This window comes from Mirounga leonina, unplaced genomic scaffold (genome assembly GCF_011800145.1).
Source record: "Mirounga leonina isolate KUSES-001 unplaced genomic scaffold, KU_Mleo_1.0 Mir_170, whole genome shotgun sequence".
NCBI lineage: Eukaryota > Metazoa > Chordata > Mammalia > Carnivora > Phocidae > Mirounga > Mirounga leonina.
This window is the reverse complement of record NW_023270433.1, coordinates 24,984,813-25,273,170: the sequence shown is the minus strand read 5'-3', so window position 1 is coordinate 25,273,170 and position 288,358 is coordinate 24,984,813. Positions and strand designations below refer to the sequence as shown.

Sequence of the window (288,358 nt, the reverse complement as noted above, 5' to 3'; positions counted from 1 at the left end):
TTTGTTCAATGTTGAGTTTTGACTCAAATCTCTCCTCACTGACAACAAAACGTTAAGTGTAAATAAATATTAATGGGGAACATGAGAAACAGTCTGCACTCTTAGTTTTTCTTTGTTTGTCTGTTCTTTCATGAAGACAGGAACTCGGGCTTTGGGGCCATTCTATCTGAGTTCACGTTTCTGCCTTGCTACCTGTGAGCTGTGTGTTCTTCCTTGGGCAAGTTACTGAACCTTCCTTTTAGTACCTCAGTTTCCTCACCTGTAAAATTGGGATACTTAATAACACCATTTCACGGGAGCAAGTCTACAGCAGGAACATTGGTGACAATATAATAATAGCAACTACAACAATAATGGCTAGCATTTATCAAGAACTTAGTATGTGTCAGGCATTATCAGACACTAATTAATTTTTCAGTAAATGTTTGTTGGTGTTGTTGTTATAATGGTGTAATCAGTGTTCCTGATGGTAGAGTTGTTCCTAATGTGTATAATGGAAAGAAGTGAAACATTATTTCATAGTGTTCAGAAATAAGCTCCACAACTATTGTGGTCTCTGCCACCTGAAAAACATGGGAGGAGCCCCACATTGCTCATCAAGGAGGTTGATGTCATTCTTCCTTCACATACACTTTCATACCAATAACTTTCCATCCGAATTTAAAAATAGAACATTTGCTTCTAGTTGGACAAAACTCCCTGTTCTGAAGCCAACATGGCATGCAGAATTCATGGACTGTTCTGGTATATGCGAGATAGGAGGGAAACGCCCTAGAGGAAATGCTTACGATTTTCTACTTTTGTTGCTGTTACGGGGTTCCTCTCTGCATCTATCATAGAGAGGGGTGCAATTATGCAGTTCTATAGTTTTCAAATGTAATGGATTTCCATGTTGGAATTATGATTGGAGCTTCTTTCTATGGCTTCAATCCCACCACTTCAAATAACAAGATGCGTTCTTATTAGAATGGAGAAAACTGAGTAAAATGCACTGCAAATCTACTTTAAGATTCTCCCAGTAAACAAATTAATCCTGGCATCACCCTGAAATTGAGTACATTCTGGGATTAAATGATTACTCTGGACTAAACTGAGGAGTCCTTGTCAATCATCCTTCTTCACAGAATGTATGTGTCAGGATGTTTTCATTCAATCCTCAACCAACCAGATAGAGAACTTCCAGATGGTAAGAATTCTCATAGATTCTGCTTTTTACCTAAGGCAAGGATATGAAATTAAATGACCAAATTATTAAAGCAGCACTTTTCTTCTAACCATTAGTCATTGTTTAGAGACTGACATTTTACAAATAAAATGAACACCCTGCTGAGGACATAGCTATTTGCATCACAGAGGTATCCCTTCTGCCTTGAGACTGCCGATTTTGGAACTTATTAATGTACATATTTCAAGAGTATCCTGTTTAAAAAGATGACAATGAACCAGCTTCTGTAAGGTCTCACTGAATTGAAATAGTATGGTCATTTCTATGATCCGGGGAAAGATCTCTACATCATCAAGGCTGCATGATTAAGTATCTCAGAAATCAAGGACATAGCTTCCACAAGAAGTACTTTCTACAATGCACAGACAAAAATCTTTAAATAACTAACTTACCTGATCAAGAAAAGTACCTGTACCAGAATCTCTGTAGTTAATTTCAGATATAGCAAACCCAACCAAGCTTCAGAAACTCACATTAAAACTCTACTCACAAGTTTAGCAATATGAAGTGCAAGTTCTCCAAAAGGAAGTATAATATTAGCCGAGCATGCTCTTCAGAATCCATTAGACTGGAATCCAGGAACATAGTTAGCAGTGCCCATAACCTGTCATCGAGAGTTCTTGATTATTCAAATACAGTGAATGCCAAGGGTTGGAGCATATTCAGGGAATATATAGGTCAAGTTGCTTTTGATAAATACTTAAAAATAGTGGTTACTAATTCTAAAAGCTTCCTATCAGGCATTTCTTAACAAACGTTATTTCCAACCCTCATAATAACTTTGTAAGGTGAGTGCCATTATCCCCATTTTTCAAATGAAACAAGTAAGGATTAAGAGTGCCGAGTCACCTTCGGAAGGCTTAGGACATAGTAACTGGCTAAGCCAGGAGAAGTCAGGTTTGCTCAACACCAAGCCAGATGCATTTCCCTACATACTGAACTCTTTCCTCGATGTTTGCATCGTGCTTTTCTACATATTAATTGCCTCATTGGCTCTAGTCATCATCTCTCTGATATAGGCATTACTATCCTTGTTTTAAAAAGAGGGAAACTAAGGTTCAAGAAAATAAGTGGCCACAAAAGGCCATACAGGGAATAAGTGGCAATTCTCTTCCTATTGTGCCATGATGCACCTGCCTTAGAATTAGCGGCAGAGTTCCATCATCAACCAGGAGAGTAAGATTGAAATTGAACTGAGTTGTGGTAGATCCTTAATCAGACACATTCCATTTAACTTTTTTCAAAGTCTGTTGCCATGGTTGTTAAGACCAGCATGCATTCCTTGAGATTACAACAGTCTCACAGCTGACGATATTGGAAATTGCGTTGCGAGGTGTCATTACAAGGAGAGTGAAACCAAAAAAACAAAAAAGAAGGAAATTTAGTTTATAGCGATAGGCTTCCGTGTCCAAGGTCACCATTCCATTTGGAATTGTTTCTAAATATTTTACCAACTTTCATTATTATTATTATTATTATTATTATTATTAAAGAAATGTATGATCTTTATAGAAAAGATATTAAATATAAAAAAGTAGAAAGAAGATAGGGGAAAATCCATAGTTCCAACATCCCAAGTCAACTACAACCAACAGTTTGTTTTATTTTTTGCTCTTTTTAATATATATATAGTTTTATATATCCTTATACGTCTTCTACAAAGTTGTTATCATACTGGATATACAACTTCTGTTTGTTTTTTACTGAGGTATAATTGACATACAACATCATATTAGTTTCAGGCATACAACATAATGATTTGATATTTGTATATAATACAAAAGGATATATAACTTTAGATCTTACTTTTCACCATACATCTTAAATGTTATAACTTGGGCATAACCAATAGCAGGTTAATGGCTGCTTAATTATCTACTGAGCATGGTTGTCATGATTTATATAGTATTTTTCTCAACAGGATAGTCCTTTCAGCTTTTACCAATTGATCTTTATTATGAAAAACTTGGCAATTGGCATCTTTATGCATAATTTTTTTAAATATTAGGCTTATTTCATTGGACAGACACTCAGAAATGGAATTAATGATCATTTTAAGATTCTTAGTAGATATTAGTAGTCAAATTATTTTTCTACATATTTCCCACTTGTACCTTTATTAGTATCCTTTGAATATCCCAATTTCAACAAATTGACAGAAATCTCCCAAAGTAGTCTCTGAAAATCTGTTGAGCTTGTGTCATCCATTCTGCATTGAACCATAGCACCAGTTCATTCTCATGCTAGAAATCATCTTGGGCTCCAAAGAAAATAATTGGAGACTTTTCAACAGATAATCAGTGTCCTCAGGCCAGCACTGCCGATAAGACGTGCCCTTCACTTATCAATTGCCTAATAATTGAGCACTGTAGAGATTGCAGCTATAACCCCAAATTTTTAAGCAGCACGCATATGTAGTATCTTTGGACAATCTGGTTCTGGATGTTCTTGCTGGTGTGGGAACTTTGCAAAGCCTAGCTTTGTCCCAGTTGGTCAACAGCTGACCTTTAATGATGCAAACATTACTTGTGAAAAGCCATTTCAAGTTACATGCCATAAGTCTTTTCCCCATAAAATTCTCCAGTATTGGGATAGCTTTGGAGAAATATTCCTTAAAAGAGACGAAGTTAGGGCCTCACTGAGTCTTCAAAGGAAAACTGATGCAGATATCTGCAGGGAGATGGAGGACTTTATTCCCTAGAATCCTTCTCTGGGATGAGGAACAAAAGGAATATTCATAGAAAAGGAAAAGAGGAGCATTGTCTTGACTGAAAGAGGAAGAAGGAGGGACAAGAGACATAGAGGGTCAGAGACTGACAGAGAATCAGCTAATCTTTTTGCTTCCATAAATGGGAAAGAACAGGAGGGGATTTTTTTTCTTGTCTTTGAACAGATGTATGAGTAAAGAAAAATAGTAACATATTTAATATATTTTGCTGAATGATATAGTATATAAACCCCTGGAGTAGCCCTTCAAGAAAAGATAGTAAAGACTCACATTATTTTCCAGTCTTCTGGAGTTAAATTTATAGTGTTTGGGATGGGGTTGGTGGCAGTGAGTTGTTTTATGTGTCACCTGGCCGATCTCAAGGTGACTATATTGAAGTTACATAACTATGTTCCAAAGAAACCACTCTGAACCAACAGGGCCTTCCCCAAAGCTCATATATTTTATATGCTGATATGCTCCTATCAACGTCCACCTCTCTCATCCTATCACTAATACCCAGACTATGACTTTTTTGATAGGCTTAAACCCTGGCCACTGCTCCCACCTATCACCCCCATTTTTGCTCTTCCTCCTAGTATGGGCTTTGCTATCCTATCTATACTACCCACACTCCCTTGGCACTGCCAGCCCTGCCTGGTTACCAGTATTTGGCTCAGTAGTTTAGCTTGGCCTAGGCAGCTAACATCAGTCTATGCAACAGAGACAGCACACCAATCACACAGGCAAGGGAAGATGAACTCATGCAACAACTTTTGGTTGCCATATATCATTTTGACAAATTATAAATCAGAGGGGAGGACGCCTGGGTGCCTCAGTTGGTTAAGCATCTGCCTTCAGCTCGGGTCATAATCCCAGAGTCCTGGGATTGAGTCCCACATCGGGCTCCTTGCTCAGCGGGGAGCCTGCTTCTCCCTCTCCCTCTGCCCCTCCCCCCTGCTCATGCTCTCTCGCTCTCTCTCAGTCACTCGCTCTCTCAAATAAATAAAATCTTTAAAGATCAATCAATCAGAGGGGAAAATCTAGAAGTCAAGTTGGAACTTCAATATCATCTTCCAACACTCTTACATCAATACTCTATCCACCACTCAAGAAGAGTAGAGTCGTCACATCTTGTTTGAAGTCACATCTTGTTTGAAGAGTCACATCTAGTGTTAGTTTTAGGTGAAAATTCAATATAGTAAGAAAAAATTGTTCTCAAAATGCCTTAAATCATCCATAAAGTTGTATATAATATAATCCTCAACAATTCTAGAAGCAAACAGTTTTTCCTCTAGGATTAGAAAGGATCACTAATGCTTCAGTTGAGCAACAGAGAAAATAATTAGCATGTGTTTAGAGGTCATATTGTATAAAAAACCATAAACTATGTTTTAATCTCTTGACATAGAATCAGCATAGGAAGATGCTCCCACTAGAAGAGACACAAGGCCACTTGGAGAGACATAGGAACACTAGAATCATAGCTTCCAATTCACATTCACTCACTGAGTGGAAATATGAGCAAAAATATCTATGCATCATAGTAGTTATGGCATGTCTACTCTTAGACTAAAGTAAGGGTGCCAAGCTTTCTTGGAGTATTGACACATTCATTCATTTATTCCAGAAACACATACCATATGCCTACTCTGTACCAAATATCACATTGGGTACTGCAGCAACTAATAGTGGAGCAAGACACATTCTTGATTCTCTTAGGAGCTCATTGTCTTATAAGGGAGAGACAGACACTTGAGCCAATATTGATAATTCAGTGCACCAACAGAAGTGTAAGCATGAATTTATGGGAACACGGTGAAAGGTCTTATTAACTTGCCTGGGATAGGTCATGGTGGTAATCACAGAAGCTTCAGAGAAGTTCATTGATAATGAATTTATAATTCTCAGTTAAAAAGAAATGATAGCTTCCACTCTATAGGTAAAGAATGTATCATCCATGCCAGAGTCTCTCCAAAAGAAAAGCTCACAGTCTTCCTAGTACTATTTGTTCATTCTTTCATATACCCATTCACTTAATTTTCTAAGCACTATGTTGCAGAGATTTGAGTAGGAACTCTGGACTCCCTCCTCCTGGATATTGTATGTAAATTTGACAATTACCCGAGCTCTCTAAATCCCAATTTCCTCCTCTTTAACGTGTGAATAGTAAATGGGATTTTTTTAATGCCTTGAGATGATACATGCAAAGTACTTAGCAGAGTGCCTGAAACAGACTAAATGGTCAATAAATATGCCTGGTATCAGTCACTGTGCCCTTTTTAAAGAGGACTAGGAGCTTTCTGGGAAAAACTAGAGGTGGGATTATAAGCCAAGGGAAAAGTTTATGCAAACAAACAGGATTAAGAAAACATACCATGTGTTAAGGGAACAAGACAGTTCAGTTTGGTGATTGTGTAGAATGTGTGGTTGAGGGGAGTGGCAAGTGATGAGATTGGAAAGATAAGTTGGGTCCAGATTGTGAAAGACTTTATAAACTGTATGAACGAGTCTGAACTTTATCCTGCTGGCAAGCAGGAGACAATGGACATCTTTAAGGAGGGAAACAACATTATGGTTTTTTTGTTTTTTGTATTTTTGGTTTTTTTAGGAAAAGAATTCTGGCAGCAGAATATGTCAGGGATTGGTGAGAGGAGCATGGGAGGCAGGGATAGTAGTGGGAAATGTTTGCAATAATCCTGGCAAGAAAAATCCAGGGAGGTGGTAATGAGTGGGAAATGAAGTAGAAGAATTGGATTTGAGGGATATTTCTTTTTTTTTTTTATTCTTATGTTAATCCCCATACATTACATCATTAGTTTTAGATGTAGTGTTCCATGATTCATTGTTTGTGCATAACACCCAGTGCTCCATGCAGAATGTGCCCTCCTCAATACCCACCACCAGGCTAACCCATCCTCCCACCCCCCTCCCCTCTAGAACCCTCAGTTTGTTTTTCAGAGTCCATCATCTCTCATGGTTCATCTACCCCTCCGATTTCCCCCGCTTCATTCTTCCCCTCCTGCTACCTTCTTCTTCTGTTTTTTTTTTTTCTTAACATATATTGCATTATTTGTTTCAGAGGTACAGATCTGAGATTCAACAGTCTTGCACAATTCACAGCGCTTACCAGAGCACATACCCTCCCCAGTGTCTATCACCCAGTCACCCCCTCCCTCCCACCCCACCCCCCACTCCAGCGACCCTCAGTTTGTTTCCTGCGATTAAGAATTTTGAGGGATATTTCTAAGGTAGGATTAGCATAACACAATGATTGATCAAATGTAAGAAACAAGAGAGAAGGAAGTCTAGAATGACTTTAGCTAGAATTACAAAAGACAAGAAAACAGAGGCACAGTAGATTTTGTTGGTCAGATAAGTAGTATGTGTATGCCAGACATGTTAGTGGAACTGTTGAACAGGCAGTTGAAAATTGGGTCTGGAGTTCATTGCAGAGCTCTGAGCTAAAGAAATAAATTTGGGAGTCATCAGAGAATAGTGAGCAGTGAAAGCTCTGGGAATGATTCCAGGAAGAGGAGTTCAACATGCTATCTTCTTAGTCTATTGCATTACTTTCCCTGGTATTCACTCTTCTAAAATGAAGTGAAGCATAATCCATGTCACATGGTCTCCAAAAATAAGGTCTTCCAGTCATCCTAGAGCTATTCAACTTTCACCACATTTTATTTCACAAATTGCAACCATAGTTAAGTCACCTCACTTTCTAATGCAGAGGAAGTGTCCTATGGCATTGAATTAATCAAAAGATACACGCTTCTTGGACTTTGTTACTTCATGATGGTGGACAGAAACCATGGCCACACATTGCCTCAACTTGGCTCAGCCACAAAATGTTGGAGAACTAAATTGCTCATTTCTTACAAGGCAAGAATTAGCTCATCTTCAGAAAGTAACTGCATACGCATTGACCAAGAAGCCCAACTTTTTATGACAGAAATCAAGGTTCAAAAGCCTTCTACCCCTTTACCATTTGTCTTCCTCACAAATCTTTGAAGGGTCATTCTTCTCTGTAGATAAGTCTACACTCTTAATTGTGTCTCAGATCTATAATGACTTTGTATGACTCTTCCAGGACAAGAAATTTGGATTGTAGTTGTTTCTAAAAGGTTTGTGATGATCCTGGTTCCATCTTAAACATCAGCCCTAGGCCAGTTATTTGAAGCAAATGAATGCCTAAAACACTATCATTTTTTAAAATAGTTCACCATTTACCTTGGTTGAGTGTGGAGAATTTATGGGCGGAAGCATTATTAGGAACCATCATGCTTCATCACTCCCAAGCAAAATGCTGGGCAAAAAAAAGTTACGGACTACCAAGGATGCCCACAAGCTGACTGATGGACAAGAATTAACCAGAATGGCTTAGCAGTTTCCTCATTGCTCAATATAACATGTCTTGTCAACAGCAAAGCCAGTTATACCAAATCACCAATGAAAGAATGTAGAATGGAAATTTAGAAACCCTGGGTTCACATTCCAGCTCCCATCTCAAGCAAATCAATTACATTTTCTAGGGGGTCAGTGTCTCTCTTTGTAAAAAAAAAAAAAAAAAAGCTTGCATGTTTTTTTAAGGCATTAACACGATAATATGAGTGAAAACACTCAGCATGGTGCCAACTAAATAAAGATCCAATACTGGATTTGAGTAAGAGTTTGAGATCTAAATGAGATCATGGTCTGCTTATGCCAGGTGTTGAGTCTTTGCTGTAATGAGTTAGTGAGCTAGAACTATTGAGGCCACAGATCATGGGTCACATTAATTAGTTGGAGAACGTAGATGACTCATCTTCATATTAACTGTCAACAGATACATTCCTATTTGGGTGACTGAAAAATTCAACTTTTAGGAAGTAGTTGCTCTTCTGATTGTGATTTTTCAGGTACTCTGCAATTGAACATACCCTTACCACAACATAAAAAAAGCTGTAATCAGCTTCACTGCTGAAGTGAAAAAAAAAAAAGTTGGTTTTCTACACTTACAGAACTTGACACAGAAAAGGTAGAACATGCCCAATTTGGTAAAGCTTAGTGTAGAGAACTAGCTGCCTCTGAGACCCTAAACTAGAGTTGCCTTAATATTGTAGCATAGTATGCATGACCAATATCATGCATAATTTGCAAACCTATTTCTATTCCCTAGGGAATTTGACTATGTATATTTCCTGCCCCAGTATAAAACTGGGGGGAGAGGGGATTCCAAAGGAGTTAAACGGAATACAAAGAACTGAAGAGACCAAACTTAGCAAATAAACCAGTTTTTAAAATGTCAAAGGATATTTAAGGGAACTTGCCAAGATAAATAGCATAGGTTCAAAGAAAAAAAAAAACACTTATAATGAATTAATATTTTAGAGCTCAATCTCATAGCCCAGTATATGGCATTCTCCTTATATATAATAATGAAATAAGCTCATATTTAGCAGATACTCACCAATGGGAAATTGATTTCTGGAGCCCACCTGACATTCAGCCTACAGCTTGTTACTGATACAAAGAAAGATTAATGTACCTGCTCATAAAGAATCAGGGGAGGAGGTTTGAGGTTGCATCTTATTCATGACCAAATCCTCTCCAGCCAACCATGCGACTTCCTGGAACCATCTGTGAGAAGCTGTGGACTTTGTCATCCTGGGCCATTTATCCAGGCATGATGTTTAATTAGTGCACACAAAGTTGATGTGAAAGGCTTGGCAGCTCATCCCCTCACCCCTGTTGGGTTCATTGCCTCATTAGAAAAGCCCTGGATGGCTGACCAGCCAGATAAAATTAACAAGCACATTTTTCTAACCATCCACAATAGCAGTAACTAACATTTTCATAAAGATTTCAGGTTTACAAAATGCTGTTATGTATGTAATGCTCTTTGTTGCAGTGTAGTAGACAGAGCACCAGACCTTGGGTTTGGAAATCCCAAGTCTAAATCTCCATCCTGCTATTGTATGACATTGGAAAAAGTATTCTGTCCTCTTTATGTCTCAGTTTTCTGCTCTGTGAAATGCCTGCACAGGAGTTGTTTGGATTAACGAAGATGGTACATATGAGAATAACTACACCTTTGCTGGTATTCAGTGATTATTGTCATGACCCAGTCTACTGCCTTCCATCTTCTGCATCCACCTAGTTTAAAGAGCAAAAAGCTCTGCCATACATCTGAAGAGATGGTGGCCCCAGACAGACCCTCTGAATAGTCTGAATAGATTGGACAACCACTGACTATAGAGGTTAACTGAGAAGACTATAATAGGAGATTCAGGCAGGGAGAGTGGAGTGGAAGATAGTGTCAAATAGGTTTACACATCTTCAGATAAGATCTCATTGGCAATCCAGACTTCTTAGAAATTATTTTCTAGCTAAAGCAAGATTCTTGTTTGTTGCTGACCCAACATGGTTATGCTGTGTCCATGTGACCAAAGGGAACACTTTGGACAAAATACAGAAGACTGTTAAAGTTTGACTCCAGAATAGAGATCTAGCCTCTTGCATCTTCCCCCCCTCCCCCACGTTCTGTTTCGAAATTCCACAACTGAGTCCTGAGCTCCCTCAAGAGAAGGGGGCTGGAGCTCATGTAGGAACTGCATTTGAAGGAAAGCAGTGATTACCTCTCCTATCTTGCACAGTCAAATAAATATTTACTAAGTAAGGACACACAGCATACATTAAAATTAATGCTTTGCACAGCTTTGGAAATGTCTGTCATTTCTGTCAATGTTTCAATAGCTCCATGATTGTGAATGGCTCTGCTGTCTCTCAGTGAGAGCTGCCATTTTCCTGACGGTGCTCAGCAGGAGATCGGGGCTGATTATATACTCAGAGCCAAAGGACGAGCAGCTAAGCAGAGGAAAGCTCAAGGGAGAGAGGACAAGCTTACGTGCAGTGAGGTCTGCAGCCATTCTGCAGTATTTTGGGAGAGTAATTTAATGGTGATTTCAAATAAAGAAAAGGAGCTGCACCTAATAGGGACATCGTGTTTATAGACTATTAGCAAAAGAACACTGGAGGAAACTGACAGTCATCTTTCCTTGGTTAAATAGCCTATGCAGAGCTATGTCTTCTGTATGTCAAGTTGTCACCAGCCCAAGGGTTTAAGAAGGGACAGTTGGCACTTAAAAGATATTGATGCACGTGTTTACCCAAGTGTCATTCATCCAACGCCTGTGTAGTGTGGAGATATTTGGACTCAAGTAATTTTATTTTAGAGCTTTCCCCTCCTGTAGGAATAATGTCAACTCCTGACACTAATCTGGATGCTGAAGTGATGGCTCACAGTTTCATTAATGGTATATTTATGATCTCTTTAAAATGCCAGTGATCTCCTCCTCTTGGAAAATATACACAACCATTAAGAAAGCCACTTTTTTAAGGCATTGCTCTTTCCATTGGCACCTTGGGTCCTACTGCAGCTGTGGTCACCAGAAAATGGAAGAAAATATGACCAGCTATTTTTGGGACAGTGAGAGAAACAAATCTGGAGAGCTGTAGAAATGGAGAAAGTAAGAGGTGAAACGGGAAATAGCAAACAGAGAGGTATGTGTTACACAGTTGACTACATTTTCCAAGTATTCAGCAATGAATTAGTGACATTCCTGAATGTGCTGGAATGTCTTGCTTCATTCCAGCTGTGTTTTCTCTGTGACTCATCCATCAGGGTCCCATCTCCTCAGTTCTAATACACGAGTGGTCCTATTTAACATCAGCGCTGCCTTCTTGCACTTCTTTTTTATTAGGAGGAGAGCCAGTCCTCTCTACCAATATATTTATCAATGAAAATGCTTCCCCATAAGAGGGATTTTATACCATAAAAATGGATTAGAAACTCACTACAGGAGCTCCATCTCTAATGCTTCTTGAAGTTACCTGGGTGTTGGAAACATTTTTATTATTTCAGCATAAATTGCAAAGCAACTTGAATGTGTAATTCCAACATCCGGAATCAATGTAGGTTTTAGTCTGAGTTTCCTAAAAGCAAAACCTGAGATGAGGGTTCTTGCAGGGGTGATTTATTGAAGAAAGGTTCTCTGTGTTCTAAGGATGGCAAAGGGAAAGAAGCCAAACACAGTCTAAGTTCAGGTGAAGTCCAGGCTCAGTCTGAACCTCTGGGGAGCTCTGGAGGATAAATAATGCCACAGAGTTTTTTCCACTTTGAGGCAAGGGAGCTAGAATTTCATACTTCAGAACCAGTAAACCACTAGTTCCAGGATGCCCAAGAGGAATGTAAACTACCAAGCACTTTTGGCTCTTTGAAGATCGAGGCAAAGAATGTCCAGTGGCCCAAGGGAAGTCCTCTCAAGAAGGTATGAGCTGTTAGGAGCAAAACATTCAGGAGCTAAGGGATGGTGTTTGAGGGGATCTGTGTGGAGTACCAACTGTCTTTACTATGACATATGATCATATGTCATTTATTCACTAAGTAATCATTTAGTGCTTAGTGTGTGCCAGGTACTGGGCCAGGTGTTGGACATATAAAAATGAACAAGAAATGATTTACTGAAAAACTTCAACAGCTAGAGGAAAGGCCAGATATATAAATGAGATCACAAAATATAATGTGGTTGGTATTTTCAAAAATAAAAGTGCTATGAAATCACAATGAATAAGTACCTAGCAGCAGGGGTGGATGTCATACAAAACTTCAGAAAGAACATACTCTTAAATATCTGAAACTTTTGAATAAGTAGAACTTGAAATCTTTGTGAAAGGATGAAGTTCTGCATACTCAGCTTAGCTGAGCTCTGCTCACACCCTGCATTATTGTTGTTGTTTTTCTGAGACATTCATTAAATATTCACCCAGAAAACATTTAGTGAGAACCTGATATGTTCCAGGAACAACAGTGGGCACTGGGGAGACAAAGAAAAAGAACAGTCCCAACCCCTAGAGGAACTTACATCCTGAGCTCATCATTTCCCATGTGGAAATTCAGATTTTCCATCTAAAAAATAGGGTTTATAAACTCTTGATACCTATCTATACCCAAGAATAGTTCATGAAATGTATGAGCTCAATGGAAATGCTTCCAATAATTAAGATCTCAAACCCCCCCGAGGGGGGGGGGGCGGGAAACAAGCAATTTTTCTTTTTTTCATCATTGTGAAAGATGTGGATAAAGTCAGCCACAAACTTAAATTCAACTCTTAGAATAAGTGACTGTTATCCCCAGTGAAATATCTAAAATGTCTTAATATATGGTCAAAAAATAAAAGTAAAAAGTAGATGAACCTTAAGCCCCCTGTGATAGTTACTACCATAGGCAGCCAAGCAAAACCACATACGAAAAAGCGTCAGAATGAGGGATGGTGACACCCAGGACCCAAATCTGGATGTGACTGTCAACAGAAAATGAAGAAGGGAAGCAAATAATGTGGAGGAAAAGCAAGTCCTAAGTGATTCTTGCCCCACATCATCTGCTGCAGCCCACTGACTGTGATGCCCTCCTCTGGCCTGTCCAAATCTTGCCCACACTTTCCCAGACAGCCGGGTTCTATCTCTTTAATGAAATAATCCAAACCTTTCTCCTAATTCTAACAGTTCTTGTGTCTATACCACTTATTGAGCTCTTTGCAAATCATCTAGTCTTTCTTAATTGTCTCTTATATCCCCAACAAGTTTGTAAACTGGAAGATAAAAAAATTCTTATTCTTTTTCGTTTCTCCAAGCTGAGTACAAGGCAAATGGAAGTAGGCAAAACTCATGCTTGCTAATGGAGGAATAGACAGTGTCCCCAAACTCCCAAGTGTGTCCTCAAATTCTGACGGACAAAGCACAACGTGGGTGCAGGAAGAGATTGTATATTGGCAACAATGCAGATGAGTCATCAAGCTTAGCAAGATTAGCCTGGAAACAAAACAGAGAACTGGGTGAGATCAGGATCTGTGTCTAGTGAAAAGCATGACAACCCTAATCAAAGGGTTGACAAAAGCAAAGGGCAAGAATCAATTTAAGGAATAAGTCAGGATCAGAGCTGTCAGGGGCTGAAAGTAAAGAACTCAGAGAAATAAAATTTGAAAAGTTAGGTCTGGGCCATACTGTATAGAGAACTCTGCTGAGATCAACCTCCTTTTTTTATTTTTTTACTTACAAAAAGCTGTACATAATTAATGTATATAACTTGATAAGTTTGGACATAAATATACAGCCGCCAATCCATCACCACAATATATGCCATAAACCTACCCATCATCTCCATGGTTCCTTTTGTCCTCTTCTTCTTTCCTTTTTCTCCTCTTCCTCCTCCTCCTCCTCGTCCTTCTTCTTCTTCTCCTCATTATTATTATTACTTTATGATAAGAACACTTAACAAAAGATCTACTCTTTTAGCAAAATTGTAATATACAATACAGAATTGTTGTGGTTTTTTTTTTAAAGATTTTATTTATTTATTTGAGAGAGAGAGAATGAGAGAGAGCGAGTACATGAGAGGGGGGAGGGTCAGAGGGAGAAGCAGACTCCCTGCCAAGCAGGGAGCCCGATGCGGGACTCGATCCAGGGACTCCAGGATCATGACCTGAGCCGAAGGCAGTCGCTTAACCAACTGAGCCACCCAGGCGCCCTACAATACAGAATTGTTAATGCTACGGTGTACAGTAGATCTCTAGGACTTACTGATCTTATATAACCCAAACTTTATTCCCTTTGATTCATAACTCCTCATTTTTGCCTCCCCCTCACCCAGCCCTTGACAAGCATATTTCACTCTCTGCTTCTATGATTTGATGATTTTATATTACCATGTATTAGTATCATGTAGTATTTGTTCTCCTGTGTCTGGCTTATTTCACTTAGCATAATATCCTACAGGTTCATCCATGTTATTGAAAATGCCAGGGGTTCCTTCTTCTTTAAGGCTGAAAATACTCCATTGTGGATAGATAGATAGATGATAGATAGATAGATAGATAGATAGATACACACACATATATATACAACATTTTTAAAATCCATCGTTGGACCTTTAGGTTGCTTCCATGTCTTATCTGCTGTGAATAGTGCTGCACAGGGAAGTGCAGATGTGTCTTTAAGATCCTGATTTCAATTCCTTTGATACATATTCAGACATGGGATTGCTGGAGCATATGATTGTTCTATTTTCAGTTTTTTTGAGGAACCCCTCCCATACTGTTTTCTGTAGTGAGTCACCAATTTACTTTCTCACAAACAGTATGCAAGGGTTCCCTTTTCTCCACATCCTCACCAACATTTGTTACATTTTGTTTTTTTGATAAAAGCCATCCTAACAGATGTGAAGTAAGTGACTGTCCTCTTCTGATGACTGAGTCTCCACTTAGTGATTATTGTCAAACTGTGTTGATGGCTGCTTCAGAGGATAAGGAGTTACATGTCTTCACAGCTTATATGAAATTCCATCTTTGAGACTAAATTCTTAAAGACTACCATGATTCTCTGTTCTTCAGTTTAATCTGCTGAAAAGATTACAGAAACTCTGAAAGGGCTATGCCCAAAGGAAAGAACATGTGCTCCAGGTAACAATTTATCAAGACACTTCTGTTGTTTCAAACAAGTATCTTTGACTTTTTATAGGCATAAAGGTAAAAATAGGTAGAAATCATCTGAAAGTAGTGTGGGGGGGGGAAGCCCTCAAGGAAGCAGCAAAACTGAATGCCTAGATCAGCACTGTCTGTAGGACTTTCAGTGATAATGGAAGACTTCTGTATCTGCAGTGTCCAATCAATATGGGGGCCACTAGGTATTAAGCAGTTGAAATGTGACTGAATTTTTTTATTTTCATGAATTCTAATTAATGTAAATTAAGATAAGCACATGGGGCCAATGGCTGCCTCACTGCAGTGCGACCTAACCTAGACCCTCACCTTAGATTGATGAAGAGAAAATAATAAAATAAGGTGGTTAAAGGAAGAGAATAAAAGAGATAATGATTAAAATTGAGAAAATGATGAGAATGGGCTGTGACAATGTTGGTCAATAGAAGGAAAGAGTGAACAAGACCATCTGGGAGATCTGATTTTATTTAGGAGAAGATGTGTTGCTAGGAGATATATCAGCCTAAGACCAGAGTTAAAATAGTTTAGCTAGGGGCACCTGGGTGGCTCAGTTGGTTAAGCGACTGCCTTTGGCTCAGGTCATGATCCTGGAGTCCCAGGATCGAGTCCCGCATCGGGCTCCCTGCTCAGCAGGGAGTCTGCTTCTCCCTCTGACCTTCCTCCTTCTCATGCTCTCTGTCTCTCATTCTCTCTCTCAAATAAATAAATAATCTTAAAAAAAAAAAATAAAAAAAAATAAAAAATAATAATAATAAAATAGTTTAGCTAGGAGAGGTTAGACTGGCAAGAGGCCTTGTCAGGAAATATCAACCAGTTTCTACAATCTCAATAAATGTTGAACTAAGAACTCCTTCAACTTCCAGGATCCTAAATAAAGCCATGTGCAGTATCTGTTTCGGTTTTAGAGTAGGCCACAGAACATCCCTAAAAGCCACTTTGTTTGATGCTACTTTTCAAGGAATGATAGCTCTCATTATTTGAAAGACAGCTCTGACTGGTTCAGTCCTGAACCCCAGAAAAGACCACTGTAGAAAATGACACTAATCCTTAAGTGTGTTTCATTGATTTACCAAATGTGTAGATATTTGTAGCGCTTTGTCCATCAATCCATAGAAAAGCAGATGACTTTCCTTCTCATTGGTGAAATGGAGAACTTTCTACATAGACCATATGACAAACATAGACCAAACAAACCAATCCACCTTGTTCATGTTCCATTAGAGACAGTTTCTGAATACTGGGAGACTCTACTGAGGTCATTAAAAATGTCAAGGGAGGGGAAGTTCCTGGAGAAGGAGAACAAAAATAAACATGCTTTCTTTTTCCCTTAAACATAGGAAGATGCTCCCAAATCAGGTCATTTGCATTGTGTGTTTTACACCTTCCCCTTGAGTAGGCTATGCCCATCTGACCATCATGTTTATATGTCACACTAAAAGGCTATCCAGTGGGGGAGAATAACTAGTATCTTCAGAGAGCTAAACTGTTTAGGAAGCCTTTCTAAACCATTATCTCCTTGATCATCAGATCATCTTTATTTTGCAAAAGAGACAACAGAGACTCACAAGAAAGGGTAGGCTGCACAAGGTGGCTGAGCTAGTAAATGGGACAAACCTAGTAGCCCAGGTTTCCTTCAGCCAAATCTTAAATGAAAGCACCTACCTCAGGAGGCACCTGCGTGGTATAGCTGGTTAAGCGTCTGACTCTTGGTTTTGGCTCAGGTTGTGATCTCATGAGGTCATGATCACAGGGTCATGAGATCAAGCCCTGCCTCAGGTTCCACGGTCAGTGCAGAGTCTGCTTGAGATTATCTTTCCTTCTCATTCTGCCCCTCCCACTTGTGCTCTCTCTCTCTAAAATATATAAATAAATCTTTTTTAAAAAGAAAGGAAGGAGGGAAGGAAGAGAGAGGGGAGGGAGGGAGGAAAAAAGAAAAAGAAAGCACCTACCTTAGGATCTGACTCTTGGTCCTAGGAATTATCTCCTTCCTTCTTCAAGAACATGAACGCACACACACACACACACACACACACACCGAAATCCATACTTCTCAGGCCAAAGAGTGTTTCCAGACTACAATATCTAAAAATCATTAGCAGGCAAATGAAGAGGCATCAGCACATTAAGATATTCACTGTTAGTTCCACTGTATGTGAGACACAGACCTGGCAAACCTTGACCAGAAGTGAGAAGAAGAATTTAGAGGGGGAAAAAATGATTTTCAAGTAAAGAAAGAGAAAGGTGCAAGAAATATTGTTACAAATCAGAAATATGAGGTGGACATTTTAGGTTGGGATTAATAGCTCGTTGATAAAAAGAGCTACTCTATTCCTGTGTTCCAAACAATGAGCTAAGAGTTTTGCAAATAGTTTCCTTTAAAACAAACAAACAAACTTGTTTCTGTAGTGGCGGTGTTGACTATTCAGCATTTATTCCTCCTGAGATGATTGGTCTGTGCCAGTCATGATAATTCCATCCTTGTACACCAGCCATTACTTTGGGAATAAGCTGCTAATCCAGTGGTCTTCTCCATCACTCTTATGCAAGAGACATGGAATATATGGCCTCTGTTTCCCCTTAGAGATTAGTGAACCTTAAAAATATAATATGATGAAGGATGGAAAGAATATTACTGAGTCACTGAATCTCACAATCCTGGAATCCACTGTGCCTTCAACCTTCTTGCAATGTGAAATAACCAATTATCTTATTGCCAGAATGTCTGTTACTTGCAGCCAATATTATCCCAATTGATATAGTCTGTTAGCCTCATTTAAAGATAAGGAACCTGAGGCTTGGAGACGTGAAGCAACAAAATCACACAAGTAGTAAACAAAAAACTTGAGATTTGAGCACAAGTCCATCTTATTTCAAAGCCCAAGATCTTAACCACAAAACAAATTGAACTCATTTTCTTAAGTTTCTAAAAAATGTTGGCCACTGACAATCACTTTATCAAAAATCTCTTTATTTCACATTAGAAAAGTGCTAGACTTGAGTTACCAAAAAATTACTTGACCAATTACCATTTTAGATCTACCAGCCCTGATTCTTATGTATTACATAAATTAAATGTAATTTTAAAAATTATGTATTTTTTTTCATTCAGATATAGATGCACACCCTCATGGAACTGAACATCAAGTATAGCAGTGCTTGATTTCTTTTTTCATTTGTCATACGCTTCTAAATATTAGAAATCTGAGTGTGCATTTGAAGGGTTTAAGTTTTCTCCATCAATCACAAAGTACTTTCACTGCTGTGGTAGAACTAGGGACTGGCTTAACATAAAGTTGTCATCTTTATTTATTCCTGGACTTCTGTTGACAATTCTTACCTTTCCTTGCAGCAAATAACACCCTGCTTTATACCACGTTGCACAACTTGCTCAGTTTATCTGTACCTTATGACAGAAGTCACTGTAATACATGCATATACTAAGCTCTAACAAAAATAAACCTTATGCTTAGATCAAATGTTGGTAGTACACCAGGGAAAGTTCCATGATATACCAGTCAACCTTGACAAAACAGTCAAGAAACACTTATCTGGTTAAAAAGAGAGATTTGTAAACAACTAATTACAATGCAGTCTAAGGGAATTCTAGAAAAGGAGGTCAACACAGAGGATGGAACAATTAATTCTTCTTGAGGGGTTACCAGAGAAGGCTTCACAGAGGTATAGTCTGATGAGCTGGACTTTGAATGATGAGTAGATTTATGCCCATTTGAGAAGGCAAGTTGGGAGGATTGTAGGGAGAGGATTCTAAGTGGAGAGAACATGGGCAAGGTCATGGTGGCATGACATTTCTTTCTTTTTTTTTTTTTTTTTTTTTTTTTTTTTTGGCATGACATCTCTGGCTGTAGTCACAGAAGAAAGGGTGGACCAGAGAAGCTGGGCATGACTTGTACTAGAAGGGGGTCTCAGTCTGTCCATGTCCAACAATGAGGAGAAGAGAGCTTTGTAAGGATATCTATGAACTTTATGATAGATATAATAATTATTATTCCTAGACATATAAACACCCACATTTTATTTTTTTTAAGATTTTATTTACTTAGAGAAAGAGAGAGAGAGAACACGAGCAGGGTTAGGGGCAGAGGGGGAGGAAGAGGGAGAAGCAGACTCCCTGATGAGTAAGAAGCCCAATATGGGGCTCAATCCCAGGACCCTGAGATCATGACCTGAGCTGAAGGTAGGCACCTAACTGACTGAGCCACCCAGGTGCCCCAACACCCCACACTTTAAAAGAAATTTTAGATATATAATCTAGGTTGGCATTTATAATGACTCTTTATTATTTGCACTATACTGATGAGGAAACCAAATTTCAGAAAGGATGGATGTCTTGTTGATAATCACACAGCAAATATTTAGCTTATGTAAAATGATCTCTCTATCAGAACAATGGCATCCCACCTTGAGCATCTCATAAACTAAAGGTCATAGGAAATTAATGTGCATATTTACATTGATGCCAATGAGCATAGGACAATTACTAAGTAAATCAAGGAACTCGGAAAGATAGTACATTTTTTATTCTTTCTTGTCTATATTCTCCAAAATTGTACTTTCTAGTTTCAAAACAAAAATTAGGAGCATTGTGAGTGCATTTAAGATAAAAACAGTGGTATTTTTTTTTAATTTCAAAATTGGTCCTTGTTTTAATATATGAGTATTGATTTCATGATTATAAAATAACATTTTATAAAATTTGAGAGGAACAAGCTCACTTTAATTCAATCATTTATTAATATTTTTATTCATTTTTTTCTATATATGTATGCATGTATATACTTCATGGGCCCCCAATTTTTTCTCAGATTGCTCATCCACAGAGATGATAGAGAAGACAAGCAGACAATGTGAATTATGTAAAACTATTCATGCTGAACAAGTCACAAAATGGGATTGCTAGGATTTCTCTAAGCCTCACTATTGGAGCAAATAGAGTATAACAAGGAGACCTTGACCCAGTTCAACTGAAGATACCTGAACATTGAGAGCATATTTAAATTGCTGGTCTTTCTCAAACCCAGAAATCCCAATTGGATATACCAAAGTGAAAGGATGTCACTTTGAGACATGACCCAGTAAGATGTCACAGTTTTATGGTCCTAATAAGGATGGACTCATTTTATGAGTCTAAAACCCAAAAGGCATTACTACTACTTGCTAGTCCCCATGACATAATCTGAATGTTATGTCCATTTTGCCAAAAACATACAGTCAGAATGTGTTAAGATAGAACAGGGAACAATGAAATCTAGGAACATGAAGTTGGTTGTCTGCACTAAGATAGCAGTAGGGAAGTCAGAAACCAGGAAGACATTTTTAGGATCTGAAAAGAGAGAGGGCTAACTTGCCCTCTCATTCACGTTTCCTATGAAGTATAAGATCTTAGAAGAAGACCATCCAAGATGATGTTCTGAAAAGTACATGATCACAACTTGAAATAAAGAAGTTAATCCATGAATCGTCTCATCGACCCCATCTGGAAATACCATACCTCCAATCACACCTGAATGGAAATAACTGCTACATATGCCTCATCTCTGTGCTTGTGCCACCACTAAGCATCACCTAACTGCAGTTAATTAAGCATCCAGGCTCGGGATCTGGCTCCCATTCATAATGAGTAAAGGGTCACATCTCCACACTTCACAGCGAAAACTCCCTTTTACCAGTAGGTTATAAAATCAAACTACTTTCATGGAGTTTCTCTGTTCAGGGAATGTTCATCTTTTGTAGATGTCAACTTTGAAAACCTCTGAGGTTCTTCATTCATCCCTACATGATATGTTCAATCATTTAAACAATATGCAGAAATGTGTTGATCACTTACATATCAATCTTTGTGTATGTGCTAGGAGGAACTACAAATTAAAAGGAATTTTACTCTTTCTGCTTTCCACAAGCTTGCATACAGGAGCCAAGTATATAAGTCAAGGGAATGTGTAATTAAATAGTGCATGGTGAGGAGGCCACTCTGATATACTAGAAGAGGATAGGACCCTGTGGGTTATAGGCAGAGTTGTCTAGTGGAAAACATACTGAAGTCAGAACCTAAGTTCAAGTCCTGGCAGCACTATTTTCCAGCTGAGTGATCTTAGGCAACCTCTTTGAGCCTTTGAACTAGATGGCTTTGTCCTCTTCCTGCCATAAAATGCTATAACTTTCCATGACTCATCTTGAGTTACAATGAAGGTGGAGTAAACTTTGTGTAAGTAGAGTGGAACAAAAGGGCACTTAAGATGGGAACAATGTAAATCAGTAGAGCAATGGATTGTGTCTGGAAAGGAAGACCCTAAGGCGATGACAGTAATGCTTTCTGGATTGAGAGTTAACAAAAATAGACTAATGTCAACACCAGGGCTGCCATTTGCTCTCTTCTCCCAACCCAGGGCCCTCCCTTAAGATTACCAGATCCAGATATCAGAAACCTTACCCAGCCATACCTAAAAAGCCACCCAGATAGGCAAAAAGGCAAGTTCAGAAGGGCTCTGGTCTGAGAAATATAGCTTTGTCAGGAATCATTTTGTTGTTTATAACAGAAACCCATTCAAACTAGTTTAAGTAGAAAAGGGTTTGTTGAAATATTACAGGAGGATCCTATGAGATCCAACTGTAGAATATAACAACAAGGCCTCACATGATCTAGAAGGTCATCATGCAGCTTCTTGGTCCATCTGACTCTAAGCCTCATGGTTTCTTTCTCTGCTGGGCATCTACTTCACTCTCCTCTTCCTATATACCTGTATTCTTGCCCCAACCAAAACATGGCCATAGCATAACTCCATGACTGGAATCTCTCAGGATCCAACATAGTTAGGCTGCAGCTTTTATGACTCATTTCAAATTCTAAGGAGAGCATTGAATTGTCCAATGGCCAGCTGATGGGTTTATCATTTCTCTAAAATTCCTCTACTTAGCCAATGGATAGATTTATAAGTTCTCTAAAATTTCTCTAATTATGAGAGGCTAGTAGAACTTGTAGTACCTGATTCTGGCTCTTCCAGGGCTTTGAGTGGGATAGGGTAAACCAGAAGGAGAATTTAGTTATGCTGAGCAAATCAACTACTGTTTTTGCTACCAGCTACTGTTATGGCTTAGACGTCTTATGGGCTAAAAAAGATTTGTGTGAACAAACCTAATGACCTAACTATCATTTATAATATATAACATAATTTTTATGAGAAAACGTGCCTCCAGTTCCAAATTTCAACAAACTCTGGGGACAAAATCTATTTCTAAGTTGGGGCTATCTCCATACAATGTCTACCAACTAAACATGACATGAAATGAAGGCATTGGTTAGACTGTGTCTCAACTTACTCCACAAGAACATTCCTTCATACCACAAAATCTCTAACACTCATGAGCACAGATCTATGCCTTCATGTAGAGAACAAAGGCCAATCACTTAGGAAAAGAATTTATTTTTAGAATGGTAGATGAATGACTGAGAAGAAGGTAAGATGGCCAACCTTCCTCCATGACATTAGGCAGATCTTCAAACAAAGGAAACAAGCCTTTGTTTTACGGCAGTCATATGCCAAAAACTGTACCCAGAGCTGGACATGCTTTTTCTTATTTAACCCTCGTAAGATTTTAAAAGAAGGCTATTGTTAACCCCACTCTCCAGATAAAGGAACTGAGACTCAATGAGGTCAACTAACTTATACAAAGTCATAAAAGTTGTGATAGAGTCAATACTCAATACAGAGTGCATCTGACTCCAAAGGACATGCACACTCACTTTCTTCACACTCTAATCAGCATAGTGGTTATGAGCATGGGCTCTGAAGCCAGACTACTGGAGTCCTACCCATCTCCATCCCAGACCAGTCCTATGACAGAGGCCAAGTGAACCTGCATCTCAGTTTCCTCAGTAAAATGAGTTATTTAGAACCCATTCCAAAAGCTGTGAGAAGGATTGAGTGAACTTTGAACAATGTGGTAAAATGTTGTTACGGTGGGTGAGCACTTGAGAAAATATTTTACAATGTAAAATGTTTAAATCTGTGAAGTGTTTAGAAAAAATCCTGATACAGCTTAAGCTCCTCACCATTCACTTTGGTGGATCCAATTGGGACTCCTGGGCTCAAGGAGGACCAGCAACTTAGATATGCTCTCAAGGTGCAGATATCTTCAGCGGAACTGAATCAAGGTCCCCTTGAATACCCTATTTGCTCCAAAAATCAGATTTGGAGCAATCCTATTTTGTGGCTCATTCAGCATGCAGAATTTTACATAACTCAGATGACCTGCTTGTCTTTTCTTCAGCCTTGGTTGATGAGCAATCTGAGAAAGAAGTTGGTGGCCAATGAGGTGTATACAGACATATATACATACATGCGTAGAAGTGAAAAATCCATCAAAGATGTTGTTGTTATTGCCCCCAGGTTGCTTTGGAGGCTATAATCCATGAGCAGATGATTAATACCATGAAAATCATTTGCCTAGATCTGATGACAAGCACACAACATATTTGCAAACTAGAAAATATATCTAAATGTTGAAGAAATGTAAGGAAATCCAGGAGAATATACTTAACCCAAGGAAACAAGGTGAAAAGCCTGTCAGCACAGACATTTTGGAATGAGGGTGGACCGAATACAGAAGAAGTAGAAGAAGGAATAAAATATGCTATCAGAGTAATCTTCCATGCTGGCCCTAGGGGGATAAACTAAGTAACCTAATAGGTGTTTTCCATCTTTGAATTCTCTGACTAGAATAGCAATGAAGGTTTTAGCTCAGAATTGGGATGCTACAGCGAACTTAGGAGGTCTGCAGAAAGAGGCTTTTATATTACCTACCCACACCATGCCTGGCTTAAACTCGTGCTGACTGATTTCTGTTTTCATAAGTGCTCACCCACCATAACAACATTTCTACACACTATGTGCAATCATTGTGCACACATGCATACAATTATGGCTCGAGATACATGAGCGTTTGTGTATAGATAGATTTTGAAAGGTAATGTTCATCCCTGATGCATTGGTTCTCTGATTTACATTCAATACATAGAGAATGAAAGCATATTTCTTTCAGAAGGGAAAGGGGAAAAAAACAGTAGCTGATGTAGTTTGGAATTTATGGGTCAAATATTAATTCCCTGAATATTTCCATAAATGAGTATTATACATGTAAGTTGCAATGCTTATCAAAAATGATAGTGTGTGTTTGGGGGAAAGAGGCTGGCGGGGAGAGAAAGCTATAACCTCCTTCAGACTTCATTATCTACATTACTTGGCCTACCTATTAAAATTATTATGATTATGTCTTTAATGGTAAAAATATGCTCATACCGATCACATTAATTTCCTTATGGTGGCAATGAGTTTGAATTACAATGTAAAAATATCAAAATCAAATAACCACTAGTGCTCTTGCAAAGGTTATTAAGAACAGAAGATTTCTCCAGATGGTCTAGAAATGATGCCAGTTAAATCATAGTTAAATAATGTATGGGTCAAATTCCATGATCTCAAATTCAATAAAAGTATTTTTTGTTATACTACTTTTTATGATATTATATGAGATAGGTAAATATAATATTAAATGAACAGATTTTATGTTGTCAAATGAACAGATTATTACCTGGGGCTTTTTTTTTATCTTTTGCAAACAGGTATTTGTTGAAGTGGAATCTGACCCACATAAACAAATTTATCTTTATGGATGTGAATCTGATATGACAGAAACCCTTTCAAAGTTCTATGCCACATGTTCTTTCCATTACTAAACACTTACAAGGATATGTTCTAAGTGCATGTAAAAGTTATTTCCATTGAATAAGGCATTAAATTCTATATGAATCTCAAAATGTAGTAAATTATAATAAAATACTAACTCAAACTGTTACATGTAAAGACACTCATTGTAAAATATATGGGCACATGGAAAAATGTCTGAACAACTATTTCAGCATTTAACTCCCTCAGATTAGAACCCTTAATTTTCAGGAGATGATTATTGCATACTCAGACTTTTTTCACTTTTTCCTCTTCCAAGGTAGTCTAATGACATTAAAAATAACTTTCTTGCTTAGAGTCTCCCACCTTGGATTTTCCCCCAAGGTACTTGAGTTTACAAAAAAAGTCTTAGGGCATTTTTTACCAGGGGACTATCATTGTACAGTTTATAACCAGCTAGCATCCTCTTCTGTAGGCACCAGCCAAATGCTGTATTTAGAGTTTGTGCAACCCTCATTCATTCATACATTTTTTTTCGACTGATAGTTATTCATTGTGCCAGACACTGTTCTGAGTGTTTCATGTGGCTAGAGAGAGAATAACAGTCAAGTAAGGAGCAGAGAAGAAATCCTACATTCTTGAAGCAAGGCTCTGATTATACAGTACTTCCTTTGTTAACAATAATTGCTTGTTACCTTATGACACTATCCTTTAATTAAAAATGCCAATACAGGAAAACGTTAACTAGGTCTCGCACCTATTATCAAATGTAAGATACGTCAAAATTACAAGAAGTTGTAGAAATGCACACTCATAATAATAATGATAATAATATTATAATAATAGTAACATCTACCACTTATTAGTGCTGAGCGTGTACTTGACACCATGACAAACACTTCACATTTAACCACCAGACTGTCAAAGCTCTTAGGGCAGGAACCTTGTATGTGTCTTGCTCGTGACTTCATCCCCAGTGTCATGCAAATTGTAAATATTCAAAAAGTACTTTTGTCAAAGGAATGAATAGATGAAGGAATGAGTCTATTATCTCATTAAGTGCCTAAGAGATAGGTAGTATTACCTATCTTTACAGATGAGTAAACTCAGGGACTCACGAGAGAGATGAATTGTGTGTGGCAAAAACTAGGATTTCAATCCAGTTCTGATTGACTCCAGGGTCTGTGGTTACAACTGCTCTGCAGAGTGCCTCCTGGCATTGTGGGTCCTGTGTCTCAATTCCTCATTAAATTAAACATATTCTTGATCAGACTGACCATATAATTCTCTTTCATTTGATAAATCGTTTAGATCACCTACTATTTTTTTAAGTTTTTTGTATCATCCCTCTATAAACACTAATTCAGACTTTATGCACAATACCTACAATTAACTTTCAAAATAAATGTTTCTAAGAACAAGTCTTCTCCCTGCCACCCCCAAAATTTAGTGTTTGCATTACCAAAAGCAAGAGAGCCTCTCAGAGAGGCACATATGGTTTCAGTAATCCAAATCACGCTTCTTTGAATTGAAACCTGGTGTAGTGAAGGTAACATGAGTCTGCGTGAGGCAAACTTGGGCTCAAGGGCTCCCTCCACTACTTCACCAGGTGCGTGACCTTAATACTTTAACTGCACGTGAACCTCAATTCCTCCAGTATAAAACAGGGGAAATCGGAAGAAATAATGATACGGTATCTGCAAAGCTCTGAGTACAGTGTGACATAGAAGAGGCAAATTAAATATCAGATTCCTTCAGAGAACATGTTGAAAGGAAGGAAACTACAACAGCCAGGAGCAGATAGAAAACACTGGTCTGTGGTAGTTATGCCACTCCTGGAGAACACCACCAAGGAGGCAGGCAGGGGAGCTAACCTGGGGAACTCTCTCGAGTGGCACCTGCTGGCCCTGGCCAACTGATGGGTCAAATGGATGCTTTTCTCCAGGAAAGGTGCCCGGAGTTCAGTCCTTCAGGATGCAGGGTGGAAAGGGAGAATTGTCCCCTGATGCTGGGGCTGAGTTATTCTTTTTGAGAGGTCAGTGCCATCCCAAGTAGGGAAAGTGTCTGGAGTAGAAGCTGGTGGAGGGTCTAAGGTTTGAGACTAGATGATCTCTGAGTTCAATCCAGCAACTACATATTAGGATTCAAACTTCTGACCAATTCGCAAAAGTCATCTAAATGATCTCAAATGGCCTCTAAGTGCATCAAAGCAGAATGCCACAGTGTTGAGGAAAAGAAGGGAAAAAGAGAAACTTCACATCACCCAGAGTGTAAAACCTCTCATGCTGATGAAATTATCTTAAATGAAACTAGGAAGCAGAGCCAAACAGACTTCAGAAAGGTCAGTTCTCTCTTCCTCTTCTCAGCACCCCAAGAAAAATGCATTCTGTGCTCATTGAATCTTCCTAAATATATGTGAGTGCAGCCTCAGATAGAATATTCTAAAAGCATACAGGAAGAATAACCTATCAAATTTCACATTGAGAAGGGAAGGCTCTGCTCTCTAGCTTGGCAAGGAATACCAACAATATACTGAATATCTGATTTGTGCCTTTTACTAGAGAGAGTTTAAAAAAAAATAAGAAAAGGTTTTTACCCCCAAAACCTTGTCATTAAGTGGGAGAAGATAGCAACCAACATGGCAGAGTAAACCGATCACTAAGAGGAGGTACAAATAATGTGCTACAGAAAAACAAAGATTCAAACTAAGACACTAGAAGGAAGTTTCATGGAGAAATTGTGTCTTAAATTGAACTTTGAAGAATAAGCAGGATTAATAATAATAATAAAAAAACACAGAAAAAACAACCTCCCTAATTAAAAAATGGACAATGGCCATTGACAAGCAATTTCCTCTAAAATGCAACATAAATGACCAATAAACATGAAAAAATACCCCAAAGTGCACATGAAAATAATGCAAAACCATTTTTCATCTATCAGACTGGCAAATATTTTGTAAATGACAATATCCATACTGGCACAAATAGGGATGTTATGTATAGTTTTTATGAGGAATAAGCAATATTTATCAAGGCCCTTAAAAATGTTAATATAATTTCACCCAGTAAATCCAAATCTAATATATGTTCAAAGGGAGAAAAAATCAGAGACACACACAAAGACCTATATCAAGGCATAATTTATGAAAATAAAGTATTTGAAACTTTTAAACGTTCAACAATATCTATATAATAAAATGTAATGTATCCATTACATGTATTTTAGAAGAATATTTAAAGACATTGGAAATTTTTCCTTATACATTAAGTGAAAAAGAAGTGTTCTAAATACATGTGTTTCTGTACATAAAATATGTACATGTGCTTTGAAATAAACACTGGAAGATACATATAAAGATATGATACTATTTCTGGATTATGGGATTGTGTGAGTTTATTTTATACCCAGTAACCTCTCTCATATTCCAAAGTTTTAATCAGACAAATGTTATTTAAAAACAAATTCTTAATGAGTTGAATTTAAGCAAGTAGAGAAGTGAAAATGACATCCTAGGCCAAAGAAATATGAGAGGCACTTTTGGAAAAGATAGAGTAGACCAATAAGGAAGAATGTAACAGTAAATGAGACTGGAAAAGTTGTTGGAAGCAGATGCTGAAGACCTTGACCATCATGCTAATGCATTTTTCCTATAAGTAGCAGAGATCCTTAAGGAGGGTGATTGTGTGATCACATTGGTTTGTAGGAAGACTATTTAAATGGCCATTTGGGGGATGGAGGATGGATCAAAGGGGGAAAATCAGAAGCAGAGAGAGACTGTTGTCTATATGGTCTAACCTAACAGTGGCTTCCAAACTTTTTTAGACCATGACCCACACAGTAAGAAATATGTTTTATACTGTGACCTAATACAGTTATATTCACACACAATTATTCTACATATGACTGAAACAAAGGTTTCATGAAAAAGTGATACCCTTACCTTATGAAATCTACTCTAATACTTTCTGGTCTGTTGTGTTCTATTCCTTTACAGTCTGTAACACTTTTTTTTTTTTTTAAATGCTGGTCACAACCCACAAAAATAATTTCAAGATTCATATGTGGCAACACTACTCTGGGATAAATCCAAGTCTCCCTCTCCTCTCCCCAGCTCCATTCCTGAGGAGTGGACCAAGCTCCAGTAATGGGTTAAAACCAAGAACCCAGAGCTGGGCCATAATACTAGGAGCTGAAGATTTTGGGGGAAAGAGCAAGGGGGAAATAGCTTTTGATCTCCTGATGAGAAATATTTTGGGATATCTTGCTCCCTTGGCCTCCCTTTTCTTCCTAGGAATGCTTCTTCCTGTAAATCACTTCCCATATAGCCAGTAAGATAAGAAGTCTTAGGCCTTGTCATCACTTCTGCCAACCTACTCCACCCACAGAAAGCCAACAGAATACAAAGGTTAGCCCAGAAGAAAAGGAGCCTGAAGCAGATGAGCAGCTAGCCCAGAGATAAGCAATCCTTTCAGCTGGCATGTCATCCAACCTAATTCCTAATATAGGAATTTGGAACAGAAACCCAAGCCAACAGGAAAATATGGTAAATTGGTGGGTTACTTTTGGTACAACTTTCCTTTGGACACAAGTTCCGAGTGACTGTGGATGGAAGTTGTGCTTCTACCTATCCTGACAGAAAAGAATTCCCCAGTCTTAGTAAGGAATGATCCAGGTCTTACCCAGAACAGTGGTTGTAAGGGAGGCAAATGGACGATACATCAAATAAACATATCTATGTTAAAATCTGCTGGATTTGAAGACCAGCTGGATGGGGAAGGGAGGAATGACAGAAAGAGAGAGAGAGCAAGAGAGAGGTTGGGGGGGGGGTTGGCAGGGAATAGCTCTTGGATTTCCAATTTGAGAGGTTGGGATGGAAGCTGAGTGTATTCTGACATCATTAACAAGGAGAGAAATACGAGAAGAGGAATAGGTTTTATGAAGAAAATAATGAGTTGTGTTTTGGTGGAGGTCCATATCAGAGAAAATTCAAATTAATGGGACAGAGGTACAGTATTCTCCTCCCTTGAAGTTGTCCTATTTCCTGTGGAAGAAGACAGACTATGAAGGGCAGTGGAACCAAATAATAAGTCAATTTATTATTACAAGCGTCTGGATTTGGAGCGAGCTAAGGTGTATCCCACTTCACATGTCAAATGCCAACAGCAGCATATATACTGAACCAAGTTTTCTTGTTTACCTGTTCGCCTATCTTCTCACAACAAACCTCACAACTGGGAGATACAGGGGTCATTACTTCCAGTTTGTAGATGAAAAGCTGAGACACAAAGAGTTTAAGGGGCTTGCCTGAAATCACATTTAGTTCTGGTACCTTTTTTTTTTTTTACTACTGCCTCTTTTCCCCTGCAGCCCCCTCTTATTCAACAGTGAGCCTGTAAATTTGATCATGAGAAGAGAGGGGGAAAACGCCAGCTGAAGAGGCCCAAGTGGAAGAGTCATCTCTAAAAGGAATTTGGAATATTCCAGAAGCCAGGAGGAAAAGACATGCCTGACTCAGGTTGTGAAATAGAATAAAATTGTTGAACATAAAATCCAGGCCATTAGAAAACATTTCCATAATTTGATGCTAGTTATGTTATGAAATACAGCCCCAATGAAATCAATCTTAGGGCTTTACAATCACTCAGGAAAATCATTTCAGATAGAGAAGGATAGTAAGGGAATTTAAATGTTTCCTGCTTAGAACACTCTGTTGTATTTTCTTAGGCAGAAAAGGGTTTTCTTTTTTTTTTTTTTTTTAAGATTTTATTTATTTATTTGACAGAGAGAGAGACAGCGAGAGCAGGAACACAAGCAGGGGGAGTGGGAGAGGGAGAAGCAGGCTTCCCGCTGAGCAGGGAGCCCGATGTGGGGCTCGATCCCAGGACCTGACCTGAGCTGAAGGCAGACACTTAACGGCTGAGCCACCCAGGCGCCCCAGAAAAGGGTTTTCAACCATTTTTGAAGCATGTTGACATAAATCATACATGTTTCAGCAATTTCAGCAAGTTTGTATATATGAATTATATTTTTATTAACAATTAGTTTAATCCTTTTGATCTAAAATGACTGAGTCATATTTTCTCTGGTAGACCAGTGCAGTGGAAAAAGAACTTCAACATTCAGAGAGGTCAGGATTTTAATTCTGGTTCCCCCACCTACTAGATTGGTGACTGCAACTGGACAAGTTATAGCAGAATATATCTGAGCCTCAATTCCATCACCTAGTAAATTAAAGTCACAGTACCCATCTTACAAAATAGGTGTAAGGATGAAAAGAGAGAAAAATGTATATAAAGCCCCGAGTCCAATGCCTGATATAACAGAAGCTCAATGAATAGTAGCTATGATGATGAAAAACAATGAAGAAAAAAAAGCACTATACATCAGCTTTGGAAAGATGTAGTAATTTTTTTAGTAACTAGGGTAAAATTCTTTCTGCGGGTTTCAAACTTTTAATAAAAAACAATATACCCTTGCAAAATACATGTTTAGTTCAAACACTCGTATTTTGGGTGACCCTGGAAAAGACACCTTGTCTTCTTGGGCTCAGATTTTGCAAAACACCAGGATGAGAACACTTAGCTCTGACCTTTCCAGAAATATGGCGAATATTTGCTTTTCAAAGATCAGTCATGGTTAGAGGTTTCCTATATCAGAAGTTAGTCCAGCTCTTTTCCTCCAGTAAACACATACCAACTCATAATCATGCATACAAAACCAAACCATTTCAGGCAGATAAGAGGTAAGGCTTTTTGTTCTAGGTTTTCAGAAAGGAAATATGGCCATCTTCCTAGGGAACCCTTCAATGTATTTAGAAATATACACTCTTGGGAAATTCTTCCTTAAAAATAAACAAAATGTTCACGTTTTGAATGTATTTCCTCATGTTCTAGCCTTAACAGAGTTGAAGTATGATTGGTTGCTACTCTCTGAACAACACCTCTTTAAATGCTGGAGGATTTATAACAGCTCCCTCTCACTCTTCTCTTCTCCAGGACAAATCATCTTAGTGCCTTTCAGCTCTGCAGAGCATGCTAGAATGCCCTGACTCTATTAAAGTGCTTGGCACCCCATAGACCTTAATAAAATACTCTGGACAAACTGGCTAATGGGTTGACTTTTGCCATAGACCTTATTTCCCAAAGTTCTAAACGTGCTTGTAGCTTTCCTGTCCAAGTTCAAATATAGTCTAACACATCACAAGTGCCGAGAAGCAGGAAGTCCATCACTGAATCTGGCACTAGAGTCCTGGGTGGAAAATACCATTTGTTTCCTTGACAATCTCTCCCTGGTAAACTGGACAATGTGGGGAGCAAAGGGTTAATAATGCTCCTATGGAAGAGCCTCTACACCCTGCCAGTTCTCTGAGGACAGGGAAGGGTGATAGTGCCTGGAAACAGGTGGAATTCCTGGTGCTGTTCAACAGGAAGTTGGGGAAAAGGTCTAAAGGTCTAACGGCCTCATAATTAAGGGCTTCTTCTCCACGAGAAGTTTATAATCAGGAGTTGTCCTGCAGAAAGAAAAGGAAAGGACAACAAGTGGGAAAGTCACTTTTGCATTGAGAATTGGCTAGCACAGAGGATGGAAGGCAGAAGACCTTTCCAACATGTTAAGAGCCAAAAGAGTACCTTTTAGTGTTTGTTTTGATTATATTTGCCTGTAACCCAGCAACTGGGCCCAGATGCCAGGAGCCCAAAGAGAACACTGCTGAGGACTGGTGTACAGAAAGAAAAAGAATTCCTTTTGTTTTCTTTTATGGTTTTTCTCAAGGTGAGTGAAAAGGGCTAGTCAGGACCTTTTGAAACTGTTTAGAACCCTTACTCATTTTCTAACAACAGTCAGGATGATTTATAACACCACATGTTCTCATTGGTGGTTTCCTCTTTTTTATTTTTGAAGACAAGACACAAGTGGGAAATGTGAATCTTGAGCCAGAGTTAAGCTGATCTTTTAAGCAACCAAATGAATTTTCCAGTCACTATCCCCCCATCTTGAGGCTTTCCTCCCTGAATCACTGAGCTCTCCCTCTTACAAGGGCAATCATTCCTATGCTCAGTGTCACTCTAAACTTTTGGATTTCAAGAACTCCATGTTGCTCAATATTCTAATTTGGTTTTGCCTAATAGATTCTCCTTCTGTGTACTGAAAAGAAAAAGTAGCATAGTCAATGTCTGAAATGTATTAGATCTATTATAAAATCACACCAAAATGATCTCAAACAGCATTATATTATTTCAACAGATATACAGAAAAAGGACAACACAAAACCAAGTCATTCTTGATAATTTTTGCAACCAGTTGAGTCTTCTCTCTTCTGGCTAAATCCCTCCTCTGTTACTATTTTCCCTTGTTACTAACTTTATAGAAATAGGGAAGAGAGTGAGAGAGAGAGTGTGTGTGTGTGTGTGTGTGTATGTGTGTGGGGTGGTGGTAATAATGGTTTTATTCTTATTTAACCATCATCACTCAGACATTCGAAGATAATTATTAATACAATCATTGACCTCTTCTTTTCTAGATGAATCAATACAAGTTTTATGATCCTGCCCTCACCCCCACCATGGGTCTTATTTATATATTAGAAAATAACTTGGAATTAAAATACTTCATTATTTCCTAGTTAATGTAAAGGTCCTATAATTTCCCATAATGTGTTAATTTAAATGGAAAAATTACAAGTAAATTTCATTTGGCTGACATATTTGGAGAATGTGGTTTTCTGATTAATCAAATATTCTCTATATGTTAATGTTCAAAAATTTGGAAATATATCTAACGATAAAACTATGTGCTACAGAATTTAACCGCTAATGATTCAGATGGCATTTTAGAATCCTGTACTGCTTCCATACCCGTTTTCAAGACTCTGTCATGCAACTTGGTAACCTGAAATCAGCCATGATGGGAGTATTTATAATATAGAAAGCAGTCAATTCTACAAGGAGGCTCAGTTGTGGTTTTTTTTTTTTTAAGATTTTATTTATTTATTTGAGAGAGAGAATGAGAGAGAGAGGCACATGAGAGGGGGGAGGGTCAGAGGGAGAAGCAGACTCCCCGCCGAGCAGGGAGCCCGATGTGGGACTCGATCCAGGGACTCCAGGATCATGACCTGAGCCAAAGGCAGTCGCTTAACCAACTGAGCCACCCAGGCGCCCAAGGAGGCTCAGTTGTTAAACATTCACTAGCACAACACTGGCTTCTGGTCATTATTACAAATATAATAATCATCACTTATAAAATACTACTTCTAAAACCTGTGCCCTCAAATATACCACAGCATAGTAGAATAAACAGAGAAAAAGTGAATAACCAAAGTCTATAATTTTCACTCATGCTTAAAGTCTCAAAAATGCAACCTGATTTTATGTATCTTTACTAATCATTTTCTAAGTTTTTATAACAAAAAAAATTTCCTCATGAACTTAAAAGTGAGCAAAACAGTGATACATGCTGAAATGACAGAATTTTTTAACCTATTTAAAAAGTTAAAGGAGCATATTCTTTACATAGCAATATGTAAAGACTCCTTGAAAATCAATAAGTAAAAGATGTGCACCCAATAAAATTTTGGCAAAGAAATACAAATGGCTACTAATTTTGAAAAAAAAAAAAAAAACCCTACATGTTGTAATAGACAAAATCAAAATAATAATAAGATTCTATTTTACTACAAGATCAGTAAACCTTAATTTCTTAATAAAACATCCAGTGTTGGTACAAGTATGGAGAAACAAGCATTCCTACACTGCTAGTGGAATATAAAATACCAGAACTTTCTAGAAAATTTAGTATTGTGTGTCAAAAGCCTTAGAAATATATATATACTCTATAACCCAGAAATTATCTCTCTAGGAATTTATCCTAAGAAACTAACCAAAGTTTGAAAACAATTAAATATTCAACAATATTAGATTGCTAAAGTAAATTAGATTATTAATATTCCATTGAATTGCATCAAGGAGCTCATATAGCATTTCACATTTATGCAATCGAGGTAAAGGATAGGGGGTTAGTCTGATGTCAACAATTTTAAGGAACCAAGTTCAGGGCACATTTGAGACTAGCATAGAACCAATTTATGACTCCAGATTCTTTACATAAAAATTAATATAATTCATTTTAACTAAGAGCCTTCATTATCAAAAATGAAACAACTAAAATGTGTTGCTCTGTTTACCAAGGCAGGAAACCATGCCTTGGTCTTAAAGGTTCTAAATTCTATTCTTCACATTATATACAGTCTTTCCTTCTACAGTGTTTCCAATAAACAGTATGTTTGTCACCCTTTTTTTTTTTTTTAAGATTTTATTTATTTATCTGAGAGAGAGAATGGGAGACAGAGAGCATGAGAGGGGAAGGGTCAGAGGGAGAAGCAGACCCCCCGCTGAGCAGGGAGCCCGATGTGGGACTTGATCCTGGGACTCGAGAATCATGACCTGAGCCGAAGGCAGTTGCTTAACCAACTGAGCCACCCAGGCGCCCTGTTTGTCACCCTTTTAACATGTTTTTATTAAACATATTTAGAGATCTTGCCATGACCCAGACTCTGCTATCATCATCTCTTGCTCATCACGGCAGTAGCCTCCTTAATTTGTTCTGTATTGCCCTTGCCCCTCCACAATGCAGACACTTGCCACTCTTAAATACTCAATCCTTAATGCAACCCAACGGGATCAAGTTTACTTGCTTGGCCCATAAATACCGCTCTGACCTTTTTCATCTTTCTCACTCCAGTCCAGCATCCTTCCTTCAGCTTCTCCAAGGCACGATGCACATTCTCTTTACACAAGCTGCTCGCTGTGCAGTGAATGGGCTTCTCACTGCCCTCCCCACCCACTGTTGCCACCATCTCTCTTGATCCTTTTTTTAAGTCTTTTTTCTTCAGATCTCACTTCACTGGTTATGCTTTCCTCCACGAAAACTTCCTTGACCTCTCCCAACGGCTGTAAGCTCTCTTGGACTCTTTCTTCAGGGCCCCTGTTAGCCCACCTTTGTGAAAATAACAAAAATTTATCACTCTTCCAGATGCCTGCAGGGAACTCAGCAGCCTGGTTGGTGCTCAGGTACCATGAACCCCTTGGCCTGGTGTTTTGGGTGAGGCCCAGCCTAAGAAACTGTCCTCCTTAACATGTCTCATGGCTGCAATGGAACACTTTTCACGTGGAGCCATATTTCTTCCTACTCCAGCCCCTCCTGCTCTGCCCTATTAGAATATAACTCCCAAAGGTCGGTGATACTGTCTGGATTTGCTTACCGTTGTATTCCCACTGTCTAACACATTGCCTGGCACCCAACGAGCACTTAATCAGTATTTACATTTTCAGTGATGGAATCTAATTTTCCTTTCCCTCACCGTCACTGTTCTTTCCTCCACTTACCCTTGCCACTTCCACCTGCTGATAATTCACAAACAAAGATCATCAAAACCTTCCTGGAGGTCTCCACACGCGACTTTTTACAGCAAAATCACACCAGGAATGGAGAGACGTGGAGATCCTCAAAAAAAAAAAACCCAGAACCACAGTTTTCACAAAAGATCCAATACATGCATTATCATTATTCAGAGTTCCTTTGTTTTTAACGTGTATTTAGTTTTTGTCATTTCTACATTTTAAGTGTGAAATGAATCATGGGATATTTAGAAAATGATAAGGATCAACAAGATCTCAGTTCGGCTTGGCAAATAATCATAAAATACTTCTGAACTACAAAAAAGGGGGGGGGATTTACAAAAGAAATGACTAGGTCAAAATCATACTAAGAAAAGGAAGATCCTAAAAAATGAAGTTTAGTAGTCAGTCACCAGGTGCACTTAGGGTTGAAGGGGGATTTATGAAAGAATAAAATCTAGTCTGCATCCTGGCAGATTTCCTGGCAGATTTTCATGTTCTGGTAAATATAAAAAAACCTGGATTTCAGCTTTAAGCAAAGAATGAAAAGAATAATGACGTGTCTATAAGCTTTAGATAGATATGTTATAATTTTATAAATTTCTCAGATGAGAAATGAAACAGTAATTAGTTAAGATAGATGGAGAAAATATAAGGCAATAAGTACATATCGGTTTATGCACTTTAATAGACATTCCCCAATGAATGGAGAAATGTGAGAAAGGCAACTTTTGGAGATTAATAAAGATAGTGAAAAGTCTTCCCTCTGATGAACAAGTTATAGCATGTCTTTTTATCCTTTCATAGTCAACTTAAGATCATGTGGCATTTGAGTGAAAGGGAAATGAGAGGTCTTGTAGGCCAGCCTCTCCCAATTTACAGCTGGCTTCTTACATCATTCACCACATAGGTGTTGGGTTTAGACAGCCAAAGGAAGGAGTGTGGGGACTGAGCTTAGATCTCTCCAAGAGATCACACTGGGAAGATGATGAGGGTCCAGCAAAGAAGACAGAGTATATGGCTTGTGATATTGGAGGAGAATCAAGAGAATCAGAGGTCAACTAAATAGTATGTTCAAAGAGAAAGCAGAAGAAGACTGAGTTTGAGAGGGACTGAGATTTGAGTAGAGGTCATAGGTTAGATGTTCTGGTTCTAACTTCCATGTTTTTTCCATAACGCCATCTTCCCTCCACTCCATTGTTACCTTACCTGAGCTACAGATATGATTCCCCCTCTCACTCTGGGGAGCGGCTTACTTATAATCAAGTTCACTGAAATTTCATTAGAAATGGTGAAAGAGGATGTCTTACTTTGTGTTTTTTTGAGACAGGGATAATCAAGTTCACTGAAATTTCAATAGGAATGGTGAAAGCGGACGTCTTACTTTGTGTTTTTTTTGAGACAAGGATTTGAGGGAGACAGATAGAGGGTGTACTAATAAGCATGTTATTGCTATGGGCAACTGGCTCAGTTTCATAGCGACCCTCTGAGGAAGCATGAAGGATATGCTTCAGCATTGTCAGGAGGTCATGCTGGGTAGATATTCACAGACTCACTGGTTGAGAGTTCCCACCTGGGGGAATAAATACTTAGCATGTCCTAAGTTGCCTTGTGCATGTTCTTCAGTGCTAGCAAAAGTCTCCAGGCAGAGAAACAGAGAAGCATGGGTACTTAAGGTGGGAAGCTGTCTGCATGCCAAGGAATTTTCATCACTGCTGCAGGTGAACCCAGAGGTAGGCTGCGTAAATATGGGCATCTGCTATTGAAGACAATGCACATCTGATTGTGGTAGCACTGTTCATGCACTTGGTAGATTGGCTGGACTTTGTTTCTGTTTAAACTATAAGCTGTTTGGGCAGGTGACCAAGTAATATTCTTCTTTCTTTTTAAATTTTTATTTTATTTTATTTTATTTTTTAGAGGGATAGAGGGGGACGTGGGGTCGAGTGAGAATCTTAAGCAGGCTCCATGCCCAGCATGGAGCTGGAGGCAGGGCTCAATCTTACAACCCTGAGACCAAGAGTTGAGTCAGACGCCCAACCGACTGAGCCACCCAGGTGCCCCACGTGGTACTATTCTTAAGCACTTGCTAAACTAGGAGAAAATATATACTAGGTGAGAGATTATTTTTTAACAATATTTATCATGTCTTGAGAGTAATAAAATACGGCTTGATAAATATTAGAAAGAATAACACTCTGCTCCCTTTTTTGTATTCAGAAATTTCTGGAAAATCAGTTTCTGCTGAAACTGAAAACAGAACAAACAGAAAACAAAGAAAAATATTGAAATATAAATATTATAAATAACATTCTATTCTTTTTATTTTAAAATGTATTATTTAGATCACCTAGTACCAAAAGGATTACATCTGGCTAAAATAAATATTAATATTTTTGTGTGTTTTAATAATGTGCAAGTCTATGTAAATAGCTCATTAAAATGAAATCATTCCTAAGTTCATCTAGTGAACTACTGTCGTTGTCTCAAGAAGCTATACTTCTAACCATGATAACCAATGGATCTTAATTAAATAGATGATAAACCATTTCTTAGTATAGTTTCTTAATTTTCTATAGAGAACTTATTCACACAGATATACCTTTAATTGGTGACACAGACGATCTGAACTAGGTTCTCACTAGAGGGCCCAGCTATTCCAAACAAATAAAAAACATGGTTGCGAGCAATGCCATTAATAGAGGATTGCCTGAAGCACAAGCAATATATCCTACCCTCTGGTTCTCTGGGTTGTCCTGAATGAGGTCAGAGCATGGGAAACATGCCCACACAGACAGCATTGCTTTGGCCCTTCTAGAACTACTCTTATCCAATCAGGATTTGATATTATCCCACTGCCCTACTGAGGGGCTGCAGATAAAGCCACAAATGGAAAGGCTCTCTTAAATGTTTAAAAACAAACATAAACAGACAAAACCTTGCCTTTATCTTCTGAGTGCCTTGTCACTAATACTGTGTTTCACCTGCTCTGGCCTGCCCCAAACACACATGTAGGAAGGAGTCTATGTCATGCATTACTCTATGTTAATTTACCTCTGCTGTGATTACCTGTCTACTCCTTTTTACCCTTGTTCCCATTTCTTTAACTATTTTCCCCTTTTTGTTGAATTTATTTTTATAATTTGACCTGAATCCTTTGTATAACTTGAAGAGAAATAAAAAAGAAAGAGGGTAGGTCGGTAGGTGGCTGGGATAAATGATTTGTGAGCATTTAGGAAAGAATACAGTGATTATTGGATCTAGTATGGGTTCAATAAGAATAAATCAGGCCAAATTAACAAGTACAGGAAAATACCATGCATGTAATGTATCCTAATTTCAAGAACATATTTTCTGTTTCTCATAATATAATACATCAGATGCTAACTTAGCTAAGTGAATTCAACCCTGATTGAACAATGATAACAAAGGAAGATTGATTTAACAATGATAACAAAGAAGGATTGATTAATGAAACCTATTCCAACTTGGAAGAGGTCATTAGTAACACAATTCAAAACTCCCTCCTTTGCCTTGAATCTTCAAAGAGATCGCAAAAACATTGGGCTTTGAGGATTGAGGATTCCATAAAGCTGGGTGAAATATCTAATAAAATGGAAAACAATATCAAGCCTGAAAAACAGTCTGGCAATCTGAAATGGTAGACCAATTATTGCTTTAAAGACTGTATTTAACAAAGATAATAATAAAATCTTGATTTCAGAATTAAATGTAAAAGATAAAAATTCTATTTCACAAATTCAAGACCTGGATGGGCGAATATTTGTTAAAATAAAAATGTGGGGGAACTGAGTGGTATTAAGTTGGCTTAATATAAGTATGTAACATTATTGCTATCAAAAGCTAGAACCATTATTGCAAATACTAATTGAAGTCAATATTCAAATGAAAGTCAGTTAAACTCCCTCTGTACTACCATTAGCATTACACTGTTTAGGTTCAATACCCCATCTTTTAAGGACAGGATCAAATACACAGTTGGAGAAAGAAAATTGCGATGGAGAGCCTCTGGAAATCCAGCAACAGGTGAGGGAACCAAGGATATTTAGTGTGGAATAACAACAAATTCAGTCAGAAGTTGAGTAGCTTTTATTTAGATGAGTTGGGGGATGGATTTGTTTTCAGACTTTTGGAAGGCGCTCTGGTAAAAGAGAACAGACATTTTGTGCTTTTCTAAACAGAAAAAGCAAGATTATAAGCTGTTTGAGGGTAGAAACCATGTCCGAAGGATTTTAATATTCTTGGCAAGTCCAATTATACTGCAGGTGTTATCTGATACTCACTGAAGTAAGGAACTGATGTTATTAAAAGACAGATTCCATAGGCACCTGGGTGGTTCAGTCGGTTGAGTTGCTGCCTTTGACTCAGGTCATGAGCCCAGAGTCCTGGGATCGGGCCCCATGTTGGGCTGCCTGTTCAGCGGGGAATCTGTTTCTCCCTCTCTTTCTGCCCCTCCCTCCCCCCCCTGCTTGTTAGCTCTCTCACTCTATCTCTCATATAAATAATATCTTTAAAAAAAAAGAAGAAAAAGGAGAGATTCCAGCACTATATAGAGAAGAACTGTATAAGAAGTAGAACAACAGACTTTCCATATATTGAGTTTCATATCACTGGAAATATCTCAGCTGTAAAAACAGTAGGGTGTAGTGGCTCAGATTAAGAACACAGGGTTCTGGGGTAGGGCTGACTTGGGTTCAAATTTCAGTCCTGTGAATTAGCTGTGTGACCTCAGACAAATTACTTAACCTCTCTGGGTCTTAGTTTCTGTCTGTAAATTATGTATACTGTTAACTAGCTTTCAGTTTTGTTGTGATGTTTAAATCAAGACTACGTTTATGAAGAGTTAGGACGGTATCTGGGACAGTAGTAAACATTCAATAAATCATTATTTTTCTGGCAGAAACTTATAGTCTTCTAAGAATGTTGTGGAAGGAATTCCTGCATTGGATGGGAAGTTGAATAAATGATCTCTTGGTTTTGCTCAGTTCAAACATTCTCTGATTCTGTGATATCTCAGCACTATTCTTTTCTATATCTTTAGCATTAATAAATGTCTCTAGAATTTCATTTATCTCTCTAAACTGAAAACATTAAATTAAGGCAAACTTCAAGCTCCTCAATAGAAAGTATTGGCTCTTGTTCATCTTTATACCCCAAGTGCCTAGCACACTGACATATAGTAAATAACACCATACTCACTTTATAAATGAATGAATGATCAAACAAATGAATATTTAATTCATCTCAAAACGTAGATTTGCCATCTTTCAATGAAAATTTCAAGTACAAATGCTTGAAAATATCTGCTTGATCCAACATGCTTCCTTTAAGGCCAAATAAGAAAAGCAAATGATAAAGATTACAATTTATTTATCTCTAACCTTAGCCATTTAAGAAACCACATTTTGAGCACCTACTATGGGCCAGGTATTTTCCTATATAATCTCATGGGATCTGCTAACCCATCCAGGAAGTAAGTATTATTTTACCTAATTTGTAGATAAGGAAATTGAATCTCTGAGAACTTAAAAATATTCAAGTCATACAACGATTAGGTGATATATACCTAGATTTGAAATTCAGTGTATTTCATTCAAATACTAAGTTGTCCCTTTTAAAACATTTTTAATTGCAAAAGCACATGCTACATGCTTATTTTGAAATTTTTGAATTTAGCAATACACAGATTAAAATATTAAAGCTCCTTTATAGCTTTTTCCCCAACCCTGCCAATCTCTGCATTAATATGCTCCGATCCATAAGAAATCATGTATAAAAGCATCCTTTTAAATACTGTTCTATGCATTTACATACTTATATACTTATATGGTGTATAAACATAACAATACTATAATACGTAATATTAAAAATGTAGCATTTAAAAATAAATACAATTTTTAATGTAATGATGCAAATAGGTCTATCTTAATTGTAATGAAAACATAAAAACTTGTAAGAGTGTAAATTTATATGCTACAATTTATAAAATAATTCCACTATTGTTGGGTATTTAAGTAGCTTCAGATTTTCTGTGATTAGAAACAATACTACACAAACCATGTGAGACTCTTGACTCCGGGAAACAAACAGGGTTGTGGAAAGGAAGGTGGTTGGGAGGGATGGGGTAACTGGGTGATAGGAGGGCACGTGATATGATGAGCACTGGGTGTTATATTCAACTAATGAATCATTGAACATTATATCAAAAACTAATGATGCACTATACCTTAGCTAATAGAATTTAAATTAAAAAATTTAGGGGCGCCTGGGTGGCTCAGTCGTTAAGCATCTGCCTTTGGCTCAGGTCATGATCCCGGGGTCCTGGGATCGAGCCCCACATCAGGCTCTCTGCTCAGCGGGAAACCTGCTTCTCTCTCTCCCACTCCCCCTGCTTGTGTTCCTTCTCTCGCTTTGTCTCTCTCTGTCAAATAAATAAAATCTTAAAAAAAAAATTTTTTTTTAATTTAAAAAAAGAATACTACAATAAATACCTTTGTACACATATGCAAATATTCTTATAGGATGAATTCTTAGAAATATAGATTTTGGGCCAGAAAGCTATGACTATTTTAAATTTTGTTAGATATCACCCCATTGTCCACCAAACCGCTATACAGATTTACATTTCCACAAACTCAGTACTTGTATATCCATGTCAACACTGGACAGCACAAGTTGAAAAGATGTTTGACAATCTGATGAATGAAATTATGGTTATTGTAAGTTTCACTTCCATGATTATTAGAGGTGTAATGTCTTTTTAATATGTATTTTGCCCATTTTGTATGCCTTCTGTGAATTGTTTGATGATATTCTATGTCCATTTTTAAAACAGATTATCTTTTTCTTTTCTTTATTTTTTAAAGATTTTATTTATTTATTTGAGAGAGAGAAAGAGAGAGAGAGCACAAGCAGGGGGAAGGGACAGAGGGAGAAGCAGACTCCCCACTGAGCAGGGAGCCCGATGCAATGTGTGAGATGCAGGGCTCAATCCCAGGACCCTGGGATCATGACCTGAGCAGAAAGCAGATACTTAACTGACTGAGCCACCCAGGTGCCCCTAGATTGTCTTTTTCTTAATGAATCATTGGAACTCTTTGCAAATAATATTTATTTTTGTCATATATGTTGAAAATGTCTTCGGCAGGTCTGTCATTTGTCTTTTAACTTTCTTCACCTATAAAATTTATTATGTAAATTAACCGGACAATCTATGACATTTTAGAAAATCTTTTCACACCCAAGATTATAAAAATATTTCCCCATAAGTCCCAGTATGTTACAGTTTTGTTTTTTCATGTTTATAATTTTAATCCATCTGGAATTTATTTTTGTACATGGTGTGAGAAGGGAATATAACTATTTCTTCTCAAGTGGAGACGTGTTTCCAAAATTAAATCTGAAACAATCGATTATTCCCAACTGATCTGAAATACTGTATTTATTATATACTAACCCTCACATGTACATAGGCTGGTTTTGGATTTTGCATTCTTTATTGTGTTCCATTCTGTATTCAATTTGTATTCAACACTTGTCACTGTATCTGTATGATAAATTTTATGATATATGATGAGGCATTAGGCTTCATACTAGTCTTATTTTTTAAAATGATAATTTCTTCTTACAGATAAGCTTTAGAATCAGTTATCAAGGTGAAAAAGAAAAGACCATTTTGGTTGGGACTACTATGGATTTGTAGATAATTATAAAGGGAATCAACAATATTGAGGCTTTTCATGTAAGAACGTGATGTGTCTCTCCCTTTTCATGTCGTAAGTCTTAAGTTCTTTTAGTAAAATTTTTAAATATAATCATGTGGGTTTTGCACATTTCATTGTTTGCTTATTTTAGCTACATTATAGATGTTTTAAAAATTGCCATCTGTGTGATTGGGATCTTCTATCCCCATTGTATTTCTAAATGGTACAGTGACATACAGTGTGAGTCATCTACCAAGTAGCCCTCTGATCATTCCTTTCTTGCTCATTTTATTTGGGGTCTGCAATATGCCCACTCCCAGAGGATGAATCATGATAAGGTCTAAACCAGCTATGGCTAATCTAAATGATTGTGCTTTTACTACATGCTCACTTTCTCTAGCACTTTCGCCACCAATGCTGGCCATATTAGCTACTATTATACAATGTGTGAGGAGAGAAATTCTGATAATATTTACTGTGTGAGGAGAGAAATTCTGATAATATTTACTCCCTGATACAAGTAAAATCCCCTTTGCTCCCGCCCGCATTCTTTCTTCTAACTTTCAATGCTGATGAGCAGGTATATGACACCTGGTTGTGATAAACCATAATGTTGCCATGTGAAGACAAAAAAAAAAGCAGCATGTTGAGATGATGTAGCAGAAAGATAAAGTGTCTGTCTCGGTCCCTGAATACGTTACTGAGTCACTGAACATACCAATGAACTGATTCCCTTTTCAGGAAATAAGATTTAAACCTTAACTCAGCATTCTCTAACTGAAGCTGAATGCATCCAAATCTATTTAGATATTACTGGCATATGGGAAAATTAATAGATTTTTTTGTGTTTCCCTTGTCCTCGCTTCCTTTCTTGAACTCTGAGTTCCACTCATTTTTAAGAAGATTGTTTGAGAGTTTCTAATTTGCATTCACAAATGATGACGGTTTGGTCTCAATCTTTTTCACATTTATTCTTAAAATTTCTTGAATTATCCCAAAGACCAAGACCTCAGTGAAATGTTGAATTGTATTGGTGAATAATAGGTATTTTCCTTTTTAATTCCTGACCTTAATGAGAATGCTTCTAATATTTCAGTAGTAAGTTTTGCTGTAATTTCTTGGTAGATATCCTGATAATGAAAAAAGTACCCTTCTAGTTGTGAATTACTGAAAATTCAATTTTGTTTTGTTTTGTTTGTAATCAGAAATGGATATTAAATTTTATTAACAACTTGTTTTGGCATCTATCAAGATGCTCACATGGTAATTCTACTGTGTTCAGTTAATGTAATGAGCTACCTCAATGGATTTCCTGGTTTTGAGCGTCCTTGCTTTTCTGGGATAACCTTATTTAGTCATGGTGAATTATTTCTTTGATACACTGTTGGATTTTTATATGAAATATGTTTTTCAGAAGTTTTGCATTTATATTTACAAGTCATATTGATATAAGCTTTCATTTCTGTATATGGTTTGCTTTTTTGGATTGTGGGTTTATAGAGTAACACTAAGACATAAAGAATGAGTATAAAATCTTTAAACAGCATAAGACTTATACTTTGATGTCTAAAACTTTCCGTATTCTTTAAATTTTTCCATGAATGTCTATTACTTTCTAATAAAAAGAATTTAAGGATAAACAAATAAGTACATACATATATTTTACAAACAGGAATTATCATTTCTATAAGGTGTAATAGTTTACCTGGTGCCTCTGCAGTGTCAGTTGGGGATTTAACTATGCTTTCTGTTTTTCTGTGGTAATTGGTTTATTTTTCTTTTCTTCTTTCTCTTGAGTCAATTTTCATTAATATATAGATTTTTGGAAAATTAACCTTTTCACCTAAGAAATTCAATTTTATTGATATAATATTCTCATAACTTTTTAATCTCCTCTGTAGTTATGTTTCTTTCCTTATCTTAATGTTATATGTTTGTGTCGTTTTATCAGACTTATCTGAATTTTCTGTTGATAGTTTAATTGATAAAGTTTACTTCTTAATTTTCATAGAGTTCTGCTTTTACCACTCAATACATTCTACTTAAAAAAAATTGGTGGAGGATTTTTAACTCCTTCAATTCAAAGTGTTTGTGTATTTTAAATATGTTCTGCTTCTAATAATGCACTTGAAGATATTAACTTTTATTTGACTAAAACTGGGTCACATCACATAAGTTTTCATATGTAGTATTCTCAGTGTTGTTTCTATTTAAATAGTCTGTAATTTCAGCTTGAGTTTTTTTTAACCAAAGATTATTATGAAAGGAATTTTAAAAGGCGAAAGATTTATGCGATCTGAAGAGAAACCAGAGTGTATGAAAGGTATTTTAAAGTTTTTCAGTAGTGTGTGTGTGTATGTGTGTGTGTGTGTGTGTGTGTGTCTGTTCTTCGGCAGTTTATTTATAGTTTTCTTGCACTCTGTATTCTGCTTTCAATATTTATTGAGATTATAGAGCTTTTATTTTTGTGGCTGAATGACTGGTCATTTTTAATAACTGCTCCATGGGTATTGAAAAAGAATATCAGGAACACAGTTCTACACATATATCTACAATCCAGTTTAATGAGTGTGTTATTTTCCTCCATATCCTTTTGTATTTGAGGGCCACTTAATTTGTCTCTTTTTGGTGAGGCATGTCAAAAATCTACAATTATCGTTACAGTTTTGTAAACTTCTCCTTGTAGATATAACAAATTGTACTTTATCTATTTAGAACTATATTATTAGGTACAAAAGTGATGAATTACTCCTTTTACCAATTAAAATGTTTTTTTCATTTTAATGTTTTAACTTTGAATTTTATTTTGTCTGGTATTGCTATATTTTCTCCTAATTCCTTTCTGATAGTACTTGTCTGATTTCTGGTTACTCCCTTTTATTTCCAAAAATTCCTGGTCATTTACTTTTACTTATGACCTATTTAAATAGCGGTTTGCATTTTTTGTTTCTTAGACCATCATGTTACTTAACACATCTCCTTCTGGAAACTGACAGATTCTGTGACCCCCAGATAACAAACAGGATATAGAGGAATTGTACAACGCATTTAATCAACCTCAATAAAGTTTATGGTTATTAATTTGCTTTAACAGTATGAGATTCTTTATATCTCAATAGAGAAGCTTCATCCATTAATATTTATTCTAAAAGTTGACACAAACATATTAACTACACAATTTGATTTCTGACTTATTTTTATTTCTGACATTGTGTTTGTGTTTTCTATTGTCAAATCCTCTTGTTTATTTAAATCTTTTATTTTCTTTCACTGTATTAACTGATTTTCTCCTTTCTCTTTCCTTCCTCAATTTTCTTTTTTTTTTCTTCCTGAATTTTCAAGTCACTGCTCTAACACCTTAACTACTTTCTTAGTGAGATGAAAGAAATTTGAACAGTGAATATTCGTATAAGATAGTAGACTCAGACCTGAATCTATTTTAAGAGCCAAAAAAACAAAACAAAAGAAAACAAAAGAAAAGCAAAAAACAAAAAGCTGATGTAAAGTTTTGAATGGACTGGTAACCCAGTAATGGGTCTACAGTTTTGTAAAATGATAAAGGGGCCATATATGAAACAATAACCTGTGTATACTGAAGGAATTTGGACTAAGTTAAATCACATATAAATTTACACAAATATGTATAAATATGCACATACATATTACACTTATACATTTATACATATAAATATGCATATAAACATTGCATTTATGTACACTTATACATATATACATATAAATTATTACATATTATATAAATTTACACATATATGTATAAATTACTACTTATATATATGGAGAGAGAAATTCTGCTCAAATATTTAATAAAACCTAAACAATATTGTAATCTTTTCCAGTTTACAGGGATAAATCTGATAATAAGAGAGAAAATTAGAACCAAGAATAAAACAGACATGTTTGCTAGAGTAGACAGATAAATGGAAACAAATGGGGAGTCCAGGAACTTATTTTACTACATACAAAACTATAGTGTGTGATGAAGGTAATCCTTCATAAGTGGGTAAAGAAAGGGTATTTTTAGCAATGCTGTGACAATTAGTTAATGGTTTGGGAAACAGTTGTTTGATCCCTACCTCATACCACATATTAAAATAAATTACACAGAGGTTGTACAATTAAATGTGAAAATAAAAATCTTGAAATTTATGGGGGAAAAACACCCAGGTAGATAAGTAGTTGTCCCATTAGGGATTTTGAAGGCTTTCCAATATCATACCAATGGTAGAAAGCCAAAAGAAAATGAGTGATAAATTTGAACACAAAATATTTTAACTTCAGTATGTTAAAAAAGCAGTATTATCAAAGTTAAAAGCAAAAACTAAAAAATATTTTATTCCATATTATAAGGGGTTAATATCCTTATTCTATAAAGTGCTATCACAAGTCATTGTAAAAACACAGACACACAATCATACCAATAAAAAATAAGCAAAGGAAGGAGCGCCTGGGTGGCTCAGTCAGTTAAGTGTCTGCCCTGGGCTCAGGTCATGATCCCAGGGTCCTGAGATTGAGCCCCACGTCGGGCTCCCTGCTCAGCGGGAAGCCTGCTTCTCCCTCTCCCACTCTCCCTGCTTGTGTTCCCTCTCTCACTGTCTCTCTCTGTCAAAAAATAAAAAAAAATTAAAAATCTTAAAAAAATAAGCAAAGGATATAAACTATCAAATCACAAAGGGAAAAATACAGAGGAAAGAGTAAACGGTAGGTCTCTCTGTATTTTCAGACTAGGTATTATCTTATTTTTCCTTTTGTTTAACTTTTCTGTATTTGCTAAGTTTGCCACAATACATAATTACTTTTATAATCAGGAAATATATCAAGAGGTATATATATAGACATAATGCAAAAAAAATATTACTATGTTATATTGGGAGTTTAATAGTTGGCAGTGAGGAAAGATGGTGCTATCTGAAATCAGAAGTGCTGAGTTCAAGTCCCAGGGCTCATTGAATGATCTTGAGCAAATCACTGAAGTTTGAACCTTGGTTTCTCCAAATAGAAAACAGAAGAAATAATACTCATGTCATAAATTATTATGAAGAATAGATTTTTAAAAATGTATGAGATAAATGTTTTGTGAGGATCACTTACAGATGTCAGAGATTCCCATCACTGATCCAGTGTTAGGGCTTTTCCCAGCCTCCAGACAAAATCTGTGCATCTTCTCTTACAAACACCATATCCCTTTGCCTGATGAGGGCTTAGGTTCTTAAACTAAGGCGGTGACACCTGGACATGTCTTGGATTTTGCAATCTCAGTGAATGGGACAGGAGCACCTACTAGAGCCTGGCTATATGCAGGTTTATAGTTAAATGAAACTGTAATAATAATCACTATTGCTTTCCTTTTTCCATGTCATTCAGTTTTATCATTCAGTTCTAGTATCCACAGAGTTAATTCAGTTACCAAACTGATACTACAATTCCATTTATGGAATTCCACATATGGAATTAAACGTTTACGACGTTTAAAAAGTCTTCACTGGGGTACCTGGGTGGCTCAGTCAGTTAAGCGTCTGACAATTTCAGCTCAGCTCAGGGTTGTGAGATTTCTCTCGATTCTCTCCCTCCCTCCCCCTCAACCTCCCTCTTTCTCTCCCTCTCTAAAAAAAAAAAAAAAAAAAAAAAAAAGTCTCTACTAATTTCAAATTCAATCCTCTGTCATAAATCAGATGAGAGAGCACTGGCCAATCTCCTTTTTCAGTAACAGGAATAAGTCCTTTGTGAATGTTGCACGATATAGAGGTATAGAGGCAATGCAAAAGGACCAGAAGAAGCAACTTTTCCAAGATCCCTAATATGCAGAACAGCGCTTATTCTCCATTTATATCTCTATGTGAAATAAAAGCAGAATTATAATTTTCCAGGTGAAAAGCCTTATGCCTCCTTGTCTTTTTTTCTTTCTTTCTTTCTTTTCTGAGTCTAAACCTCTGAAAACCCTTTTAGATTGAAAGATGATAAGGGAAAAGTGGAGAAAAACCTTAAACATTCTCAAGGAAGAGAACATGTTGATATATGGAGAACATAATTAACTGCTCTGCTAATCCTGAGTTTACAAATAGGATGAAATGGACTGAAAGGCATCAAAATAATTTAGAGAAAGTATAAAAATTATTTATTGGTTGACTAAGCTGTTAATTATTGTTGGTTATGTAAAGTATAAAATCTCATTTCTGGGAAACCTTATGAAGGAAGGGAAGGAGAGAGAGAGGGGGAGAGAAGGGACCGAGAAAAGGAGAAAACTGAGTTTTTGGTTCAATACCAGTTCAAGGAAATCTCTTTTGCTAGGATAGGCAAATTGGATGTAGTTGAAATAGTCATGAAGAGAAATGGAGTAGGTGTGGATCTTCAATAACTTTGATACGTAATCCCAAGCATTTTTTGTGAGACCATTTTCTCATCTGGAATAGATCAGTGGTTTTCAAATTGTGCTCCAGCAGAACATTGCTGATCCAGAAGCTAAACCAGAGAACAGTAGTGGTGTCTATGCAATTTACAGAAAAATGAAGGAAAATAAATCCCCCCCTTTGCTATAGTTTATTTATTTATATTTCCTCTAACAATTCCCACACTGTATGAATTTTTCTGAACATATACAACTGTCCCTTGGATTTGAGATAGCAACAAACAAAATATTCTTGATTTTAAGATTTTCTCTTCCATTTTTATTTATTTATTTTTTTTAAGATTTTGTTTATTTATTTGATAGAGAGAGACAACAGCGAGAGAGGGAACACAAGCAAGGGGAGTGGCAGGCGGAGGGAGAAGCAAGCTCCCTGCTGAGCAAGGAGCCTGATGCAGGGGCCCTGGGATCATGACCCTAGCCGAAGGCAGACGCTTAACAACTGAGCCACCCAGGCGCCCCTCTCTTCCATTTTTAAAAAACCTTTGGCACTAAGGTCCTATGTCTGGTAGCCGAGTTCTAGCAAATAAAACGGAACCAGCAAGCAGCAAGTAAATAGTAACAGGAGAATTTAAGTACAATTAATTTGCTTGGGTTTTTTATTAATAATTCTTGTTGATTTTTAAATTTTGTTTCAATAGTGAAGGATTGGTTTTTGACAGGGGTGTGTGTTTTGGTTTTGAATTTCTGGACTAGAGAACCGTCTTTTGACTTTAGAGCTTTCCCTTCAGCGGTGCCATCTCACAGTGAAGCTTTAAGGACTTGGATCATATTAGCTTACACTTAAAAACTCCCATGTTCTTGGGCGCCTGGGTGGCTCAGTTGGTTAAGCGACTGCCTTAGGCTCAGGTCATGATCCTGGAGTCCCGGGATCGAGTCCCGCATCGGGCTCCCTGCTCGGCAGGGAGTCTGCTTCTCCCTCTGACTCTCATGTTCTCTGTCTCTCATTCTCTGTCTCTCTCAAATAAATAAAATCTTTAAAAAAAAAAAAAAACTCCCATGTTCTTTATATGCATTTAAAAAGAGCTTCATAGCAATCTTATAAATATTTAATTGTTCTTCTTTTACAGATAGAGAAACTGATGCATGGAGTCCAAGGTCATCATTAGTAAGAGCAGGGGCTGGGAACTAGTAAGTAGATGTACATTGCTGGATTTGGTTTTGTCTTTCTTCTGAACATTAAATCAATAAATACTTAAAACATGCTCCTTGGAATGAGCAGATTTTCAGGATAAACATTAGAAGGATACTTAAGAGTAAACTTGTTCTGCATTTTAGACACTTAAAAAAACATACAACCAATACTCAACTTTTAAGAAACCTTGATCTTAGCAACTTGCTGGGAAATCAAACCTCAGCCCAGTAGATAGGAGAGAATATGTGTAGATTCCACCTTATGGTGAAAAGGGCAACTAATGTGAAATCTACAAGGGGTCAGTCAAGGGTTAGTGGTTAGTGGATGAAACAGTCAGGTCAATTTAATGCTGGTAGTTATTTTCCAAAACCTGAACAATGAACTCTTGAGTAAAGGCTGTTTAGGAAATCAAATGAATGTATGCAAGGACTTCAAGATGTGTATGTTTTAAAATTATGATTAATGAAACCTTAGATTAAAATTTACTTTATACATTAGACAAACATTTGGTTCGGTCAGTGATTATGATATAAGAGAATTCTGTGCTGGCAAAATTTACTTGCCAGTTCTAAATTTTCTCCTTTCTAACTGCAAAAAAGATATATTCATTGGAGAAATGTTTAAAAATCTGAGAAGTCGGGGCTCCTGGGTGGCTCAGCCGACTAAGCTTCCGACTCTTGATTTTAGCTCAGGTCATGATCTCAGGGTCATGGGATTGGGCCCCACATTGGGGTTCTGTGCTGGGTGTGGAGCCTGCTTAAAATTCTCCCTCTCCCAGGGAGACAAACCATGAGAGACTCTTAACTGTAGGAAACAAACTGAGGGTTGCTAGGGGAGGTGGGTAGGGGGATGGGGTAAGAGGGTGATGGGCATTAGGAGGGCACTGATGTGATGAGCACTGGGTGTAATATACAACTGATGAATAACTGAATTCTACATCTGAAACTAATGATGTACTATATGTTGGCTAATGGAATTTAAAAAAAAAAAGATTCTCCCTCTTCCCTCGGCCCCACCCATCCTGCTCTAAAAAAAAAAAAAAATCTGAGAAGCCACAGTGAAAAAAAAAATATATATATACCCATAATTACATCCCCTAGAAAAATTATATCACCTGGAAAAAACTACTAACACTTTGATTATACTTTCCTAATCCTTTTTCAATGTTCAATACACACATAAACACACATACTCACATACACATGTGGAATAATGCTATATATATTGTTTTGAAATCTGGTTTTCTCTTATCAAAAAATCATGTAAATATTTCAATGTCATTTAATATTTCTTATAGAATTTGATAGCTATATATATATATTGTTTTACATAGATGAACATATTTTCTTTAACCAATCACTTGTTGGGTATTAATGCCACAATGAACCTCCTTGTACATAAATTTTTGATGATAGTCATGAATATTTAAGTCAGTTTCTAAAAGTTAAGTTTCTGGGTTAAAGACTTTTAATATATCCAGAAAGATTGAAACTTGCCATAGTCGCACCAACAGAGAACTAAAGGGTCTATTTTTCCATATCCTTCTCAACTGGGAATTATGTATACTCTTAACAATTGGTAAATGTAAATACACACACAATGCAGTATATATTTCTGCCAACTTGTAAGTATAAAAGTATCATAGCTTTCATTTTCACAACTGATGAAGTTGAACTTTATTCATATTAGCCATTAGTAACTTTATTTTTGATAATATTTGGTAATGTTTTGAGAGTATAGTGGAATTCTAGATTTCAAAATGCAAGAGTAAGAAGTTAGGAGACCTGGATTTTAGTTTTCTTTACACCACTAGCTTTGGAAGACCTTAGGTTAAATCATTCAATCTCTTTCGTCTTAAATTTCCTGTTGCATATAAAATATACTCAAAATGCCCATTCAAATCTTCCTATTGTCCCTGTGAAAAGCAAATTTGATTATTTTTATTAAAAACAGTTACTGCGCTGTGAATTATGCAAGACTGTTGAATCACAGATCTGTACCTCTGAAACAAATAATGCAATATATGTTAAGGGAAAAAAAAGAAGAAGATAGCAGGAGGGGAAGAATGAAGGGGGGCAAATCGGAGGGGGAGACGAACCATGAGAGACGATGGACTCTGAAAAACAAACTGAGGGTTCTAGAGGGGAGGGGGGGTGGATGGGTTAGCCTGGTGATGGGTATTAAAGAGGGCACGTTCTGCATGGGTGTTACGCACAAACAATGAATCATGGAACACTACATCAAAAACTAATGATGTAATGTATGGTGATTAACATAACAATAAAAAATTAAACACTGTACCACTATTTTATTAACAATATTAATTAGCTCTTTGAAACTCATTTATAAATTACAAGACACATAAAAGGAGGTTCTACCATTTAACTTTAAAATGTTTTTAAATACTTAAACAGATAACTGACAATTCAGTTCAAACAAAGCAGTCAACTCCATAGCAGTATATGTGTGTGTGTGTATGTATATACATATATGTATATATGGTTTATATATAATTATATAACATATAGATTATATATGTTCCACGTTTTCTAAATTTTTAATGAGAAGTCAACTTACTATTGACACATTGGTATATTTCAAGGTAATTTGCATGTGTGTGCATGTTATAAAAAATAACCAGTGATCCTAATTTTGTATCTGGGTCTTTTATCTAGCAGGAGGCCATTTTTCTATTTAATTACAAAATCTTCCTAACAATTTTAAGCTGCCTAATGCATCATAGTGGGAATATATTCTTATTTATTTACCATTCCTCTTCTCTTAATCACAAGTTATTTTCAGTTACTTACTTTACCTACCATTTTTTTGTATAAGTTTTTTCTCCATTTCTGATTGGTCCCTTAGGATAGATTCTGAGGGGACAAAAAGTGTGACCATTTTAAGACTTTAAATATATATTGTTAATTGTGCTAAAATGACTTGTGCCAATTTTTAATTCCTAGTAGGAATATATAATGGCAGGGCTTAATTTGGGGGTATAGTAGTCACCGCCATATTATTATTATTATTTTACTTTTTAAATTGTAAAAGTGATTCATGTTTGTATACACAAAAATAGCTCAAACGTTTTCCTTTCCACTTCTCTCACCTCTTACGTTTACAATTTGGCATGTATACTATCAGACTGCACTTTAATCCAAAAGTTTTTTGTTACTTTAATTTTAATAATATATTTACTTTGATATGTATTGAAAATGTATATATAAAATAGCCATCAGACCTGTGATATCATGGGTATTATTTTGATAAAGCTAAATTATTTTAAAGTTGATTTAAAAATAATATATATTAAGTAAATAACATGGCAATATGTAAAAAAAAAAAATCTTGAAAGTGATCTGAGAACAGTGACTTCAGGAAAATGCCACAGAAGCATAGCTTCTAGAGTTGACTGCCTCTGACCAGCTCTGTGGTCCTGACTAAGTCATGTCCCCTCTCTGAGCTTTAGTTTCAGGCAAGTAGCAGGAATCTGGAAATACTGGTCTTTCTGCTAGACCCCAGTGGAGTTATAAACTGGAATTTTTTTGGTTTTTTGTATAGTTTTCAGTAAGGAGGATTTTTCCTTTTTTATATGATATACTGTAAATGGGCAATCTTTCAGTTGAGTCTTTTTCTTCTGAATTTTGGTTAATCTAATCATAGCTGAGCTAAGGTTGCTCTCTTTCCTAAAAAGATCTCTATTAAGAAATTCATGTAAAAATATGAGTTAGGCTATTGGCTTTAAAATGAAGTCCCAAAATTTACCTTAACAAAAATTACTTCTCAATAACTCCATAATAGCAGAAATGTTCAAGTTAATCATGGTCTCCAAATTGGCTAAATTCCTGTAGTGCTTTTGAGAAAGTAAAAAAAAACAAAAACAAAAAACAAAACAAAGTTCTATAACCAAGTAATGTGATTTCAAAGCTAGTGGTTCAACAAGTAGATCATGCATTGAGACTCTAACCTATTGTCTCCTATTCATCGTTGCATCCCTAATATTCAGCTTTGAGTGTGGCACTTTGTAGCTGCTAAACAGATATTCAACGATTGAATGATATTACATATGAATGTTCCATATTACGGTAACTAGTTTGATAGAACTGTAAGTTTAACTTGTACTTATGGGAAAAAGACATTTTTTCCTTTTTGGAATTTTAGAACATTGCTATTGAAACATCCTCTCTGGTATCCAAAGGTATATATACAAATATTCATACAGAGTAAGATTAATATAAGTTATTGCAATTTCTCTTCCTTTGAGAGCTGTTCAGAATCATGAATTATCCACCTTTGTCTCCTTTTCATCACTCCTCCCTAGGCATGGACACTAGTCAACTAGTTATACATATTTGGATATGGGTTTATGAGAATATATTGATTTTTCTGTAAGGGCTCAGAAAGAAGGTGTTAGTGACTTAACTTTTTGGATATTTGGTGGATCCATAATTACTGAATTTGAAGTTTAAAAAAAAACTTTTTAAAGACGAAGTAATTTCCAACGACAGTAAAAGATCTCAAGGATTTAGAATAACCCTTTGAAAATCAGAAATTCAAATAGTAAAAGACTATATTGAACTGCACAGAAAAGGAGTTTTACATAGGCAGGAAAATACCAAGTTCAAGAGGCCTATCACAATATGGTCAAATGTTTAAAGATGGAATAATTGAGACTTCTGAAAAAGCTATACTCAATTCATTTGCTCTTTGTTTTGCTAAAATCCTCAGCATGAACTGTTTTCCAGCTGGAATTTAGAAAGTGGGGTTATAAACTGGAATTTTTTGAGGTTTTTTTTGTATAGTTTTCAGTAAGGACTTTTCCTTTTTTATATGATATAATGTAAATATCATAACAATGACAGAATAAGAACAGGAGTGAATAACTCTTGTTTCAGTTGGAATTCTGTCTTTTTAATGTAGCCTCTGGACCAACTCTTCTTTCCATGATTCCTTCCTGCAGGTAACAGAAGGCCCTTTTCTTCCCATAAACAATTTTGTTTGAGAGATCTGAGTGCCTTCCTTTCCTAAACCTTTAAAACCCCAAATGATTTATAGGCTACCCCTATCCTGCTGGAGGTGGGCACATTTCCATGGGTCACTCTGATTATAGGACTCCACTGTTTCTTGAACTAAAATTCCAAGATTTATTATTCTGTTAATGCTCATAAAGTCACTCTTTTGATGAGCCATAATTTCCCTTTATGAAGAGCCTGCATGCCAGTCACCCATGATAAGGGAGAAGAAAGTCCAGACTTCCAACATGTTCATATTTCCTTATGAACATTAATAAAGTCTTGAAATCCCATATGACCCCGGGGCATAATGGCATGGGACACAGCAACAAAAGGCAAATTTCATGCAGTCAACATGTCCCCATGAGACTTCCCTCACATTGTTGGCTGTGTACAAAACCTAAGCTTTTCCATCTTTAATGCAAAAAATTTAGAAATTAACCTTCCTGGGGAGAAGATACCCCACCAACTAGGCTTGTGTTATCCTTGTGAATATTCTTAAGGAATGACATAGCAGGAGGTGCGAACTTTCTCCTGTTATCTTAATTGTCCGCTAATGGCAATGCATAATTACAGTTACTTAAGTGCCAACTTTATCAAGGTTTTCACTAAAACCTTCAGCCACAGGGCTTTCCTTGACTGACCCAGCTTTTATTTATCCGGTTGCTTTACTATCATTTGAAAGAAAACTGCCCCCAATAAAAACAATCAAACAAAAAGCCTAATCCCCAACCATGTTAAATTTCTTTGTTATTTTAGTTGGAGAGTTACGGCACTTGTGACTCCAAAAAAAGTCGAAAAAATTGTGAATGGCATCATTATTTGAAAATTTATCCTTCCTCCATTCAAAAAGCAGGGCTTTGCGGGAGTTTTGGAATAGTTCGCTTCACGGCTTGGGGAGGTCAATTCGCTGCTCAACCAGAAGATGGTCTTCTAAAGACTGTCCTGTATTTGGAATGGAAACTTAAGCCATTTTACCATTCCCCCAAAGCACCCACATGAGAAGCCCGAAAGCCACCCATCGGTCTCTGGATCTCCTCGCTCCCTTTGTCCCTTCTAGACGTGGAGGCTTGGAGAGGAGGTTTAGTTTCCAAGGATTGGAGCGTTTGAAGGGCGGGGCCACCTCCAAGTCCATCTCTCCTTTTTGTCCTCTTCTCCTGGGACGGGAGGGAGGAGCCAGGTCCCCCCGCGGCCGGTTCGGGAGCTCTCTGTTTCGGTCGCTGGAGGTGAGTCTGAAAGGGCGGCAGCCCGTTTAATTGTAGCGCAGGTTAATTTCTCGAGTTCGCCGCAGTCGGTCGGCCAGCCGCTTCCCGGGTCTTTGCCAAGTGGGTTTATGAGGTCTGAGGCGTGTTGGGGCGCGCTCGCATTCTCGCAAAAGGCTCCTCCCAGGGCTCATTCCCCGACTGCGGGCAGCCCTTTGGTGCCCCAGGAGCCTTGGGTTTCCTCTGACCTCGGCGCTTCCTCCTCCCTCCCCACCGCCTGGTTCCGTGCGACCCTGCCCCCGGGGAAGGGCGGCCCCCATCTTAGGACTTCCGACCCAAGCCAACCCAGAAGGTACCTTCACGTCGAGGAAGATTTTTATCACAGCCTCCAAAACCCAGCGGTAATAGGGGCTTTCAACCTGAAATACGGTTGTTATTTTCCCGGTGCAGGGCTTGACAGAGAAAGTCAGCTTTTTATTAAAGACAAAGAGGTAAATTATCAGCTGGGGCACTGAAGGGACGGCGGAGACCTGGCGCGCTTCCTCTCGTTGCCACGAGGAATTTTGTGGGGGAGCGGCAGCCGGCGCTCAGACACCCCTGGGGTCCCGGGGGAGGAGCTCGGGGCAGGAGGACTTCCCCCGGTCCCTCCGGGCACCTGGAAGGGGGAGTTCTCCCAGTTCTGCACAAAGCCAGGGGCATTTCACTTGTGAGCAAGCCTTACCGTCCTCCTCTCTCCTTTCTTCTTTCTCTTCTCTTTCTTTGACTCCCGTCTCCCTTTCGCCTCTGTGCTTTCTCCTCCTTGTTCTCCTCTCCCTACTTTTTCTCTTCCCTCTCCTCGCCCTCCCCCCCCCTTCCCCACCGCACGCGTAGAGTGTCATTTATTTATTTATTTATCACCCCCGCCATCAACACCCTTTTAGGGCTCCCAAGCTTTTCAATGTGAGTGGGAGGAGAAAAGGGCAGGAAGTGTTGACTGCAAGGGGGTGAAATCGTGCCTCTCGGTGATAGATTCTGCCCCGGAATAAACGATTGGGAAAAATCTTGGAAAATGAGGATTCGGATCTGTTTATGAAAGCCCGCTATCCGATGGGAACCAACTCCGCGCGCGTCTCCTCCTCCCCTTTATTGTATGGGTTTATGGGTATATCTTCCCGGACTGTTGTTTGGGGGGGGGGGGGAGTATTAAAGAGGACGATCTGATCTGGATCTTCTACACCGCGCCTTCTCCACCGGATGCGCGCCCCCCAATGCAAAGGAATCCAGCAACATCCCCCAATTCAGACGCGGACAAAAGAAACTTTAATTAAGGTCTTTGCCCCGCGCGCTGTGTTTCTCTCTCCCGATGCTGGTGATGTCCAACTCGAGGATGCGAGAAATAGAAATGATACAACCAGCCCGTGCCCTTGAACTCCAATTGCTCCTGACTTGCTGTATTGATTTTTCTTTTTTATAGTGTAGGCATTCCCCCCCCCCCCATCAAATTAAAGCCTTAGGAGACATTCGACCTGGTGAGGGGTGAGGGGGGAACCCATTCCTTTGCAAAAGAGATAGTTCAGAACCATTTGGGGGGAAATTACACTAAATAAAAATTCAAGGTGTGAAAGCCTCATCTTGGTTCTCTTGTCTTCAACACCATGACACCTTATCATTAGAAGCGCTGATTGTTACTTTCCGAGACTTTAGATGATCAGCCAGAAAGTGCAAACAACGCGGGGCTGGAGGTGTAAAGTTATTTAAGTAGGCTTTTTTTTTTTTTTTTCCCCTTTTGGTGCTCCGTCAAAACATTTCACAAGTTAGGAAAATAAAGTGGTTGTTCCGAAGCTCGGAATGATGGGTTCCTTCCCTCCCCCCAACCCCCGTTTCCATATCAGAAAAGAAATAAAATTCACAATGAGCCTTTATTTCGGGGGAGAAGACTTCAAAATACGTGCCAGTAATGGACAATTTGAGCTTTTCACTGGAGATACTCACACCGCAAGCTGGAAAGGGATTAAAAAGCCCCACGTGGTTGATCTGGGTTTAGACTTGCAACCTCTAGTTCCCCATGTATGTTCTTTGCAAAGATTGGCCTCTAGATGGATGCGTGTGAGGGACTCTCTGGGGCCGGGGCTCGGCGCCTCGGGCTGGGCTGATGGTGGGAGAGCTATGAGCCGCGGGGCAGGGTCCTCACTGGGGGCTTCCTCTGCCGGCCGAGGCGGCCGGGCGCCTCCGGGACGCGAGCGCGCACGCCTCAGCCCGGCCGCCGCGCTCCTCGCACCGCCTTCTCCGCAGGTCTTTATTCATCTCATCTCCCTCTTCCCCTTCTCCTCCTCCTTTGCCTCCTTCTCCTCCTCTTCCTCCTCCTCCTCCTCCACCACCACCACCACCACCACCTCCTCCTCCGCCACCGCCACCTCCTCCTCGTGCATCTCACTGGCCTGGCTCTGTGTTGCTCAGAGTGACAAAGACAATGTCCCAGCCTTAACTTTGCAACCACCTTGCCTCCTTCTGGGGTTCAGCCGGGGGGAGGGGGGACAGCAGCCGCAGCCTCAGCATCTCCTCCAGCTTCTCCTTCTGCTCTTCTTCAGCTCTTGGATAATTCTCCCCTTCCCCCCCCCCAGCCCTTTTCTCATTTCTTTCTTTCTTTCTTTTTTCTTCCTGTCTCCTGCACGTTGTTGTTGTTATTAGAAAGGCTTCGCGCACCCCCTGGTGCTCCGGCGTTTTGTGTGGCAGGAGAAGATTGTCTTCCTTCTCTCTTTCTGTCTTGCTTTCTCTCTCCCTCTGGTTGCTCATTATTCAGAGAGAGACACAGAGGGAGGGAGAGAGAGAGCGCGCGAGGGAGAGGGAGGAGAGGAGAGAGAAGAGGAGAGAGAGGGGAGAGAGAGAGTGAGAGGGAGAGGGAGGGAGGGAGAGAGAGGGAGAGGGAGAGAGAGAGACGGATATCTCAGGTCATCTGCAGCTGCAGCGAGTCTGAGGAGCCGAGGAAGGCAGGGAAGATGGCGATCCTCCATTGCTGAGACCCGGCAGAAGCACATGAGACTCCCAAACAACTTCCACAACAATAACCCGAGCAGGAAGAGGAGAAAGAGAAAGAGGATAAGGAGGCGGTGGGGCTGGAGAACCCGAAACACCTCCCGGCGCCGGGACGCTTCTTCTGTAAGTTACTGCAATTAACCACCACCTCGAGGTGGTCCGAGTGCTCCGGGGAGGAGAGCGCGGGGCGGTGGAGGCACAAACGCGCTCATTCATTCGGCCAAGGAGGGTTGGTGGAGCCGGGAGGAGAGGAAGTCCCCTGCATGGACTGGCTGTTGGAAGAGGAGAAGAAGCGAGAGAGAAGAGGAGGAGGAGGAGGAGGAGGAGGAGGAGGGGGAGGAGGGAGAGCAGGAGGGGGAGGAGGAAGAGGAGGAGGAGGAGAAGCGAGGGAGGAAGAGGAGGAGGAGAAGGTGGTGGTGGTGGCAGTGGAGGTGGCTGTGCTTTTCCTGCTGGCTGCTCCTTCTGCTGGGGGGAGCGGAGCGCTGTGGCTTAATTAATTTCGTGTAGTTCTATGGAGAGAAGAGAAAATGAAAGATGAGTGAGAAGAGAGCTGGAGGCTTAGGACGGATGCTCCGAGTGTGGGGACAGGAGTAGGGACAGAGAGGGGGGCGGAGGGCGGGAGGCGAGGGGACCTGAGCCGAGAGCCAGAGGGAGCGAGCGCTCCGAGCCGCCCCGACCTGAGCGGGTTGACCTCTTTCTTTCTCTGTCCCTCTCCTTCCTTTCCCCCTCTCTGTCTGCCTGTCCCCAGCCCGATGGCAAAGCCGTGCGGATTGGCACCCCCCTCTTCCTCAGGTATTTGGCTCTCTCTCTCTCCCCGAAGTTGGGATGCGGGGTCGGGATGTGTCGGGGGGTGGCTGCTGCCGCTGCTGGTGTTGCTGGTGCTGCTGGTGAGGAGAGAGGCGAGGAGCGGGGGGTGCGGGCCGGGTGGGGGGCGCAGGTTCAGGAGCAGCTGAGGAGCTGTCTCCAGGCTGGGGGTTCAGAAGCGTCTGGTGGAGGAGGACAACGGTTTCTGGAGAGGAGAAGCCATTACACACGCTTGGCTCTCTGAGGACGGGAGAAAAGAAGGCAGGGGCCTGGGGGTCGCCTCACTCCTGGTGCAGGTCCCAGGGGTCTGCCCTCCTTCCAGGCACGCGGGGAAGCCGCAGCCGCCCCCCATTGGAGCAGCCCCTCTCTTTCCCTTTCTTTATCTCCCTGTCCTCCATTTGCAAGCTGTCTGCTTTGGTTCCAGTCCAGACTCCAAAACACAAAGCTCCTTCTCACGTTCATTCTCCAGGCTTTTCACCATTCCTGAAGGAACCCTCATTTTCTTTTCATTGTAGCTTCTAACCTACAGAGAGGGAGGGAGGCTGCCTGGAGTTCCTTTTATATTCCTCCTCTACCCAAAGGGGAAAAAAAAAAGTTTTATTTTTCAGCACGCGTCTGGGATGGGAAAAGACCAACCAGTTGGGGCTTTCTCCCAGGGCTCCCGGGGGTTGTGTCTGAGTGTCTGTGTTGGTTGTTTGGTTTGCTTTGGTTTTGTTTCTGGAGGTGGCTTGCAGGTTTTTGGAGGAAGTGACTAGTTTGGTTGAGAGCTGGGAACTGAGTCAGGTAAGCCGTGTCATGTTGTAACTCCACCAGAAAATGGAGGAGAGCGGGTTTCCAGGAGACAAAGCTGAGATGAGAAGTGTTTATAAAATTATGGATGTCTCCATTTTGAAGCTCTGTTGGTGATGCTGGAGGAGGAGGCTTGCCTGCCTACTCCTTCTTTTCCAGGGTGAAATCTTGTGGTGGTTCCTCACCATCTATTCATTATGCAAGGAAATGAGGGACTTGTAAGGGCTGCTCAGATTTTTCTCCCACCAAAGGAGTGCTTTCACAAGTTATTGAGGCATTTGTTTCCATTTTAAAGTAAACTTTGGAAATTTTTTTTTTCTTCTTTTGAGTGGACCTGAAGGGTTTTGACCTCCTTCAGGAAAGGCAAGGCAAAACCTTAAACGTTTTCCACCGAGGTCCTCACCCAACTTTTAAGCTGCTCCAGGTCTCCTGAAAGTCACCAGGAATTGTTATTTCCTCATTGTGAAGATGGTGATGGCCCTAAAGCTGAGATTTTGGAGTTCTGGGGCTTGGTTATCATCATGATTTGATGCATGGCAAGACTTTATTGTCTGGTTTGGGCTGATTTCTGCAAAAAGGGAAAACAACAACAACAACAACAACAACAACAAACCCTGCAAGATCTCAGAGGAACTCTAAGACTGACTGACCCCAGTTTCTCCAGAGTCCACATTTCTCTTCAGGTTGTTCCATTTGTGTATAAGGCCTTCTTTTAGTTCCTTTGTTTTCCCTCTTCCCTTTCATTCTGCTCTTTTTCTCTGTGTTCTCAAGTACTGTAAGTCTTCAGAAATATCAGATGTCTTCTTAACAATGTCACTATGGAAACAAATTTTTAAAAGATTATGTCTGTGGAGAAAACCTTATGTCCAGGTATCTTCACCTTTTTAATTGGGAAGAATGTAGTAGTCCTACAGGAAGACATTTTGTAAGGATGATTTGAAGGAAGGACCCAATACTACCCCAGTCCACACACATTGATTGGAGTTCTTCACAGATTAGTTCTAGAGAATGTATGTAATTGATCCAGGTAAAGAACAAAATCCTGAAATGCTTGAGGAATTTATAAAAGCCACCCATGAAGATGTTGCTTTACCATTAGGTAAGGTAGCCATCTTGAGGGTGAGGGAAGATGTTGGAAGAATTTTAGGTGGACTATTGATAAGATAGGTGAGGAAGCCTCCACGATGGAATGAAAACTTGGAGGAGATTCAGAACCAATTAATATATTGTAAGGAGGCTGACTGGACCTTGTTTTCAACTAAGGAGAGACATAGAAAGGTACCAGCTTCAACAGAAATAAGGAACACATTGGTGAGCGACTTACACCAGCTTTTTTCTTGCTCTGCTTTCTCATTGTGTGTCAGATTTGTGTGTGTGTGTGTAAAGTTCCTATGTCTACAGTATTAGTGTGCATATTGAAGTGGTTTTAGATTCCAGATGTAATTATATTCTGTTGAGTAGTTTGTAGCATTGTCATTCAGTAAATGCCCAATGCTGTATATGACAACATCACATTTTTCAAACCAAACTGTTGTGTCATTAATTGAGGGTTATTGTTCTTCTGAGGAGTGTGAAAGGAAAGGAGAAATACATGGTTCTTTAGCTGGTAATTGTCCATGGTCAATGAAGTAAAACCCTGTTTTTGCAGACGAAGATGTATGGTTTTCAAGATTTTCAGTTGATGTGTGTGCTCATTTAAAAATACTCCTCTTCAGGTCTCTGCTTCTTTATTAAAAACCTGGGCTTCCCCAGGAGCACTTGAAAAATCTTACTTCTTTTATAATTCAGTTTTGAATGTTATCTTTTGATACCATTACTTTTGCTCTTAAGTGGAATGTTGTCAGTGTTAATACTTACAAAATTTGCTAATGCGTGTATGGATGCTACTTGTTCAAACTCAGAAGTTCAAATGCAATGGAATAAAAAGAGTTATTTGGGAAAGTAATTACCAGGTAATTTTGCATCTAATTAACCATATTTGTGTATGTAAACAAATACATTATAGGTTGATCTTGAAGCAAACTTCCATATCTTTGTTGTTGTTGTTGATACCAGGACAACCGGTTAATTACTTATTTCAGCGGGGGGGAAAAAAATCTGACAAACTGGTTGCTGGTCCAGCAGTTTGACTCACCACATTTTTTACTTTGTGACCAAATGTTTTGGTGTCTTTATAGACAGTCTTAGAGTTGAGCTTTCCTGGAGGGAAAAAATTAGGTATCTAAGAGGCATTTTGGAGTTTGAGAATATGTTCTACTGGTTACCTAAGAAACATATTCATCTCTGATGCCCTTCATCAACATGGGAAGCACCTAATATTAAAGATGTGGTTTCTTGCATTTTTCCAAACGTACACATTAGACATGGGACACGTATTTTGGGTAAAGTGCTATGAGAGAAATACAAAGAGTGTCAAATTGAACCTTTTCATTTGATACCAAGGCTCAGAGATTTTTTTGTTGTTGTTTTTGAGACATCAAGTTGATGAGGCTCGTTATGCAAATTTTTTTCCTTAGCTCTAATATATCACATTCTGGAGAAATACATGTGAGCTATGAGGCACATTGCCATAGAAAAGATTCTTGTTGGATCTTTGTATTCCATAATATTTCTCATATTAGATTTATGTCCATCTAATTTATTGACCATATTCCCTGAGGACTTTTTTCCATACTCCTTGGAGTTGGAAACAACTTTTAGATAGAAAGAAAAAAAACATGTACACACACAAACACACACACCCCACACACACATACACACACACACGTGTGTGTGTATGTGTGTGTGTGTTCTTTCTTTCTAATGAGTCTTTTGGAAGATAGTAGGAGAAAAGAAATCCAACCCTACTAATGGACTTTAGAGTATTTGTGGTCAGTTTTCCTGAAAGAAAAGAATGGTAAAATTGCCTCAGGAAGAGTTCTGCTTTCTGTATGATGGAGTTTAATAGGGTCTAGTCTGTCTTGAATTCTTTCCTGGTGTTGTGAGTTCTTGGTTAAGGTAACCTTACTCGTCTTCTTTGTGCTATATGCCTTTATCAGAATTAGCACTCACCGCCTCATGGGACAGAGCATTGACAAAGCTGTATTGACTGTTTCAAGTTGCTGTTACACAATGCCACACTCACAAATTAGGAAATATATAAATAATGAACTCAGATTGCAAAGGATCTGACATGAGTATATGATTGGATGATTGGTATGTGGAAATTAAGGAAATTCAAAAGAAGTGGAGGAAAATATTTCTAGGGTCTATCATTACAATCCCACAAACTGAAAAAAAAAAAAAGCCTGTGTGTGTGTGGAGGGGGGGCAAGTATCTTTTGAGGTTCATACAGTTAGGAAGTTGGTGGCTTTGAGAGAAACATTAGCTTGTTGTTGGTGACCTATTAATTGATTATGAGAAAATACAGAGGAGAGTAGATAATGGTAGAAGAAAATTCCTCTTGTGTGATATGCCAAGACATCTGGCAGATGTTATGTTGGGCCCTAAGGAATGGACAGTTTAATTTTAGCCCTAGCAAGGAAATGGGAAGTTCTGAGCTCTTTTAATAGCACAAGCCTTAGTTTGGGGAAGGTTGCTTAAAAAAAATAAGAAAGGAAAAGAAAAGAGGCATTTATTGTAATATTGAAGAACTCCACGGAGCACCAAGATTAAGCTGAAGTTTTGGGGTGAGGGACAGAAATCTTACTTCCTAAGTAGAAATGAATATAAAAATCACTTAAAAGTTGACTAATAGGTACACCATAAATGGTGACTATGAAGAACTTCTAATTGAGAAGCTACTTGTTTTGTGCCTTGGAGAGATCATCTACCTCAGATCTCCCCTTCCCCCGGCATTTTATTGAAGAGGAAACTGGCAAGGAGACAGGCAGTGACTTGCCCAAGGTCAGAAGGTTCAGTTGTAACAAAGCCAGGCCTAGCACTCAGGTCGGCTGACTCCCAACCCAGTGCCCTTTCCACCACCCCACTGCCTCTGGTTGTAGGGGTTTGTGAAACACCAGCTCTCCTCTCCAGAGTCCAAGCTTCTCTGAGAAACTCTGTAATCAAACCCTAGTGGGGCAGGAGTATTGGTTTTTGTTAGTTGAATTTACCATGTTGGGGCTGAGCATGGTTTCATTCATAGAAGTGATACAGTCCGGAGGCCAGTTTTGTTCATGGGCCTTTCAGTCAAGTTGTAGCCAATGGGTTTGAGACTGTGCGTTTCTTTCAGTTGGCCTACTCTCTTCTATAGTTCTGTCACCCAGGGCTTGGGAGTCCTTTTCAAATGCCCTTCTTTGGAGGTTTGTCTGGGTCTCTTGCAACTTACCAAAGTGCCCACGATTGGACTCAGAGGATCTGTTTTGCAACATGGTACAGATTTAAATTGGCTTCTCTCAGAGATGCCATTTTGTAATACTGATGAATGGCCAAGGGAGTGAAATCCAGTCTAAAACAATTACTGGTGATTTTCCAGTATTCCAGACTCATCCGAAAATGTGCCCTCCATATTTCTTCTTGGAGCCTGATTCTCTCTTGCAGACCAATAGCTAGCTATTTACCATTCCCCAATGAAGTCATGAAGTCATCCCTGAAGCAGGTTTTTAACAACACGGGGAACATTTAACCAGAGAGAGCTAGAGAGATAGGACAGTACTTTGGGAAGGGTGCAGTGGGTTCCATGTCGGATTCCTCTTGGACAAGCGAAAGTCATTTTGTATAAAAAGAAGAGTGATGTTTGGAAGTTTCCACATTTTCTAAGCTTCTTCCAAACTAAAGCATAAATTCTTAATCCAGGAGGCAGTCTGGAGAAGGTAGTGCTGGATGTGGACTTCTGGCAGAAACACAGTTAACGCTATAAACAGTTGAACCTCAGTGTGGCACTCCTCCAAATGAGTTGACTGTCGAAAATAAAATGTTCCAGAAGAACTGGGAGAACAGGAAAGAAGTTAAAACAGCATGGTTTGCATGCCAGTACTAAAGGAAGAAAAAAAAAAAGTTGGGGTTGGGGGGTGGGGGCATTGGAGAGAAGATGATCCCAAATTGAACTGTCTCCTGGATTTAGAAGACCTGGGAATAGAAGTTTCCAAGGGAGGGAAAATGGATTTTTATGAATTTAGATTGTATTTGCAGTTTACTAGGAAGCTCTTTTGAATCTTTTGTCCCCTTGAACTTTGTCTCTGGAGAACTGCACGCACTGATAAATAGAAAGTCAATCGGAAGTGCTTTGGACTTACATTTTCTGCTTAGAAATACTATCCTCAAATTTGACTACTTTCTAAGGGCTCCTGCCCTTATCGGTTGAAGCATACGTAAGCTTTTTAGCCTTTGGAAGTGCGGCTTCGACTCCAGGTTGGTTTTTTCAGGCCTTGGAAAGACCAGAGGTAAGGTAGGGAGAGTGAATGGGGTAGGAGAGGGTATGAGTATGGTCACCTGCAAATGCATTGTCTTTTAATCCTGGTTGAGCAGATTACGGGGAGTCTTCAAAGCGTTCTTGCCTGATTCCTAGCTGGAGACATTTTTTCATGAGTTATTCTTGGAGGAAAGGTTTCTTTTTGTGCCAGGTCATGGGTATTTTGATATTGATTTCCTTGCTTTCATGTGTTTGCTTGTTCAGTTGCCTGCATGTTGCTTCTGGATATTAATAAAATACTTCTGCTGTGCCTATCCACATCTTAGCCCCAACTTCATTCAGAGAACACAGTACTGCTCTTGGGGGTGAAGGGAAGGTTGGGAGGCACTTACTTGTTCAAAAAAGAAATCCTTGAAGATGAAGACGGCTTAATTCAGGGAAGGATTTGCCAGGCTTTCAACTAACTAGACTTTTAACAAAGACCACGCAAGGAAAGATGGGGAAAATTCTACCAGGGACCAGTAGATCCTGATTAAAATGTTTTAGGATCGCTTCGTAGGAAATTAAGCATTTGTCCAAGATGAGTAAGCAAAGACTTACCTTTGGATTCAGATTGGCTAGAGCACAAAAGGAGCTGGAGGCCCAGACGAGACAACTGTGTCAGAAGTAATTAAGCCCGGGATTTGTGGAGAGGCTTATCTGCCCCAGAGCCCAGCTGGGGAAGGCCAACCTCGCTCCCTAAGCCCTCATCTGGCCAGTTGAACCAGAACAGGAGCTAAGGCCTTCAAATTTTGGAGTTTCTCTCTTCCCTGTTCAGATTTAGGAAGGTAAAGTTGCCATTATTCAGTTTTGCTCACGTCAGCTGAGTACTCGCTTCTCTCTTGAGCTGGGAAATGCCAGAGGCTTGCGGGGGGGGGGGGGGGGGGGGGGGCACTGATTTCCTCTGAGGGAACATTCTCCCTTTTGACACTATAAATGTGCCTATAACATTGTACTTATTACTCAGAAAATAATTGTGCGGTGGCACAATATGGGATACTTGAAAGATGTTTGCTGCACAAAGGTTCCCATACTCACCTGCAGATTAAGAAATGGGTTTCTAAACCATCTCATTTCTATTGCTAATGAAAAGCTTTGGAAGGCACCTGTGAATTAGAGCTCCAGCTGCTATCATGGTAGGGGAAGTTAGGCCTTGAAAGGATACACGGATTAGCCCGTCAGAAAAGCAAACAGTAGCATCAGCACAAGTAGGAAATAGACAGGGTTGTTAAGCTAACAGAAAAGTAGGCTAAAGCATTGCCATAATTATGTGGTGGAAATTTGCTGGGAAGGAGAGACGGCTTTGGATGGGAGAAGGGAAAGCAGAAGAGAGGCAGGGGAATGATTGGCAAGTCCCAAGTAAAAGAGGTCTATCCACTGGGAAGAGCCTACAGGAAGAAGAAGGGCGTTCCTTTAAAGAAAACAATAAAGCAAGTGGGAAAAGCCCTGGTAATTTGGAACCTATTGCACGTGAGAAATGAAGACCAGTGCTCAGACCCACAGTCTTTGGTCAGTTCTTACTGTAAGAAAAAAAAAAAAAGAATTGAACTTGGAAGACCGTTTATGTGACTTCAGGGCTACACATCGGCCTTTCTGATAGAGGACAGATGGACACTTAAAGGAACTGGTTAAGTAGGCCTAGGTGGAGCGTTTCCTGGAAAATGAACGAAGTAGAGAATAGAGCACAGCAGAAAATTCAGAAAATCGCTGCATTATTAATGGGCAGGCAGTGCGATAGTCCTTTCTACACTTACCCATAGAGCTTCTCTACCTACGCTGTGGGGGTTAGAAGGAATGAAGGAAGAACAAAGACACGCTTCTTTCCGAGGGAAAAATAGTGGACTGTGACAGCTACCTGGAGTCCGGTTTGGGATTAAGCCATTTGCTAGAGCCAGGAGTCGCAGGCCAGTCTGTCCATCCGATCCTGGCATTTAAAAATCCAAAATAAGGCCTTTGTGGCCCAGAGTGGTTAGCCGTTCTAATCCCTAATTACGTCATCCCTCTGTGTTGTGACCAATTAGTCAGCAATTGAGTATCAGTCACTCAACCCAGATGGGGCCTGGTCTAGGGGTCCTTCCTGTGGGGTAAAATTTGAACACTGGGCTAACGCCCGAAGATGGCCAGAGATAGATGCCAGCTAGAGATTACGTAAGGATTTCACTAACAAGTACTTATCACCCAGAAACTTTTCCTCTTCAGTGGTTTCTGTTTTATACGGTCTTCTCTGAAGACTGGTAATTGGTACTGAGTGTTGCTAGCTGAGGAGGGATGCTGCGTGGAAGAGACCATTTTGATCTGAACGTCAGAGTTCAGCTTTCAGAACTTCTCCCCCTTCTGCTGTCAACTGAATATCATCCCTTTGGATACTGGGTAAGAATACCATCTATAAGGAGAATAAATATGATGGCTTCATCAAAAAAATGCTGCCAGCTCATCTAGAGTAGGAACATCACACAGACCTTCCACAAAATGCTCTTTCTCCTCCTGGAGAGACTCAGTTATTACCAATACTAGGTAGCATTTGTTTAACATTTCATCTGAACCAGGGACTGTTCATATGGTAGAGAAAACTGAGGTTTGGGGAGGTAAGGTCATACACCCAAGGTCGTAGAGCTGGAAAATGGGGAGCCGGGATTCACACCCAGGGGTACTACCTTCTGGCCCTCAGCTGGTGGAAACTGGCCTTGGGTAGTACTTAGTATGCTAATAGCTTATAATCCTGATGGTTTATCTCTTCCAATTGCTTACGCCAGTAGTATATCCTGGCGTTCTAGAAGGGAAATTTGAGCATAATGGAAAATTAATTGTAATATATTAGTTGATATGAGAGATATAACTTACTGTAATAGCTTGACAAAGTGTGTTTAACTAAAGAGTACCCTGTTTCTGTTCTTCTGAGTTATAGAGGATGGTGAAAAACAGCAAGAGACCATGTGTGAGGAAATTTAGAGAATCAGTATTTTTAAACTGTACTGTGCGAAGCTCAGAATTGTAGTTATACATGTGGATATTTAAAAAGGAACACCTACCTGTTACAGCAGAAAGATACGCTGTGTGACTTTTTCCTTTTTTTTTTTTTTTTAAGTAAAGAAGGTGTCTTACTTTTTTCCTTCTGAGGGCTCGTGTTAAAAAGTCTCAGTGTCCCGTATTGGCTCTGGTTTACTGTAAGCACGAGACCTGTTTCCAAAAGCCACACGGACGTATTTGAAAAGTAGTTGCGCTAATGGTCACTTTTGGAAAACAGCACAGATACTCTTCAAAGCATGGGTGCTAGTATCCCCCACGCCTCAGATATTTAGATATTTAGATCATAGAGACATGATGAATGTTTGGGTTTTATTTGCCTCTCCCTGAAACATGACAGTACAGTAAGGAAGCTGCTGTTCATGATGACCACAAATGCCCTTAATAGAGTAACAAGCTGTACTAAGGGAGATGGAGCAGGTCCAAATATCCCGAAGATCCCCAGGACAGTAGCTTTACTGTAAGACAGGCAGTTGGGATATTAATTGCTGAGTAGACTCTTTAACCTCAAAACAACTAGTCGTGGTTTTTAAAATCTTAACTTTGCTGTGGATCTGTTCAGGTGATCTCCTCTTCCCAAACCAGACTCATACCCAGAATCTTTATAGGAGGATAAGCATGTGTCCTGTTTGTAAAGTGTGCTGAGGAGGCCACACAGCCACCCTTTTTTTTTTTTTTTAACCTGCCCTGCGTATCATCTACCAAACTTATCACCACCTTTGTTTTCTTAGATAAAGGCCCTTCATGGGGGGAACGACCTCAGAAGTAAATAACTACATAGTGGAAGAGAATAACGCTGAGCTATACCAAAGCATGTGGTTCTCCAGGTGGAATTTCTGATTTAAGAGCCTTAAGTAGCATCTGTTGGGACCCTAATCAGTAGCACCCAGCCTTCTAAGATACTCCCTCAAACCAGCTTGTCTCAGAGACCAGTTCTTAACGTGGTTCCCCAATTTTCCTCTTACTTCCACGAGGAGAAATCTACCCAGGTTACCCTCAGGAGCTTTGCAGAAAGCACAGGTGAATTGAGCCAACATATCTTTGCAGGCGCAGTGACATCCAATTGGGACGAGGACTTTGAATTTGAGAAAACACTCCACCTGAGAGGCGGGGTGGCAGAGGGACCCTTGGAGCATGTCCACGGAGGTAACTGTAGAAAGTCTTATGTATTTAGGCCTAGTGGAGGACTCTCCCATTATACTGAACACAAAAGAAAAGAGCCTCTTCAAAGGCATATCCCACTGTAATATGAAAAAGCACATTGTAGAGATCACATAAAATGGCATGCATTCAGGAAAGCGGAATTGTTATCCTTCCTTCCACTTGCATGGAAGTTCTCATCATGCATTCCATCTTCTTCTGTGGTTTTGCCTCTGATTAGTAATTTGCCGGGGGGGAGGGGTGCTGAGAAGTGACGTGATTTTGAAGAACAGATGTCAGCTGTCCCTGACATTCCTCCCGACTCCTTGGTTGACTCAAGTGTTTTGAGTACTTCACCCATTCTTTCTCTGACCAGTGGCTGTAGCTTGTTAATAATGAAGGAACATCACCCATAGGTCCTGAAATTAGCAAGTGTTAAATGTTATGTGATTATTAGGGGAAAAACAAGGTAATCTAGTCAGTGGGCTTAATTAGGTTGTGATTGCCCAATTGCTGCTTCATGATAATTATATTCATAACCCCGTTTCTAGACGTCAACTACAGTTATCAAAATTGACCCCAGCACAGGTAAGCGTTAGCGATCTTAATTGAAACAGCTACTGAACGGTGAATTTCCAGTGTTCCCGGGTTCCTTTTGCCCCTACTTGCCACGTTCCCATCGTCTTTCAGCATTTTTAGCAGAAAGATCGGTGGTAACATTATTTTGTCTGTGACCGTGTACCTATTGCATAGCTAGTGTTGATGTCTACAGAACAATACTGAAGTTTTTAAGGGTCGGATATGAGTAAAAGAAAAAAAGAGTAAAACATTAATAAATCAGCAAATAGGAATCTTGAAGCATAAAGATCCGAAATGGGCTAGATTTTTTTTTTTCTTTTCAGCACGAGAAACCTGTTCAGTAGATTTAATGTGATTCATTTGAACAGAGCCTTTACTTTATAAGGCATAGTCCTAAAGTGTAAAAGAGTCCATCTGTGTTTGAGGTACTGTCTTATCAACGTGGTCATTAAGGTCTGAGGAACAGAGGGAGAACTTTTAACTTTGTATTAACCACACCCTCCTATCCCCCAAATTCATGACATTTGCCACTAGAGTATTCTAGTAGAAAAAGAACATGTCATTGCTGGGGACATTGTTTACTGTTTATCGCCCCCGTGAAGGCAATGATTTCTAGGAAATGCAAACAACAACCTGTATCAGAAGTGGGTATGTCAGTGTGACACCATGAATCATTGGGGCCAGATTGTCACTTGGCAGCTTTCCCTTTCTGATATTCAGTTATATGAAAAAATAAGGCCCTTAAAATTTGCACACCGTGGCTAAACTTCAATGCAGTTGAACTGTCTGAACAATAGGAACTTGGTTACTATATATATAGGTGTGTGTGTGTTTATAATATATACATGTATATATATATAAATATGTAAACATTTATGTGTATATTCTCTCTGGGAGAAGGTGCTTATTTTTTGCTGAAACATCAGGAGTGCAGATTTTGCAGAATTTCTGGGTGAACGTGCAGTTCTTTGTGCAGGGGTCTTCATTAAGAAAATGTTGTGTAGTGTGTAGAGCAAACTCCCTGGGACTACATGAGCACAGGATGAAATTTGTCTGTCCCTTCCTAGCTGTGTGACCTTGAATAAGTCACTTAACCTCTCTGTTCCCATGATTTCCTCCCCAATAAAAGGAAGATAATAATATGAGTCTGTAGAACTGACATAAGGACTACAAAATACTATGTGGGTAAGGGTCCTGGTTCATAATGGGCACTTGAAAAATGATAGTTTCTTCCTTCCTCACTGATAGAGAAACTGGGGCAGAGATCTCCCAGGGCTTTGCCAGATATGAATTATTTTGTCCTTGGTCTTAAACTCCATTTTTTGAGTCCCGCCTGATTCACTTTGTGCCATGCCTGCCTTAACTGATGAATGGTCCTCAATGCTGTTGCTCAGTCACAGGGAGGTTTCCCAGATTGTGAACCTCTGCTCTGTGGTCCCTGTGGTGCTCCGCATCCGTGTGGGGGTGTTCAGTAGGGATCCGTAAACTACCTGAGGATGACGCCGTGGCCTCGGAATAGTGTGTTTTCATGGTGGCAAAGGCTATCCCAACCTTGCAGAGATATATTCCCTAGAATGTTATAGGGGAACAATTTTTAATCAACGTGAACTTCCTTGAGCATTTTGGAAGCAAGATGTTACTACTGTTCCTATCGTTTGGCATCGTTCTGGCAAAAATGATTTTGTCTTTTTGAGAATGCAGAGTTTATTGTGATGAAAATCGTGCTATGGACACCTCTCTTGTAGCTTCACTCATATGGAGAGCTCTGAGCTAGTTCGACAACCGGCCGGTGGCCTTGCCTAGAATTGCTTTGGTCTTCTCTGTGCAAATGTTTATTTTGATAGTCCATGTGTACTTGGTCTTATTAATGTACTGTAATATCAGATGCTTTGAGATCTCAGGGGGAAGGAAGCTAATTTTAGAGTGCTGTAAGGGTAGATGATATTTCAAAGTGTAGAGTGGTAGGGCCTAACAAGACTTACCTAACCTTGTTTGCTCCAAGTCAGAAGAACATTTATTGGTGGCCTCCGTGGTGACAGCGTGGTGGTTGGTGGTGGCCGGGGCAGAAATGAAGAATGTTTGAGTGGTTCTTTGGTAAAACAGTACAAGGACTTTTCCCCCTTTAAAAGCAAATTACCTATGACGATTTATTATTTATCTTCTTTTAAAATTTTTACATTTCAAGAACTTCCAGAGAGACAAGGGTGTCAATGGACTATTTTTTTTTAATTATAAAAATTTATAGTTGCCGCTTTAAAATTGTGTCCAGAGATATTTGAGGAGAGAAGACGAGACCATGGATTTATTTACTGGTGTTCAGATCTCTAGAATGATCTCCAGTGAGAGATTTTGGGTCTCCAAGGGTGGAACCCAAGACTAAAGGGGTGGCGGTGTAGCTGGTTCTAATCATGTGGAATGCCCTCAGTAAAATAAGACATACAGGGAGAAACAGTAGAAACTGAAACTAGGACTTCTTAGGATGCCTGAAGAGCTGGGAGTGGAAAGATTTCTCCAAGTTCCTTGAGATTTTGGTCAGGGGTGTATTTGGGAGTGCCGTGTTCACACGGTTTGGGTTCTTCACAAGTTGTAAGATCCTTACTCAGCGGTGGCTACAAAGTAGTAGAATAATGATTGTTTTAACTTGGGTCAAGCTCCTAACCCGCCCCGAGCCTCCAGCTTATCTTTAAAATGGAATTCCGTCTATGGCGAAGGCTAAGGGGCATAATGTATGTAAAGCACCCAGCACCCCGCCAGGTACGCAATAAATGGCCACCTCTGCAGTTCATTTGCAATGATCAATTAGTAGCCATCCAGTGCATCTCGTGAAGATGGTTTGCTCCTTGCCGTTCATCTGCCGCCTGGCTTTGCACGCCTAGTTAGCAGTTGTGGGATGATGTAGAGTTGGAAAGAATGTAGTGTCTTCACCTACAGTGTGTTTTATGGATGCTCTTGTATATCAGAAATGGGTGCCCATCCGTCTCTCCGTTCATCAAACATTTATTGAGCACCTTTTGAGTACCCTTGGCACGCCTGCAGCATGCTTGGGTGGTCGAACCCAGGGCGGGTGTGGGATCTCTCAGCTCTCTCAGTCAAGTTGGGTTCTTTGTTTTGGTAATTGAAACGATTATGATGGAGATGGTGTCCTTCGCCACATTTAAATAGGTTGGAGCCAGGGGCTGGTGAACTGTGGCTTTAGCCAGTGGGAAATGGATTGCTGTTGAGATGCCTGCATTTCTGAGTCTTTGTGTGTGTGTGTTTACAATATCATTTGCTAACCGTGTAGTCAGTGCTGCTGGGGTACGTAATCTGGCAGATCATTTAAATATTTACTCCAAAATATCTTGTTCTCTGTTGGTGTGAAGTAGAGTTTCCAGATATTTTTAGGTCATTTTCATCTTAGCAACCCCGTTGGAGAGGAACCAGACACGCTGCTGTAAACTGTCCCCACATTTTGATAGAATTTAATAAAGTAAAGTTTAATGGTTTGGTCCCAAGAGGCCAGCGGACCATCTGGTTAGCAGAAGGTTAGGTCGAGTCCTGCACGGCTGCCGGGAGGGCCCACGGAGCAGCGCGGACGCACTGGTACCGTGTCTAGTTGCTGAATGCGTGAAGCATTGCAATGGTGCTTTCAGGTCTGCCGAGCCAGCCGCTCTGTTAGCACCGCTGTGACGCAGGAGATAATTCAGCTGGGCAAGCGGCAGCATGGGGGTGGGTCTCCAGTACAGGATGTGTAATGTCAACATGAAGGATGGGAGCTGGCGGAAGTAAGGGAAGCACTCATTTCATGCCAGTGCAGGAAGCCTAGAGAGGTGCTTCCCACCCCCTTGCATCTTGTCCTCTTCTGGAGCTTTCACATTATGTGTTAAATGATTACCTTGTGCAGGGCCCATGGCAAAACTTCAGCTGATTTTCTGCCTCTTTTGGAACCTGCCAGCATAAACAGAGTGAACCACATTCCACACACATGGAGGGCAGGCGAAGGCAAGAGTTAGCTGCACAGCCTGGGAGGAGGAGAGAGGGCCTCGTTAGGCAGGAGCATCTTTGTGCTTGAGATGGAATCCCATTGTCCGGCTCTTTGTGCTCAGATTTGAGACCGGCCCGGCCGTTCAAAGGCTGCAATCATCCCAGAACACTGGGCTGCAGCTGGAGCCCGTAGAAGCCCGCAGAATGGTCCCAGAGATTCTGCAGGAGCTTAGCAATTACATAATTGCCATGTAATTGGAGAGAGAGCCATCAGGACTGTCTAGTTCCCCTGGAAAGAAAGCTTCTACAATTTGAGGGATAGATTGTTTTCCCTTGTTCAACCTGAAAGCTGATGAGCAAGGACATCAAGCCACCAGGCTGGAACCGGCTCCTCTCACTGGTATGGGACAGGAGGATGTTCACAAGTACACTTGGCTGGACATTCAGTGGACTTCACAGCTGCACTCAAGGGAGGGGGGGGGGAGAGAGAGAGAGAGAGAGAGAGAGAGAGAGAGCGCACGCGCAACTCACCAGGTCTCAAAAAAGTGGATTCTTGTATTAGTTGAACACAGTATCTGACTTGTTTCTAATCTGTGAGGCGACATTCCGTATGCATTCAAGGCATGGAGTATTCCAGAGCTTTCCTAGGAATGGGATCAGCGGAGCTGCACTTCATCATGACCAAGAGCCCTCTCAAGTTCTGCTGCCTGCTCTGGAGGATTTTCACAGCCTCTCTTGAACGAGCACTTGCCCAGACGCTGCTCGGCGGACGCCCTGCAGGGCCTGACTGTCATCCGATGTTCCTAAATGCTGGAATCCCCTCAACATCAACCATGGTAATGCCTCGGCCACCCCAGGGGCTGGAGCAGACTGGACACTTTGTCTGTGAAGCCCTCACAGCGCAGGAATGAATTCCTTCTTTCAGCGACCTGACCACTTGTTTTCCATCGTTGAGGAAATTTTGAGGTGGAGTTGGTTAAACGCAGGCATGAGGGCTGCACTCAACTGGTGAGAAGTCCAGGCTCCATTTCTTCAGATACGAAACAGCCACGGAAAATTAGCTGCATCTCCTGACCCAAGCGTGGACTTGATGTTTGTTTATGTTAAGTAGCTCTGCCCTTCAGCGGTCCTGCCTTTCTGGGGTCGGTTCTGTGGGGCAGCTGGAGTAGAGAGTGGTTTTATCAATGGCTTTCAGTTGGGCCTTTGATCACTCTGATCTTCATCTGTATCTCTCAATTGAACTGTGTTTGTAGTCAGAACTTCGCAGAGGGCAAATAAAACATTTTGGCTCCTTCGTGAGTTAAAAAAGGAACGGCCGGCGGGCACTGTAAGGAGCTGGACCTCCAAGGTGGATTGGGTCCACAGACTCCTAGACCTTTTACCTTTAGACCTGCTTTATTCTTCACCTCCTAGGTTTAACTCTGAGGTTGATGGATGCAAACAGTTTCTTTTGAGAGTTTTGATTCCTGTGAAACAGTGTTGGTGGGTTTTCAAGGAGCTGGGCTGTCTCAGCACTGGGCTTTTATTTTGTAGCAATCTGAAGGGGGGTATAGGATCACCCATGGTGACCCTTTCCTGCGTCATTCCAGGCAGGCCTTGGCATGCTCCAGCAGATGAGTAAGGGTGAAGGCAATTGGCAGGAGGACCCGCTGAGTTCATCTTGCTTCGTATCTTAGAAACTGGCCTGACCTTGTTCCATCATCAGTGTTTGGGCACTCTGAGAAACACTGGACCATCTTTCAAGGGTCCTGGAGGTGGTGTTGGGAGCAGTGTGCTCTCATACTAGGAAGGGACACTTGACTCAAGTGCAGGACCACGTGTAAGGGAACCCTTTGCTATCAGCGTTGGGAGGTCTGTGAAGACCTTGGCAGTGAGGGCCATGGTATATAGTAGAAAGAACGGAGACCTCAGAGCCAGTGAGTAGCTGTGTGACCCTGAGTGAATGATTTCATCTTTCATCTTCAATTTTCTTATCTGGGGAAAAAAAAGTCTGCTTTGTAAGCTTCACATGGGGAATAAATGAGATTGTGAATGTAAATCTCTGGTGTGGAGCCTGACGTATAGTGAGCACATAAAAAATACTAATTCCTTTTTCTCCCATCCTTAAGTTTTCATAAAACACTTATTATAGGCAGAGCACTGCTAACAGTGACTATCTGATTAGGAGTCAGAATACACTTGAGTCCACATGAAATCCCTGTTAGGGGGCTTGTACTGGTGGGACTGATGAACATTTAACATCTCAGCTTTAGGGGCTGGAGCAATATGTTTTATTATATGGTGACTTTTATTTATTTATTTTTTTAAAAGATTTATTTATTTGAGAGAGAGAGAGAGAAAGAGCATGGGGGGAGGGGCAGAAGGAGAGAGAATCTCAAGCCAACTCCACACTGAGCACAGAGCCCGATACGGGGTTCCATCCCACGATCCTGAGATCATGACCTGAGTCGAAACCAAGTGTCAGATGCCCAAGTAACTGCACCACCCAGGTGCCCCATGTGGTGACTTTTAAAAGCCAGTGTGCTCCTCTATGAAACATGACTCTAAATCTGGTAAAGTGGGGAAAAAAGGTACCTTAACCTCTGTTTGCACTATCTTGAACATTCTGTAATAGATTATTTATTAAATTCCTCAGATGAGGTTCTATTTTTGTTTTTTGTTGTTGTTTTGACTATGGTTGCACAACTAACTCCTTTAAAAGAAAGATCTGATATTTCCCAAGAATAGCACAGATGGGAGATAGTTGGGTGTCCAGAACCCAATAGACGAATTAATGACCCTCACAGCCTCTTTTCTCTGACCTCTAGCCCAGTGTGCCGTTCCTTATGTTGTGTTCCATGAAGCCTTGTTGACTGTTTTCAGGGGAAAAGTTAAAATTTAGCCAAGTCAACTTCGAAGGCCAACCAGTGGTTTCTCATGATCAATTACTGGACAGGACTTGACTAGAAGCAACAGAAAGGCAGGTCCAGGCTCTCTTCTTTTCCTCCGTATCATCGGTGCCTCGCACCGTGCCTAGGACAGATGTACAGCGTCAATAAGTAAGTGTTGAGTCAGTAAACCAAATCCAACACTTTTTAAAAGGTCCTGTGCCTTTTAAATACCTGTTCCCTAATTACACCTAGATTTTTTCTAAAAAGACAGAACCGTATCTTAGTTTCTTCTAAACAATGATTGCTACTCCAGGTATCACTAGTATAAAGCATTCAACTTGAGTAAATGGAGATTTGGCCCTGACATTTTAATTTAAAAATGAGATTTAATGTAAGTTCTTAATCAAGGGGAAACCTCCCAACTCTGCAATGCGTATTAAATATATTCTGGAAGTTAAGAATGACTAGATTGCCATCTAAGGTAAAGAAGCCAAGGAGAGTTTGGGTATTGGTGGTTTGGGAAGGATACTAATTTGAGGATGACAGTTTACTGGTATGATTCTGAATGACCCCTCGGGACTTTGTAAAGTTAGATTTTTGTGGAACTGAGTCTGAGACATTGAGAGGAAAAGGTCAAACTCAGGAATACTCAACGGCTCAAGGTCGGTGGTTCTGGAGGAATCTCATTTGTAGTTTTATATGAAAAAGAAAGACACATCTTTTTCCAAGACTTTATTTGACCTATTAAGTCTACATGGATCATGGCATGTTTTTCACAGGGCAAGTGGGTGGTATGGAAGCCTCAAGGAATATAGAAAAAAATGTTAGAGAAAGAAAAGATGAGTATGGAGTGTTTCCTGTCAATTTAACATAATTGGAAGAATGAGGCAATGGAACTGGGATAAATAGTCATGCTCTTTGAAGATGGTCAAGCAGGTTCAGAAAACATGCTTCTCCACCTTTGACTTAAGTTCTTGAACATTTCAGTGGAATGATTTAGACCATTGAAAGTCTAGTATGTGCAGAAGCCTTCTAGGTATGAGGTGACCTTGCAGTATTAAAGAAACCCACGGATCCTGTTAGTTCCAACCTCACTGAAGGACATATTCTGAAGAGCCAGCTCATTAAGCAAGCTTTTGAAGGGTGTGCGCTGCAGAGCAGTTTCCTGTTATTTGGTTAATGGTTGACCTAGTTCTATTGCCATATGCTTCCTGGAACGCATTCTAATATAAAGTATGTGTTAAAGCAAGAGTAGGATAATAGCAGGAAAGTCAAAGCCTTTCTGAAGCAGAGACCATGTTAATGCTGGCCCAGTGAGAGCAGAATAGTGTATAGGTGGAAAATGAAAAGACTTTTCTCTTCACGGTCCTGTTTACTAATTCTTACAGGAGTCCTCACATTTCATCCCAGGGCATTCCAAGGAGTTGCCTTTTCCCAACGTACCTTGTATGTATATAGCCTGCATTGTTAGTTCATTGCTCCTGCGAGTTAGACCCAGTTAGATGTTGAAGTACCCTGAGTAAAATTATTACTGCAAGGAAAGATTAGATTAGATTTGGCTAATGGCAGGTGATTTTGTTTTTGTATTATTATTTTTGTATTGCCAACAAGGGATTAGTAAATCTTTTTGTCTGAAGTTTGGATGGAGTCCAGAGTCTAAGACTGAGGCTTCTTTGACTTATTTTTCATTCTACCTGGAATCGGCAGCCTTGGCTGTTCATTTAGATGGATAGGAGAGTCCACACAGTCATGGGGGTTGCTGAGCAAACTGTACCAGACACACGGTGTTTGTTTTAACACCTTCAGAATGTGAAGAATCTGTGGGTCTAGTCTGCTAATTGCTGGATATTTGGGTGGTGGTAGAGGAAGCTGTTCTCTTCGTTGCACATAAAGAAAACATTTGAGGAACCACGAGTGTGTGGGGTGGGGGTGGGACAGGGTGGACAGTTCCTTTTAAATTCGTTTTTTAAAAAATCCCCGTATTGTAGAATGGGACAATGATTCCTAAACCAGGCTGGTGTTCAGAATCATTCTGAGAACTTGGAAACAAAAAGGAGGTTATTAAAAATAGATTTTTAGGTTCTACCACAGGAGAGGGATTCAGTAGGTCTAGGGTGGGACCCTAGAATGTGTATTCTTAGAAGCCTGATTTAGGAACCACTGGTCTTGGGAATTCAGTATCATTAGGCAGGCAAGGGAGGAGGAAGCAGCCACTGTGCTTTAATGTCTCCTATGCAGGAAGTAGGAAAAGGAAAAGAGATGCTGTCAGAACTTGATATTTGTAGCTGCTCATAATTTGAGCTATGGAATAGGCTTTCGTCTTTTCTTCCCCAGGAAGTCAGTACCTCCAGGGCACCTTAAGGGTACCGTATACTAAGTGATTGGGGTTTGGGAAATGTCATCTTAGTGGCATGCCACTCCACCACCGTCCCCAGCCTCCACTACCCTGTCCTCTCCCTCCCACCGTGGAGACAATGTTAGCAGAGTATCTGTCATTCATCAGTTAAATTGGATGGTGTTTTTTTCATAGTAATACCTTTGTCTGAAACAAAGGGAGATTACCTTATGTTGATTTCTGTATACAAAGAAATTGCTCCTGATCCACCCAAATTCCTGCTGCTGCTGCTTTTTTTTTTTTTTTTCCTCCTATTAACAATAAAGAGTCCACATGTTGACTGTGGACTTGCTCCATATAGCTGGCCTGGTTTGAAGCTATTGACTCTGATCCTGGGCCACAGCTCAAATCACCCATTTATGAATCAGAATGGCTTTGACGTCAGGATCACCCTGATTGGGGATCTCATAGTGTGCCTGATAAATAGTTGATCTCCAACGCACAGTTAATGGATGAATGAATGACTGAACCAGCTAAGTAAACGATGCCCCCAAGAGATAAGAAGTAACTTGGAAAGAAGAAGACTCTGCTTCAAAGCAATGTGTGTGGTCAACAGAACCTCTTTAAGGCTGTTCTCTGCATTCATCTCAACAAAAAGGAAAATGACCCTCTTTTAAAATTTGACAGACCAGACACTTTGGCTTCCTGAGAAAATGCAGGGAAATTATTTCTTTATGTGTTCTCTATCTCCTAAAACAACTGTCACCACTACTACCACCAAAAAAAAAAAAATCAAATCCCTGCACCACATTCAAGAGAGTGGCACAGAACAAATATCGTTAAGGCTATTTGATGTTCTTTCTCCCTTCTTTCGAGCTTGAAAGGTCTCATAAGGAGTCAGAAGAATGTTGTTTTGGAAGAGTAGAAGAGAAGAAACAATTGGGTAGAAAGAAGAGAGTTGAGGAAATTTCTCTCTCTTTTTTTTTTTTTTTTAAAGATTTTATTTATTTATTTGAGAGAGAATGAGAGACAGAGAGCATGAGAGGGAGGGGCGTCAGAGGGAGAAGCAGACTCCCTGCCGAGCAGGGAGCCCGATGCGGGACTCGATCCCGGGACTCCAGGATCATGACCTGAGCCGAAGGCAGTTGCTTAACCAACTGAGCCACCCAGGCGCCCCAGGAAATTTCTCTTCTTGATGACAATCTGTTGGTAACAGAAAACAGTGGTCATGGCCTAGGAACTCATAGTCATGTCCTTGGCATGCTTAGAAGCTCCAAGAATGGAAGATCGTCTTTTCAAAGTTATTTTGAGGAGTTGGACACTACCTACTAGGCTTCTAATGCTTACCCAAGTTAAGAGGTTGAAGTGCCTCCAAGGCTTTAAGTAGCAGCTGAACATGTGATCTTGTTAACCCCGAGATGTTGAATAGTGACTCAGATCACAGAGGCAAATGATCCTGCCCTGTTCCAGCTGCCCCAGCAGAAATCGGCGTTAGGGTCACCCTGTGGGCAGATGGTACAGAGTTCATATGAAAACTTTAGAAGAAGGGCAGCTTGAATTGGCTGTCCTGCACATGGGACTTAGGTTGAGTTGGTGGACTTCTGTTGCTTGGTGTTTTGGACCCGTCTGATTCATAAGTGTTGCCAGTTTCTCCCTCCATCCCTACCCCCATCCTCTCATGAACCACTTGAAGAGAAGGGGAGGATGCCAGAGAGAGTCATGAGTTCTCCTAATGATTTGCTCTTTGGATGTTTCCTCATCTAGATAGACGGAGGCTTTTGTTTTCCCCAAGAAAAGGTAAAGTATGCCCAACGTAGCCTAGAAAATGTGTGATGCCTATTTTGAATAAAACGACAGATGAATAGATTGCATTTTTACTAAATAATAATTAGGAGGTAACTTATACCCAAGAAGCTGGTTTGTTGGCCCTTCTATGAGAGGAGGTAGCTGCATAATGATTCGCTGAACATGACTGATTTAGTACAAAAGGAAAATGGGGGTGGGGTGGTAGGAAGGTGGTTGAGCTTGTTACCTCAACAGACCACTCTTTAAACTTTGTCTGTCTTTTCATGACTCCAGTATGTTTATGTAAATCCAAAATTATTTTAAAGCTTAAAATGTCTTTCTGTTCCGCTGAGTGAATGTGCTGCCTATTTCAAAAGTTGATAATGACTCAAGGGTATCCAGCTCTCAAGATTCAAGCCACTGCATGTTGGCAATGATACTGAATCCCAGTTTTATAAATAAAATGCCGGGGTGCCGCCTTGAAGATCCAGAGAGAGTCTGCAAGCACATTCTAAATCTTGATCCATGGGTACGCAGCATTGTCAACTCCCCAAAAAAAAAAAAAAAAAATTTCACCAAAAAACAAAACACACACACACACACCCAGAAGAGAGGGTCCAAAAGGGAAGGAGTTACTGTCATCTGCCCTGAACATAACGTTACTAGCTATATTCAAAGAAATGAAATCCCAAGCCAGAATGGATCTGTGAAATCATCCTGTCCAACTCCTTCATTTTGCATCTCTGGAAAGGCTAAAGTGATTTGTCCAGAGTCCACGACGTTAAGAAGTTAGTTAGGGAAGCCTGAAATGCAATTTCAATTTCCTGCCTCAGCCGTCTATGCTTATTCCACTAGAACGGTGTTGGCAAGGAGCTTGTATTTCTTGTGCCCGTTTTGATTGATTGGTGGAGACTGCCCGGAGCTCCGCTTTGAGGATTCTGCGCCTTGTCGAGGCTTGTTGGAGAGGAACGTGGAGATCAAGCAGAGAGGGCTGCAGTAGGCGGGAGAGGGTAAATGATAGGCGGTGGCACTTCCCCATACTTGCCGTCCCTTACAATTATGTGTTTTGAAATCATAGACTCACTCTCCACCAAAACACTTTCTCACTTGGTGTTCATGACGTCTTCCTATTTCCAAATGTTTTAAACCCAAGAAGAGGATATTCAGTCAGGAGGTGACTCTCAGGCAGAATAGCTTATCCAGGTGACTTATCCAGGGTCACTAAGTTGTTAGGTAGCAGTTGGAACCAATGATTGGGTGTTTGTGGTGGTTTTTATCAACTAGCCCGAGAGCCCTCTTTCTGCATTGTTCATATGGTCTCACCTTGATACTGGTGAGGGGTCACTCCTCTCCATTTCACTACCACCTTCTTGCCCGTTCCGCATGCTGTCCACAGTTTGCCTTTTATTGCCTACACGCTTTCTGGGCCCTCCTAGACCATCTGCTAAATCCTTGCCCTCTGTGGATGGTCAAAGAGGTCATCAACTTGCGCAGGGTCACGCAGTCAAGTTGTGGAAGGGAGCCAAGCTAGAACCCTGATCGTGACCGTCACTGTTCCCAGATATTTCCTTAGAGGTTTCCTACCTGCTACAGCACATGTGATTTTGAAACTAGAAGGAACCTTGGAGGTTATTTATTTAATCTGATTTTATAGCCAGAGAAATGGAATCCGAGAATATTTAAGGGACTTAGTTCAGGTAACTAAGTTGTCAGGGAGCACAAAACCCCTCTGGGTCTTGAGGAGCAAAGCCAAACCCATGGTATACTTTTTTTTTTAACTTTCTTTTTTTTAATTTAATGAGAAAAAGGAACATTCATCACAAAGTTCACAGAGGGCATGACTGCCTTGCAACATATTAGAATCTGTAGATGTCATATAGTTAGAAGGATGAAATTGGTTAGAAGAGGACTTTTTGGATTTTCCTTACATGATGTATGTAGTAAATTTAGAAGGAAAAACTTTGGTCATAAATTTCTTATCATAGGACCCTCACAGGCTTTTATGTATAATTTTGGAACCCTTTCAGCTTCCAAAGATAGGCTGATGTGAGGACATGTGAGGGGTATAAACGTGCCTAGCAATCTGAAGGGTGCTGTGAACTTGAGATTGTTGGGCGCGGTGCTAGGCGCATGAGGGTGGTTCTGTCACTGTGATTTTGTCTGTCTCTGGGACTTGGAACACCTACTGCCAGAGCTGTGTCCTGCTTACCGCCTGTATGAACTAATAATACTTTGCCCTGGATAGGATCAGTGTTTGGTGGGGAGGGAGCTATGTTTCACAGGCAGAACAATCTGTTCACGTCTCATGTGAGGTGAATGCCATTGGTAATATATAGAAAAGACTGGCAATTTCCCATGCAGGTGCAGCCATTTGCCCCTCTTGGCTCATCTGGAAAGCAGAATGGAAGGTCTTCCTATTTTTCTTGCATCTTCCGCAGCAGACGGTTCCTCTTGAGGATGCTCAATGCTACCTCCATCTGTTCCCACTGGACGAGTCATATCTACCCCTCTCCCAACCACATTAGCCCATGAGGAAGGAAAGCGATCTAGATTTTGAAGGGATCTTCGTGCTCAAAAGGGTGTCGACCCATGGACCTCTTAGCAAGGCGGCGAGGTGGCCCACCTTGGAGCCGTGGCCCTCTGCTGGAACATTTCCTTTTCAAGTGCCACCACTTACAGAATCATCAATAAAAACATTTCCCTTGCTCCTTGGGGAACCTCAATCTAACCTTGAGCCTTTTGTTTTGGAAGATAAGGGTATCAGTTCTACACAAACCTGAGAACAAGCCACTCTTAATTCCTTTTCCTCCCAGTCAGTTGTTTTAGCAGAATGATCCCCTTTCACTTTAACAAAAAGATTCTCTTTCTTGCTTAAAATATTCCGGATGTGCTTTCACTTGCCTTGGGGTCATAGCACATGTCTTCCAGGACTGATGAGTCTTGTCAGTTGCCCCAGGGTGAAAACTTTAATAAGCAAATGGCACACACCTGGTTTTGCAAAATATTGGCCTAATGGGGCACCTAGGTGGAAGTTCCTCCTTCCACTCTCTGTGTACACACCCTCCATCCCCGCCCCTTTTAAAAGAAGGCCTCCGAAATTGCTGCCTCTTCATTTATCTTGTAAAACTTTCCTCTTTGCTCGCCTGTTGTGATCGTTAAGGACTGTGGTTGTTGCTGTCACTGCTCTTGTCTTGGATTTGAAAGTAACAGCAGTGATGGCATGTGGTGTAGGTATGGGGGAGTCTGGTTAAAAGGGAGCAGGGCTGGCGAGCTCTCTTTGCCAGGCTGTGTATCCCCCTGCCCTGCTCTTTGATTTGCTGCTGCTGCCGTGGCCGTTTGCCCAGCCTTTCCCTGCTTGGACTCTTCTTGGTTAGTTGGAAAAAATGACAGCCTGTTCCTCTGTTTTTAGAGACTGGACACCGGGCTTACCTGTCTCTCACTTCTGTGCATTCATTTGATCATTCATTCAAACCTTTATGGAACATTTGACCCCCGGCCGGGCTTTGTGCTGAATATTGGGGGCTACAGAAGGGAACGACCCAGACCCTCACTGCCGTCTAGAAGCTCCTAATCTAGTATTTACATCTCCAGTCGTTGGCAGGCGAAACGCACTGACACACCTCACAGATGCATTATAATGCAGTTCTTTCAGATTCTGTGCTCTCTCATTGCCAAAGATCAGCTTCCCCAAATAAAGCTGTTTGGATGTCTCTCTTGTCACCCATTCCTTTGGATGTGTTGGGGTACCCAGGCGATCCGGATGCAGGATCCCTCCCTTCAAAAAAGCTGCAAGTGGCATTGATGTATATGTATATCCAGACCAACTAACGGGCTTGACCGTTTGAGTGCTTTGTGCTCCAGACTAGATTCCACATTGATCTCAGATTACATCCGCCATCCTTCCAAGATACGTACAGGATTCGTAGAGTAGGCATTTTCTGCACTGGTCAACCTGTGCATCAGTGGATGACATTCTGCCTAAAAGTTTATAAAATCTGGTGATGGCATTTAGCTCTTAGGCCATGAGAACGTATGGCTTTCCTGGCTTTGACTAGGCTGTGGATGACCTCACTCTTCAAATCTGTTCTCAGCGCCTGTTCCACCATGTATATTCCTCAGAAATTCCAGTCGTCAGCCTAGAAGCACCCGAAGTACTTTTTCCGGGAACACTGGTGATCTTCTAGTCTCTTGGTTTGGAAGAGTTGCCCAAACATCTTTAGAAAAATTCTTTCACGCACTCCTAGGGTCCCTTTTTGAGCATATAAAAAGCCAGCACAGGAAACCACTCAATCATGTCCTAGCATATCTACCTTTGGCAGTTCTTTTTTCATGTCCATAAGCATGGCTGTACATTGGTTGAATTACGCAGTTAGGCTCAACGCCATTTGTGATGAGACATTTTTGAGGCCTGTCCCTACCCAAGCTGACATTTAGGATGACCTTCCTAGTATGGGTAAATGACTCGGGTTAGCCAGATGTGTCTAGGTCAGAGGGCATATGCTTTGATATGGAATTCCAGAGGTCGTTCCCTGCCTTTGTCCTCTACACCAGAGCTCATGTCACTTGCATCATGCTGTGGCATGAAACAATATTGCATCGCAACGAGTGCATAATAGACTGTGTTGTCCAATTATCATGAGATTACTGAATACTTTTGCCTGGAAACTTGCCAGCAATAGTGAACAAAGAGATGCCCCAAGCCACTTTCTCACCTTTATTCTTGAAGACTAAATGGCATTCTTAATGTCTGATGGTTTCCTCTGTACCCTTCTTACTGAGTAAAGAATAAGGCAAGCTTTTTTTTTTTCTTTTGACAAAGAATGTGGCTAGTACAGGAAAAGAAGATTTTTAGCTAATTTGATGAGAAATGGTAAAAAGTCAAAGGTGGAACAGAGAATACATAGGCTGGAAAAGGAGATGACCAATTTCTAGGAAATGGGAGATTGTTTGATATATTTAGAGTAATAAAGAAAGGTTCTTCCTGGAACAAAAGTATTGCAGAAATAACAAAAAGAGGCAAAAAAAAAAAAAATGCATTTCCCTGGCCCACAAACTGTGAAGCCCATGCTTCTCATTATTGGAAGTTCTGACATTTCTTGAATTCTCCAACTTTCTTGATTTTCAAAATCTAACATTTAATTCCAAAATCTTTATTCATCTCTGTGTTTTCGTTCTCCCTAAGTTATCTGTGTCCTCTGAAAGTTTAAAAACAAGTGATTTTTTTTTTTCTCATCTCTGTTGGCGGAGACACACAATGAGCTGCCTTTCCCCTTCTCTGTGGAAAGAATGGAAATATGGTCAGGAGCCAGCGGAGCTCCATACGGATTGACATTCCTTGCTTCTGCTTTTGAAGTTAAGATGGTCACGAGAGAGAAAAATATTTTCAGTTCCAAGCCTAAGAAAAGGACATTCCTTTTCGTCTTGGCACTCTTGTTTTCATGGTGTCGATTTCCCCCGGAATCATCTTCAGTCCCGTTAATAAGTCACATCTGAAAATGAAATCACTTTTGTAAGTTCTTTTCCTCTCCACACCCTTGGTTATAGAGAAGGTGACGTTTTCTTAGACTTATCTGAAGTAGCTTAGGATATATTTTCCTGGCATTTTTTGCTCTGGGTGAGTTCCCATTGTTGATCAAGCATATTCAAGAGAGGTTTCCAGAGCCCTGAGAGACCCATCCATGCATTTTGTTCTGTTAAACAAAGAAAAAAATTAGTAAAAGGAAAGAGTTTAGTTTTCACCTTGCTTTAGAGAAGGAAATCTCAGAGGAATCATTTTCCTTTTAGGAAGATTGGGGTTTGTAGGTTAAATTCCACATTATACAAATTCCCTAATGACAAAGAAGCTTCGCAATCAACAATCTTTCTTCAAAATGCATTTCTGTATTGAAAGAGGGGATTCCATTCAAGGCTGTTGATTAAGACATGAAGATGAGGTCTGAAATTGGTGGTGGCCCAAGGTCATTGGTAGAACTAATGGACCATTTGAAAATTATTAGCAGCTGGTTTAATAGAGTTGTAATAACTACAGCTGTGTGAGAAAATCCAAGCACAAGGTACTTGGAATGTCCCCTTTGAGGTCCTTTCCTATTGTTCTAGAATAATCCTGGCATCCATTTAACAAAAGTGCAACTTGGACAAAAGATTAGGGAGCTGTGTACATGAGCGTGTAGTACAGGCTTTATTTGCTTTGGGTCTTTGACCATATTTAAAAAAAAAAATTTTTTTTTTTTTTGGGGGGGGCATCATTCAGCTTCTCCTGCAACTGGCACATCCCCATGTCCCCACCAGTAGCACCACAGTGTTGGATTGTTACAATGTTTGAGAATTTTAATGGTTTATCTAAGGAGTGCTCTTTCTTTCCAGTTTACATTTTTTATTAAAAATTTTAATCATGGGGCGCCTGGGTGGCTCAGTGGTTAAGCGTCTGCCTTCGGCTCAGGTCATGATCCCAGGGTCCTGGGATCGAGTCCCACATCGGGCTCCCCGCTCTGCGGGAAGCCTGCTTCTCCCTCTCCCACTCCCCCTGCTTGTGTTCCTGCTCTCGCTGTGTCTCTCTGTCAAATAAATAAATAAAATCTTAAAAAAAAAATTTTTTTAATCATATCAAAGGATTTATGGGGTTTAATTTGCCAAACTCCAGGGCAGTGGAGAAAAAGACAACTGAAAGAGATGCCATACTTTCTAAAACACACCTTTTCTTAAAACATAAATGTTTCCGGTTTTATACAACGCCATAGAGGAATAATTTGCTCAGATCATTGCTTTCATACCTAGAGGCACACATATGCACGCACGTAGGCACGTATGTATGCATATATAAATAACATTTGGTCTGTACAGAAATATGCCTATTTCCTCTGTCTGTCATCGGTACCTTGCTAACCCAGAGACTTGACATGGAAGGGAAATGCAGAGAGCATTCTACCCGTTAATGAGTTCCACAGCCATGAGTCACCCTGGCCCCAGGCTTCTCTGCCTCATCCTATTCCTGCTCTCAGAGTCAGAGGTCTGGATCTCCAGTTCCTCACTTTGGAACTGGGGAAGAAGATGGGAGATGACACAGCTAACATAAAGCAAGAGTCCTCTTCTGCATCTCAGAGCAAATTCCCCAAATATACTACCAAGACACAAAAGGGTGGAAGTCAGGCTTAGATAAATCCCTGCCTTACGTTGATTTGCAGAGCTTTTTATAAATTAGACCAAGGGCTTTCAGTATACATCATGTAAATGTGTTCTCCACAACAACTCCATGAAGCAGATGTGTTCTCTGTGACCCACAGAGGTCAAATGACTTCCCCAAAGCTACAGCTGGTTGAAAGCCAGGATAAAGTCCCAAATCTTGTCTTCTGACCAGCCCTTTCCAGTACACCATGGATGACTCACCCATGAATGACAAATGCTTTGTAGGTTTTTAAAGGAAGTGGGGGATATTCAGGAGACATCCTCTAACCTTGTGAGGATGTATCATCATGGAAGGAAATCACCATGCTCTTCATAGAATAGTCCTCCTCAGGGTCAGTGGCTGAGATGGCTTGCTATGGCTTATGTAGGATAGGTTGGACACAGTGAGGACACCGTAAAGATTTGATAAGATAGCAAATGTTCCCGAAACAGTAAACAAGACTGTCGTGGTAGTTTCCCTTTGCTTTGACTTCACTCATAAAGGATGTACTCCAGCTCATCCCCAAAGTAAATGTTCAAAGCAACAGGCTGTGCTGGAGAAGGGGAAGGGGAAATGCTCATGGTACTGAAGAGAGGACAGACACTCTATCTTCTAAGGGCCGAATTACCTACCAGGTTTGTTGTCAGATCTTAACTGTATTATTGTGCAGTGGATCCCATTTTATTGTGATTCCTAAAATGAGTATGAGAAAACAAAGGCTCAGACAGGTTAAGTAACTTGCACATGGTCACATCAGTTAGGTGTCCATGCAGGGATATGAACACAGGTCAGCCGTGATCTTTCCATTGCTCAATACTGCCCACGGACCTCTCAGATTGTTGAAAAACAGGATACTGGCATTGCTGGAGGAGGAGAGATGTCTATGCAAATAATGGCTAAAAATTACTGGCAGCAGACTATGTGCCCAAATAATTTTTATGTAGCACCTCATTTAACTCTTACTGTAATCCTATGAAATAGTGCTACCATTTTGAAACCTGGATTCACACTCAGGCAAGTGGGCTCCGAGCCCATGCTCTTAACTGCCATGCAGGTTACAGCTCTGCAGGCCAACTGCCAGGTTCAAAATAGCCCTTGTTGGCCCAAGGCGTTTTTCAGCTGGATCTTCTCTGGGGTGGGTACATTATGAAAACGACCCATTTAACAGTTCAGGTAAAGAAATTGTGGTTTGAGGAAGTCCTTTGTATCTCTCTTATTACCGAGCTAAGCTACCAAGATACTACTTCAATAATTCACAGAGCTTGATGGGACGCCTTCCTTGTTGAATGGAAGGGATCTCTAACTGGTTCATCTTTATCTTAAGGAAAATGTGAAGCTATTGCAGGGCTGTAAACCAGGGAACAGATGTGATTAGATTAGCATTTCTTAATCTCTCACTCCAGATGTTCAGCTGCAGTAGGTGACTACCTCAAGGTGAGTTCCGATGCAAACTCTATGGACTAAGTACTTTGTCCCAGTACTTGAAGTACCTGGCGGTTGTCTAAGTCTATGCTGTCCACTACAGTCGCTCTGAGCCACATGTGACTATTGAGCATTTGAAGAATGCCGGGTCCGAATGGAGATTTTGCTATAAGTCTAAAACATATTGAATTTTGAGACTTAGCAGATTAAAAAAAAAAAAGAATGTGTAAAGTATCTCATTAACATGTGTTTATATTGATTACATGTGAAAAAATAATAGTTTGGAATATATTAGGCTAAACAGAATATATTATTGAAATTATTATAGCTGTTTCTGGCCACTAGAAATATTTAATTTACATACATGGCTAGCAGGATATTTCTTTCTGGTCCAGGTAATTTCCTTGCTATCTAGTTAAATAGAAAATATCTAAGAAGGCCATTATCATAGGTTGATGTGCTATCTCTGAGTACCATCTGGCTAAAGTATTCCAACCTAAGGACTCTTTTGCTTCTTAAAGTTCTCGGTTGACATTCAGTGCTTTCATTGGCACTGTTCTTTTTAAAATACAGTTAAGAATATAATTTTTCGGGCGCCTGGGTGGCTCAGTTGGTTAAGCGACTGCCTTCGGCTCAGGTCATGATCCTGGAGTCCCTGGATCGAGTCCCACATCGGGCTCCCTGCTCGGCAGGGTGCCTGCTTCTCCCTCTGACCCTCCCCCCTCTCATGTGCTCTCTCTCTCTCTCATTCTCTCTGTCTCAAATAAATAAATAAAATCTTAAAAAAGAATATAATTTTTCATCTGTCACTGAAGAACTAACTGTTCCTGACATTAAAAAAAAAAAAAATTGAGCTCAGACCACATCTCATTGTTTAGGTGGGTCAGAAAGTGGTGAACTGGTTATTAGATAGAGTTCACAGAGAGAGCGTTAGCTGCTCTCCTTTCTCCCTTCTAAATGTTTAGGTTTGACCCCCTCCTCTTCACCTCCTGTGCATCCTCCTAGCCCAGACCGCTTTCTCCCATCCCTGGACCATCTCAGCACCTGCTTTAGCAGCTTCTATCTCACCACCCTCCCTGCTTGCCCTCCCAGCCTCAGAAGTCCTTCATACTGCTGCCAAACAATCTTGAGAGGACACAGCTTTCATTATATCACATTCCCCTGATGAAGGATGATAAGAGTTCCCTGTTGCTGTCCCAAGGAAGGTAGAGGGGGGAGGATCTGACATTTGAGACTCCATAGATGTTATCTGTTTAATCCCTAGGGGATGGATATTTTTAGCCCCATATTTTTAATCCCTAGGAGATGGATATTTTTAGTCCCATTATACAGGTGAGGAAGCAGTTCTGTATCATGCCTAAGGTCAAGGGGTAGGCCATAAAGCTAGATCCTGACTGCTAGGGTGAGGTCCTGTTGTATTTCTTTGCTAAAGTCTATGCTAGTTCTACTGACCGTGCTGGCTCCCTAGCTTTTAAGAACATTTATTATCAAACCCACGGACTCACTGTGTCCTTTGCTTTCCTAGTTGTTCTAACCATCTTTGTACTTGGAAACCGTACCGTAACAATCCATGCTTCATTGTAGAGCGTTTAGAATTCTTCATTCTCTAATTTTTTTTAATGTTAGTCTTGTCTATTTTTTAACTTCTATTAGAAAAAACATGACTTTTCCCTGTCTTTTGTCGTCCCCCCATGTCCCCATGTTTCTTGTTTTTATCTTATGTCTAGAACTATATCAGCTACTTAGTAGGTACTCAGATGTTCAATAGATGGATGGAATTGGCACATGGTTGCTGATCAATAAATATGTATTTTTGGCCCAATTGAAAATGATTTTTCTTTTAAATGAAGGCAGAGAACACCAGGTCAATGACTCCCTCTTCACTAGTCTAGATGTGTGATGAAATGGCCCTTGGCAATGACAAGACAATTGTAAGCCAAACCTTACCTCATTGAATCTCAGATTTCCCACCTTATCTCAGTCTTGGGATGAGATGGTCATGACTGGTGGCCCATATCTCTCCAGGGGGTAATGGATTATATTGCTTCTGATATATCCTGGAGGGACATTTAAGATGTTCCTACCTGTTTGGGGAGAATTGTTGCCCTCCATAGGGACTCTTGGAACAAAACTCAAGATTAGGTGGAATGGTCAGTCAGTGGGGGGTCCACCGATTGATTAAGGTTTGTGTTCAGTTATGTGTTCCTGCCCAACTTTGCTTTTTCAAATCGTGTGGGACACATCTGCTCCTGTCCAAAGTTTATGAAGAGAGCTAGCGAAGCATTGACATTTGGTCTGTTTGCTAATCGGCAGTTAGTGTTCTGTGATCAGTCTTGGCTGTACGCCTTTTGTTCACGTGCCCACATTATTGCGTGGACACATATTAAGTCTTTAAAACACCAAAGTGATCACACACCCACATGTTCCCTAAAATGTAGGCTGACTTGTTGGAACTGGGAGACTTTTTTTTTTTTAAGCGAGACCGTTGAGCTTGTTTACTTATTTCTCTGAAAACACTTAAACCTTAAAAAGAATTTCCAGCTTGTAATAACCAAAATATATACAAACATTATAGAAGCTGGAATTCAGAGAAAGTGAAAGTTCTTTTTAAACCCACCCCCAGAGAAAACTTTTTAAGGATTTGGTGCATATATCCTCTCTTTTCCTATATTTATATACTAGCATGTTGTTATTACCATTGTCATTTAAATAGCAATAGACTATGCATTCTGCTTTGCAGCTTACTTTTACATTTATCTGAAATGTTAAGAACACTTCCTAAGAATTCCTTAAGGAGAAGTGCAGGTTTTATAAGGCGGGTAAAGGAGCTGGATGCCTGGGGTTCTTAACCTTTGGTGACGAGAGCTTTGCCTAGCAGGTGCTGAACCTTGGCCATCAGTGACCTCATTCTACTTTCATATGTGGGTCTTTAAAGACTTTTTTTTTTTTTTTAAGTAATTCCAGAGAAATCAACTGTTTGGAGACCAGTTAGTTCTTTTCAAACCTGACATTTCTCATCCCCCCAAATACACCAGCCTTCTGGAATGCAGTCATGTTTTATGAGTGCAAGTGGTATTTTGTAAGGACACTCTACTTGGTCAGAAATTTCATTGCCAGAGGCAGGAACAGTATAAGGAGCATGGTAATGTGCACAAGGAGGATGAAGGTAAAAACGTATCATTAAGTTAAAAAAACAAACAAACCCAGATCAGCTGGGAAGTCTTAAGACAAGGACAGCATTGAGATTAGGAAGTGAATGCCTTGTGCTTGAGAACAGCGAGGGAAAGAGGCGAGCAGAAGGGTCCTGCTGATCTCCCTGAGGATGGCCTCCAGCCACAAGGCCCCTCGTCACAGCCAATGTCACAGCTCCTCTGTCAGCAGCCCCCTTCACACATGTACACACAAATGCACACAGCCCACCAGTCCGGCTTGATTCCTTATTCCTGGGTACTCAGACACACTCTTCTCCACCTTTATAATTTCTCAAAAGGGATGCATGTTACAATTCAAGTTTATATTTCGTATGCATGGGTTTTTTTCCCCTTGAAAATCTGTGTCAAAGGATGTCTTATAATAAGACATGTTTCCAAGTAGAGGAAGGAGAGTACGTAGGTTCCAGCCATTGGCCAAGGTTGGGATTGAACTACACACAGTCCTAGCTTTCAGGGAACTCACAGTACACTGGGGGGGACAGGCAGTTAAGCACGTATACCTAGTGTTATATGAAAATTATAGTATAGCACATACTACCTAATGCTATATGAAAAATGCCTGGGAGATTTAGGGACATCCAGGAAGGGTCTCAACCCAGCCTTGAGGGACCAGGCAGGGCTTTTTAGAGAAAGTGGTTCTCAACTGGGGGTGATTTTTCAGACCAGTGAAAAACACTGTTGGTTTTGTTACTGGGGTTGTTGGGGCCAGAGGAGGGAGACATTACTGGCATCTAGTGGGTAGAGGCCAGGATGCTGCCAAACATTTTGCAGTGCCCAGGATAGCCCACCCCCCCACCCCCAACAACAATCAATAATCTGGCCCCTGTACCAAGGTTGAGAAACCCTGGGCTAAATTGAGACGGAAGGGGGTCAAGGTGGAGAGAGTCCACGGTGTCCAGGGGAGAGAGTTACTTACAGAAGAGTGTGGGCTCTGGTGGAGAATGGTATGGAAGTAATGGTTCAGTTAGATAAGGAGTCAAAGTGTCCTTTCATTGGCCCTAAGAAGGCTGCTCCTGACCATAGAGAATTGGTTTTAGCAGAACGCTACTTAGAAGTGCCAGATGTAGAGGACTGAAGAAGTGAGGAGCAGGCAAGCAGTTTGTGAAAAGGGGGAATTTATATGGTAGTAATGGCGGTTATAATTAAGGCTTCGTGTAGGTCAGAAGCGATGTCAAATGTTTCATGTTCACTGTCCAGATTATTCCACACAACAACCCTGTGAGATGTGGATTTCTTTGTATGGATGAGGAGGCAGACGTTTGGAGAGTTTAAATAATTGGTCAAGGATTCACAAAGCTCATAGATCATGGAATTGGGATTCAACCCCAGGCATCTTGGACTAGACCTGTATTATTTCCCGAGGGAAGAAGATAGGCCAGGGACATGGGTTGGGTGGATGTCCTTGTGTGTGTGTGGGGGGGGGGGTTCCTCTTGGATGACAGAGAGTTTTCAGATGGGAATGACTTGGCTAGTAGTCAGAAATTGAACATGCCGATGAGGTGGGCTCTTGGATGAAGCAGGAGAGGACTGGATCAGGAGCCCAAGGTGAGGAATCAGCCTGAGAGCGGGGGAGTGGGAGCATGTCTTCTAATTGTGGCAAGAGAAGAGGGAAAGGTTGGGTGCCCCTTGGGATGAGGAAGGGAGAGGCAGACAGAAGATGGAAACTTCTTTTTCTTCTCAACTAGACATAACGAAGAATGGAAGGCAGGTAAATATCAGACTACGGGGTAGAATTGAAACGAGGAATTTGCAGGGACGCCAGTCCAAGGTCAAAGAGAAGTTGGGAGAAAACACTGATTTAGACAGACCCAAGGTTGAGTTTTTTTCCAGGCGGTTATGAGGGAAAGACAATGAGTTGGGCTTCATACTTTGATTTCAAGAGTTCATTTTCACCGTCTTCCTTTCACCTGCTTAAGTTCCTTTAGGGAGATTAAGGGTAGCTTTTCTTCTCACAGAACTAAAAGTTTTGTCAGTGCATATGGTTAGAGCAACTTGTTGCTTGAAAATTGATTATATGTGGATATAATCAATTACAGATTATCTTCATGACCTCAAGTCTGGAATTCCTAAAATCACTGGATATGGCTCATCTGAGATTATTGATTTAAGGAGTCATTAAAGTGTTCCAAACAGGGTAGAAAAAGGAATGCCAGGGTTGGCAGAAGAGTTAACATTCTTAGTAAGGTGAGCTGTAATAACGCCATTGATCACCAATATCTTGTCACATCACTCCAGTGCTTTACAGTTGATGAGTGTTTTAAATGTTCAAGTAATAAAGTCTTGTTGAAAAAGTTCTAAATTATTAAGTAGAAAATGACAGTGTTGTTCGCCTGGGCACACATCTGGGTCATTTACCTTACTTATAAATTCTGGAAACTATCTCATCTTTTCCAAGTGTTATTTATTTTACTTTATTATTATTATTTTTTTAAAGATTTTACTTACTCATTTGAGAGAATGAGCGAGCACAAGCGCATGAGTGGGGGCGGGAGGGGGCAGAGGGAGAGGGAGAAGCAGATGCCCCACAGAGCAGAGACCCCCACTCCCTTTATTTCCTTGTACAAATGCATTGGCTAGCATTTTCACAACAATGCTAAGTAATTATAATCCTTGTCTGGTTTTTAACTGGAATTCTTTTAATGTTTTATCATTAAGCATGATGCTGAGTTGTGTGTATGTATCCATATATTATCTTACTAAACCATTTTTATTAGAAATGGATCCTGAATTTCATCAAATGCTGTCTAGCCCGTTCTGTATTGATCAAATTATTTTTTCTCCTTTGACTGCTTAATGTAGTGCAGTATAGATTTTCTGGTATTGAAATACTGCCTTCCTGCAGTGAATCTCGCTTGATCATAGAGTTATATTCCTTTAATGTGCCCTTGGATTTTATTTGAATTCTTGCCTCAATATTTATATGTATATTGGTTGCTTTTATTAACATTATGATTATTGTTTTGAGGTAAGCTTTGCTATCTGTGTTACACTAGCTTTGGAAATACATTGATGAAACTCTTAATGCTTTAGACTTTGGACCAGTTTCAGAAATATCTGATTTACTGATTCTTTGAAGGCTCTCTGGTGATTGGGTTGGCTCTTTGTCTCTTTCCTAGTCTTCCATTGGTATGGTTTCTTCTTGGATTAATTTTGGTGATACATGTTTCTAGACGATCATCCATTACTTTTAGGTTTATAAATATTAGAGTTGCACATAGAAATTTCTAAATATAGTTTATTTTTATCTTCATTTACGTTTGTGAATATTTCCTGCTTCTTATCCTTAATTCTCTGTATTTGTGGCCCCTCCCCCCCACACCTTTTCTTTTATTAGGCTAGCTAGAGATTTTTATTTAATTTTATACGGTATTAGATTTTTTTTTTTTTACTGTGGTTACTTGGTCAGTTTTATTGTTTTTTTATTTTTTAACCCCTGATTTTCTATCTTAATCTTAATTAAATCCTTCCACTTTTCTTCCTTTTTCTTTTTACTTGTGTTGGATGTTTCATTCATTTAGTATTATTTCTTTCTTTTGTTTAGTATCATTTCTTGATTTTTATAAGAATTATTTCTTCTTGATTAGCAATTTTCATAGAGCTATGAAATTTCCTCTAAGTACAGCTTTTACTAAATTGTGTGTTTTATATACATAACATTTTAAAAGTCACATTCTATAGTTGAGTTTTCATTTCTGGTTAATCCGGAAATTGTTGAGGAGAATGTTAGACAGAATTTTCCAAGTGTTTGGAATTTTTTGTCATTCCCCCCCACCAAGTTTTATTGCATTATAAGTAAAAGTGATGGACTTTTTTTCTATTTGTAATTTATTATCTGCTAATTATGACATGATAGACTCCTGTAAACCTCCATGGGCATTTGAAAATCTTTGTAATGTCCCACAGTTGCTTGAAATGAAAATGTGTTTTCTATATCTAGGATATAGAATTTGAAATGTATCCCTTAACTGAATTCTGACTATTAATTCTTTTCTTAGTTGGCTTTCCTCATTTAATCTATTAAGTGCTTATGTCTATTTCTTCTTTTATTTGTTGCGATTTTTTCCCTTTATTTGGTGATGTTAGGGGGCATAAATATTCATGATAAATCTTCATTGTGGATTGTACTTTTTTACATTAAGTGTTCATCTTTCAACTTTTATAATTATAATTTATTTTCCTTTATATTGTGAAAATTTTCTGCTTCTTATCCTTAATTTTCTTTAAAAATTAAAGGTAAGCCTAAAAACTTTTTTGTGAGTTTAACTTTGAATAATATTAATCATGATCTCTACTTTTTCTTTTCTTGATGTATCTTTTACATTATTACAACTTTCAAACTGTTTTGTCTTTTTACTATGTGTGTCTCTTATACACCAAATGGAATTAGAGTTTGTCTTTGAATCTACTCTGGGGATATTTTCCATGGGAGGATTTATCCAGATTGCCTTTATTGATATAACATATACACTTGATTCTAATTAATTTCATTGCTAGTATATTTCTGTGCAATGTCCTTTGTCCTCGTCTTTTACTACATGGTCTGTGTTGATTAAAAAAATTAAAAGCTACATTGTCTGTTTTAATTTTTATTACTAATTAAATTTTTGACTTTAATGTGCTTTATACCTTTATTTGGGGATTTATTAACTTTAGAAGGAAGCAATATCTAGTATTTTTTTTTATGGTCTACTATGAGAGTTGAGAATTTTCCTCCCACTTGTATTTATCCTCTAATGCCTACCTCTTTGTTTCTGTTATTATGCTTAAGGATTTTTCCCAATTCTATGCAATTTATTGTTATTCTGTGGGGTAATTTATTGTTATTATAATTATTACATTTGAAGGGTTTATAATCTTGTTTTGCAATTATTATGAATTATTCAGTCTTAGTTCTAGATGAAAGAGGATTCAGTGTTCACATCTGTTTACCTCTACATTCCATATTCTTGAGATCTCAATTTTGAATCTTCTCTTGGTTGGATATCTTCCATCATTGAGTAGATATTGAAGGAGAGTTATTAGTAAGTGCAGCATCCCTTGACTCTGCTGATTGGAAAATGCTTTCTTATTACTTGTATACATGGTTGCAGAGTTAGTTGGGAACTTGAATACTAAAAATGCTCCTCTCTTTCTCAAGCCTCTGTAGACATCCCTTCACTGCTTTTTGTCACCGAATGTTTCTGTGAAGAAAAAGTCCCTGAATTTCCCCCCTGTAATTGACTAATTTAAAAATATCTCAATTTTATGGTATTTAGTGTTTATTCTTGAAATTCTGTAACTTTACCAATATGTCTCAATCTGATGATTCTCTGTTATATTTTCCCGAAACATCAGATATTTCTTTATTTCAACAAAATTATTTCCTATCACAGATTTGAGCATATTTTGTTTTGCTCTGTTTTGTTTTGCTGTCTACTTCTAGAATACCTTTTATCTGTAGTTGGATCTCTGTTTTTTCAAACCTTCTTATCTGTCATCTTCTCTACCTGCTTTCATCTGCTTGTCCTTTTCCTCTGCATTTTGTGCAGTTTTTTGAAGACTGTTTTCCACATCATCAACTTTGTTTTTGGTTTGTGGATTTTGTCTCTTACTACTTTAATATATTTATTGGTTCTGCAATGATATTATTTTTGTTGTCAGTTTCTTTCTTCAACTGCCAGCTCCCCTTTCATCTCATTCTGATGTCTTATCATCTTATCTTTGATCTCTTCTTTCATAGGATCTCTGTTAATTGTTGTATGTAATTTTCTTCTGCATCCTGTTCTTTCAAAATAGATTATTCATTGGTCTTTTCCATACCGTTTCTTTCTATCACCTTTTTTTTTTTTAACCTGAGTTCATTTTTTTCTAATTTATCTCTGGTTGGGACATAACTATCAGAACTTGCTCTTGGCCCCCAAACTAGGGAGAGTAATACCTCTTTAAATTCTCTCCTTGAGTCCTGCTCAATTCTGCTTTCAGAGCCTGAGTTTGGGTCTCGATGGGTTGTCTTAACTTCTGTGCCCTTTGAGCAGCATGGTCCCGTGGTTAGGTTCCTAGGCAAGACACAGTTGATGAATTTTATCTCTGAACTCTGTGTTTCTAAGTCCTGCTTTTGATTTGAGGGTCCCATTGGTCTGTTGCTTTGGTGTTGCCAAACTTGTTTCCCCTTTGTTTTATGTTGTCCTCCTTCTTTTCCTTCAGCCAAGGCTTTGTTTGCAGTTTGAGACAATTAGCCACCATTTTTTTCTGGGAGTCCCTTAGTTAGCTTAAAGCACATATCCTTCCTTTGAGGGATTTCCAAACACATCTGTGTTTTCAGATGTTGATTCTTACTTCAGATTTAGCTCTGCACTCTAGCTTTGGTGAGATAATCAAATAACCACTCCAAGTTTGGAGGTGTTTCCTAATAAGATTTTGTTGATCACGAAAGCCTCCTGGTCCTGGAAGAATCTCGGGTTTTGAGGATTTACCCAGCTCTTAGTATTTCCTGGATAAAATACTCTAATTCTTTCCTTTGTGGATTGCCACATCCCACTTTACAAATATCAAGGACACCATGTCATTGAACTGTTCTGAAGTTTTTAAGGGAGATGAAGATCAATACGAGCATTGTATTGGCCACAATATTCACTGATTCAAAGACAGGAACTCTGCCTTTTATGAGTGTGCTCTCCATAGTTTCTGATGCTGGATTCTTCAACTTAGTGTTTTCCTATTAACTGCTAAATAAGAAGTAAAATATTTGCAAACATTGGTCCTTTCTTAGGCTCTTTGAAGACTGCGTAGCTATTATTGTAGTCATTCAATCAACAGCATTTAGGGTAGGGTTCCCTGTACATTGGAGAAGGGGATTTACCACTGTAGCCCTAGTCTCAGGGACTGGTTCATAGGAGGGAAGATTTGAGCTTAATCTTAAGACGTGAGTGGATATCAGAATCTCCCTGAGGGCTTGTTAAAATACAGATTGCTGGGCCCTTTTGGACACATTAAATCTGGAGAGGAATGTGAGAACTAACTATTCCACCAAATTCTTGGATGATGCTGAGGCTGCTGGTCTAGGAACCCCCCCTTTGAGAATCATTGTCCTAAATGAGGGGGATTACTTGGACCATCAAAATGTAGGTAAAAGTATTCCATGGGGAGGAAAACATGAACAAACGTAGAGATCTCAGCATCTTCTTGATTTCTAAACTATTCTCTTCATTACAATAAGGGACCCTTTGTAAGAGACCCTTATGGGGAATATTTAAAAAGTTAAAGATGATTCCCAGCCTTTCTGATGCATTGACTATTTTGTATCCAATACATGAGTATAGATGTCTACTAGGAATATAGATAAATAGAAGATAATTACATATGTATATATGTATATGAGGTAAAATATTCCAAGCTGTGGTTGGTTTCAGAACATAATGTATAATTTGAAGTAAAACCTGGTATCAGCAGTGTTCTGGAATTAATTGGTCCGAGCCACACACTAGATGTGCCACGAGGAGACTGGCTTCCTTGCCAGGCATTCGTCCAACTGACTGCTCTTCCCCTTCCCATTTTAAAAGAACTGACCCTGATATTTCCAGATACCCCTAGGACTCATTCAGCTGGCCTCTGCAGTGACTTTGTTGGCAGTGCACATTTTCCAGAAGAAACAAGACGGTGTTTCTCATGGGGTAGATTTGGCAGGCGTAAAGCTACTACATAACCTTGTTCCGATTCCATGAGGTTGGATTCTGAAGAAAGATAATTCAGTGTTATAGCTCTTGTTCTTCTGTGTATACCTTTGTCAGCAACTTTCAGTCTTCCAAATGTGTTTCCAAAGTAGGAACACACTGTTTGCATGCCTAAGAAGGTCTTTGAACAGTCACACTGCAGACGATGGATTTTGCACCTTTTCGGTTACTCTCCTGAGTGTAGAATTCAGAGCAGAGGAAACACGGGAGGTTATTCTGGAGTTGGCCTCCCCAGTGAAAAAAGGCTCTTGTTAGTGAGGATATATGGGGCATGGACTTTAAGTGTGAATAGCTGTTAATGAGCTGAATAACATTTATAGAGTGTCTTTACTGCTGATTTCCTTTCCCAAATTATGGAATTGGAAAGATTTTTTTTTTCCGGCTTCAGAGAATTTGTGTTCTAGAAGCCCTGGGCAGGTTATTTTTCATGAGGCCTCAGTTTCCCTACCTAAAAAGTGAAGACATTGGACCAGGTTGATCTGCATGGTCTTTAAGATCTCCTCTCTAGTGGACATTATGAACCGATAGGTAATTAACTTTTAGAGTGAATTCTTCCATTTGACTTAAGGAAGGCACGAGTAATATATTGTTTCAATATTTTTCAGGGACGCAGAGGAGAGAAAATTCTGCTCCTACCTAATTCCGTTATACTTCCCTCCACTGAAAATGTTTATACAGTTTTGAGCTATAGGGGAGAATTTTTCCTCAGGCTTTCCAGAATCCTTGCAAACAAGAATTAAAAGGTTTTTGTGGAGGGAAGACAACCAAATCATCTCAAGAATAGCCCCAGGTGATGATGCCAGGTGTCACATCAGCTCAGGGAAACTTAATGGTGTTATAAATATATGGGTGGAATGATGCAGCCAGAGCACCTTCCCCATGGATGATGAGGAATAGGAAGATGGTCACTTACTCAAATACAAGGACAAGTGAAGACTTAGAATTCTTGGTACCCCAGTAGTTAGCTAATCATTATGATGTGGCTTCTTGAGTTTCATCAGTTGGAGTGGGGAGGAGTGTTGTATAACACTCAGTTTTGTTTTTCTGGTCATTGGAGGTTCTCTGGACTTGCTTAGGTTCCTAAATGTTTAGCTTTCAGTTGGTACCCCTGGCATGTCTTCTTCTGAGAAGCAGGCATGCATACACTCGTGCATGCAGTTCTCATCAGGACCAGACCTGTGCTGGGCTCTGAGGGTATAAGAATCCTCTGAAGAGTGATTTTGAGTAGCCTGGGATCCCACCACTTTGAAAGAAGATAGTTTTACATATTGAAGAGGAGAATATGTGCATGATGTTTTCCTCAGAAATTTTAGTTGGAGGCCACATGTTAAGTGTTGAACTTGACCATTTTTAATGACATTGGCCTCTTACCCTCAAAGCCCATGCCTGGGACCATCAGCAGTGCAAGGGCCTTGTCACTAAAGAAAAATGGACCAGTCACTCACCTTAATCTTACATTTAGTAAAATACCCAAATCAGAAAAATAAAACTAAAGACTCGTGATCTATGACCTGAAGACTAGGTCATTTAGAATCATAGAATCATAAAATCTTTGAGTTGAGAGAGAATTTGCTGATCATCTAGGTCAGAGATTCCCTGGCCAGGACCCCATGCAAGGACTAAAAAGGCAGGTGGGTTATATACAGAGACTGAAAATAACCCACAGACCGACCACTGGTGAAAAGGTTTCCAGCTTCTGCACCATTGACATTTTGGACCAGATCATTCTGTCCACAGTTATGGGGACTGTGCAGTGCTTTGTGGAATGTTCAGCCACATCCTTGGCCTCTACCCATTAGATGCCAGTAGCACCCCAGTCTCTGGTTGTGAGAACTGAAAATGTCTTCAGAAACTCCCAAATATCCCTAGCCTGGGTTTTTTTGGTGGTGGTGATGGTGGTGGTGGTGGAATGGGGTGGTGGTGGTGGTAGATTGGGGGGGTGGGGGGGGAGGCAAAATTGCTCCTGGTTGGGACCACCACTGCTCTATGCTAACATAGGGTTAGAAGAAGAATCTAATTCTCATGACCACTCTTCTAATGTTTGATTGGAATCTTCAGAAGCTCTGACTCATTCATTCATTCAACACATTTGCTGAACCCATTATGTGAACTGTCCCCAGTGCTGAAGATACCAATTTGAATAGATAGGCATGGACTTGCTCTCAGAATGCTTATATTTTAGAGGAAGACAGACCACAAATAGGCATCATGTCAACAGTGAAGGAAATAAAGCAGTGGAATGTGGTAGAGAGAAGGTGAGTGTGGTCAAGGTTGTGGAGAGGGGGCTCGATTTCAGGGGAGTCAAGGCGGTCAGCAAATGTTAGATGGAGTTGTCAGGGAATGCCTCTTAGAGGTTAGAACCTTTGAGCCCAGACTTCAGTGATGAGGCATCAGCCATATAAAACTGCACATTTATTTGTCTCTGAATAATAATAAAAGTAAAGGAGTGAATTAAGTCAGAAAAAAAGTCTTTCAGAGATGAGAAGGAAAACTTGTAAAACACTCCCTTTTTGTATAAAAATGTTGACTATCATAATCTAATGTCTTCATTTAGCAAAATGTCCCAGTAAAGGCTTTGAAAGACTTGCTCAAGGTGAACGGGACAGGCAGAGTTGTCACATCTGCTGGAAACATTCTTTTACTTGCTGGATAGGCATTTCTGTATCCTTGTCATTTTTTCTTTTTCTTTTTCTTTTCTTTCTTTTTTTTTTTTTTTAGAACAACCCAATAGTAAATAAACTGAAAAAACTAAATTTGTTGGGCAAAAATGAGATTTATCATTAAGGGCTTACGGAATGTGGGGCTTGGCGGAGTATAGAAGCATTCTAGTGTTTTCACATGGTGATAAACTCTACTCTTGGGTTGGCAAACAAATGTCTTAACTTTCTGTTTAAAAGTTCTTGGGGTGCAGTGATTTTTAGGAGTAAACTTGCTGAACATAGATTGGAGATTGCAAGAGAAAAGAAATTCCTTGCCTGTCATTTTTTTTTAATTCCTAATTCTTGGGTATTTGCCAGTTCCATACATAAATATATACTGTGTTTTCCCCTATTATAAGATTCTGTTAGTTTGTTGAAACAACCAATGGATATGAATGGGCCAGGTGGTTAGCTTAATAAGGAGGAAGGCCAGCCTCTGATAGCTTCTGCTATAGGTGGAGGCCAGAGGAGAAAAGAAAAACAAACAAACAAAAAACAGCCCACAGTCTCCTTGGGCAGGAGGATCTGAAAGTGTTCATGATCCACACAGCCCAGCCATCGTTTACCTTTCTAGAAAGGAGTCTGCTGAGGGCTTTCATCCTGACAGGGTAGTTAAATCAGGAACCAGGGTCTGGAGAAAGACAGACCCAAGTGCCAGGCTTGCGCAGTCAGTTTTGTCAGATAGAAGAAATGAGGCTGGAGAGGTCATCACAGCATTTGGATCTGGCCCTTGTGTGCCACTGATATGGGCAAACTTGGGATAATTCTCATCCAAAGGAAATGACTTGCCTGAATTTTCTGAGCGAACCGTGTACAGAAGGCAATGTGCAAATGTCTGAGGGATTAGATTGGGATTTTTGTGGGCTTTTCCCCTAAATAAAAGAGTTTTCATAGCAAAACTTTCTTATCCTCTCCACAAGTCAACAGCCATACACCGTTTTTGGTTTTGTTTTGTTTTGTTTTTTTCTGAGTGGTCATAGAGAACAAGGTAAATTGTTAAGATGGTTTCTGGATCCATTCACTGAAACTGTGGAATTTAGACTTTGTGTGTTTGGCCAGACCTGCGCCAGGAACAGTTATGGCCACGAAGACATGCCCAATGCCTGAGGTCAGTCGGGCTTTCAAATCCACAGAGGAGGTACTACTCGATGCATGAGTTGGTCTTTCATGATGTGAAAGATGAGTTTCACTGGCAACTTCTGCTTACTCTGCGTCTCAATCAGTTCTGTAATGAAGACCCAGCAGCGTATCTGCAACTTCCCTTTAATTTTACAATTTTTATAATGAGGGTTCTTGTAGTGTGAGAGAGTCTGTAGAAACCCAGCCAGCATTCTGAAGAGTCTCTAAAGGAACACCGTGATTTTCTGTCTCTGCCGTTTGGGTGCGGATTGGCCCTCCAGGAGAGAAATCAGTTAATTTCTTGGTCTCAATGCTAGGGCAAGAATGGCTTCAGAGTTTCCATGGAACTTCCTCATGGGCCCATGACATTTCAGAGAATTCACTCAACACCAAGAATGCCTTTCCGTCATTTGAAAGAACAAGATGAGCTGGGATCCCATTTGTCAGGGTTGCGTTTTGAGCGTTTTAGTGTGAGGAGGCGTCTTGGTTTGTTTTGTTTCTCAAGGAGAATATTGTCAGGACGCTTCTCAGAATTAGACTTATCTAGCCAACTGCAGGTTCCCCTTTCCAGACAATGAAGTCTAAAGCTACTGAGATACCACCCTGCTTCCTCCCTTTCTTTTCTAGTCCCTTCTCTCCTCTTTTATCTCCTTGTTCAAATCACACGCTTCCTTTTCTAAGGACAGGAGAGCTGGCAGGCTGCCGATTGGCTTGTTGGCCTCAATTAGCCTTATATCATTGCAAAGGAATGCATGAATTCTCCAGAAGGTATGTACTATCTCTTTCTGTGTTAGACACTCACTACCTGCTTTCATAACAGGTCACTCAGCCAGAACTGCTTCTTATTTACATATCTGACAGTTTTTTTAGTCACTTAGATTATATCCCTGGATGCTCATCTCATTTTAATGATGATCCCAAAGGCATCTGTTATGAAATACTACTCAACATGCCCTGTAACACTTGAAAACTTGATGCAGAACAAAGCTGAAACAAGAGATAACCTGAAAAGGACCATCTTTGGCCAGAAAGCGAGTGGGTTATTAATCTGTAGATTGCCTGCTTCAGACTTGTGCTGATGTGCAAGGTCCACAGATGGACCAGGCTGACCACATAGAACAGAGGTGATGCACATTGGCAGGACTCGGGGTCTCCTGGTATTTCTCTGCTAGTATTTAAATCTAGTCTCATATTGGGGGTTACATATGTGATTGCAAATTAATCCTTTCTCTTCTGAAAATTTGGTTTTGAAGAACAGCTGTGTCTCCCTTCTGAATTCCTTAATTATTTATCCTCCCTGATATGTTAAACCTTTCATTAGTGTGGTGAATTGCCAAGAGTACACAGAACTGCTTAGATCATGTAGCAAACAGTATAAACATTTGATAGGACATTTGAAGACCCCACATGGCGAGCCAGGATCTATAGTGGTACTGAATGCTGTGGGCTCGATGGAGGTAGCTTGTTGTCAGGAGTTCTTTGCTGGTTTATTTTGCTGGCTTATTTTATTTTTTTTTTAACTAAACATGGGAGGAGTACATAAATCATTTGTGCTTGTTCAGAAGGGGCTGATTCTGCTCTGATAGACAGAGTCCCTGTCAAATTTGGAATGCACATGCTCATATCTGAGGTCAAATGAAATCAGTAAAATTAATTATTTCATAGAGAGAGAGAGAGAGATAGTCTTCGTTTGCATTTGTCACCTTGATCCTGCAAATACTGTTCCTGCTCCTGAAAGGAAGTTTCACCTCAGTTTCTTCTCAGTCCAGTCCTGTTTGGAAAGATGCTTTAAATGATTTTTAAATTACTAGAACTGGGCGCCTGGGTGGCTCAGTTGGTTAAGCGACTGCCTTCAGCTCAGGTCATGATCCTGGAGTCCCGGGATCGAGTCCCGCGAGCCCGCTTCTCCCTCTGACCCTCCCCCCTCTCATGTGCTGTCTGTCTCTCTCATTCTCTCTGTCTCAAATAAATAAATAAAATCTTAAAAAAAAAAAAAAATTACTAGAACTGCCACTTTGACCGTGACAAGGTTAAGTGATAAGTAGTGACATAGAACACCCCTTGCTGTCAGAGTAGCAACCCACATCCCCAAGTGGCTGAGTTAGTTGTTTTTCCCCCATTTTTCATCCTTGTAATGAAAATTCTTCTTTCCTCCCAATAGCAGTGCTGGGGCTTAGGGTTAGAAGTGCTAACCTCCTAACACGCCCCATAGCTCTTTGACCTCACCCTCTCGGCTCTTTCCGATCTGCAAATACATTTCGTAGACTGATCTGCAGGTTCCTGATGTTTCTGTTTTTCTAGCTGAACTATTCCAGAGTTGATGCATTCCACTACCAGTCCTTGGATAATTGGTTTTTCCATTCACTGGAAAGTAAGAAAAGCACAAACAACAGGTACTAACTAAAACCTTTTATTAGAATTGTGATTCAGGAGAACTGGGGAGCTCGGTGTCTTATAAATGAAACTAGGTTTCTGGAGTGGACAGAGGAAAAGCACCTTATGGTGTTTCTGGTTCTATTTCTCAAAGGCTTTGAAGGTTATAATTAGTTGCCGCTGAATCCCCGTGGCTGTGGCACTTCCCGGCTTTATTTCTGGTCTGCAGCCCTTCAGTCAGAGAACAGGTTCGATCTAGGCAAGGCCTGTATGTTTTAATTCGGGCACTTCCTGGAGACAGTTGGGACTTTGACTTGAAGACCATGTTTATGCAAGCCTGGAGAACCGTGCTCGCCAAGCTGCCCTGGGCGAGGGTTGATGGTGGCCAGGTGGTCAGAACACCGTGAACCATCAAGGGTGCCTCCCCCTTACGTCTGGGCTGTGAGCGGGAGAAGGACATGCCATGACGCTGCGCATCGCCCCCTTTCACCTTCACCGCGGCATTATGCTCCCTGGGATCCTGAGCACAGAAAGTGGGTGTGCAGGTGGTGTAAATGAGAGAGCAGCCTGTGTCCATCATCTCCCTCTCCCCTTTCGCCTGTGTATATTCCAGATCTTGAGCAAGATCTCTCTGGCTTGTCTTTGACTATGTCTTCAAGAGCTTGTCAGATGTGGAGAATTGGATTTAGGGTTTCTCATCAAAACCCCACCTTTGGAAATCCCCAAACTAGAAATGGAAACGGAACACACCAGCAACGGGTAATAAGTGGTACTGAAGAGCAATGGATACTTCGAATCGTCTCGGGGTTTCGTGTGTGTTAGGAGGACTGACCACGTTCGGCACTAGGGCATTAGAGAAGAATCCATATTCACGGAGCAGGTCTCCTCGTGGGTGGTGTTTAGAGTCTAGTCCTTGATGCCTATTTGACCTTGAGGGCCCTGGGAATACTGCCTGGGGGAGGGGTGGTAGGAGTGGGGGTGATTGTTTGATTTGTAGTCTCACCCGATGACCTTCTGAAATAGCATTTCTTTTTAGTTAGTTCTAAAGCTTCCTATTCTGCTTTTGATTTTGCTGATTGGGTCAGTGGGGGGAAAGGGGGGGGGGGAGGTATTGCTAATCTCATTATGACAGTATTTTTAAATGAAGTAAGTAGATATAAGATCAAGGCTTTTAGCTTTAAATCATAATTTTGGAGCAGATCAGTGTCTAGCTGAGTCTTTGAGTGTTGTTGCTCTCTCTGGGTGGATGAAGCAGTCAGATATGCAGAGCTTCATTCTCCTCTTTTTCCTCGTTGTGGGTTTCTCAGAGGATTACCATCTGCTGTGAAAACCTACTCTGGTTGATGGATGGGTCATCCTCCGGTCCGGCTTTCTTTGTCTCCTGTCCTCCCCCATTCCTTTCTTCTCCTCCCGCTCTTACTTCTTCCACGTGTGCACGTCCTCGGTCTCATAAACACATTGAGTTTCTGTTTCTTTGATTGTTTAGGCCATGCTGGAAATTTGTTTTCTTCTTCTGTCAGCGTCTTCAGGAGAAATGTGTACAAAAAGGCAAAATGGCTTTCCAAGGAGGCTCTGTCCTCCTTTACGTGCTTGGTGCCGACATCACATTGAAGGCCATTCAGCTGTACCTGACGCTGGTTTTCTCCGCAGCCTGGAGATTAACCTCTTCTAAGGCTCTGAGCTATTTTTGAGGTAGAGACTGCAACAACATTAAAGCTAGAACCCATTAGGAAATCACTTTCATCATCTCTTCTTTTTCCAAATCAGTGGGGTTTGGTTTTTTTTTTTTTTCTGATCTCATGACCCTTTAATCTCCTTTGTAGCAGAACAAGGAGACTGTTGGTTTGTGTTTGCATCCAGCGAAGTTCGAATCCTTGATAACCGCTTCCGAAGACACCAAGGTATTAGAGAACTGTATAGAGAGATGAATTTCATGTCTGGGTGGATGACTTAACGCTGAAGGTGCCCTGCTTTCCTTGTGCAGAACCATAATTTTTGTTGATGTTGTGCAAACCAGGCTCAAAATTTCCAAAAGACACACAGCAGAAAGCCTTTTGTTGCATTATTTCTAAAGGCTTGAAGTTTTGAAGGGAAGAGATTTTGTTTTCCTCTCGGGCTACACAATGGAGCTTTCAGAGAACCTCTTTTAAAAGGAATAGCTACAGCCTTTGTGTTGAAGGGTGTGTCTGTTGGCAGGGTCTGCTGATGCAGACAGACTGGCTGGTGATTAACAAAGGTCATTAGACTTTGGAATCTGGCAAGCAGAGTCGGATGGTATGTCTTCTGTGTGTGGAAGGACGAGTCCCAAGAAGCCAAGGCATTCTGGAGGTCCCCCCGGCCCACCCCCAAATCCTGCTGTAGATCAGGGTCTGGTCCAGGATCGTCCTGCAATAACCAGTTAGCTCTGCTGGGACTAACGAACAGGCTTATCAATCATGGGATAAAAGAACCTTCGGAGATCTTGGTGAATGACATTTGAGGAGCAGAAAGGTGCTGCTTTTCGGAAAGCAATGAAAACAGTTCATTCTTTGTTGAGGAGAAGAGCATAGGAGGAGCCCAGCCTGTTCTTCTACTGCTCATTTCTGATTGTCAGCCTAGCAGAATCCCAGAGAAGCCATGTTGTGCACGGAAGAGAAGCTCCGAGCTAAAATGGCTGCTCCTAAAGCTCAGAGGACTAGGGCAGCTTAGTGAGTCTTAGAGCTTCAGTGACGCAGGGGCTCCTATCTCTTGAAAGTGTGATAAACACATTCAGCAGAGCTGTGGCTTGTTTGGCTGAGATGAAAGGGCTAGGCTTGGGGGATGGGGAGTGCACACTGGATGATCTGCTTTTTTCTGTGAAGTGTTCTAAATGCAGGAGTCGTCTGCACCATGGAAAAATTTGTTTTCAGGTCTAATGGACTGTGCTAAAGGAGAAGTGGGGTGGGGCCTCGGTGACTGCTGTAATTTGATCCAGAGCTGATAGCAACCTCTTCCACACAATTTGGGTTGGTGCTTAGGCATAAAAGCTTGTGTATCTCGAATATTGAGACTTCGTTAGCTGAAAAGACTCTGGTGCACAGTTCAGTGTTTATTGGAAAAGGATAAATTGCTGGGTGAAAGAAGAGGAGGTAAATATCTGTGTCTCACTCTGCAAGCTCAGTCTGTCCAGAGCTGGACTTGCCAGAAGTTATTTTAGCAGGCTATCAGCAGCAGCATTCTTTCATAGAAAATCCTCCCGCAATGGCTCCTTTCTCTACATTGGACATATTACTCGACTTTGTTCCTCCTGCAGAAACAATTTACCCTTTGCCATAAAAAGTATTGAAAGTTGCTGTACAATGAAAGTATAGAAAGATTTGGCTTCAGTTTTAGTTCTTGGACATCTGGTTCTAGATTACAGTGACTCAGTAGAGTTTGTGGTGAGCTCAATGAAGGAACTCACTGATTAAGATAATAACCGGGTATCTCAACTCAAGATGTGTATTGCGATGGGACAGACTATACCTTCTAATACATTCTTAACTGCTTAATGGTGAGCCTCTCCATTGAGTTAGTGGGAAGCTATCTGTGTCTCTCAATCACCCAGTGAAGAACAGAGTGAAGGTACCTGGGCAAGTTTTGCTTTTACCCCAGGTTTACGGCTCTTGGCAGGCAAGTATACACTTCACGTTTGTGAAGGTGAGACGTAGGAAAAGAGAAGAGTCACAGCTTAGAAGCCCCTCTTCAAAACTGTGTCTGTTATCTTAATGTAAACCAAGGTACCAAGGTGCAACTTTAAACTAGAAACCGGATTGTCATCTGAAGTTGGTGGTTGGAGAATCTCGTGAGAAATAGTTTATGACTTAATTAGATTGGAGAAGCTGTTAGGTTATAATTGGTAGGTAGTAAAAAGCAAAATAACCATTTAGCTTATGAAACACATACACACGTGCACGCACGCGCGCGCAACACGTGACTAAACTTTGGGGAAAGGAGGAAAGAAGCGTACCCCAATATCAGTTAAGATATTAGAATAATAAAAGGCATAATAAAAGCTCTCTCTGCCACCAGTGCAAGGTTGAGTACTATTTCACCATTTGGGGATGAAACATCAAAGTTCTCATATTAAAACCGCTAATGATGATTGAAATTTGTCCTTTTTTCTGTACAGACATCCTCTTCACTTCTGAGAAGGTTCTAGTTAAAAAAAAAAAAAAAAATTGGGTCCAAGCCAGAATCAAAGTCAATATCGACTTAACAAAAAATTTAAATTCAGTCAAGAAATTCAGAAACTACTAAAACTTTTGAACTGTTAAGGGTCTCCTTGACCAATGGCATTTGGAGATGTATTTATATCAAACTGGAAAATGTTTATCTGGGCTCCCCCCGCCTCCTTTGAAGTTAGGAACTCAAGGACACTATCCCTAGTATGTCTGATTGCGTTTCTCTGGCCGGTGTTCCAACTGGCAAAGTTCAGTGAGAGAAATCTGCCGATACTAGACATTTTTCTGTTAATGGACTTGTAGCCCTGTCGACTTGGGATGTGCAACCAGGGCAGTTCTTCAGACGCTGTGTTCTGACTTCTGTCACAGGTTCCTAATGTGAGAAGGTAGGCCCAGATCATGGAGGTGCTACAGTGTGATGGCTGTGACTTCAGAGCCCCATCTTACGAAGATCTCAAGGCGCACATTCAGGATGTCCACACGGCATTTCTGCAGCCAACTGATGTTGCTGAAGACAATGCTAATGAGCCACGATCCGGGTCCATGAATGCCAGTAATCAGACAGAAGTGGAGTATTCTTCTATAAAGGACGAATTTGTGATCGCAGAGGATTTATCAGGTAAATCTTCACCGATTCTTGGCGTATCTGATACGTCCTATCACTCTCCTCTAGTTTTAGCCTGTAGCCGTGGGCCTTGGTGTGTGTGGCTTCTTCAGAGTTTCTTGCTCTCTGCGAGCCATCTTTGCGATTTGGGCGTCACGTCTCTCTTCTTGAGTGTCCTACGTTATTGTCCTTTCGGCTTCCTTATATCTCTTAGTTTCCTTTCAATTTGGAGAACGGGACAGTATCTTGCAGAATTCTGGGATGAAAGTCGCAGTGTGTGAAATGCATCTTTTTATAGCTGTAGGGCACATTGGTGGAGAGGAGGTGAGTATCGTTCCTAAAGCTGAATGCTGCGTCTTCATCTGTGAGAAGCGATATGTGTACGTTCATGAATGCTTCATTAATACTCTTCAAGGCCTCATCTTGAGATGTTAGGACTTTTGAATGTGATGTTTATTAATGAAGAATAATTGAAAAGAAAAATTGATTTGCGTGATGGAATTTCTTAATTCTCTTTTGTTTGCTTTTCTGTTCTCACTTACCTCATGCTTTTTCTTTAGGTCAAAATGCAACTGCATTGGGGACCGGAAGCTACTATGGCCACAGTCCAGGATATTACGGTCAGCATATTGCCCCTAATCCCAAACCAACAAACAAGTTTTTTCAATGCAAGTTCTGCGTACGCTACTTCAGGTCGAAAAACCTCCTCATCGAACACACAAGGAAGGTCCACGGAGCTCAAGCTGAAGGGAGTTCGGCGGGCCCCCCTGTTCCAGGATCCTTAAATTATAATATCATGATGCACGAGGGATTTGGAAAGGTCTTCTCTTGCCAGTTTTGCACATACAAGTCACCTAGGAGGGCGAGAATAATTAAGCATCAGAAGATGTATCACAAGAACAATTTGAAGGAGACCACTGCTCCCCTCCCTGCCCCTGCTCCGATACCAGACCCCGTGGTCCCACCTGTGTCCCTGCAGGACCCCTGCAAGGAACTGCCAGCAGAGGTTGTGGAGCGCAGCATCCTAGAGTCCATGGTCAAGCCTTTGACCAAGTCTCGAGGCAACTTTTGCTGTGAGTGGTGCAGCTACCAGACCCCCCGCCGAGAACGCTGGTGTGACCACATGATGAAGAAGCATCGAAGCATGGTCAAGATCCTTTCCAGCCTCCGACAGCAGCAAGAAGGGACTAACCTCCCTGACGTGCAGAACAAAAACGCCCCCAGCCCCACTTCCAATTCCACCTATCTGTCCATGAATGCTGCAAGCCGGGAGCTGCCCAGCGCTAATGTCTCCAACTTCCGGGGCTCCATCAGTAACTCCATCATGAGACCCAATTCTTCATCTGCTTCCAAGTTTCCGCCCGTGTCTTACCCTCAGATGAAGCCGAAGTCCCCTCACAACTCTGGCCTCGTTAACTTGGCGGAGAGATCGCGTTATGGAATGGCTGACATGACCAATTCCTCCGCTGACCTGGAGACTAACAGCATGCTGAATGACTCCAGTTCTGATGAAGAGCTGAATGAGCTAGACAGCGAGAATGGCTTGAATGCTATGGATCACCAGACATCGGGCTTGTCTGCAGAGCAGCTGATGGGCTCGGACGGCAACAAGTTGCTGGAGACCAAGGGCATTCCGTTTAGAAGGTTCATGAATAGGTTCCAGTGCCCCTTTTGTCCTTTCCTCACTATGCATCGACGTAGCATCTCCCGCCACATAGAAAACATCCACTTGTCCGGAAAGACCGCCGTCTACAAATGTGACGAATGTCCGTTTACTTGCAAGAGCTCGTTAAAGCTCGGGGCTCACAAACAGTGTCACACGGGTACGGCGTCAGATTGGGATGCTGTGAATTCCCAGAGCGAAAGCCTCGCTTCTCCACTGACCGAAGGGGTCGTGTCTTACGAGGGCTCAAGCATCAACGGCAGAAAGTCAGGAGTCCTGCTGGATCCCTTGCAGCAGCAACAGCCCCCGCCGCCGCCGCCCCCGCCGCCGCCCCCGCCACCTCCGTCTCAGCCGCCGCAGCTACAGCCCCCCCACCAGGTGCCACCCCAGCCGCAGCCCCAGCCCCCGCCGACGCAGCAGCCCCCGCCGCCCGTGCAAGCCCCGCCCCCGCACCCTTACAAATGCACCATGTGTAATTACTCCACCACGACTCTGAAAGGGCTACGGGTCCATCAGCAGCACAAACACTCGTTCTGCGACAACTTGCCAAAATTCGAGGGGCAGACCTCAAGCCTGCCGTTGGAGAGTGAGACGGACAGCCACCCCTCTTCCAGCAACACTGTGAAGAAAAGTCAGACCTCAATTCTTGGGTTGTCCTCCAAGAACAATTTTGTAGCCAAGGCCTCCAGGAAGCTCGCTAACGACTTTCCCCTAGATTTATCGCCCGTGAAGAAGAGAACGAGGATCGACGAGATAGCAAGCAACCTGCAGAGCAAAATCAACCAAACAAAACAGCAGGAGGACGCGGTGATCAATGTGGAGGACGACGAGGAGGAAGAGGAAGACAACGAAGTGGAGATAGAGGTTGAGTTGGACAGGGAGGAAGAGCCGACGGAGCCGGTCATGGAGGTGTCCACGTCCTTCTCGGCCCAACAGATTTGGGCGAGAGACGCCGGGGAGCCCCAGAAGGAGCCCAGCTTCAGAAGCGTCGCCCACGACTACAATGCCACCAACGGGGCTGAGATTGAGCTCACCCTTTCTGAAGACGAAGAGGACTATTACGGCTCCTCGACAAACCTGAAAGAGCACCAGGTTTCCAGTGCCGCTCTGCTGAACACCCAGACTCCCATCTATGGAACAGAGCACAATAACGAGAGCACAGACTTTGGTGACTCCGGAAGGCTTTACTATTGCAAACACTGTGACTTTAACAACAAATCTGCCCGGAGTGTCAGCACCCACTACCAGCGGATGCACCCATACATCAAGTTCAGCTTTAGGTACATCTTGGACCCCAACGATCACAGTGCCGTATACAGGTGCCTGGAATGCTACATCGACTACACCAACTTTGAAGACCTGCAGCAGCATTATGGCGAACACCACCCGGAAGCCATGAACGTACTCAACTTTGACCATTCGGACCTGATCTACCGGTGTCGGTTTTGTTCCTACACGAGCCCGAACGTCCGAAGCCTGATGCCACATTACCAAAGAATGCATCCCACGGTCAAGATTAACAACGCAATGATATTCTCCAGCTATGTCGTGGAGCAGCAGGAAGGGCTGAATACGGAATCCCAGACACTGAGGGAGATTCTGAATTCGGCCCCCAAGAGCATGGCGACTTCCACTCCCGTGGCTCGCGGGGGCGGTCTGCCAGCTACGTTTAATAAAAACACTCCTTCGAAGACCTTTACTCCAGAATGTGAAAATCAGAAGGACCCCTCGGTTAACACTGTCGTCGTTTACGATTGTGACGTTTGCTCGTTCGCAAGCCCCAACATGCATTCTGTCTTGGTTCATTATCAGAAGAAACACCCGGAAGAAAAGGCTTCCTACTTTAGGATCCAGAAAACCATGCGAATGGTGTCTGTGGACAGGGGCTCTGCCCTTTCTCAATTATCATTTGAGGTGGGTGCTCCAATGTCTCCCAAAATGTCCAACATGGGTTCCCCACCCCCCCCACAACCCCCGCCACCAGACCTCAGTACTGAGCTTTACTACTGCAAACACTGTTCCTACAGCAATCGGTCAGTTGTGGGAGTGCTTGTCCACTACCAGAAAAGACACCCAGAAATAAAGGTCACTGCCAAATATATCAGACAGGCTCCTCCCACAGCTGCAATGATGAGAGGGTCCGAGGGGCCCCAAGGCTCCCCTCGGCCACCCGCCCCCATGCAACAGCTGAACCGTGGCAGCTCTGAGCGAGACGGCCCTCCTGTGGAGAATGAGATGTTCTTTTGCCAGCACTGTGATTATGGGAACCGGACGGTCAAAGGTGTCCTCATTCACTATCAGAAGAAGCACCGGGACTTCAAGGCCAATGCAGATGTGATCCGGCAGCACACGGCCACCATCCGAAGCCTCTGTGACCGGAACCAGAGGAAGCCTGCCGGCTGTGTGCTCGTCGCCCCCTCCAGCGTGGAGCGGGACAAAGCTACACTGCGAGCGCTCAAGTGCAGGCAGTGCTCATATACCTCCCCCTACTTCTATGCACTGAGGAAGCATATCAAGAAAGACCACCCTGCCCTGAAGGCCACGGTCACGTCCATCATGCGGTGGGCGTTTCTCGATGGCTTGATAGAAGCTGGCTACCACTGCGAGTGGTGCATCTACTCCCACACAGAGCCCAACGGTCTGCTCCTGCATTACCAAAGGAGGCACCCAGAGCATTACGTCGACTACACTTACATGGCCACCAAACTCTGGGCTGGGCCGGACCCGTCCCCTCCCTCTCTGACGATGCCCGCGGAAGCGAAGACGTACAGATGCAGAGACTGTGTCTTTGAAGCCGTGTCCATCTGGGACATCACCAATCACTACCAGGCCTTCCACCCCTGGGCCATGAACGGTGATGAGTCGGTGCTGCTGGATATCATCAAGGAGAAAGACGCCATTGAGAATCCCCTCCCCCACTCCGCCGAAGAGCTGGTGGGTCCTGCGAACCGTGAAAACAGTTTGCCCCCGCCGCTCCCCGAGCAGGACGCCGAGTGCCCGGACGACGCGAGGCTTTCCCCAGAGAAAAGCATGCAGCTGGCTTCGGCCAACCCGGCCATATCGTCCACCCCGTACCAGTGCACTGTGTGCCAGTCTGAGTATAACAACCTGCACGGCCTCCTCACGCACTACGGGAAGAAGCACCCCGGCATGAAGGTGAAGGCGGCCGACTTCGCCCAGGACATCGACATTAACCCAGGCGCCGTCTACAAATGCCGGCATTGCCCATACATCAACACCCGCATCCACGGCGTCCTGACCCACTACCAGAAGCGACACCCGGCCATCAAGGTGACCGCCGAGGACTTTGTGCACGACGTGGAGCAGCCGGCCGACATGGCGCAGAACGACGTGGAGGAGACAAGCAGGATCTTCAAGCAAGGCTACGGCGCCTACCGTTGCAAACTGTGTCCGTACACGCACGGCACTCTGGAGAAGCTCAAAATCCACTACGAGAAGTATCACAATCAGCCCGAATTCGATGTCTTTTCCCCGTCGCCCCCGAAGCTGCCGGTCTCCCTCGAGCCCGAGGTGGCCACGGACGGGAGCCCCTCCCAGGTCTCCGTTACCGAGGAGGAGGTGGGAGAGGAGCCCGTGTCCACGTCTCACTTCTCTACCTCGCACCTGGTCTCCCACACGGTGTTCCGGTGCCAGCTGTGCAAGTACTTCTGCTCCACGCGGAAGGGCATCGCCAGGCACTACCGCATCAAGCACAACAACGTGCGCGCCCAGCCGGAGGGCAAGAACAACCTCTTCAAGTGCGCCCTGTGCGCCTACACCAACCCCATCCGCAAAGGGCTGGCGGCCCACTACCAGAAGCGCCACGACATTGACGCCTACTACACACACTGCCTGGCCGCCTCCCGGACCATCAGCGACAAGCCCAACAAGGTGATCATCCCGTCCCCGCCCAAGGACGACTCCCCGCAGCTCAGCGAGGAGCTCCGGCGGGCCGTCGAGAAGAAGAAGTGCTCGCTGTGCTCCTTCCAGTCCTTCAGCAAGAAGGGCATCGTGTCCCACTACATGAAGCGCCACCCGGGGGTGTTCCCGAAGAAGCAGCATGCCAGCAAGCTGGGCGGCTACTTCACGGCCGTCTACGCGGACGAGCACGAGAAGCCAGTGCTGATGGAAGAGGAGGAGAGAGGCAGCTTCGAGAAAGCCGCCGAGGTGGAGGGAAGCGAAGCCCCGGAGATGGAGTGGCTCCCGTTCCACTGCATCAAGTGCTTCAAGCTGTCCTTCAGCACGGCCGAGCTGCTGTGCATGCACTACACTGACCACCACAGCCGGGACCTGAAGAGGGACTTCGTCATCCTGGGCGGCGGCCCCCGCTTGCCGAACCCCGCCTACCAGTGTAAGCACTGTGATAGCAAACTGCAAAGCACGGCGGAGCTGACCTCACACTTGAACATTCACAATGAGGAATTCCAGAAGCGTGCCAAACGTCAGGAGAGGAGGAAACAGCTTTTGAGCAAGCAGAAATATGCAGATGGTGCTTTTGCAGATTTCAAACAAGAGAGGGTAAGGATATGTTTTGATTTCCCTTCCCCCAGGAGGCCTCTCATCACTGGTGCCCACACGCACTTCTTCGTTGCCAGCCAAACTGCTACAGGCTTCCTAGTGACTTAGCTTGCCAGAGAGCTCAATAAGTCAATTAAACATTTCGAGCTTGATTATCCCCCGGTCTCTGCTCCCCCTCCCCCACGGCCCTGCTCCCCTCCCTCCCGCTCCTCCCAGGGCTCCCCAGGGGAGGGCCGGGGTGGTGGTTTCTCTGGATCTCCTTCTGCCAAGTAGCCTTATCCAAGGCCTAGTTACACGACAACGCTCGCTCTCTTTCTAAAGCAGCTGTGGGCCGTCTCTCGGTGTCACCGGCACCTCTCAGCCGTGGTTCTGGTCTGCAGTGTCTGCTACGTGAACCTTAACATCTCCAGGAGTAGGTTATTATTTTTTTTTAATTTTTAATTTTTAATTTTTTTTTTTTAACTTTTTTGGTCAAGACGTTCACTAATGGCGTAGCTATGCAACGTTTCACCTGCGTAGTTGACGTTGGTTTGAAAACCACACGACCCGGTGGCCGTGACGATGAGGCTTCTCCACAGAAATCTTCTCTCCTCACAAGTCGTAACACATTTGGGTTCCGGAGACTTTTGCCTAGTAGGCAGCGTGCCACGGCTCTGACGAATTCGTTCTGTAAAAATACTCACATAGCTCTCCCTTGGTTTTTAACCTGCTAATCCGCCTTGAAATAAAATCTGCTAGTAAGCTACGAGCGTAAATGCCGGCGTGCGAGGGAGGGCTCGGAGTACTGATGGCTACCACTGTATTTTACCAGCCTTTTGGTCACTTAGAAGAGGTGCCAAAGATCAAGGAGAGGAAGGTGGTGGGCTACAAGTGTAAATTCTGTGTGGAAGTGCACCCGACGCTCCGAGCCATCTGCAACCACCTCCGAAAGCACGTCCAGTACGGCAGCGTCCCGGCGGTGTCCGCCGCCGTGAAGGTGAGGACCGGGGAGGGGGGAGGTCTGGATGAGCATTCTTGTGTGTGAGCCATTGGAGTTACTGATTAACCCCCGTTGCTCAAAGCAGCTCAGGAAAGGGCGTCCCAGAATGTGGGCATTCCTGAGCTGTGCTTGGATCGGTCTGGCTTGTTTTGATTTTTTTGCAGGTTGGACCCTCTTCTCATCTTCCGTGTCTCGACCTGGTCGCGTTTCGATCTGGTTCCCTTCCACGCGGATAGTTTGGTGGAAACGGAAGATCCGGGCCTCTCGGTACAGGAGGCTTTGGGTCGCCCTTCTGTTCTGCATTTAGTGCCATTAGGTGTTTGCTCTTCCGAGTTGCTCGAGCTCTTGAGAGGAATCAAGTGGGTCCTGCTCCCATCATCTTCTTCTGCTCCTCCCGCTGCCTGACTTCTTAACTGTTCTCATCTGGCTGACACTGCAGAGAGCCCAGGAGAATCTTTTACTTCTTAGCCTGGGTCCTCTGAGGAGCGTAAGACACGTGAAATCTAACACTACAAGCCTCCCGGTCACAGTAGGGCCCCAAGAACCCCTTGACCTGATTTGGCTCTTTCGTCCCCTTTTCCCCGTCTGTCGCTGACCAGTGCCTTCCCTCCTGCCCCTGACTTCTGTTGGGCCGCCTGTTTTGAACATGAACATCGGAATCCCCTCAGCAGCCGCAGTTTCAGGGACCGAGCCACCATCCCTGCCTTCCAGGATATGGCTAAGCTCTGATTTTGGGGCAGAGAACTTAGTTCAGGGCTCAGCTCTTTGTCTCTAGCTACGTGACTATGTTTTTGTCACCGGCCCTTCTCGATCTGGTGTCCTGTTGTGCCCACGTAACATGGACGTAAAGTCTCTGCTTTCCTTCACTAAGACCGAAGCCCCTCTGGCTCTCAGCAGCACAGTGGCCCCCGGGGACAGCGCCGGTCGGCCCCTTCCACGCCCCCGTGGTGTGTCCCAGGCTTGTTTCCTGGAATCGCTCAAGGGAAACGGGGCAGCTCTTCGTGTGTAATCAGTAACCCAAGGAGTCACCTCCAAACACGGGTGTCTTAAGCCCAGGCTGCTCCTTAAGTTTTTCAGTCGATCATACGGCAGCCTCCCGAACGATGGGTGAAGTCACCACATGCAGAGTGGGGAGGAGCCTAGGTGGCGAAGGGCAGGGTCCTTCCCATTCCTTCATTTCCCAAGGATGGCCCACGGCTCCTAGGTGCCCAGACTTCTCCGCTTTTTTTTTTCTCCCCTCTTCCTTCCTTCCTTCCTTCCTTTCTTTTCTCTGAGCCATAACCCTAACCCTGCTTTATGTCAGCTCAGGTGGGATGGCTGTGTGAATGTGCTTTCTAAGATGGGAGCCAAGTGAGTGAACGGTCTTCACAGTGGGAAAGCCCCTCTCTCGTGTTTCCCCGGGCAGTAGCAGCCTGAGCCTGGACATGCCCTCAAAACACCAGCACTGCCTGACGAATGGCAGGCGGGTTTGCCCTCCCTCTAGGGGGAGCCCCAGAGGCAGGGGAGGAAGCTTGAGCAGGAGATGCTGATGAGTTTGGGAGAATGAAGGGAGAGGAGGAGAGCTGGAGACGATGATGATGGATATTTATTTTGTTGGTGGGGCATGTGTGTGTGTGTGGTTCTCTTAGCAGGAGGCTGAAGACCCTTCCCACTTGTTCCTGGATGGACTGGAAGCAGCCAAAGATGCCAGTGGCGCCCTGGTGGACCGGGTGGATGGTGAACACTGCTTGCTTGATGGAATGTTGGAGGATGAAACCCGGCCGGGGGGATACCATTGTAGTCAATGTGACAGAGTCCTGATGTCCATGCAGGGGCTGCGTTCTCATGAGAGGAGCCATCTGGCCCTGGCCATGTTTACCCGCGAGGACAAGTACGGCTGCCAGTATTGCTCCTTTGTTTCTGCTTTCAGGCACAAGTAAGTGCTGCCGCGTGCTCGCAGCTAGTGGTCGGGAGGGAGGGAGGGAGGTGTCGTAGTGGAAGCAGGGAAGCTGGAGCAGCAGAGGCGCGGAGGAGTCCGAGAGCCCCGCTCGGGCTTCGCACCTGCTGCTTAGCTGCTTAGGTTACCTCGGGCCTCAGTCCCCCCGTCTGTCAAAGGGGATCAAGAGCACGAGATTGCTTAACATTAGACTTGGCAAATACGGGCCTTTTCGAAAAGTGCCTATTTTGGAGGCATTGCTATGATTTACAAAAGACTAGAAAGTAGATGAATTTACTGGTGTATCTGTCAAACGTCCATCCAGAACCTCATCCGCATTCGAGGAAGTAATGGGAATTTGGGAAATTGAGGGGCTGAGGAGGTAGAATTAGGACTCTTCCGTCATGTGACCAAAGAATCATTGCTTGAGATTTTTTTTTTTAAAAATACCTTGAAAAGTAAGGAAGTTACTGATGCCAAGAGGTGCTTGAAGTACAGGGAGGTTGAGGCGAAGAAGCTGCCTGAGGCCATCACAGCTTTGGAGTTGTAGATTTGGAGTATTGTGACCGGCTTTGGGGGTTGATGGGAAGGGGGGTGGTTCTGAGAAGAAACGACCTTCTGCTGCCTTTCTCTTTGAACTGTCTGAGAGAGATACATGACCGATAATGTGTGCCACCGTCTTGGAAGGAGGTGACTGATTGTAAGACTGACAGGCTGTTTATTTTTAGGATGATTGAAAATAAATGTTGGGCTGGTTGCTTCTTAAAAAGACAAAGTGCTAGTTAGTTGTTGAAATGCAGGAGGAGGCAATGCTTTTCCAGTGGGTAGGATGGGTTACAAACCCTGAGTGCCACGGAGCCTGATGTCTCGTCTTTGTCGTCAGATGCGTGCACTGACGTAAAGCTTGTGTAGTTCTCGTCAGTTTAAGAAGTATTCATTCCCCAGCATCTATCCTGCTTTCTGACACCCAGTAGAGTCTCAACAGACCCCTGTGAATAAATGGATACTCCCTGGGCTAGGCAGTGTGCTGGGGACTTGGTGGGGGGTACCAAGGGGGATATAAAGATGAAGAGGCCATGGTCTGTGAGCTAAGGGAGTTTAGGGGCTAGGGGAGTTATAAACAAAGCAAGCACACAAATGAGGCAAAATAAGGCACTTTATCTTTCCCCAAAAATTTATCAGTAAAATGCTATGAAGTTTCAAAGAAGGGAAATGTTACTTCTTCCACTGTGGAAGAATTGGGAAGGTTTTACAGAGTAGGGAGCATTTGAGTCGGGTCTTAAAGTCAGAAGACAGGACTTGAATAGTTTGGACAGGACGTACAACATGGTGGAAGGGATGAGAGCATAAGCCTGTGGAACGGAGCGTGAGGCTCGTGGGGGCCCAGCTGGTGGGTCCAGTCTGACTAACCTTTAAGTTGTAATGTAAAAGAATAGTGGAAGACAAAGTTCAAAGACTTGAGTAGAGACTGTATTTGGAGTCTTTGAATGCGGAATTAAGACTTTGTAATTTACATTACTGGCTAAAGGAAGACTCTGGAATGAGTAGTCATCATAATTGCTGACATTTATTGAGACTTACTATGTGTCACGCAGTGCGCAAAGTACCTTCAAGTATTATTTCATTTATCCTTAAGTCAACCTTATGAGGTACGCGCCCACTACCGTCTCCATTTTGTGGATTAGAAAATTGAGGAGGTTTATGTAACTTGCCCAGGCCACGCAGTTTATAAGCAATAGCTGGGATTTGAACCCAGGCCGTCTGACGCCATAGCTCATGCTCTTGAGTTGAAAAAAAAGATGGGAGAAACCAATTAGGAAGCAATAATAGTAGGTGATCCAAGGAGTTAGGATGGAACTTTGGGAATGGTTGAAGGAAGCAGGATCTTCATGATTTGGAAAAACTGACTTTAATGTAGGGGCTGAGGGATGAGAAACAAAGTAGAGGACAAATGACACCTAGCTGTTCGATCTGGTTGACTGAGAATGGTGGTGTCCTTTGTAGAAGCAAGGAGATGAGGAAAAGCGTCTTTTTTGGAGGGGAAAAAACCAATGGTTTTGTTTAGGGCTGAGTTGAGTTGAGTTTAAGAAAGCTAAAGGACACCCAGAGGGAAATGTCTGGAGGCGACTGAAAGTGCTGCTTTGGAGCTCAGGAGAACATTATATGTTTAAATGGTAAGCAGCAACCATTCCCAAATGAGTCATTTAGAATGGAGTCTAGTTCTCTGGGGTACCGGTACAAATTAGAACTCCTTCCCACACCTTGTTTGGGAGATTTATTATTTTTTTAGACTAGTAATTATTATGAAATACTGGGAGCTCACCATAATTAAATAACTTCTTTCTAAGTTGCTCTGGAAGACTGAGGTACAGCAAACATTGCGGTGTTTATCAGAAGGGATGAGTGGCCTTTGGATCACATGACTTCTTTGAACCATATCTGTACGTTGCCTCCATATTTACAAAGACAGAGACGTGACAGCCCATTGCAAGGAGCTCAACTACTTTGAAACTTCCCTTCCCCTCCTGAGTGTTCACCACGAATGCAGAATTGAAATTTAAAAAGAAAGCCCTTTTTAAATGCACAGTTTTTCTAATGCCTTTTTTTGGTGGGGAGGAATAAGTTAAGGGACTATTTGATAGGCACTCCTCACCAACTTGGCAGAAAACTTGCATTCCCTGGTATTTCATCTTTTCTCTTTGGATGCCCTCTTCCGATTATACGTGCTTCTAGGGAAGGGAAAATGAGAGTCTACTATGACCTGTTCCCACTGCCATGTCTCTCAATCCAAAAAGGCTCTTGATCTTTTCCTGCCTTGAGCCTCCCTTCCCTTTCGAGTAGGCACGGCCACTCTTGTCATTTTTGTTGTTGTTTTTGGTTTGGGTAAGCACCATCCTTGGGAAGTAACAAAATGACTTTGAACAGCTTCGAAGTGGGATTGCTGGAAAAGGGCAGGGAGAAAAATGTATGTAATTGTTAATCCTGTCGTTTTTCTCTCTCCTTTATTTTTCTTTTCCATCAAGCTTGGATCGCCATATGCAAACCCACCATGGACACCATAAACCATTCCGGTGCAAACTCTGCTCCTTCAAGTCCTCCTATAACAGCCGGCTGAAAACACATATACTCAAGGCTCACGCTGGTGAGTTGGCCTTCCTGATGCATGAGTCCTCTGGATTTGAAATCCTATGGTCCCTGAGCGAAATTCAAAGTCTCTTATCCCGCACATGAGAAGAAGTTATTCTTGACATGGTTGCATGTTCATTTGTATTTTAATCTAATGAAGAAACATAAAGAAAAATTATAGAATCTCCTGAAGCCAAAATAATACCAAGCCCATGTCACCCATGTCATAGTTGATTATGTGCTACTAACAGGCTTGTTTTTTAGAGAAATTTCTAAATTACCCAGCCTTTTTTTTTTTTTCTTTTCTTTTTTTTTTAAGATTGTATTTATTTATTTGAGAGATAAAGAGAAAGCATGAGCGGGGTAGGGGCAGCGGGAGAGGGAGAAGCAGACACCCGTGCTGAGCAGGGAGCCCAATGCGGGGCTTGATCCCAGGACCCTGGGATCATGGCCTGAGCCAAAGGCAGACGCTTAACCAACTGAGCCACCCAGGCGCCCCTACCCAGGCTTTCTAATGGAAATGCATGAATTGTTAGCATCTACTGAAGATAATTCCTAACTAAAATAAAAGTATAGTCTTGAGAAGTTCAAAGTGTCAGAGTCCTCAAGACATGCAAGATTTCTCATGAGATACCCTTAAATACATTTCCTTACAGCAGATAAGAAATGACTGTGGGTCATGAGTGTCCAGGAGCTGTGCTGGTCTCTGTAACTCTTGTTCCATCTCCTCGTGCTTCCGTCCTGAGCATCCCTCACCTACCAGGCTGTGCACTAGGCGTGTTATATTCATCACACTAGTTAATCCTCATGACAGTGCTAAAGGGTAGGTGCTATCCCCTTCAGTGTCAGAGGAGGATACAAAAAAAAGTGACCTGTTCAAGGCCACATAACCCACTCACTAAGAATTCGACTCCAGAACGAAAGCCTGCATCCTTATCGCTGACAAGATGCTGCTGGTCTCTCTTTTTTGCATCTGATGGAGGATGCTCGCGGGTAGCACATCAGAGCTCAGCCAAGAGAGGAAAGAGGTCTGATGCAGGGAAGGCGGGGCAGCGGGACCTGGGGGCCTCTCCGTGGTGTTCTCAGCCACACTCAGAAGCCCAACCCCACAGCACCCAGTGGCCCGCTCAGAGGTTTTGACCACCTTTCCTGATGATGGGTCCTGTCGAACTGGCTTCATGGAGTAAAACTCCTGAAGCCATCCAGCTGCCCAAGGCCCACTGGGCTGTGGATGGGGATGGGACAGGGAGGCTGGCTGTTCGTCTGTTAGTATTTTTATATTTTCGGGAAAAGTCTACTAAAGGCTATGGAGTAAGAGGCTTCAGGGTTCAGACCGCTATTTTGTAATGTGTGTGCGTATTGTAAATTCTTCAGCTGGGACACCCTCCGTCTTTCTCACAGGTCTCCGCCTTGGCAAAAGCAGTGTAAGCAGTGGGAGTTGGGTAAATGATTTGGCCTGTGGGAAGGACTTTAAGAAAGTACCAGAGGCTGCCCACGGACTCCAGGGCACTGAGCTGACCACACACACGGGCCTCCTGTGCTCGCTGGTTGGCAAGAGGGAAGCATCCAGAAAGAGAGGGGGGAGCGGTATAATTTGTTTCTCTGCACACCTGGGAACCTTGGTGTCCGTGTCTTGGCTTGGAGAAAGCCAATACATTTTCCAAAACACCTGACTCATCTTGTCTATGCTAGATGGATTGTTTTATTTTAAAAGGTAAAAGTCACATAGACGAATCAAATAATCTGGATTTGAATTCTCTCTCAGGTTGTGCAACTTGCCACTACCCAACCAGGTTCATGCAGCCAGGCTTGCATTAAAGAATTTAAAAATGGAATAAGAAGGGCATTGGAATTTTATACAATGATTAATATGTATTGACACATACATTTCCACGTTATATGGTAAATAATATTCTATATATCCATATTTATTATAGTAATAGATACCACTGTTGACAACCGGGCATCATCCGGACTCCCAGATGACAGCTGGGGACTGACTGAGGTTCTTGCTCGGGTCCTCTGACTTTGAACTTCTCTTCCACCTTGGGCTGTAGTTTGTTGCGTCACTGAAGGTTCTCTTCAAGGCTTTCGTGGCAGTACGTGATCTGGGAGTCATCAGTGGGAAAGCGGAGTCTCAGTGCAGAAGCTGGGGTGCTGTGCTCACCTCACATGTGAAGACATTAAGTCATTTTCAGGGTGGCTGGGAACGACCCATCTCAGCTGGGTCAAAGCGAGGGCAGAGGTTTACCTTCTCATTCCTGCTCTGCAGCTCTCTCCACAGTTCCTCCTCCCTGGCCCACAAAACTTTCCTTGCTCAAGGTCCTTTCTGCTCCTTTTTTCCCCTCTACTTCCTTCTCTTTCCTCTCCTCTGGTTTTAAAATTTCACCTTAAAAAAAAATGTTAAAAAAAAAAACCAAAAAACAACTCCTGCTCATTAGAGAAAATTTGGAAATGAAAGAAGAAATAAGAGTCAGTCACCCCATAATCTTATTCTCTAAAGACCACTGTTGTTAACATTTGATAACACTTCCTTTCAACCATTGCCTCTATAATTATTTTTAACAGTTGTGATTATAATTTAATCTAAAATATATTGTGCCTTTCTCTTTGTTTTTCTGAGTATCACTATTTTATTTTCTGTTATTTTTTTATATTATTACAAGCCCTTCAAGAATTTATTTTAATGAATGATCATTCATCAAGAAGCTGTGTCCACTTTTACTTAATCATTTCCTAATGGCTGGAAACCCTGTGTGTTAAAGGATATTTTCTTTTTTTTTTTTTTTAAGATTTTATTTATTTATTTGACAGAGAGAGAGAGATAGCGAGAGCAGGAACACAAGCAGGGGAAGTGGGAGAGGGAGAAGCAGGCTTCCTGCCGAGCAGGGAGCCCGATGTGGGCCTCGATCCCAGGACCCTGGGATCATGACCTGAGCCGAAGGCAGACGCTTAACGACTGAGCCACCCAGGCGCCCAAGGATATTTTCTTAATATCAACCCTGAGCAGTACAGATATTGAGCTGCAAGCATGAGCATTCAAAGCCTAATGTTAGGAAAAGCAAAACTGCTTTCTGAGTCAATCAAACCAGTGTTTGTCCAACAACATAAGCATGCCCATTTCACAGCCTGACCTTTTAAAATGCACTTAATTTAAAAGCTGACTTAGAGCAAAGGTGAACCATAGTCTCATTTGGTCACTGTTTCTGTGGTATAAAAATAATTAAAATAAAAGTGCCTACTTTTACTGAAATGTCCTGTTTATCAAAGAATATTGGAAATACACACATGTGCTTATACATATACAACTCTCTTTCTCTTAGTTAAAAAAAAAGAATGACTTATTTTTACCCATTTCTTCCCTATTGATTAGGTAGGGGCATGGAGTTTTATGCTGAGGTTTGTGAACTGGTAAAAAAAACAAACGAGGATGTGTGGAATCAAGGAGATGCATAGTCAGCAAAGAAGTAAAGAATGAAAATAGCACAATAGAGTTTGCACTTAGTTACCCTGTGCTTGGAAAGCCACTGATAGGCCCTTGGAATAAGAATTAAGTATATTATATTCTGCAGATGATAAAAAATATCCTTGAATGAAAGCTGACATGGTCATTTCTAGTGGAGAGAGAGAGAATGAGAGACTGGGAAACCTTCCTGAAGGAGGGATCGTAGACATTTGGTTTCACTCCCTGTTGGGGAATCAATCCATGGGCTCGTCCCTGTAAGTAGAGCATGAAATGAAAAGGGACCAGGTCACTTGATTATGGAGCTCATCGAAGAGTTTCAATCCCAGAGGAGCATTGTGGTGGGAAGGGGCGGGTAATTTGTCTGTGAGGCTTCTTAGACCATGAAGCTTCAGAGACATTTCCCTCGCTTGAATTAACTATGCCAATTCTGTTTTCTACCCCACCTTATACCCTTCCCTCTTTTTCCTGTTCTGCCCCTTACCGCCATCTTTTTCCAGGTGAACATGCCTACAAGTGTTCTTGGTGCTCCTTTTCCACCATGACAATCAGCCAGTTGAAGGAACACTCCCTCAAGGTCCACGGAAAAGCCCTGACCCTCCCTAGGCCACGGATTGTCAGTCTGCTCTCCTCACACGCTCACCACTCCTCCCAGAAAACTACCCCAGCCGAAGAAGTGGAAGACTCTAATGGTAATAAGGGGCTTCGGAGTCCTAGCTAACCACCCAGTGTTGGGGGGGGGGGGGGGACGGGGACGGGCCGCTGGGATTAATTGCCAGTCATTCTTTCTGGAGGAAAATCTAATATAAAACCATGATGGTTCAAGTGAAGGAAGAAACGTGGGCAGGTTGAAACAGTATAGAAATTGGAGTGGGAAGGTAAGGTGCCCTTGGTGAGTGCCTGGTGCCGTGGCCAAAACGTCAGTCTGGACTCGTGTGAGCATTGCTTATGGAAAGAGGACTCTGTGCACGCAGTAGTGTTGGAGTCTTTCGTGTGGTTGTGAGCGAGAAAGTGGATGTGATACCAGGCAGATTTATTTCTTTGTTTACTTAATTACTTATTTATAGCCTGTGTTGTTCTAAAAAACAACAACAACAACAACAAACCCGAAAAACAAAAAGACCTATGCCGTGAAGAGTCTGGGGGGGCCACACTACGCTACACAGAATTCAGAGGAGGAGAGGGAAGGGGGGCGGGGAACGGGTGTGGCAAGTCTGTCTGATTCTGTCGCAATTTAGGGGTTGTGTTGCGATTTCTGATAGCGAAAGGATGTTGAGGAAGCGGCAGCTGGGAAGAGGGTTTAACTGCCGAGGTTTGGAGCTTCAGAAATACAGAAAGCCATGGAGGGGTCTCCTTGCTGACAGTGTACCCAAAGCTGTGGGGTTGGGGAGGTTGCAGGTGTGACTCAGTGAGCCAGAGGACAGCTTATTGTTTTGACCAGACCAAGAAGCAGAAGTGTTTTGACTGCTCAGCTCACCTCAGGGGATTGCAGAATCAGGTATTAGGACAGGAGGAAGCATGCAGGTTCTTGGGAATCTCCCTTCCCTGCCCCTCCAGTAATCAGACATCTCCTACCAGCTCGAGTTCTTCCCATCCTGGGAACGCAGTGTTCCCAAGGTCTACTGTTCTGTTCTCGGGAGGACCTTAGTGGACTGGAAGGAAAGTTCGTGGGCTCTTGGCAACAGAGGATTGGCTTTGAGTCTGACTTCTCTCAGTGCCAGTTGTATTTTTCCAGACAGTCGTGGCTTCCACACTCATGTAGAGTTGGATAACGAGGCTATCTCCACTGACTATCTTGAGAGAGTAAGGAGTAAAGGCGCACATGTTAAATGCCCGGCACAACATCTGACACATGGTGGGTATTGAATGAATGGTCATTTTATTGCTGCTATTCTCATCCTTTGCAGTTTTGGCCTTGGGGGCCATTGATAACAAGTGTGAATTTGGGGTTATTTTTAATGCAAGGGTTTAAAAAGAGAGCCTCTTCAGGTAACCTGAAGATCTGACAGCTCAGCATGTCAACATTATGAGATTATCCAAAGAGTAAATGAGTAATCTTCCTTCGTGAGGTCTGCAAAGAAACAGCTGTGGGAGGGGAAGAGAAGGCGAGTCCCGAGGCTAAAGCTGCCTTTACTGAGTTAGGGAACTTGGTGGCCTCGCCTTTCCAGCCATCAAACGCTATGGTAAACCCCAGGGCTCCTTACTGGTATTCCTGTCTTAAAGGACTTTGGCTTAACAAGGAAGGCTTGTTCTTTGGACTGTGGCTTGTGACGAAGTGAATCTCCTCAAGTGTTGTGTAGTAGTTCAAAGTGTAGGAGGAGGCTGGGTGCGTGTTGTTTTCTGGGAAGACTTCGAGTCTCGGAGCTGGGGGATGGCGGGCCGGGAGCCTATGCAGAAGAGATGCTGTTCATTGGAAAAGCTGGGTATAGTGCAACAAAGGGCAAAATGTCATTTGATGTGAACTGTAACATCTTAATTCACATGATTTTTAATTAATTGCTTTCTTTGGAAATGGGAGCTACATCTCCAGAGCCATTTGGGTGAAATTGATGTATCCAACACCAATTCCAACAAGGGCTTTTCCTGGGACGGTTCTGTCAATGTCATGCCTTTTTTTTTTTTTTTTTTTTCCCCTTTGCCTTCCTCCCTTGAAAGGTGGGCCTCAGTCACAAGGCAGGGGAATCCTACCGACCACTCACTTGACCTGCGTCCATACTCTGCCAAGAGCTGTGCTCTGCACAGAAGAATCATAAATGAATACAGTACCTTTCTGGTCCTCCGACAGCTTAAAACCAAATATTTAGAAGATGCTGTCACCATGGGTTTGAACCAACCATAACCCTAAGCCTGAGGTCTAACCTTTTCAGGGGTGATTTCAGAGTCTTGGAAGTGAGACGAGGGTTGGGACCTTGGGGTGGGTGGTCACGGAGAGATGATAGTAGGATGCTAACTCTCTGCCAAACACAGTCTGTCTTTAGTCAACCACAGAAAGATAATTTGCAATATATAAAAGTGTTTTCTGTTCCTTTCTATAGAAAGAACACAGGAACTGCGAAAGCCCTGGGTGGCAACTATTTAGTGAAGCCCACATAGAAGTCCTTGGACTTGTGCTGTTTTTAATGTATATAAATAACCTTTATCAATGGGTCAGTAGTGATTGGTTTAATTTGATGGAAAAAAAAAAAACTTGATTAGAAGGTGGGTAAACAGAAAGAAGGCCTCAAATGGGCTGTTCTCATGAGTGAATAATCCCGTGGACAGAATCATGGTTTATTCGTTCAATAAGCCCTTACCGTAGGTCTCGCTTAGTTTTGGATGCCCAAGAATGACTGAAGGGGTTGAAACTGGGAGGACTATTTGCTAGGGAGCTGAGTGGTGGGTTCCTAGAAAAGACTAAGTCTGGGGGATGAAGAAACAGCTGCGGGGCTAGACAGTAGCCTGTAAATCATGCCTCGAATGGTGTTTGAAACATGCATGTGAAATCCAACACATTTTAATAGGGAGAAGCTCTGGGGCTGTTGGCTCTCAGTTCGGGTTTGCCACACTGCAGATGCCAGGACACTGGGAACACAAGCACCAAAAATGTGTTGCAGGCCTGGGGGGAGTAGAGAAGCCATAAAACCAGGGAAATCACCAGTGTGCCCTTGGCTTTCCGATTCCCTAGCGAGGGATGGGAATAAAATGAGTTGATATGCTTACTGCTGTGTGCCATGGTCAAATGCTTGCAGTCTTGAGAGCGAGCCAGTCTTCTCTGGCAGGAGGAAATGGGCTGAAAAAGAAGGTTCTTCCAAAGCTGCTCTCCCTCCCAACCCAGAGGGAAGCACTGGAAGGGGGGGAAGAAGAGCCGGGAAGGCAGAAATGAGAAGGTGGAGGGGTGATTTGCCCCCAGCTGCCCAGCCACGCACCTGTTCCACTCTTGGGCTCTGGGCTGTCCATCTTGACAGGTCTCACCAGCACGTGAATCCTTTCTAGATTCTCCATGATTGGTTGTTGGACGGAAGAGCGACGGCTGCGTGCCGGTGGTTCTGTTTGTAGGATAATGGGAAACAACGCGTAATTGCTATTCTAAACAATGCATTAAGGGGAAAATCATCAGGTTGTCAACAAAAGGAAGTGCTCTGCTGTGTTTGTGTTTACTGAGTTCCTTCTCCTGCCGTAGAAAATGTAGGACTGCGTTTTATCACGCTTTTTTCCCAGTCTCTGCTTTCAGGACAGAGAAATACATGGACACACACTTCTGTAACATAACAAAGGAACTAGAATAGCCTAGTTTAGTTAGGAGATTTGGTGAGGCCTCAGAAGCTACACGATACACGGGCGGGTGGCCATGTCATTGAAAATTGAGCTATATCCTTTCTACAAAGTCGGGCCAATGGTGACATTTCATTATTTTCCTCCCTTGAATGTCCCCCGAAGAACAGGTTATTTTCTTTCTTCTGTCTACCCAGTTATGCTGCATGGAATTGCCTGCTTTTAGGAAATAGCTACTGTGTTGCGTTTAAAGCAAAAATCAGACACTAAGACCAGGGACAAAATAAATAAGGTGAATGAGGATAACATAGTTCTATAGTCTATGCCCTAATGGCAACCTAGGGAGAACGCCGTGAACTTCTGGTCATGGTCCCTTTCTACTCTTTACAGTGTAGGTCTCGATACAGCCCACCCAATGGAGAAGTCTTTGCTGTTACAAATTAGCAGAAAAATGTTGTAAGGAGCTTTGTGATTTTTTTTTTCTGTTAGAATTTTTCAGTTATTCTAAACTCTAGAATAATGCTTGATAAGCACTATTTTTATCCAGATACCTCTCACTAAAGAACTATAGGCACTTCTTGTCATAGCCAAGTCCTGTGCACTGCGTGCGGAGTTTACCATTGGGTCACGTTTTCCCCATTCCAGAGTGGCCTCGCTAGCAAATACTGATGCATGCTACCATCTCTGTGCTTGCTACCCCCCCCAACCCCCCGGCATCTAACTTCTGCTTTTCCACTCCCATGCCTTTGAATAGGCTCTCCTGGGAGCTTGGAAGGATTTCCTCCCTGTCTGCTTCTGTCTGTGAGCCTCTGACTTTCACTTTCTCTGAAGACTGACTTTTACTGGCCCAACCCTCTACTCTGGTAACTCTTCTATTCATGATCTTCTCAGGGCTCTCTTTGTACTTGTCGATATGCTGCTGGTTCTGTCCCCTAATTTTCTGATGGGAGCAGTTAGGTGTAGGTACATATGAAATACTAATAACTTCTTTTGAATGACCAAGGATTTCTTGGAGACATCACAATTTTCAATCCAGTTAATTATATTGAGTCTCATGTCTAACTCCACAGAACCAAATTAAGAGGGCACATTTCTTTCGTTTCCATTTAAGACTAAAGTTCAAAAGGCAAACATTCTAAAGATGAAACCTCAGGGACTGCTTTAACAGAAATTTCCTGATACGTTCTGCAAGAAGACGAGATCTACCTTGATGAGGTGTCTTAAATATTGTCATTGTTCCCCGCATAGCAAGACCTTCTGTAGAGATGGGAAACTGAAGGTTGAAGCAGAGCATAAGCCTTTCCACCCCTCAGAAGGAGACCCGAGTGTAGTTGCAGAGAGGTGTCGCATTACTGAAGCGGTCACTTGTTTGCAGAGCCGAGTGTACACCCTGGAGCGGGCTAGCTTGTTCTCCATCTCTCTATAGTATTCGGTTGCCGAGTATTCGGTGAAATCCAAATTCAAAGAAGCTATAGAATGAAACTGACCAACAAAACTCATGGATTAAGAACATTGTCTATTCTACCTCAAAATTTGACCCACCTGGATTTTAACATAATATATTCGTTAGAAGAGACTCTTTTTTTTTTTTTTTAAAGATTTTATTTATTTATTTGAGACAAAGAGAATGAGAGACAGAGAGCATGAGAGGGAGGAGGATCAGAGGGAGAAACAGACTCCCCGCTGAGCAGGGAGCCCTATGCGGGACTCAGTCCCGGGACTCCAGGATCATGACCTGAGCCGAAGGCAGTCGCTTAACCAACTGAGCCACCCAGGCACCCCTAGAAGAGACTCTTTTTATGAGACTTACACCAGTCCATTTCTACACAAATCAGGGATTGGCCAACTTTTTCTGGAAAGGGCTAGATAGAAAATAATTTCCAGCTTTGTGACCATCTCTGTTACAGCTACTCGGCTATGCCATTGTAATGTGAAAGCAGCCATAAACCCTATGGAAATAAAGGGACATGGAGGTGTTCCAATAAGACTTTATGTACAAAAACAGAGAAGGCCAGATTTGGCTCACGGGCAGTGTCACTGACCTCTGCCCTAGATAATTGGGGGTGGGGGGCGGGGATTACAGCCATACCCATGAAATTAATCCCGTCTTTAACAAATGTCATTATCAACCTTTATATTTAACACGGAATGCTCCTAGATGCCACTTGCAATGTAACTTGACCTAAATATATTCCTTATTTCATGTATGAAATGTAGGGCATTAGACAGAATTTTTAAAATATTAGCACGTACATTACATTTAAGCTTAAAAGAAAATCTTCTCTAAGAATTATGTTGAGTCTAGCACCAAACGATCAACTCATTTAACCTTGACTGCGACAATACTTGAGACTTAAAAATTAAGATCTGAGATGCCTGCTTTTCAAAGAGAAGCTTTTCAGATTTCTAAATAGGTCAGACATAAAATTCAACCTTTAAGAGGATCCAATTAGTTGCTAGGGCATCAGACCTTCCACACAGGTTCCAATTGCAATCAAATTTCTCTTGAGGTGAAGGAAAGAAGAGGTGGTTTCTTTAAAAATGACAATAACGAGGTGGAGACTCTAGAGTGAATAATTGTGAAGTACAAAGATTTACATCGTTTCTAGCGCATGGGATACAGGGCATCATTGTAATGGCTTGACCGTAATTTTTCATAGGTTCTGCTGGTCACAAAAATTATCTGACCAGAGAATACTAACCTTCCCTTTTTGACCTCAGAACTTCTACATGAAAATGTGATGTAGAGTTAATTTTAATGCTTGTTATGAAGAACTGCATTTCCTCCAGAAAGATGGAGAGGTTTACGATGCCGGCGATGCTGTGGTTCGGTGATTCTGGGTCTTCTGTCATATGCCCAGCGGTCTTCAGGCGTTAAGCTCTTAGGACTTGGCATCCATGGCAAACACGAAACCCCCAGAATCGCCACCACCCCGAAGTCACGTATCACGTGATAGACCCTTCCCAAAGAACCCACCTGCCTGAGATTTCTGTGACTTTTTGAATTAGCCACAGTTTCATGTGCCAAGGATTAAAAAACATTTCAAGTGTAAGCTTTTCGTGTCCTGGGAACTTAGTCAACTAACCCATCTCCCTGTTCTCATGCCAAGAAAAACATTTGTTCATCAGAAATATAAGCATATACTGCCGAACTCACTCAGAGCTAGTTCCTAGCAACACTGGAGGTTTGCTTCCTAACTCCACGTCTGATTTTTGCATCTTTTGGTGGATGGCTTGGATGTTACCGTAAGTCTCCTAGAACCTATGGTATGGAAAGTAACTGAAAGAAAGAAGGAATCTCTTTTATTCTTTGGCAGAAAATATTTTCTGTTATTGGTCAAATCATCTAAAACAACTCCTCTCGGTTCTTTTTGGAAAGAAAGAATTTTCCTGGTCTTCTCATTGCCCTCATCAAATTTTGTTTCTCTGGAACTGGAGCCAGATATTTTAGCCCAATTATATTTGAGATAAAATCCTCTTCTTGAAACGCGTGATTCTATAGGTCCTCTCCTCGCTTTCAAATATCGTTCTGCTCTAGAGGATTTTATGCAAGCAGAAGGAAAGAGTATCGTATCTTGGGGGGACCGGCTTGAGTGAGCCATGATTCAGAGGTGGAGATCCTGGGACAGTCTTATTGGATCCAGCGGAGGGTATGTCCTAAGCAAGTATGAAAAAGACTTTTTTTTTTCAGGTACAGAGATAGGAAGAAGATGCTAGAAATAATATTTTGCAAACCACTATTATTTATTTTTAGAAATAAATTATATGAGTTTTGATGATACATACCAGGAAAGCATGTCCAAATAACATACAACTTTCCCTGTTAACTCATTCATCATCCTAAATAATATCCTATGGAAAAATCTCGGTTGTGGTGGTTAAATAAAAATGGACATGAGAGGTTCAAGTAGTAGGGTCTGCTTCCTTTTTGCTGGATTCACTCCATTGCAGTCTGTGCCCGGGACGGGATGAGTTCCTGCCACAGGGGCTCTTTACTTTGCAAGCAGTTTTAGAGCCATCTGCTTGACCCAAAGGAGGTGTTTGGCTGCGAGTACAGAGCCCAGCTAAGGTTTTATTTACCAGTACACTACTCTTCGAGAAGTCATTCCAGGGCTAGGTTCTTCAGCTTCCTCAGGGACACAGAATATTCTTAGATGACTCAGGCAAGCCACCCTCCTTATGTCATCTTTTATTTTAATGCACTGTGAGCCCTCCACCAAAGTGGCAGTTGATAGCCAGTCGAGCAACAGGGCCTCCTAAAGAACCCTTAATCTAGTCCTTGGCTTTTTAGCCTTGCTAGCTATTTTTTTCCTCCTTGACCAGTTTGAAAGTCATCCATTCTAGTTTTGCAATAAAGGGTTCTACCTGTCTCTTTTTTAATTCCTAAGCTATAAAGTTCATCATTATTTTTATTTTTTAAATCCTGCTGATTGCCTTAAATTTGTCATCTGGTTTAATATGTCTGTGAATCAGGAGTACAAATTATTAGTTTCATTTTATAGAGCAGGAGACGAATACCCAAGGAGTGACCTCATGCGTCTAAGAGTCACAAAACGTGTGTGTGTGTGTGTGTGTGTGTGGTGGAGCTTGTCTGAATCCGAAGCTTGTGCCCTTAACCTTTGTGTCATCTGATGGCATCCTTGTAGCAGAATGCACATCCATACATGATCCAGAGTGGCTAAGGGACAACCTCCTCTTCCATGTTTGGGGGTCCTGAAGTCTTCCAAAGGAAACTAAAGTCAAGTTTTTATTATTGATTGATATTTGGACCTTAGGTTAATAGATATATAGGTAGTGTGACGTTAGAACAGACTAGAGTGAAGTGAGAAATTGTGCATTTGGTTTTTAATAGGTATAGCCATGGAGAGGAGAAGAAATTGAAGAGTCACGGAAGGCTTCTTGATGGAGGTGGGGCTCAGGCTGGGCCTTTTAAGGATGAGTGAGTTTTGCACAGGTGGAAGCCCGTTCAGGATGGAAGGAGTATCAGAAGTGAGCAAATATACGGAAGGAGGAATCCTGGGACACACAGAGACCAACCTGGCTAGCGCGGAGGGTGTATGTTAGTGAGAGGACAGTTGGTGAGGTGAGCAGATGTAGAACCAGACCACAGTGGTACTTAGTTACCAGGAAGAGGTCTTTAGATTTTAGAAATGCAGGTTGAACAGGGAAGACCAGCAGCAAGGTCTCTCTCTCTTTTGGAAGGGGGAGGTTACTTTTGAACTACAGGTGCGATAAGCTAGCATCTATAGTCTCTGAGAATGAACATGCATTAAGAACAGTCATGAGAAGTAGTTATCTCCTTTTAAGATGCCCACGTATGTTATTCTTTTTTATTACAAAAGTAATACCTACTCATAATTAAAGAACAGCTTTATGGCAGTACGTAACCTAAAATGTAAGAGTCACCCTTAATGCCAGGCTTTTTGTTTCAGTACCTGAAATAATCTCTATTAACAATCTGCTCTACAGTCATCTCGTTGTTTGTTCTATGCATATACAAACATAGGTTCTAATATTTTTTTCTTTACAAAACTGGGACCATAGTATACACACAATTTTTTCATGTTTTTGCTCTCACTTGATAGGTTCTAGCACTACTTGACTCACACTATATTTTAAAATATGAGGATCTAGGGCACCTGGGTGGCTCAGTCGTTAAGCATCTGCCTTTGGCTCAGGTCATGATCCCAGGGTCTTGGGATCAAGCCCCGCATCGGGCTCCCTGCTCAGAGGGAAGCCTGCTTCTCCCTCTCCCACTCCACCTGCTTGTGTTCCCTCTCTCGCTGTCTCTATCAAATAAATAAATAAAATCTTTTTTAAAAAAAATAAATAAAATATGAGGATCTATATCTAAAAAAAACAAAACCTAAAAACAAAACTGATTCCCCTTCATATAATAAATATCGGTGTTTAAAGGCTTCAGTTATTTGTGTGTGAGAGAGAGATACATGTTTAGGATGGGATTCTCAAGATTTAGATAAGCCCTTGAAGTTTTGCCAATCAAAAATCCATTAATTGTGTTAATTTTAAGGCTCACTCATTGCCTAAAAAATTGCTTAAGTTTTTTTCCTGCTGGTTGAGGCTTAATACATTTGAAATATTGGCAAATTGTCCATAAGTTAAATGACAAAATCAAGATTACAGACTGTCTAGACTGTTCTGAGTATGAGCTATAATGAGATTTTGCTAGGTGATAAATATAAAATATGCTGGGTAGCTTCTGACCCTCATATTCTCTTCCAGTACTAGACTTGCCAAATACTCTTATAATTGTTGCTTATCGTATCTGTCTCCCCAGCTAAACTGTGTGCTCTCTGAGGTCAAGGACTGTTTCAGATCCCTAGCGCTTGGCAAGCCATCCAATAAATATTTGTTGATTTGAATTAGGGCAGCAAAACAAACCACACACAAGGAGAACTGACAGAACAGTAGTTTATATGTGGAAAAGCCTGGGACTTTCAGTGACTGTGAGCTCAGTTGTGCCGCGTAATGTTTGGAAAAAGCCAGTGGAATTGGGCTGCATCAATACCGTGATGTGCCGTCCTACCCTGATCCACGTTTCCTTGGTCACACCTGTCTCCTCCAGTTAACTAACGTTGGCCTTCTCCCCAGTGACAACACCATGTCCCTTTCAACGCTCTATAACCAAAGTGACTCATCTCTTTGCTCCAAGTGGCCAAGAAGAGGGAGCACATACCTTACTCGCTGCCACCTCTTGAGAATATTTCTGCTTCCTTCATCTAATGGTCCTTCTCAAATGCCTGCTCTCTGCTGATTTCCTCGAACTCCTGATGTTCTGGAATGTTCTTTCACTGTTCTCAGTGAACTCAGTGCTGGGTTCACAGCTTTCCTATTTATTCCAACCGTGACCATCGTGCTCTGGAATTCCAGTATACTAGACTCAGTGATAATGACCCAATAAATAGTTGGTCTCTTCGGGTCGAGAGACTCAACCTCCTTCCTGACTGTGCTCCATCCACCATTCCGCTGTGCTTGAATTCACCCTAAGCGCCTCACCTCCAGCATCTCAAGCTCTGAATTCTCTATGAGCAGGGCGCCTGCGTGGCTCATTTGGTTAAGCATCTGCCCTTGTTTCAGCTCATGATCCCAGGGTCCTGGGGTCAAGCTCCCTGCTGAGCAAGGAGCCTGCTTCTCCCTCTTCCCCTGCTCGTGCTCTCTCGCTCAAATAAATAAAATCTTTGGAAAAAAAAAATAGATTCTCTATGACGTCTCTACCCAACCCAGGCCCTGGGTTCCCCATTTCAGAGGGACTTTCCCCAGCATCCTGTGTCTCTAACTTGCCAGACCCCAACCCTAAAGAACCCTCACTCCACGTCCTCTGATTTTAGCCGGTCTTTCTGGCTCCAATCCCAAGCATTTCCGATCTGTTTTCGAGGTTATCTTTGTTAACCACAAATCTGATTTACTTTTAAGAATAAAGTTGAGCTCATTCGGATTTCTCCCTTTATAATGCCAATTTCCCTGCAAGTATACCAAGTTTTCTCCTGAGTGAAAGAGCCTGGAATGGAGTCACAGCCACTGCACTGGAGGTTGCTGGTAGCTGCAATCTGTCTAGCCAGCCCCAAAGCTAATAGTGGATAAATGGCGGGAGCAGCTATGTAGTTAATAACTGTGGCAATCACAAATGATTGTACTTGTGCATTGTGATTTTGCTGTTAACTCTGTTTTACAGTTATTTTAAAATTTTGCCCATGGGTAAGTTTTTAATTAGGAATACAGAGAGGGGAAGATGAGGAAATCCACTTCTACCTTGCATGCAAGCAAGAATAATGCCACCAACATGTCCATTAGAAGAGCGAGACAATTGTGATAACTAAATCAAAGGCGGTGAGTTTTAAGTAAAATTCCCACCTGACACATTGAAAGTGGTAAGTCCTGTATATTGTTTTGTCAATAATAAGGTCATTTTTCCTAACACAGCTATAGGATACTTCTGCATCTTGCTTAGGTTACCTATGTAGTGAGAGACTGGAAGGAAACATCACTCTTTAAAAATTTTAATTCTATGTGAAAGATAGATTTATTTTTTTTCCTCTTTATTATTTTTTCAATGGCTTTATTTTTGTGTGCCTCTCTACCCCGGTAGCTTAACAGAAAGGTTTATAATCCTTTTCACTATATTTCTCCCTCTTCTAATTTTCTGGGATATTATCTAAATCAAGTTATGCCTTGGGAAGAACGTTAAGAACATAGATGTTCACCTCTCATGTGTTGCCAGAGTAGCAAAGAGTTTGAGAACTACAGGACGGAGGGCTGGTGGTTCCAGGCAAGTCAGGGACAGGCTTGAGATTTGATTTATTTACGTATTTATTTATTGGCCATTTTCTAAACTGAGAGAAAGCAAAAAAAAAAAGGTATGAGAAAGAAGTTTTGTAAACTAATATACTGAGCAAATTGGTGGTTTGCATGCTAATCATCATAATCCCAATAAAAGGAGGTGACTCTGCTTGAGCTGGCCACATCAAGTTGAGAAGTGCCCAGGGCCACGGGACTGGACCCTCCTTGCAGACCAGGGGAGTGGCTCTGGGCTTCCGGTGTCCGGAAGGGGCGTGACGGTTACTGATACCAACAGGTCAGCGACATCCGGTGACACATTGAGCCTGTCCCAGGCCTGCCCGGACATTCTGGCGGTCTTGGCTCCCCTCAGGCACTCACCCTCAGGGGAAGCATCCAGATGTCCCAGGGAACCTCTTGCCCAGCTTGTAACCGTTTATTTTCAGTGGAATTTTGGAGGCGAGCTATGGTACTGGCAGCGAGTGTCAACTCTTCTGTGTATCACGGCGTTCATTTTAACTGAGCAAAGCAACTGGAGCTTGTGAAAATTAGGGGCAAATGATCTTTTGGGAATCTAGTTCTCTGTGGAGATCCTCTTTAACAGTCTGCATGGGAATGTTGGGCCCCTGAGTTTGAGGTCCAGCTTGAGAGCTGCTCTAGGCCCATATCCAGGAATCCATCCACACAGTAGCCCATGAGACACCCACCTATGCAGCCTCTGGCGGAGGTCCTGTCCACCCCCCTCCTTCCTGAGTGTGCTACGATAAACCATTTACCTTCTCCAAGCCTCCATTTCTCATATGTAAAATAATGATGATGCCTCCTTCGTGGGGTTATTTCAAGGATCAAGTGAGTTAACATATGGAAATGCTTTCATATTCTAAGTTACTATAGGAATATTAGATAGAAGCAAATTTCTTGTCAATTTATAATCAGTTGTCCTCATCCAGAGATGGATGAGGATTTTTTTTTTTAATAAGACAGGAAAAAATTTTTCATGTTTTGCCTTAGAAGCTGAATGAAATCTCTTTCCATCATGAGCTGTTTCTTGGGAGTCTAAAATAATTGAGTGTTTGGAGCATGGTGTTTAATCTGGAGCCCTGTTGATCTAAATTTATTTGAACTTTGGGGCTTAATTAAAACCATCCACACAAGAAAGTCCTTAGCCAGGGATGCCTTAATGGGCTGGTGAAATGCACTGATAAGTCCCCGTGTCAGATATCATCAGTTTTGTTATTACTGGCCCTAATCAATACATATCTTTAATTAATGATAACCATTATTTACTGAATGTCTATTGAGTGAATACAAACGTCATCTCATTTCATTTCATCCACACAGCGATCCCACGAGACAGGAACTTCCATAACTAGCTTCCTCCTCTTTGCAGAAGGAGGAAAAACGCTTAAGAACGGTCATGGTCACTTCCTGGCAAATTTGGGATTAGGCTGCTTGTCCACCTGACTCCAAAGCCCTGTCCCTTATGTCACACCATGTCCCTAAACCTCAGTTAGATGTATTATTTTTCCCATGGGAAGTCTGAAAAAGGGGAGCTCTCGGAGCCCCAGGAAAGGGCTCTCTGTTTTGAATATTAAAACCATTCTTGTATATGACCCTCTGCCGTTTGATTCTGCAATCACAGTCTTAGCCTCCAGATCTCTTGAGAGAACCAATATGCTCAACTTACACTCCCTCGCCACTTATTCTTTTCTTCAATGGCTGGAATTCACCATCTGCCTTCAGCTTTTCATTGAAACCAATTTCATGAAGGGACCTCGTATCGGCTAATTCCAGTGGGAGAGAGTGGGTCCGTCCTTGTTCGCACCTGTCATCACCTCCTCCTCCTCCCTCTCCCTGTCTGGCGTCCCCGGCACCGTAATGAAATGGCTTGCACAAGGGTTGACGACGACTCCAGACAGACAAGTCCATGGCCTCCACCCCTGCCTCGCCCTTCTTTTTTTGGCCGTGGCATTTAAAACTGCTGACTTTCCTCCCAGGGGAATTCTCCCGTTGTCTGGGACCTGCTGTCTCCTTCAGGCTCTCCTCCGGCCTCGCTGGTAGTACCTTGTCTTTACTCTGCACCGCTCTTCCTCCAGCTGCCAACACACAGACCTTGGGCCGGTCCTCGGAGCTCCCCCTTCACAAACACATGGAATCAACTCACTATTTAAATGACGCTGCCAAAATCTCAACCTCCAGCCCTCACCTGTTAGGTTCAGCTCCAGACCTTCTTTTCTGTCTGCTTCTCACCTTCTCTCCCTGGGGGTCTCATGCAACCTTCACCTCAGAGGTCCCGAAAGGGAACTCCTTACCTTCTCGCCTGTCTACCAGCGCTCATGGTAGCCAGCTAGACTCGTCTGCGTCTTCGGGTCTTGGCCCACAATCCATCAGCTGCTTGGCTGCCAACAAAGTCCTGTTGTCCCCTGTCCCCTGATGTCCTCTCACCCCCCCCACCGCTTCTTCCCCTCCTTCGCACACCCTCTCTTACCCAGGAGCCATCCCCGTACCCCCTCCACCTGCCAACTCCTCCCTTCGTCCACTCCATGCATGGTTGAGTCGCATTATTCTCCTACTCCAAAATCTAACTGCTCTGCATAGCCCGTTTAAAAAAAATTCCTACCCTCAACATTCTCCGTGCCCCTCCCCAGCTGCCCCTCCTGGCTTCCATTCCCACATGTCCACACCCTACTTGTCCTTCAGAGCCATGTGCAAATTCCTTCACTTTCATGATGCTTCTCATGATGTCCATAATGTGTCAGCTCTCTCTTTTCTGAAATCCTCTGGTGCTATGGCCTGCCTCTCTTGGGGACATGTGTGGTCCATCCTGCCAACTCTGTAATATTGCCAGAAAAGGAGCTCATTAGAGACAGGGTTTTTGTTCTGCTCATCTTTATATTCTAAACATCTGGCATAGGGTGACTTTCTTTCAAGAGTAGATGTCCTATAAATGTAAAATAAAAAGTTGTGCCCTATAATAGCTATTAAATAGTTTAAAGCAGCAAACCTAGATTTAAATTTTTTTCTCACTGCAGAGCCCCATTGTCTTCCAGCCATTCTGTTAACAACAGATCGAAATGTCCTCGGGCATTTGCTCTTTTCACTGGGGGCTCACTCATTTGCTGTGTGGGCCCGGTAGGAATCTCTTGTAACCTCTCCTAACAACCCGAGAGCTCTTGAAATAAGAGATCTGATGATCTTTGTATCCATCAAAGATCCAACATATAGTAGTTCTATTTGTTATGAATAAACAAACCATTTCTGTAAAGCTAACAAATCCAGAAGAATATTGGGTCACTTTACAAAATAATATTTTGACCATTGAGTTGAGTCTAAATGAGTGCAAGAAAATATTGTGTCCTTGGCTTGACACATGGCTTTTAAAACTAGGGTAAAATACAGATCTAGGAACATTTTGGATGTTGCGGAGGCCCTGTGTTGGGAACACAGACCACAGGATTCTGGCCGACACCAACACGTTTCTCGTCTTTGCCAGCGTGTGGACGTACCACTCGGTGTCCTGTGCTTCCTTCTTAGTTTTTTGCACATGAAGGTCCAGTAGGGAGCAGAAAAGATAGCCTGTTGAGTTTCTGTCTTTCCTTCCCATAGGTAGGGCCATAATCTATTCCAGATGTCAATGTAGAAATAGTAGGAACTGAATTTCAGATAAACGCTTGCAACCTGCTAGTAAAATCCAGAGCAGAAAAGGTACCACCTAGGTGTTTTCTTTCTTTTTTTTTTTTTTTTAAAGATTTTATTTATTTGAGAGAGAGAATGAGATAGAGAGCATGAGAGGGAGGAGGGTCAGAGGGAGAAGCAGGCTCCCCGCTGAGCAGGGAGCCCGATGTGGGACTCGATCCCGGGACTCCAGGATCATGACCTGAGCCGAAGGCAGTCGCTTAACCAACTGAGCCACCCAGGCGCCCCCACCTAGGTGTTTTCTACTTAACAAAACAAAGTCTATGGAATCACAGGCTTCTGCTGATCTCCCCTCGGCACATAATGTGCTGCCGGTTGGTTTTTCTCACAGTGGGAATGCATTTATCCCAAGCTGCCTTCCCCATCCGAGGTCATCGATCAAGGGCCATAGGGGCAATTTAGAGACACAGAAGACATAAAAATGTGAAGCCTCTGTCTCACCTGGTTCCAGCTTAAAACCCTCCAGGGGCCATCTCCTTTGCGTTCAGAAGAAATTCCAAGCTCAGCATGAAAGTTGTTTTCTGGGCCCCGCGTTTCCCTCTGGGGTCATTGCTCACCCCTCATCCTGGCTGCATACCGGCCCTGTGCCCTGCCTTCACGGACGCCTGCTATCTCACACTGCAGGCCCTGCTCTTCCTTCTTCCCAGAACGCCCTTCTCCGCCTATTTTCGCCCTTCCTCCTCCGCCTATTTCACCCTTCCTCCTCATTATTCCATTTACTTGGCTAATTCCGGCTCATCCTTGAAAACTTGAGTCTTGTTTCCTCCAGAAAACTTCCTGTCTGGCTGAGAGGCCTCCTTTGTGCTCCTTCCAGATCTTTGAGCTCTCTTTTAGTGACCCGGCACTGATCCTACTCTGCTCTGTCTTTCCATCTCCCCCAAGACCATTGGCTTCTAGAAGGCAAAGGCCATCATTTTATGTTTGGGTCCCCTAGAGTACGGCAGATTCCCTTGCATGCTATGGGCACTCAAACAAGTGATTTGAGTGACTGAATCTAGAAGTGTCAATGTTCCTGGTGCCACACACTGGCCACGGCACCCAAAAGGCCGAGAGGTATAGATGCGTGATGGCAGGGCTGCTTCCTGGCACGATCCCTTAGGTTTCTCATACTGAGTACTGGCCAAACACTCCAGGCTCAGCCAAGCCACAGGTTCCCAAGCAAGCTTAGATGCCCTCACTAGTCATGAAATTAAATCCAAAATCCGTGCCAGCTGAAAAATTTGAGACAAAATCCCTGACAGCTAGTAGGGAAAACCAGATAATCGAGCGGTACACATCTACGATAGATCAGGTGGCAAGAAGCGCTGTCCGGAGGGGAACAAGGGAAAGGGGAGGGAAGGATGGGGCTGCAGCATCAGGTGGGGTGGTTTGGGAGATGAGCAGTGGTCATGAGGATGATTGCCACCCCTCTAAATCGGATACCCAAGGACCTTGCTCAAAGCTGGAGGTGAGCTTGGAAAAAAAAAAAAAAAAAAAAAAAATTGAACGGAAGTCAACCCCCGGAAGGCTGGCCAGAAAAGTGTCTAAAGTTTGGAAATGAAATTCGCTCTGACAACTCTTTTTGCAGCAAGTTGATTTGTGACCATGCTGTGTGCATTGTGATCCGACAAAATGGGGCGAATCACGGAGTCTGTGGTGTTATTCAGGTCAGGCCCTGCCTTAGAGCCGCATCCAAGCCCCACGATCACACCCCTCCCCGCTGCAGCCGTCTCCACCTTCCAAATAAGCTGGTGGGTTGTTGCCAGAAGTACCAGTGCAGTTGATTCTGCCCAGAATCAGTCAGTCCAAAGCTGGCTGCCGAGCTCCTACCACGTACCTGGAGCTGGGATGAATGTTCATTACATCTGTTTAGAGCAGTGGGACTCCGGTTAAGGAGCCCAAATTCGTGCGTGGATAGAAAACACTCCATAAACTTTAGAAGGCAATTTATAATGCAGTGCAAAATGATGTGATGTCGACTTGAACTGCTGTGGAACGGAGACCCTTAAAGCCCTGCTTTGTGCACCAGGTGCTGTGCTTCCCACTCTGGCCTCCTCTGCTTCACACCGTATGCACTGTGACCCGGCACTGATCCTACTCTGTGTAGGCTCTCCCGTTTTACCCGTGTCACGCTCTCCCGTTTTACCCGTGAGGAAGCAGAGGTCTGCGTAACTACATGTCTTCCCAGGGTTCCCAGGGGGCCTCGATGCACCTCTGGAACCTCTTGTCCAGTTGCTCCCTTGGTTTTCCCATTTCAAGGTCATGGTGAAGATCAGCAAGAGACCTCGTAAGAAGCCCTTGACACAGGTGCTAGCCCAAGAGCTGGTGGAGACAATAGAAGGTGACCCTGGATCTCACCACCTGTCCCTCTGCCTTCTTGGAGGCTTCCACTCGACACCTGAGCCCAGCCCCACTGAGCAGGCGAGTTTAGAGCAGGCAGAAGACCTGTCTGTCCGAAGGGAAGAACCTACTGCTTTAATGGTGATTAAAAAACGTAGCTTAACCCAGAGCCAGGATTTTCTTCCACAGCATCAGAATAGGGAAAAAGAAAAGGAACAATGGTAAGAAACCCACCGGGTTTGTTGGTTTAGGAGACTCCCACTGCTGGGCAACGGTTTTAGAAAAACTCTGTGCTTTGAAGTGTGGCTTCTTGTTCTATTCTTGATAAACCATTGCCTTTCTCACCTGATTTCCATATCATCACTTAGAGCTCTACACGTATCTAAATATATATGCTTATACTCAGATGTGTTCTTCTCCCCTGGTTATCTAATCTTTGAAGAAATCGCTACAGTTGTTTCCTGCCCGGGCTGACTGCACTGTTCCTAGCAAGCCGTCCATTGTGACCAACTCCTTGAAGTCAGTAGGCATCTTCCCTCCAGTCAGGTCTTGAGGAGGAAGCTCTGTGGCCTTGCCCACGGCCCGCGAGCTCTCAATGCCATCTGAAGTTGCTAGCAAGCTCTCTACGGTTGAGGCCAAGTCGCTGATATAAAGAGGCTTTTGTACTCCAAGTTTTGCGTTGGATTTTCAGTGTGGTAAAGACATCTATATGACGAGCAGCAGGAAACATTACTTCCTCATCACGCAATTCAAAAGAGTCACAGGTGAATTTTGCATTTGGTATTGTAAGAGCTTCTCAATTAACAATGGCAGATGCCACCCAGAGTTTCCTCAAAAAAAAAAAAAAGAAAGAAAACATTAGAAAAAGGCTCCATTACCACACATTCATTGTTTCCCAACAAATTTCCAGCCAGCTTTGAGGAGGCTTTTTAAGAACGCACACTTTGAGTTACAAGTAACGTCTAGTGCGGAAGGAATACCTACAATGTTTGCTAATGACTGTGGCAGAAGGAGAACGTGTTTTTGAAACTGGGGCACGCAGGAGCCCCAGGTTCTCTTCCTGTTTCTCGATGGACTGGCCGGGGAACAAGAGGTCATCTCATCTCCACTTTGCTGAGTGCCAGAAGTCTCTATGCAAAATGCCTCATCTCTACGCTACATACCTGGGATGAGAGTGCATTCCCGATAGAGGAAAACGGGTAAAACAGTTTGTACGGTGAAAATATAGTGATAAATGTGTGCAAGGAATCCATGAATACTTTCTCATGAATTGCAGAGGGCTCCGTTTTCATGGCCGTAGAAGTTGACCGTAGAAGAGTCACGGTGCATTCAGATACGTGGTGCCAGTTACACCCGTGCATTTTACAAACCTCTGTGCCTCTCACTGGGTGCAAAAAAGGAGGAGAGAGTTGCATATGGAATCAACTGAAGTGCTCCCAGGTAGCCTGATACCAACTGTTTCAAAGTTTAGACTTCATAGCTGATTTAGGGTCAGAAGCAGAAATGATGCCTTTGGCTTCTTGGGATGGCCATGGATGATGAATCTCATGCCGTCCAAACTCTCAAATGTTCCAGAAGCCATTCTCCAGGTAATTAAAAAAGACCTAAGTTTGTTTCAGTAGAAGTGGGTCAGTGTTTCAGTGGGAAGCCTCTGTCAACCTCGGTGTCCCAACGAGAGAGTGCCATTTGGTTCATTGGATTTTCCTTTTAAATCCAGTTTTCCAGAGCACTTTTTTCAGTTTGAATGCTCTGTGGAGCCTAGTAACACGTTTATTGAGCACCTGCTTTGGGCTAGACCAGGAGCTCAGTTCTGGGGGGATATGAACTTTAAAGAAGTTACGGATGGATGGATGGATGGATATCTTATTTTCAAAGATATCCTAGTTCGGCAGAGGTAAAATAAATTAATCTCATGCCCTGTCTTGGGCACTAGTAGGGATTTTAATACTTGTACCTAGAAAGATCAAGGCAGATCTTTGTCATGATGGCCTATTTGAACTGAGTTGGGTTTTGAAAGATGGTAGAAGTTGAGAAGGCTGAAAAGTAGAAGAAAGGCATTGCAAGATGAACAGTGGTGAAAGGAAACACACAGCGAATGTTAGGAGCCCCTGTGTGGGTGTGGGGTTGGGTCGGTCTGGGAAGGTGCAGGAGGGCGGGAGCACCAACAGTGCAGAGTTTGGACCTTTTCCTGTCAGACACGGTGATGGTCATGTTTGCTCTTAGAAAAGAGAGGAATCTTAGGAGGAGAAGAAACTTGGAAACAGAATGCCTGTCAGGAACATTTTGCAGTGGAAGCTGATGCATGCAACCACAGGACCTGAACCAGAGCTGTGGCCATGGAGTAGTGGATGGGTCACAGAGGAAGTGCCATTCACGAGGTTGACCCAACAGGGCTTTCCACTCATTGACCACATAGAGCGAAAGAGAGAAAGGAATCAAGGAGGAATTGATCTAATTTTGTTGACTGGGTGGATGGTGATGCCATTTGCAGAAAACCACAGCGAGACAAATGTTTTTGTCCCCCAAATATAGGGCCTGGCAAACTGCAAGTCTTAACAGATTTAGGTCAGACTTGCCTGAATCCCCTTATAGAGAGAGAGAGAACATGAAGGTTCATGTAAAATCAGGCCATTGTGAGACCCTTTCAATGAACTTCAATAGGATGGGACGTGAACTCTCAAAAAGAGAAGTTGGTCTTTTTATTTATTTATTTATTGCTGTTTTTGTCATTTTGAAGACTAATTTTTTTGTTTTGTTTTGTTTTCTCATCTATTCCCTGATCATATTTCAAGGTTTTGTTTTTACTCATCAGAATGACAGGAAGTTTTCAAAGTGTGTTTCCTTCAAGTTTGGCCTCAACCTTATTTTCAGGATTAGGCGTTTGTTTTTCCATTTGCCTCCATGACAACCAAGCCCAGAATTCCTATATATAGTCATCCAGCGCCCATTGTCCCCCTGGCCATTGTAGCATAATCTTGTGCATCCAGGCCAGAGAGCTTCACTGATGATGGAAGATGAGGAGGTGCTGGAGTCCTTGGCCTGGAGATTTTCAAGGCATAATCAAAAGAAGGAAATAAAATAGTGTGCCTGCCTCTAGAGATTTATGTTCCCCTTTAGACACTATCCAGAAGTTTTTGGAATGGCCCATAGATGGAGAACATTTTTGAGACTCTTCAAAGGAAATGCTTGGATAGTTGAATCAATGATTTGTAGTTGGTGGTATTCTTCTGGATGCCAAGTTCTGCTCTGTGTTAATAGCATGAAGTAAACAACAGGTATCTTGAGAAACAGAGGGAGTTACGTTGAGTTTCAAAGGGATTTAGATAGAACCTAAGAAAAATTATTAAATAAATAAACTTTTTGAGTCTGAGAATCATCTTGACAGCATATTGTTTTTGTAACTTAAAATGGTAGGTGATGGATGGATGGATGGATAGACAGACAAGCAGGCAAGCCTGAATTTAAGAAAGTTGTCCACAAATTCAATCTAGCAACATTTTCATAAGTACCTTTTTTCATAAGTACCTTTCTTTATGAAAGGACCGTGAGTCTCTGTGGCTATAAAAGCATGTGAGGTACTATTCCTGCCAATCTAAAATGTAAGCTCCACAAGGATTCTTGGTTTTTTTGCACTGATGTATCCCAAGTGCTTAGAGGTGCCTGGCACGTAGAGGCCTCTCAATAAATATTTTCTGAATTAATAGAAAATTCGGAGCAAATATATAGACTGACATAGTAGAAACCCTCTTATTTGATGTGATCAATACTCACCTTCTCAGTTATAGTTGAAAGTTTCTAAATGCAGGGAATCCTTTTTAAAATGTCTTAAGCATTTTATTTTCACCTACAAAATAGATTCATTCACCAGTATTGGGATGTAGGGTCCAGTGTATGTATTGGAGTCCTTTGACTGAAGTTCCCCATTTCTTCTCTTGAATAAACCACGGGCACATACGTTGTATCATGTGTTACTTCCAGATTCAGCTTCTTTTAAGTGGAGTGGTAATTTAGACATTTGTGGAACAGTCGTAGAGCAGAGTCCTTCTAGATTTTTATGTTCTCAATCTTTTATAGTTGGTCTTGCCAAAACATAATTTGTTGGAATTTTTTTTTAGCAACTTGACTTTATCAAGTCTTTCCAAAGCATTCAATGTAGCTTTCATAGAAATGACACTTTATGCCCATATTCCATCATTTTAGGTCATCTTAATGACATCAAACAAGCTCATTGGCAAATATAACAGGTACAAAGAAGTCTGGGAGCGAATCCAGTGGATTGTTGTTAGCATCAGCTCAACTGTTGGAAGCAGAGATGGTTGGGCCCGCTGGAGGGTGACCCCCAGCACCAGCCCAGACACTGCTGCCTTCGGTCTTCTTGGGTCAGGATGTTTTAAGGTCAGAGGCATCGATCTGGCCAAATGTGATGGTGGAGGTTGCTTAGGGGAACCTGTGAGTGTAATGTGAGGTGTAATGAGATCCGGGTGAGAATCCCGATGTGTCTGTGCTGACGAAGCACCGAGGAGATCGGCGTCCTATCTGGATTGTTGGGAAAAGTCATCACAGTGTAGATGACATTTCAGCTGAGCTCTGAAGGATGGGTAGATATTTGCCAGGCAAAAAGAGGAAGAAGAGAGCTCAGTAGCCCTGGTCAAGGACTCCCAATGATGAAATAGGCAGAATGTGCTTCTGGGAATTGGGAACGAGCTAGAAGTGAGGCTGAACGCATGCTCTGGGGCCAGACTGAAGAGCTCTGTGTACTGCACTCAGGAATCAAGACCTCACCTTTGGGCACCGCAGCATAATCCTATCATGACCATGTAAGTGATCACATGTCTGTGATGCGCATGCCGGCTAGACTAGAACAGATCTCTGAGAAAGGAAGACCAGATAGGAGGCTGTTCAAGCTGCCCATGCAGGATATGAGGGCCTGAATGAACAACGGGAAGGGAAAGCCCAGAGAGGGAGGTGGTTGGAGCTGAGCGTGACACTGGTCTCTAGGACGGGGTAGGGGCTCAAGCACTGCTGCCAAGGACAGTTGGGAGGAAGAATCTCACAGCTGAAACTGGAACGAAGCAGCGAGCCATTCACTAGCATTCAGACACGTGGGCAAAGGAGCAAAAGGGCAAAAGGAGAAGTGTGGGCAAAGAGGAGGTCGGGCTTCAGCGCCTCAGGTTTAAGGAGTCCGACATTTTAGAGAGCTTAATCATCTCAGAGCTCACTGGGTTTCTCATGGCGGCAGGATTCTCTCGTCCCCACAGATACCTGGGTCACTAGCACAGACGTGAAGACACGTAGACTATTTTTGTCCTTTGCCCACGCTTATTAGCAGTTGTGTGCTAGAGGTTGCATGGCATTCCAGAAGTTTCCCAGCTATTGACTAAAGTAGATCTTTAAGTGCTCTCTTGATATTGTTAATGTGCCCTTCTCCAGTTTTCTATGATTTCTTGACGGGAAATAATGGGCTGTATTTACAGCATTTCGGGGGTCCCACCCTCACCACCCCCCATACTTTGGATATTTACAGTTGTTGCGGTTAAATTATCCACAGGTAATATTCTGTTTCTGGTTCCTTCTGCTACCAAACTTGAGTTGCTAAACCACCCGCTTTTCTAAAGAAAACTACAATTTAGGCATTATTTTGAACTTTCTATGCTATTTTAGAAGATTTTAAATTCTCCCTAATGCAGTCTACCCCACTTTCTGGTATACATATTTTTCTGTTCACACTCATCCTCCAATCTTCATTCCTTTTCCCTGTTGGAATTAGGTGACTTTTTCTCATTGTGATAAGAATGGAGTTATTTCATTTCTATTTACGACTTAAGGTGGAAGTGTGGTGAATTGAACGTTCCAGCATCTTCGTGTCTAGTGTTGACTTCATTAATGAACACACTAATGCTAGTTATTAGTGGGCACTCAAGTTTCTCTTGACGTTCTCCTCCGTCTCTCTTCTTCCAACATTTCCTCAGTCACCACGTACTGATTTTGCTTCTTCTCCACTAGCTCTTTAGGGATGCCTCTATCAGGACGTTTATTTCTTTGCATTTATCACAATCAGTTATTTACGTGTGCATCTGAGACAGCTGCTTGAGGACAGGAACCAAATCCTATGCCCCAGAACTGACTCTCCTGTTGACTTAGATACTCAGTAAATATTTGCTGAACAAATGGATATAACTGAAGCATTTGCCCCCCTGGGCACCCCTGATTTGCTTCCCTAAGATCCTTTGTCTTTTATTTTCTCCTGGTACTTGGTTCGCGCCGACCAAAGAGCCTGCCTCCCCAAGTCTGCACGAACATCTAGCTCAAATAGAATTAAGTGTGGTTGCTGGTGCCAAGATCCTTCTGCTACGTTTGTACCTTCACTCAGATCCTCTCTGTGGAGCTGTAGAAAATTGAGAATTGATCTTCCTGTACAGCTCCCTTTTTGGATCACTCAGTGCGTAAGGGGGCTGTCCTCTGCAGCGCCCACAATTTACTGCCCAATTGATTCTTACTCTTCCTGTATCTCCCTTAATCCTCCAATAGTTAAATTCTCCTGCTACTGTTCATTTGTTCTCCTTGCCTCTTGTATTCCTTCAATCAGTGGAGTAAGTTTGCCAGACGTGGAGAAGGCCTGTGTTGTCACAACAGCTCTGCTCGCCCCCCTGCTAGACCCCAGCTCTGAGAACGTACCCCTGATGTCTTCTTGGACTTTCACTCCCTAGAGCCCGCACATAGCCTGGCACTAAGAGGGTGTTAACTACATGTTTGTAGCCTCAGAATATTCAAGAACACTTCATTCTATCATGCTTATTGTGTTCCCAGAGTTCACTTGTTTGTCATTTGCCTTTATAAAATCCAGTTTCTTGTGATTGTTTCTGTGCTGGCTAATTTTTAGAGAAAGAAGAAGGAAAAAAACCCCTAGAACTGATAGTCACCTGGGTTTGGCTGGCATTCTGGGAGATGGACTATAGCAAGAAGAACTCCTCTGGGAACATGGCTAAGTGAGAGGCCTGGGAGGTTTCACCCGGAACCCAGCCCTTTCCCTGGTTTGAACACCTGTCCAAGAGCCACCGGAAAGCATCCGCCTCCCGTCCGTGTACCTTTCTTTTCCCAGCCAGATTCCACCCGAGGAATTTCAGAGCAGTATTACTTGAGGGCAGTTTATCAGGCGTCTATGAAAGCACGGGCCGGCGGGTTTCCGATGCTGGGCATCTGCTGTGTTCTCCTGCACAGCCTGCTTGTGGACTTGTCTCCTATGTGATCCTGTGTTTTCATTTTTATAAAGCATCTTGCAATTTTGGATATTCTTTTTCTTTCCCACGAACCTTGCTGTATTTTTCCCCCACGTGTTCTGAAAGGCTTATTTTAGTGTTTTCTTTCACATCCCGTTCACTGTTACTCCCTATCTGTCCTGTTTCCATTTCTATCTATTCTAATGTTATTTCAATTTTTCTGTCACCTTTTCTCTCTCCTCTCTGCTAAATATTTATTGGTGATGGACAATAGATACCTGATGGGCAAAATTCAGATTTTAGAGTCAGACGAATCTTTGTTCAAACCCAACCTCTGCCTCTTACTAGCCGTATGACCAACTGCCTCAACTACCTCATGGGTAAGATTGTGATGAGAACCTACACGGCACACCATAGTTGTGAGAATTAATTGCTGGCAGTTCAATAAATTCCAAACCCATTTCTATAAGCACCATGACCGTCCATGCTAAAATTCTATTTTGATCCTGATTTTACAAAATATAATTATTTTTATAGACCGTTGACAAAGTGGATAGCTACCCGTGACTTAGATTTATCTTACAACTATAACTGTACCTGATAACGTAATTTCTAAAACTTTGCACGTGAATATAGTCACAGGTCAGAGAATTAAACCTCTAGACAGCAGGCATGTCTCAGGGTTGGGTTAGGAACGTAGGGACCAGCCTGGTCTCTGCTCATGGTTCCTCTTTAAGGATTACTGGCCATCCAGGTGATAAAGATGTGACCTGGGTGAGCACCTCGGGTTCAGTTTCTCCCCTGAATTCACACCCCTGTGCTTCCGCTGCTGTAATTCTCAGTGACCGCAAGCCCGGCTGTTGAAAGCACAGAGTTTTTTTCACTTTCTGTAAGCTCGGAATGAAGAAAATAGCCTTAATGATGATTTTTAACCTCCGTGCGTGTCCTTCACCACTAACAATCTGTTTGCCTTTCTAACCTGGGCACAAAAACGACCCTCTTCCTGTTCCTCAGGCTGTGCCTCGTGAACAAGCTAGAATGTTCTGTAGCTTAGCAAGTGGGCTTTTTTAAGATCGGTGGAATCATACACGCTCACGTCTTTGTCACTTTAGTGCCCAAAGTGCTAAAATTGTACATTATTCACAAACTCCCAAGTGAGAGAGAATGAGAGACATAGTGTGTCTTGGCACCAGAGAAAAAAGTAAAGCTCTAAGAAGACCCAAACAGTTGTGAGCTGGGCATTATTACCAATGTACCGTAAGCGGTGGGATTTGCCCATTTTCGTAAATAAACCTGTCCATCGGATTTTAACCAGGAAAAAAAAAAGGGGGGAATTCATAACACGGTACATACAGCTGTCCCTTTTGCATTGCCATTTACGAGGGAAGGGCGCTGAGCCTCTCTTTCTTGGAAGGCTTTCCCTCACCACTTCTTGCATTTCTGTTTCTTCAAGTTTCATGTAACATATATATACCGAAGTTAAAATTTAGAATTCGTTTTTTGGGATGGATGGAATGAAATGCAATAGACCCTAGAGATAAGAAAAATGTGTTAAATCAAAGGAGACTCCCTTCCCTTGGAGGGAGTCTCCCTAAGAGATTAGTGCAGGTGTGAAGTTGGGGTGGGTGGAAGTTAGGGGAAGATGAATTCACCTGGCTTATGATCTGAGTCGGAACAACGGACTTCTTTGCAGGTTCTGCTGTAAAGGGGTCGAAGCTGTCGGGGGCCTGTGTCTGAGGTGACAGCCAGCCTCCATGCTAGCCTGCAGGACTCGCTGACTTGGGTGCTGGGTCTTGGAGGGAGCTGCTTTCTGAGAAATGGACTGTTCCTTGGGATGTTCATTTTGGTCTCTGGGTAGATTTGTGGGCGGCCGAGAGCTCACAGGCAGCGGGACCCCGCCTTGGCCTTGTTGGTCCCAGGATTTCGATCCTGTAGAGTAAAGAGCGAACAAGAGGACAGGGGCTTGTCAGGGATGCTGATGGGGCAGTGCCCAACCCGCCGCTCAGGCCCATGTTAACAAGAGAGGCGGAGTGTGTTTTGTGCTTCCTCGTGTGTGTGTTTTAAGCAGAAACTAGTCTTGAGAGCTTAAACAGAAAACATCTTGAACAATCCATGCAATGGTAAACAAACCTGCTATTGAAAGGAAGAATGAGAAGTTGACAATTGCATTATTGTGATCCTGAGTGGGTTCATCAGCTAGGATTGAGGAATAAAGAAACCAGAGATAAAAGACTTGAGTAAAATGAATTCGGTTGTGTCATTCCTTTCTTCCTTTGTCTTCAGTTTACACCTGGTAATGAACTCATGGAGGCTTGGAGGTATTGTTCAAGTTTCCTTTTCTTTTATTTTTGTGTGTGTGGCAGGTTTGTTTACAATTTCCAAAGGGGTTTTTTCTCCATCTTGAGGAATACAAATTGAAGAGGGGGAGGAGGAGAACAAGAAGGGAAGGTATTTTAGTATTTTGAAGACAGGAGGTGGCCTCACAATAAGGGAGGCTGCTCTGTTTTTGTTTTTCTTCTCAAAGAGGCCAACGGGATGGATGGTCCTGGTTTCATCAAATATGGGTTTTACAGAATTCCTCCGTGTCCTGCCTCGGGGAATCGTGCTTTGGAAAATTAAGTGTCCATCAAATCAGGAGGCTGGTACAGTTTCTATCCCCTTTCCCACCTTGCTTTTTGAAAGGCTTAAAAAAAAAGAGCCCTTTGTTTTCAAGGAAAGTTACACTGAAATTCATCTGTGGGGTATTCAAAGACTTCATGTGCGTCATTCCTAGGCAGCTCTGGGTTGTGCAGGACAATGTTGCCGAAAGCGTAGCCTCAACATTCAAAGCAGCATGTTTGGAAAAGGGTCAAGATCTTTCTTTCTCCCTCTCTCTGATTTTTTAAGAAACCGAGATTTCCCCCCCTCCCATCTAGATCACATTTCTCCACCACATTTCTCCACTGAAGCTTCTCAGGGTTAAGATTTATGGCTGTCATTTCCGACATTTTCCTCCGAATTGCAAACTTTAAAATACCTTTTAGGGAAACTTATTTGGAATTTCATTTTAATGGGATTTATGAATAAATCTCCATCTTAATGCTGACTAAGCTTTAAACATCCATTCCAGGAGAACACTATTAGATCTTTATATTTTAAATTTTAAATCACTTGACTGTGAAGACATAAAACATTTTTGTATTTGTGAGTGCCATGTGTTCGAGCATTTCTGTTAAAGACCTTCTTTCTGGGGGGCGGGGGATTGGCTTGAATAATTCTGGGCTGCAGAGGAGGAGATATGACATCATCTGCTTTCCTTTCTCACATCGGTGCCTGTGTGCTTTCTGTGCGTTCATTTATCTCACCTACAGGGACGGGTGGGTACTCTGTGGCAGCCGTTTCCTCTAGACAACAGTTGACTTTCTTTCTTCCTTCACTTTGAAACCTTTCACCTCAGCGTTTTAGTTTTAAATGCCACGAGCCCTCAACGTCAGATGAAAAGAAGCGACACTTCCTTCCCACCTGCCCTTCCCCAGATCTGTGTGGTAGGATGTAAATGAAGATGAAAGGTGGATCGTAGTCATCATCTGTAGGGAAAAGAAAAACAACTACTCCAGACTAATGTCGGGGGGTTTTCAGGGGTCAAAGCTCCACTGTGGTTCTCTGTGTCCGGTGTCCTTGTCCCTGTCTGTCCGCAGACTCCTCCTACTCAGAACCTCCAGATGTTCAGCAGCAGTTGAACCACTATCAGTCGGCCGCGCTGGCGAGGAACAACAGCCGAGTCAGCCCCGTGCCCCTCTCCGGGGCCGCCGGGGGTGCCGAGCAGAAAACCGAGGCTGTTCTGCACTGCGAATTCTGTGAATTCTCCTCTGGCTACATCCAGAGCATCAGACGCCATTACAGGGACAAGCATGGCGGGAAGAAGCTCTTCAAGTGCAAAGACTGCTCCTTTTACACAGGCTTTAAGTAAGTGGCGTGAAGAACAGCCTGGAGAAACAAAGTGGCTGTGCCTGCCCCACCCCTCACCTCACGCTTCCCCGTGCTTTCCTACCGGGAGCGCAGGGAAGGCCCTGCCCGCGGGATCCTGCAGGGATGGGGTCCAGTTTTCACAAAAGGAGGCTAGTTCCAGAAGACTGCTTTGGGGTTTGTGGAAGGGGGCTTGGGGGCGAAGCGCTCGCTCTGTCAGAACAAACGAGTTTAAACGTCAGAGCGAATGGGCAGCCAAGGAGTGTGAGAGCGTGGTAAGGGATTTCTTGGGCCCAGTGCATGAAGCAATGAGTGGTTTTTTTCCCTTCGAAAGACTATCCTCCCTTTTTGAATTTGTCTTTGGGGGAAAAAAAAAAATCTGTGTTTTTGAAAGCGAAGTCAAAGCCAAGGGAGAACATCCAGCAATTGTGATTTCCCTGCTACCCTTATAGAAAATTCCTATTTCTTAAGATCATATTGTTGAGAGACACCCAGAGAATCAAGACTCCAGCACTGTGAAGACTAGAACTGAACAATTGTAGAGAGATTGTTCCAATCCAGAAAAAGATAATCCAAAGCCACCTCTGCTCCTGTGTATAACAGAATCTGTGAGCTCAAAGAACAGAGTGCTTCCTATCATGTGCTCTAGACTCTTGTGATTTAATCTCATCCTGTGCAATGCTGTTTAGGTCGGTGGTTATGAATGCAGAGTGTGGAGTCTGACTACCTGGGTTTGAATCCCAGCTTTGTCACGAACTGGCTGTGTGACTTTGGACAAGTCCCTAAGCTTCTCTGTGTCTCCTGGTCCTTATCTGCAAAATAAAGGTAGTAATACTACCTCACTTACGGGACTCTGAGGAGGAGTAAATGAACCAATATATCTAGAGTGCTCAGAATAGTGCCTGGCGCAAAGGAAGTACTAATTAGTATTACAGTATCATTGAAAGCTATTATAATAATGTGATATTAGATGGCTCTATTACAGGTGTAAAGCTATCATTATCTCTTCCTGTTGCTGTTAGGCCCTGAGCCTTAGGCCACTCTAGTACTTCAAGACAGACTCCACGCAGCCAGGCTGGCAAAAGTAGGTTTCATCGCCAACAGAAAACAATCGGAAGAAGAACAAGGTTCTTTTCCACCCACACCTTAGTTGCTGGGATTCGATGGGAAATGTGTTACTTCTCTGACTATTAATACTAATTTGGTTCAGTTGTTTCTCAGATAAATACGTATGTGACCTTAGAACTGAGAAGAGGCTGAAGACCCAAATAACAAGGGCCCACTGACAGGTGTACATGTCTCCCCGGAGAGAAGCACTTGAGTTAATAAGAAGGGGACCTTGCCTATTAGACTCTTGGTTTCATCCATTTTTATGAGACACTGAAGGCTTTGTAAATGATGAAGTTTTGAAAAGGATGGAGGGGTAGACAACAATAATCGCTTTCCTCCTTCAAGCTGGTACAACAGCTTTGAGTTTAGTTTACCTGATCGTCGGCCGCCATGACGTCCCAGCCAACTTGCCCTCAGGGTCCCATAGGCAGCTGGGAAATGAACCTGACTCCAGTCCCTCTCCTTCCAAGCACAATGAGAAAGAGGTTCTCGTGGGGATTTTGGCTTTATGCTTTTAATAGGCAGCTTCTCATCTTCAAGAATAAAGTGTTTGGGGAAGTCCATTTCTTTTCAGAGTAAGCCCTGACCCCGGCCAAGTGGCAGAAATTTTCAAAGAGGAAGTTAGCACTGCATGACAAAGTCCAGTTAGTGGATGAGTGACCAAGGAGCTTGTGGTCAGCAAACATGAGGAACAACTGTGCTTTGGGCCCTCCTGCAGGGGCGTCACACACAGAAGCCCCGTAGTGAGGTAGCCCGCAGGGGATGTGTGAGCGACATGATCCCTTGTCACACTCATCACCTCTCTCCCCCACCTCTCTCCCAGATCTGCTTTTACTATGCACGTGGAAGCCGGGCATTCGGCGGTTCCCGAGGAGGGCCCCAAAGATCTTCGCTGTCCTCTCTGCCTCTATCACACCAAATACAAACGCAACATGATTGACCACATCGTGCTGCACCGAGGTAACCTTCCTAAATGTGGTTTTCTTGGGGCAGAGGGCTGCGGGTGGCATTTCAAGGACTCCCCCCTCGAAGTGGCCACTTTGCCCTGGTCCCTGGTTCCTCAGCTTCTGTCCAGGCAGGAAATCACAGTGAATGACCACAGTGATGACAGCCCACGATAAAAACCCCTTCCTGCCGCAAGATGTGCTCCACGTGGAGGGAGGCAAAGGTGATGGGTTTAGCAGTGAACACTTCTCTGGGGCTTCCCAGCGTGAGGGATTTTCACATTCTGATTCCTCTGCCCTCACCGCCTTGCTAAGGAAGGAGCGAATGAGACACAGAACGGGCGGGTGAGGACTCATCATAAAATGTCAGGAGCTATCTGATTGCAAGCAATTCGTTGGAGGGAGACCAAAATGATGATTTCCAAAGCAGAGCGTGGAGTTTCCCATGAAATGGTTGGAGAGAGAAAAATTCTTAAAAATAAAAGTGGTCCAATAGGTATTAGACATCCCAGAGGTTTCAGATTTAAGTTCTGGTTTTAAAGCCTCCTGTGTTGACCTGCTCTCCCATCTGTAAGAAGAGAGGACATGAGCCTATGAAACAATGCGCCAAGTAGCTGGTCTGGTGCGTTCCCTGGTGGATGCACACTGCGTGTCATGTACATGTGGCTTCCTGTTGATAAACAGGGATGGTTCTTTCAAGTCCTCTTTGGTTTTTCTTTCAGTTGAGTTTGCTCTTGGCCAATTAAAACACTGTTAAACGACAGGCTTCCGCTGCATTGGAAGGAAAAATATGTTTATGTAAAAACTTTGTCCAAAGAAGATTCGGGCCAGAGGTAGATGGAAAAAGGATGACCAGAATCCTGGTTGCCAGTCTCTCGTGCTGTTTCCGTCCACTGATCTTTCATCTTTCCTTCGTGCCTTCCCTCCCTCCTCGTCCCCCTCTTCGTTCCTGTCTTCCTCCCTTGGCCTCTAACCCTAGGAGGCTTTTCCGTCTTTGCCACGTGGGCCTCAGAAACAGTGAGTGTGTCTTCTGCTGTCTTGCTGAGAGAGGTCACTCACCCTGACATGCTGGATAGTTTTGGAGCATTTTCAAAAGTTTCCAGCATGTCCCCAGTGCCACAGCCTCGGGCCGTTGCATTTTGTGACAATTTGCCCATCTCTGCTGCACACCCCGTGGAAGGCCCCGCTTAGCGCCCTCAGATTTCCTTCCTCCCCAGGCCGCCCTGAGGAGACGTGAGGTCGCTGCTGGCTGGGACATCCGCCTGCGAGCTGAGAGAAGCAGCATCGGAACATGGAGGCAGGAATTCGTGGCCAGAGTGGTGCCACCCAGTGTTTCACCTCAGTCACCTGGCTTCTGGTCCCCCAGCCCCTGTGTGGAGGTGGCTCTGTGCCCCCCTCACAGGGTGGGGAGGGGCCATGAGCAGTGTTGCCGCTGAGCAGACAGAAACGATGAGAGACCTCACTTCTGTGGTCGATGCCCTCCGGCTTCCCCTGTTGCTGCCTGGTGGGCTCAGAGCTTCAGTGTCTCATGCGCTCAATGATTTTCCTTCCCTGAGCTGAGGCTTCAGGAAGGGGATGGGGACACAGAGAAAGAGTAAAGCTAAAGCTGAGAAAGGCCCTTGGAGTGCTACACTTGACACGAAGTCACTCCTATCCAACAACCTCCTAAGGGCTAGGATTGCTACCTGTGTTCCTACTTCACGTGCATGAAACGTGAAACTGAGAAAAACTGCTTTTTCTTTGATTTGGTGTAGTTATTTTGTGGTCATCTCACAAAGGATTTAAGCTATCTTAAAGATATTTGTGCAGAACCGTAGGATTAAAACAAATGGGAAATTGGGGCAAATTTAGAATAAGGAGAAACCAGTTGCAGGTGCCCTGGAGGTACAGAGACGTTCACCAAGAAGTTGGTGTCCAGTGAACGCCGTGGGGTGCTGTGCACCTGGAAGCCGCGGGCTGTGGGTCTGGCCCTGAGATCCCGGCCTCCCAGGGGACAGAAGAAAACAGAATCCGTTGGATTTCAAGTGTTCGTTAGACTTTTGAAATTGCATTCAGGAGATTTTGAGGAATCCTAGATACCAAAACCTGAGAGGAATTGCTCCAGTGGGATCTCCGAAGGGGGGACCGTGTGCGATCCGGTGTGTATTATGCCCACCACAAATGCAGTGGGAAGGCCCACAGGGACGATGAGAGCTGGCCAGCGGAACCAGACTGGCCCGAGTGCTCACAGTGCTGTGAGTGAGTCAACTCCGGGCCTCTGATCCCGTGACCCATCCATCATACTGCCCGTCACCGGTTACTTACAGTCTCTGCTGTGTATTTGTAGAGGTCATTTATGTTAAACGAGCCATCTAAATATCGTCCTTACCGGGGTTGGAAAGTGCACGATCTGGAACGAAGGGACGTTTGAGGATCGGCAGTAATAATGACAACATTAACAACAACAAATTACTGTCACTGAGTGTTGACGAGGACAGGTGCTGTACTAAGTGAGTCCAATATGTCATTTTATGGAACTCTCACAAAACCCTGTATGGTGTGGGTATTACTGTTATCCCCCGAGAACAAGGGTAAAAGGTTCAGAGAGACTGAGTGTGACCCAAGGTCCAAATGACCAGTAAGTGACCCAGCTGGGTCTGAACCCAGGCTTGTCTGCCCCACAGCCCATGCCTGTAGCCACCAGGCATCACTGTCTCTCCCCTGGGAGGGTGGCTGATGTCACCGTGTTGAGTGTTCTCGTGGTGTGGCAGCTGTGTCTGAGGACGGAATCACCTGTGGGGCTGGAGGTCAGAGCTGAGGGCCACGGAACCGCAGATGGCAGGGTGTCTCAGGACAGCCATGTCTGCCATCTGCGTCCTGGCCTGGCTTTGGTGTCCATCTCAACCCAAAATGGCATCTCAGTGGGAAGCTGGTCTTGACAAGTCAGGAGACAGGGCTGGGTGTCTGCCTTGCAATTTCGAGTCGGGGCTGATCTCAAAGTAACAAGACGTGACTCTTCCTGCACCTGGGCTCTCCTTGCTCTGCGGATGAGTAAACATCATTGGTCTCTGGGGCCTGCAGTAAGAGAGCTTTCTGAGGCCTTGGGTAATTAAAATACTTGGGATGAAAGGGAAGAAGAAGAACTTCTGAACCGGCCCTGAGACTGAGAGACTGCTGGCAAGAATAGTTGCCTTCGCTTTTTATCCCAACAATACGATATATTTAAATAGGGAGGAAAGGGAGGAGAATTCATTTCACTCATGGGAAATCTGAATGAGAAATGGTCATGGGTTTATGTGGGTTGTGGCAAAAGAGCATACTGTGCGTCCATGCCTGCAGCAAGCATTCATTACTTGCTTGTGCCGCACTGTGCTGGGTTCTTGGGCAAGATGAAGTATACAGAAGACCCAGGACCTGCCCTCCTCAAGGAGATGAAGCACGTGCGTGAGTCTCCGTAAGGTAGCGAGTGATGGGTATCTAGGAGTTTCACAGCGGCAGGTGTATTTGTGTTTGGGGTAGAGAAAGGTGGGGGGGGCGTGGCTTTCAAACTGAGCCAGGATGACATTTCAGCAGGCAAAGATGATTGAAGGTGGGGTATATTAGTTAGCTGGGTAGCTTGAAACAACAATGTACTGTCACTGCTCTGGGGCCTAGAAGTCTGATAGCAAGGTGACAGCAGGGCCGTGCTCCTTCTGAAGGCGCTAGACAAGAATCCTTCCGTGGCCCTCCCTTGCTTCTGGTGGTTCCTGACATCCTGGCCCTGGAGCTGCGTCATTCCGGTCTCTGCATCTGTCCACACATGGCCGTCTTCCCTGTGTGTGTCTTCTCCGTGTCCTCTCCTCTTCTTCTAAGAACACTACTCATTGAATTTAGGGCCCACCCCAAACCACTGTGACCTCATCCTGACTACTTACATCTGCAAAGACCTTATGTCCCAATAAGGTTCCATTTTGAGGTTCTAGGTGCACATAAATTTCTGGGGGACACTATTGGACCCCCTACATGGGGGGGAGGAAAAATTTAAATCAGTCAGGTAGGTGGGAGCAAGATGTGTTGACAGTGTATTCAGGTGTTCTGAGGGGGGCTGAAGGGAACAGGGGACAAGGCTGGTAAGGTGTGTTCTGGCCAAATTAGGTAGGGCTTGGATACCAGTGTAGGAGTTCGAACTTTACTCAGTAGGCAGATGGGAAACCAGGGTACCTGCTGAATACCAACTTAGCAAAGATTGAAGCCAAGGATTGGTAGACCCAATTCTTTGAGAAACTTAGGTCAGATCAACATTTGGTGAGATTGGCCATGATTGGACCAGTTTGGAAAGGGAAAAATTAGGCCCTGAGATTTTTGTTTGCTGGAGAAGTTTGGAGGTAGGACTTTTGGTGGGTTTTCGTTCAATGCAACAAATATTTATTGAACATTCACTATAATGCTAGCATTGTTTTAAGCTCTAGGGGTACAGCCATGAAGAGTCAGGCAAGATCTGTGCACTGAAGGAACTTGAACTTGATAGGAAGGGAGACCGTGAACAGGGAATAGTTTCATGAGTACATTTCCACTGAGTTTGTCAGTTTATCATCATCATTGGAAGCATGATGCCTCGTGCACAGACAGCTTTGCCTGTATGTACCTTACACACCTGTCGTGCACCTGGAAAATTGGGTACAGATTGAATTACAGGGATGAAACACAGTTTTGCCAGATATTTCTATTTATAATTCTGGAACTGTGTAATCCCCGATTCTGGTCTCCAGTTGGCATATTAACTTAAAGCTTCTGCTTCCCAGCCCATAACCCCAATACATGGGCAAACACTGAATTTAACTGAATCCTGCTGGTGGGCATCTTTTGGGAACAAAACTAATCTCCCTTAATTTACCTGATGGGTATCGTTTTTCTTATGGAAAAAAAAAAAAAGCTGCAGTGCGATTGCCAGTCTTTCATTTTATTCAGTGAAATTACACATTCCCTTCCATCCCCACCAAATACTTTTGCCGGTTAGAATGAGAGGTGTGGTTCTTTGGTGCTCAGCTTTCTCTGGCTTGATGGTGGCAGCCTGGCTAGCATCAGGATTAATAACGTCTTACCAGGAGCTGTTGTCCTTACGTTTATGTGTGCCTGTTTATGGTCATATTTTAGAATAGTTGTTCTTTAGGAACTACTGTTATCTTCTTAATGGCTTTCTAGTTCTTAGCTTTTGTCACTCATTTGGCCGAGAGTAACGGGTGGGGCTTTGGTTTGGCCCAAAGAGGGTCTCAGGCCTGGAGCGGGATCATTTGCATACGGAGTTTGTTGGCGTGAATGACTTCCAGACCTCTCCCTACTTCGTTCAGACTTGGCACGTTGCGGGGAGGAAACCCAAGTGTGTTGTGGTCTGCCTTTCAGGAAGAATTTTTACTTGGTGACTCTGGACTCCACAGTGATGTGGTTTTTCTCTGTTTTGAGCAGAAGTGACCCTCCGCCCTCCCGGTAGTTGCAGTTTGGCAGATTTTTCCACTGAGCACCTCGGGAGTTCGACAGCACGCCCTTCTAGGCTCTCTAGCACCTCAGTTCCCACAGGCTTCCGCGGGGCTTTCCCCCTGGGTTTCACGTCCAGCTGCAGCACCAAGCGGCTTTTGAGTAGGAAGAGATGAGAGACACAATCTATCTTGTAGTCAAACTGGTGAAGTCATAATATTTTTGCAGCCAGCTCTGGAAGCTGAGTCACAATGAGTGTGATTCAAGCCTTGATTTCTTACCCAAGGTAATTTTGAGAGGTGTGAAGTCAAGAAAGACCCACAGTTGTCGCTGCCTCCATAGAGAAAAAAAGTCCTGAGCCCTGGGCTTCTGTAGCCAAGACAGGGCTCCGTCCATACCTGGAAACATTCCAGTCTCTAACTTTATGTCCTTGACTTGCCTCAATAATGAATAACCTCATTCAGAAAACCCTGTCAGTGATTTGCCCACCTTTCCAAGTCTCTCTTGTTTTTTTTTTTTATCTTGGTCGTGTTAGCCATGTGTTTAGAAAGGAGAAAAATTAACTTTTTTTCCCTAAAATGAAGATCTTAGTCAAAATCCACATAGCCCAGAGACTGGGAATGTTGGTGATGTCTTCGTTTGGAAATGGGAAGAAGTCTGATGTTTCAGAGTGAGTAAGTAAGCAGGAAATTACCTCTTATCTGATTGAGAAGATACTCGAAAGAAGTCAGAGAGAAATGGTTGCCTTAGACACTCCTGTAGCTATGGTACTCTTTGGTACTCTTAAACGATTAGGAATCAAAGGCGCATAAATAAACAGCGTGCAGATCGGATGTTCCAAGAGAGTTCTTTTCGGGGGTGAAGGAGGAGGGCCCTGGCACAGGTCAGGCAGGGGACCTGTGCTCCCAGGTCACAACTTTGTTCTGAACCAGAGGCGTGACTTTGAGGACGAGTCCAACAGGCCAGTCCTCAGCTTCCACACCAGTAAACTACAGGTAATAAAACCCGACTTTGCAGAGTGTTTTGAGAATAAAAAGTTAACCGTGAGGGTAGAATGCCTAACAGTGCTTGAAACAGTGAGCTCCAGGCAAATCGCCATGGTCATTTCCATGAATTATTATTATTTAAACTCCAGAGTATTTTGAGTGCTCCTGACTTTGTGTAAAATTCACTTAGACACACATAGTGAAATGGGAAACTGCAAAGAAAACTAACCAAGGTGGTAGAGGAATTGAAAGGGAGGCCTATAAAAAAAAAACAACCCCAGTCTGAAAGAAGTGATTCTTTACGGGAAGAAGTGAAGACAGGAGGCTGCTTGCATGGCTGTTTCCAAGGTGTTGGAGGCATCGTCCCAGGGACTGTTATCCAGCTGTGGTCCGTCTCCACGGAGGTCAGCAGACCCAGAGCGCACAGCACGGGCCAGAGACGGAGCGTGCACGAGGCAGAAATGACACAATCCAAAGTGGGAGCCAACACAGAGCAAAGGAGGGGTGCAGTCTCAGGGAAGGTGCCAGAAAAGTTCGTGTCCGCACAGCCCGTGAGCTCCTCAGGCATGGGGCTGGTCCCAGGGGTTCAGCCTGCTCCCCTGTCTTGTGCCGTGGGCGCCTGCTTGCACGCGTGTCTTACCCAGAACGGCTGTGGGGGTAATGCTGGGCACTTGGTGTGGAGCAGTGGTTATCGGCCAGGGTCAGGGTGCATTTGTCTGGAGGCATTTTTGGTTGTCACCCCTGGGGAAGCGGGGTGCCATGGCAGATGGTCGATAGAGGCCAGGGATCTTCATAAACATCCTACAGTGCAGAGTACAGCCCCCAGAGTCAAGCCTTATCTGGCCTCAGAATGTAAATAGAGCTACTGTTGAGAAACCCCGGGCTGGAGGAGTTGAACGGCGTAGCATGGGCTTTCTTAAGGCTCCGGCTGGCTTCTGCCAAAGCATTTTTTTCCTCCGATTACACCAAACCATAGAACTGAATGGTTAGAAGACTGTTAAACATTTGCTATTCTAAGAAAATGTGTGGATTACATTATAATCATGTGTTTCTTAGCTGTCTGCTCTACTTTGGTTTAAAAATATTTATATTTCTAAATAAGCGACTGACTCTTTGTATAGGGAAAATAACATATGCATTAGAGCTCCGGGGAGTACGTAGCAGACATCACCTTCCACGCTCCCTCGGGCCAGCTTCTTGCGGGCCAGTTAATCGCCGTATTCAAGGACTCCCTCGGCAGGGACTGCCCTGCCGTGAGAACGGGGTGGCTGAGGCTACAGCATGGCTTTGGGTGGGGAGAATTCTCCAGGGGCCAACCCCGGCCAACAACAAAGGGAGGGCTCGCAGGGAGCGCTGCATCATTGCACAAAACACTGATGTCTGGAAACGGTGCTACTCAGTGACTCCGAGACTAAATCACGCTTTCTTGACTTAATAATACATTGCTGTTTCTAAATAATATAAGTATATGTTGTGTGCGTCCATTTGTAAACTTCCAGAGTCTTCCGAAATCCAGACACAGCATGAAAACACACGCTATATTTGATCCTTGCATAAATAGCACAGATTTTAATTTTATCCCAGTTATGGATATCTGGCGCGTGCGCCGATACTCTGGGCAGACTGGTGTGAAATTTAATTTGAGCAGTTAAACACAAGGGTGAGAGAGTGCAAAATAAACAAGCACACGCATTTCCAGCCCTACAGCATTTGGTATGTTAATGGGAAAAGCACCCAAATCCTCTCTCTTATTTTTTTCCCTTGTGACAATCAGATTACAGATTGTCTGAAAAGGCACAAATCCTCCCTATCTCCCACGCCACCCCCATCTCTCCCTCTACCCCCATCTCTCCCTCCACCCCCCGAATGTTGCCCGCAGCCATTTCATTTGTGAGCTTCTACTAGAGCTGGAGTTTCAGGGAATGAAAACATACAGGTCCTTTGCTTTCAGATTTGTTATTAGAGATTCCCTTGGTTTCAGGAAAAGGAAAACCGTCTCCTTGAGAACCTCTCGGAAGGGGAAACAGGAGTGGAACTGGCAACAGTGGGACATGAAGGGTTTGCTTTGTGACAGGCAGGGATGCAGATCGCAGCAGGGCCAATTACAACGTCTGTGAGCTTTGGAAAGTTATTAAGAGCCCCGTTCCTTGCTTTACTGACCTGTGAAAACAGGAATACCTCCAGCCTAAGAGGGTTGCCAGGAAGGTGCATTGTTGGGGCACTCAGGTGCTTGGGAACTAGGGATGTCTTCTAGGTCCAGCCCAACTAGCACCTAGTGAGGAAGTGGGAGGTGCTGATAGTCAGTTATCATTACTGTGGATAAACCGTGGCCGCCTCCATTCAGGAATGAGCAAGCACCTTTCAGCCTGCCCACCTCGCTGTAAAGATCACTCTGGGGATTAAGTGCACCAAGGGCCGGTGGTCCTTCGAACACTTACCTGGGCCAGAGGAAGATGCCGTTTGGGGAACGGAGGGCGGGGCGGCGTGCATGTGAGTTCTTGGACACGGGCCCGTGAGAGGTGGCAAAACCGGCTGAGTTTCTTCCTGTATTCCAAAGAGAGCGCGTGCGGACCATCAGTAAAAATTTCCATCTTTCCAATTCAATTTGTTTCCGCAGAAGAGCGAGTTGTCCCCATCGAAGTGTCCCGTTCCAAACTGTCCAGATACTTGCAGGGAGTAGTTTTCCGCTGCGATAAGTGTACCTTCACCTGCTCCAGTGACGAGAGCCTCCAGCAGCACATAGAAAAGCACAATGAACTAAAACCTTACAAATGCCAGCTCTGCTACTACGAAGCCAAGCACACGGAGGAACTGGACAGCCACCTTCGGGACGAGCATAAGGTACCCGCCCGTCTCCCTGCCCCCGACCCTCGGCAGCCCCGTGGGGACGGGCCTGGCGGGGAGCCAGAGCTCGGGGTGGGCGAGGCAGGCCCGCGGGCTGAATGTTGCAAGGGCGCTTCCGATCAGAGGAAGGAGGTCATTTTAGAAAAACTGGAACACAGAGATGGGGATAAGGAAACCCCCCCCCCATGCTGCCACCCAGGTCCACCTGCTTAGCGTTTGTTCTCTCTTCTCTGCCCATTTTCCCTTGTTTTACGTAAGTCTGGTGATACCACACGTGAACTAGCGTGTCACCCTTTAAAAAAAATTTTTTTTTTACTTAACAACCTAACAGGAATATTTTTCCTGTTAAAATAATATTTTTTAAAATGTTATTTTAAATGTATCGTCACAGAAATTGACCAACTTTTTCTGTAAAGAACCAGAGAGTCAATGTTTTAGGCTTTGCAGGCCAGATGGCCTCACGGTAACCACTCAACTCTGCCCCTTGTAGCAAGAAAGCAGCTTACAGACAAGACAAATGAACGGGCATGGCCGTGTCTCCGCGACCCTTTATTTACGGAAGTAGGCGGCAGGCTGAGGGCCCGAAGTGGCTGGTCCCTGTCCTGATGGCCAGCCATCTTGTCCCTCAACCATGTAGGTCGTTTCCAGTATTCTCGCTAACTACAGAGATTTTCCAAAGCCTTGCTATTTGTGTCTAAACACTATAAGGGCTGTAAAAGACGTGTTTTGTTTAGGGAGGAGGATTGATAAAGAATAGATCAGTACCAGACCTAAAATCAAGGGTTTGTGGAAAAAACTTCTCTTCCAAAGGTCTGCTGATCAGAAGGCAGAATCCTATAGCGCAGCTTCAGAGGGCTTATGTGGCACATGGGGGAATTGAGGTGCTTGCTTCTGGTTCTGTGGATTGCCCAGAGTGCAGAGGAACTACAATTTGTATTTGTTTCTTGAAAAAGAAGCCCACTGAAATGTTTTCTAATTAACCCCAAAATATTGAGGGAGTGTTTACTTAAGGCACGATGAGATCGTTTCCTTTTTCTTTGCTCTGTGTCCTCCTCTTTTCTGGCCTTGCCAAACCCCAAGTTATCAAGACTTTAGTCCAAATCATCTGCGCCAAAGGGTTAGACCTTTTCTTCGGGGTGGGAAGAGAGAGAGAGAGAGAGAGAGAGAGAGAGAAGGCTGAGCTCCATCACCCATCCACAGTGAAAGGGTTTTGTGGTCACTTTTCTGCTTGGGAATGCATTCATTTTCTAATGTGTCTGCCCAAAAATGAAAGCAGAGAAGAAAAGCCTGAGTTCACCTCACTGAAAAACTTTCATAGCCTTTCTTAGTCAAACTTCCTGGGCATCTCTGCCCTCAAACTCAAAGGATAATCACTCATACATTTCAAACCAAGCTTTCTACAGTTGTGCACATGGATCTTATTTACGCACCCATCTCACATCTTGTTATTACAGTGTTCAAGGCTTTGGGATGGTATTTTGGGAGAGAGCAAACGAGGAAGATAAATTCTCCCGTTGTTACACAGTTGCTGTGGGTCACTGGTGAGAAGGTTAGAACCATTCACGTGTGGAACCGGGGGCTTCCCGAGCAGGCATGGAAGGTTGGGGCTTCAGGATACCTGTCAGGCCAGTGGGTTGCTCTGGAAAAGAGGGCCCCAGTTTAGAGCTTCTGGAACCAAGCACCAGAGTTTAAATCTTCTCTCCACTGCTTACTATACAACTTTAGCAAGTTACTTAAATTTCTGTATCTATTTTCTGGTTTCTAAATGGGAATCGTTTTATCTTTCTCAGAAGTTGTGTGAGACCAAACAAAGTCGTGGTATATCCCACACTTTGATGTGGCCCGGTGTGTTCCTCAGTCTACTTACGAATTGAGCTGTGGTACCCATCAGAAAGGTAGTTGGGTTCCCAAGGAACTAAAATATATTTAAAAATCACTAATTATACCTTGCATCTTAGATACGGTCTTTGATGTTCTATTTTCACTATGCCATGTTATGTTCTTTAATTTTACTCTTTCTCGTGGTTGACCAGCTTAGTAAGTCCAGTGAGCACCTAATTGAGGCTAAAGAATTGCCACTTCCAGCCTGCGTGGCGATTTTCCTGTCGTTTCAAGTGTTGTTAAGTTTATGAGACTTGTGCTTGTTACTGACGGCAGCACTTCCTATTTCTTCGTTTCTAAATGATGAGTACAAAATGTATTTCGAATTTTTAAAATAACTATCCAAACACTTCTTTTATTTTTCAAAAGATTTTATTTATTTATTTATGAGAGAGAGCGAACACGAGCGGGGCTGAGGGGCAGAGGGAGAAGCAGACCCCCCACTGAGCAGGGAGCCATCGTGGGGCTCGATCCCAGGACCCTGGGATCGTGACCTGAGCTGAAGGCAGACGCTTAACCGACTGAGCCACCCAAGGCGCCCCCAAACACTATTTTATAAACAAGGATAGCAGTGCTGCTGAAATGGAAGTTTTGACTGGTAGGCAGTGATATACACTGGTTAAAAACCGTCATTCATTGGGGCGATTTCAGCATTTATGAAAGCGGTATAAGGGTGTCAATGTACAATGAGCTAACGTGAAGTTTGCTAATAATCCAAATAAAAGTCAAGGACCTGGGCACCTGGGTGGCTCAGTCACTTAAGTCTCTGCTTTCGGTTCAGGTCATGATCTCGGGGTCTTGGGATTGAACCCCGTGTCATGCTCCCTGCTCAGTGGGGAGCCTGTTTCACCCTCTCCCTCTGCCGCTCCCCCCAGCCCTGCTCTTTGCCTCTCAAATAAATAAAACCTTTTTAAAAAAATGTCAAGAACCATAAGGCAAGAACAAGAAATTAAAGGCGTAAGAATTGGAAGGAATGAGACCACTTGCATTCACAGACAAGGTGACCTTTGCATGTAGAAAATCCTAAGTAATCTATATATTAAAAAAAAAAAAGCTGCAAGGATATTAGTGAGTATAGCAAAGTTGCAGGATATAAGGTCAATATGCAAAAAATCAATTCCATGTCTACATACTAGAAATGGAAATCTGAAAATGAAATTTGATTAATTTCATTTACGATAACATCAAAAAGAATAAAATAAGGATAAATTTAACATAGGAACTGTGAAAGCTGTAAACTGAAAATTACAAAATGTTGTTGAGAGAAATAAAAGAACTAAGTTAATGGAATATATACTGTATTCCTGGATGAGAGGACCCACTATTGGCAATTCTCCCCAAATCGATCTACAGATCCAACAGAATCTCTATCAAAATCTTTTTTTTTTTTTAAAGTTGACAAACTGATCCTAACGTGTAAATGCAGAGGACCTAGAATAGCCTCAACAGTATGGAAAAAGAACAAAATTGGAGGACTTCACCCTTTCTGATTTCAAAACTTCCCTTAAAGCCACTGTACTCCAGAGCATGTGGTATTGGCAGAAGGATAGATGCATGGATCGGTGATGCAGAAGAAAAACTCCAGAAATCAGCCCTCATCTAGGTGGTCAGTTGATTTTTTTTTTTCCACCCAAAGGTACCAAAGTAATAAGGAAAGGATAGTTCTTCCACAAATAGTGCTTGAACAATTGGATATCCACATACAAAATAATGATCGTTGACCCTTAATTCACTCCCAACACAAAAATTAAATCAAAATGGATCATTAACCTCTCAGTCTACGAACTGAAACCATAAAACTTCTGGAAAAAGAGTAGAAAAACTCCCTTGGGTTAGGAGAAATTTTCTTAAATAGGATACAAAAGCTATGGACATTAAAAGAAGAAAAATAAGGGGCGCCTGGGTGGCTCAATTGGTTAAGCAACTGCCTTCGGCTCAGGTCATGATCCTGGGGTCCCGGGATCGAGTCCCACATCGGGCTCCCTGCTCGGCAGGGAGTCTGCTTCTCCCTCTGACCCTCCTTCCTCTCATGCTCTCTGTCTCTCATTCTCTCTCTCTCAAATAAATAAATAAAATCTTTAAAAAAAAATAAAATAAAAAAAATAAAAGAAGAAAAATGAGTAAATTAGATGTCATCAAATTTTTGCTCTTTGGAGACACTATTAAGAAAACAAAAAGGCAAGCAACAGATTGGAAGCATATATTTGCAAAGAACTTTTACAACTCTACAGTAAGAAGATAATTCAATTACGAATGAGAAAAAAATGTGAATAGACACTTTACCTGTGAGGATACGCAAATGGCAAATGATCACATGAAAAGAGGCTCAGTAAGCTTCATCATTAGGGAAATGCAAGATAAAACAACAGTAAGATAGCACTACCCACCCGCGAGAACGGCTAAAATTAAGAAGACTGATGGTGCCAAAGTGTTGGCAGGGATGTGGAAAAACTGGAAATCTCATACAGCACTGGTTGGAACATAAAATGGCATATTCACTGGGGAGCACTTTGGCAATTTCTTTAAAAGTTAAGCATACACTTACCATCTGATCCAGCAAGTTTACTCTCACATAAAGCGGATGGATAAACAAAACGTGCTATATCCATACTATGGGATACTACCTATCAATAAAAAGAAATGAGTCTGTGGATATATGGAACAACATGGATAAATCTCAAGACCATCATGTTAACTAGACAGGAGCTAGACACGAAAGATCACGTATTATATGATTCCGTTTACATGAAATTTCTAGAAAAGGCAAAACTATGGAGACAAAGCAGGTTGGAGGTTGGGAGATGGATTGCAGAGGTTATGAGGGAACTTGGCAGAGTAAGAGAATTCGTAAACCAGATGGTGGTGAGGGTTGCATAAATGCATACATTTACTAAAACTCACTGAACTATTGATTTAAAACGGATGACGTCTATGGTGAGTAAATTATACCTCAGACCTAAAAGATTCAAGTTTCCCAGGACCTGACCCATATAGTAGATCTTCAATAAATGTTAATTTCCTGCAGGCTTTTTTTTATAAACTTGATCCTGGGAACAGATTGATCTACAAGATGCTGGAGATCCAGATTATTGTGTAAACTGCCAAAAACAAAGCGTGCAGTAGACTTAGCCATTGGTTTTAAATTAAGGTTTACTATTTTCCCCCTAATAAGACTATGTGTTGCATGCATTGCTCATTATATTCTTCCACTAATAGCGTGAAGTGATTTTGTGTGGTGGAGAGAATCTATAGAAGAAACTAAGAGACAATGTAGGATGTGTTTTCCATCAAAGGATTTTATAGATATCCAAAGCTGGGCTTCTGAATTCTGCCTGCAAAGCCCGGAGACCTCAGGAATGCCTCTTACCAAGTTGTCACACTGTATCATTCATAGACTGGATGGAATCCTGGTACAGCAGGAAGGATCCTTGAAGTCAAGTATACCCTTCTAGTTAAGAACCAGACTCCCAACTGCGCTGGATGCATGCTGCCATGTTTATCCTCAGAAGCCCAGGTGAAGTAGAAGAGGGATGACAGCATCTCTCAATTTGTACACGACACACAGCATCTTGTCTTCCTAGACCTTTATCTTTGCACCAGTGACCAAAGACTCACTTGCAATCTCTTGGAATCTAAAGTAAATAGTACAGGCTATTTAAAAATTTATTTTTCATCCTTCAGTTCCATTTTTTTCAATCTTACTAGGTCTTCTAGAGACAGACTGCTCTATGCTTTCAGTCCCTCCTTCATTCCTTCCCTCCCTCCAACCCTCTCTCACACACACACACACACACTCCTTCCCCCCCCCCCCCCCCTCACCCCCCCCCTCCCTCCAACCCCCCCCCCCCACACACACTGAAGTCCTACGTCAGTAGCACCGTTTATTAGTAATGCTGGTGAAAGATGAAGGGGGACAACATTTTTAAGAACCTTAAAGTCATGAAGAAAAAAAACCCCAAACCTTGCACTTCTCACATTTAAAAAACACATTTTTTTAAAGAAAGTTTTTAAGTATATGTGGTACCTTGTTAGTGTTCTTTATGGTTCTGAAGTCTCTTTGCTAGTTTAGGGAACATAAAAATACATTATCTCTAACTTGGTTTGCTCATAAAATTGTCATGTTTGCTATATTAAATTTAGAAGGATAGTCTATTCAGGCAATACACATTCACTAATTGAATTTACTTTGAAATGTTTTTAATTTTTTATACAAATGGAGCCTCAGGTGGCCGAACTCTAAGGAACTCGTATCTCTTACTCTTACTTTTTGCCAGTTTGGGGGAAGCAGCAGAACATTAAGCTCCGGAGGCATCACCAACATTTTAGTTATGCCAATAAAATTGTTCAGTTTTCCGGACCAGTGAAATCCATAGTGGCAAAAGAGTCACATAGAATATTTGTGTCCGGCAAAGGAAACGAGAAGAAATAGAACAAAAGAAGAACCTTCCCTTGATTCCAAATCATAAAATAACACCTCTGGCCACATTTTTTGGGGATTGTGTTTAATTTTGAACCTGAGTGCCAGCAGCTTTATCTTGATCATCTCTGAGGATTTCTGCAAGCCGGAGGTTTGTCCTGAAGATTATGTCCCTTCAGCTCTGCTTTCCTTTATAGCAGTCTTGCTTCTTGGTTTGTCAGCCACAGGCCCTGTTCCTTTCATGGAGTTTGGAAATAGAGGAACAAGAGGTCTGACCATTTTTCAGAGGGATGTGCCTGGCCGAACCTCGCATGGTATTTTTCAAGTAGACATTTGAAGACGTTCTTTGCCTATAACTTTTGCAGTTGTCCACTAAATTCTCCAAAGTGACCTGCTCCTGCTTCCAAGCTTCCATAGGACTGTTCTTTCTCTGTGAAGGCACTTAATTCATCCTGCCTAAACTGCCACTTTTAACAAGTCTCTGTCTTGCAACTGGATGCAACGTCCTTAAAATGGAAACCATGTTGTTTTTATGTCTTTTCTTGCAAAATCTAGTCAGAGTACCCTGCATACAGTAAAGTATCCAGTAGCTGTTCGCTAAATAAATCAATGTATGAAATCACTGTTCAAATGGGAAATTTTAAGTATTCTGTTTGTTCATATAAGCAAGATGTGGCAGCACCATCCACATCTTTGCCTCTGGATTTCAAGTTCAAGAGATTAAACAGCTCAGTTGGCCAGCAACCGAGTTCTTTGACTTTCTTAATGATGCCTTTCACTGGGCTTTTTTTGAGTACTTGTGACTGCAGTTATCCTGAAATGCTCAAAATGACTTGGTTTTTGTCTGGGCTTCTGCTAAGTTAGGTCTAGCAGAAGCATGTTTTCTGCTTCTGACTCAGTGATTTACAAAAGAAAGTAGATATTCTCCTTGACCTCTGTGCTCTATACCCTCCTGGGTACTTTTCCAGCCTTTATTCTTGTTGTTCTTAGGTTTTTATTTTGAAGAAAAATTCTCAAAAGATTCTACTCCTCTAGTCCATCAAATTTTGCAACATTATAGTCACAGTACTTTTTTCTGCCACCTTACTGTGTTCAGTTGGTATCCCATGGGTCATTTTTACATATTTTGTACGTAATTTTGCATTTCTGCAGGTGATTTGCATAATAATGGGGAAAGCTGGAGCCTTGTCATCTGAAGGTGTGAGTTCTAATCCTGGCTTTATCACTTAGCTTCTTTTGCATTGCTTTCCTCGTCTACAAATATGGACGGTAACACGGTTATCTCTCCGAGTGGTCATAAAGGTTAAGTGATCCATGTGAAAATGACTGGATTTTTAGTACATGATAGATATTTGATAAGAATGGAAACAAAATCTTTTAGAAAATGTCCAATCTTATTCTTACCAGCAAGCAAATTTTTGTCATTGGTTACGACATTATGAAGTTCTTTATACTGTATGGTCTCCCATGGTTTTTATGTTACCAGTAAATTCAAACAACATTTATCAGGTGTCAACGAGATGACCAGTCTCATACTCTACACTGAGCATATAAAGCTAAATAGGAAATAGTTGCTGCCTTGGAAGAGTTTATAAGGAGGAGACACGAACTTAAATAAAGAACCACAAGCCAGCATGTTAAGGGCTTGATAAAGGTACCTATGAAATAGGAGGGCAGCATGATGCACAGCATATATGGTGTCACGGCTTATCTCCCATAGAACTTTATTTATTTATTTTTTATTTTTTATTTTTTTTAAAGATTTTATTTATTTATTTGACACAGAGAGAGACAGCGAGAGAGGGAACACAAGCAGGGGGAGTGGGAGAGGGAGAAGCAGTCTTCCCCGCGGAGCAGGGAGCCCGATGCGGGGCTCGATCCCAGGACCCTGGGATCATGACCTGAGCTGAAGGCAGACGCTTAACGACTGAGCCACCCAGGCGCCCCCTCCCATAGAACTTTAATATACTTAGCTGAATATCCCTTCTAGAAGCTTTTACGGGAGCTCTGATCAGAATGTTCTGATCTGAGAATTCAAGATTTTTACCTGCACCTTTGACCGTCTTCCTTAAGAAAACGTAGAAACAGTGCTTTGCTTTCGCCTCCTGATTTCATTCCCATCCTGACTTTGAAAGATAGATAGGCAAAGATCACTGGGTAGACCAGCCGATAGCGTAAGTCAGAGGTTGGCGAACTCTGGTCCACAGACCAAATCTGGTGCCCCGCCTGTTTTTCTGTGGCCCACCAGTTGACATTTTTAAATGGTAGAAAAAAATCAAAAGAGAGCTAATTCGTGACACGTGCGTTGTCGTGGAGCGCAGCCCTGCTCATGCGTTTCCGTGCTGTCTGTGGCTGCTTTCAAGCTACAGCAGCAGGTGAGTAGCTGTGACGGAAACTAGATGGTCCAGAAAGCCCAGAATACTCGCTTATCTGGCCCTCTGCAGAGTGTTTGCCTGGCTGTGCTATAAGGTCTTCAAAATCTTTGCAGCGCTACACATCCTCGGTGTGGGCCTAAGATGGGCATTTCTGATGTAAAAGGCAGTTTGTCCGTGTTCTCTGGTGTCGCTTTCTCTGGAAATGTTCACCCTGGCCTTTCTTTTTAACATGAACAGGCAATATTAGGTGATGTGCGCAGCCTGACAGCATGTCCCTTTTGAAGGTACAGATGTTAAGTGAGAAGCGGGGGGAGCTCTGGAACCCTGGAGGGATTCTTCTTGATCACGGTCTCCCCTATTTAGCGTGTGCTAAGTAATCTGAGGACAGGGGTGTCCGATTTCCTGCTTTCATTAGCCAGCAAGTCCACACCAGTCTTTCCTGTAAGACTGGGTTTGCCGCAGTAGTAGGAAAAGGCATGTTCGCCTTGGTAGTGTTTGTAAATCACAGAATGCTTCTCCCCATAGAATAAGCCTCAAGTATGGAAATTCGTTCATATGCTAGGGAAATTCATTCATTTTGCTGAATGGTTAAAAACCAACAAGCAAAAAGACAAACAGAGTTGTGGAGCTTGAATATCAAGCACGAGCACGGAAGGGTTTACAGCGTCAGCTCTCCAGTGTTAACAGGGAAAGCCTCTTGCTGGTTGTTGGCACTTCATCTCACATTCTTAGGGGCGAGTGGCCTTCACAGGGGACTTTGGATTTGCAGGCAATCACAAATAACTTTCACAAGATATGAGGATCTATATATAGTTTTACAGTCTGAGGGATTATGTATTTGAACAGTCCAACCTTCAAACACATGTATGGTTACTTTTGCCTTCCAAAGGCTGCGAGGAGCCAGGTTCTAAATCTCAAACTCTTAGCCTTGCTGTTTCTCCCTCTCTTGTGGGCCTTTTGGGAACAAGGTAATACATTTCTGTGCACCTCCAGAGAAAGAAGTGAATTTCCCTCAATATGTCCTCTGCAGCAGATACCCACCAATCTCCAGGTCCAGAAAGTAACTTACTGGTATGATCACTTGGGATGCCAACCTAGACATCAACTGGAACTTGAATAAAAGTCTATGGCCTTTGACTTTGAACTCATAATTTCACATCTGGAAATTTAGCCTGTAAAATTAAAGCTCAACATGAAAGAAACTATAATTTATATACAGTAAGATTTATTGTTGCATTTTTAATAGTGAAAAGCCAGAAATAGCCAAAGGTAAACTCATATGGGAGGAGTCAGGTAAACTATAATATTATTTAGTTGATAAGATACATACATAGTGAATAAAAATGGTATTTATACAGAGAATGATATTTTTACTGTGCCGGGCATTAAAAAAGCAGGAGACCCACTTGTGTTTTAGTATGATTACAGCAATTAAATAATCTATGCCTAGAGAACAGGATTACGGAAATACAATACCTTGTTGACAGTTGTACGGGTAGGTAGGTGGACTTGAAGCTTTCTTTGCTTTCCAATTATTCTTCGTGGCCTGTATCAGAAAGAAGGCTATATTAAGCTAAAAGGAAGGCATGCAGGTGAGCACAGCACCAACTCTAACAGAGACACAGCACTGGTCGTGGAGCCAGCTGTGAACAAGATGCACCGAGTGTCTGTCTGTCCCCATGGAGTCTGCAGTTCAACGGGGGCGGCAGGCCATAGACAATTAACCACTGAGTGGGAGGAGTTACAAAAGGGGAAGGGAGAGCGCCTGGAAGCATAGAGTAAGGATAACTAACCAACGAGGAGTTTAGGGAAGGTCCCCCAGGTGTAGTGACCCACCCAGAGGCGGGGCTGCAAGGCAGGAGTCACCGCATGAAGCAGGCAGTGGAACTTCAGACAGAGAAAGTGGCACGTGCGGAGAAAGGCCCAAAGTCAAGAGCACAGTGTATCCTGGGAACATCCGCCAGTTCGGGGTGGTAGCAGTGGGCTGGAGAAGGTGGGCAAGGTAAGAAGATAGCTGGCCACTTCTAACGACAGTGAGAAATTCAGATTTTATCCCCAGGGCAAGCAGAAACGGACACGAGTAGATTTACATATTTATTTTTACTCTCAGACCACACTGGGGAATAGAGGCAAGAAGGGGCAAGAAGGCATGCTGGGAAAGCAGCGAGGAGGGAGGGGGAGGGAGGCTTGCCTTATTCCAGGTCAGAGGTGGTGGCTCCACGATGCAGCAAGGGGGGCCTAGAGGGTACGACGCATTTCTCTAGACAGAGAAAGACAAGCACCAAATGATTTCACTTATATGTGGAATCTAAAAAACAGACGAACAAACAACAAGCAGAAACAGGCCCATAAATACAGAGAACAAACCGATGGTTGTCAGGGAGGAAGGATGGTGGGGGGTGGGCACAGTGGGTGAAGGGGAGAGGGAGATACAGGCTTCCGGTCATGGAGTGGGTCAGTCACAGGGAGGAGAGGAACCGCATGGGGAATACAGCCAATGGTACTCTGATAGTGATGTATAGTGATTGGCAGTAGCTACGCTGGTGGTGAGCAGAGCTTAATGTAGAAAACAGTCACTATGTGGTATGCCCAAAACTAGTGTAGCATTCTATGTTAACTATAACTCAAATTTTAAAATCACTTATTATTTTTTTAAAAAATGAATATGATAAAGTTCTATCTTTGAGAAATAATTAAAATTCCAAATAGTTCAAAAAAATTTTTTTTAATGCCACAAGGAGGGTGCCCCTGGGTGGCTCAGTCGGTACAGCGTCTGACTCTCAGTTTCAGCTCAGGTCATGGTCTCAGGGTCACGAGATCAAGCCCCACATCAGGGCTCAGCAAGGAGTCTGCTAAAGTTTCTCTCTCCCTCCACTCCCTGCACTCACTTTTGCACGAGCTCGCTCTAATAAGTAAATCTTTTAAAAATAAATAAATAAATGAAGCAAGAAGTCTTCCTTTTGTATTAAGATTAATATTGGATGGCTGATTTGGGGATCTGTAGTAAGAACCCAACACTATAAAGGGTTTTTATTTTAAAATTTTCTAATTAAGGGCGTCTGGGTGGCTCAGTCATTAAGTGTCTACCTTCGGCTCAGGTTATAATCCCAGGGTCCTGAGATTGAGTCCCGCATCGGGCTCCCACTCAGCGGGAAGGCTGCTTCTCCCTCTCCCACTCCCCCTGCTTGTGTTCCCTCTCTCGCTGTCTCTCTGTCACATAAATAAATAAAAATTAAAATAAAAAAATAAAATCTTCTAATTAGATAACAAGATTTTTAGTTTTTACTTTTAAATCTTTTAATTACCTAACAAAGATTTTAGAAATCTTCAGGACACATAAATCCTGGGTTAGCCCCAGATGAACGTCATAACGTGGAAATGTCATGTACTCTTTTAAAATTGTGCAGAATCCAAAATGTTTCCCAATGAAGGGATGATGGTGATGGGAAAACGGGCAAATACAGGCCTCAAAAAAAAACCCAGAAGGAGGAAAAGAAAAAAATAACATTCGGTCTTGTGACAGATCTCCTTCTGTCACCATGAGTTCCTTGAGAAGCAGGGGCTCCTGTACCTCCCATGGGGCTGGGGGGTTGGGGGTGTACTTGTGGAAGGAGGGAAGGAATGAACGAATAAGCGAACAAATGAATGAATACATACTGACTAAAGGCGTTTGAGGATTCTTCTTGATCTTTCTTGGTTTTGTTATTTTCATTTCCTGGCAGGGGCTACCCCTCACGCCTCTTACACACACCTGCTGTGGCCCCGGCAGAGATGGGAAGTAGAGAGAGAGGCGGTCAGAAAAGGCTCCCTTCTACGTATTGGTCACTTAAGGATGTGTTACTTTGCACATATTTCAAAGTTAGGTAAACTGGAACCTTGCCTCGTTTTCCTGAAAAACTGGCAGCCCAGAAAACTTTTATTCAAATATTTGTCATAAATGCTATTTGGTTAAAATGTAGACTTTGTGGCTAAACATAACTTCATAAATATGCATTTACGATGCTTGTTGTAAGCGTTTCCAAAAGCCAAAATTGGAAAAGGCCACATTCCCAGAAAGGAGAAGGAAACTACATTTTGGGGAACTATTGTGTTTCAGGTAGCACGCTGACCCCCTTTTACGAACGGGGCATGGAGGCTGGATGTTGAGCAACTTACCCACAATCGCGTGGTTAATGGCAAACTCTGAACTTGAACTCAGATCTGTCAGACTTCAAAGCCCATGCTCCTTGTGCTCTTTTTGCTTTCATGTCATAAAAACAAAAGTCAGTATGGGTCTGTAGGAGTGAGGCATAGTAGATAAATCCAGATAAGAAGGTACTACAAGCCAAAGCTCTTTGAAGATTGTTACTGTGAATTCTTAGGAGGGAGGAATGAGAAATAAAGATTCTGAACTCGACTCTTCCTCCTCTGCACCTTAGTCTATTAATTTTTAATTTTACAAATGACCAAAATAAGACCTTGCCTTCCCTGAACGCTTAGCATTGAGATCGACAAAAACATCTCTCCTCCCTCCTGTTGACTTGTTTTCAGAGTCAAGTGTTAACAGAGTCCATGGATTGCATTATTATAGTTAGATCAATCCATTGTTTCTCTCATTTTAAAAGAGCTCTTATCCTGAGTTTTCTTCCTCCTTTTAAATGCTGCCTACCTTCTACAGGATGTTGTTGGGGCAATATTAAGTCTTTTCACAGGGCTGTCTCTTGGCCCTGGTACTCTGAGTCTCTTTCTCTCCCATTTGTCACAGTTGATGAGGATGTTCCCATCTGCCAGGCATATGGAATTGGTGGTGCTCAGCAAATCTTTGTTCCAGTCTGGTCCCAGAGAGTATTTTGGGATTATCTTGTAAATTCTCTCTTTCCTCTCCTGTGCCCTCAATATGCTCTATCTCTACTGTAGCAGCTATGGAAATCTACCTTGGAATCGAGTTGATGATGTCTGCTTTCCCTCTTCAACTCAACTGTGAGCCTCTGGAGGCCAGGACTGGGTCTCATTCATCTTTGTGGGTCCCTTTCCTGACCCCCAACAGGGGGAGCACAGGACATTCCACAGAGGACTAAGCCCATAGCTGTTGATTGGCTTGAGACATTTTGTTGGCTTGAGTCCGTGCTAACCTGTCATTCCTAATAATTCTATGCACAAATGGAGAGGTTCTGAAAATAGATTAGTCAAGAAGGTGAATTTTGTGCTTCTGCCGATGTGAGACCCCTAAACATAGCATCATTATAAAGTTTTCCTGGTGTGGATTTTTTTATTTCCCTTGGGCATTATTTGGAAGAGAGTGTGGATTCCCACATTATTCTAACCATGTATTACATAAATAAAAATAAGCCGTAGTTAACACTTAGAGGGCTTTTATGGGTTACTCTAGATTTTTCTCAGGTAATTCCAGCCTAAATCAATAGGTTATGGTCAGCTTCAGAAACAGTAATACAATAACAGTGTTGTCTTCATTTATGGAGTCAGGAGTCAGATAGTGGTCATCTGGCCTAAGCTGGGGCAGCCCACAACCCTCCAGGTTGATAAGATCATGGAGAAGGTTGTGACTCTCATGCTAGTTTTCAGGATACTTACAGAGCCTTTGAATTCAACTCAAAAAGCATTACTGGACACCTACTCTATACCACAGGCTTTGTGATACTTAGATTTCCTGCCGACTGGAGCGCCTGTTTTTTACTGCATTTGGTAAGGAAGGTCCAATGTTCCTTTAAAAACATTGGAACGTAGGGGTAAAGGACAGATCCACCTCTGAAACAGTCCAAGGGAGGAAAAGAGCCTCTTAGGCACTGGTGTTGTTTGGTCCTGGTTCCAAAAACATGGTCAAGGGAAAATGATGGTGGAAAGATCTCTCCCCCTGGGAGAGCCCCGTTTGGTCTATGGTTCATGATTCTACTATTTGTTTGGACCTTTTTCAGGTGAGCCGTAATTTTGAGCTGGTTGGACGGGTTAACTTGGATCAGCTGGAACAGATGAAGGAAAAGATGGAGAGCTCCAGCAGTGAGGACGAGGACAAGGAAGAAGAAATGAACAGCAAGGCTGATGACAGAGGTTAGTCCCAGCCCTGCCCTCGGAGGCCCAGATGGCATCTAGCACGTCCATGGTGAGACAGAAGGGAGGCAGAAGGTTGTTGGAGGAGGAACAGAAGGAATGATCCTTCTTAGTTAAGTAGCAGAACAGACTGACTTAAGAAACATGTCAGAGGCCATGTCTTCGTAAACTATTACCAGCTATAGGAACTCCAAGGAAAACAGACATTTTCTAACTATAGCTATATGTTTGTTAAAAAGTATATGGGGGTGATTTGTTTTTAATAAGGAAAACTGGTGTCTAGGGAAACTTCACAGTAAGGACAGGCAGACAGAGGACACTAAAGCTATGGGGGAATGTGAATGAACTTCCCATTGAGCACTTAAGTAATATTGCTGCTGCTGGGGTAAAATTGAGGCTGTGTGAGGAGGGGTGGGCTGCAAAGGACTTGAGCCCTGAGCTTTTCCAGAAGTCCCTCTGCCTGGCCCTTTTCTAAACCCCCTCGCTGCTCTTTTTGCTCTGTAAAGAGGGAGAAAGAGGCCAACAGTTTTCATTCAGCCGTGTGTTTACAGGGACAGGTTTCATGGGATTTTTGTACTATTTTTCCAATTTCCTCTGAGTCTATAATTACTTTCAAAATAAAGTTTTTCAGAAGTATATTTAGCTGTAGACATACATTTATATGGTCTAGAGTTGGTGTTCTGTATTGTTCAACATAGAACATTGTGGAAATCCCAGGAGGGTGCATATAAGAATATGGGTTTGGGATCTGTTAGGTTAGTTACTGTAGATTCATCAAAAGCACATGGATAACAAACATGAAAAATAGACATTATAGATAGGAGAAGAATGATGTTAGTTACCAGCATTGAGCTTCCTTATGTGCCAGATCCAGTGTTGGTGGGTTTTATAGAACCCTTTTTTCTTTAATCTTCTATAATGTAAAGGGTTCTGCAGTTGGCTTGCCTGGATTTGGCTCCCAGTTATGCTACTAAACTAGCTGTGATTTTGGGTAAAGTATCTTATCCCATGTGCATTCATCATCTATAACAATAATAGTATCACCTACCTCTTAGAGTTGTGGAAAGCTTGAATGAGATCATGTACAAGACACCAGCCCAATTCCCAGAACAGAGTAACCGCCACATAAATGATAACCCTGCAGTGTACATGGTATTATTATCATTTTACAAATGGAGAAATAAAGGCCCAGAAAATTAAGAGCTGATTCAAAGGAAAGAAAAAAACATCATACCTTGGAGGCTGAATTTAGGTCTTCTGGCTCCAAAGGCAAGATCTCTTTGTACTACATCCCCTTTCCCCAACCCTTTGGCAGTGGAATGTTCTTCATCGAAGGGAACCTAACCCTGAATGCCTTCAGGCCTCACTCTGAGGTGCACTTCTGCAGAATATCTTTGCTTTTCCTCCTTGCTCCGTCTACAGGCCTATGAAAGCCTATTTGGTGGCCATTTCCCTCGAAGGTTCTCCCTGTTCTTTTTCCTGACCTGCCCCACTTCCACTCCATTCCCACCATGACACCATAGCAGGAGACCACAGGTTTGCAACATGAGGGGCCAATTGGGCCCCTCGATCCCTAGTGAAGAAAACAGCAGGGACTGCCAACTCTTCAAAGCCCCCATGCCCATGGGCAACCTGAAAAACGAATGGACAAAGAACACATCCTACCATATAGGTTGATTGCCCTCGTAAAGTTACAACTTTTATTAGGAGAGGCCACAGTGATCCATTTCTTGGAAGGAAAATGGCTATGATCTAAGGAAGCATGGTTCCCAATTTTTTTTTTTTTAACATTTCACAAATATGTTCTTAGTGATGAATTCTTTAACGTCTGTGCACTGTTACCAGAGTTCTCTGGAAGAGGATGCTTTTGACAGAGGGTACAGAGGCTCCTTTTGCTTCATGATGCTCTGTGCCCTGCTGTTCCTCTCCAGGAAATAAATTATTCCTCGTTGGATGCTATGACTTTTTTTAATCTCTGAAGCTGAGCACATATGATTTTAGAGGTTATAAGCATGGCAGAGGCAAGAACCCCCTTTAGTCCTCCCCTCCTCTGTGATTCCTCCAAAATGAAAGCATCGCAAGTTAGAAAAATAGATGGCAGTTAGGGATGGGGGGCACCAGGCAAATTCCCTTGCTTGCCTGGCTTGGCTGTCCCCTTCGCTTGGGCACTGGGGCATCAGACCAGTTCCGTTTGACTGGAAAGAATTTCACGGTGTCTGATCGCTTCTCACCGGGAAGTGTAGTATCCACATTCGTGAGCCCTAACCACATGGGGGAAAAAAGAAGTCTTGGGGTGGAGGAGCCTGTATTCCTCTCTCTGAGGGTCGGGGATCTATGTGAGTAACTTCTAGTGATGCTAATGGGCTTTCCAAGCCTACCTCCCCATCCCCCTCGCCATTCTTGAAAGAACAGCCTCCTTTGTCTCATCTCCTTTGAATCAATTTTCCACCATCTAGGTATATTCTTGCCAACAAGAAGAAATGGCAAACAATAGCCTCGGGGTGTTTTTGCCAGACGGTCTGTCTTCTAGGAGTAGAGCGGGAGGTGGCTTTAGTACAGCTCTCAGGGCTGATGGAGAGCTATTTGATGTGTGACAGGTAATGACTGGCCTCGTCCTTTGAGGATGAAACAGCATGAGCCATTGGAAAGAATAGATGACTGGTTTCATGTTTCCTAAGGGTAAAGGAGCAAATGTGCCAGGAGCATGGCCCTCGTTGGCATTGTAGACTTTCATCAGGCACACTCAGTTCGGGGGGCTCACGTCCTTGTAGCTCCCCCACTCTCCGTGCCCTTTCCAACACGGGAACTGGAGAGGAGACTGACCGCCGCCACGCTGCAGGTCCTGCCTAGGCAGCTCGGAGGGAATTTGAAAGAGAAGAAGCCAGGCATGAAGAAATCAAAATTAACCCAAGCAGAATCCTCCCCACCCCCTCTCATTATGCAGTTGGGAGGAGTCAGGAAGGCATTCTGTTGATTTCTTGCCCAAGATAATCCCTGCTAAGGAATTAATGCGCAGAGCAGATGGTGCTGTCTCATTTCCAATGAAAAGAATCAAGGAAGATAGTCTGTGCAATTATTTTTAATGGCTTGTGTGGTGATCTTCTTAATTTGTGAGAAAATGTTTCATCTTTTGTTAAAACTGGCCCTATTCACATAGCTTTTTGTGCGAAAGATTAAGGCAGCACAGAGACACCTATCCTGTTAACATCATCCTGAGGATTTTATTAGATGGAGTATTTCAACCAGGAGACATCCTCCTGTACCATCTTGTGTGTACAGGCATAGAGTGATCAGATATGTAGAGATGATAGACATTTCCTTGTCCACTGCCCTCATTTTGCAGCGTGGCCACAGGCCTGTCTCGGTCCTGCTGTTACTCCCCACGGGAGGATGGGCCCTCTGTGGTATAATGAAAGACATATGGGCTTGGGACTCAGGAGAACACAAAGGCCATGTGATCTCTCCTCTTGGAGTTTGCCAGGAGGAGTGGTCTGTGAACAAATAGCTGGCCAATCCGCATTTATCAGACCCCTAGCATGTGCCCAGCGCCATGAAGAAAACAAAACAACAGTCAATATTTGATGTTTACAACAGGCCTGTCCAGAAACGTCTATACCCCCACATTCATGAATACCACCAATTGAGGAGTAGATACCAGGCAGCCAGCCAGGGTCCCTCACCAGCTGAGGACATGCTTTCACGTACTGGCCTTCCTGTCCAGGATTCTCGTTCACGCTAGGCTCTTTGCTTGCAGATCTCATTCAGGGCTCGTAGCCACCCTGTGAGGTGTTGATTATGACATCCGTGACAGGTGAGCACAAGTTGTGAGCCCCCGGCCTTACTTGGAACCAGCCAAAACTCTGAGGTCTGCTACACGGAACCTGATCCAGTGCCTTTACGTTCTTTTTAGTGAGCAAAGATAAACCTGTGTTGGATAGAAAATGAATAGGTGCTAACCCGGGAGGCACTGACAGAGCATCCCAGAAGAGATGTGGTAGATAAACCTGCTGAGACACTGTTGGAATGGACAGAAGGGGTTCTTCGGGCCAGAAAGCCCCAGATTATTTGTGATGGAAGCAGGTGGGGCCGTGAGGAGGCATGGGGAGGCTGGGGCCCTGGGAACCAGGAGCAGTTCTTGAGGACTAGCCAAGAAACACCCTTAGGTGAGAAGCCGGTAGGAGAAAGAGTAAGGAATCTGGAAATTGCCTTCACAGATGGTTTTACAAGTGAAGGTAGGAGAGGAGGTTTCCTAATGAATGTGGACTAACCTCTTCTGGCTCCTCCCACAGCACACAGGTAACACTTCTGCTTTCTCCTCACAGATCTGATGAGATTTTCTGACCGTGGCACTGCTATTAACACCGAGAAGCGTTTTCCATGTGAATTTTGTGGACGGGCATTTTCACAGGGCTCTGAGTGGGAAAGGCACGTGCTGAGACACGGCATGTAAGTTGAGCCATCCCAAGCCATCACTTGCCCAGAGAAGTGAGAAGTGGCAGGGAGAGCAGGTTCTTTTTGTTTTTTCGTTGTTGTTGTTGTTGTTGTTTGTGGGGTTTTGGTTGTTTTTTTGGTTTTTTGTTTTTAGGGGTTTTTTTTTGTTCTCCTGACAATCCATAGACCCCTCCCTCTGTGTCGCACTTCTGGGCATGGGAGGAGAGGCAGTTGTCAGGAACTAGGTTTTGTTCTTTTCTGTTGGTTTTTTAAATGGTCACCCATACACAAGTCAAATGAGGAAAAAATCATCTTTACGAATGACAAATCCCACCCAAGCCCTCACGTGGAAGTTTAGTGCATTCTCCAGCCAGTGTCCCTTCAGCTTTCATTAGCGTGACATTCTCTGATAGAGCGTGGACCGGGGTCAAAAGATCTGGCTTCTGTTCCTGCCTCTGTGATGACTCATTCCCTGAGTGGCCTTGAACATGCCCTCGCACCTCTTGGTGCCTTCAGTGCTCTGCCTCGGGGACAGAGCCAGCTTCTGCCTGCCTCCCAGGTAGGTGGGAGCATACCCATAACACTTAAAAAAAATCCTTGAACATAAAATCGTCCCCTAGACAAGGCATTCTTAGCCCATGAGACACAGAGAGAACCTAGGAGTTGGTCCTCGGGTAGAAAATGCCCCAGAAACCCCAAGCATCTAAACTTCAGAGAAGATTAACTAAGCTTCCTGAGACCTGGGTTCCATCTTCAGGTTTTTGCTCTTTGTTTCTCTGATTTGTTTCTGGACCTGTCCATTAAATCTTTACCTGAGTTCCTCTTTTTAGTCTTATTAAATATGGCCAATCTCCAAGCTTGTGGGTTCCATGGATGAGCTTGAGTGAAAGACAGTTCTTGCTACTACCACTTGTGACTTAGACCGACCCAGTAGATGAGGGAACATAAAATAATTGTTAATGTGTCCACATTACACATGGTATAATTAAAACATAGTATAATAATGGATACTTTTGTAGATTCACATCTTCAATAAGATGCCAGAAAGAAATGACCTAAGCATAACATGTAACAAGGATAAATCACTGGCAATTTAGTCCTACATTCATGGCATTTATGCAAAGGAAACCCCAAGGTCTTTTTAGGATCAGGGAAATAAGGACACCTTTTGGCTTAATTAGAAAAAAATGCATACTCACCCATCTCTCCCATCAATGTTTTTCCAGGGCATTGAATGACACCAAGCAGGTGAGCAGAGAAGAAATCCACCTGAAAGAGAGTGTGGAGGACAGTATTAAGATGCCCTCTATAGAGGAAAAGGAAGATGACGAGGCAATCGGGATAGACTTTTCCCTAAAGAATGAAACAGTAGCCATCTGTGTAGTAGCTGCTGACAAATCTCTCCTGGAGAATGCAGAGGCCAAAAATGAATAAGCGTTTGGTGAAATTCTTAATCAAACCGTACTTGAACCGTGATGAGAAAGTGGGAGGGCCAGCTTGGGCTGAGAAGGGGGAGGGGGGGAACAGAAAAGAAGACAGAACAAAGCTGCTTTTTAGGACTGAACAATCTATTTTCAAAGCACTGGTACCTGTGTGAGTGAGTATGTAAATTAAAGTTATTTAAATGGTTGGAATATGTGGCTCCTTTTCCATCACTACACCTTTCCTTCCGGATCTTCATCATGGAAGCGTCATTTGTTGTGGAATATGGAAGCACCTCCCGTGCGCACGGTGCACTCCGTGGCGGTCTTTGGACAGGATGTGGAAACAAGCTCCATGACAGTAGAAGACTTCTCTTAGGGGAACAACTTTTTGACGCACATCTTTTGGTGCGTTTTTCTAGTTTTAATACCTTAAGCTTTTTCAAGACCTAACTGCAGCCGCTTTGGGAAAAAACAAACAAACAAAAACCACAAAAAAAAAAAAAACAAAAACAGAAAACAAAAAACTGCTTTGCATAAAACAGTCACCTGTTTCCTAGTACCTCAAACTTAACCAAGGGAATTCTCTGCATTTGTCAGTACTACCTGTCGTCGTCGTGGTTAAATGTAGAGAGAACTGCTGGGCAAGACGGTGAATGGATTAAAAAAAAAAAAAAAAAAAAGAGTTTTAAAGAAAGGAACACAAATTGTGCTTAAAATCCCCACGTGGGTTTTATTTCTTAAAATACTGTGATTTTTTTAATTATTTTAGTAAAAAACAAAACAAAAAAAAAGAAACAGACTTTAATTATTAGATAACTGTTTGTGAATTGTCATCCTTTATTCCAGGTAAGCTGTTTATTAGCGTTCAACTATAATTTAGAATTTGGTAGATTCATGTGAGCTAATTTTACGGTGACTGTGGATTTTTGTTTGCCATATGTTTATTTTCTATCGATTTGAGTGTTACAAACACAGCACAATTCAGTTTTCACATAAATTGTTTTTTGTGTGCGTGTTGTTATTATTGTTTTAATTTGGGGGGCAAGGGAGATTGAGTTTTTTTTGTGAATAGGAATGTTTTTATTTTAAACATGGAAATAACAAAGAAGTTAACTTTTTTTTCTTAATTTAACTAAAGAACCAAACTTTTTGGCACAGCTATGCAGCTTGTGGGCCAGACGAGGAAGTCCTCTTCACCCTTTTGTTGCTTGTCAAATTAACACGTTATCCGTCTCACACAAATAATTTGTAGGATGGGCTGGCTTTTGTGTGTGATTTTAAAATGTGTGTTCTGTTTTTGTTTGCATTGTGTTTGGGGGAGGGTTTTTCATTTATTTTGCGGAACAAGGGGATGTGCTAGAATCCCATCCCTTTGGTGAGAGTGGACAAGAAATACTTATATCCTACAAGGAGCCTGGAGAACTTTTTTTTTTTTTTTTTTTAAACTCTAGCTACCAGCTGCTCTGTTTCCCCATATTAGCTTTTTCAGGAGGGAGCAGCTTAGACTAAATCTAAGTCTACATTTATAATATGTTCTGATTGTGAACAAAGGGTTTCATTCCAAAAAAGTAGAACTTTCCTTGAAGCCTAGATTATAGAGAAGCCTGTGTGCGTGTGCACTTGGATGTGTGTGTGCTCGTGTGCGTGTGTGTGAGTCCTTTGGTTTTCATGTTTTGTTTTGTTTTGTTTCTTACTTGGAAGGGTTGCGGGAGGGGGAGGGAAGAAAGGGACAGGGAATTGCTGAGATGACAGTGTCCCACACAGCTTCAAATAAAATCCATGGAAAGATAGTGCATTTGTGGAATAAGTGCTTACTTGAAAAGCATGTTCTTCTTTTATTTTCTTGCTGTTAAGAAATTTTATTTGTAGGGAGTTTAATTTAATTTTTTTTTTTTTTTAGGGATGGGGGCCATCATGTGGAAACCAGAAAATGGGGAAAGTGTGATCTAGACAAAGATAACATTTTGTGTCCATATTTGTTTTTAATTGGCCTCATTTCAAATGTATTAAACAGTTGCATACCTGGATTGGGTGTTTGTAATGGTTACCAAAAAAAAAAAAACAAAAGAAAAAAAGAAAAAAAAAAAAGAAAGAAAAAGGAAAAAAAAGAAAATAATTGTGACATGCTTTTATCACTACTTTATTTTTCAAATAACATGTAAATATTGTAATCCATTGGATTTTGTTTTGCTAACCTGTTAATAAAAATATGGGACCATTATCCTTTTAACAGGGCTAGAATGTCATTTTTTTCTGTTTTCAAACATATACCTGATATTTTGTGGCCACACATTTTGGATGCATTATTATAATTCTGTTGACTGTAATGACATAGAATTTACAACATTTTTTTTTTGTTTAATTTATACAGAGGACATTTTTTTTCAGAGCTTGAGAGAAGAAAATAAATAGCAAAATGAGAACCTGTTGACTCCAATAATCAGTGTTTCCCGACACTTGATAGGAGAGAGGGAGATTCTGAGTTCTTGAAGCCAAGGGTTTTAAAAACAACAAAAACACACAAGTAGGTTATTCAAGTTGTTTGCAACATACATTTTTGTAATGAAATGTGAGAAATTAATAAAGAATTTTTTTCACATGTGTCTATGTGCATCTGTTGTAGATCATTTACAGATATGACCACAGATATGAAATGTAGGAATAACAGCACAGCGTTGCCTTTCAGTGCATGTACATGAGAGCTAATTCAGGCCACTGAATCTACACAGGTATGGAAAACAAAGGTCATATTAAAGTGAGGTGTGAGCTGGGGTTTTAAAAGTTAGCATTTCTGCATCAGATATTTATCACCAATTGGAATTTTATGGAGGGAAGGTTTTCTATCAAAAATGTGAATCAAAATGTTGTATGAAGCTTCAGAAAGAGGAAGTACTAGTGATTAAATGTCATCTGGGGACCCTGAATCCACGGGGAATTATTTTAAGCTAACTGCAAGACACAACCACTGCCACAAACTTACTTTGCATCCTGCACCAGTAATTATTATCGTTAACATATTCTTTGAGCTATGCTATTATAAGCCAAAGGAAAAATTAATAGTCATGAAAACTAGAGGAAGAGTAAATTAAAATCATCACTGACTGTTAAACTCAGAGCTGATTTATACTGTTGTCTTCACCAGGGTTAGGAGAAGAAAGGTTCATGGATCTCTTGTCCAGAGCTGTTCTAAAAATTTGGTTCTCACCCTTCCTTGTTTTCTTTATCTCTTCCACAGAGGAAAGTTTTTAAGACACTTAACAGGAGTATAAAACAAAATGGGAAATTAGGTAAGTCAGAACCCAAAGGGAAAATGAGGACTAAGTAGCAACATGATTATAGTAGAGAATTGGCAAAAATGCACCCCAAGAGGCCGTGCATAAGCCATATATTTGCCTCAGAGCTTTCTGGTAGGCAAGGCAATGAAAGATCAATCAAGAATCACATTCTTAGTAACTTTTTATTACCCAATGCTCAAGAGATACTCAACCTTTTCTAAATCTGCAAATTGGGAGTTTCTTCTGTGTGTTTTTCTAAAGGAGAGAAAGCTATGTAGAACTTGTCCATTGCAAAACAGCTCTTCTGGCCGCCATCAAATATTTAATGAACAGTGTTTTTACTGAGTTGATGTCTACTCCATATTCCCACTTTGTTTTGTGGAAATGAAGTGGAATTTACTGATACATTAGTCATGGTAGGGGCTGCAATAAGGCAACTCCTTGGAACCATAGAGGTACGCCTCCATCTGGTGACTCAGGAATCCATGCTCCCCCATCTGATACTGCCATCTCAACACATGAATCCTGGGATCATTGTTGAGAGCTTTGGGTAGTCTACTTACTTATATGCCTCACCCAGGAAGTAGCACACATCACTTCTAGTCTTGTTTCAAAGGCTAGATCTGCTCACAAAGCCCCACCTAATCAGGAGAAAGCTAAGAAGTGTGTGGTCTTGTCTACCCGTGTGCCCAGGAAGGACACATGAACTGACAAACTACCACAATCAGGAACTTAATAGAAGTTTCCTTTGGAAACAGGGACAGAAACCCTCTATTCTCCATAAAGCACAAGATGCTGGTCTCATCACCCATGCCCTTAACCAACATTTTTGAGCAAATATTTGGTGCTAGCCACTGCGTAACAACAAACGACCAACATGGCACCTTTCTCCTGACAGCTCATGAATAATGAGGCCAGAGTTGCAACGTGGGAAAAATGAGCAGCACAGGAGGTTCTAGGGCTTGCTGGACCATTAGCTACCTCTGTGGGTACTGGTAACCCTGGGGAAAGATGGCCTTGATTATGAATGCCTTTTCTCTGTCCGTCTAAAAGGTCACATTTGATTTAGGGAAAGCATACGAGAAATTGGTTCCCCATACACATTTGGAGGGTCTTTAGCCCTAAGTTTAACAAACATTACTATAGGACATGCTCTTCCCTTGCAACTCTCCCTATTTCAGGGCCAGGGGTGTGATAGGGGACAGCACTCGGTCACAGAGACTGTAAGATGCTTCAAGGTACTGTGCTCATTATTCCCTGAAAATGTCAGTTCTTTTCCAAACACCCTGCTCTGCACATGCCATTCCCTCTGCCTTCAGTGAACTCCTTTTATTACCCGAAATTACCTGCCCTTTAAGACCCAACCTCAATATAACTTCTGATGCGATGCCTTCCCTGACTCTACAGTCACCCTACTTATCACCTGTCCCCTGCCTTAATAAACATTTATTGAAGACTCTTCTCCCTACCCCCCACCCCAGCTCAGACTAAGTAGCTGAGACACATTGCTGTCAGATGCAGCTAGCCTTTTTAAATTCAAATATATTCCTGTTGATACCAAGTGTTAGTTCTCATCTGATTTGGCATCAATGTTACATTTTCTTTCAGAGCCTGGGATTGCTTTTTTAAATATCTAAGTAAAAATAGGCAGTTCAGATGAAAAACGTCTTTGTCTGAAACTCTAGGCTCTCTCTCTGAAAAAACATCAGAACACTGAACACCAGCACTCCCCCTCAACAGGTCACTTTGGCCATCCCCCTGCCATCTTGCCCCGATGTGAAGAGGAAACAGATGGGGAGGTCTGCTAGGTCTGAAGAGTAGGCATCGGTGGTGCCTGACCAGGGTATGGGGTAGGGGAGGCAGAAGCCAGAACTGGAGGTGTGTGGCAGTAACAAGGGGGTAGACTGTGTGAAGATGCAGAGTAGTGAAGGCAAACCTCAAGGATGGGGAGGGTAGCTCCAGAGGCAGGGTTGAGGGAAGACATTTCCTTGGAATAGGAGATAGTCAGACATGTTTATCATCCTGAGGGAAGGAGCCATGGTAGCGGTAGGGTAACTGGCAAGCGGACTCATCCTGGGATCCAGGCCACAGAAGGGCAATGGACTTTGCAGATGGAGAGGGACTCTTTCCTCCTGGGGGGCGGCGAAGTAAGAGGAAAGGAACGTGCTCTCTGTGGGCATCCACAGGTGGAAGATGCAGGTGGGGACTGGGTTCATGCTGATGAACCTTGTCTTTGAGGTGGGATCCAAAGTGACAGGTGGGGCATGACCTGGCAGATAGGTGGAGATCTGGAGCTGCTACGGAGGGCCACATAGAACTGATGGGAGGGGTCAGGGAAGCAGAACAGAACAGAGCACAGTTATTATGTTCTCCATATGACAGAAACTGCTTACTCTGAGGGTCTGGGGTAATAGATCTTTTGCTAGGACTTCCCTCACAACCCCCACTTCCTCCCCCGCCACCCCCCACACACCACAACCACCATCACCACCTAATAAAGAAAGGAAATGGGGAGACAGAGAGAGCCAGCTCTTGGAATCAGAAGGGATACTTCCTTTCTCCGCCTACTTAATTATCTGGCTTTTTGAATTAGCCGTGGAAAGCAAACTTGCCTTGTTCCTATTCACAATTTCTCTCTTGAGTTTGCTTCCATTAATGAAACAGCTTAGTTTGGTTTAGCTAACTGCATGCATGACTTCCAAAAACCACATCACAATGCGGGAGGAATGCAGCCTCTAGCAATGCTACAGCAGCTTAACCACATTGTTTAGAGAGAGGAGCAGGGCAGTGCCAGTGGCTCTGAAATCCATTTAAGATGTGTGAAAACACAAGATTGAAATTCTGACCTTCCCCGAAGCTGAAAGAACCTACTCCAGGGGGCTGTTTGGATGACTGAGGCTGCAGGCCTGGGCCCATCCACAGATCCCCAGGACCCTGGCTGCCAGTGGCCCATCCAGCTGGGAAGCCCTGCCTCTCTGTGTCCATCTGTCCCTGACGGGGGCACCAACCTGAAGGCCACTGGGCACTTTGGACGGGGAGATGCTGCTGAAAGAATAGCATTGAGGCCAGAGGAGGAGGGAGGTCGTCAAAGGGCAAAGAGAGGAAACCCTTATCTAAACCCTATGGGTCCAGGTCAACGGTCACCAACTGCCTTTTCAGATTTGCATCAGAGAGGAGATGCTACCCCATGGGCTTGCTGATGCTAACCCAGATGTCAAAATGTTTGCGGCATCCTGGGGCAGGAGGAAGGGCATGGAACTTGGAATTAGTCACATAAATGGTATGCACTTAGCACAGCACATTTCTCATAGTCTGTGCCCAACTGATATAAGCCATCATCGTCCTCGTCATGTAGTCAACTCCTTAATGACTTGGAATCTTTGCTTCCCCATCTGTTGAGGCCAACGAGGCCTCTTCCTTAAAGTGGCTTCAAACGAATGTAGGTGAGAGAGAATATGATATGTTTGGCCCCTGAATCTATGAGCTACTGATTTTTCTCCTGCTGGACCCTACAAAAATGTAAAGGGTATGGGTTCTTTAGACAGAATGTGTCGTAATCGAAGATCTTTAGCTCACGGTACAGGCTCTGGGGTCAGACAGAGACAGGTTTGAGTGCCAGCTCCTTTTCTTATTTGCTTTGAAAGCTTTGACACATTCTCAGCCTTTCTGGGCCTTGGTGTCTTCATACGGTGAAGATGAGCAGTGCGTACTGTGAAAATGCAAGGAGATGAGGCAGAGTCGAGCAGAGGAGGTCCATGTGATGGGAAATACTGCTTCTTGAGAACAGGGGCTCTCTTCGGCTTCCTGTGGTATTCCTACACCTCTGAGCACACCTGGCCCATTGGAAAGGGGCTCAATAAGAATTTATGGCCTGACTGAGGGATGGGGCAGGAGAACATTGGTGCCAATTTCTGAAAAGAGGCGTGGCCCAAGGGGATCTCTGAATTTTACTAGTAACTCAGCTGGGTCAAGGCAGTGTTTACACCCTCAAAGCCTTTGGTATGTGCCTGAGTCTTTTTATTTTTTAATGCAATTCTTTTCAAGCCTTCTGAAAACAAAAGTATTCTTCTGCAAGCCTGTGTCCTGCAATCTACCCAACTCACTTCTTAGGGAAGTGGTGAGGGCAGATGGTAATACAAACGTTTGGGATCTGAGGGGTCTGTCTTAGAATGCTGGCTCCACTACTGACTAGAATTGGGACCATGGGAAAAATTACTTACCCCCCCCACCCCGGCCCCAGCCCCATGAAGGAAAAGTCTTCTTTTCCTTACCTGTGGAATAGGGTGTTCATAAATAAAGCACTGCTGGGGACTAGAGCAAGATGGTGGAGGAGTAGGGGACCTAAATTTTGTCTGGTCCCAGGAATTCAGCTGGATAGGGATCAAACCATTCAGTACACCTACAAACTCAACAGGAGATCAAAGAAAAGAATGGCAGCAACTCTATAAACAGAAAAGTGACCACTTTCTGGAAGGTAGGACGTGTGAAGAAGTGAATCCGAGGCAATATTCAGGAGGATAGACGGCAGGGGTAGGGGCCTCTGTCAGCCGCTACTGGCAAGTGATAGAGCCGCGGAGCACAAAATCAGAACTTTTAGAAGTCTGCTCCGCTGAGGGACGTCGCTCCAGTGGCTAAGCGGGGGGTGGAACCCTCACGGGACAGTGTGGTCTCAGGACCCTCGGGGTCACAGAAAGACCAGGGGTGCCTGAGTGCAGCAGATCTCCCAGGTGCTGGAGCGGGAAAGCCGGCTGCAGAGATGGAGCCGAGACGCGGGCTCTCAGCTCGGTGTTGCCATAAACTGTGATCCGTGGCACAGTCGGTCCACTGCTCTTCCAGCAGGGACCCAACAAGCGGCAGATCCGGGGAGACTCACCTTCCCCCGGGAGGAGCCGCGTGGGAGTGCACCGCAGGGATCTGCTGGGTTTGGAGACTCCAAACTGGGTCAGGTGCCAGAGATAGAAACGCTCGGTCACAGGCCGGGTGAGCATGGAGTGCGGCCGGAGACCGGGGAGACGGGAGTGACTGACGGCTTTTCTCTGGGGGCGCACTGAGGAGTGGGGCCCAAGCTCTTGGCTCCTCCAGGACCAGAGATTAGGAGGCTGCCATTTTCACTCGCGTCCTCCAAAGCTGTATGGAAAGCTTGCAAGGAACAAAAGCTACTGAGAGCAAACCCGAGCAGATTACTTAGCCTGGCCCCGGGCAAGGGTGGTGCAATTCCTTCTCGGGCAAAGACATTTGAGAATCTCTGCAACAAGCCCCTCCCCCAGAAGATCAGCAAGAACATCCAGCCAAGACCAAGTTTACTGATCAATGAGAACTGCAAAACTCCAGCACTAGGGGAATACAGTACATAGAAATCATGGCTTCCCCCCCCCCCCATGATTCTTTAATCTTTCAAAGTTAATTTTTTAAATTTTCTTTAGTTTTTTCTTTTTCTTTTTCTTTTTGAATTTTTCTTTCCTTTTTCAACCCACTTATCAATGCCTTTTTAAAAATTTTTTAATTTTCATTTTTACAGTCATATTCCATCCCCTCATTATATTTACACTTATTTTTGTATATATATAAGTTTTTCTTTCTTTAAAATTTTGGGAGGCAGTTTCTTCTAACAAACAGACCAAAATACACCCAAAATCTAGTGTGTGGCTCTGTTCTATTCACCAGTCTGATATTCTTTTTTTTCCCCCCTCCCTTTTCCCCCTGGTTTCGGGTCTCTTCTGATTTGTTTAGTGTATATTCTTCTGGGGTCGTTGTTACCCTTTTAGCAGTTTCTTCTCTCATTCATCTGTTCTTCTCTGGACAAAATGACAAAACAGAAAAACTCACCTAAAAAAAAAAAAAAAAAGAAAAAGAAGCAGTACCAACTGCCAGAGACCTGCTCAACATGGACATTAGTAAAATGTCAGAAATAGAGTTCAGAATAACGATTATAAAGTTACTAGCTGGGCTTGAAAAAAAGCATAGAAGACACTAGAGAATCCCTTTCTGGAGAAGTGAAATCTAACCAAGTTGAAATCAAAAAGGCTATTAATGAGGTGCAATCAAAAGTGGAGGCTCTAACTGCTAGGATAAATGAGGCAGAAGAGAGAATAAAGGATATAGAAGACCAAATGATGGAGAATAAAGAAGCTGAGAGAAAGAGGGATAAACAACTACTGGATCATGAGGGGAGAATTCAAGAGATTAAAAAAGGTGATACCGGGGGCGCCTGGGTGGCTCAGTTGGTTAAGCGACTGCCTTCGGCTCAGGTCATGATCCTGGAGTCCCGGGATCGAGTCCCACATTGGGCTCCCTGCTCAGCAGGAGGTCTGCTTCTCCCTCTGCCCTCTTCCCTCTTGTGCTGTCTCTCATTCTCTCTCTCTCAAATAAATAAATAAAATCTTTTAAAAAAATAAATAAAATAAAAAAGGTGATACCATAAAGAGAAAAAATATTAGAATAATTGGGATCCCAGAAGAAGAAGAAAGAGAGAGGGGGGCAGAAGGTATATTGGAACAAGTTATAGCAGAGAAGTTCCCCAATTTTGGAAAGAAAACAGGCATCAAAATCCAGGAAGCACAGAGAACCCCTCTCAAAATCAATAAAAATAGGTCAACCCCTGACATCTAATAGTAAAACTCACAAGTCTCAGAGACAAAGAGAAAATCTGAAAGCAGCTCGGACGAGAGGTCTGTAACCTACAACAGAAGAAACATTAGACTGGCAGCATACCTAGCCACCGGGACCTGGCAGGCCAAAAAGGACTGGCAGGATATATTCAGGGCACTAAACGAGAAAAATATGCAGACAAGAATACTATATCCAGCTAGGCTGTCATTGAAAATAGAAGGAGAGATAAAAAGCTTTGAGGACAAACAGAAACCAAAAGAATTTGCAATCACCAAACTAGTCCTATAAGAAATATTGAAAGGGGTCCTCTAAGCAAAGAGACAGTCTAAAAGTAAAATAGAACAGAAAGGAATAGAGACAATATACAGTAACAGTCACCTTACAGGCAACACAATAGCACTAAATTCATATCTTTCAATAGTTACCCTGAATGTAAATGGGCTAAATGCCCCAATCAAAAGACAAAGGCTATCAGATTGAATTAAAAAACAAGACCCATCGATATGCTGTCTGCAAGAGACTCATTTTAGACCCAAAGACACCCCCAGATTGAAAGTGAGGGGGTGGAAAAGCATTTACCATGCTAATGGACATCAAAAGAAAGCTGGGGTGGCAATCCTTCTATCAGACAAATTAGATTTTAAACCAAAGACTATATTAAGAGATGAGGAAGGACACTATATCATCCTTAAAGGGTCTATCCAACAAGAAGATAGTAGGGGACTTTAATCGCCCCCTGCCCCACTGAAATGGACAGATCATCTAAGCAAAAGATCAACAAGGAAATAAGGGCTTTAAATGACACACTGGACCAGATGGTCTTCACAGATATATTCAGAACATTCCATCCCAAAGCAAAAGAATACACATTCTTCTCTAGTGCACATGGAACACTCTCCAGAATAGATCACATCCTGGGTCACAAATCAGGTCTCAACTGGTATCAAAAGATTGTGATCATTCCCTGAATATTTTCAGACCACATGCTTTGAAACTCAAACTCAATCACAAGAGGAAAGTTAGAAAGAACTCAAATACATGGAGGCTAAAGAGCGTCCTACTAAAGAATGAATGGGTCAACCAGGAAATAAAAGAAGAATTTAAAAAATTCATGGAAACAAATGAAAATGAAAACACAACTGTTCAAATCTTTGGGATGCAGCAAAGGTGGTCCTAAGAGGAAAGTATATAGCAACACAAGTTTTCTCAAGAAACAAGAAAGGTCTCAAATACACAACCTAACCCTACACCTAAAGGAGCTGGAGAAAGAACAGCAAATAAAGCCTAAGCCCAGCAGGAAAAGAGAAATAATAAAGATCAGAGCAGAAATCAATGAAATAGAAACCAAAAGAATAGTAGAACAGATCAATGAAACTAGGAGCTGGTTCTTTTTTTTTTTTTTTTTATTCTTATGTTAATGCCCATACATTACATCATTAGTTTTAGATGAAGTGTTCCATGATTCATTGTTCGTGCATAACACCCAGTGCTCCATGCAGAATGTGCCCTCCTCAATACCCACCACCAGGCTAACCCATCCTCCTATCCCCCTCCCCTCTAGAACCCTCAGTTTGTTTTTCAGAGTCCATCGTCTCTCATGGTTCGTCTACCCCTCCGATTTCTCCCGCTTCATTCTTCCCCTCCCGCTACCTTCTTTTTTTTTTAACATATATTGCATTATTTGTTTCAGAGGTACAGATCTAAGATTCAACAGTTTTGCACAATTCACAGCGCTTACCAGAGCACATACCCTCCCCAGTGTCTATCACCCAGTCACCCCATTCCTCCCACCCCACCCCCCACTCCAGCAACCCTCAGTTTGTTTCCTGAGATTAAGAATTCCTCATATCAGTGAGGTCATATGATACATGTCTTTCTCTGTTTGACTTATTTCACTCAACATAATACCCTCCAGTTCCATCCACGTCGTTGCAAATGGCAAGATCTCATTCCTTTTGATGGCTGCATAATATTCCATTGTATATATATACCACATCTGTCCAGTATCCATTCATCTGTCGATGGACATCTTGGCTCTTTCCATTGTACATATATACCACCTCTTCTTTATCCATTCATCTGTTGATGGACATCTAGTTCTTTCCATAGGTTGGCTATTGTGGACATTGCTGCTATAAACATCGGGGTGCACGTACCCTTTCGGATCCCTACTTTTGTATCTTTGGGGTAAATACCCAGTACTGCAATTGCTGGATCATATGGTAGCTCTATTTTCAACTTTTTGAGGAACCTCCATACAGTTTTCCAGAGTGGCTGCACCAGGGCGCCTGGGTGGCTCAGTTGGTTATGCGACTGCCTTCGGCTCAGGTCGTGATCCTGGAGTCCTGGGATCGAGTCCCACATCGGGCTCCCTGCTCAGCGGGGAGTCTGCTTCTCCCTCTGACCCTCCTCCTTCTCATGCTCTCTGTCTCTCATTCTCTCTCTTGCAAATAAATAAAATCTTAAAAAAAAAAAAAAAAAGAGTGGCTGCACCAGCTTGCATTCCCACCAACAGTGTAGGAGGGCTCCCCTTTCTCCACATCCCCGCCAACATCTGTCGTTTCCTGATTTGTTAATTTTAGCCATTCTGACTGGTGTGAGGTGGTATCTCATTGAGGTTTTGATTTGGATTTCCCTGATGCCGAGCGATATTGAGCACTTTTTCATGTGTCTGTTGGCCATTTGGATGTCTTCTTTGGAAAAATGTCTGTTCATGTCTTCTGCCCATTTCTTGATTGGATTCTTTGTTCTTTGGGTGTTGAGTTTGATGAGTTCTTTATAGATTTTGGATACTAGCCCTTTATCTGATATGTGATTTGCAAATATCTTCTCCCATTCTGTTGGTTGTCTTTTGGTTTTGTTAACTGTTTCCTTTGCTGTGCAAAAGCTTTTTATCTTGATGAAGTCCCAATAGTTCATTTTTGCCCTTGCTTCCCTTGCCTTTGGCAATGTTTCTAGGAAGAAGTTGCTTCGGCTGAGGTCAAAGAGGTTGCTGCCTGTGTTCTCCTTTAGGATTTTGATGGACTCCTGTCTCACATTGAGGTCTTTCAACCATTTGGAGTCTATTTTTGTGTGTGGTGTAAGGAAATGGTCCAGTTTCATTCTTCTGCATGTGGCTATCCAATTTTCCCAACACCATTTGTTGAAGAGACTGTCTTTTTTCCATTTTGTTCCATTTCTGTGAAAAAAGTTGATGGTATTTTGATAGGGATCGCATTAAATGTGTAGATTGCTCTAGGTAACATAGACATTTTCACAGTTATTTGTTCTTCCAAACCATGAGCATGGAACGTTTTTCCATTTCTTTGTGTCTTCCTCAATTTCTTTCATGAGTATTTTATAGTTTCCTGAGTACAGATTCTTTGCCTCTCTGGTTAGACTTATTCCTAGATATCTTGTGGTTTTGGGTGCAATTGTAAATGGGATCGACTCCTTAATTTCTCTTTCTTCTGTCTTGTTGGTGGTGTATAGGAATGCCACTGACTTCTGTGCATTGATTTTATATCCTGCCACTTGACTGAATTCCTGTATGAGTTCTAGCAGTTTTGGGGTGGAGTCTTTTGGGTTTTCCACATAAAGTATCATATCATCTGCAAAGAGTGAGAGTTTGACTTCTTCTTTGCCGATTTGGATGCCTTTTATTTCTTTTTGTTGTCTGATTGCTGTGGCTAGGACTTCCAATACTATGTTGAATAGCAGTGGTGATAGTGGACATCCCTGCAGTGTTCCTGACTTTAGGGGGAAAGCTCTCAGTTTTTCCCCATTGAGAATGATATTCGCTGTAGGTTTTTCATAGATGGCTTTTATGATATTGAGGTATGTACCCTCTATCCCTATACTCTGAAGAGTTTTGATCAAGAAAGGATGCTGTACTTTGTCAAAAGCTTTTTCTGCATCTATTGAGAGGATCATATGATTCTTGTTCTTTCTTTTGTTAATGTATTGTATCACATTGATTGATTTGCGGATGTTGAACCAACCTTGCAGCCCAGGGATAAATCCCACTTGGTCGTGGTGAATAATCCTTTTAATGTACTGTTGGATCCTATTGGCTAGTATTTTGGTGAGAATTTTTGCATCCATGTTCATCAGGGATATTGGTCTGTAATTCTAGGAGCTGGTTCTTTAAAAGAATTAATAAGATTGATAAACCCCTGGCCAGACTTATCAAAAAGAAGAGAGAAATGATTCAAATAAATAAAATCATGAATGAAAGAGGAGAGATCATAACCAACACCAAAGAAATACAATTACAAGAACATATTATGAGCAACTCTATGCCAGCAAATTAGATAATCTGGAAGAAATGGATGCATTCCTAGAGACATATAAACTACCAAAACTGAGCCAGGAAGAAATAGGAAACCTGAACAGACCCATAACCAGCAAGGAAATTGAAGCAGTAATCAAAAATCTCCCAACAAACAAGAGCTCAGGGCCAGATGGCTTCCCAGGAGAATTCAACGAAACATTTAAAGAGAATACCTATTAATACCTATTAAATGGAAGGAAAACTTCCAAACACATTTTATGAGGCCAGCATTACCTTGATCCCCAAACCAGACAAAGACCCCATCAAAAAGGAGAACTACACACCAATATCCCTGATGAACATGGATGCAAAAATTCTCACCAAAATACTAGCCAATAGGATCCAACAGCACATTAAAAGGATTATTCACCACGACCAAGTGGGATTTATCCCTGGGCTGCAAGGTTGGTCCAACATCAGCAAATCAATCAGTGTGATATACTACATTAATAAAAGAAAGAACAAGAACCATATGATCCTCTCAATAGATGCAGAAAAAGCATTTGACAAAGTACAGCATCCTTTCTTGATTAAAACTCTCCACAGTGTAGGGATAGAGGGTACATACCTCAATATCATAAAAGCCATCTATGAAAACCCCACAGCAAATATCATTCTCACTGGGGAAAAACTGAGAGCTTTTCCCCTAAGGTCAGGAACATGGCAGGGATGTCCACTATCACCACTGCTATTCAACATAGTACTAGAAATCCTAGCCTCAGCAATCAGACAACAAAAAGAAATCAAAGGCATCCAAATCGGCAAAGAAGAAGTCAAACTCTCACTCTTTGCAGATGATATGATACTTTATGTGGAAAACCCAAAAGACTCCACCCCAAAACTGCTAGAACTCATATAGGAATTCAGTCAAGTGGCAGGATATAAAATCAATGCCAGAAATCAGTTGCATTTCTACACACCAACAAGACAGAAGAAAGAGAAATTAAGGAGTCGATGCCATTTACAATTGCACCCAAAACCATAAGATACCTAGGCATAAATCTAACCAAAGAGACAAAGGATCTGTACTCAGGAAACTATAAAATACTCATGAAAGAAATTGAGGAAGACACAAAGAAATGGAAAAACGTTCCATGCTCATGGATTGGAAGAACAAATATTGTGAAGATGTCAATGCTACCTAGAGCAATCTACACATTCAATGCAATCCCCATCAAAATACCATCCACTTTTTTCAAAGAAATGGAACAAATAACCCTAAAATTTGTATGGAACCAGAAAAGACCCTGCATAGCCAGAGGAATGTTGAAAAAGAAAAGCAAAGCCGGTGACATCGCAGTTCCGGACTTCCAGCTCTATTACAAAGCTGTCATCATCAAGACAGCATGATACTGGCTCAGAAACAGACACCTAGATCAATGGAACAGAATAGAGAGCCCAGAAATGGACCCTCAACTCTATGGTCAACTCATCTTTGACAAAGCAGGAAAGAATCTCCAATGGAAAAAAGACAGTCTCTTCAACAAATGGTGTTGGGAAAATTGGATAGCCACATGCAGAAGAATCTCCTTACACCACACACAAAAATAGACTCCAAATGACATCAGATAAAGGGCTAGTATCCAAAATCTGTAAAGAAGTTATCAAACTCAACACCCAAAGAACAAATAATCCAGTCAAGAAATGGGCAGAATACTTGAACAGACATTTCTTCAAAGAAGACATCCAAATGGCCAACGGACACATGAAAAAGTGCTCAACATCACTTAGCATCAGGGAAATCCAAATCAAAACCTCAATGAGATACCACCTCACACCTGTCAGAATGTCTAAAATTAACAAGTCAGGAAATGACAGATGCTGGCGAGGATGTGGAGAAAGGGGAACCCTCCTACACTGTTGGTAGGAATGCAAGCTGGTGCAACCACTCTGGAAAACAGTATGGAGGTTCCTCAAAAAGTTGAAAATAGAGCTACCCTATGAACCAGAAATTGCACTACTGGGTATTTACCCCAAAAATAGAAATGTAGTGATCCGAAGGGGCACGTGCACCCCAATGTTTATAGCAGCAATGTCCACAATAGCCAACCTATGGAAAGAACTAGATGTCCATCAACAGATGAATGGATAAAGAAGAGGTGGTATATATGTACAATGGAATATTATGCAGCCATCAAAAAATGAAATCTTGCCATTTGCAACGATGTGGATGGAACTAGAGGCTATTATGCTAAGCGAAGTAAGTCAATGAGAGAAAGACAAGTATCATATGATCTCACTGATATGTGGAATTTGAGAAACAAGGCAGAGGATCATCGGGGAAGAGAGGAAAAAATGAAAGATGAAACCAGAGAGGGAGACAAATCATAAGGGACTCTTAATCTCAGGAACCAAACTGAGGGTTGCTGGAGTGGACGGGGGTGGGAGGGATGGGGTGGCTGGGTGATGGACACTGGCGAGGGTATGTGCTATGGTGAGCACTGTGAATTGTGGAAGACTGATGAATCACAGACCTATACCCCTGATACAGATAATACATTATATGGTAATAAAAAATATAAATGAAGGAAGAAAGGAAGACAAAGAAAGAAAAAGAAAGAAGAAAGAAAAAGCAAGCAAGCAAAGAAGGAAGAACTGCCTCCCTTACCTCAAAGAATGGACTTCTGAAAACTGCCAGAGTAGAAAAATTGTGGTTTGGAGAAATAAAGACCTCCCAGAGAACTGGGGAGTAGGGAGGGGCCACATTAGCAGGAAACCTATGAAAAGTCTTATAAATATACATTTTTAACTTTTTCTAAAATAGAGTATAAAAAAAAGACACAAAATGTCTGTGACATTTAACACATATTAAAACACTAATAGCAAGTGCTAACCAATTAATTTCTATTTACCATCCCTTGCTTGTAAGAAGATTTGCAAGGGCTCCTTCCCCTTAAGTTTTGAGGAGGATGCTGAAAATTCAGATGGTGGTTCAGAGACAGATGAAGGGGAGTCTGTTGGTTGGCTTGTTTGTATTCATGTTCAGGTCTCCATCCATATATGTATTATCTTCTCTTGGTTTCCCTGGGCACTGTTCTCTCTGTTCCCCTGAGACCCAGGCTCAAGGCACCTCAAAGAACAAACCCCAGGCACCATCTGTGCGCACAAGATGTGTTCCTCCCCTGAGGTACCCAGCCACCTGAGGAGAAGCCTGGCCTCTGGCCCTGGCTCCTCCCTCACATCAGCTCCTCACCTTCAGTCCCCAGGCACAGTCGTCCACAGTACAACACCCCTTGAATCCATCTGCCACTTGAACCCAAGTGCTATAGCTTAGATGTCCTTATTTATCAAGACTGCTACGACCACTTCCTGTCTGGTTCCTCCCATCTAACCAGGCCACATGAGGCAGCCAGAATGGGAGGCAAATCCAACTCTGTTATTTCCTTTCTTAATACCTCTCAAACCCCTCTAGCTCCATCCAGCAGGCCCCTGCCCTACAGACGCCAGTCATAACCAACACTGTGCAGTCTCCTGGTTACTCCTCGTGCTCTACCGATGGAAGCTCCACACTTGCCCACGTGCAGCTCCAATTGCTTGCAACTCCTCTCTCCCCCTCCAACCTAACTAACTCCTCTTGTCCTTGCATACTCAGCTCAGATTTAACCACTCTGGGCTTCAGGTTTTTATCCCATAAAATGAGAATAATGGTACATACTGCACAGATTGTTGGAAGGAATAAATGAATCAATCCATAGAAGGCTCAAAGATCCGTGCCTGGCAGTTTGACAAATGCTAGCTATTATGTATCCTTTCCGGGTAGCCTTGACCCAGAACCACACTCCCCAGGTTATGTGTTTCCATATTGCCCCACACTCCCCTCCTCACGACCCTTAACAGATGGAACTCAAACAATCACTGGAGTAAACATTCCTTGAGATCCTGCACGGGGTCGTATTTATCTCTGTCATGGCTCAGAGTGGGGTGAGCAGCCTTGCAGGGATGTACTCAATGTTAGTTGAATGAATAAATGTTCAGGCCAAGAGGCCCTTTTACCACGGCCTGAAAGTCAATCCGGACGACTTACAGAAACCTCTTCTCACTAGGGCTTCTGACAAAATACCCTGCCCATGCTTGAGCTCCTGCCCCGGCTATCCCTAACCAGAGACAACCTTGTCAAAGCACTGTGTTGGGGGCATGATAGGCAGGGTTAGCCTCTCTCACTTAAAAAAGGAAAAAAAACAAAACAAAAGCCACGAAGAGGAAGATGACTTAGTCATCACTGTCAGCCTTGGCAAATAAACATTGCTATTACATACTGCAGAACTCAAGGAACAACACATAATTAGGCACAGGTTCAATCAGCAGCGAGATGCAGGATGGGTGAGCATGGAGGGTGAGTGGCTCATTTGCACTGCAGAAGAGGTGGGAATGTTGATTTTCATGCAAACACTGTTTCTAAGATTCCCAATTAAATAAGCGCATTAATATATATATTTTTTAAAGATTTTATTTATTTATTTATTTGAGAGAGAGAGAATGAAAGACAGAGAGCATGAGAGGGAGGAGGGTCAGAGGGAGAAGCAGACTCCCCGCTGAGCAGGGAGCCCGATGCGGGACTCGATCCCAGGACTCTGGGATCATGACCTGAGCCGAAGGCAGTTGCTTTAACCAACTGAACCACCCAGGCGCCCAGCGCATTAATATTTTTAAGGCCCAAGCTAGATGAAATGTTTTTGCTGAGAAAAGCAGCAAGAAAGTTATGTGGCTGTGTTTCTGAGTGGCAGCAGATTTATTAGGACTTTACCTGTTTTTCTGATTATAAAAGTAATATATTTTCATTTTAAGTATCTTCGAAAATGAAGAAAACAATCAAGGAGAAAATAAAAATCTCTAATAATCGTATACTTATGGTCCTATCATCCATTCGATTCACTCTATTTCCATTCAGTAATTCACTCAGCAAATGATCTCATTAGTCCTGTGGTTTTAAATGCCATCTTTATGTTCATGATTCTCAAATTAATATTTCCCATCCCATACACTCCAACCAGCTCCAGGCCTAGATGTCAAAGAGACAGAGCCTTGTGGATATTTCATAGCATCAGAAGCTCAGATGGACCACAGTAAACCTCTTAATCTCTACCTTCTCCATGAAAAACGGTTTCTGACTCTCACCTGTGCCATATTGGTAAATGCCACCCTTATCTACCTGGATGCTTCAGCCCAAAACTAGAAATCACACTGAGGAAGGGACAGGTGGGGCTAGGTAGGGGGCCACGGGATCAGGCTCACAAAATTCCCCAAAAATGCGGAGGTGAAAGGAAACCAGAGATAAAGAAACAAATCAGACCATCCTGCCCTAGGTGTCCTAGGGGTTTTGTTATAACAGCTACTTGTGACCAACAAAAAATTATCGGTCCCTAAAAAGCAAGTAAGCCATTAAAGATGTTAAATCACTAATCCTTGCTCAATGGTGATTTCAATAGAGATGTTTAAAGGATTGAAGTTCCCTGATTAGCTTTCACTGAAAGACCAACCCTAAAAGCCCCCAGTGGCAACCCTGTCAGGAACCCTCTCACTCCAGAGAGCTTTTTCTGTATTCTCAAGGAATAAAACTCTATCGTTTTACTCACTCTCCTTTGTCCACAAGATTCATTCTTCGACTCTGAGAGGCAAGAACCTCATTCTCCCACTTCAACACCCTACTCTTCACACCCAGTTAGCCCATCATAAAGTCTTAATTCTAAAGAACACCCTAATCTCCTACGTGCCTTCTATAGCCATTGCCATCACCCAAGTGCTGGAAGTCAGTATTTGGCTCGAGGGATAGGGTACAACCAGGGCCCTAACTTGTGTCTCTGCTTTCTCTGTTCTTCGTATGGCAGTCAGAATGATATCTGGTTATTTTCTAAAGCCTGATACCTCAAAAGTAGGATTGCAAAAACAAATAATTTAAGGCCCTGATTATATATATATAGATATCTGAGCAGATTTACAGAAATCACCTCCCAGTATCGACCACTCCAGCAGGGTCTGAGGGTCTGAATTTTAAGATAGCATCCGTCCCCAGTTGTACCCCACACTTGGCCAAGAGCAAGCTTGGTTCTTTTCATTGGTTTACATTTCTCTCTCTGCTACTGATGGAAGCAATGATTACCTCTTTGATCATTTCCTATCTATATAGCAGTATGAATTTTCAATCTATGGCACAAGCGAATCAAAACTACAACTTTTAAAATATTTCTCCTCATAATCAAACTTGGCATCTGTCTGGAACCCCCACGTTGTCTAGTGGCACAAAACTCAAATCTATTTAATTCTAGATAAACTCAATCACTTGTGGGTTTTCTGTCTCAAGTTTAAATGCAGTCAGTTTGGATTTTCTCCAACCCTTCTGCTCATGACCTGGGATTTATCTAAATCAATTGGGATTGTGGGATGGGGAGGGGCTTTATAGAAAAGCCCCAGACAGAAAAAAAAGGGAGGTGATCTGGGTACAGCTGTCATCTGCCTTTGCTGGAATCTACTAAAAAGAACTTTACCTTTTGTGTGCTTTAGTGAATCCCACTTTTATCAGCTGAGATGTCCCCTTCACCACTATCAATTCCAGTGTCCATTGGCCCAAGCAGTCCATACCTGAGCCTCTTCGGGTCACAGAGACTTTTCAGACACTCCTCAATGGCAGTCTGGGGCCATGCAAGACAGAAGGAGCTATCTTGGGCTCTCTGTGCATCTTGAGGCCATTTTCTCTTTACTTCCAGCCCACTATTCTGCCTCTCTTGGGTTAAACTTGGGATGTTCTGCACAGGTCCTTCCTGCAGGTTTTCTAAACCTCTCTAGCTGTTCTATCATCTCCCTGCCTAGCGTTAAGCTCAGGGAGGAAAGGAGTAGTGTGGTAGACCTGAAGACCCACAGCTGCCCTGATCCTTCTTTATGGAAGGACCAGCTGCAGGGAGTGAAGCCAGCAGATGTCTCCAGCTCCCAGCTCCTCTTCCCACCTGGTGCAAGGTCATGCCCTTCTCAGAGCGGCTTGCACCAAAGATTGAGTAAGTTGAGGGTATAAAGTCTGGACATTCTGCCTAGCAGAATCCCCTTAGTGAGTAATATTTGCTCCAGAGTTCCCTACCAGCGAAGCCTTGTCTCTCGGTTTAACTTCTCCCTCTGCAATCCTGCTTTCTTTCCCTTCCTTTCTTACGTGTTAATTCTTAATCAGCATTTTGCACCCTGCACTTCATCTCAGGGTCTACTTACAGAGAACCCAATCAGTAACGTTCACTAAGCTGAGCCATATTCAAGGTCCCTTGTCAGAAACACTCACTGCAACTCTCCTTCCCCATAAGAACCACCCCCCACTTCTCAGCTCAGCCCCTGGAATCTCTACAGATTCTATAGAGCTAGATCATTCACTTCAAAAATATTTTAAATGTTTTTATATTTAAAAAATTTTATATATTTCTTTAGTTTCTATATTTTTATATATCACATTCTCCCCAAATCTATTGTAAATAGCATAGCATATGGCTTTTGGCACAAGAAAAGCCAAGCTTTTGAAACTCAAAAACCTTTTCTATTAACCTGTTTTCTTTGCCAGGACTCTGAAAAGGCTCTTTTTGAAACTCAAGATTGAGAATTGATGCCTTTGTTCTCTTTTGTTTGGCTATGGCCTGCCTTCCTTGAGGCAATGAATTTAGCTGGCCCTAGATGGTGCCTGCTAGGATGGAGGGTTCCCAGGGTCTAGTAGAAAGGTGGAGGTCTGTGTGTGTGGAATATGGAAAATACTTGGGTTAACTCACAATCTTATCCTAGCTTATTTGCCAAATACCTGTTGTCCTCTAAACACCACTGAAGTCAGCTGGAGCTCAAGTCTGTGCTGGTTCTGAAAGCCAAACATGGAAGGTGAAGCCCCATCAAGAGTGCAAGTGCTCAACAATCACAAGTGTCAGTAGTTAAAGCTAAAAGATGTCCTACCAGAAACTTGGAAATAAATTTTCTCCCGAAAAAGATATGTAAAGTCTCCTGAAAGGGACCATAGCATTCTGAAGAGTAGAGCTCTGTTATATCTCAATATAGATAGGAGAGATGGTTCAGAAGATGGAGTTAGAAATGTTACAACAGGATCAAGAGAAAGAGTCTGAGAAGCAGAAAGAGGCTGAGAAGCAGTCGTATTGGAAAGCCCTTACCTGTTGTGTAGGTTGATGAATGCAAAACATTTGTAGGATCCTGTTACAGGATCCCTCAGTGAAGCTGTTTCACCTCTTCCCTTGAATCTGGGCTGGTCCTGTGACATGCTTCAACCCACAGCTAGCAGAAGTGATTTGGTGCCAGTCGTGGGCTTAAGCCTGAAAAGATCTATCAGCTGAGCCCTGAGCCCCCAGGGTAGGGGTCTGGCAACACTGCTGGGGAGACCTACGGAAAAGCCACATGGAAGGAGGGCTCCTGAGATTATATGAAAAGAGAGGAGGTCCAGCCATCCCAGCCTCCCAGCTGAACCAAACCCCCACTGAGCAGCAACTACAAACAGCCACCTGTGTGACCTTCAGCAAGACCAATAGAACTGCCCAGCTGAGCCCAGCCCATTTTGAAGAATTACATGAATCAATATCATGATTTAAATGTTGTGGTACTTTGTTATGTAGCTTTAGTCAACTGCAAGGAAGTTGTAGCTTATAGACCTCAAGTCTTAGAATTATGAAGTGGATTTATTAGGCATCTTAATGCCATTAGGTAATCAATTCATCTTACTCCCTCTGTGCTAATTCCTGGTTCACCCAACAACCTTTCAACCCATCCCCAATCCCTCCAGTCCCTGCCCTGCCAAGCAGTTCTGATTTAGGGGAAAGAAATCACTGGGAAAAGACTGGTGAGAGCTTTCTTCCTGGCTTGCAGATGGCTGATGTCTGTCCTCACATGACCTTTCCTCAGTGTGTGCTGAGAGAGAGACAGAGAGAGAACACAAGCAAGCTCTCTATTCTCTTCTTATAAGGACAAAATCCTATCAGATCAGTGTCCCACCCTTGTGACCTCATTGAACCTAACAACCTCCTCATCGGCCCTATCTCTAAATATAACCATCCTGGGCATTAGGGGTTCGACATATGGATCCCGGAGACACATTCAATCAATAACAATGGGTAAAGACAGAGCAGTTAGAAGCAGAGAGAAAGGGAGTTAAAGAAGTTCCTGTTTGGTGGCCATCATCTTCTGTGACCCAGGACGCAAGATTGTTGACAATGAGTGGTATCAGGAGGTAACAGAGGCCAGAGGGAAGGAACAGAGTGTTGGAACAGAGCAGTGGGCAACAAGGGAAGGAGGAGGCAGAGAGAATTGAGAGCCCTGTTGCAGGTGAAAGCATAGGTTTGAAATGAAGCTAATCCAGAGCACTGCTAAGCACTTTAATTTGGGAGCGATCAACAGTTTAGATGCAAGAGCAAGGGAAAGAGAGCAGTAAGTGTATCCCAGATAGAAGAACTGTGTGTGCGTGCGTGTGTGTGTGTGTGTGTGTCTGGGGTGGGGGGTGGAACGAGGGGGTTAAATGCAGTTGAAATACAGTCCATGGGATCCAGGCTAGGTTAGGAAAGGAGCAAAAATGAGCTGGGATTTCTTTTTTTTTTTTTAAAGATTTTATTTATTTATTTGAGAGAGAGAGAATGAGAGACAGAGAGCATGAGAGGGAGGAGGGTCAGAGGGAGAAGCAGACTCCCCGCCGAGCAGGGAGCCCGATGCGGGACTCGATCCTGGGACTCTAGGATCATGACCTGAGCCGAAGGCAGTCGCTTAACCAACTGAGCCACCCAGGCGCCCGAGCTGGGATTTCTTAAGAGCAAAAATTTGGATGGGATCAGAAATATTGGGATAAGAGTAAAGAGGCAGCTTAGGAATACCCAAAAAATAACCTCATTTCACAAGAACTCAGGAAGGTTAATGGTTCCATTTGTGTCTCCACCTGACAAAGGTGGGTCTGGAAGCTGCTTGATCCCCCGTTCCTACTCTGTGCCTTTCTCTCCTTAGGATGGACTGCCTAGCCTGCGTACTCATGCACTGGATCATTTTTATTGCAAAGCCAAAGAGCTAATGGGAGATTTGTATGAAATTGTATTTATAAAGAGAGGCTCCTCAAAAAGAACAATTCTTGACAATTTCACCAAGTCAAAGAGATACATTTCTTCAGCAGAGAGAGAGGATTAGTTGAGGTGCTTGTGATATAATAATTATGGGTCAGTGGTGGGAGACCTCTCCCTGGATTGCCCTCAGTCATGCCCGGAGCCCTGGCATCGTTTAGAGGCCCCTAGCTCTCCCACTCTAGACAGGTGACCTCAGGTAAGTCAATTAACTTTCCTAAGTCTGTTTCCTCATCCTGAAAACAATTTCCCTCCCAGGCCTGTCACGTGGGCAGAATGAGATAATGAATATGAACTAGTGCAAGGGTGAGTCGTCATTCCTTTGTTCAAGTGGCCAGTCCTCATAGGTTTCTTTGAGGCTGATCTTTTTCAGAGCAGACTTACCTAAAAGGATGATGGGGGATGGGTTTTCTGCTTTAAATGAAGTGGCTTCATTTCCCATCCAGATCCACTGACGACCGCCAAAAGGTAGTAGAGTCCGTGAAGGAACAAAGGTTTGGTACCCCTGTCCGAAGCAGCTCCTGGGTCGAAAGCAGGGTTTCTCAAGCTTTAACATGCCTCAGAATCACCTGGAAGGCTTACTAAAACATCGATGGCTGCACTCCACCCCCAGAATTTCTGGGTCAGTAGTTCCGGGGTGGGTCCCAAGTATTTCCACATCTAACAAGTTTCTAGGTACTTCTGCTGTTCAGGAGACCACACTTTGAGAATCACAGACCTAAACGAACTACAGATCTGAAACAGTGCGTTGTTCCCATGCTGCCCCTTTCCACAGCAGAGCCAGAGGGAGACGTGTTTCATTTCACAAATTAGTAAGAATGCTGGCTCCTTCTCTCCCAATCAGTGGTCAGAAGTGAAAGACGCTGGTTCTTAGTGATTAAACTCTAGAGCTGGCTTGGCCAGTCGGCCTGGGAAGAGGGTTTCACCACTCACCTAAATGAATGGGTTTGATCAATAATTAAGTGAGCTGTTTCTGGAATGATTGTGTTGGGGCCCCGGTCATGCTGCACAATGTAGGAGGCGGTTAGGAGCGGTTCTGTTTGTTCATGCTGGGTTCAGAGGGGCTTTGGGAGTCACAAACTGAGCCGCCCAGAATAAACACGGTTTTTAAAGCAGGGAAATCAGCACTACTGACTGGTGATTGGTGAAGGAAATAGAAAGTGTTGCTAAGTGTTGGCTTCTAAACCTTTCTCATGCTTGAAAATTACCAAACTTGTGAAGTTGTGTCCAATTCCCACAAAACTAAAAATACCAGTGCTTGCCTCCCTGGCCTTCCCTGCAGTTAGGGGACCTGCTGGGGACTCTGTCCTTCAGTGCACTAATTTCAGACGCCCCCAGAAGTTAAGGACCCACGAAGCAGGAATCATTGAGAACCCACCTGCCAATGGGCGGGTCAACTCTACTGAGTTTCTAGAAGCATCCGGGCAGCAGTCCCAGAGACATCACAAGGCATGTTGGTGGTTTCAGGCGTGCGAGCCATGGCCCCGAATGCCCAGGGAAGGCTGCACCTGTGCGTTCACTGGGCCGGGGCTGGGCCCGTTTGGGCGGTGGTATACCTGCCCACAGAGTGCCCAAGCCTCATGCCAGAGGTTTTTTGGGTTTTTTGTTTTGCTGTCGTTTTATTAACTTTTGCTTGCAGTGAAGAGCCCTGTTCAATTCAGAATAAGTTCAAAACAAACTCTGAAATAAAAAACCTAGCTTTGAATTCTGCTCTTCCATATTGGGGCCATTTTGTGCAAATCTCTTTGTCTGAGCCATAACTCCTTACACAGTAATAGGGAAGAAGAGTTTTTTGCCTCTAGGTAGTGGGAGAATAAAATGAGATAAATATGTGAAAATGCTTTGAAAACCAAATTGCGCTATAAAAATGTATTTTTATATAAATATGGACTGACACACATGGCCTCTCTGAGACTTTATTTTGACCCTTCCTCAAAATCAGTGGTCCTTTGCTTCTCTGTGTCATCCGTACCTCAAAGTGTCTCTACTGAAAGCATTTTCACAGTGAATTTTAGTGAGTTGTTTACTATCTGTCATCTGACTAGACTATGAGCTCCCCAAGAGTAGAGTCTTACTGATCTTTTATTTTCTCTCTGCCGTCTATTGTTATATAGTAGGTTTACAGTAATTGTCAACAGGATGAAAAAAATAAAAAATAAAAAATTGCTCGGACCTCCATGCGTGTACCAGGAAGTTTCCAGCTCAGGTGCAACTCTCACTTTCTTCCTTTGCAACACTTTTTGAACCTGTCGCCAAGTGCCCCAATGGACAAGGGAGAGATCAGAATGGAATATGCTCCTGGCGAGGCGACCAGTTGTCCTACAGGTGCAAGTGACGGACACAGCAGAGGAAACGCATCTTAATTGGTGGCGTGAAAAACATTTCCCAGGTGCGAGGCTGGGTTGTAAGTGCCATCTGTCCTGCCACAGAGGATTAAAGGAAAGAATACCTTTCTCTGGATTTCAGGGACAGTGTAGGCATCAAGATGAGCTGTTGATATTAACTTGTCTGTGCTCCACCTGGATAATTGCAGGCGAGGGAATCTGTCTAGGGTTTCCATTTTGAAATCAAATGGATGATGCAGTGGCAGGTCTCTTGTTCCCAGGTGTTTGGTTGCATTTGTTAAAGGGTTTTCTGGGGAGAACAAGAATTAAACATTTTTGGTCTTTCCTGGAAGGTTTTATGTCAATATGTTCCACACTATTTGATGTTTGATCTCCCAGTGGCAGAAGAAATGAAATGTACTTCTTCATTCTTGCCCTGTCTTTTCTTAAATAGCCTTTTTCATTCATTTTATTCACCCTACTATTGCTGAGCTCCCATGAAATGCCAAGTGCTGTATTGAGTCCTGTGGTCACTAAGGAAGATATGACATTGTTTCTAAAGTCAGGAAATTCACTGTCTTGGATGTTAAGAAACAAAACAGATGAACATAGAGGAAGGGAAGGAAAAATAAAATAAGATGAAAACAGAGGGAAGCAAATCGTAAGAGTCTCTTAACTATAAGAAACAAACTGAGGGTTGCTGGAGGGGAGGAGTGGGGATATGGGGTAACTGGGTGATGGGCATTAAGGAGGGCACTTGATGGAATGAGCACTGAGTGTTGTATGCAACTGATGAATCACTAAATTCTACCTCTGAAACTATTAATACAGTATATGTTAATTAAATTGAATTTAAATAAAAAAATTTTTTTTTGAAAATGGGTCCCTCTGAGATTGGCTATAGGGCACTGAGCAAGAGAGGGTTGCCATCTACTGAGACTGTGCCCTGTAGCTGGCCATAGAAATGGAGAGCTGCTGGAGGCCTTCTGTGTTAGGTAGGACTGGCCAGGCTACATTGTGGTAACAACTTCCAAATCTTAGTAGCCAGTAGCAAAGAATTATATCCTGTGCATACTACCAGTCCACTGTGGGTCAGCTGAGGGCTCTGGTCAAATCCCCTTACATGGGACTCAGTAGCCTCTAATTCAAATTTTGCTGGTCACTATAGCAGAGGAAAAGAAAAGATCACTGGGTGTCATGTGTTGCCAATTAAATGTCCTGCCCGGAGGTGACACATATCCCTTCTGCTTGCAACTCATTGGCCAGAACTATTTATATAATCCCACTCCATCACAAGGGGTTCAGGAAATGTAAATCATCCCTGTTCCCAGAAGGGGGGATAATCAGAAATACTTGGAGGACAGAAGAACTGATATACGGGAATCTGTGTGTGTATATATAAATGTACATGTATATATAGACGTGTATGTATATTTGTGTATATGCATATGCATCTCAACATATATATCTCTTTATATAAATAAATGCATGTGTATATGTATGGGGGAAGAATAAGAGAGAGAATGAGAGAGGTGTATATGTATGGACGGATATAAGAGGGAGAAAGATCCCTGTTGGCATTATAAGCTAAAAGATCCCTTTCGGCTACTTTGGCCAATAAATCCTCTCTTGTCTAAGCTAGTTTGCTTTTGATTTCTTGCATAGACAACTCAACGAGTCCCGACAAACACAGGAATCGCATAAGGTGCTCACCTAAATCCACGTTTGAGCTTCAGGTTCTCACCTCATGGAGGGTTGGGTGCTCCAGAAACGCGAACGGCAGAACAGCACCACGAGAGAACGAGATGCACCTCTGTACTGTGGAGATGTTTCATACGATGGCATTTCCACTGCACGGTCCGGATGATTCTGAACATGCACAAGTTTGACAACCTCTGCTTTAGAGAATACCCAACTCTTCACATCTCAAGAGTCTCCTGACTCTGTTACTTCAGTACAGCAATATCCTAAAAACTTCATGTCCCTTATCCATCCCACTGACCCTGTGAAAATGTGCCTTTTAAACAAATTTAATCACATAGCCTTGGATTTCAGTGACTGTCAGCTTCTTGAAAGAAGGGCTAAACAATTTATATCCTTGTTTTTCCTAAATTAAGGGAATTCCTTTCTCCGAGACAAAGGCCGGCACCTGTGGTTGAGCTAACGCTTTTCCCTGATACCCACAAACGGAGGGTCAATGAATAATGAATACGTGCACACAGGTATCACTGCTAAGTTGTTTCGGTTTGTTTTTTGGTGGGAGGGGGCATCATATGCATTCATAAACATCAGGATGTTGATGCCCCTTTGCCTAATCCATGTGTGACCCTCATGCCTTACACCGCATAAAGTAAATAAAACTCAAGAACAGCAGCTTCATCTTTAGTAATGGGAATAAAAATAATAACATCCATTTATTATGTAACTTCTCTGTGCCCAGCTCTATGCTGGGTGTTCATATGCTTGATCTGATTCTGTTTTCAGAGCACTCCTGTGATATGTATGGTCATCCCCATTTTAGAGATGAAGAAACTGAGGCCCCAGAGCGTTTAAATACTCTGCCTGCAGCTCGTGGAAGTCAGGATGGGAATCCAGGTGTTTCCAACACACTTACCTCTCTGCCTCTCCAATTCCCCAATTCCCTAGCTCCAAAATTCACTCTCAGAGTGCACTGCTAGGGGCGTGAGCTTCTGGCATTTTCTGTGGTGGGAGGTGAGCTTCCGGCAAGGAAGCTGGGGAAGAGAGGGGATGGCTGTTAGGAGGGGGACCAGCAGCAGCTGCCCCTCCATGTCACATGGGACAAGGCTGAAGATACTTGAAAGTGTTTACTCCAATGGGGAGAATAATGAAGAAGGGTGGCTGTCCTCTTCAAACATCTTTAGTCTCGCCTACAAGCGCTTTAGAAGGTAAGCCTAGGACAAAGGTGGAGATACCAAGGAGCATCTTCTAACACCCGCGGTGAAGAGAATGGGCTTAAACAATGGTGAGGTAACTCAAGGTGTTCAGAGGGACAGAAAGGGGGCAAGCCATGGGAAGGAGTGAGCATTCTGCGGTCAGACTCACCTGGATTGATCCAGGTCCGGCACATCTCAGTGTCCCTGCAACACAGGACAGATCATTTAAACTTCGAGTCTCTTTTCATTAAAAATTAAGCCCAGGGGTGCCTGGGTGGCTCAGTCAGTTAAGCGTCCGACTCTTGGTTTCAGCTCAGGTCGTGATCTCAGGGTTCTGATATCAAGCCCCACATCGGGTCTGCACTCAGCGCAGTCTGCTTAAGATTCTCTCTCTCCCTCTCCCTCTGCACCCCCACCACCCGCTTGTGCTCTCTTTCTCTTTCAAATAAATAAATAAATCTTTTTTAAAAATTAAGCCCAATTATACCTATTCTACAGGATTAGAGGTAATACACGTTCAGAACCACCATAGAGCAATGTGAAGAATGATACTCCAAACATTGCCATAGAGCGGACCTGCCTCTCTGTTAGCACAGCCGGTTTACATTTGAGAACCGAACAGGAAGAGTGCAATACTGAAATGTATTACCTCTGGAGATCCCTCGGGGTAAAAGGTCTTTATTAACCACAACTTCCCAAAATGTGAACAATTTTCTTGGTGATTCCAGGACAGTTTTGAGAGCCGATGGGTGGGGGTGGGGGGTCTTTTTACAAGAACTTTTCTCTTTGTGTGTGTTGTGGGAGAGGGGGGAGAGGTTCCCCTATTATGTAAACCTTATTTCCAGTAAGGGATCAAGTTACTCTTGGACATAACCACAGTGAGCCTGTTATCTATCCTTGATCTCTATAAAATTCTCACCACCGAGTTTACAGTTGATTGATTGTTCATTCCACATACTATAATTGCTTCATTAGAGGCTTCAGATGGTTCATTGTGTTGGCAACTTCCTATAAAACTGTCTGCACAATCAGGGCCAGACACATGCCACTTGAGTCATCAGGAACTGAAGCGTTTGTTTGTTTGCGTGCATGTGTGTTTATTTCCAAAAGGCAACCTATGACATGGGATTTAATCCTAAGGCCAGGTGGGATCCCACCAGATGGGGAGCAGCCCGTGGGCATACAGAGTCCCTCACTGCGTGATCTCAGCCACTGCGGGGCGGCAGCCTCCATTCACTTAGCGATGACTCCCTGATTCCTAGCTCCATGCCTCATTTAACTCTGCCTCCCAAAGGCCCCACCTATAAATACCATCACATTGGGGGTTAGGGCTTCAGCATATGACTTTGGGGGGATACACAACATCCTTCTGTCCTACCTTCATGCTCTACTATGTACAATCATTCGAATGCCTATGAAAATCAAGCCCTTGCTATGGGCTTCATGTTCTTTATTTCATTTAATTCCCACTGCTATCCTAAAAGGTGGTGCTTTTGTCTCCACTCTAACTAAAAGTGAGGACAAAGTTTCCAAGTGGATAGACCACTTTCCCAAAGTCACACAACCACCAAGTGGTGGCCACAAGCCTGGAATCAGGAGCTCCTGACTTCACAGCCAGGGTTCATCCACTCTCCCCGAGCGCCGAGAATAGGAGTCTGTGTTCACCGGAGAGGCCCAGGTAGATGCTAGTTTGGGCTTTGTGGTCCATACATTCCTTGTCACAACTACTCAGCTCTGCCATTGTATGCAAAAGCAGCCATAGATAATAAATAATGAATGAACATGGCTGTGTGCCAATAAAACTTTATGGACTCTAGACTTTGAATTTCACATAGCTTTCATGTGTCACGAAATAGTCTTCTTTTGATATTCCAGCCAACCATTTAGAAACATAAAAACCATTCTGAGCTCACAGGCTGTGCAAAAACACACAGCTTGCGGATCCCTGTTCTAAAGAACGACAGTGAACGTGAATAGTAATTATTTTTTGAACCACATCTCTCCTCTCCAGTATCTCTTCATCCCCTCAAACAGGGACCCATAATACTCTTGCCACGTCTCCAACGGCCCTCTTAACATTTCCCACCTCAGGGTCTTTTCACTTGTCACTCCCTCCGCCTAGAATGTGTGCCCCACGTATGCATCAGGGCTCCTTCCGCACGATCTGCCCCCCGCCCCCCGCTCCATTCGGAGTGGCCTTCTCCGTGAGGCCAGCTGGCTGCTCTGTCTAAAACTGTGGCAGCCCCCTCTGTCACTCCTTGTCTCCTTTATCCTGCTTCATCTTTCTCCTTAGCACTTACCATCATCTAACCAAGCATGTATTTTCCCCATTTGTCTTGTTTATTGTCTCACTCCTGTTAGAATGTGGGCTACCTGTAGGCAGGGACCTCTGCTTTGCTCACTGCTCCAGAAACTAGAAGGGTATGCAGCACATAGTAAGAGCCAACAAATATTTCATTAATCCATTCATGCATCTAAGCCATTCATGAACATCCAACACGGCGTAGATTCTCAAAAAGCTTGGATGAATAGATTGATGAGGTATGTATCAAGTTTCTCCAGAGATCTTACATTTTGGGTTTGTAGAAAATCTCTCTCATTTTCCGTGGAGTCTGTACTGGGCAGAAACAGAAATACTGGCCTTATTTCTCTGGCCTCCCCCTTAAGCAATGATCTGTGCTGAGATTTCTTTGAGGTGTGAACTCCTGACCCTGATGCTTCTGGAACGTGGAGCTGGAGGCTCTCAGGGAGAAGGCAGGACGTGACTGGGGCCTGGGCATCAGCCTCAGACGGGAGCAGCAGATGGAGCTGGGGACAGCTTGGTGAGGGAGGCACAGAATTCTGGCAGAAAAGGGAAAAGGTATGTGCCAGGGCTCCTGGGCGGGCTGGCAGAGGAGGACGGGCTTCTTGTTAAGTTAATTGAGGTAATTTTTGCTGCCACCTTTTGGATAGTAACAAAATTCTCCTTCTACCAGCCACTGATCATACCTCTACCTCCTGCCACATTCCATTGTAAAGAGACCGTACTCTAAATTTAGCTACATTTATTTAGCGATTCCTTAAAACTTTGTCACTTAAAAAATAATTACAGGATTTCTCTGACAGACTATATAATACATGGAGTGCACCAAATTACAGGTATAATTTGGAGATCCAGCTGAGATCACCAAATAAAATTGACAGCAGCAGACTAATTCCAGAATAATCCATGGGGCAGCTGGAGAGACTTTGTTCCTTAGGCCCCTCTCCTTCATCTGCATATTGAGCCAACACGTCAAAGGAACCGGAAGAAACTAAAAAAAGCAGTCTCCAGGCCAAGGAATGGAGCTCAGGGATGGCCAGGCTTTCATCTGCTTATCAGAGCTGAGAAGATCACTCAGTCTCCAGAAAAATCAGATGCGCTCACCCTGAGTGCAGAGAAAGTTACAAAGAGTGACCCTCTGCCTTTCTACCCAGCCAAGGGTTTGACATAGATGACCTCTAGAAGCAGACTTCTTTTCCTCTTCTTTCAAACAAACAAACAAATTCCTTTGCGTTTTCTATGATTGTTAACTGCAGAAACCAAAGTTAGTCTCCCAGGGGGAAAAAAAATGATGCCCAGGAGGAAAAGAATGGGTCCCTCTGGGAAGTGACGACCCCACTCAGCAGAACCCTGCTGGACATGAAAGCCACAGGGAGATGAATAATTCTGTTTCTGATTCATCCCGCAAACAGCGCTGAGCTCCTGCTGAGCTCCCACTTTGGTAGAGAGTCCCCCTGCCCCCCCTCCCCCAGCAAATCAGAGGGATACGGGAGATCCATTCAATCGGAAACCTGTAGACTCCACAGAAGAAGGGCTCAGGAGGGGCAGAGAGGGCCCAGGGGGTAGTGCCTAGGAGAGCAGTTGGGTCTAGAGACAAGGAACTGGTGAGGATGGAACCACCCAGCTGTTGATCAGTGAGATCTTTGGCTTTCCCCATCTTTAAGTCACACTCCTTTCTTCACAGAAGGTTCATCATGGCTTGCTTTGGGGTAGGAGGAAAGGGCTCTCTGGCCAGGTGTATTTCCTGGGGTTCTGGATAGAGGCTCTGACTAGCCCTTCTGAAGTTACCCCAGCCACACCTGGTGGCCCAGAGCGCCCCCAGCATTAAGACTGCCGGCCACACCAGTTGGAAGGAATCTTCTTGGTTTTCTAATCCAAGCTCTGTGTTTGGCAGGGTGGCTGACTCAAGCCTAGAGCAGTTAAGAGACTTGTCAGACCACAGAGCGAGGCGGTGGCCACATCGTGAAAAGAAGGCAGCTCTCTGTGTCTACTATTATTTTGTTTTAAAAGTTTTATTTAAGTTATCTCTATGCCCAGCGTGGAGCTTGAACTCACGATTCCGAGATCCAGAGTCGCACACTCTTCCAGCTGAGCCAGCTGGGCACAGGGCTACCTTTTTACAGCAACTCCTGGGCTTGCAGAAAGAGCACCGACATTGGAGCCAGCTGTCCTTCGGTGTGAATCCAGACCCTGCCACACAGGCTTGGGTAGGTCTTCCAAAGCTGCTGCTTTCCTCATCTGTAGAGTGGGGATGTCATCCCTGCCGAGCCTCCTGCACACTCCTCCTGGATCGAATGATCCAGCTCTGTAGCCTGTAAAGCGCTGAGGAAACACTGCTCACCGTTGTATTTTCTCATCCCTGGCTCAGATCTCAAAGGGACCCAACCTGCTGACTTCAGCCGGAAAGAGAACAGCACGATGCAGCAGAGGTGTGGTGGCTGGGTGGTGATGCTGCCAGAGCAGCAAAAGGAAGGAAGCAGGTCCCTGCACCATTCGCCGTCCATCCCTCCCTCTGCCCCTCCTTGTCTCTCCCAGACGGGGCAGGGGTGAGAGAGAGTCACGAAGCTGTCCACATTCTGGAGTAGCTCTGAGGCCCTGGCTGGGCAAGAGCCAGGAGACAGATCTTGGGCATTTGACCAGTTCTTTCCTGCTGGTGTGAACATCTCAACTGTCAGCCTTTTCCTCCTGACTTTCCGAGGGTTGAGGACATGCAGAGGACCCTGTCCCCGGCTATCTGACCCCTATCAAACCTGAAGCTACTCTGGATTCTACCCTGTATCCTGGGAGGGGTAGCAGCCACCCCAACTACCTGAGGGTTCCAGGTGGGGATGACTGATGGTTGATGACCGGCCCACAGATTTCCCCAGCCCCGACCACTGCTTCCGCAGTCTGTGACCAGAACCACCAGCCCTGCTCGGGGGAAGAGGGGTGAATTGCAGAAATCCCAGGACTCCATGTGGTCACAAACCCTGCTAGTATCTGAGCAAGCAGAGGAGGCTTAGGCTGCCCCTGCAGACAGCCTTCTAACCAGCGACCACCTCCAAGTCCGAGGTCCTGCTCTAACTAGATGCAAAATTAATACTCACTGAGCACCGACTATGTGCACGACCACATGGGTCCCCCAGTACCTGCTGAGTAAGACCCTACTCCTGCTCACAAATGAGGAAATGAGGGTCCAGAAAGGTGGTGAAATTTGCACAAGGTCACGTGGCTAACAGCAGCATTCATAACAGGCACCATGAGTGCTTTTAATGAGCCAAACGTTTTATGCACCTTTCCTCACCAGGACTCACAGTAACCCTGCCGTGGTCGTTGCTCTCCCTGACTCTCAGAGGAGAGGGCTGGCTTGGAAGCCGCCGAGGCCCTGCCCCACCACACAGATAGCAAGCAAGTGGTAGATCTAGAGTCACACCCAGACCCCACTGGTGGCCTCCTGCTCACGTGGGCTGTGGCTGGAGATAGACACATGGCCCCTGACTCTGAGCCTGGCAATCAAGCTACACTGCCAGTCTTTCAGGATTCTCCCTGTAGAATCACCAAGGGACCTTTTGACAGACTGGGTTCTCAGGCTCCACCCTCAAGATTCTGGTTCCGCCGATGTGGGAAGCCCCTGTGACCCTGTGTCTGTGACACACGCCTGGGCACGACGTTCCCATTGCTGCCTTCTGAACCGTCAAGGTCTCTAACTGCAAGGTCTGGTTGGGCTCCATCTTCCATCCTCAACTTCTGTCCTCACCCCAACTGGTGCTTCCTTGCCTGTCACTGACAGACTCCCCTCGTTGTAAATCCGGGGGCCTCACCCCTTCCAGCCAGCACCAGTGACCACGCCTCCTCTGTGAAACTTTCTCTATAACATCCCTTTTCTCATGGTTTTCCTCCACCAGGCCAGAGTGGCCTCCCCCTCTTGGCCTCTTTTTAACTTCTCTGCCTCCTCCTATCCCTTTAATTTTGCTGTTCCCAGAACTCTGTGCTCAGCCGCCTTCTTTTGTCATTTTCCTTGCCCTTGGTGACCACGTCCACCTTTGTGGTGGTGATGCACCTCACCTGCTCCGAGCTTTAGTAGAGCCCCAAGCCCATGGAAGCCCATGTGCATCTTGACTATCCACCTGGCTGTCCCACGGGCCCCTGGCAGGTCTGTAATGGAATATACCATCTTCACCTGCTCCTCCTGGTACCTCCTCTCTGCGAAGGATCATTCTAGGTCACTGAAGGCAGAAGACTGGTGGTATTTGGGGTGAGGGTACATCCCTAACTCCTCCTGTGTCCTGCTATTACCAAGGTCTAGAGATTCTAGCTTCTAAATATCTCAGAATCACCCCAGCTCCCCATCCACATGGCCACCATCCCATGCTTCTTGTCTTCAGTGCTCTGGTGCATGACTCTGGTGTCTCCCTAACCAGGCTCTCAGCCACCCAATCCACTCTCCAGCCAGAAGCCAATTAATAGGGCTATCCCACTTCCTTACTAAAAACCATTAAGTATTCCCATTACCTTCAGCGTAAAATCCGAGCCTTTGATTCCTGCCCCCCCGCCCCCAAGCACTTCCTAAGGGGCTTTCCTTCCCAGCCACATCTACAATTCCCCACCAGACAAGCCTATCTATGCTCAGGCACTTAGGCCTGTGCATAGTTCTGGGAAAGCGTCAGGGTGTTTTGATTTCTTTGCACATGCTATTCCTTCTGGCAGGAAGACTAGCTCCTTCTCCATGCTCATCCTGCCAGTCTCCCTAAGGAGGAACCTCCTCTAAAAGCCCTCCCTGACCACTGGCTTTCAGCAGGTGGTACTCTCGCCTGCCATAGCATCTAGGCTTAGCTTTTTGTCAGGTGCTTAGCACCAGTCCTGAGCTATCACAGCTGGCCTGCCCCTCCCACCAGACAAGCAACATCCCATCTCCTGCACCTTCTACTCTCCAGGGCCCAGGATGGTACCAGGGGCTCTTAATGTATGCCTGTGGACTAGTAATGATAAAAATAAGAACCACACCATTCACAGAGGATGAGACCGTGATGCTATGCCCATTCATCGTATCACTGAACCTGCACAAGAACCCTAGACAGTACCTAATTTTTATTCCCATTTTACAAATGAAGAAACTGAGGTGTGGGAATATTGAAGGTCACATGTTTAGCCAGTGACAGAGTGGAGACCAGAGCCCACAGCCCAAGTAAATGAATGAATCCATGACTAAGGAAACCATGATTTCAAGAGGCACAGTGATAGAGCCTCTGCTCAGAATTTAGATAGGACCACATTCCAGGAGTAAGTTAGCCATGTCATCTTGAGTATGTCCCTGGGAAATGAACTCCGAATTCACCATGGCAGAGAGAAGACCATTAGCTCTTTAAAAGTAACCAGCCATCCCACAACTCTGAGGGCCTGAGGTACCCATATTCCTAGGAGAAACCAGATGAGAAGGCTCTTCCTCATCCGTTCCCTTGCCTGCCCCAGCCCTGTCCTCTGTCCTCCTGCCTGTCCACGTGATTCCCCTGGAAGCAGCACAGGCTGTAGGGCTGAGCACCACAGACCCCATTGCTCTCTTCAATTACCCCCAATTCCAGCCTATGCCAGGAACACACGAGGGCAGAAAAGTCTTGAAATCTGTGTGCGGGAGAGGTTGGGAAGGTTGAAGAGAGCAATTTTTGTTTCACATCATTCCTTTGTATAATGTTGTATCCTTCTGACAAGTCCGCATAATACAGCTTAACTTCACCAATTGCCGCCTTAAGAGAAAACAGTGAAGACCTATCTTTAATGTCAAATGAACAATGGGCAACCTTCCAGAGGAGGAAAATGACTTGCTTTGCAGGAGCTGGAGAAGAAAAGTGCACGATGTTCCAGCTTAACGTGAGGGGGGAAGAAAGTCAGCAGCTGTGTGTTGGCATGTCAGCTCCCCGGCTGCAAGACGAGGGCGGCCTCCGCCAGCCTCATCTGTCTGTCGAACCACAGGCTGAGGAGGAAATCTCCTAGCATGGGTGGGTCTAGACAGAGGGCGTTTATTCCTGGGGAAAGTCGAGCTAGTGCCCCTCAGCCCAGGTGTGTCTGTGGGTAAAGGCATGGATGTAGAACTTTCCCTTCATAAACAATGGATACTGGAAGCATAGGGGGAGACCCTGGGGACTTTAGCCCCTGGTTCTCCTTCTTCTGCTAGAGCATTTTGTTTGCACCTGATTCTCCTCACATGTGGCCACTCTCCATGAGGCACTGAGATGAGGGTAGATTCTGACCAACCTTGGCACAAGGGCTTGGCCAACAGAACAGTATTTAAGTGATTTAAACTCTTGAGGCTTTTCTCATGAGATAGAGAGCATCTCAGGCCACCTTTCTAGATTCAGATTCCATACCTGCCACCTCATTTCTGATACTTCAACCACAGCAAGCTTCTTACAATTTCCTGATGGTGCAATGTCATACGATCTGCTGTATGCCACAGTGCCTTTGCACACGCTGCTGTTTTGGGTCTGAAGAGCCCCTGGAAAGACTGATTCATCCTTCAAGGCTCAGATCAACTATTTCCTCCTTTAGGAGTTCTATCTGAGCTCCTCGGTGAGTTTGCCACCCCCCTCCTTTGGGCTCTAGGCTACCTCTATCAGAGCAGACATTACCTTGTATGAAATTTATCAATGTACATGACCTCTCCCCTATCAGGTGATGTCTGTTGCAGGAGCAGAGACTTTTAGTCATATATACATGCACATAAGTATATGAATTCACATATATATTCATAATCATGCCCTGGACCTGGCTCAGTGCTTGGCACATAGTTTCTGCTCAATAAATGCTTATTAGAGAGTCTAAAATTCGGCTTCTCAATCCTGGCTGCAAATTAGAATTACCTGAGGAATCAAAACAAAACCAAACAACCACAGCATCCACAACAACTTGTTAGAAATGCAAAATCTCGGGGCGCCTGGGTGGCTCAGTCGGTTAAGCGTCTGCCTTCGGCTCAGGTCATGATCCCAGGGTCCTGGGATCGAACCCCACATCGGGCTCCCTGCTCATCGGGTACTCTGCCTCTCCCCTTCCCCCTGGCTCATACTCACTATCTCTCTCTCTCAAATAAATAAAATCTTAAAAAAAAAAAAAAAAAGAAATGCAAAATCTTGGGTCCAGGTCAGACCAATTGAATCAGAAAGTCTGGAGTGGGGCTCAGCCATTTGTGCTTTTATAAGCCTTCCACATGATTCAGATGTAAGCTAAGTTTCCTTTGTCTAGACACTCAGAGCTAAGTGACGTATTTCATCACCCCCAACACATGATACACAGTGGTAATGAAAGAAAAAGGTAAGTACAATTAAAAGCTCCTTCTTGGATAAGAAGGAAGAAGGGGCAGCACCATAGTGTAATCACTAGTGTACAGCATGTTCACAATAGCATGAATGGGTGGGGGTAATAGAGGGAAGACAGCGGGATCACCAAGATGCCTGTGCCCCATGATGGGGGATGTTCCTTGGCCAAGCAGGCCACCCTCCCCTGGTTCTATCTTCTGGCAGAAACTCCCTCATCTATTGACCCTTAGCCGGAGCTAAGGTGGGTTGCTTGCCCTTCTCAGGGCTGCTCACGTTCTCTTAGCGAGTTCATGGGTCTGGGATGGCCCTTGGAGTTGGTCACTTAGTTACAGATTATCATTGGTCAGGCTTTGTGTTTTTCAGGCATCACAACTTTCTCGAACCTTAAGAAGCTCTTGGTTGATTTGCATCCAGTCAAATCCTAAGTCAGAATTACAAGTCCTTGAATCTGGACCCACTGTCTGAAGATTTCTGTCCCTTAGCAGCAGGCACTCCTGTCCTGTCTACTGTGCTAATGATGCACTGAGGTGGGGGTGTGGGGGTAGGTGTGTGTGGCGGCAACACTAAAATTCCTTTTGCTTCCCTCTGCATCCCAGAGGATGGCTTTTTACACTCTAAAGATATTGGGAAAGGTTGGAATGTCGTGCTACTTCCAGGTTCCCATCTTTACCCCCTCTGTGTTTTAACCTCCCGTCACTTCACTTATGCCAAGGTTAGCCTGGGTAGAGAATTTAGCTTTTCCCAGTCACAGCACTCCTCTCAGCCATCCTGGACAACTGATGGAGACAGTGTGGACTCCCCTAAGAAAGGCTGTTTCCTTCCCACTCAGCTTGCTTTATCCTTACAGGCTATTACTGAAGGCCATAAGAAGTGGCCAATCTTCTTGGGGCGCCTGGGTGGCTCAGATGGTTAAGCACCTACCTTCAGCTCAGGTCATGATCCCAGGGTCCTGGATCGAGCCCCGCATCAGGCTCCCTGTTCAGCGGGGAGCCTGCTTCTCCCTCTCCCTCTACCATTCCCTCTGCTTGTGCTTTCTGGCTCTCTCTATCTCTCTGTCAAATAAATAAATAAAATCTTAAAAAAAAAAAGTGGCCAATCTTCTCCAATATAATTGTATTTTCTATCTCTAGAACATAGTTTGATATGTTCTCAACATAGTACATGGGACAGTTCAACCCAGCTGCCGTGGAAGACCTGCCCGGGATTTCTGACTTCCCAGCCAAGAACAGAGGAGTTCTTGGTGCTCTGCACCCCACTGTGATTCAGCCAGTTCCACACTTTAGGGTATCATGTATGAAACCCCACTTCCAGAAACCAGTGTCATTATTATTTAGGACTTATTTTGTTATAAGTGGAAGAAACCCAACTTTAAATGGCTTAAGCAAAAAAGGGAATATATTGGCGTACCTGAATGGGAAATACAAGATGTCTGCTGCCTTCATATGTGGTTATACCTAAGGCATGGAATTATGCCATCAGTCCATTCTCTCTTGTTCCCTTAAAACTTGAGCTCTGTCTCCCTTTGTATTGAGTTCACTCTCTACTGCTAGTCCCAGGTTGCTATTTAACCAAAAAAGAAAGCACCACTTTCCTAATAGTTCCACGAGAAGCGCCATTGCTGACTCTCATTAGCCCAACGTTGTCACAGGCCCATCTTTAAACCAATCACTGGGGCCAGAGAGGATGTAATACAATGACCGACCATGTGCCCAAACTTGGAGCCAAGAAGTGAAAAGAGGCCCAACCTAAAACACACAGTCTGAGCGTGGGAAAGATATTTTCCCAAGAGAAAAGAGTGGTTCTGTTAGCAGCAGAAGAAGAAATGGTGGGTGGGCAAACAACAGAAGTTCACTTAAAGGATCATGACTGTGCTGGCTATTGTGTCCCCAGAGCTCAGTACAATGCCTGCCACATAGGGCATGCTCTTTCAGTATGTGTTAAATGAATGAATGAATGAATTCAGACACTACCTTTATATTCCATTTCCTCCTGGGGGAGCTCAATGGAAGATGAGTTCTTCAAGAGTTTCCAGGAGTTCTAGTGGATAGCCTAATTTTAATGACCCCTGGATTTGCCCAGTTGGAGAAACAATCTTCTTCTCCCCATAGGGATCCATCCCTTTTCCCAGCATGGTCTCAGAAGGAAAATCTGGCAATATTCCTCCAAACTTAAAAATACAACAGAAATTTCTCTGAAGCAGCTGAGTAGTACACTGATTCTTTTTAAAATTCATTTATTCTGCAAATATTTACTGAGCATCTATTATATGTCAGACACTATGCTAGGTACTAGAATATAGGTATAAAAAGTCATAACCTCTTGCTTTAAGAAGCTGCAGCCTAGTGGAGAGACCAAGTGATCAAAAAACTGGAGGCAGCCCATGGAGTAAAAGATTATGGGCTTTGGTCCTGGATTTGAAATCTGGCTCCACCACTTAATTACCATATAACATCAGGAGAGTTATTAACCTCTTCAAACCTCTTTTTTTCTTATCAGTAAGATTAGCTACAATAATATCACCAACTTCACAGAGGTGTCGTGTGAATTAAATGATAATACATGTGTACAACATGTAGCTAGAGCCTGGAACAAATGAGAGTGCTTCTAGTTGATGCTGTAGAAGTTCCGAAAAAGAGCAACTCATCCCGGAGATGTCAAAGGTCTGATGGCAGAGATAAGGTTTGAGCTGGTTATTAAGAATGAGCTGGGGATCACAAAACAGAGGGCCTAAGGAGAGTGCATTCTGAGAGAGGGAATGGTTTATTCAAAGCTTTGGAAACCCGAAGAAAATTGGTCATTTACAGAGCAGCAAATATTTCCTGATGCCTTGTATATTGCTGGGATAGTGACAGTCGTGGAAAGATATGAAATACTGACATTCAGAGAAAGAATAAGGATCCTGGGACTTCTTTGTCCACTGGGAGTATAGGGCACCTGGGGATCCTTCCCAATTACCGCAAATCATTGGTGTCCTAGGTAAGTGGGTGTCAAAATCGCCAGTATCTCCTGTACACACCCTAAGATGGTGCCTTGCAGATGGATGGAGAAGTTGAGGGTCCATTTAAGGTTCCTTCCAAATGACTTGCAGTCATTCACAATATTCATTATTCAGAATCTGAGTGAAGCAGGGATGGTGAGTTGGTGGAAGTTGGGGGAGTAGGGGATGGCTTGACTCCTAGGGGAAAGGTTGGGGGGTTTAACGAGATAATATCCATAAAGCACTTTGATCTCCCTGAGGCGCCATGCCGCACCTCCTGTTTGGGGACTATGAGATCTGGTGAGATAGTGTTTCTAAGTAGAGATGCCAGAGTAAGGAATGCTAGACCAAACAAAGGGGAAGAAAGATTTGCTCCTTAAGTGGTTTCCCTCATCAGCATCAAGGCTAGAACCAGCCATCACAGAAAGCACAAAAAAATGCCAGTTTGCCAATTCGGGGCCTTGGGTCCAGACACTCAGGCCGTGTAATGGCATCTTAACCGGAAGGAGCCCACCCCTTCCTGATGCCAGCCAAATGCCAGGCTCACATCAAAGAGACTGACAGGGCTCTTGAGCCTTCCTTTCAGCTCTGGTCCTGACCCTTTCTCTCTAGCCCAGCTCATATCCCTCGTCCCCACCTAATTCAGATTGCCAGTTGTGACAGAGGATAAGAGGGCCAGCTTCCAGAATTCCAAATTTCTGACTAGCTGGGAACTGATGCCAGAGGTCCCTCATGGTTGCATACCATAGCAAGAACACATGCTTTGCCACCAGGATGGGTGGAGGAGGGTTGGGCTGGGCTGTGTGAGGTAATGGTCTTCTCTTCTCTTACCCTGCTGCGTGCCTCCTTTTTCTAGACCATTCCCTCATCCCTGCCTGGCATTACAGAGACACAGGAGCAGCTCCAGTCCCATGAAACTCTGAATGCTCAACTGTGTGCCCTTCGAGCCACATTCTCCCGTCATGTTCCATATGAATCCTTTCAGATCCATATCAGGGCAACTGGCTAGCTTTTCATCCAACCTATTCATGTGTCCTGGGGAGAAACTGAAAGGGTGAAACAGTAAAATATTCACAAGGAAGGGAGAAGTTTAATTCTCTTTATTCCCTCACCCAAAGTTTGCCCCCTTTCACCATGACCCAGTTTTATGTCCCCAATGACTCAATTTGAACAGGATCCATTTTAGAATCCCTTCTTACACATTTCTATCAGTTAGAATGAAACTAACTGCTGCAACAGATGAATTCCAAAATTTCAGAGGCCTGACTTTGCAAAAAGCTTGTTTTTTATTCACAATGTGTGTGTTTTTCTGCCATTATGGGAGCATGTCAAGGGGCAGGGAGAGGGGGTCGTATCACCGAATATGTCCCCAGCGTCATGGCATTAAGAGATGGGCTTTTGGGTGGTGATTAGGTCATGAGAGCAGAGCCCCCAAGAACAGGATTAGTGCCCCAATAAGAGACACAAGAGAGATGATCTGATGCTCTACCATGTGAGGACACAGCAAGAAGACATCTATCTGCATCCCAGGAGGTGAGCTCTCACTAGGAACTGAACTGGCTGGCACCCTGATCTTGGATCATGAGGAAAAGATTTCTGTCATTTAAGCCACCCAGCCTATGGTATTTTTGTTATAGCAGCCTGAAGTGACTAATACAGAGGGGGGCATGTTTCCTTCAGAAATTCAAGATTGTCACCTTGAATAGCTCTGCCATCTTCATCAGGTGGCTTTCAAGATCATCCTGGGTGTCAACATTCACTTTGCAAAGGGGGAGGAGCATGAAGGATTAGAGATAAGAGACCATTGCAGGCCAGGCCTTGAAGGGGTGCCGCTCATGCCATTCATACCCCACGGACTAGAATGCAGTCACATAGCCCCAGGTAAGCACAACAAAGGCAATTCGTTGCTGTAGTCTTGCCACAGCAGCAGAAGCAAGAGTCAATAGGTTGGATGAAGAGCTAGCCTGTTGCCCTGATACAGATCTGCAAGGATCCATATGGAAGATGATGTGAGAATCTGGCTCGAAGGGCACACAGTGGAGGTGTTGGAAGGAGGGCAGCAACACCTGCAGATCTGAGTTAAACCCGTGGTAACCAGCAAAGATGTAAAGAAGATGAGATGTTAGTCTCAGGTCTCAAAAGCTGCTTGCAGGAAACTTGTGAGCTGGGGAGTTGGACACAGGGCTGAGGTCCTAGAAGCCCAGGGCAATGGGGACCTGCCACATGCTGATAGTTCCAGGCAGAAACAAGAAGCTCAGCCACAGAGACAGTGGGACAAGCTTAGGGCTCAATAAAGGAACTGGTTAAAGAGCTCATCCTTGCATATTCTAAGTCTTTGAGGAAGATGACAGACATGTGGGAGGATAAGAGGTCTGTGAGTAGGTACAAAAACCCTCTCTGTGTGAAGGGGAGTGGCACGGGGGTTGGTAACTAACATCCCTGGGGTTAGGCAAAGAGCAGTGGGATTGCCTTAAAGAAGGAGGCGCAGAAGGAAAGAGTCAGACGATGTTCTGGACAGGTGAGTGGGAAGGTAGGAGGATCCCAAAGCCATTGATGGTCCTGAGGTGGAAGGGGTGAGAGGGCCTTCGCTTGAGAGGGCCATGGAGCAGGGCAGCTGCCCAGGGTCTGGGTCCAGGTGGGGCAGTGGAGGCTCTTACAGAGGCCCAGCACAGAGCTCCAAGGTGAGAATGGCCTGGCAGTGGGCCAGGGCTGAGCTGGGTGGGACTTGGAGAAAGTGGAGAGTACAGGTCCCCAGGTGGACCTTGGGCTGAGGGAGGCTATGAGCCCAGTGGGATGATCGATGCATTCCACCATATGTAAATTACACCGATTTATTAAAGAATGGAATAAAAGCTCCCAAGGGCAATTTTTCAAATTATGTAAATTACATAGAAAAGTATCAGCCACTTCCTCCCAAATGAAGAGGTTTGTGTTATATACACATTTCTGTAAAGGCATAAAATGTGAAGAAGATAAAATTACTTTAAAAATGTATATAAACTGCTAATAGGTGAGCAATAATGAATATTTTAAAAAGACCCGAGACTCAAAGAAACAAATCGTTCTGCTGCTCTTTTTCTCACTCACATTAGGCTTATCCGAGCTGGCAAATGTTTCAGCTCAGGTTGGAAATGCCCGACAGAGAAGTAGAAAGCGACTTTCATTGGGGGAAGGAAAAGGATGGCTTCTACTTTAAAGATTAAATTTCTATCTGGGAGCTGTAACAGCACTGTCAAATAATTATTATTGTTATTTTTACAAATCTATTTCCCTTTAAAACAAGTTGGGAAATTTCTGACTTAGTTTAAATGAGACCTCAATTCTCCCAGGCCTGATCAGCCACCTGAGGCAGGGTCTCCTGCTGGAAAAGTGCTGTGCTGAGTCATTAAAATGGCAGCTCCCACTGAGAGAAATAACGGAGCCAGATTCTCCAGGCAGAGCTGCTGAGCGGTAGGGGGAGGGAGGGAGGGAAGCTAATTTTTCCAGGCAGATCTGAATGCTTCTTTTTCTTAGGCACTCTTAGTCAATATTTATCTAGCTATTCACGGAATTATAACTAATCATTTATCTCTTTTCCTTTTCATTATATTTCTCTGCCTCTTTGTGGTATGCTGAACTTAAGCAACAGAAGGAAGTTCTGGCTTCTTCGTTGCACATCTGAAGACGTCAGAAGTTAAACTTCTGGCTGAGGCATAATCAAATTGTGTAACTCAGTTGGTGCAAGACCTATGAAAAATAAGCCTTATCCATCCCCCTCCTTCTGTGTGTGGATTTATAGAGAGTCAAACTTCAGGAAGTATGATTTGTTTTTCTAGAGTCTTTTTTATTTTTGTTTTTTGCCATGATACCATTTTGGGGTGTTACTAGCCCAGTCGTTCTCTGACTTTGGACATTAGAAGTTTCCCTGGGAGAAGAAATTTTGTTTGCCATTGTGAAGTGCAGCAGGATGCACTGCAGATGTCATCTTGACAGTAAAAGGTCGTCTCAACTTGCATTTCTCTAAGAATCCTGGAGGAGCCAAGGCCTTCGACCAAGCCCTTTTGGGGGCTGGGGGGAGACACCAAAGTGCTTGATCATAGTCCCTAGAGGACAAGAAGCCAGAGGATAAGACGTTAAAGGTGAAGCTCCCCGGGAAACACTGTGAAAGGCAGTTTGTGCACAGATGTTTTCTTGGGAAGGAAGTGAAGGGAGAAGGGTTGGGTGAGTGGAAGGGAGAGTCAAACTGGGATGCAGATCCAGTGGACCCTGGGGGAGCTCTGAAGTGACTCTTCGGTGAGGTCCAAGATGGAGAAGACAGGACTGGGCCTGTGTCCCACCCTGACCAGTGATCGGAAGGAGGCTTTCCCAGGGAGGAGCTACCTTGGGAGAGGCAGCTCCCTCTAGCTAAGGACCATTTCCGTAGATGGCAGGCATCACTCCCAGCAGCTGGGGGGAATCCGAGAGGCACATCCCAGCACCCACTATGGGACCACTCCTTCTGTACACAATGTTGACTGCTGAAGCCTTTCTTGGATGCTAAGTGACTCTTCTCTGTCATTTACATGATCCTTCCACCTCTATTGTCTAGTTTCATAAAGCATAATAAAATGCTAGATGGGAAAGGAACGTGATCTAATTCAACAGCCTCATTTTATACATGGAGAAACGGAGGTCAAGAGAGTAGAAATAACCTACCCGAGGTCCTGTAGTTGTAGCAGAGCTGGGGCTGGAATCGGGGTCTCTGACTTCCATGCACCCAAGCTCCTCCCACTCTCCAGGGCCACTGCTGCCATTTGATTCCCACAGCGCCCCTGAAGCCGAGGCAGGAGAGGCATTGCAGATGGTGATGAAACAGATACAGATAGAGATATATGAAGACGAAGGGACAACAAAGCTCACTCAGAGAGAAAGTGGAAAGATTCCCAGCCAAGTCCGTTTGCTGACAGAGCTGGTTCTCTGTCCACCACAGCACACTGAGGGCCTCTCCCACGGGGCCCCACCTCTATTCAGTTCAGCTCAATGATCTTTTTTTCTTAGCACATGGACATTGTGCTAGGTCCTGGTGATAAAAAGATTAATAAGCTACTATATCAATTTTCAATGAGTTTGCTGCACTTAAGTGGGAAAAAAAGAACACAACTGCAAATCAGTTCTCTGTCACTCAGGAAATGTTCTGTTAGAACTAAACAATGCGGGCCACTGGGTGGCTCAGTCGGTTAAGTATCTGCCTTTGGCTCAGGTCATGATCTCAGGGTCCTGGGATCGAGCCCGAATGGGGCTCCTTGCTCAGCGGGGAGCCTGCTTCTCTCTCTGCCTCTCTCCCCCACTTGGGCTCTTACACTCTCTCTCTCAAATAAATAAACAAAATCTTTAAAAAAGAACGAAACAATGCCATCAGGGTACGACAGATGACCCTAGCTCAGCCTCAGGGCTTCCTGGAAGAGGCATACCTGAAGGTGTTCACATTTGAATAAGAGACCCAACACCTCTCCACCTGATCTTCCTTGGCATTCCCTAGCTCAGGCAGGGGCTCCATCATCTACTCAGTAACCAGAGCTGGGGACCTATAAGAGGGGGCCAGAGCTTGGCTTTCTTCCTCCTTCACCCTACCTGCAACAAGCCATCTGCTGCTGAGGACTCATTAAGCTGTCTCCACACCTCCCACTAACCCTCACCTCTGACCTAGTTTATATACCATGACTTCTTAACTTGATGAGTAAAACGACCTCCTATCTGGTCTCCTGCCTCCAGTTTTGCTCTGCCCTTTCCTTTCTGCCTGTACCATCTTAATAGGGCAAATAGTGTCTCAGCCACTTCCTGTTAAAAATCTCACTGCGGTGCTCGCTTTGGCAGCACATATACTAAAAATCTTACTGCGACCCCACACAGCTTTCTCCTAACATGAAGGCCTTGACACTTCTAGGGTTTCAGATACTGCTCATTTGCCTGGAAAGCCCTGAACTGAATCCCCTCCTGCTCTTTCTTCAACGTGCTCCTCAGACACCACTTCCTCCAGGAAGCCTTCCCTGATGTCCCCATTGCACCCTGTGTTTAACTCAATTGAGCCTTTACCACACCCTTCTGGACTCATTGGTCTAGTTTCATGTCTCTCCGACTAAGCTGTGAGCTCCTGGAAGGTAGGAGGTTGTGTGTGGGGGTGGGGTAGGGAGTGCTTATTTGATGTGTATTCCAAGCCCCTGCACATGGAAGTGGATTGGTGGTTGTGCAAGAGAGGCAATTTTGGGCAGCAGGAATAGCTTGAGCTAAGGCTTGATGGCATGCAATGATGGTGCACTTAGGTTTATATGACAAAAAGTATCATGGTAATGTAAAGCAGGAGACAGTAAATTTTTCCTATTATGGCCAGAGAGTACATATTTTAGGTTTTTCAGGCCAAGAGACAAAATTGAAGACACTGTGTTGGTACTTGTATAACCATCTATATGTAACTGTTCAGAAATGTACAAACTATTGTTAACTTTTGCTCTGGACTTGGCCAGATTTGGCCCGTGGGCTGTCATCTGCCAGCTGTTGCCACAGAGGATGAGTAGATGAGGTCCACAGTGAGGGAAGAGGCTGGAGAAGTAAGCAGTTGCCTGATGTGGAGAACTAAAACGGCAGGTGTAAGACCTCGGATTTGATTCTATCATCGATGGCAAGCCCTCAAAGGATTTTAGGCATGAGAGTGAGCTGATCGGATCTGTATTTTATAAAGACTCAGTTGTCTGGAAGGGAGAAGGAAGTACCTTCATCTGGGCAGGCAAAACTGCACCAACCCAGTCACCACCTTCTGACTCCAACACGCAGGCATCTCAGATGGATTCCAGCACCATCTGTTCTCCTGAATGAAGCAGTCCTGGAAGGAGCTCCCAAGACCATAATCTCTTATATCTTCCTATATGGACTCGGGGCCTTGGGTTGGGAGAACATGTGGAATGGATCACTTTCCTCTGCCCAAGGAGAATGAATCAGATCATTTATCACCAATGGGACAGGGCCCACGAAGAACATTTCCTGTGGATCTGCAGATCCAGTTCTGCCTGGATCTCCTCATGACAATGGTTATGTACCTGACCTTGACTTCACATCAGTCCCAACTCCCACACTTAGTTCCAAAACAGGTCTTAAATCACTCAGGAGCCAAGCCAAGCCAGGCTGAAAGAGGAAACAGCTTTGGCCAGGTCTGTGTTCCAGCACAGTCTACAGACATCAAAAACAAAGACAGGCTAAAATCTAATGAAATCACTCTCAAACAATGAAAGCAAGATGTTGACATCCTCTTCAGGGTCTGGCCCAAATTAAGATAGTAATGTCCACGGATAAGACAGGCAACTGAGTCAGAAGCCTTTCCAGGGGGAGGTCTTAGCCGCTAAATCAGATGATGGCAATTACTGGATATTACCCATTTGTGAGTTAAATGGTTATCTGCTTTGGGATGTCTGTTTTGACACTGTGAGGCCACCCCCAGAATGATTAACTTAACAAAGGCCTCTAGGGTGACCACACCCACTTTTATTGCCTATATTAACTTTCCTTTACACACTTCCCTCTAAGAAAGCGACCTTGAACCTGACTCTACTGACTGGCTGAGGTCGTGGTAAGCATACTTCACCATTGTCTTTCTGCTTCTGCATTCATATTCAACTTCCTATAGAGGAAATGCATTTTAGTGCTGATGTGAGATCCAATCTGTTAGCTCCAGGCTACAAGGAGACCAAATTAGTCATTCAAATGCTGAGTCTTCACCAACTCATTCCCTCCCATCCCCCCTCACTTGATTCAGGTAAAGTGGCTTCCTTAGGGTTCTGCAAAGATCCTCTGCAGATTACGTCACCAAGGAAGGACAGAGGTCAGCCTTGACCAATGTTCTCTCAAGAGCTTTTGGTTTTCTGAGTTCTGTTCAGAATTGGGCTTTAGAAACATGGCTAATATGTATTAAAACTTGAGATTGGCCAACTTCAAAAATTTCAAATTATCTTAAGAAAGCCATCATGAGAAGTGTCTACAATTCTCCCTGAGTAACCTACCCAATATTTTGATGGTCAAATATTTAAGATGAAATATAATAACAGGGCGCCTGGGTGGCTCAGAAGGTTAAGCATCTGTCTTCGGCTCAGGTCATGATCCCAGGGTCCTGGGATCGAGTCCCGCATCGGGCTCTCTGCTCCTTGGGAGCCTGCTTCTCCCTCTGCCTCTCTCTCTCTCTGTCTCTCATGAATAAATAAATAAAAATCTTAAAAAAAAAAAAAAAGAAATATAATAACAAGTTGCTAGGTCCCTTAAGGATCTTATAGTCCAGACCCTCCTATTTTCACATTTAATATCAAACTTTCAAATGGGTATCCTGGTGGGGAATGTGACTGAGAGTTTGAATTAAATGGAATCTGGGTAAAATACTGTGACTATAGTAGATTATCCCACTAAACCCTTGTCTACTTGGTGACCTGCAGAGCATTTATTTATTTTGTGCTGCAGCAAGATTTCTTCTGTACATCTTCAAGGAGAAGACCTTGTCTGACCGGTTACATTTAGTTGGCGAGTCTTTCTCAGAATCACAGGGCTCTGGGAGTGAGAGGTATTATAGGACATTTGTAAAGGATTATTTCTGGATTGCTAAACCACTTAGTGACCTATTTTGAGGTTATCCGGTTAAGACCAGGGTACTATCCTAAGAGGAAGAGGAAGCTCCTGGGGTAAAGATAACCCAGACATCCCCCACACACCACTACCACCAGTCTCTCAAACTGTTTGAGAACCGGTGAAGGGAGGCCGGTGACCAGGTATTAGAATTCTGCCTTCACGAGATTTTGCTAAGTCCTTATTTTATACCCAGAGGTCAGCTTTGAGGGCCTGGGCATATATTATAGTAGGGTAAAAATGAAGAGAAAAGTCTACAATGCTCACTATCAAAAGCCTATATAAACGAGAGACCGGGTCCCCAACCCACAAATCGGAACTTCTGGCCTTAAGATAAGGAATCATTCATAAGTTTGGGGAATCTGTGCAGTGGGTCATGGGGCGCAGTGACTCAGAATGGGAACCTGCACTGGTTCGCACATCCTCCTGCTTCTGCGTCCACTGGCCGGTAGATGCAAGGAACCAACACGTAGGAAATACGTGGGAGATGATAATCACTGCACCCGCTATGCCAGGCTCAGCCCACCATCCAACGTCACCCCGAATGTAGGAGGGAGATTGTTTTTAGTATGTGAGTTCAACACCAGAATTCACCTGATGCAGGAAAATGCTGAACGCCACTTGCTGGGAGAAGGCTGTCAACCACAGGAAGTACAGAAGTCCGAGAAAACCCCAAAGTGGAGATTGTGGCTTCTGCCTGGCAGATGCAACTGTGTTGGGCTCTGTGGGGGTAGCTCTCCTAACCAGATCTCTGGACGGTCCAATATTTCACAGAATCACCGTGACTTCCCCTGGGCTCCTTTGCTGCCGCTGAACACATGCAAGGGCCTGAGTCTCTCTCACCTGAGTTAGGGAGCTGTCCTCGGTAGTCAGCTCTTTTGTACTCTCTGTGTCACCCCAGACTCTGCAGCACTGGTTCCCCTTTCAGACGTCTCTTGGTGCCTCAGTTTGGGATCCTAACTTGAACGAAGGTCATAACCAAGAGCTCTGGTAGACAAAGGCCCTGACCACGGCCCCACAGACTGGCCAGGGCAGGATGGGCCATTGTGGGAGCGTAGCCATCACTTAGCTTGGCAACTTTGCCGTCCCCCTGAAGGAATGTCACCAACACCCGATCTTTCTAGACCTTGCAAGACAAAAATCTAGTCACTGCCTGAGGGCACCTCCAGCTACACCACCTGGCAGTCATCGACTCTGAGGGGCACTGCATCATCTCTTGGTATAGGAAAGAAGCTACACTTTGGAGCTGGCTCGGTTTGCCCAAGTGGCCCTGAGTTTGGAATGGAGGGAGTGGACACAACTCTGACACAGCATGAAGATGAGAAGGCAGGTGGAGAGCAGAGCAGTTCTGTTGCTTTGCAATGATGGCAAGCATGTGTCAAGTGTTTAATACGGGACAGGCATTGTCTAAGCATGTAGGACGAAGTCATTGGAGCCTCCCAACAATCAGACAAGGTAGCTACTGTTTTTGTTCCTACTTTATAAATAAGAAAAGTGAGGCACTGAGCAGTGAAAGAATGTGATGCAGGTAGTGAGGGTCCGTTGGGGAGCCAACCCCTGGCTGGTGGCTCTCGCACCCCTACTGCTATGCGATCCACCCCGCTGTGAGGACTCTATTTCACCTCTACCACAGAATCTTTCCAAGTATTCTAGAGCTTTACTAGCCCCACTTGACACAGAAGAAGTTGAGTTTCAGAGAGGTTAAGTAATTTGTCCAAAAAGCAAATGGGTAGACAGTACCCAAGCAGGGATTTTAATCCCTGCCTCCAAAGCCCACACTCCTCGCCCAGCCACCCCCTACCATACAGCACACTCAATAGGTTCATTTTCCAGAAGTTTTGAAGCCAATGAGGATAAGAGAGAGACAGGGGCGGGGCGGGGGGAGGGAGAGCAACTGAGAAGGGAGGGAAAAAAATGGCTATTTAGGGAACAATTAAATTAATGAAATATTTATTTTTCACACATGTTCCGGATCTGAAGTTATATTGCATGAGGTTGGGGACATAAAAACATATTATGTGTTACTTGTTTGCAAATCAAATGTCCATGCCTCATTCACTTAATGACATAAAAGCCTAGAAAAGGAATGAAACAAACTGGGACAATTTAAAAATAAACAAAAAAATAAGCCCCTAAGGGGATGCAAAAAACCCCAAAACATGTTTTCCGCTCATTTAAAAAAATGGTCATGGTTTCTCCTCTTTGGTTGTTAAGGGCTCTGCAGCAATCACAGACAATTTGCCGTTGACCGGTTGGGAGAAAGGACTTTGGCCCCACTGTGCAGCCTCCCTGCCTCACCCACAAAGGGTGGCACACTCCGGGGAGCTACTGCCATTCATCAAATGGGATCGGCTTTTAGACTCAGCTTTTAGAGCCACCCCACGGGGAAGAGTAATTGTTCCTCATGGTCTCAAGGGAAGACATCAGTTTGGCGGTGACAGTCTCCGAATCGCATGCATAATTGTTCTGAGGGAAGTATTATAGGACCAACAAAAAAGAAATCTGTGCTGTATTATTTTGCAGGTTCCAACTGGTTGGATATAAAACAAAACAAAAAAGAAATTACATACTTGATGCGAAATTAGAGCATTTAACATTTCTGTTTCTTTTAGACATTTTAATCTATTCCTCCATGAGGATAGCTAATGGTTGTCTAAAAAGCTTTTGCCACTTTCCTACTGCATGTTAAGATGCCTATTTTCTTTAGCTGGTCCTTCCAACAAAACCATGTTCATTTTGTTCTTAGGATTTATTTCCAAGGATACAGTTCTTAGAGTAATTTAGGAATTATCCAAAGAATTATTAAAGGATTTAAGAGTCTTAATATAGCAGTATTAATTTACTAAGGGATCCTTCAGGAAATTTTTTTGAAGGTCTGGTGGTGAGAAAAATCTTAGAAAAAAATATCAGAGCCATAGGCTTCGAAATAATTAATAATAAGAGAGATGGAGAAATATAATTGTTCTAAAAAGAAGTTTTTTCATATACAAATGTATATGTGTGTAGATTACACTTACGTCAGGCAAATTCCCTTGATAGCATTGGGCTAATATTTTTCCCCAAATACATTATATTTTTCCATCATTATGAAGAGATCCATGATGTGTAAGGTGATCCACAAGGAAGGGTGATGGGCTTGTTCATGAACACTTTTTCTATTTACAGTTCTACTCCTAAAGCTAATTCAGTTCTCCTTTGATCCTAGGCCTAATAATAAGAACTATTTGGGTTTGAAAAGTCATATTTAATATCAGAAAACCAGTCTTTTAAGTATTTCCGTGTGCTAGCTACTGCTGAATGAGCCAGATGGTCTTAATTAAACAATCCACTCTGAGCCTAGAAGAGTAACCAGAAGTACAATCTGACACTCTGTCGAGTCTTCTTCCCCCTTGTGCACGTTCGAGTGTTTTCATCCATAACGTATGAGGTGCTTCGTCGTCCCTCACATGTCACCCAGTAATGAGCGGGACATAGAAATTCTTCTCCACAGAGCATTTCTATAATCTGCGGGAAAGTGCTGTGAAAGCTATGAATGTGGGAGCAAGAGTCCAGAAGGCATGCTCCAGTGTGAAAGAGGATTCATAACTCGCCTTCGAAGGTGGCAGCTCTGTTACCTGGCCAGCCTTCTCTTTCACAGAACACCAGGGGGTATTTTAGAGATAGCATCTGGGGCGGAGCGGAACTGTGGGAAGAGAGAGGGTGGCTACCTTTCCCTTGATACAAAAGGAGAGAAAAGAAGGACCCCTTACAGGTGGGCAATAGAAAGAGGACCAAAGGGAGGGGAGATGTCTGAACTTGGGGTTCCAGGCCGAATGCTGCTTAATGTATGTGCCAACCCCCTTTGTTCATTACACAAGGAACAGATGGCTCACAAATGCTGTCGGACGTGTGAATTCTACAGAGGAATTCAGAGAAGAGGACAGAGAGCTAATGTCCTGGTTACAGTCTCATGAAATCAATACAAGTAGCCATCCCAACCCCCCAGATCTGCAGGCTTAAAAAATGAGTTGAAAAGCTGCGAATGGTGTTCTGCTTTCTCAAAAATGAATGGTAGAGTATTGACCCCAGATTCTTCCCAAGTAACTCAAGAGGAGGATCTATTTTTACTGAAAGTGTTAGAGATTAAAAAAAAAAAAGCATATCATTATAAATTTATTTAAACCCATAGAGTGTACAACACAGAGCATGAACCCGAATCTAAATCATGGACTCTGAGTGGGAATGACGTGTCAGTGTAGGTCCATTAAATACATCACCGTGGTGGGGGATGTTGATAACAGCCATGCACCTGTATGAAAAATCTCTGTACTTTCTGCTCACTTTTGCTGTGAACCTAACACTGCTCTAAAAATAAACTCTATTTTTTAAAAAAGCAGCCTCTGCCTTTACCTTAATTGACTTTGTTTCATACTATTTCTCATAGCATTTATATTATGAATGGCTAATGTTTTTAATTATTTATTATTTGATTTGTTTTTCTCTCTCTCACAACAGTGTAAGAGAGGGACTTTGTCTTTTTTACCATTGTATTTCCAGTACTTGGAAGATGTTTGGTACTTCGTAGGTGCTCAATAATATTTTTTGAACAAACAGATAAATGATAGTAAGACCATCAATATATGTGATCCCAAATGAATGATCTTTGGTAGAATTCAATGATTTGGTAGGCATATGACCACAAGCAAATCACTTCCTGTCTCCGGGCCTCATTTTCCAAGTTGTCCAATAAAGAGTTTTGTCTAAATCAGCAGTGAGAAATCCTTGAAGAATCCACATGAAGAATACATGTGGCCACCTAGTTACACAGATGATCTAATTTGTGTGTTAATTTATGATAAGCAATATCATCTTTGATCTAATTTACGCATGAAGTTAGAAACTAGAAAGCTGTTTCCTTGTTGCAATTTCTCCAGTATGAACAGAAATTAACATCTTAGTGACTAAAAGACAGTGCCAAATTTTTCACTGGCATTTTTCTATTTAATAAGCAGCTAACTTGAGTTATTAAAATATACATTTCTCCACAGGAACCAATAAAACTATTTTTTTTCATTCTGACTGACAGAAAAACTGTGCATACCTTTTTTCCCCTCAGTTGGTCCTGGTGCAAAATAAAAAGGTTGCTGATACTTTGGTAGGCTCTCTCTTTTCGGAGATAAATGACTAAGGTTTATCAAAGTGGACTTGGAGGTGGTATGCAGCCAATAAATCTCAATTAGTCTACGGTAACTCTGTACTACCGTTACAAATCAGGGGCTCATAACTAAATCCCCTGGAACAATTGTGCCTCCTACATTTCATTAACTGTAAGGTAACGGTAAAACATCTATTCTTCTTTAAGGTGACAGGAAGAGGGGTCGAAGAGACAGTTGGCAGAAACTTGTTTCTTTGTTTTAACTCTATATTTGAAGACTCTTGCTCTGTGAACTTTCTTTATGGATTCTGAACTTCACGTGTAATTAAATCTCCAAAGACTAGAATGATGATTGGCAAGTTGCCACTCTAGAAAATATGGTTGATTGAACAATACATTTCCAATTGTTCCTCTTCCAAGTCCTACTAAACACAGCCATCATGATACTCTACCCAAGCCTAGATCTGATCATATTGCTTTCCTGCTCAGACACCCATGAAATCTCCCCAACACCTGGAAAATCCAACCTGGGGTTTTAGCATGGCCTTTGATGCTTCTGGTCTTCGCAGAATGAGTGCTCTCCTCAAACTTCATGAGGCTCTGAATGGATCCTAGATGTTCCTCCTTCCTTGTGTCTCCTCCCTTGCTCCAGACTGAACATCCCTCTCTGTCCCCTCACCCCTGCCAATACTCCAGAAATTCATTGAAGTGCCCTCCTTTTCTGGAAATCTTCCTATAGACCTATAATCACACATTCACTTAAGTGTTTTCTATCTCTCAGATTGACAGTGACTCATTTTGCCTTCTAATAGATGTAATTATTTGTATCTTATTACCCTTTCAAGACTATAGGCTTCCTAAAGCCCGGAACCAATTCTCATTTATCTGATTCCCAAACGACATTCTTTCCACTGCTCTAAACTGCTTCCTTCCTTAGGAGGAGCAGCTCAGCCACTTGGAAGGAGTGTGTCTCCTCGAATAGGAAACATTCCCCCAGTGCTGTAACTTCTCTTTAACATATAGGTGGCCCTTAAGTCAGTCTCCTGTCGTCCATTAAAGAAAGACTGTGAGTCACAAGAGCAACACCCCTACCCTCCCACCCCCCACCGTGAGGCCAGCACATGGTAAGAATGCCCAGTAAAGACTGTCTAAACCAGCCCATCCCCCTAGCTGAGCAAATGCATTTGCAATCCAGAAAGGGCTGGAGGGGGTCCTCTTGTTGTCCCCTTGGCAATTGTATAGTTTCCTGCAGCTGCTGTAACTAATTACTATGAACCGGATGACTTATAACAATAGAAATTTGTTCGCTCACAGTTCAGAGACCAAAAGTCCAAAATCAAGGTGTCTACACGCTCTCTCCAAAGGCTACAGGGGAGTCCTTCCTTGTGTCTTCCCTAACATCAGGTGGTTACAAGCAGCCTTAGTGTTCCTTGGCTCATAACTGCATCACTCCTACCCATGATCCTCACCTGGTGCTCGCCCTGCATGTCTCCTGTCTCTGTGTCTCTTCTCTTTTATAAGCACACCGGTCATACCAGATTAAACCCAATCATTTCAACTTGATTACATCTGCACAAACCCATCTTCCAAATAAGCTCATGTTCACAATTCCTGGGGGTTAGGACTTGAGCATACCTTTCTGGGGGACACAATCCAACCCACCACAGCATCCAACCTCCCTCCCCCTTGTAAAGCTTACTACTCACAGAGTTACGTACATCATTGTTTGTGGTCCTGCGGATGAGCTTCAATCTCCCATTCTCCACTTTCCTGTCCAGAGACAACACTAAAACCAAAACCTTTGAAGAAAAGCAATGATTCCTTTTTAAAAAATAGAGCTATCGTTTTTAGATTATTATCTTTAATTGTGGCAAAATATATATAACATAAAATTTACCATCTCCACCATTTATAACTGTGCAGTTCGGGGGCATTAGGTACATTCACATGGCTGTGCAACCATCACCACCATCAACACTCAGAACTCTTTTCATCTTGTAAAACTAAAAACTCCATACCCATTAAACAACTTGCCATTCCCCTCCCCCTTGATGGTTCTATTAAATGCAGAATCAATCACAAATGACTGATCATTGAGTTGCTTTAACCCAAGGTTTTGATTATATATAATATACACAATACAGTGATTATATATATATATATGTATATATATATACAGACACACATACACTGATTTTATTTATATATATACACACACACACACATACAGTGATTAGAAGTAAAATAATAGTCTGGTGATAAAGTCACCACTAGAGGTAGGTATAATAAGCTAGTCTGGTGCAATTGAGAAGAGTTTTATGCTGCTTGTCCCAGAATGTGACCCAATTCCCTCATTTGACTGACGAAATTATTGCCTAAGCAAAAGTGACTAGGGCCCCTTGGGGATATTTGTGGTAAGCCCTCATGGGAAGGTCTTACTGGCCCTATTTGAAAGTGCATTCAAATCAACGTTACATTTGTTTATAGCTCTTATCTGTGCCAGACATTACTCTAAGCACCGGGACACGGAAATAATACATTCCCAGCTTCCAGAGCTCAAGTCTTTAGGAGATAGAGATAGTTAATACCAGGAATATCTGGTATTTTTCTTTTTTTAAATAGAGCTTTTCTATCTTTAAATATTTTTTTTTTTAAAGGATGCTACATGTCAACTGTACTTCAATTAAAAAAAAAAAAAGAATGTTAAAATCTTCCTTTGGGCAACTTCCTCTTCTTTACTCCTCTGCCTCATCAGTCCCAAACCCCTGGTATTGTACTTTTTAAATATTTTTCATCGGGGATCGGCTTTGCAAGGAAGGATGAAGTGTTTGTGGGCATTAAGGAGATGCTGGAAAACACAGATCTGAAGTTCAGGAGAGTTCTGTGTTGGAAGAAAGGTTTGAGAGCAGTTAGCTGGAATTGGTCAGAGGACAGCTAGTGGAATTGTTCCCCATGAGTGTCCTATCTAGTGCTTCTGCAGCTTTTCCTGGCCTGGGGGAGTGTGCACTCCTTCCCAAAAGTGTACCGCCCAGAAGATTGTAGTATACCCTTTTCCAAGAAGTTCTTGGACATCCCAAATCTTCTCTTTCTCTGCTTATTCTTAGCTGTTGATATTCGGTCCTCGGTCCTTTTTTGATGGTCACTTTATACTGTCTTCCTGGTCCATCTCATACAATCCCGTGGCTGAAATTACCGTATATAATCTGATGAGTTCAAAACGTAGATTACCAATACAGACTTCACTCCCCAACCTTAAAACCACAGATCCAATTGCTTGGGGGCATTTTCACTTAGAACTTCTACTGGCATAATTCTTGAGCAGGTCTAAAAGTTACCTATCTCCCACTGCCAAATCTCTCCATCCCATGCTGTGCTCTGTGTGTGTGGGTGTCTGTGTGTGCGTGTTATCTTGATGAATCGCACTGACATCCATGCCTTTTTTTCCCCTCTCTTTATCAGTGAGACATGGAGGGAGAACAACATAACTCAGAGCTTCAGGATTCTCAATGCTTTTGGAATTAGATCGTCTTAAATTCAGGGATATGTAAGAACACATTAAAGATTAACAACACACTCTCCAATTCCCATGCCCTTAATGTTGTGTTCCCCAATTGCAGCAGTGCATCAGAAATTAGGCAAGATTGAGATGTGTATAGACTACCATTCCAAGAATAGGCATGCTAGGAAAAAACAAAACAGATCAATATTCTATACTCCAAAGCCAGGATTTTCAGAGCTGTTTACTAGTGAGGCAGTGACTTTTAGTCCTTAATTTGATTAATGGGTTTTAGTGACTATCTATAGCTAACGAGAAGACCAAGAAAAAATGTCTTTATATAGCTTGCGGGATTTTGTCAATTTGATTCCTTATACTTTTCAATGTTGGATAAAATAAGGCAAGCTGGACAAGAATTATCTGGTGGGGCTAATTTATTTGGATGATGCACTTGTTTCTGGTATGAACTTGGTGGAATGTACCACTGGAGGAAAGTATATCTAATATTGCTCTTTGATATTATTCTGTTTGATCTCACTCAATGATGTTGAATATTAAGTGTCACAAGAACTACCTTAAACAATTGATTCTACCCTTCCAATTACAGAAATTTAAAGATGCTCCTGGAGTTCCATGGAGGAGATTTTGAAAAATGATTCCAGAATTATGAAACCATAAATGAGTTTATTCAGAGCTATCAGGTCAAACACCCAGAAGCAATGAGGACCAGAGCCCTGGCCTCTGCATCATCAGACCGGAAGGCTATGGCCAGGCCTTCAGGCCCCTGGTGGATCATTTGAACTTCGTGGGTCCTGGGTTTCCTTTTAGGATAATAAAAATGTTTTGGAACTAGATACAACATTATGAATGTACTAAGTGCCTCTGAATTGCTTACTTTAAAATGGTTAATTTTATGATGCATAAATTTCACCTCAGTTATATGTTTAGAAAGTCCTGTCAATTGATAATGGTTGAATTCTCCTGCTCCAACAACTTCCTAGTTCTTTGGCAATAAATCCCCAATGCATTACCATGTGTCATAAGACACTACAAATCCAGCCCTGCCTACTCCTCTCACCTCTCTTTGCCCTCATGGCTGCTTGCTGTATGCTAGTCACACGGTGTTTTGGGTTCTTAAACACAGCGAGTTTGTATTCTTTTCTTTTTTTTTTTTTTAATGTTTTATTTATTTATTTAAGAGAGAGAGAGAGAAAGAGAGCACACACAAGCAGGGGGCGGGGGAGGAGCAGGGGGAGAGGGACAAGCAGACTCCACACCAAGCTTGGAGCCTGACTAGGGGCTCAATCTCACGACTCTGAGATAATGACCTGAGCGGAAATCAAGAGTCAGACGTTCCACTGACTGAGCCACCCAGGCGCCCCTCAGGGTTTTTGCATGAGCTATTCCCTCTTCCCAGGATGCCCTCCCCTTGGCTTTGTGCAGGACCATCATTTTCTTACCACACAGGTCCCAGCTCAAAGCCACTTCCTCGGAGAAGTGTCCCCTAATGATCACATCTAAATCTGTCTCTCCTTAGGCACTATCATTCCACTTGGGTTTGTTTCCTCTTGACCACTTATACCATACAAAATTATTTTTCATTCATTTTTTACTCATTTACTATCTGTTTCTCTCCACTAGAAAGTACATTTCGAATGAAGAGGAATTTTGTAGATTCTGTTCATTTCTCCATCCCCACTGACTGACACATGAAGGCATCAAAGATTTTTTGCTGCAGCAGGGTGCCTGGGTGGCTCAGTCAGTTAAGCATCCCACTCTTGATTTCAGCTCAGGTCATGATCTCAGGATTGTGAGACCAAGTTCCACATTGGGCTCCGTGCTCAGCGTGGAAGCTGCTTAATATTCTCTCTCTCCCTCTTCCTCTGCCTCTCCCCCCTCTCTCCCTCTCTAAAAAAAAGATCCTTCGCTGCATGAACAATTGAAAGGAAGGAAGGAAGGAAGAAAAGAAGGAGGGAGGGAGGGAAGGAGGGAGAGAAGGAGGGAGGGAGGGAGCAATGAAGGATCCAATGAAGGAAGACTGTTAGGTCACGTCTAGGTAGGGGTGGCCCAGAATTCTATGATAGATTAACAACATCTGCCATGAGTGTAGGACAGCACTGGCAGGTGTAGGACAGGACAAGGCAGTGCTATGCTGATAAATGTTTAATAAGCAGTTCTCAGAGGGGCTGGGGTGGGAGATGATGTCCTGACTTCTGGCATTTATCAGTTTACACGGTTTAAACATTCTTAACGTGGCCGATTTCAAGCAATCAGTAAGTTGTGACCTGGCTCATGAAATTCCTGGAAATTTAATAATCAGCCCTTTTGAGCTGGGACAAGCCAATTCCAGCACACCACCAGAAGAAACAACCTGTATCTGCCGCCCCTGAGATAGTCCTATACTTGCCTTTTACAGAGGGAGAACCTGAAACCCGGAGAAGAAAGACCACTGGATCAAGATTACACAGCAGAGGCCAGTTCCTTGTTTAAAGGCTGTTTTTCTTTGTAAAGACCTTCAGATGCTGTCAAAAGAAAAGCACCAAGAGGCACAGCACAAGTTTCTGCCTTGAGAGGGCTTTATTGAAAGAGCTGTAAGGCTATGTAGCTAATGCTGGCAAGGACCCAAGCAGGTTGACAAACTCCTTGCTTGCCAGAAGTTTGGCTAGCCAGAGGGTTTTTCAACATTTGCATTTGCTCGGGTAAGGCTCTGCAGCACACCTTGAGCTACCCCCCACCCCCCCAACGCGAGTTGCTTCTTCAGGCCCCATGGACCTCAGCAAAAGGCTAAGGGGCTGACCAGCTATAAATTCAACTCTTTTATCTCTAGGAGTAAAATTGAGGGACATTCTTAAAAGTTGGTTTTTGTTATTCAAAACAGAATTTAATGCAGAATCCAAAAGAACACCTAGGGAACACACACACATACACAGGGAAAGAAATACCAAAATTCACCCCCCTGCAACTGCATCCCTTATCAACCCATGCCTCCTTCTATTGTAACACGGAACACGGTGTTTGTTTCCCAGGGATATTCGTGTGGTGGATGGTTGGCTCTTCAAGCACAGAAAACTTTTCTTACTCATCTTTGTTTCTTTCCTCAGTTTGAACCCTCAGAATCTCCCAGACATCTCACACAGAGCCTGGTTGGTTGATTTGCTGGACGGAGAAACGTGGAACCCTGTGAGCAAGCAGAAGGACACAGCAGGTGGGAGTCCTGGACTGTAGCCCCTGCTCTCTGACCTGAATGGTAGGGACTGAGACAACCCATTTCCTCTTACAACCTCAGTTGTTCTCATCTGTAAAATGAAGCCATAGGACTGAAGAATTACCAAGGTCTCTCTTTTCGCTCAAAATCTTGGAGTATGGAACAGTTTTCAGATTGCTTTATTACATTCCCCGGGATGCAAGGTAGTGACCTAGTTCAGAATGCAGGGAAGGGAAGGAAGAAGTGGAGGGGAAGGAAGATGAGGCGGGGGCGGGGGGTGGAGGAAGCAGGTGGAGAGATGGCAGGGCATGGCAGCATCTGGCCCCCTCTGAATGAGAGTTGATGTGTGGGGAAACATGCCGAGGAGGAAGGATCTAAGCCGATGACATTACTTGAGTGGACTCTGGTCACTTGTCCTTGTATTTCAAGGTCAGCAGATAGAGATTTCATCCAGAACAAGCATCTTTTTTTGTTCCTTTTTAAGGTTCTGTTTCATGTGATTTTAAAATTATTAGACCATTCACCATGATGAAGCACAGGAAAATAATAAGAAAAAACCATTATATTTGCTTACAATATTATATTTGCTTATCATTTTTACTCTGCATTTAGATAGCATTACATTGACATCAGTGGGATTACACTCGATGTCATGTTTAATGACTTGCCTAGCCTCACTCAGTTAGGAACAACAGTTTCTCTATCAGTAGAAATCAACATTGCCATCCATACGTTCAGTGACTTATTATGATGTCATAGGGATGTAGAAATAATTATTTAACCAGTCCCCATGATAGGGCATTTTGGTGTTTTCACGACTGCGCAGGCCCACAGAAGCACTTTGAAAGAAGTTAGACTGCTCCTGCAAAGACAGCCCCTACCCAAGTGGAGAGAACAGACTCCAGCTGCAGTGAACCTTGGAACTCTGCTCTTCTGAGCGTCCGGCACTCTTTCTAATCCCGGAGTGGGAGAAGGGCGAAGGGAGTTTCTGCAGCTGCCAAAAATTCTGCAAGAATTTTCTCCTTTTTAATGCCATAGACAAGGAGTTCGCCAAATCCAGCCCTCTACCTGGTTTTGTACGGCCTGGGAGCAAAGAATGGTTTTTACATTTTTTTTTAATGGCTGAAAAAAATCAAAAGAGTAATACTTTGTGACACACGTGAATTACAGGATTCAAATTTCAGTGTCTATAAATAAAATTGTTTTTCACCTAGCATAGTTACCAAAGTTTTATGGGGACAGGGCCATGCTCATTCATTTATGCAATGCCTATGTTGCTTTGGGGCCAGGATGGTAGAGTCGAGTATTTGCAACGAATGTCTTACTGCCTCTGATGCTTCACATATGCCCTTCGCGTAGTCTGCCAATGGCGGCCAGGGTCTATTTTCTACTCAACATGACAACTTCTTGTGTTCACAATGATGTCTAGTAGTCATTAAAATCTGGGGCTTTATAATAATTTCTAGGTTTGGAGAAATCTTGGGCTGTAGACCCGCTCTGTGGGTCTAACTGATGAATTCATGTGATTCATTTCTCTGCTACCTGCCTCAGTTTCCCAGTCTGTGAAATAGGCAACTTGAATTAGATCTCTAGGGCACTTCATTCATTTCTCTACTCAACAAACATGTTCTTCGTGCTTACTATATGCCAAGCCCCATGAAAACTCTGGAGCTTCCTGATAATGTTTATGATGTGGGACAATATTCTGTGGTTTTCACTCAAATGTAAATGACTACAGATAGGAAAAGGAAATGTGAAGAAATCTACCCGGAAGAAATCCAGGAGGGTCCCTTGCTGTAAATGCAGGCAAATGACTTCTCCCTGAAATTAAATTTAGAGGCTCAAGGACTTCCAAATGCAATAACTTCTTGTAGGCGACTCTGACGAGAAAAGGATGTATCTTGTGCCAGGACCCTCTCCTCTCTTAGCCTTTCACCTGCTCCAATCTGCCAGAGGAGCTTTTCCTGAAAATACAATTGTAAGATGTCACGACTCAAAGGGACAGCTTAATTTGATGGAGAGGAGCTAGAACACACCTCTTGTTCACCGAAGTTTCAGATCTTTGTGACTTGCCGATTCAGCAATCACTAATTGAGCTCCTGGTGTTGTGCACATCCATGGCTTGGGGTGTGCTGTGTCTGGGGGGAAATCCTGATATAGCCTCAAAGCCTAAAGTTTCTAAAACTCTGATTCTCTGTACCCAAACAGGGCGCCTTGGTGGACACCAGCTCAGGCTAAGAGAGAAAGGTTGACCTTTCCTTGATTTCTCAGGCATTATAAACCAAGGATGCTTTGAAGCCATGAATGCATCTTTATAATTACTAATATAATAATCATAACAGCTAATATTTATTAAACATCTATGTTCTAAACTCTGCATTAAGTATGTTATATGCATTTTTGCATTTAATCCTTCTAATAGCACCCAAGGTAAGTATTATCCATTCATTTTCCAATGAAGAAACCAAGGCTCAAGGAGCCTAACTAAGTAACTTGTTTAAAGATGCTCAGTTAGCTGGAGATATACCAGAACCAGAAGTCAAAACTCTCTGGCTCTGAAGTTCTTGTTCTTAATACTATAGCATATTACAGTTTTATTATCCTCTTTCCTTTGAATGCATACACTCCTGATTCCTTCAAATTGTCTCCACCTTCTGCAGTTTGATTCAATTCAATCCAACTAATATTTAAGTTTCTACCCAAGGTTCCAATAAACAGCACACCTCTGATTGCTTTGAACAATTTTCTGCTAAGACTTTTCATGTATATGTCTTGACTAACAGCTGGTTTGCAATAGACACACAGAAGATCTCAACTGAATGATGATCTAGCGTCCCACATCCACTAGACCATGCTCCTTAACTTCGGGGGCTCCCTTGACTTCTCTATCTGCAGAGCTTAGCCCACTGCAGGTGTACTATACTAGAAAATCATGGTAACGGTCACATCCTTGAGCCCCTCCAAAGGGCTCCTGGACCTCCTGCAGACCCTGCTGAGGGCTCAGCCATAGGCAGCCATGTTTTACAATGTGATCCTCTCTCTTTCATTTATTTATTTTTTGTGGGGGGCTTAACAACAGAAGTTTATTCCTCACAGTTCTGAAGGTTGGCCAATTCCATTCAGGGTGAAAAGCCTCTTTTTGGTTCTCCTGCTGTACCTCCACATGGCACCTTTTCTTTATAGTCATTGGGAGCTTAGAATGGGGTTCAGGTGTGACAGGAAGGCGGGGAGGAAGGAGAGAGAAAGACTAAGAGGAATACAATGGAGATAAAGGTAAAACTTAGAATGACAAGACCTAAATTGGATTGTTGATCCAAAAGATTGGATGGAGAGAGGGAAACAGCATAGCATCAAAATGTAGTTGAAAGGCCTGCTTGTCTGTGAGTGAGAAAAACCAGAGAGGGCCCACAGAAGGGGGCCTGGTGAACCCCCACAGGGCAGGAGAAAACCACTATTTACAAGGCCCTAGAAGAGGTGGGCATAGAGCAGTCAGGCTCATTTATAGGGGACAGTGAAATGCATCATAAGGAAGGGGGACTTGTCATCTAATGACAGACTCATTAGATGGACCTGGAGCACTGGATCACTCTGAGCCTCTGTTTCCTTCCTCTGTCAAAGAGCTTCTAGTAATAGTTGCTTGGGGGGTTGCTGTAACAATCAAGAGAGAGAAAGGGCTTGCACCCTGTGTACACCTGCTTCTTGCTTTTTTAAAAAAAAATATTTTATTTATTTATTTGACAGAGAGACAGATAGCGAGAGCAGGAACACAGGCAGGGGGAGTGGGAGAGGGAGAAGCAGGCTTCCCGTGGAGCAGGGAGCCCGATGCGGGGCTCGATCCCAGGACCCCGTGATCATGATCTGAGCCGAAGGCAGACACTTAACCAACTGAGCCACCCAGGCGCCCCAGGCCTACCAATTCTTAGACAAATTCTAAAACAAATTTTTTACAATGAATAATGCGACATCTTCAAAACTAATTTTACAGCAAATGCAGAAATATTTTGAAGATGGCTGCTTCTCAAATCTGCCTTCAACTCTTTCCTCAAGGGGAAGATTTTAAAGAATAATTCCAAACCTTTTGATCATTAAGAAGCTGATATCATTATCAAGGATAATATGGCCCAGTAGCTTTTACTGGTCCAGCTCCCTACAAGGATAGAACTCAGAATATGGTACAGAACCAACAGAGTGTAGTGCCATCATTAATTAGCCATATCCAACCCTGGATGCACACGTGAAAGTTGGGGCCTGGAAATAGCATTTTCCCTGAAGTTTCACCCGGTAAGGCTGATGTGAAGCCAACACTTAAAAACCTCTGATAAACTATCTTAGCAAAGAAGTTAAGCAACACTCCCAGGGAGGTCAGATCCTCCCAAAAGGACTATGGAGCATTCATTGTTGGTAGCTAACCTTTTAAAAAAATATAAACATACCCTTGCTTGCCCAGATAATTTGAAAGTGCCACCACCTGCATTTGATGAACCTTGTGCCCCTTCTTTCCAGTTTTTTCAAACATGAGATGTTCGGGCAGTTTTGCACTTAGAATACCAGCATTGGAGTGGTCATGCTCGTTCATCCTCGAGGACTTCATTCATGCTACTACCCCATCTAATACCTCCTTTTCCTGCTCACCTGACCCCACTCTACCCATTCCCATCCCCCACCTTGCCAACTCCTACTCATCCTTGTGACCTCCATTTATTTTTTAAAAGACTTACTCATTTGAGAGAGAGGAGCGGGGAGGGGCAGAAGGAGAGAGAGCCTCAAGCAGACTCCCTGCTGAGCACGGAGCCTGATGCGGGGCTCGCTCGATGCCATGATCCTGAGATCACAACCTGAGCTGAAATCAAGAGTTGGACACTCAACCAACTGAGCCACTCAGGTGCCCCGTGGCCTCCATTTAAATGTCATTTCATACAGGAAGGCTTCCCTGGACACATACCTGGACAAGGCCTGCCTACCATTGGCTCCTTCCTGACCCTCCCAAGGACTTGTAACCTCCTGTCTAGAGGTGTCTTCTCCACTCTCCTGTGCGCTCGACAAGGGCAGACCCTGTTTGGTCTTCTTCACCCTGCATCTCTGGTGCCCAGCATAAAGCCTGCTGCATCGTAGATGTCTAATAAATATCTGTGGAGCGGATGAACGAATATCTGGCCTGCCATATTGTATACATGCAGAAACTGAGGACCAGAGAGGCACTTACTCAAAGTTCAGCTGAACATCAGTCACAGAGCCGGGACTAGAAATAATGAAGATGATAAAAACGCACTGAGCCTTTGCTAAGTTCCCGGCACTGTGCTGAGTGCTGTTTATCCATTATCTAGGTCAATCCTCATCAGATGACTATGAGGTAGTTCCTAAAACCAGGTGCCGTCCTGGATTCTCTCCCATGCCCTCTCATCTAATCCCTCATCAAATTCTTCCAGCCCTACAAAATACATTTGCATCTGACTCTTCTTTTTACCTCCACCACAGACAAAGCCTCTGTAATTGATTGTCCAAACTACTGCAACAAATAGCCACAAACTGATCTCCGGGCTTCTGCTCTTGGCCCCTCCCAAACTCTTCTCCAGCAACAGCCAGAGAGGGGCTGCCATTGCCAGGGAGGCCATGCTCTTCCACTTAAAACCCTCTGGTTTCCATCATCCAGGATTGAGATAGAAGTTCCTTACTGTGGCCTGTGAGACCCAAGAGGATCTGGTTCCTGCTGGCTTTCTGACCAATTCTACTGCTTTCCCATTGCTTGCTTCTCTCACCACACTGGGCTCCAGCACCCTGACTTCACCAAACGTGTGCCTGCTTCTAAGCCTGTGCCCAGACCGTGCCCTCTACCTGCAGCTCTCCTTCTACTTTCTCACTGCCCAACTTCAGACCTCATAAAATGTCACCTGTCCAGAGGAGCCATGCCTACCTGCTCCAACCTAGAGGAGGCCCTTACTCATCACATAACACTACTGTTTTTCTTTAGAGTACTCATCACTATGTAACATTTTTCTTGTCTAACTTTTTATTGGCCATCTGCCACCACTGTCATATTGCCCCCGAGTTATTATCAGCTCCCAGGATCTCACCTATATCATTCACCACTCGACTCCCATACCTAGAACAGCACTTGTTCATTGCTTATTACAAACTTTCTGAATTAATGAACCAACACCCATTTTTCCAGATGAGAAAACTGCAGCTCAGAGAAATCCAGTAAGTTGCTCAAGATCACACATTTATAAAGGGGCAGCACTGGGATTCAAGCACATGCAGCTTCTCTCCAGAAAATTCACTCAACCCTGAAACCTAGATTCTATAGCTTTGAGCCCAGTGTCCAGTTCTCTTCACCATTCCCGATTCTTAGAAGGGAGGACCTATGTGGTTTTTCCCTCTAAGGTGGCTGAGATTCCCAGATGAATCGGGCTTTGGGAAACCATCCCCCTCACCATGGACTTTGAGAGGCATGGGACCAAGGCTCCAGCAACCAATCCCTGCTGCCCAACCCATATGTGAAAACATTTTGAGGATCCCCATTGTGCCATTCAGAGAAACAGCCCTCATATAACCCCATGCCTGGGCCTTGGATGGTAGGACTATTTCCATTCTCCCTGTCATGGAGCCACTGGGAGATGGTGATGTGTATAAATAAGACATGACTCTACCTGAGGTTGCACGGGGCTCTCCCCCTCCAGAACATTCAGGGTGTGGGAGGGCTGGAGGTCACCAAAACAGAGAGGTGAAGTGGAGTGGTGAGTGAGGGCTGTCATGGGGATGAACTTGGAGTTCCAGAATCCAGGCTCCATTTCTGCTGTCCTGCGACCCTGTGTGGTCACAGCAGGGGGCAGCGAGAACGCTAGTTCCACCAAACATGGTGTTTATTAGCTCAAGAAAGACATTTCACCAAGCCTCAGCTTACTCATTTGCAAAATAGTGATAGCAATCCCCATTGCACAGCCCCAGATGGTGGCTGGCATTCTATTCACTCAGGTGATAAAGCTGGTAGGGAAGAGACAGGAAGGAAAGTTATTGCTGAGGAAATATTTGAAGGGGAAGAGAAGATGAGGTGGCAGGAATTTAAATAATAATATTCCACTTCCTGGCATTGCACTGTTGCTTTACAATGCACTTTCATGTCTCCATCTATGTGACGACTCACAGCCTTCTAATATGCACAATACTACTACCATAATTACCCCTGACTCACACAGACAATATCCTCCAAAGAGAAGATACTGAGTCTGATATATAGAATCAGGTAGTAGGAGGTAACCATAAAGAGCAGATATTTGTAGTTAGAAGATCTGTATTTAACTTTGCATTCTACCATGTCAATCCTTGTTAAAGTCTCTGAATATCAGTTCCCTCTTCTGTAAAATGGGGACAATAGTTTCTCCCCGAGCTGTGATCTTGTAGGTGAAATGCTTTAAGATGAATGCCACAGCTCTATAAAGTAATGTTGTAACTTGCCCCCCGGGGGGATGCTGCTGGCTTCCCATCTCTCCTTTTTATGGAGGAGAACTGATTCTTTTGGAAATCAGTACCTCCTGGCTGCCTTTCAGGATCTGGGCGAAGGTTCTAGCATAATCTGGCCTAGGCTGCTAGTCTTGGGGCAGTGTGGTATAATCATAGCCTTGAGAAGACATGAACGTGAGATGTCAGAAGCCTCCTAGCTACGAGCAGAGGGCCCTGAGTCCCTGCTGGGGCATCCCCCAGGTGTTAGCCTTTGTCCACTTTTGCAGAGATCTGGGAAGACCCAGGGCCACAGTCCTGAAAGCATCCAGAGAAGAACAGCTTTGCACAAAGCCAAAGGGCCTGTGCCTCTGCCTTTGGAGAGACCAGGGTTGCTTCTGTGAGCTGAGTCTGCTCATCATCAGGCAGAAGGGGCCAGAATCACTTCTTGTCTGCCCCCGAGGCTGAAGGTGCTGTCTACTAGCCCCACAGCGACTGCTCTGTGCTCAACCTCAGGCCCAGCACACAGTTGCCCCTGACCTCCTCATGCTGGCAACCACTTTTTGTGCTGTTTCACAGCAGTGAGAGGAGCTGTGGCCTGCCCTGCCCTGGGGAGTGTCTGCAGTGAGAGCAGGCACTGAATTGATTTTCAAGATTAACTGTCATCCCCAGCTGGGAAGCAGCACTCACAGGAACTGAGCAATCTTTCTGGGTTTTCTCCTGCTTCAGAAAGCACTTTCTCTGCCAGGTATCTGGGAAGGCAATGGATTGGTGGGTCCTAGGAGGTCTTTTTCTGGCCACTGAAAGATAAAGCCCTCCAATGGTGAGCATGAGGAGGCACCGAGAGAAACTCCAGTAAGAAGGGCTCCCCCTGTGGATGTGAGTTTCATCCTCTTTGCTGTGTGGTCCTAGGCAGATTGCTTAACCTCTCTGACGTTTCAGATTCTCGCCCCTCAAAACAAACTATTCACACTTACCTTATCAGGTGCTTGTGAAAATTAGAGAAAATAGAGATGCACAAAAGTGCCTGGCCCAAGAAAGCACTCAATAACATGGAAGGTGGCCATTTTACAATTCCCACCTCAACCAGGGCTGTTCCCCCAAACTGGGGGGAAATTTTTCAACAGGAACTCCACCAAATAATAAGGGAAGTCAAAAAGGAAATGAACAAATAAATATCTTGTTTGAATTAGAAAAGTATGAAATTTTCATAGTCCAACTTTCTGTTGGTTTCAGACCTTGGTAGCTGAGATCACCCTCCCCACCAAGCTCACCTGCCCATCTCATCTCTACGTAATCCCCAGGTCATTCTGGTCTCCAAAACAGATCTAGAGATTTAGCTTATCCTGTTTCTTGGACCAGTGCCAAAGCTCCTCCTTGTGAATTTCAATCCATTGCCCTTGGAGTCTTGCCCACCCCAGGAACGTTCCCTCTGGCACGAGATCTCTGGTGCCCGAGTTACTTGCAGGACTCTGAGGTCCAACCGTTGAGACCCAATGAAGGTCTGGACTGTTAGCCATGCCTGCATGGGATGTCACAGTGTGCTCATTCCTGTGAAAACCAGCTTCCCTGACCCCATTCATAACCCAGCCCTCAGTGCATCTCACCTAAATCAAGATCACACCGGATGCTTGCTAAAGATGCCAAGTCCTAGGCCGCCTCTGTGCCGACCCACAGAGAATCTCTAAGGGAGAGGCTAGGAATCTGCCCATACAAAAAGCCCCCAAATTACTATTATGCCCATGAAAGTTTGAGAACCACTCAAGCACAGGAACAGGAAGGACTTTTAAAATTTTGTAGTCCTCTTCACTTTTATCTGAGAGGAAGAGGGTGTAAACATCTGAGTGAGGCAATCCACCAGGCAGAAGCACCTGCAATCTGTGAAGTGCCCCACATGTTTAAGGAATTGTGATGAGGAATCTTAGGGCAAAGGACTAGTTCCATATTCCGTTGATCTTTATATATCATTTCACATAGTGCAGCGCTGGCCAGCAGAAGGCGTGTGCTGAATGTTGAATTTTTGTCCGTATGATGGGGAAAGGGGATAGAGGTACTTACTTGATTTTTATTTGAATGTTGCCAAAATGAATTTAGTTTTATAATATTACAGATGACTTGATATCCACAGAGAAAGGATTTGTATATACACGCACACACACGCACACACATGCACACACACGTGCGCACACACACACACATTGGCTAGCAGAAATAAAGACATAGTCTTTCAGATTTATGGCAAAAAGAAAGAAAAGAAGGTAATATTGAGGGCCTACTACATGCCTCACATTTTTATAAAATTATCTCATACAATTCTCCCAATTCCCTTAGGTAGGTATTATTAGTTCTATCTTCAGATAAAAAGTGTGGCACAGAGTTGAATAATTTCCCCTCTTTCCTTTTGCTATCAGGTGGCATGGTCCATCTTCAAACTGGAATCTGGCTGAGTTAAAACCTCTACCCTTGGTCTTTATCCTTTGCTTCTTTCCTAATTTATGGTTGTATGCCTCTTTATACTTAACAAAGTATGCCTAAGGAGATCAGGGTCTATGAGGGAGTATAAAAGAAATGGATGAATATCTATATTAGGAGTTTGACCTGGATTTGTAGAGAGATGTGGTGTAGCAGGGGTTCCAAGGAGGTGGCATTTGCATCTCATTGCAGAGATTTGGGATTGGCCTGGAAGGACAGGAAAGACCGCTCTAGGGGAGAGAGAGTGAGAGGGCTTATCAGCTGACAGGAACAGCATGAGTAATTGTGTGGAGGTGGATACAGCAAAGAGTCTAGATTGATTGGAGCAGCAGCTAAGGCCTCAGGAAGGAAGAAAGCATGGGCTTATAATATGGCCACTGGGGGTAATTTTATATTTCTTCAGCAGTACCCTGCAGCCCTGCAGACTGGAGCCAAAGGAACAACATCAGGACTGTTTAGGTAGAAATGGCCAAATGGCAACACATCATGGTTGGCCAGCAGTGTCCTACTACTGGAACAGCTGACTCTGGAGCCCTGATTGGGCTATAAAGCAAGGAGGATAGCAGGAGGAGATTGGGATGGATCATAAGAACGTGATAGACTGATGACTTCAAGAGTAGGAGCTCATGAAGTGTTTAGCAATTTGTATGCCTCTAGCTGCAAGGAACAGAAAACTCTAATCAAATAGGCTTTAATAGCAAGGGAATATCTGAGTTAACCCCCATAACGAGAAGTCCATAGGTAGGGCATCACTTGATGAGGACTGTGAGGGCTATGACTCTGCTTCTCTTACAACCTATGGACTCTGCCCTTCTCCAAATATTGGCTCAGCTTCCGGCCAGTAGCTAAATAACCACAGGAACTGCAGAGGTCAGCTTCACAGAGGACAGTATCCAGAGGAAAATGAGGATTGTCTCTTTCTTGCCTCTCTTATCAGAAAGAAGAAAAACTTTCCCCCAAAGCCCCCCAACAGACTTCCTCTCATGTCCCATTAGCCAGAATTAGGTCACTTGCCTGTGTCTAAACCAAACACAGCAGAGGGCGGGAATTCTCATGACTGACATCATCTGGAGTGGAACAGGTATTGGGGACTCAACTATGCAGCCCCTACAGGGGACAAGGAAGGAACCCACATGTTCCTTCTAAGCCCCTGGATGTTTCTCACACGTGCCCTCTTTTAAGTCTCTCCTCCACTCTCCAGGCGTGTGCTGCTACCTTTTCTGTGTTAGTAAGAAAACAGAGGCTCTGGGAGGTAGTCACTGCCTGGGGTCCCATGTCTCTACTGTGTTCCAAAGCCCCTGTTCTTTGTATTACTCTACACTGCAGACTCAGAGTAAAGCAGAAAGACAGAAGCGGTGCTCAGAGAGGGGATTTCAGTGTTAGATACCTTACATGTGGCAACATTTCTTTTGAAGTGCTACATGCTTGGTTGGCTTCAATGGAGACCTCTAAGACTGAGGACTGTGAGAGCAACAGTTGAAAACACCATCAAAACAGACTCCTCAAACAGGTAGTCTTCCCTGGGGAATAACACTGGAAGGTTGGAGACAGCCAATTGGAGTGAGGAGGTTGGGTCATGTTCCAGACGCTGAGGGGTCCCCATGACAAACCACACAAATTGAACGGTGGGTGGGGGAGGCTGCGTGAGGAGCCGGCTGGCCTGAATAGGTTGGCTCAGACATCGACTTTCTTTCCCTCCTCCTTTTACATCACACCAAATATGGAAAAGGATACCCGCCTACAATCTGTCCCGGAAGAGATACAGTTCTACAGTTCATCCTCTGGAAGGTGGGAACCAGATGGGGTGACGTTTTCGTTTTTTCCTGGGCAGTCACAGAATGGGAAATCTGTGAGCTGGAAGCAACATGAGTGGTCATCTAGTCATTTGGAAGTGGAGAAAAATCAGGATCCAGAGAAGCCGAGTTACACGTCCTGGGGTCGTAGCAGAGCTAGGCTTGAACCAAGTCTTTCATCCCCCAGACCCATGCCCTTTCTACTGTACTCTGCCGCCTTCCATTGCCTAGTTGACAATCAAAACTGAAAGCAGATGTCTTCTTTCCTGAGAGAATCCCAAGCTCACTGCAGTTGATGTCCCAGTATGGGCGAGCATTCTCCCAAAGTCCCTACTGTATTGACCGTCGACACTTCTCGGGGCTGATAATGGCAGAATATTCGCCATCTCTGCACATTAGCATTTATAGAGCAGGATCTGCATGGAGCGTGTTTCACATTTTACTCTAAAGTTACTTCCTGTGTTGTGCCAATAGTGTCCCCTCATCTCTAGGAACTAAATACACTTTTGCTCATTAGATATTGAATTTCCCCTACACATTAACAACACAAGGCTAAGCTGTGAGTATTTATTAGGGTTGAAAACATGCAGGCAGAAGTAGCCTGGAATGACAGCTGCTCTTTATTTAGGGGCAAAGGTGACCATAATTCCTAAAGGGCAATGAACTGCATTTTGAACTCATAGTCAGTCAAAAGAATGGGAAGAGTGGAAGGCTCCTCCACCTTGGATACTAAAACCTAGAAAATTATAGGGGATGTTCTGCCATCCTACACTCATCCCAAGCAGTCGAGCTCCTACCTAGCTTGACTTCGAATCCTAGTGGGTCTTGGTGATCAAAGATGAGCCTGTATTGTAGGAATTACTAGAACAAGCCTCCAGGACTGTTGTGCCAGAGTCTGGTACCTAGTCAACAGGGAAAAGCAAATAGAATTAGTAAAATCCTATCACTCATTTAAGAAGACTTGCAAAATGCTGTCAGGAATATCTGATGTTGAGTTCAACTGAGAGTGACAGTAGAAGGACATGGGCAGAGTTTGGTTCTCCTCTTCTCCCACAGGAACGCTGACAATGTCTAATACTCCTGAAGTCACTTCTTCAGTCAGTGCCCTGTGTAAGGGTTAATAGTAACTCTGTCTACTCCCCTCCTCCTCTCCTCACAGTTCGTCATGATTCAAGGGTGTTGATCCAAGTTGCATCTATCCTTTACTTTCCCAAAGCACCCTCCAGGGTCTGGACTAGGATGAGGCAAGCCAGGCAACTAGACCACAAAGTATAGGAAGCAGTCACTCTGAGTGCCATTAAATTCTAAGTGCCTGGCATGCCTCACCCTATCCCTTACGTGGTCACCCTTACGAATACGCAGGAGATGAGTAGGGAGTATTTCTTTGCATAGTGTTCACTTCATTACTGGGAATCCTCAAATGTCTCCCCATCGCCTGCGGGACATAGTCCAAATTACTGAATGTGGCCTATGTAGCCCTTTCTTTGTGAGCTGGCTCCTGTCCCCATCCCTGCTTCAGAGACCTATACTCTTTGCCTTATATTACTCTCCAGTGATCCTCAACTCCTGAAGGTCTCCTCCCAGGGGATCTAGCACAGACTTGGTACCCATTGAAAGATTGCCAAATGAATAAATGTATGAGACATGAAGCACCATGAATACGTTAATGCTGAATGATGGAAGAAATGGAAAACCCAAGGAAGAAGTGTGGCAGTGGCTTAAGAGGGCTGGCTCTGATATGACATTGTCTCCATCAGGAGCTGTGCCCATGGACAACTGATTTTTCTCTAAGCCTCAGTTACCTCCTTTAAAAAGGAAAAAAAAAGGAGGCACCTGGGTGGCTCAGTCGTTAAGCGTCTGCCTTTGGCTCAGGTCATGGTCCCTGGGTCCTGGGATCGAGCCCCGCATCGAGGCCCTCACTGGGCCCCCTGCTCAGCAGGAAGCCTTTTTCTCCCTCTGCCACTCCCCCTGCTTGTGTTCCCTCTCTCGCTGTCTCTTTCTCTGTCAAATAAATAAATAAAACCTTTAAAAAAAAAAGAAAAGAAAACAGAAAAAAATGCACCTATTTCATTGGTTGCTGTGCAGATTAGGAAAAAAAAGTTCACGTAAATCCTTAGCACAGTGGTTGACACCTATAAGTGCTCAATAAGTGGCCGTTAATGTTCTTACAAATTGGAAACAAAATCCAATCTTAGAGAAGTATTTATAAATCTACTGACTGCAGCTGAATTTCAGGAGATGACAATGACATATAGGTAGCACTTAGATGCAGCCAGTCATCCTGAGAAGTCCAAGTTCTCTCTTTAACAGGTCCCTGCCAAGACCAGGATGGAGAGATACCTTTCCAGACCGCAGACCTGTGTTGGAAGGTATCACCGAAGAGTAAAGATACAGAGTCTGGGTTTCCATGTATCAGTAGCAAGACCCCACACCAGAATTTGTTACCTCATTACTTAGTGTCTGAGCCTTGAAGAAAACATGTAAATTATGCAGAAAGGCACCATATTGTTGGAGGCAAATGAGACCTTCATTATCCCTGTGTGAGCATGGCTTAGCCAACAGAGCAGAGAGAAACAGTAAACCCATCAAGGTCTGGCAGCACAGATGGGCGCTCAAAAAGGTTCCAGGGACCCTCAGAGTAGGGCCAAATGCTGTCGTTATTCAAACAGTTAACACATGGCTAGGCACGTGGTGTGTCTCTAATGATTCTGCTTCTCTGCAGTCTTCTCTAGGGGAGGCTGTTCATCTGCCCACAATCCTCACTAGCATGCCCTTAAAACACACAGCCTACAACCCAGGGGGTTAGTATTCTCCCAGTCACCCACTGCCATTCACAGGAATTTCCATTCCCATGTGATTTAAAAACCCTCCTGTCTCCATGGTCACAATATTAGGCTACGCCATTGTCTCCAACTCCTACTCCTTTTACACATTGACTATATTCAAATTCATCCCTTGTGTTTACTGGGTACCATGGCATCCAGTGCCTGGCATGAAGTAGATACTCACTCAACATTTGCTGAATGTTGGCATTAGTTCAGAGCCTTACTCTTCACCCCCAATCCCTATTGCCGTCTCAGATGCCCTCAAGATCTGTTGAAGGATTCTTACAGCATCTCCTTCCAGAGTCTAGCTTTACCTCTTTCCACAGCCTTCTCTTCCAGTCTAGGAACTTGGATTTATGGCCTGCCAACATCTACCTCTAAAGTCTTAACCTCAAAAATTCATCCATCAATCAATCTTTTAAAATTAATTAATCAGGGGCTCCTGGGTGGCTCAGTCAGTTAAGCGGCTGCCTTCGGCTCAGGTCATGATCCCAGGGTCTGGGATCGAGCCCCATATCTCCCTGCTTGGCGGAGAGCCTCCTTCTCCCTCTCCCTCCGTCTGTCGCTCTGCCTGCTTGTGCTCTCTCTCTCTCTCCATTAAATAAATAAATAAAAATATTTAAAAAAAATTAATTAATCCATCTTTAAAATCAATCTTTTATTTTTTCTTGTCTTCCATTCTACACGAACTTGATCCAAACCATCACTGCTCTTCTCAAGTCCTGTGTTACATCTGTTCTCCCGTTACCCCAATTATCTCTCACTTCATACAGTAAAGGTCACCACATATAATTTCCCCCCAGATCCCTTTCCATTCACTTCCAAAATTAACTATATTTTCATCTATTATTATTTCCTCTCTTGTGGTCCCTTAGGAAGGAAAGCTTCTTTGAAAGCGAATCCCTCTACTCTTGCATTCTATCATAATCTTCCTGAAACAGTATACATTTCAGCAACCTGACTTTTTCTTATATCATTCCATCTGGAAAGTTACCTCCTATTTGTCAAACCCAATGAACTTTAAGTTCTTAACCTTAGCTGGTTAACCTGAAGCATTTGAGAAGGTTGACCACATCCTTCTTCTTAGGAACCTCTTCTTTTTCTTCTGAACTAGCACTCACCTTGGGTTTTTCTCTTTCCTCTATACTCATCCTTGCTGGTAGATTCCCCTGCATCCTTTACCTTTATTCTCTCTTTAATTTTGATGTTCCTGGGGCTTTGTCCTGGATCCCCTTTTCTTCTTAGTTTGTACCCTCTTCTCAGGTCATGGTACCCACTCGCATGGTTTCTACTGAATCTGTGCCCATATCATGATTCCCAAATCTGTCTCCAGCCAAGACTTCTCCCTTGAGCTTCAGACCCATATACCCAACTATACACAGAAACCTCCACCTGGATGTCTCTCCAGACCTCAACACACTCAAGACTCTGGGCAGTCTCTTCCCCATCATATCTACTCTATTCCTGAATTATTCTCCATCTCACTTAGAGGGCCATTGTCCATCTAGGTGAGGCTCAGACATGTGAGTGACTATGCCACAATCTGGCCTAGTGTTTTTCCTTCTCCCACTGAGACTGGGTGAGGAAGCTCTGGGCCTGCCATGGGACTGACTGCAGCAGTTAGCTGTAAAGTGGCTGACCATCAGGTGAGCTTTAATTTAAATAGGGAGATAATTTTAGCCTGGATTGAAGGGAGGCTGTTACTAAGAATTTGGCTGGGATGTAGGGACGTCTAGGGTTTTGCAGAGAGAAAGAAATAGAAATTGAGAAGTGATCCCTGGCATCTAACCATCAGGAGGCCCATGTCATTGACCAACATCATTGAAAGGTATTCTCTTAAGAAGTTCTATCCAGTTTGGAAGATATACTTTGTTTTTTAAAGATTTTATTTTATTTGAGAGAGAGAGAGGGAGAGAGAGCATGAGTGGGGGGAGGGTCAGAGGGAGAGGGAGGAGAAGACTCCCCACTGAGTGGGGAGCCTGACATGGGGCTCGATTTCAGGACCCCAAGATCATGACCTGAGCCAAAGGCAGATGTTTAACCGACTGAGCCACCCAGGTGTTCTGGAAGATATATTTTGAATGCCTCAGTATTGAGCTCTCAGGTGAGGTTAGGGAAGACCAAATTCTGGTCAGCTTCTCCACACTCTCCCACCAATCCTGTCCACTTACCAGATATGACTTGTGAAAAGCAAAGAAAACTTTCTGTTTATACATGAAGATCAAAAGTAACTAGAGCCAAGGAGATCAGCAGGAAAGTCATATGCTAGCAAGATTAACCTTTCAGACTCTACTTTTGTATCTTTGAATAGCTGATTTAAATGTTCTGCCTTTGTCCTGTTGCAGATATTTCTAAAAGGATTCAACAGGATTGATGTAGCATTATTAATTTAGAGATGAAGATAGCATTATTATTTTAGCACTCCATATCAGTCACAGGTAATTCACTTCTTCAAGTGGCCAGTGTTGCATATAAAGTGCCACATCAATTTGCAATGCAGCCCAGTTTGAGGACTCTGAGAGCAGCCTCTGTGTGTTGATAGAACTCTATGAGTTCCAGTTGACCGAATTTCCTCATGGTCTGAGTGATCCAAACATCAGAGAATGATGCACATTTACCAGAGTGCAGGTTATCATGAGTATTTCTGCTGTGATGACATGGTAGGAGAGTTATGTATCAAACAGAGCACATACTTTTTACTTTGCTTTAAACAAATAGCCAGCTGAACAGATTATGTGAATGAAGTGTCCCCAAACACATCTCCAAGTAAAATGGGTAGGCCTGTATATAATAGCCAAGGAGGTACGACTTTCATTTCACATATGGAAGGTTACAAGTGAGATCACATTTTTAAAATGTCTTGTAACCAATGATCTTAATAAGTCTCCACTCCTTCAAGCTGTGGAGAATTCAACTTCAGTCTTCCTCTCAAAGGGCAGGGTACTGGGATTTCATGTAGTGCAATGGAATGTCCTCTCACCCAAAATCATTAGTTAGCAGTTCACACTGTTAGCCTAAGACACCCAGTGTCCAAATGCACATGGTTTCTTTGGGTCCATTGCTTCTGCTGCTTCTGGGGCAAAGTAATATTTATCAGGTCTGGAAATCATGCAGTCATTCTCCTCGGAGGCCTACCCAGATCAAAGTGCTGCTGCCCATTCTCATGAAACCCACTGTCCTCTCTTTCTTTCCCTGATTTCCATAGATCCCTTCTTTGGTCTCTCTTTCAGGGTTTCCTTGATAATAGCACCTCTCTGACTCCTCCCTCAAGGAAACGGGGCATAGTCTCCTCAGTGGATTTAGACTTTGGGAAACAAAAGCCAGGAAGGGAAGTCTCTTGCAGGCCACTCCTGCTTTCTCTTCTATCCCAAACCTCTGTTGAGGCAAGAAAACACAGCTTCCTCCCTACATAAATGAAGGGAAAGAAGAGAATACACAGAAGAGAACACACAAAGCTGACTTCACCATTTGGAGTTTCCACTGGTGTGTACTCAGTGTGACAGGTCAGTTACCACAGGACAAATAAGATGAGATCCTTTGGGGACCAGCTCTTGGACAGCGTCATGGTGGGCTGTTACCACTACTGCTGAACCTACTCCTGTAAGTTGGCAATACAAGTGACAGCCTGTCTTCCATTCCAATGCAAGACCTGTGTCTTATAGGAGAATTTTTTCACATATATTATTTCACCAGAGCTCTGACAGCCCCACTGTGAGAAAAGCTGTATTATCCCCATAACACTGATGGAAAGACTGAGACTCCAAGAAGTAAAGCCATCTAGCAAGTGTGAGGTGGAGATGGGATGCGAACCTAGGTCTGTCTGACTGCTGGATTCCCTGCTCCTTGTGTTCCCTGCATTTTTATCCCCTTCTCTCTCCCCCCATACTTGACAGGGCTACCCATAGCAAGGCTCAGAGCCCAGAAAGCCAGGCGGTCATCACTCCACCATGTGAGGTGAGGTAACACAACTTCCCTAAACGCCCTGAGTGCTGCTACCTCACTTGTAGCATCCTTTCCCCACCCAAGTCCAGCTCAATGCTCCTCCCTCTTGATTCCCCTTTCAGATGGCTGTGAACTCTGTCTCCCTTTATATCTCTAACTTAACCAACCATCCCTCCATAGTGATCTCCCTTACATTTTGGCACTTATACACATATCTCATGTCCTCCAGGACCGTTATTGACTCTGGAGTGGCATCACCATGTCCGAATAATTGCTACCCTCCCAACACTTAAGGCCTGACCCCAAGGAGATACACAAGAAATGCCTGTGAAATAGAAGGGTGAACTGGAGATGAATGAATGTAAGAGGAAAGGAAGGAATGAGTGAATGAACTAGTGGATTGGGTTGAAAATGAAAACCCATGGTTGATGGCAAGAACCCAAGTAGCCGTTATAGATAGTGATGAGCTAGTATTCCCTACAAAACATGAGAGAAGAAACACACTGAGATTAAGTTGGTGCCAAAATGCAAATATGATTCAAGGTCTGTGAAGTGGGAGGAACACTCCTCAGGCCCCAATAATTCCAAGTTTCACTCTGGATTCATTTTATGGGTACTGGTTTCTTGAACTATTCCTGTTTATAAGGCCCTAAACCTTCTTTCAGATCATTAATACACAGCCATGATGCAATAATGCCACAATGGAGAATAATTTTGGTGCATCCACACTGTGCCAGGCATTTTTCCAAGTATCTCATTTAATTCTCCTAACAATATGAGACATGTACTTTATTTATCCCATTTTAAGGATGGGAAAACTGAAGCTTAGGAAAGTTAAGTAATGTTTAAGGTCACTCATCTAATAAATGGCACTGTCAGAAGGCAAACCCATGTCATCTGATTTCAGAGCCATCCCTCCTAATCACTCTCCCATCTAGCTTTCCAGCAACATGGCACCATGGCTGGCTATGACAGCAAGCTTCCATTCATGGAGCACTTGCTATGTGATGCACCACTCTGTGGACATTGAATTCACAGCAATCTCGTGTCTAAGGCACTGTTTTGATCCCCATTTTATAAACAAAGATACTAAGGCTTGTGTGACTGAGTGACACCACTAGAAAGTGACAAAGCTGGAATTCGAATGTAAGTTGACTTATTCCAAAGCCCATGCTCCTTACCATAATTACTGTATCCCAGAGGAAGCATTCATAGTTTTCTCTCTCGTTTAGTAGGTGGATGTGGGATCCTAGGAAGTACCCTGTATTTGAAATTGGATTACTTATGTTCTAATCTTGGTTCTTCCACTTGGGTTTGTACCTTGGACAAGACATTTTACATTCCTGGGCCTCAGTTCATCATTCGTAAAATGGAGCCAATGCCCCTTGTAGAGTTATTGTGAAGATTAAATGTGGAGTCAACACTGATGAGCACACTGTGCAAATCTCTACTTCTGTGAAGTAGAAGGGGGTCAATAGATATGATTATACTTGTCTTGGAAGTGGATAAAATGTGTCTCACAGAGATGAGGGGTCTGGTCTAACGATCTCACAGAGAGTCCGTTCATTAGGCCAGGAACAAAGCCCAGATGTCCCTAGGCAGAAGTCCATGTGCCTTTTGCTAGGTGGCCAAGGATCATTATTTGCAAGGATGACATTCTGCCAGCCCCACAGTGCTTCTTTGATTTCAATGCGCATCATCTTTTCCCCTCCCACACAACCCAGCTCTTCTGAGGTCCCTTTATATTCAGGGTAGAAGTCTTTTTCCATCATTCCTTGACTTAACAGTTGAATTAAGTGGTCTTGTTCTGTGAAAGGGGTCCACCCAGAATGAGCAGTTAGGAGAGAAGGCAGCGTGAGCCAGGTCAGGCTTGCTTGTCAAGTGCTTGAGATCCTCTGCTAATGAACACTGTTTCGGAGCTGCTCGGGATTAAGCCATTATCTGTGCGATCTTCACCTGACCCTTTTTTGGACCAAAATTCATTCATTCCAATTTCATGCTTAACTAGGAAGGCTTTACAACTCCTCTCTCCCCTGGTATCATTTCTCTTCAATCTCCAGGACCCATTATGCAGCAATTTTGCTTTCCCCAATTTCATTTTCACTTTCAAAGTGAATGTCATTTGTCAGGCAAACCACATATTCTTTGGATCCCTATCTGTTAAATTATTTCTGAACTTGACTTTTTGGGTCCCCATTCTGGCTGACCTAAATTCTTCTCTGTCTTCTACCATTTCCCCCTTCTCTCTGAAGGCAGCCATTTGAGGCTTCATTGCCTAAAGAGGCCATTTCTGGAAGCACTTATCTGTTACCCCAGTTGGATAGTTATCATTCCTATCTAAATTAGCTAGTGTGATCTTTTATCTGAACTCCAGGCAGAACCAATCCTTTGTATGAGAACTCCGCATCAGGTTTCAGACCCATCTGCAGCATCATTCTCAGATGATTCTCTTTGGAACTAAGATTCAAGTCCTCAATGTTTCGAATGCAATGTTCATCTCTGTAGCCACTTTTCAAAAGGACATGCCACTCTTGCAGGGATGGTGCCTGGAATCCCAATTAGGCAGTTTCTTGCCCCAAGACCATCTCAGAGGAGGCGCCCTGCAAGGACCCCTGGTCGTTTCTGTCCTGGTGTTGCCAACTGCGGAGAGAATGTGCGATGGTGAGGAGGGAGGTGTGAAGGGGAACAGTTACAGAGTGGCAAAGAGTGACTTCATACAATTCACCTTCAGAGCAGGAGCAAAGAGATTTTGCAGTGAAGCCCATGACTGTTAACACATGTCAAAACTGATCTTATGAGGGAACGGGCAGCTCTGCTCTACCCCAGGTGGCACGGACCATGGATAGAGTGTTGGGCTGGGTTTGAAATACCCCAATTCCAGGGGCGCCTGGGTGGCTCAGTTGGTTAAGCGTCTGCCTTCGGCTCAGGTCATGATCTCAGGGTCCTGGGATCGAGCCCCGCATCGGGCGCCCTGCTCCGCGGGAAGCCTGCTTCTCCCTCTCCCATTCCCCCTGCTTGTGTTCCCTCTCTCGTGTGTCTCTCTCTGTCAAATAAATAAATAAAATCTTTAAAAAAAAAAAAAAAAAAGAAAGACCCCAATTCCAGAAGACCCAACCACATGCAAATTGCACAGAATAACCAAGCTTGTGAAGAGGCCAAACTGTGTGAAGGACGGTTAAAAGAACTGAAATGTTTAGCCTGGAAAGGAGAGCCTTTTGCGGGGTGGAAAATTCTATCTCAGACTCCTGTTTTACAAATTAGAAACCTGAGACTTGGAGAGCACAGACCCAGGGAATAAGCAGAGTGAACTTTTTAAAGAATAAATGAGATCATTTTGCTTTGCTGCTTAAAACCTGCCAAAGACTCCTGCTGCTGTTAATATAAAGGGCCAACCCCAAGCCATGGCCTCCAAGACCCCACATGATGGTGCTGGTCCCCCGTACAAGGAAGAGGAGCAGCTAAGCTGGTGCAATCAAGAGACCCACCCCCCACCCCCAAACCATGGCTTAGACAAGGTAGAAGCCTATTTCTTTACCTTTCAATAAATGATACCACAAGTTGCAGACCAAACCACGATTCAATAGGGGCCAGTTAGTAGCAACTGTCAGCTGATACTTCAGGAATGTACCCATGAATGAAAAAGAGACTCCTGCCTACTTTGTCTACATGGTGAAGAGAAACAAGAGTAGACTGGACCAGAAATTGGAGGGTGACCAATAGCTCGAGTGAAGACAAAGCACATCTTAAAGGAATGACGTGTAAAGCTAATGCTAATGTGCTATGTGCCACAGTTAAGCCCAGGAAGCCACTGAAGTTTACTGTAAATTGAAGAGTTTGAATGATGAAAAAGTCACAGATGAGCCGTCAAGGGCAGGCAGGGACGCTCTGTCATCCTTAAGGTGGAGCTTCTGTATCTGGGTGCAGGATGGCACCAGGAGCCATCATCTTTCAGCATCTGCTTCAGTGGTGGCTCTTCGGGGAGCCACTCCCTGCCCACCCTCTCTGAAGGAGTTGGCCCATCATATAATTTATCTCAGCTCAGTACCCTGCTTGCTTCTTTCAGAGCACTTACCACAGTTTATACTTATTTATTCACTTGGTTTATTTTTATCTATCCTTCCTCTTCATCCCCAGCCCACTGGACTAGAATCTCCATGAGGGTATGAGAGGGATCTTGTATGTCCAGCTCACTCCCGTAGTAGCTCTCTATCCCTGCCTAACAAAGTACCCTACAAGAGAGTAGCCTAAAATAACGAACATTTAGCATCCATCATTTCTGGGGGTGAGGAATTCTGAAGCAGCTTTGATGGGCTATATTAACAGCAGCAGGAGTCTTTGGCAGGTTTTAAGCAGCAAAGCAAAATGATCTCATTTATTCTTTAAAAAGTTCACTCTGCTTATTCCCTGGGTCTGTGCTCTTCTGGATTGAAGTCTTTCATGACATTGTAATCAAGCTGTCTGATGGTCTGCAGCTATCTGAAGGCTTTGCTGGGGCTGAAGGATTTATTCCAAAATGGCTCACTCATATGGTGCTGATTGTTAGTAGGAGGCCTCAGTTTCTTCCCACATGGGTCTCTCCAAGCTGCTTGAGTATCCTTACAACATGGCAGCTGGCTTTCCCCAGTGTGAGCAATCCAAGAGAAAGCAAAGCAGAAGCCTCTATGTCTTTTTGACTAAGCCACAGAACTCACAGACTGTCATTTCTACAATACCCTATTGGTTACACAGGTCAGCCCTATTCACTGTGGGAGGGGACCACACAGGAGTGTGACTATCAGAAAACAGGGATCACTGGGGGCCATCTTGAAGGCTGGTTATCATAACTACTCTGTCCCTCAGCAGTCAATATAGAACTGACATATGGTAGGCACTTAATATATGTTTGTTCAGTGAATGAAGGAAGGAAGGAAGAGAGCCCAAGTAAACTCAGAATTATCAAGATTAGTAACTGAACTCAGTCTTGAAATCAAGTCTTCAGTCTCCTGCTAAGTGTTCTTTCCCTACACCACAAGTCCTTCTCTAGGACTTGGCTAAACATGCCCTCTTTTTTCCAATACTCTGACACATAGCCCTGTCTCTCCCAGCCCATGTCAGCCTGTAACCGACCCTGGTGATGGCCTTTCCAGTAAAGCCACTGGAGTACTTGGCAAGGAGAGAGCAGGAATCCTGGGAGGCTGAGGGGATGTGAGGGTCTGTCAGATCCATAAGCAGCATTTGGCAATCTAAGGCCATGGTTTGGAAACTTCAATCAGCCAGGGAGTTGGTGACAGTCCAGAGTGGAACCCAGGATTCTGCAGTTAGGAGGGCTGGTGGGATGTTCTCATTGCCATGGTTACCGGACAAGCACTCCCATTCTTTGGACTCCTTTGCACCACTGAGCACAACCTTCCAGAGGGTCCATAGAGGGTGGGTGGGAGGGCTTCAGGAGGGGAAGCCCAGCCACAGAACTGCCAGGGTAAGAAGATTCAGACAAGCTCAGGACAAGCTGTCACTCCCCAGCCAGCAAGAAGACAAGAGGTTCCTTAGTAATTTATTTGTATGTAACACGTGTTGGGTAGTTGGGGTTGTTTTTTTTTCTCCCCTGCAGGGCCTGTGTGTGTGTGTGTGTGTGTGTGTATGTGTTAGCTTCTTCTGCTACCCAACTGGGAGTTTGATTCATTTAACTTGTTCAGCGTCAGTTGCAATAAACCAGGTGGTTTTGCATTGCTCATGCAAATCACTTTCTCCCCACACATGGCTACAGTCCCAGCTGCCAAAATGTTGTCATGTTCTTGTCTCCAGAGCCTTAATAATAAGAAAAAATACAGTCTGTAGCATGTATGTGTTCAACACTCTCCCTGGTTATCTCTTAGCCTGTGTGGCCACTGCTAGCCCTGTCAACGGGCCAGTTCAAGCCAGGAGAAGAGGTATACAGATGCCAGTGGGGCTGAAGGGCCAGCGTTCTGGCCCCTAGGGTCACAGATTTTGTTTACCTATTCAGAGTGTCCCTTATTAGAGCCAACAAAACCTTGGATACGGAGGTTGAAATCTCAAATTCCAGTTCTGCCTTTGTATTACTGACTAGATTTGGGCTCCACCTAATAGTGTCCTCATGCCCTAATTCTTGTGGGAATTAGGTGAGACAATCAAAGTCAAGATTCCCAATTGGTTTTAGTTCGTGGTGCAGAAGTAGATAAAGTACACTGGGATAAACATGAAAGGTTACTCATGGCCAAAGATAATCTTTAGAGGGTTTTGGTCACCACAGCCCCTGCCCATCACTCTTTGGCTAAGGGATCAGTGTCTTATGGTGAACTGACTGACTGGGAGGGTCGCCCAAATTAGTGGCTCTTCCAGAAATGTATGCGGACTCATACACGGCCTTGAGTCATGCTTCAGCTAATGAGATGGAAGCAGAAGTGACATGCCACCTCCAAGCAGAATCTTTAGGAGCCAGTGTATAACTCTGCCTTGCTCTTTCCTTCTATTACAGTGATTAGCAATGTTACAGATCATCCTGAATACCAAAGTAAAGACTGTATGGAGCAGAGCCACAGCCAACCCACAGTGGGGTTCCTCCTCAATAGCATGAGCAAGGAAGGAACTTCTTTTGTTTTAAGAGATTTGGGGTCATTTGTTACTGCAGCAAAAATTTTCCCATTCTGATCATGCCATGGCACACCTAATGCGACCCTTTGATCTCAAGAAAAGTTCCAATTAATTGGAGAGTGCCAAGCAAATGTTAGCCACTCACTTATACTGGCACCGATGGAATATAAATGCTTTGAGTTTCTACCAACTTTGTCCTCTGGGGGTTTAGCTTTATCCCCAAGCTTGTAGAGAGGTTACCGAAAATTCCAGTTATCATACCTATACAAAAATGAAAAATAACTGGGAATTTGTTACCTCGGCATGGCCTAGCATAGTCTTACTAATATATCTGCCAAAGCCTGTGTTAGGCAGTCTCACACCTGTTCTCTTCATTGAGCCATCCCAATGAGCCTATGAAAAACAGAGGGCTTGGGAAGGAGCTTACAGATGCACACATAGTTCATAGGTGGCATAGATGGAACTTGAACCAATGGGTATGGATCCAAAGCCCATGTGTTTTCTATCCCACCATACCGTAGCACATCCTATTCCCACGACAAAACCTAAAGCATCTGGCCATGGGTGGACAAGAAGCATTGACTTCTTGAAGCATTGGGAGGGACACAGAGTTCTAACTGGTCAAGGTCCTCATCAGGGTTCCAGGGCTTCAGGTTTGTCCCTCTGACCTCTCCTTCAGTTTCTTTCTCCTTTTAGTTCTGGAGGCAAAGTAGCACTGTGGTTGAGAGCATAGATTTTTGGATCTCTGTTGCTCATGAGCTGTGTGACCTTGACCACCATACTGCACCTCCAATTCAGCTCCAATTTCCTCATTAGCAAAAATGAGGATAAAAGCATCTACCTTGTAGGGTGCTTAAAAGGATGAAATGAGATGGTGTCTGCAAAGTACTCAGTGCGGGGTCTGGCACATTGGAAATACTTGGTAAACAGTAACTCATAAATTTGATGGCCCAAAGCAACCATTCATTTTAAGGTATAATGGATTATTTTTCCAACAAATGCTTTCTCCAGGAGCTAACAGTATAAATAGCCTCAAGACACAAGGGACCAGCCTCAGAGACAAGGGACTTCTTGTCAGCTTGCTTTCCTCTCTCATGCTTAAACTCATGCCTACACTTTATTCTCATTACTAGTTGCTATGCTCCTAAAGAGCTCTGGACTTGGCATTAGGCAGGCTGTTCTAGGGACGCCTGGGTGGCTCAGTCGGTTAAGAATCTGCTTTCAGTTCAGATCATGATCCCAGGATCCTGGAATCGAGTCCCACATCGGGCTCCTTGCTCAGCGGGGAGCCTGCTTCTCCCCTTGCCCAGTGCTCCCCCTGCTTATGCTCTCTTGCTCTCTCTATGACAAATAAATAAATAAAATCTTAAAAAATTTTTAAAAACAGGCTGTTCTAAAAGAGCAGAGCCTCTCTTAGAATAGAGGTTCCATCACAAATCTCAGGAACCTCAAAGTCAGTTCCTCACCTGTAAAATGGGAATGCCAATTTCCACTTTACAGGGTTTATAGGAGGATTCAAGAAAATCCCATCAGGGAAAACCTGTCACACTGTTCCTAGTAATAGGCATTCCATTAACTGAGCAATATGAGTCTCCTCACCTCAGAAGAGAAGTACCCTGTAGATAATGGTGAAGGGCTCAGCTGTGTCCTGAGGGACACACATGCTTTTATTTTTTTATGGTTAGCATTTTTTAACACTTAACATGAGATCCACCCTCAACAAATTTTTAGGTGCACAATTATAGTAATGCAAACTACAGGCACAAGGTGGCACAGCAGGTTCTAGAACTCAACCATCTTGCATAACCAAATACCAACTCCTCATTTCCTCCTCTCCCTCCCTCCTCTCCAGCCCCTGAGAACCACCATCCCACTTTCTGCTTCTGTATGTTTGACTGTTTTATATGCCTTGTACAAGTGGTGTCACACGATGTTCATCTTTCTTTGAGTAGCTTCTTTCTCTTAGCATAGTGCCTTCAAGGGTCAGCCATGTTTTGAATATGGCAGGATTTCCTTCTTTTGTGATGCTGAATAATGTACAGTCTTTTAGATAGTGATGACAGAGAAATTAGCATTTTCATATTTAATAATTTTGACTTAAAATTGTACATACAATTTATGCTAACTAGAAAACTTAGAAAATTCAAATAAACCCCAAAAGGGGAGAAAGGAAAACCACCCATAATTTTGACAGCAGAGATCTTTAGATACCTTTCAAACATTTTTTTTGGTACGCATTATTGTTTTTGAGTAATCATAATGTATATTGCTTTATAACCTACTTTTTGCCCTTAACTATATTTTGGATCTATTTTTCCACATTGGTAAGTATCTATAACCAACTGCTGCTTACTACAACAGCTGTATAGTATTCCCTTATATAGATGTAGCTTGGACTATAGGCGGTTTCCAGTTTTTTGCTATTGCAAGCAAAAATGTATCCTCAATGCTGAAATAATCATAAGGCAAAGCATTATTAGCTCTGCTGGCTAATTTCTGTCCCTACTCCTGACTCCCTTGCTTGTCCCTATTATAAATAATTAAAACATTTTCCAGTTAAACCTACCTAATTACATATTAATGGTTCCTAAGTCAAAAGATCATTGCTGAGATTAATTACAACAAAGACACTAGTTCACAAAAAACCCCAATCCTTATTTCATATCAGAAACAACACACTAACCTATAGACTGAATTTCATAGACCATAATGATCTTTTACAACAAACAGATGTCAAGCAGGGTCTTCTTTGGCAAGGTGGGAATTACATTATTACTTAATAATCCAGACAGGGGGAAATTAGTTCCAAGATAAGGGAATTTGCTTATGAAAGCAGTTTCTAAATTATAAGCGATGTTGCAAAGTGGACAGGCCAAGAGTTTTGGAGTCAAACAAAATGAGGTTAACACTGGCACTGATCTTTATTTACTGTGTGCTCTTAAGCAATTTACTTAACTTCTCTGAGCCCCAGCTTCTTTATGTATAAAATACTTAACATCTACTGCAGATGTTAACCCCTCCTTGACTGTTATGACATAGAGAAGAGCTAGAGTGAAGGCTCTCTACCACTTAGAAGAAATTGTCTCTTGGTCCAGTTCTATATTTGATAACTCAGGCCAATGGAGTTCTCCATTAATAGGGTGGCCAAAGAATTTACATCCACACTGGGACACTTTTGAGACTTAACTGGGGCACTATAAATAGTTAGCAGGGACAGCAGGTGTAAACTTGAGCTTCCCCAGGCAGACTGGCAACCCTACTATTAACCAGATAATCACCAGTCTACATGAAGCAAGTAGGAAAATCAGGTCATTTCATTTCAAAGTTCTCTCAGTTGTTCCCCATGTGATCAAGAAAAATTAATTCAATCACAGACTGAGTGTGCACAAAGTTTATTTGGCCTGTCCAGAATGACCCTTTTGGAACCTTCTCTTTGAATTGTCAGTTCTGTTATCAGTCTTCTCAGAGCTAGGAAAACTTCTTTATTATGGGGAACCCATAAATCTTATTGTGCAATTTTATATGATTTTTGGTATAGTTTTCCATTTATTTGACATTTTTTTCACATTCATAATATGCCAAGCCCCAGCTTAAAATTATGGGAACTAGGGAGATGGCTGAACCATAGTCTCTGCTTTCAAGAAACCCACAGTTAAGCCAGGGAGACTAACACAGAAGCCATTCATAAAAATGTACCACATGAAAAATTCCAACATGGAGATGTGTGCAAAGCACTATGGGACACAGAGAAAAGGGTGATTAATTCTCCCCTAGAAGGCAGAAGTGGTACCACCTGAGACATCTTAAATAATATTTTCTAAGTGAAGAAGTGTGGGGAGTCCCTTCTAGGTGCAAGTTTAAGGAAGTTGGAGTATGGAATGTGTGAGGAACTGCTCAAGATCGTGTGGCCAGAGGCTGCTGTGAAGTAGGGAGAGCGGTTGGCCTGCAAGCTCCTCTCTCTGGGTGTTCTACAACCTTCTTCAGCTGTGGAAATCTAAACTGAGCAGTCTTCCAGTTCCTGCTGCCTCTCTAACAAAACTTCCAATGGCCCCAGAACTTCTCAGAAAGCTCCAACACATTGTCTTTGAACTTAAATTTAACAGTGATGCTGTCTCTCAATTTCTTATAGTGTATGTGTGTGTGTGTGAAAGTGAAGCCACATGCCCACTAAACGCTACCAGATTTTGCCACCATTTTGTATCAATAAGAGTTTTGTGAATAGATTCCACACTCTGACTTTTTTTTTTTTTTAAAGATTTTATTGATTTATTTGACAGAGAGAGACACAGCGAGAGAGGGAACACAAGCAGGGGGAGTGGGAGAGGGAGAAGGAGAAGCAGGCTTCCCGCCGAACAGGGAGCCCGATGCGGGGCTCGATCCCAGGATCCTGGGATCATGACCTGAGCCGAAGGCAGACGCTTAACGACTGAGCCACCCAGGCGCCCCCACACTCTGACTTTTAAGACACTTATATAAGTGATTGATTTTTAGAAGACTGTTTCCTTATAGCATTCAAAACTGGCCTATTCATATCGGGAACCATTGTGAGACTGAGACTCACCCTAACTCACCCTATACTGAGTTTACATCTTTTTAAGTGTTTTTTGTTGCTGTTGTTATCATTTCTGTAGGGTAGGAAAAAAATCTATGTGATTCTAAATAATTCTGACCTCTTTAGAGGCAACAAATGTTGCATTTGATTCAAAACAATCCCCATGTTAAAAAAAGAAAAAAAAAGCAAGTGAGAAGAAAATGCACAGTCCAGCCATTTGGAGGTGGGATGACTCAAAGACAGCTCCATCTCAGAGGGGCCCATTACTCACCAACACAGGGAGTGCTCTCATGGAGAGTCGAGCAGGTGTGTCCAGATCATCGGATTTGAGGATAGAGGGAAGGGGTGAGAGGGTGTCCCAGAGTCTTACAAATGGGCCTCCATTAAGTCTCTTGCTTATAAGTGACAGAAACTCAATTCAAACTGGGCCCAAGAAAAGCAATTTTAAAGGATTTATTGGATTTCTTAGTCTAATAAGTCTGGGGTAGGACTGATTAGACCTGAAAGATATTACTTAAAGGTATCTCTTCCTACCTCAGCCTTGCTTTCTTATTTGCTGGCTTCGTTCTCAAGCATGCTCTCCCATCATGCTGACAAAATGGTTGCTCACTGTAAGATTGTTGCCCTGGTTCATATCTTTACAGCTCAGCAGCCCTGCTGGAAAGAGAGGTTCTCTTTGCCAAAGAATTGCCAGTGAAATTCTAGGATTGAGTCTCACTCAACTGACGTAGGTCGTGTGTCAATACATGACCCAATCATCATGGGCAAGGGGTGAAGTAAGCTGAGTGAGGTAACTTATTGTTATTATCCAGGCTGATCATCCTGGGTCTTAGATGAGGGGGATGGAGGGTCAGAAGCAGGGAACCCCATCTGGGCCTTGGGCTGAGAGATAGGGAACAGTGGTTCACCAGTGCTATGGCAATGTCTGTCTTCTTCTTTCCCTAACCTGTTTTCTTCCTAGATACACATTCTAATTCTAGCCTCCTTTACAGTGGGTGTGTCCATGTGACTCAGTTCTAGCTAATTGAAGGTGAGAAGTAATAGGTATCCTTTCTAGGCCCATAAAAACCACCCAGCCAACTTTGGAAGCCATGAATAGAAGATGGTAGATGCACAAAATGGAAGGAGCCTGGTCCCTAAATCTCTACCACTTAGAGAAAAGCTGCACCCCAAACAGGAACACACATTGTGGATATTATATCACGTTGAAAACATTAGGGATTTGTTTGTTACAGCAGCTCATATTAACTAACAAAGATGCAAATATCAAAAAAAGGGGGATTTGCAAGCTGAGCAGGCAAAAACAGTTCATGTCTACTACAAAGCTTCTTTGTGTTCGGTGCTGGAAATTTCAGACAGCCTGATGGGTCTAATCAGTCAGTAACCATGGCCAAGGAGTCAGAAGACACAGGTTCAAGGCCTGACTCTGCTACTGATAGCTGTCTGGCCCTTGACCTGTCCCTTCTCTCGAACCCTTAGTTTCTTCATCTGTAAAATGGCAATCACAATATCTGCTTGACCACCCGGCTATGGGAATCAAATACAATTGTGTGAGTTAAAGTGGAGTGTAGACTATAAACTACTGAGCTAGACTTTACACAAACTGAAAATCACGCTGATTTACCCCATTGTTTAGAGTGAAGCATTAACAAATCCATTGGGCCTCACAGAAAAATATTTTTTTCCCATTCAGAACCATAAAGATTAGCACCAGGAAGAAAGACCTGGAGTCAAATATACATCCTGTCCTAGGGACAGAGACCAGTGCTGCAGTGGCAGGTCTGCTATAAGGCAAGCTTGCCTCCTTCCTTCCTTCCTTCCTTCCTTCCTTCCTTCCTTCCTTCTCCTTCCTTCCTTCCTTCTCCTCCACTCATACAAATCCAATCCACTACTCAGAAGAGTGCTTGTTTCTGTTTTTCCAAATCTGGCCAGTCCTCAAGTCCCTTCTTCTCTCTTGGACTAGTGAAATCCAGACCAGTCCACCTTCCTCAGGGCTGCTCCGTGATCCTTCCAAAACGTTATTGTACCATTTCTTTGGAACCAGAACCTCTGTTTTTAATCCTGAATCCAAGATGCATGAAGCCCCTTCTGGTGTGACTCACCATCAGCTCTCAACCTACACTTTCTAGTCTTATCTGCAGTTCAGACCTTCTCTCCATTCCCTGGGTGTTCCAGCTATTTTCAAGACTTATCTCTGCCTGGGAGTATAGAGGTGCAGGTGACAAATGAAGAGGTCAATTGGGAGTGTCTCTAGAGAAGTAAGAGCTGGAAACCTGAAGCTGGGAGGTCAGTAGGCAGTGCAGGTGGAGAAGAGAAGGGAGGGGAGGGGAGTGGAGAGAAAGAGGGTGAGGAAGGGAGGGAAGGGAGTTTCAGGAAGACCAGTATTTGGGGTAGGACTGTGTGCTACAGGAGGAAGCCACAAGGCAGAATAAAAGTAAGAAGATGTTGGTTTGGGGGAGAAGCAGAAGAGGGAAACGACATGGAGCAGAAGGAAAAAGAAAGTGACAAGAGCGAGGGATGGTTCACCAGCGTCAAGTGCCCAGGGGAGGTCAGAGGGACAGGAGTGAGAAGGAAGAAGTCGCTGGGTTTAGGCAGGAGTGAGCCACAGAATGTTCTCAGTGGAACAGCTTAGGTGGGAACCCATCTCTAAGTGGGTTCAGGGATGAGGAAGAGGGTGAGAAAAGGAGGCAGTGGGAGGAGCCAAGCCTTTGGTGAAGCAAGGCTTGAAGTAACTTGAGCCAGCTCCCTAAGAGGTAACCCACTCCGCCTGGCCCCTGGTGGTGGGGAGCTACTCTCTGCGTCACAAACAGAGATTTCAGTGGCCACCACCTGTTCCCGGTGGCCCCTCCAGGCTGCTATAACGTGAGCCGGCTTTCACCACGGCTTGAAAGCAACCGAACAACAGGTGCTGAAATCCCGTCTACTTCTGAGTTCCCCACTTCACTCACCTGGCTCACAAACACCTCCCACCCCCTGCGCCTGCGGGCCATGCCCCACAACCTGCCTACAAAGAAGCCGTGCCCAGGGATGACCCTGGAAAGGATGCACACCGAGCACAAGAGTCAAGGGAATCAAAACACTCTTCCTCTAAATAAGCAGCTGATGACCTTCGGCAAGGCCCATCCCAGCCTCAGTTTCTTCTTGTGTCAAATAACAACAGTTTTTACTTCAGAGGGCAGATGTGAGATCAAATCAGAAACCGGATGTTAAACCTCAAGGGAAATTATAAAGCTTTCCAAGAGGGTTCATTATTAACGGTGTTCTGATGATGGAAATGCACATTTGCTGGGAGCTTGTCAAGCATTTCATCCTGAATTCCTCTTTCCCATACCCAAGGCATCAAAAATCCCACCGGCTCGACCTCACAAACGTACCATGAATCTCAGCACCTCACCGCTATCCCTGTAGCCAAACTGGCATCAACGCTCTCTCGGGAAGTTGCAAGAGCTGTGCAGTTGGTCCCAGGCCTTACACCGCTGCCTTCCCTTCCTACTGTCTCTCTTCTCTCAGAGGAGCTGGAGCAGCCTTTTTCCAAATGCAGCTACATCATGTCAGCCTCCCCTCAAAACCCTACGGTGGCTTTTCCCTGCATGTACCAAACAGTCCAAAGTCCCTGCTGTGCCCTTCCTCCCGCCACCCAGCCGCTTCTAGCTGCGCCCTGAGCATGCCACACTTGTTCCCACTTCAGGGCGTCTGCTCTGAGCTATGATATAATTCAGGTCTTTGCTCCAACAGCAGCTCCCCGGGGCGGTCTCCTGGCTATTCTCTCTCAAAGGGCCCCCTTCCAGCACCCAGTCCTAACCCCACTTCTGCTTGCACTCTTTGTTCCCTTACCTGGTGCGTCTGCCTTTGCAAAAGCCTGAACTCCTGTTCCTGTGGGTTTGTTTACAACCCACCCACCCCCACCTCCCACCCACCCTCCCACCCCATCAGTTGCAAGTTTTGTTAGGACAAGGGCTTGTCTCTGTCTTGTGATCCTCAACACCTAGAAATAGGGTCTAACAGGTGATAGGCCTTTAATGCATATCTGCTGCATGAAAGAAAGAATGAATGAATGTTCTTCCCATGTCCATCTGGGTCAGCAGTGTCCTGAATTCTGTCCAGCCCACTCTGCATAGCTCCACTCCACATCCCCCCAACAGATGGCTTCTGCTAAGCCCATGACACTGGCAACCTTGACTTGTTGAAAGGGACGGGAAAGAGCAAGTTGATTAATTTGATCCATGGAATGGTTTTTACCAGTATTGGTTTAACCTTTTGAGTGACAATGAAAGGTGTGATCTTTTCCTGATTATCTTTTTCAAGACTTTATTTTTTAGAGTAGTTGTAGGTTTCCAGCAAAACTGAGAGTAAGGAGCGGAGATGCCCCCTAGCCCCGTGGCCCCCACACATGCAACAGCCTCCTCCATCATCAGCAGCCCCTGCCACAGTGATACATTGTCACAGTTGATGAACTTACGCAGACGCATTATAATCACCCAAAGCCCACCGTTTATGTTAGGGTTCACTCTTGGTGGTGCTCATTCTGTGAGTTTGGACGGATGTAGAATGACATGCATCCACCATGATGGCCTCATACACCGTTCTTCCACTACCCCAAAAAGCCTGCCAGCCACTATTCATCCCTCCCACCCACTGGGCCCCCGGCAACCCCCGGTCTTTTCCTTTTCTCCAGAGTTTTGCCTTCTCCACTCTAGTAAGAAGTGGAAACATTCTTGTAAAACAGTCCAACAACACAGTTCTATAGATAGTAAGTGATAAAAGCTCCTTCCCTTCACCTGCA

General features: G+C 43.1%; 1 protein-coding gene and 1 long non-coding RNA gene across 13 annotated transcripts; both read left to right on the top strand.

The window, feature by feature from the left end:
* Nucleotides 1-57,759: 57,759 nt before the first annotated feature.
* Nucleotides 57,760-194,078, top strand: ZNF462 (zinc finger protein 462). 12 transcript variants are annotated; one of them, XM_035016140.1, is made up of 13 exons: nucleotides 57,760-58,081; nucleotides 113,973-114,222; nucleotides 114,768-120,388; nucleotides 121,200-121,364; nucleotides 122,996-123,282; nucleotides 126,306-126,424; nucleotides 130,372-130,563; nucleotides 159,327-159,594; nucleotides 161,528-161,664; nucleotides 170,682-170,905; nucleotides 185,494-185,626; nucleotides 189,949-190,072; nucleotides 191,284-194,078. In XM_035016140.1, the coding sequence occupies exons 2-13, from the start codon at nucleotides 114,003-114,005 to the stop codon at nucleotides 191,489-191,491; spliced, it is 7,698 nt and encodes a 2,565-aa protein (XP_034872031.1). In that variant the 5' UTR covers nucleotides 57,760-58,081; nucleotides 113,973-114,002; the 3' UTR covers nucleotides 191,492-194,078. The 12 variants fall into 12 exon arrangements, 11 of the variants coding, with proteins under 11 accessions (XP_034872031.1, XP_034872028.1, XP_034872036.1 ...); XM_035016137.1 differs by lacking the exon at nucleotides 57,760-58,081 and adding an exon at nucleotides 60,932-61,192; XM_035016145.1 differs by lacking the exon at nucleotides 57,760-58,081 and adding an exon at nucleotides 67,654-72,200 and having other exon boundaries at nucleotides 114,768-117,784; nucleotides 123,179-123,282.
* On the top strand, nucleotides 145,082-151,100 carry LOC118017852. Its single transcript, XR_004681249.1, has 2 exons — nucleotides 145,082-146,133; nucleotides 146,349-151,100. It is a non-coding gene; the product is annotated as an uncharacterized LOC118017852 (long non-coding RNA).
* Nucleotides 194,079-288,358: the final 94,280 nt, after the last annotated feature.

What these genes read in the sequence shown, in the direction of transcription:
- ZNF462 (XM_035016140.1), top strand. Translation starts at nt 114,003, where the DNA reads ATGGAGGTGCTACAGTGTGATGGCTGTGACTTCAGAGCCCCATCTTAC. An exon ending in CGGTGTCCGCCGCCGTGAAG is followed by an intron (nt 121,365 to 122,995) that starts GTGAGGACCGGG and finishes TGGTTCTCTTAG; the next exon opens with CAGGAGGCTGAAGACCCTTC. An exon ending in CACGTGCTGAGACACGGCAT is followed by an intron (nt 190,073 to 191,283) that starts GTAAGTTGAGCC and finishes ATGTTTTTCCAG; the next exon opens with GGCATTGAATGACACCAAGC.